Consider the following 288,358-nt stretch of genomic DNA (forward strand, 5'->3'; position numbering starts at 1 on the left):
TGTATGTTATGGGATGAAAACCTATAGTAGAAGCTTACAAGGGCACTGAACATTTATGGTATGGGATGAAAACCTATAGTACAAGCCTACAAGGGTACTGTACATTTATGTTATGGGATGAAAACCTATAGTACAAGCTTACAAGGGCACTGTACATGTATGTTATGGGATGAAAACCTATAGTACAAGCCTACAAGGGCACTGCACATGTATGTTATGGGATGAAAACCTATAGTACAAGCCTACAAGGGCACTGCACATGTATGTTATGGGATGAAAACCTATAGTACAAGCCTACAAGGGCACTGTACATGTATGTTATGGGATGAAAACCTATAGTACAAGCCTACAAGGGCACTGCACATGTATGTTATGGGATGAAAACCTATAGTACAAGCTTACAAGGGTACTGTTCATGTATGTTATGGGATGAAAACCTATAGTACAAGCTTACAAGGGCATTGTACATGTATGTTATGGGATGAAAACCTATCGTACAAACTTACAAGGACTGTACATATATGTTCTGGGATGAAAACCTAGCGTACAACCTTACAAAGGCACTTTACATTTATGTTATGGGATGAAAACCTATAGTACAAGCTCACAAGGGTACTGTTCATGTATGTTATGGGATGAAAACCTTTAGTACAAACTTACAAGGGCACTGCACATGTATGTTATGGGATGAAAACCTATAGTACAAGCCTACAAGGGCACTGTACATGTATGTTATGGGATATAAACCCATAGTACAAGCCTACAAGGGCACTGCACATGTATGTTATGGGATGAAAACCTATAGTACAAGCCTACAAGGGTACTGTACATTTATGTTATGGGATGAAAACCTATAGTACAAGCCTACAAGGGCACTGTACATGTATGTTATGGGATGAAAACCTATAGTACAAGCCTACAAGGGCACTGCACATGTATGTTATGGGATGAAAACCTATAGTACAAGCCTACAAGGGAACTGGACATGTATGTTATGGGATGAAAACCTATAGTACAAGCTTACAAGGGTACTGCACATGTATGTTATGGGATGAAAACCTATAGTACAAGCCTACAAGGGCACTGTACATGTATGTTATGGGATGAAAACCTATAGTACAAGCCTACAAGGGCACTGCACATGTATGTTATGGGATGAAAACCTATAGTACAAGCTTACAAGGGTACTGTTCATGTATGTTATGGGATGAAAACCTATAGTACAAGCCTACAAGGGCACTGTACATGTATGTTATGGGATGAAAACCTATAGTACAAGCCTACAAGGGCACTGCACATGTATGTTATGGGATGAAAACCTATAGTACAAGCCTACAAGGGCACTGCACATGTATGTTATGGGATGAAAACCTATAGTACAAGCTTACAAGGGTACTGTACATGTATGTTATGGGATGAAAACCTATAGTACAAGCCTACAAGGGCACTGTACATGTATGTTATGGGATGAAAACCTATAGTACAAGCCTACAAGGGCACTGCACATGTATGTTATGGGATGAAAACCTACAGTACAAGCTTACAAGGGTACTGGTCATGTATGTTATGGGATGAAAACCTATAGTAGAAGCTTACAAGGGCACTGTACATTTATGGTATGGGATGAAAACCTATAGTACAAGCCTACAAGGGTACTGTACATTTATGTGCTGGGATGAAAACCTATAGTACAAGCTTACAAGGGCACTGTACATGTATGTTATGGGATGAAAACCTATAGTACAAGCCTACAAGGGCACTGCACATGTATGTTATGGGATGAAAACCTATAGTACAAGCCTACAAGGGCACTGTACATGTATGTTATGGGATGAAAACCGATAGTACAAGCCTACAAGGGCACTGCACATGTATGTTATGGGATGAAAACCTATAGTACAAGCTTACAAGGGTACTGTTCATGTATGTTATGGGATGAAAACCTATAGTACAAGCTTACAAGGGCATTGTACATGTATGTTATGGGATGAAAACCTATCGTACAAACTTACAAGGACTGTACATATATGTTCTGGGATGAAAACCTAGCGTACAACCTTACAAAGGCACTTTACATTTATGTTATGGGATGAAAACCTATAGTACAAGCTCACAAGGGTACTGTTCATGTATGTTATGGGATGAAAACCTTTAGTACAAACTTACAAGGGCACTGCACATGTATGTTATGGGATGAAAACCTATAGTACAAGCCTACAAGGGCACTGTACATGTATGTTATGGGATATAAACCCATAGTACAAGCCTACAAGGGCACTGCACATGTATGTTATGGGATGAAAACCTATAGTACAAGCCTACAAGGGTACTGTACATTTATGTTATGGGATGAAAACCTATAGTACAAGCCTACAAGGGCACTGTACATGTATGTTATGGGATGAAAACCTATAGTACAAGCCTACAAGGGCACTGCACATGTATGTTATGGGATGAAAACCTATAGTACAAGCCTACAAGGGAACTGGACATGTATGTTATGGGATGAAAACCTATAGTACAAGCTTACAAGGGTACTGCACATGTATGTTATGGGATGAAAACCTATAGTACAAGCCTACAAGGGCACTGTACATGTATGTTATGGGATGAAAACCTATAGTACAAGCCTACAAGGGCACTGCACATGTATGTTATGGGATGAAAACCTATAGTACAAGCTTACAAGGGTACTGTTCATGTATGTTATGGGATGAAAACCTATAGTACAAGCCTACAAGGGCACTGTACATGTATGTTATGGGATGAAAACCTATAGTACAAGCCTACAAGGGCACTGCACATGTATTTTATGGGATGAAAACCTATAGTACAAGCCTACAAGGGCACTGCACATGTATGTTATGGGATGAAAACCTATAGTACAAGCTTACAAGGGTACTGTACATGTATGTTATGGGATGAAAACCTATAGTACAAGCCTACAAGGGCACTGTACATGTATGTTATGGGATGAAAACCTATAGTACAAGCCTACAAGGGCACTGCACATGTATGTTATGGGATGAAAACCTACAGTACAAGCTTACAAGGGTACTGGTCATGTATGTTATGGGATGAAAACCTATAGTAGAAGCTTACAAGGGCACTGTACATTTATGGTATGGGATGAAAACCTATAGTACAAGCCTACAAGGGTACTGTACATTTATGTTATGGGATGAAAACCTATAGTACAAGCTTACAAGGGCACTGTACATGTATGTTATGGGATGAAAACCCTATAGTACAAGCCTACAAGGGCACTGCACATGTATGTTATGGGATGAAAACCTATAGTACAAGCCTACAAGGGCACTGCACATGTATGTTATGGGATGAAAACCTATAGTACAAGCCTACAAGGGCACTGTACATGTATGTTATGGGATGAAAACCCATAGTACAAGCCTACAAGGGCACTGCACATGTATGTTATGGGATGAAAACCTATAGTACAAGCTTACAAGGGTACTGTTCATGTATGTTATGGGATGAAAACCTATTGTACAAGCTTACAAGGGCATTGTACATGTATGTTATGGGATGAAAACCTATAGTACAAACTTACAAGGACTGTACATATATGTTCTGGGATGAAAACCTAGCGTACAACCTTACAAAGGCACTTTACATTTATGTTATGGGATGAAAACCTATAGTACAAGCTTACAAGGGTACTGTTCATGTATGTTATGGGATGAAAACCTATAGTACAAACTTACAAGGGCACTGTACATGTATGTTATGGGATGAAAACCTATAGTACAAGCTTACAAGGGTACTGTTCATGTATGTTATGGGATGAAAACCTATAGTACAACCATACAAGGGCACTGTACATGTATGTTATGGGATGAAAACCTGTAGTACAAGCTTACAAGGGTACTGGTCATGTATGTTATGGGATGAAAACCTATAGTACAAACTTACAAGGGCACTGTACATTTATGTTATGGGATGAAAACCTATAGTACAAGCTTACAAGGGTACTGCACATGTATGTTATGGGATGAAAACCTATAGTACAAACTTACAAGGGCACTGTACATGTATGTTATGGGATGAAAACCTATAGTACAAGCTTACAAGGGTACCGTTCATGTATGTTATGGGATGAAAACGTGTAGTACAAGCCTACAAGGGTACTGTACATGTATGTTATTGGATTAAAACCTATAGTACAAGTTTACAAGGGTACTGTACATATATGTTATGGGATGAAAACCTATAGTACAAGCCTACAAGGGTACTGTACATGTATGTTATTGGATTAAAACCTATAGTACAAGCTTACAAGGGTTCTGTTCATGTATGTTATGGGATGAAAACCTATAGTACAAGCTTACAAGGGTACTGTACATATATGTTATGGGATGAAAACCTATAGTACAAGCTTACAAGTGTACTGCACATGTATGTTATTGGATTAAAACCTATAGTACAAGCTTACAAGGGTACTGTTCATGTATGTTATGGGATGAAAACCTATAGTACAAGCCTACAAGGGTACTGTTCATGTATGTTATTGGATTAAAACCGATAATACAAGTTTACAAGTACATATGTATGTATGTTATGGGATTTTTGAAGAACCTCACAAACAATACATGGTAAATTTTGGCTGCATTTGGTAAATATTTGGCATAACTGCATTTGGTAAATACCTCCCCTGTAACGATGCTCGGCAAATTCATTTGGTAGCAAAAACCACAAAGTACACACAGTACATGTGCACAATAGACTGCACGTATAAATAAAGGTGTTCATATGTACATGTACATACAGTTACCTAATGATGTGATGTACATACATGTACCTGGTGTACATACAGATATACCTGATGACGTGAGCCTGATATATACACAAAGAATTAAGTTAAGCACCCCCCCCCGTTTTTTTACAACCTCGCACATTACAAGTTTGTTGTCGTCAAAACAGTGTAATATACCCATGTTATTGCTATATTTTCTGGAGAAGTGATATTATGGTCACATAAAAACATAACAATCATGCCGTTTTCAATATTTTATTCTGAATAATTTAAGGTGAAATTTTTTGGGAATTTTAGGCATATTTTCACCTCAATTTAAGTATGGAGCTATAGGTCCATCACGGACAGTGTGGATGACGTTTATGTTTTCTAACGTACAGTCATTGTTCTGAGAAGACCTCTAGCGATCTTTGCGTCAATAACGTGTGTAGGACCCACGTGATCGGATCACTGACTCAACCCTACGTCTCATAGACCCTGTAAGCCGTCGTATGCGTTGCTGTGGCAGGTTGTTCCATTCCCGATGTAATGCACGTTCCAATTCATCCAGATTGGCTATTGGAGGGACCATCTTCGCAATTTGTCGTCCCAACATGTCCCAAACGTGCTCGAGGGGGTTCAACCTGCCACAGCAACGCATACGACGGCTTACAGGGTCTATGAGACGTAGGGTTGAGTCAGTGATCCGATCACGTGGGTCCTACACACGTTATTGACGCAAAGATCGCTAGAGGTCTTCTCAGAACAATGACTGTACGTTAGAAAACATAAACGTCATCCACACTGTCCGTGATGGACCTATAGCTCCATACTTAAATTGAGGTGAAAATATGCCTAAAATTCCCAAAAAATTTCACCTTAAATTATTCAGAATAAAATATTGAAAACGGCATGATTGTTATGTTTTTATGTGACCATAATATCACTTCTCCAGAAAATATAGCAATATCATGGGTATATTACACTGTTTTGACGACAACAAACTTGTAATGTGCGAGGTTGTAAAAAAACGGGGGGGGTGCTTAACTTAATTCTTTGTGTATACATACAGGTAAGTTACCTGATGTACATACAGGTAGGTAGGTATACCTGATGTATGACGGCAGTGGTATGCATCAGAGGTTCACGTGAATGGCAGGTTCGAATCAGACCTCATCATCAAATGTAAGCTACAAAGGGAACGATGCATCAAAGGCACACATGAATGGCGGTATAGGATCAGCATCAACACCATATTAATGCAATCAATCTATTCTATTAATCGACGCCTCGGGGGACAAAAACATCACATGACTCCCACGTCACGAAAATGCCTAATTTTAATTTATAAATAATTAAATGCATGAACGCCGCTCAATTACGTGGTGACGTCTCGGCGGGCCACGTGATCGATTTGAAACGTGATGCAGATGTAACAGAAACCAATCGAAACCAAAACTGAAATGTAAACTCGAAAGCATCTGGAAATGCAAAGCTCGTCCATATCCGTTTGTACTCAGAGGTTTTCGTCTTCTTCCATTATGCTCAAAATAACGAAAACGGTTTTTAAAAAATACAAAATGAAAATTGATGATTTTATGCAGCCTGGACCTTTGACCTTCAGATCTAAAAAAAAAAAAGAGCTTCTAGCTTTTGATTGGTGAACCAATTCAGTGACCCAATATGAAAATTCTTAAAATTTCAGTTCAAACGGATGAAAATTGACGATTTTATGTGATGCTGACCTTTGACCTTTTGACCAAATTATTAATTTGCCTTCTCCATATTATAATAACAGTAAAGCTTTGGTGAAAATTTGATGACAAACCTCAAATGAAAAAAAAAAGTTACAGCCTGGACAGACACACACATACAGACAGACAGACAGACACACACAGAGACACACACACACACACACACACACACAGGGACAGACAGACAGACAGACAGACACACACACAGACACACAGAAGTGATTGCAAAACCCAATCCCCTGCACATAAACAGGGTTCGGTAATCGGTTCCATATACATACAGTGCCTATAGAAAGTCTACACCCCCTTTCAATTTTTTCAGCTTTTGTTGCCTTACAGCCTGGAATGAAATTGCATTAAATCAGACTATTTCTACCTTTATTTACACAAGGTAATCCCCAACTTCGAAGGAAAAACAAATTCTACAAATTTCTGAAAATCAATTAAAAATACAAATCTTGGTTGGATGAGTGTCCACCCCCCTTATAATAGCAATTGTAAACAAGAAAGAGCAATCAGAGATTGCAGACTCTCGCCAGGATGTGTTTTCAGGGGTTTTTAAGTCTTTTGTATTGAAACAAATATGGCGGCCGAACCACGTGACCGATGACTTCATCATTATTATTTTTTCTCCACCAGTTTATGCCGTCATAGCGCTCAAGAAATTGCATCTTGATTGGATGAACTTCTGTACTTGTCGAATTATGACGTCATAATGGAGACCTTGGGCAGAGAGAGTTGAAATTGGGCACAGTCTATTCCAGGGCAAGACAAATATGTGTATAAAGTATGGCGATGCTATGTGCAACGATGTAGACATAGTACTGCACACAAACAGACAGACAAACAGACAGACAGACAAACCAACCAACCAACATACTTGCCGGAATCTTTTCCGGCAAGTAACAAATGGACAAACAGACAGGGGTGAAAACATAACTTCCACCTTTGGTGGCAAAGGTAATCACACACCAAGTTAATTTACCTCCACCTGTGTTAAATTGTAGTGATTGGTGGTGCTTGTGTGTGTGTTGCTTTTTTTTTTTTCAACAGGGCAGGTGTAACGCATCTACAGTCACATGAAAAAGTAAGTACACCCCATGTAAAGTTTTGACTTTTTCAACATATTTCAACATACAGCTATTTGATCTTCATTACAACAATATTGATAGATAAAGGTGATATAATATCACAAATATCATGAAACATTTACATTTTGTAGTCCATTGTATAATTTAAATACACATAAATGCAAATTTCGCGTGTGGAAAAAGTAAGTACACCCTTGGCTCTAATCGGTGGTATTGCCCCCTTTGGCAGAAACAACCTCAAGTAGGCATTTCTTCTAACTGTCTACCAGTCTCTGACATCGACTGTGAGAAATTTTTGCCCACTCCTCCATGCAGAATTCTTTCAGCTGTGCGATGTTTGAGGGGTTTCTTGCATGCACAGCTCGTTTCAAATCCCCCCCACAACATCTCAATGGGATTTAGATCCTGGCTTTGACTTGGCCATTCCAGAACCCTCCATTTCTTTCTTTTCAGCCATTCCTTGGTGGATTTACTGGTGTGTTTAGGGTCATTGTCATGTTGCAAGGTCCACCTTCGGTTGAGCTTCAACTTTCCGACAGGTGGCCTCACATTATCCTCAAGCACCCTCTGGTACAATGAAGAATTCATAGTGGATTCTATGATGGTGAGCTGTTCAGGCCCTGATGCAGCAAAGCTGCCCCAAACCATAACATTTCCACCACCATGCTTTACAGTTGGTATCAGGTTCTTGTGGGCAAATGCTGTCTTTGGTTTTCACCAAACATGTCTTCTGGTACCATGGCCAAATAGCTCTACCTTTGACTCATCTGTCCAGAGCACATTGTTTCAGAAGTGCTGGTCTTTGCCTAGGTGTTCATTGGCAAACTTTAGTCTTGCCATGATGTTCTTTCTGGACAGCAAAGGTTTCCTCCTGGCACACCTCCCATGTAGATCAAATTTGTGCAGCCTCTAATGGTAGACTCGTGCACTTTGACATCAACAGTGGCAAGAGCTACCTGTAGGTCCCGTGATGACATTCTGGGGTTCTTAGAGACTTCTTTCAGCATCTTGCGGTCTGCTCTCGGGCTGAACTTGCTGGGGCGGCCTGGCCTGAACAAGTTGGCAGTTGTTTGGAATCTTCTCCACTTGTAGATGATCTTCCAGACAGTCGACTGATTGATTTCAAATTATTTGGAGATCTTTTAAAATCCCTTTCCAGACTCGTAGGCATCTATAACCTTCTTTCTGAAGGCCTCAGAGAGCCCTTTTGATCTCGGTATGGTGACGCCGCACACTTCAACAACAAAGAACAAACCAAACTAAATGTCTGAGGTTTAAATAAGACAGGTTCCTCCAAGATCCTCTCTGACGATGTTCTCATCATTTGCACCTGAGCTGGTGCACCTGATTCTAATTTTAGGTATTTGAAGTAGTGATAAATGTAAGGGTGTACTTACTTTTTCCACATGTGAAATTTGCATTTGTGTTTATTTAAATTATACAATGGACTACAAAATGTAAATGTTTCATGATATTTGTTATATTATATCACCTTTATCTATCAATAATGTTGAAATGAAGATCAAATAGCTGTATGTTGAAATCTGTTGAAAAAGTCAAAACTTTACATGGGGTGTACTTACTTTTTCACGTGACTGTAGTGCTGCAGTAGGATGTGACGTGGTATACGACTCGTTGCTTTTAGCTACGGCCGCTAGATAGCTCTGCAAACGAAAATAAGGCCGAGTGTGTAAGCCCTTCCTTCCGGTGCATAGCTCTACCCTTGCCAAGACTTTCAGACTACTTCCTTGTGGTGCACCATGGTCACAGTGCTCTTGAGGGCACTGGAAAAATGTCTGGAGGATCTGAGTAGGTTGGTACCCTAGAGGTGCAATGTGCATGGCCCTCCATTGTGTGAACTTGCTGTGACACTCACCGATCCAATCAGGGTAGGTGGAGCTCTTTAACCTTCGTAGGCAGTCCACCTAGGAGAAGGAAACTTCAGTCCACCTAGAAGAAAATGAAGTCCACCTCGGAGACCTATTCCAACAGACTCACAGCTGTAATTGCTGCAAAAGGTGCTTCCACCAAGTATTAACTCAGGGGGGTGGACACTTATCCAAACACAATATTCTAGTTTTGTATATTTAATTAATTTTCTGAAATTTGTACAATTTGTTTTTCAGTTGGAAGTTGAGGGTTATGATGTGTAAATATAGGCGGATAAAGTCTGATTTAATGCATTTTAATTCCAGGCTATAAGACAACAAAAGGTGAAAAATTTGAAAGGGGGTCTAGACTTTCTATAGACACTGTATGTCATTCAACAACAAATACAACAACGAAATGTAAATGATACAAAATGTGATTAAACAATGACTGAACAAAACAGACTGGTGAAAAAAATCGGGATGAGGAAGAAGAGCCCGGTTGCAAAAAAAAACCTCCCTTATCCTTATCTCTCTTTGCCCTTCACCCCACCCCCCTTCCCTTCGTCCTTAAACACATACTTGACCAGACAAAATTGAACTCTTTGGCCTAAATGCAAAGTCTGGCTGAAACAGAGCACAGCTCATCGCCCATCCAACACTATCCCTACCATGAAGCATGGTGGTGGCAGAATCATGCTATGGGGATGATTTTCAGCGGCAAGGACTGGGAGACTTGTAAGGATAGAGGGAACAACGAATGGAGCCAAATACAGGGACATACTTTCGAAAAACCTGCTTCAGAGTGCAAAAGAGCTGTGACTGCGGTGAAGATTTACTTTCCAACAGGACAATGACCCCAAGCATACAGCCAAAGCAACATTGGAATGGCTTCAGAAGAAGAACGTGAAAGTCCTTGAGTGGCCCAGCCATAGCCCAGACTTTAATCCCATTGGGCATCTGTGGAAAGACTTGAAGATTGCTGTTCTCTGACGCTCCCTATCCAACTTGACAGAGCTTGAGCAAATCTGCAAGGAAGAATGGGAGAAACTCCCCAAATCAAGATGTGCAAAGCTGATACAGACATACCCAAGGTGACCCGAAGATGTAATTGCTGCCAAAGGCACTTCTACGAAGTATTGCCTCGACGGATTGAATACTTATGTAAATTAGATATTTCTGCATTTCGTTTTGAATTATGTTGTACAAAAAAAATCTTTAAAAAAATTACACTTTCACATTCAGGAGTATTATGTGTAGATCAGTGCCAAAAAAATCTCAATTTAATGCATTTTAAATTCAGGCTGTAACACAACAAAATGTGAAAAAGTCAAAGGGTGTGAATACTTTCTGAAGACACTGTAATATCAAATTGGTTGCCCTAACATTTCGAGTATCATTATAAGGAGGAAGGGAGGAGTCTTTGAAGAACATAATATTGTCACCAAGGATTACAAACTTATTAAGCATGACAAACTGTCTGTTTGCATCTCATACTTTGGCCCTCAATCATCAAGTGTGCCGATAGGATCTTTACCATGCCGTGGTAAATTGAATCTAAACTACATTTTGCAGAGCAGACCTCAATCTACCTCAATTTCCAGTGTTTCCAAAGATAAACGTTACATTATGAATGAGGAGTTATTCTCGGTGCTGAGTTGCCAGTAAAATAGAGCACAAAGTGATTGATCATCGTCACCACTCACTTGCATCTGGATTCAGATTCAGATCTTCACCAAAATCGAATCGATTCGACTTTGTCACACCCAGCCTGTCCACCAAGTTTCATCCAAACCCATCCACAAGTTTTTGAGATAGCATGCTCGCAGAAAGAGACAAATAAACGGGTGCAAACAACGTTCGTCCATCTTTGGTGGTGGAGGAAACAATAAAACTCTGAAAAAATATTTTAACAAAAATTTGTGGCTTTCTTTGGAGCTGTACAAATAATTAAACAACCAACTCCAAGAAAAGAACATGGCCAGGGTTGTGGTACACAATGGCCATCTTTTTGAAAGACATCGTGGAAACTACAAAGTTCATATAATGTCACTGCAGATGGGACAGCTGGCTCCGTGTCCCCATTCATCAGAGAGTAAGTGTCCAGATACAGTTACAATGCTGAGACGGCACCAAGAAGGGCTGATTTTTCTGTGTTTTTTTTTGACGTTTGACTCCATCGAGGGTCAAACCCATGAGACTAGACAGTTGCACCATCATCTAAATGTCAGACGTTTAGAACACAAGCTTTACCATGAATGTGTGTAAAAGACCTGTATGACATTATCATGTAGGCCTACAATGCAAACCCCCAACGTTTAATGCATTCCTTTTGATATACAAAGTGTTCCAACATGACCCGGACAACTTTGGTTGTTAATACATTTAGAACCACAAATGACACAACGATACCCTTTGGTTTATACGATAAAGAAACCCAGTTTTGTGCACACCATCAATACACTGCAATGTGAGCTCCGTTTGTTGCACGCAGGACATCAAGGCAGTACACGAGTTCTTGCTACGTTTGGCTCAGAAGTTTTGCATCCACCAGTGCGCATGCAGCTGTGATCCGAGAACCTAGATCCTGCAGGTTTGCCCCATTGGTGTTGTAGACAATATCATTGTTGTAAAATAAAACTCAGATCTCTTCCAAGAAATGAGGTTTTATTGAACTATATCTCTACTCATCCTACAACACAAACAATGCAGATTAATAGTTCTACAAAGAAAGCAATCATGCATACATCTCCTTCTAGTTTCCTGCAAGCAAGCAATTACGTACCTGTTAAATCTCAGTAGTCTACATCACTGGGATACAAAATGCCACCCGATAGCGCACCAAATGGACACAGTTTATATAAGCTCTCTCAAGGTCGTCCCATCGCTCGGATCGTCTCTTCACTCAGCTCGAGACATTACATCATATTTCATCACAATCATTGACAAACCTCCACAGAAAAAAATCAAGGGGGGTTATGTCTGATGATCGTGGGGTTACGACTAAATGTTTTCATTCAAGGCGGCTCGAATTACTAAGGCTCAATGAGGGGGAGTGCCGTCCTGTTGAAAAATGATATCAGGTTGCAGATCTTCAATTTGCGGGTGGAAAATCCTTCCAACATGTTCATATAAATTGTTAAGGTCACTGTATCCTCTGCAAAGAAAAACGGAACCACCATGCGGTCATGGAGAAGGCCACACCACACATTGACCTTTGGACTGTCGCATATGTGTTCAATGACCACGTGGGGGTTTCAGAGCCCCAGATTCTCACATTGTGTGGGCAAACCTTCCCCAATACACGAAAGCAAGCTTTGTCGGTGAACATGACCTATTTCAGGTAATCATCATCATTCCCTATGCGACTGAGCATTTCCGAGCCAAACACCTTGCGTTTGGATCCGTCATTTGGTTTGAGAGCAGAATCTGCACCTTATAGACAAAAAACTTCAGTCTTTAATGCAAATAAAGCTTCAGTCTTTTTCATGCTGTAGAAATCAAAGCATTCAGAATCATTGGTCATTGGTATGAAGCTGATTATGAGGGCCTTTCACTTGCTCACCGCAGGCAGGTTGGTGGTCTTTTTGTCTTCTACCGACTCCTCTCCGGCCTAGCTCCCCCAGCTCTATCTGTGCTCTGTCCCCCAAATATTCCTTCAGGATGCACAAGATCTGTCAGTAACCCTCTTCTGGTGAAACTGCCAAAATCAAGACACGCTACTCACCTTCACTCTTTCATTCCTCTTTTCTCCCATCTCTGGAACAAACTCCCACACAGTCTTCAATCCCACTCCTCCCTCCATGTCTTTAAAACAGCTGTTCACCACCATCTCATATCTTCCGCCATCCAAAACCTTGATCTTCTCTACCCCCAGTAAAACACCCCAAATCCACCTCTTTCAAACTCCAACTTCATTCCTGAAATTCCTAGTAGTGTCCATTTGTTTTATACCGTGTACCCTCCCCCCCACCCCCCTCAGCGCAGCCCACTCCCTTCCACAGATCTACCGATGTCCCTGTTCTCTACTGTTATTGTGCTTGTGTGCTTCCCTCTCTCTCCCCCTCTTGTCTCCCGCTCCCTCTATTATATGTTTTAAGCGTCTGTCTATGTTTTTTGTATTTAATGTATTAGCTCTTACACAAGCCTCAACTTTGTATACAAAAAAAATAATCCTGTGTACAGTAGTGGTTGGTAGTCCCAGTTCTCTGGATGCATGTCAGATTGATTTTCTGTGACTTTGTTGAAATGATTCACACACTCGTTCAACGTCTGCTTGCACTTGTGCTTGGTCGACCGGTACTTTTCTGTTTCTGACAACTTCCAGTCTCTTTAAACCTCTTGTACCACTCTCGGATAATAGTCCGCAATCGCAGATTCCTTCCGTACATTGTAAGGAAATTACACTGAACTTGCAGTGTCAGATCTCGTCTGGATGAACCATCTGACACACTGAGCTTTCCCTTGTGGAGTCGCCATTTTCTTTTCCAATAAACCACCAGACCTGAAAATAAAGAAAACTTTATGAGTTTCTGTATCATATAAAACAAAGGGTATTGTTGTATTTATCATTTGTGGTACTAAATATATTAACAACCAAAGTTGTCCGGGTCTTTTTGGAACACATTGTACTATTTAGAATGTTAGATCGTCTATAAAGTATGTATTACAACACTTGTAAACCAGTAGTACAACATTTATATATATATATATATATTTCCAAAACAGTAAAGAAACAAGGAATAAAGACATTCTAAAAAAATACAAAAGGATGCAGGCATGTTACTCCAAAAATGTATGGAAACAAGGTAGGGGCGATCACAATAAATGATCATGTGAAACCATCCCTACATCTTTCTTTGAATAATGGTTGTCCCGAGAAAAGACAAAGTTATAACGAACGAACGAACAAACGAACGCACACACACACACACACACACACACACACACACACACACACACACACACACACACACACACACACACACACACACACTCTCTCTCTCTCTCTCTCTCTCTCTCTCTTGGAACCATTATTCAAAGAAAGATGTAAGAATGGTTTCACATTGTAGGAGTTTACTGGAACCCCCACAACATGATAATTTATTGTGATCGTCCCTACCTTGTTTCCATACATTTTGGAGTAACATCCCAACATCCTTTTACATTTAAAAAAAAAGTTTTTATTACTTTTTACGAATATGATTTGAAAGATTCTGCCCATTGGGTTTTTGGTCCATATTTTGGAACTACAAGTGCAATTGTAAGAGCGAAATAAACCACAATCTTCTTCTTCATTATAATATACGAGGTACACTTAGATTTTTTTTTTCTCTTCGTCGTTATATTTAGGACAAAACTCCTTTTTCAGGATTCAAGATCTAGCCTCGCATAAAAAAATATTCTCAAACAATGATTGATGTAAGAATTTTCGAACTCAACAAAATTCAATATCAGCAATACATATTTGGGTCGAGAATCAAATGAAGACATGATCGCTCGGAGGCAAGTGGTCTACTGTCAGACTATCGTCCTGTCAGACTTCATTTGAAACCATAAACTGCATGTAGAATGACAACTCACAGGCACAACTTCACATATGTCTATGACGACATATATATGATCATTAAAAAAAAGCACACAATAAATGCACAAAAACAAAATCTATGCACCTTTTAATCACAACTTTTTAAATACAACGGCAAAAAACATCGCTTCAAAAAAGGAAATGCGCGCGTGTGTGTGTGTGTATGTATATATATATGTATAGATGTATATGTATATATATATATGTATATATATATGTATATATATGCAGTCGTGACCAAAAATAATGGTACCCTTGCGCTTTTTTGAAATAATGCACCATTTTTTCCAGAAAATTGTTGAAATTTAAAAATCTTTTTGTATCAACATATGTATTTCCTTGGGTTGCAGTGGAACAACACAAAAAAACCTGAAAAAGATTACTAAATCTTCGGTTATTCCACACATAAATCCTAAAATGGCCAGGAAAATATTATTGGCACCTTTTAGAAGTTGTTAGAAATAATTGGATTTTAAGCTAATCACTCATTCAACCAGTTTGAATGGAGAAAAGGAGTCATTCTTGTGACGTGTTACCTCCCCAAACCCCGGTTATGGTGCCCCTCTGAGTCTCGGGAGGGAACGCGGCAGAAAGATTTGTTATTTTGTGTGTTCTAATAAACCATGGTAAAACCACACCAATGCAATTGTGTAGAACAAAATAAGTAATTGTATTAAGAACTCTCACATACACAATAATAACACTCTTAACGAAAGTACCATGACAATATCACTTGCATCTCATGAACAATACATACGATGGTACCATCATTCCCCAATACTCTCCAATTTCACTCACCATTTCACCATTTCACTCACTCACCGCAGGCAGGTAGGTGGTCTTTCTGTCTTCTACCGACTCCTCTCCGGCCTTGCACCCCCAGCTCTCTCTGTGCTCTGTCCCCCAAATATTCCTACAGGTCGCACAAGATCTGCCAGCAACCCTCTGATGGTTAAACTGCCGAAATCTCGGCTCTCCGCTCACCTTCACTCTTTCATTCCTCTTTTCTCCCGCCTCTGGAACAAACTCCCTCACTCCCTTCAATCCCACTCCTCCCTCCAGGTCTTTAAAACAGCTGTTCACCACCATCTCTTATCTTCCCCCATCCAAAACCTTGATCTTTTCTACCCCCGCTAATTCACCCCAGATCCACCTTGTTTGAAATTCCAACTTCTTTCCTGGAAGTCCTGGCAGTGTCCATATGTTTTATACCTCTCCCACTGCCCCCTTCCCACGCACCCCCCCCCCAAAGCCCTCGCCCTCTCTCAGATCTCTCGATGTCTCCATGTCTCTCGGTCCCTGCTCTCAAATGTTGTGTTTGTGTCCTTCCCCCTCTCTCCCCATCTTGTCTACCGCTCCCTATGTTATATGTTTTATGTGTCGGTTTGTCTTTCTGTGTGATTAATGTTCGCTCTTTCACGAGCCTCGATATTGTATACAAAAAAAAAAAAAAAAAAAAAAAAAAAAAAACTTCCCTACAGTCAAACATGGAGGAGGTTCAGTGATGTTTTGGGGTTGCTGTGCTGTCTCTGGCACTGGGTGCCTTGAATGTGTGCATGGCATCATGAAATCAGGAGATTACCAAGGCATTTTGGAGCACAATGTTCAACCCAGTGTCAGTAAGCTGGGTCACCATCTAAGGTCATTGGTCTTGCAGCAGCACAATGACCCCAACACACACCTCAAAAAGCACCCAGGAATGGTTCAAGACAAAACACTGGACTGTTCTGAAGTGGCCAGCAATGAGTCCATGTCTAAATCCCATTAAACACCTGTGGTGAGATCTGAAAACAGCAGTTGGGAGAAGGCACCCGTCAAATCTGGGAGAACTGGAGCAGTTTGCACAAGAAGAGTGGGCCAAACTGCCAGTAGAGAGGTGTAGGAAGCCCATTCATGGCCATAGGAAGCATTTGACTGCAGTTATTTTGTCCAAAGTCTGTGCTACCAAATATTAAGTCAAGAATGTCAATAATTTTGTCAATGTCATTTCTTTTTATTTTCTGATTTAAAAGGAGATATTAAGTTCTGAATAAAAAAAACAAAGGTTCTGTAATATGAACAGTGAAATAAAGAATTGTGGAGACAAAATACTTTTGTCAATTTCAACTTATTTTTAGAGAAAATTGTGAGTTAATTGAAAAAAGTGCAAGGGTGCCAATATTTTTGGCCACGACTGTATAGTGCATATGTATGTATGTATGTATGTATGTATATATATATATATATATACACACACAAACACAGACACACATCGTACATGTACAGTATATTCACCTATTTCTTACAATTCATTGATCTGAGATTTTGCCTTTGTCCACCACACCCCAGAGCTGGAGTACTCAAACAATGGTGTAAACTAGGGCTCCCCCAACAGGACAGTCGGGCAATCGTGTGACTGAGATAGCATCATCATTACAGTGAGCTTTCGCTACATATTCTAACGTCAAGGACCAGAGTTATTACATACAATTCACTGAGTGTAACATTTTTCATCATTCAGAGTTTCTCGGAACCACTGCGTTTAACCACAAGGGCACAGCTTGGTGTCCTCCTCTTCATTGGGAGTGCCATGCGATTCCCTATATGCATAACCGCCCATAACACTTACTTGCTTTACATGCTGAGGTTGTAGATTGTTGCTTGGTTTGTGTCCACATCAAGTTCATTCGTGCTTGCTTCCATCGGAATGATGGTCGTCAATATTTCACGATGAGGTTGATGAATTTACTAGTTAACATGTTAATAAAAATCCAACAAATACAAAGCTAAAAGTATTCCTAATTAATGGGCAGTCAGTTGGAAATAAGTCAAAAGAGGAAACAATTTGACCTTGGCTCTGAAAATGCAAAATACGTAAATGGAAGATGTTTAAGGTCGAGTGTTTGTGTTTTGGGCAATTTTTTAACAATTTTTTTTTACAGTTTTGTTAATTTTTTTCCCAAAATAAAGAAAGTCAAACTTTCCTTCTTACATTTGAGTCAGGTTGCTTGATCACATTATATATGTACAATATGTAAATATAAGTGTTATAATAAAGCCATTTTCTATGTACAGTTAAGTACATTTTATGTACACAGTTACTAGCTTGTGCTTTGGTCGATATATTTTGAAGGAAAGTCTTCATTGGAGGACACGCAGAGCACCAAAGAGCCACGTGGTCCTCCACATTGCATTTCCACCCTGTGGGGAATAAAGGAAAAGTCAAATGGAAACAAATACTCGGTTCAGAATGTTCATCAGCAAGCAAACTTGTTTATGAAATCAATAAGCATGCACAGCTTAAACTCATATTCAAGTAAACCTGCCGTGGACATTCCTGAGAGTTTTGACAATGTTGCATCATCCTCTGACATTTACACACCAATCGGTGGAAACGAGATGAGAATGGAAAAAGAAGTGTTGATGCATACAAACGCTTTTGACGTCACAAACGAGGTCATCCTGGAGGTCATTGCAATAACAGTCAAAATAAAGAAAAAGCATGTCATATAATGTGAGATCGTACAACTTTGTGCACACAACAGTCAGCTGTACTTATTGCGCATGATAGTCTCACTTTGAATTTCAAAAAAAAATCACTTGAAATGATTTGTAATGACTTCGTCATGACCACAAATTGCAAGATGACAATTATATTTCACAAAGGTAAGTGAATAAATTATGTTAACTTTGCTCTCACCAACAGTCTGTGTGTCTAATACGATTACATTATGTGCGATAGTATCCAGGGGCAAGAGTGAGTCGTCCTTTGATCACTTAGTACCCAATATCGTGAGTTGTAAAGATGGCAGCCCCACTACAAGAGTGCACAGTTGTGGAGCAGAGAGGACTCATCAGGTTTGGCTTCTCTCTACAAGAGCGAGGCTCATGGAAGAGCAAGGATGAATTGACAATGGGGTCATGGTGGAAGAATTGGGCACAACCAGCAAAGGAATAAACAGACAGGAAATGAAAAGAGAAAGAGAAAGAGAAAGAGACAGAGACAGAGACCGAGACAGAAACAGAGAGCGAGACAGAGAGAGAGAGAGAGAGAGAGAGAGAGAGAGAGAGAGAGAGAGAGAGAGAGAGACAGAGAGCAAGACAGAGAGAGAGAGACAGAGAGAGAGACAGAGAGAGAGAGACAGAGAGAGAGAGACAGAGAGAAAGGAATGGGGGAGGAAAAAAATGAAATCAGTAAGTAAGAGCATTTTGTGAGGAAGGTTTAATGGGGGTGATAAATATCACGTTTCAGGATGGGGGGTGACATGAGGTGGTGGTGCACTGCCTGCTTGAAATCATGGAAGAAAAATTGGGGGAAAAGGTCTGTGGAAGGTGGTTCCGTAGACGGAAGAGGTGAGAATAAAAGAGTGGAGATGTTCAGTCAGCCTGGATTTTGGAAGTTAAGCAAGGAGGAGGGTTACTGGAAGAACACGTGCATCTTGGAATAGATGGGGGACGAGGGGGATGTTGGAGAACTGAGACAGCAGAGGGATCATTGTCGGAGAGTAGATGGTAGAAAACATAGACTACCGACCTGCCTGGGATGTGAAAGCAACAGACCTTGTGCTTCGGCCTCATCATGAGAGATTCCAATAATGTTTGGGAGCTTTAGATTCCACCGAATCCAGGGGAGCCAGATGTAATTCTGGGGCACCAGCCCATAGCAGAGAGCAGTATTTCAAAGAGTAACAGACAAGGGCCTTGTAGACTGTAGGATAATGTACACAACATGGTATGAATTGCATGTCGTGGCCAAATCTGTATGAGCAGTGCGAATGGTTTCAAAAAGGACGGAAGAGAGAGATGACATGAACCCACCCTCAGTGGTCGGAAGCACAGTGCACCCAGTTTGTTGTTCATCGCATATACTCGTGCGGCCTTTCTGAAACCGTTCACTCCATTCATACAGATTTCCCCGTGACATAAAGTTCGTAACAAATTGTGCAAGTGTTCACCTCATAATGTCACACAGTTTAAGAAGCAAAGACCTGTTGCTCCCTCACGGCTGTGCAACAGCGCCCTCTTGTAGTGGGGCTGCACCATTACTTGCGAAAGGTAGGAAGTCAAGTAGTCAGTGGTCACCAAATGGCTCATACTTGGCCATGAAATATTGTACATTATACAACTGCATTACACACATGCACTGTTGCTGAAAGAACAAATAACTTTCTTTTTTGACTTAGACGATAGCAATGTCTGCAGTTGACTTGAATATGAGTACAATTTTAACAAAGTACAGTTCCATTTAGTAAGAAACATTTCACAAATGTTGAGGATGGAAAATGTCAACTTGCCTGATCTTCTAAAGATTTATGACCATAGAATGAATGCTAAGGAAAAAAATAAAAACAAAAAGAAAAACTAAAACAAAAAGGAGAAGCAGGAAGGACAGGAAGGAATATGAATTGTGCGTAAGTGATACATACTACAGTGCAGGTTTTAACACAATAAAAGCTTCGAGGTACGAAGTTTTGGATTATTCTCTGAGCTATTCATTATATATTTATAGCAACATATTGTGTATTCAAGAATTACATTCATAATGTGTGGCCTCAACATATACATGTATGTTACATTATGTAGTACCCAAGGGTACCAAAAACAGTCGGCAGTTTCGTCCCTTTATTTTCGATAGGGTTGAACATTTTTATTTCCCTGAAACTGTCAAAACTATTTGAAACATTATGACAATAAAATGCGCAATATCTATGACAATGACTGTTGGTCTTCTGTTAGTGTGGATTTCAACAGCTGGATGCCAAGAAAATGTTGTTTCCCTTTCTTTTTCTAATACGGTACCCTGATGTACTGCATAATACACCATATAGGAAACAACTGAAATACCGTGAACGTAAAACGTATACAATAGGCCTACATACATCGCACGTTACTTTGAACATTTTACAAACTCAAATTAATTTTACCCCAAATACTTTGTCTAACGTGAACTGATCATCACTACATCATACAGAAATGTTAACCAAAGAAAATCGAATCTTTTTGAGGCAGAACTAAACGTTTGTATTACAAGTTGCAAATGGAGTGAAAATGCCAAGTAAGTGACTGTTTTGAGAACACGAGTTTGACATTCTAAAATCACTGTTACCATCAAAGCATGTTTTTAATGACAGATGTTGAATGTAAATGGATTAATAAATGACACAATACCTTTTCTTCTATGTCCTTCATTTTTCTTTTTTGTCGATCCAATATATCTTCAAGCTCTCTGATCCTCTATTATAAAAGGAGCAAGGCAGCAAAATCAAATACAAATAGAAATATATATATATATATTGCATTCATTAAAACGATCATTCATTCATTTCATTCATATATATATATATAAATATAATATATATATATAAATAAATTAATATATACATATATATATATATATATATATATATATATATATATATACTATATATATATATATATATATATACACATATATAATACATATATATACATATATATATATATATATATACATATATATATATATATATATATATAATATACATATATATATATATATATATACATATATATATATATATATATATATATATATACATATATATATATATATATTTATATATATATTTATATATATATATATATATATATATATATATATATATATATATATATATATTATATATATATATATATATATATATATATATATATATATGTGGAGAACTGTTATGCCTTCTTAAGGTAAAGGTAAAAAATACCGTTATGTATTTTTACCAATAACCAAAATATGTTTCGTTTTAACTGATTGCTGTATGCTCCGAAGAGTTGTCGTAAAGCCAAAGGGGTGATGGGGGGCACACCACGTGACACAGGGCACCTGAGAAATATATATTTAATTGTGTCTTTCTTTTGCTTGCTTCAAAAAACTAGATTCACTGCAAAACATGTTGATTCACGACTCGGTTGTAAGTTAACCTCGAACAGGGGATGATGTAATATGTATCCCTTGATCTTTGTGTGCCTGGTTTCTTATGTTTCACTACCAAATGTTCACATCATAGAACTTTATTATAGGAATGCATCGCTGGGCCTTGGAAAGCCCAGCTTGTTTGGAATTAGAGCCTGAGAAATATCTTCCTTTTTGTGTCTTCAAAGGCCCTCTCTTGTCTGAGGTCATAATTAGCGCAGCGTTTTTCCTGTTATTTCATGTATATAACAAATTGTATTTTGCGGAGTTTTTAGAGGGTGGCTTGGACTTGCAGGTCTTGTGTGACAAGGCCCTGTGATTTCAAGGCATGCTCCACAATATTGTGTTTGCTCGATTTTGTATTAAACCTCATTTTGCTGCTTCAAGGTGCCCCTTCTTGAGTTCCAAAGGGGGGGTTCAACCATCATCTGGTGTCAGAAGTGGGATACATCCAGGTGCATGTCGAGGGGGGCCACGCTCCTCAGGTCGGGGAGAGGCCAAAAAGCCAGCGCTGGCACCATTTGGGCTGAGGTAAGCATATTTGCACTCCCAAATTTAAAGGCCTCTCTCTTCCATTTGGATGCGTGGGGCCTCTGGACTGTACTTGAGCATGTATCTCGAACCAAATTGAAGCAACCAGTGGATTAATGAATCGAGCAAGGAGGGCGCCCTAGGTTAGGAGGGATAGCCCTCGAGGGATAGCCTCAGGTTAAGGTACCCCCGGCGTGGGGAGTAGTTAACTAGCCCCCGGCGTGGGGACGGAAGACTAGACCCAGGCATGGGTGGATAAGGATAAGACTATGGATAAGGATAAGGATAAGGATAAGAATAGGTCATAGGTATTGACTAGACCCCCGGCGAGGGCTTGGATAAATAAGTTAAGCTACGGACTGGATGTGTGTATCTGATAAACCCCCCCCCCCTCAAGGCCTTCTTTGTCCTGTCTCAGGATTTAAGGCATGCACATCCGGTGCAGTTTTTACCCAAAGGAAGGAGTTCTGACAATATGCTATAGGCAGGTCAAGTATTAGCTCTTTCTGGACAAGAGATGAGGTTAGATCTGGAGAAATAAAACAGAGAGGATTATAATGTACGAGGTGTGTGGAATCCAGCTGTGAACACGCGAGCCGAGACATGCAGGCAGGTTACCGGGGCAACGGAGTAGCTGCCTCGCGGGGAACAGCGAGGTGGGACGGAATCGAGACAGGAATGCGGACCATGCTGTGCACAAGCAGGGGACGCATTCGTGTGTGTGAACAATGCGAGTGATGAGGTGGCTTGAAGTGATGTGTTGGAGTGAGCACATGTATGTTGTGTGCTGAGTGGAAGCGGTGCTGCATTGTCGAGCATGCTTCCAAGGAAGACTTTGGGATGCTAGAGTTGGAAGCGTTTTTGTTTTGTATCTCAAGGGAGATATTGGTTATTTCTTATATGTGTGTGGAAATAGGAAATGTTTATGTGATTTTTGGAGAAGGATAAATTAAACTGGAATCAGAAAAGCGCAGGTACCAGATAGGAGAAAGGCAGGAGAAGTGCTGAGACTTCAAGAGCAGAGGAAGAAGCAGATAAAGCACAGGAAGAAAGAAATCCAGGTAGAAACCAAGGGATGGATAGGCTCACAGCAAGGGGCCAGGTAAGTTCACAGGTAGGTAGGATTGGAGTGTGCATGAGTGTGCATGAATTTATACTGTATTGTATGGAGAATGAAGGGTCAGTCACATGGTATGTGTGTATAAGGGAATGAATGATCTGTCATTGCAGCGTGTATTTGTGTTTATTGTGTGTGTGTCATTGATGTGTGTCATTGATTGACAAGGGGTTCCCCAAATTGCCTGCAGGCGTTGGGCAATCCGGATGAGTACTTTGGAATGATATTATTTATATGTTGGAAGGTAAAAATTGATTGAGTACATTTAGGAAGAAATAAAAGGTATCAGTTTAGATTTTGAGATGCCATGTGGGACTCAGTCTGCTGGGGAAAATTGGCAGGGAATAATGAGTATTTTATGGAGAGCATGTGTAGACAGGGCTTTAAAACAAGTGTTCAATTACATCCCCACATTAACGGCTCTCCAGATGTAGCAAGGGAGAATGGGAGTAAAAGTCAAAGATGATAGGCTGTCAACCGACTGGGTGTTTATTCAACGGCAGGTAGGGGCTTGTATTTGGCTGACTTGGGATTGCAGAATGCGTTGAATAAAGGGAGATACCTAAGGACGGGAGCTCTGAGCTCTCTCGGTCGTTCTCCAGATCGGAGGAAACGGTTTCGTGAAAGGGGTTACACTTGATGGGCCAACTTATGGGCAGGAACATGGAATTTGTACAGAATGCCGGCGATAACCCACCTGTGTCTATCTCTGTGTGTGTGTGTCCGTATTTGTCTGGCTTTCTGGCTGTCCATGGAGTCATGTCTCTGGACACTGATTTTGAGGAAGTTGCGGGTGTGCCATGGAGTTCAGGTGCACCTGCGGTGGTTGGAAGGTGGTGGTAGAGCGGGTGCGAGGATGCACGCTTGGATTAAAACATGTATTTAATTATCTGAGGATGTGTGCCGAGGTGCAGTGTGGATCAATTAAGGGAGAGGGCACTTCGACTTTGTACATCCGTGGACTTTGCCATGCGTGTGAAAGCGCAAGTCGATGATAATAATGTCTTGTCCAGCACAATATTTTTGCAGCTATGGAATGTGCTCGAATTCCATGTTGGTGCAATACGAGTGTGATTCCCGCCATGCATGCCGCGAGAGATACGTTGTTTGTGATGGGACTGTGGCGAAAAGTTGGATAGCAATGTGTAGAATATAAGATGCGTCGGTACAGTTGTGTTGATCGATGCGCCAAAAAAGAAGTTGGAGGCGCGTGATGGAGTTGCAGGTGCGGACCAAAGCGGTGTCCGCGGTGTTTACTGGGGGTCGAATGTCACTCCCTCAGTATCTGCAGACTTGTCGTTCGGCAGTGTCGAAAGACAGGTTCGATTGTCGGTCTGTCTGCTTGATTTTCGGGTCTCACTCTGAGTATATGGTCGTTTTCTGTTTTGTGCTTTAATGGTGGTTGATTTGACTTCCCTGAAAAGGGGACAATAAATATTTGGTGTTAGCTGTTGTCATTTCGGATGTTTGCAGTTGTAATGTGGAGCCAGTCTGTCTGTCCGACTGGGTGTGTCTGACTGCGTCTGCAGATATGGATCAAGGAGGAGCAGTGTCTGCGGTGTCTGTTATGGTGTCGAATGTCATTCACTGTGTCTGCTGACGTGTCGTGTGACTATGGTGACTATGATGGTGTGTCCTGGCGGGAAGAATCGTGGCAGCCTACAGATTTGAATGGAATGGCCTCTGTGAGACCATCCTGTTAGTACGTTGGGGGTTCGTCTGTCTGTCTGTCTGTGAATGGAAACTCAGAAAATTGGACTGGACTTCGACAGAAGGCAGGTGGGTGGTCACCTGCTGTGAATTGTGGTGGATCTTGGTTAACGTATATCTACGGACAAGAGCTGCACTTTATTTTAGTAGGTGACTGGGAAAGTTTGTTTTAAAAAGTGCCAGTGGATTTGTTTGGAGTTATGAAGGTCACAGCTCACGTTTGGCTGGCTTACACTGGCTAGTGTATGGGAGAAGGGGGACTGAAAATGCTTTGAATTTGCAGCCTGGCAGACAAGAGCTGTGTTTGGGAAGGTTAGAATCCAGCATTTTGCAGCCCTGAGCAGAGGGGATTGCCCATTGGGCATGTTTAGGATTTAACAGAGTGGTGGAGGTCTGTGGAAATATGAATCCAATGTTTGATGTATACCGTGTCGGTGTGCTCTGAGTTCGAAGGAAGATGATGCGATTATTTCAGAATTATCATAGTTAAGTTTGAGAAAGTTGATTTGAAGCCAGGATTTATTTCAGTGATGCAGTCCGTCAGTATAGAGTTGAGCAGTGGATTTGTGTCTGTCAGAGGTAAGATTTGAACCAAGAAAGGGCGGTGCCGGTAATGTTAAAGGTGCGATTCCAGGGAGGGCTATTCGGGTACTTTGAAGTGATTTACATCGGAATGCATCTCTTGGAGGACTCCCGCTGTTCAAGGGAGGAAAGGTGTGAAATAGTGACGTCATCCTCGCTGGAAATGTGGTTGGGAATGGCAGGATTGACGCGAGAGTCACAGTGGGTGAAAAAATTGACCAACATGAGAATTAGGTCTATTTCAATAAATAGATCAGGTTATTTTCTTTTTATTAGTTGTTTATTGGGCAGCTATTGGGCCAGAGGCTAAAACAGGTGTCTGCAACAGGTGCATGGGATGCTAAGAGAGGTATTAGAGGACGTTGGATTGACTTTAAATTGAAATGAGAATTGAACAGGTGGATTAGGAAAATGGGTTTGTTCAAATAATCGTGGCATCTGTGGGATGCAACAATTTTGTGCCAGAATAGTGTATGGGGAACCGTCATCTGGGAAGCGTCGTTAAATGGCAGTAGGTTTAGACAGGTATTGAAAGGGTTCGTGCAATGTCATTTTGGGGCACCACTCGACACAAGAGTGGTAGAGAGCTGAAGTGAATTCTGCCAATATGGTGCAATAGGGTGACAACTGAGTTTTGTTTGGAAAACTATTTGTTTGCAATCTTGGTTCGTGCATGGGCTGGCGGGGGGATTGTGCCGGTCTGGGAGAGTTTGTGTCCTTTGGATGGGAGCTGGGGCCTTGTGGGGTTGGGGCTTGTGGCTCGCCATTGTCTGTCTGCCGGTTGTGGTGGGCAGAGGGAGGGGGGAGTGATGCTGCTCTGGCCTCTTGCTTGGCAGAGTTGAGTGTTGCTGGTTTTGCCCCTGTTCAGGGTTGAGCTCTCGAGAGCTGATTGGCATTGGGGTGCATCTCTCGGGGGACCCCTGGGTGGTCTCGAGAGCTGGGGTGTGGGGTGTGATGATTTCGTCTTGTGGACAATTTGTGGGTGGCTAGACAGACGCGCCTGGAAGGGGACATTGTATTGATGTGGGTTGAGTCTGAAGGAAAGGATTTGCTGAGGAAGTGTTGAAAAAGGTTGTTGGAAGTGCAAAGATGATAGAGGAAAGATGTGTAAATAAATGTTTACTCTACATGGGTGACTCTAGGTTCTAGAACCTAGGACAAAGCGCAGGGAAAGGAAATATTTTTCCAGTGGATTATACTGGTGCGAAATTCGCTTGAATACCAGTTGATGTATTTTGATATTTAACTACCAGCTGCTATTAACGTGAATTATGGTATGAGTCGGTGGATAATTTGTTTACACAGGATGATTAGTGAGATGAGTGAATGATATTAGATGCAGGGAAAAAAATATAGGAAAAATTGTGCTTCAGATTTTGAGACACTGATGGGATGGAAGCAATACGAGATGATGTTTACAAATATGTGTTTACAAAAAATGATGGTTGCACATAGGAAGACAACAAAGCAAGATGGAGACAATGTAGTGAGTTTCTCCATTGACTGATCATAATTGGGGGGGGCTAGGAATTGTGATTTGTAGTGTACTAACCAAGGCTTTAGTCCTTGCATGTGTGAGAAAGTTTACCACAGGATGGACCCTAAAGACGACCCCGGAAAGGGCCATGGTGATGACCGCCAAGCTGACCACGGATCCAGATGCTACTCCGGCTGTCGACGTGACTGCAGACTACGGATCCTGGAACAACGACCCGAACGAGTCACTGGGCAGCAATGATGAGATCTCCGCTTCCGAAGATTGTTCTTCCTTGATTGATTTGCCTGAAAAGGATTATATTACTGATGACTATTTTAACTGCATTGACAAACTGGTTTTGGATTCAGATGTGAACGTGCTCTGGCCCTCGCGGGCGTCGCTTAATGATTTTTGTGCTGTTACTGTCTCACGAGCTCACAGTAAATCAACCATTGTTGACCCGGCCCCGACTTTGGACTCAACTCCGACCGAAGAGGCATGGCGGGACTTCAGAGCATTGCGGGCTGCCTGGAAGCCGAATGCTCTAGGCCCCAACGCGTCACATGCAGACACCATGACCTACCTAAGGGCGGTCTCTCTCTTTATCTCGAAGGGTAGGGCTTGACTGCTGCTGACCGTCTGTGCCACAGCCCTAAGCCACCCGAGGATGATGTTACGGATGATGAATCCGATGATGATGTGGACCACTCGCGTGAGTCTGATACTGATGTTTATGTCTCAATGACGGCTTTGCCTCTTTCTGCTTCACAAGCTCACCTCTGCTCCTTAAAGTCTCGCAGTAGTTCAGTCGTCACTGACCCACTTTTGGATGCCGACCCAACACCGGACCCGACTGCAAATCCGGGCTTGGGTGGCAAGGAACTCGACAATGACAATGCTCCGAGCTCCGATTCTGATTGCTTCGACGATTCATTCATGGATAATGACGATGGAAGCAGCAACGACTCGGACAACTTCGACCTTGACTCAAAGGAAGTTTCTCTCCCTCCTTTGGACCGTTATGCTTTGTTGTATGGCCATAGGTTTGAGCCACCTGATACTGACGATGTTGTGTCTTCCCCAGATCACCAGCATGTAAGAGACCTCATGAACATGAATATCGATTGAGCGCTGAAGATCTACAAGGATTTCACCTAGGGGAAGCCTGGGCGAGCTCCAGTTGGGGAGGAGTCCTGGCCGCACCTCTGTGCTCCAAGGGTGGGTCGGGAGATCTTCCTGGGTGTGGACCCCGGTGGAACCAGAGGTCTTCGTTGTGGATTTGACGCGCTATTCGATCTTCATGCCTCTACGGTCTCACCTCATACACCCATCTACACCTGACTTACATCATACACCCACTTACACCCACTTACACCCACACACCCGCGGATCATCCTGCTGAGTGCGATGTGCGGTACTGGGTACGGGACATGCTCACTGGGCTGCATTCGCGTGGTACGTTTAGTAAACCCTTTACACTGTCTCTCTCACCTCTCTTGGTGGATTTTTCATGCCATTTGATCACCCTGCTTTTGCGGACTTATACACTGTATACTTTGTATACTCACTTACAGACGCGAATCATTCTACTGAGTATGTGTGGTGCTTTGGGTACGGGACATGCTTACTGGGCTGCCTTCGCGTGATATGTTGAATGACTTTCCTGATTGGTTTAGTTTCTGCTTTGGTTGAAATAAAGGCCTTTGATTGGCTCATAGATAACGTTGTATCTTAGATCCAAAAGGGCGGTATGTGGAGAACTGTTATGCCTTCTTAAGGTAAAGGTAAAAAATACCGTTATGTATTTTTACCAATAACCAAAATATGTTTCGTTTTAACTGATTGCTGTATGCTCCGAAGAGTTGTCGTAAAGCCAAGGGGTGATGGGGGGCACACCACGTGACACAGGGCACCTGAGAAATATATATTTAATTGTGTCTTTCTTTTGCTTGCTTCAAAAAACTAGATTCACTGCAAAACATGTTGATTCACGACTCGGTTGTAAGTTAACCTCGAACAGGGGATGATGTAATATGTATCCCTTGATCTTTGTGTGCCTGGTTTCTTATGTTTCACTACCAAATGTTCACATCATAGAACTTTATTATAGGAATGCATCGCTGGGCCTTGGAAAGCCCAGCTTGTTTGGAATTAGAGCCTGAGAAATATCTTCCTTTTTGTGTCTTCAAAGGCCCTCTCTTGTCTGAGGTCATAATTAGCGCAGCGTTTTTCCTGTTATTTCATGTATATAACAAATTGTATTTTGCGGAGTTTTTAGAGGGTGGCTTGGACTTGCAGGTCTTGTGTGACAAGGCCCTGTGATTTCAAGGCATGCTCCACAATATTGTGTTTGCTCGATTTTGTATTAAACCTCATTTTGCTGCTTCAAGGTGCCCCTTCTTGAGTTCCAAAGGGGGGGTTCAACCGTCATATATATATATATATATATATATATATATATACATAAGTTCAAAACACACCTGGTCACAAGTGTGCCGCACTGACCGGGTCCTCAGTCGAGGTCCTCAGCGTCATCCCGTTTCGGCCCCTTCAACCTCGATACGGTCAGCTAAGGTGGGCCAGCAGGAGCACATACACATCCACATGCAGCAACTACACCTGGATGCGTACATACCCCCACACCCAGCCAGTTGCGAATGCAGACTACAATAACAAAATCGCCTCCACATTCAGAATCCACAGCACCAACAAACATGGTGGAACACTCAAACACCCACCCTGTATACTTCCCTTTCTCCCATACCTGGCCATTTCATTTCATCCATATATATATATATAAATATAATATTATACATATATATATATATATATATTATATATATATATATATATATATATATATATATATATATATTATATATATATATATATATATATATATATATATATATATTATATATATATATATTATATATATATATATATATATATATATATTATATATATATATATATATATATATATATATATATTATATATATATATATATATATATATATAACACACACACACACACACACACACACACACACACACACACACACACACACACACACACACACACACACACACACACACACACACACACACCCTGGTGTTGCATAGCGGTTAAGGTGCCGGCTTGGGATCCTCGGATCCTGGTTTGAATCCCAGTCGATCGCTGAATTAACGCCAGGGGGGTTGACTCAGCCTGTCATCCTTCCGAGGTCGGCAAATTGAGTACCAGCTTGCTGGGATGAATGATCACGGTGTGTACCCCGATTTAGAATAGGTACACCGTATCCCTGCGCATCGTAAGAGCGTGACCAAGGGTTGGCATCAGGAAGGGCATCCGGCCATAAAAACATTTGCCTCAAACAGGGAATCATGATTGTCATGGGGCCCACAAGGCTAACCCCGCTCTAGACAGGGAAAATGCCCTTAAAACGATCATTCATTCATTCATATATATACAGACTTGGCATTTAATATGGAATATTTTTTTTTGTGGGGTAAACTTACTTTTCAAGATGACTTGGAACCAAAAGTTCACTGGAATTATGTTGAAATTATTCTAGATTTTGTTAATGTGGCCTTTAAAAGAACAAAAACCACATTTGACATTTCAAAGCAAATACTTGATCCTTGAAAGTGATGTTTACTGATATTGAACTGAATTCACGGACAGTAGTGTTAAACTTCTGTACGTACAAAAACAAAAGTTAAATTATGACTGGGATTACGGACAGTAAAATTCAGTTCCAGTACTTCGTTGTAACCCCCACGAGCATTCAGGAGAGCACGTACACGTTGAGGCATGCTGTTCACGAGATTTGCAAGGTTTGGACAGGAATCGCTTGCCATGCAGTGACAATAGCCTGCTGCAATTCATGCACAGAGGTAGGCTGCTGGTCCAAGTTGTCGATTTGATGCGTTAATTCTGCCCACAAGTTCTCTATCGGATTCATATCCGGGGACATGGCAGGCCACTCCATATGCTCTGCAACCATGGGTCATCAAGAAAGTGTTGGATCATGCGAGCACGATGAGGCCGTGCAATGTCATCTTGGAAGACAAAGTTTCCTCGAAGGCTGCACGAGCAAATGGAAGCAATGTTTCTTCCAGAATGGGCCCTGCACTTGAACTGGTTCAGGTTTCCATTCAGAACAACCAGGTCAGATTTTGCCCCCTGCATGAAAAGCAGCCCAAACGGTCACCCCACCACCTCCAGCTTGGACTCTTGGCACTATACAATCTTCGTTGTCGGCTTCATGCACTTGTCTGCGCACTCGGCCATGGCCATCTTGACGATAGACCAGAAATCTAGACTCGTCACTGGAAGGTCATGTGATTCCAGTGTCCATGGCTGCCATTGACGGTGACTCTCTTGCCCATTTGCAATCGGCGCTGGCTGTGTTGTCCTGGTCAGGCGTGGCTTTCTCAGGGGACGCCTGGCACGAATAGCCTGCTTGAACTAGTCGTTGGTTGACTAGCCTTCTGGATACAGGCACATTTGTCAGTTGCTGCACTCAGCCCTAAGCCAATTATCTGACTTGGTACGGCCATTGCAGACTAACCGGTGGAGCTGGCGATCAATCTCTCCTTGTGGTTCTGCGGGGACGTCCTGGACTCGGTATTGGAGTGGGGACACCCTCTGAGCATTTCGTTTCAGGATCTTTGACACCTGACCTTGAGTGATGCCATACTTCCGAGCAATAGCACGCTGTTTCATGCCAGAATTTCGAAAGCCACCACTCCATGACAAACAGCATTGTCGACTTACGGACCATCTCAGAGGAAGCGGCAATAACTTTTGTAGACATGCAGAAGTCGTTTTCCACTAATACAGAACGCAACACCCTTATATACCCGATTGTGTAGCCAATCGTCAAATGTACCTGTCCTTACATTTTATCACGCCACCTGTGATATTATCCTGTTATTGACTTCTTGCTGTGAAAGACAATCAGTGACATGGTTCTTTTAACAAAGAAATCACCGAAGCATAAAAGAAACTCACCAGATTGATATACTGAGTTCAGAAAAGTAAACCCAAGTCAAGAAAAATAATAATTCCATATTAGGCGAAAAAAATATATTGCTGGTCTCTGGTCAAACCAAAGGTCCAGAATTGATGCGGCGATGCGTTTTTTTTTTTCTTTTTTCGTTTTTTTTTGAAAAGCATGGATTGCACATATAGAGGTGTTTTTTGTGTCCTCATGCCTTGCGGTCCTCGTCATTTGCTGTGGCGCCGTCCAGAGAGAAATTAAGACAGCAATGGGACTGGTAGGCCTTTTTGTAAATAATGAACACAAGCTTGTTATTTTAAAATGTATTTATTCTGAAAATTATTAAGTTCTTCAAGCATATTATAGACTGCCATTTCGATCTCGAGATCGCCTCGCAGTACCGTAAACATTCCAATGCGTCGATCGCGTCAACACTGCGCATGCGCAAGTGGTCTAACAGGCCGATGGTCTCCCACGATCTCTTCTCCCTGTCCACCAGATTATCACAGACACTTACTACTTCATGACAAACGAGATAGGATCCAGGCCTAACTAACGAGACCACCCACAGCTCTCTAGGCCTTCTGGTTGCTTCACACGAACCCGACAAAGAACGTCTTCGTTTCAATAAATGACAATATCAGCCGATAGAGGCCTTGCATCGCGTGGGCGTCGTCCATGGCAACCGGTTCCGGCCGCCATCTTTGGTGGCATAAACAATATGGCGGGAGAAGCTGTCGTTTCGTTAGACGGATCTGTCAGTTTACGCCCGTTGAGGCGTTTTAACGGTATTGCGAGAAACCGAGGCTGTGTCATCTGCCTGTGGACCCGTGTGGACCCACAAGTACGCCACACTCACTCCACGGTCCACACACACTCCACACGTACGCCACACACACTCCACATGTACGCCACACACACTCCACACGTATGCCACAAGTACGCCACACACACTCCACACGGACGCCACAAGTACGCCACACATACGCCACACACACTCCACAAGTACGCCACATGTACGCCACCACACACACTCCACACGTATGCCACACGTACGCCACACATACGCCACACACACTCCACACATATGCCACACGTACACCACACATACGCCACACACACTCACAGGTACGCCACACACACTCCACACGTACACCACACATACGCCACACACACTCCACAGGTACGCCACACACACTCCACACGTATGCCACACACACTCCACACACACTCCACATGTACACCACAAGTACGCCACACGTATGCCACACACTCCACACGTACACCACACACACTCTACACATACGCCACAAGTACACCACACGTATGCCACACACACTCCAGAAGTACGCCACACGTATGCCACACGTACGCCACACGTACACCACAAGTACGCCATACGTATGCCACACACATTCCACACGTACGCCACAAGTACGCCACACGTACGCCACACACACTCCACATGTATGCCACACACACTCCACATGTATGCCACACACCACACGTACTCCACAAGTACGCCACACGTATGCCACACACACTCCACATGTACGCCATATGTATGCCACACACACTGCACGCGTACGCCACAAGTATGCCACACGTACGCCACACACACTCCACAAGTACGCCACACACACTCCACACGTACGCCACAAGTATGCCACACACACGCCACGCCACAAGTACGCCACACACACTCCACACGTACGCAACAAGTACGCCACACACACTCCACATGGACACCACAAGTACACCACACATACGCCACACACACTCCACAAGTACGCCACACGTACGCCACACACACTCCACACGTACGCCATACACACTCCACATGTACGTAACCAAATGCCTAATCCTGCTTTTCACTTCACGAGCGAAGGTAACAACCTCATGAGCCATATTCTCACCTGAGAGCTGCAGTCAAGGCAGCTATGAAACCGTTTTAGCGTTGTGTCGTCCCGATGAAATCGGGCTGTACATCCGACAGCACAACAACTCTTTACCAACGTGTAGGGGGCAATTTATATGTGAGACGAGTTTCAAATTGCCGCCATGACGTATGGTGGCAGAAGCAATGTTTTGCCACCCAAGCGGTCACGTGACTAAGACGATGACGTCACATGCAACTTCCCGATTGGATTCATGACGTCACGGCACACAAAACTACTCATATCTTTGGAACGGCTGGTTGGATTTGGACAAACGAAACGCAGTTTTGTAGGGGAGAACCGTGCGCGAACGTCGATACCAAATTTGAAAAAAAACAATTCTTGACGCACAGGCGCAAAATCGATGCGCGCGCTGACCAGAGACCGGAAATATATTTTTCTCGGCCTTAAATGCCAAGTCTGTATATACTAGCTGCGCTCGCCTCACCAAGCGTCGATACTGAGGAACGGGCTTATTTTAGCTGAGGCTAATGACTGTACCTGAGTTGCTGTGTTGTCATGATTTACACCAATCATAATACAAACAATTACTTTGCACAAATGTATTTGTTGTGTTTGTGATATTACATTTTTATAGGCAATTTAGGTTGAAGATTGAGGTTGAATGTTTTTTTTTCAAGAAAGAACCCCTCAGCACACACATAGGGGAGGGGTAGGTGCAGACTGGAAGTTTGGGACGATTACACCTCACCACCACGTAATTCAAAACACCTCACCACCAAGTAATTCAAAACACCTCACCACCACGTAATTCAAAACACCGCACCACCACGTAATTCAAAACACCGCACCACCAAGTAATTCAAACACCGCACCACCACGTAATTCAAAACACCTCACCACCAAGTAATTCAAACACCGCACCACCACGTAATTCAAAACACCTCACCACCACGTAATTCAAAACACCTCACCACCAAGTAATTCAAAACACCGCACCACCACGTAATTCAAAACACCTCACCACCAAGTAATTCAAAACACCGCACCACCACATAATTCAAAACACCTCACCACCAAGTAATTCAAAACACCGCACCACCACATAATTCAAAACACCGCACCACCACGTAATTCAAAACACCTCACCACCAAGTAATTCAAAACACCGCACCACCACGTAATTCAAAACACCTCACCACCAAGTAATTCAAAACACCGCACCACCACATAATTCAAAACACCGCACCACCACGTAATTCAAAACACCGCACCACCACGTAATTCAAAACACCGCACCACCACGTAATTCAAAACACCTCACCACCACGTAATTCAAAATACCTCACCACTAAGTAATTCAAAACACCCACCACCACGTAATTCAAAACACCTCACCACCACGTAATTCAAAACACCTCACCACCACGTAATTCAAAACACCTCACCACCACGTAATTCAAAACACCGCACCACCACGTAATTCAAAACACCGCACCACCACGTAATTCAAAACACCGCACCACCACGTAATTCAAAACACCTCACCACCACGTAATTCAAAATACCTCACCACCAAGTAATTCAAAACACCCACCACCACGTAATTCAAAACACCTCACCACCACGTAATTCAAAATACCTCACCACCAAGTAATTCAAAACACCTCACCACCACGTAATTCAAAATACCTCACCACCAAGTAATTCAAAACACCTCACCACCAAGTAATTCAAAACACCTCACCACCAAGTAATTCAAAACACCTCACCACCACGTAATTCAAACACCGCACCACCAAGTAATTCAAACACCTCACCACCAAGTCATTCAAAACACCTCACCACCAAGTAATTCAAAATACCTCACCACCAAGTAATTCAAAACACCGCACCACCACGTAATTCAAAACACCTCACCACCACGTAATTCAAAATACCTCACCACCAAGTAATTCAAAACATCTCACCACCAAGTAATTCAAAACATCTCACCACCAAGTAATTCAAAACACCTCACCACCAAGTAATTCAAAACACCTCACCACCACGTAATTCAAAATACCTCACCACCAAGTAATTCAAAACACCTCACCACCAAGTAATTCAAAATACCTCACCACCAAGTAATTCAAAACACCTCACCACCACGTAATTCAAAATACCTCACCACCAAGTAATTCAAAACACCTCACCACCAAGTAATTCAAACACCTCACCACCAAGTAATTCAAACACCTCACCACCAAGTAATTTAAAACACCTCACCACCAAGTAATTCAAACACCTCACCACCAAGTAATATAAAACACCTCACCACCAAGTAATTCAAACACCTCACCACCAAGTAATTTAAAACACCTCACCACCAAGTAATTCAAACACCTCACCACCAAGTAATTTAAAACACCTCACCACCAAGTAATTCAAACACCTCACCACCATGTAATTTAAAACACCTCACCACCAAGTAATTTAAAACACCTCACCACCAAGTAATTTAAAACACCTCACCACCAAGTAATTTAAAACACCTCACCACCAAGTAATTTAAAACACCTCACCACCAAGTAATTTAAAACACCTCACCACCAAGTAATTTAAAACACCTCACCACCAAGTAATTTAAAACACCTCACCACCAAGTAATTCAAAACACCTCACCACCAAGTAATTCAAACACCTCACCACCAAGTAATTCAAAACACCTCACCACCAAGTAATTCAAAACACCTCACCACCACGAAATTCAAAACACCTCACCACCAAGTAATTCAAAACACCTCACCACTAAGTAATTCAAAACACCTCACCACCAAGTAATTCAAAACACCTCACCACCAAGTAATTTAAAACACCTCACCACCATGTAATTTAAAACACCTCACCACCACGTAATTCAAAACACCTCACCACCATGTGATTTAAACACCTCACCACCAAGTAATTTAAAACACCTCACCACCACGTAATTCAAAACACCTCACCACCATGTGATTTAAACACCTCACCACCAAGTAATTCAAAACACCTCACCACCAAGTAATTTAAAACACCTCACCACCAAGTAATTTAAAACACCTCACCACCAAGTAATTTAAAACACCTCACCACCACGTAATTCAAAACACCTCACCACCATGTGATTTAAACACCTCACCACCAAGTAATTCAAAACACCTCACCACCAAGTAATTTAAAACACCTCACCACCATGTAATTTAAAACACCTCACCACCACGTAATTCAAAACACCTCACCACCATGTAATTTAAAACACCTCACCACCACGTAATTCAAAACACCTCACCACCAAGTAATTTAAAACACCTCACCACCATGTAATTTAAAAACACCTCACCACCAAGTAATTCAAAACACCTCACCACCAAGTAATTCAAAACACCTCACCACCAAGTAATTTAAAACACATCACAGCCATAAAACACGTAATAAAAATCCTCACCACCACGAAATTGAAAACACCTCACAGCCATAAAACACGGAATAAAACACCTCACAGCCATAAAACACGTTATAAAAACACCTCACAGCCACGAAATTAAAAACACATCACCACCACATCATTTAAAAACACCTCACCAACAAGTAATTATAAACACCTCACCACCACGTAATTCAAAACACCTCATCACCAACTAATTCAAAACACCTCACCACCACCTAATTTAATACACGTCACCACCACGTAATTATAAATACCTCACCACCACGTGATTCAAAACACCTCACCACCATGTGATTTAAAAACACCTCACCACCATGTGATTTAAAAACACCTCACCACCATGTAATTTAAAAACACCTCACCACCACGTCATTTAAAAACACTTCACCACCACGTGATTTAAAAACACCTCACCACCATGTGATTTAAAAACACACCACCACGTCATTTAAAAACACCTCACCACCACATAATTCAAAACACCTCACCACCACGCGATTCAAAACCACCACCACGTTATTAAAAACACTTCAAACCACGGAAACAAACGTTTGAGGGAGTCGTTAAGTGACAACACAGACACTGCCCAGATGTTTAGATATATAGATAAATGACTGTACCCGAGTTGCCGTTTTGTCATGATTTAAACCAATCATCATTCAAACAATTATTTTGCACAAATGTATTTGTAATATACGTGATATCACATTTTATAAACAATTGAAGTTGAAAAAAAAAAAATTCCCCAAAAAAATCCAGGAAAAAAAAAATTGGAAACATTTTCAAAGAAAATACCCTTAGGACATACCGACGGGACAGATATGTGCATACCAGAAGTTTGGTACGATTTCACAAAAGTTTGAGAAAGTAGTTCAGTGACAAGACAACACAACACAAGCCAACACAACACAGGACAACACAGGACAGGACAGACGCTGCACAGATATATATATACCTACGAGTATCTTTCGAGATGTTCTTGTGTGTGTGTGTGTGTGTGTGTGTGTATACACACACACACACACACACACACACACACACACACACACACAAACATAAACACATTTACGGCAGTGCGGGGAATGGGCTAGTTATAATTACAATAATTCCGAGTGGAAAATACAAACAAATTGACAAATTCCTTCTCACTCAATTATTGCTTCTCGTTGGTACCTGCATGGTGTGCTGAAGCAGCTGGTTGCGCTGTCGTAAAAGCTGGGCATCATGCTGCCGCACCCTGCCCAAGACCGCTCGCTGCCAACGCTCGGCCGATGCTTGTAGCCGTTCCCGTTCACACTCTGAGAGTGCGAGTTCTCGTACGTTTGCCCCTTGGGCACCTTTTCCCCATAATTCGATCTCAACACCAGGCGACACCTCAGTGGTTCCCTGACAGAGAACCGTGTACAAGATAGCTTCCAGCTCGAGGACTCTCTGCATTTTAGAAGAGGAAGGAATAAAATTAACGAACAAAATTGCCATGTGGGATACAAAAGAATAGGAAACCTGTATCATTACAACACTCAATCAAAAAAGATCTGCCACTCAAACTATGAATTTGGGAGATAAAACATCATCATGTTTTCCCTTCAACAAAGGTCACAGCCGTCAAACCCTCAGATTCGATCCTTCTCCCTAATTTTAAGCTTTAAGCTCACCTAGAATGTAGTTCCGGGGAGCTTATGGGATGGCACGTCGTCTGTCCATCTGTCAGTCTGTAAACACTTGCAACTTCTTCTCCAAAACCACTGATGGGATTATGACCAAACTTGGCACAAATTATATTTGTTATATAACCACCTTTAGAGGCTATGTTTCCCTGCAGAGCAGAGGTTGGTCTTTTTCTGGCACCGTGGTCCCCTTTTTGAAGCAATGTTTTATGGTCGGATGCCCTTCCTGTCACCAACCCTGTTAGTCGCCTCTTGTAACACACAGGGAATTACTAGTGAACCGGTACTCAATTTTCCGACCTCAGAAGGATGACAGGCTGAGTCAACACCCAACCCCCCTTGGTGTTAATTCAGCGATCGACCGGGATTCAAACCCAGGATCCTAGGATCCCAAGCCGGCACCCTAACCGCTAAGCCAACACCAGGCTGTACAAATGATATTTGTTATGATGTGACTAAAGTTTGTTCACGGCATAAAAAAAAAATTGGGGTGTAAGGGGGTCTACTTGGGGTTAAAGTGGGTCCAGGTTTGTCCCCCCAAAATAGATATTTGCTTTCTTTTCTGAAGCTACACACACAATTTCGATGAAAATACTGGGATAGAAAAAGAGGAAAAAAGGGAGCCTTTTTTCTTGCACTGATTGAAAGAGCTCAAAATAGGAAATAATATATTTCGTAAACAGGAAGGAAAGAAAAAAAAATTCGGGAGTAATCGAGGCAGCGGTCTGTTGCCTATACACCGCCAAGATTCCATCTTCCGTCTGAATGAAATCATTATAATTTTCCCAGATGTTTGGATTAATTTTAAGCAACTTTTAATTATTTATTTTCCATCCCGAGGAGTGTTTCCGTATTTCATGGTGGGACAGACAGACAGGCATGGTGTGGTGTCAGACATGGTGTCAGACAACATTAGCCTATTATACAGACTTGGCATTTAATATGGAATATTTTTTTTGTGGGGGTGAACTTACTTTTCAAGATGTCTTAGAACCAAAAGTTCATTGGAATTATGTTGAAATTATTCTAGATTTTGTTAATGTGACCTTTAAAAGAAACAAAAACCACATTTGACATTTCGAAACAAATACATTGATCCTTGAAAGTGATGTAAACTGATATCGAACTCAATTCATGGACAGTACTGTGTTAAACTTCTGTACGTTTTCCAGAAGTATCTCTTTATTTTGCACATTAGCCAAAAATTTTTTATAACAAAAACAAAAGTTAAATTATGACTGGGATTATGGACAGTAAAATTACAGTTCAGTACTTCGTGTAACCCCCACGAGCATTCAGGAGAGCACGTACACGTTGAGGCATGCTGTTCATGAGATTTGCCAAGGTTTGGACAGGAATCGCTTGCCATGCAGTGACAATAGCCTGCTGCAATTCACGCACAGAGGTCGGCTGCTGGTCCAAGTGGTCGATTTGATGCGTTAATTCTGCCCACAAGTTCTCTATCAGATTCATATCCGGGGACATGGCAGGCCACTCCATATGCTCTACACCACGGTCAGCAAGAAAGTGTTGGATCATGCGAGCACGATGAGGCCGTTCATTGTCAACTTGGAAGACAAAGTTTCCTCGAAAGGCTGCACGAGCAAATGGAAGCAATGTTTCTTCCAGAATGGCCCTGTACTTGAACTGGTTCAGGTTTCCATTCAGAACAACCAGGTCAGTTTTGCCCCTTGCATGAAAAGCAGCCCAAACGGTCACCCCACCACCTCCAGCTTGGACTCTTGGCACTATACAATCTTTGTTGTAGGCTTCATGCACTTGTCTGCACACTCGGACGCGACCATCTTGACGATAGACCAGAAATCTAGACTCGTCACTGAAGATCACGTGATTCCAGTGTCCTGGCTGCCATTGACGGTGCTCTCTGGCCCACTGCAATCGGCGCTGGCGGTGTTGTCTGGTCAGGCGTGGCTTTCTTAGGGGAGGCCTGGCAGGATAGCCTGCTTGAACCAGTCGTTGGTTGACTAGCCTTCTGGATACAGGCACATTTGTCAGTTGCTGCCACTCAGCCCTAAGCCGATTAGCTGACTTGGTATGGCCATTGCAGACTAACCGGTGCAGCTGGCGATCATCCCTCCTTGTGGTTCTGCGGGGACGTCCTGGCCTCGGTATTGGAGTAGGGACACCCCTCTGAGCATTTCGTTTCAGGATCTTTGACACCTGACCTTGAGTAATGCCATACTGCCGAGCAATAGCACGCTGTTTCATGCCGTAATTTCGTAAAGCCACCACTCCATGACAAACAGCATTGTCGAGTTGACGGACCATCTCCAGAGGAAGCGGCAATAACTTTTGGAGACGTGCAGCAGTTGTTTTCCACTAATACAGAACGCAACAACCCTTGTATACCCGACTGTGAAGCCAATCATCAAATGCACCTGTCCGTACATTTTGCCACGCCACCTGTGATATAATCCTGTTGTTGACTTCTTGCTGCGACAGACAATCAGTGACATGGTTCTTTTAACAAATAAATCACCAAAGTGTAAAAGAAACTCACTAGATTGATACACTGAGTTAAGAAAGTAAACCCAAGTCAAGAAAAAAAAAATATTCCATATTAAATGCCGAGTCTGTATATACGTACATAGATAGTGCACAACACTTGTACTGAAATCAACCAGAGCACTGGGATCAGTTCACTGGGCAAAAGGACAGAACTGGATTTTAATCAGAAATAAATGAACAACTGCTGGAACCCTATTGGTGGAATTATTGCAACAGATATTCTTAAATAAAATTGTCGGAAAATCCTACCATCTGCGCTTGGTCAAGGGTTTGTTTTCGATAATCGAGTTCTTCCTCCAAGTAGCCTTTCTGTTTTATAAACAGTTCCTAGGAGATAAGAAACAAATGCTCATGTGATTACAGATTCATCATTCTTTCAGCATTTTCTTTTTGAAATGAACGCATTTTCTGGATTTAATCAAAAGTAACATTTCTAAGTATGGATTCCCTTCCTTTCTCCTGTCTTTCTAGTTTCCAAAAGCAAACAAAGTGGGATCATTCATTACAACCACTTGACTTCTGGTACTAACAACACCACTTTACCAGAAGAGTGGGTACTCAATCAGTTGTTGGGATGTAATTGATAGAAGATGAATATCTGTGCACAAAGATAAAACCCTCTCCATATTAAGAGAACAGAAATTGTTACAACAGCCAAGTTAGGCCTGGGAAGAGGCATCTTTTGTTTTCGCCAATAGAGAAGCAATATTGGTCTCTATCCTTTGTGACTGCTTGATTGAGGTGTGATCTGTGAGTCGGAGTGCTTCACACACTTAAAGCTCACACTATCCCTCCTTATTCTGCATGTGGTAACCTGTTTGTTTTTGTGGTTGTTTTTTGCATACAAGATCGAGGCTCGTGTTAGAGCTAACATTGATCACAAAAAGACAAACTGACATAAAACGTAAAACATATGATAAAGGGAGAGCAAGTTGGAGAGCAAGGACATCGGGAGCTCTGTGGGAGGGAGAGGGCTTGGTGGGAGGAGGCATGGGAAGTGGGGAGGGGGGTGGGAGAGGTTAAAAAAAAACACATGGACACGGCTAGGACTTCCAGGAAAGAAGTCGGAATTTCAAAAAACTGTATCTGGGGTGAATTAGCGGGGGTAGAAAAGATCAAGGTTTTGGATGGGGGAAGATGAGAGATGGTGGTGAACAGGTGTTTTAAAGACCTGGAGGGAGGAGTGGGATTGAAGAGAGTGAGGGAGTTTGTTCCAGAGGTGGGAGAAAAGGGGAATGAAAGAGTGAAGGTGAGCAGAGAGCCTAGATTTTGACACTTTAACCAAAAGAGCGTTGCAGACAGATCTTGTGCGACCTGTAGGAGTATTTGGGGGACAGAGCACAGAGAGAGCTGGGGGAGCAAGGCCGGAGAGGAGTCGGTAGAAGATAGAAAGACCACCAACCTGCCTGCGGTGAGTGAGTGAAAGGCCCTCGGAGTTATGGGTTTGGAAAAATCTAGCAGCACAATCAACAAAAGGCTCAGCAAACATGGAGCAATTCAAGAACCCCCAGTTCCAAAGTCACGGGTAAAGTTGCTCTTTACAGGGATGTATAAGGAAGATTGCATCCAAAAAGTTTTAAACTCATTCTTATTTCTCATACATATTAGCCAAAACATGATTACATGACGCATTAAAGCAGACTGAAGAAATTAATATTTGATGCATTATCACAATACAAGTATAATGGAGGCGGAAGGCCCGTACTCTAGACAGAGCTTTGGTTGGAGTGTTCAGAAGTTGATGGAACATCTCAAGGCCTGAAGCTGACCTGAACAGATCACCAGATTGTCACAGATCGCGATAAACATGAAGCGAATGAATTTAGGAAAGGTAAAGTGAATGTTCCAACCTTGTCCTTCTCAAGATCAACCATCTTCTGCTGCAGTGCAGTTTCTGTTCCCTCGATTTGCTTCAAAAACTGAACGGGACATGGAGTGGTGAACAAAGAAAAAAAAATAGACAATTTGGGTGAGAAAAAGGTGAAGCCTGTGAGTAAAAAAAATAGAGCTCGAAAACTGAGGATTCGAAAGGTGTTAATGAGTAAGAAAGTGTGGAAGAAGTGTGAAGTAACACAAAAAATAAATAATATAATAGCAAAGAAATTACACAATTTTAAATGAACCGAGTTGTTGTTGGAGAAAATGCAAAACAACTCAGTAAATGTGATGGTAAGCGGTGGTGCATTGTGGGAACGGTGGTGTTGTGATTAAGATATACGAGTTCACATTTGGCATCATTAATTCTAAATGGGTTGGATTCTAACCTCTGAAAAACCAGCTGGCTCACCGATGATCTTAAGGGAGGAGGTGAACTAACCGGATGACCTGGTCTGCTTTACATGTGACACCAGGTCATGATTCATGCCAGGCTCTCCAAACCCGCTCAGGGCAACTTCCGGTGGCCATTGCTCTCGTCCCCTCGAAAAACAAATAAATAAGGACGCTCCCCAGCGTTCAGGGCACGTACGTGCAACTCTTTGCTCTTATACGAGCCTCGACTTAGTATACAAAAAAAAGTACAAAAAAAAAACAACTCACTATCGTGACGTCATCAGACAAATGCAAAGCAAAATTTCTGCATTCTACATCTATCGACCCAGAGGGCCTTGAAGCTGGCGCTGAACAAACTGACCATAATGGACGTTTACAATTAAATTCTCCAGAATGGATGATCGCATTGTGAATTTGTTTTTTAAGAAACAACAAAAATACGCATTTCAATGTTCATGAAATCACCCCTGTTTGTCTGTCTGTCTATCTGCCTGCCTGTGAGCAGGATTTCTCAAGAAGTTGTGGACGGATTTGGATGAAACCTGGTGGATGAGTTGGGTGTGTGACACAGATGAATTGAAAAGACTAGCAACGGTACCCGCCCTATGGGCGGGGCTTCAATTGGGAGGCCCAAATAAAAAGGCAAAATATCAGAAATTGAAGGCTTTTTTTATTTTAAACAATTTATATAAACATCCGTCAAGTCAAATCACACGCAAATCATCAAAATCTAAACAGTATTTGTAGAATTTCAATAAAAGCCACATCACTGTTCATATCGGTAAATATTATTCCATCGTGTTTTGAAAAACTAAAAAATTGGAAAATTGGAAAAATTGAAAATTTGGAAAAAAATTGGAAAAACAATATAGCCTATTTTACCCCAGGGGGTCCAGGGATTACCCACCCAAAATATCGTTGCGATCGGTTCAGCCGTTTTTGCGGTACCTGGGAACAGACAGACAGACAGACATTTGGTGAATTAATTATAGTAAGATTTTGGTGTAGGTTCCGCATCCAGATATGATAATTTTTTAATTCTCTAAATGATTCTTCACCATTGAGAGATGGGGCCAAAAACGATATATTGTGATTACATTTTGAATTTGAATTTTTTTTTTATATTTCAATTAAATTTTTATATATTAACTAAGTTAATTAAATTTTATTTCATTAAAAAATTAATTAGAATTAAAAAGAATTAAAAAAGTTAATTAAATATTAAATTTAAATTGATTAAATTGAATACATTTTGAAAAAAAGATTTTGGTAAAGATCCGCATGGAGATCGGGCCTATCAGTGGGATACACAATGTGAACTGTTTTTTAGCCTTGTTTTTAAATGTGACATCCACCAAATGTGTCCTTTGTTATACCAAGAGTCATTATAAGGAGTTTTCCTTCCAACAGGACTCCACTGTATCTGAATTGTGTGGCCAGACTCATCTGAACAAGACTAATCCCGTCATCACGGGGGTACATTGGGCCTCATTATAGGATGCCCAGTGGCGTGCCTCGTCTCCAGGACACCGGGTTACCATGGGGTGTTCAGGGAATGTGTCAAACAATGGCTTGGTGTGGAAAAGGTTGTTGCGCTACCCAATAAACGTCATGAAGCAAACAAGAAGGATTTCATTAAAAAAAATTTTTTTAAAGAATACTGTACGAAGTTCTAAAGCCTTTAGTGTCTTCATTGTCCGAAACGACTTTATCCTGACGAGTGATAACGTGATCCTACCTTTTCTGCCAGAGTGAGAATGACTCTGGCATGGATGACAGTTACTTGTTCGTTGTTTGAAAGGTTCTAAAAGAGGGTAATGAGTAACACAATGTTAGTGAAAACATACAAAGAAAATCCATAACAAAATAGCACGATAAAAGTAAGAGTACTTACTCCATTATCTCCCAAAATGTCCAATGTTTTCAGCAGCTCGGGAATAGAAACTTCCTAAGAGCATTGACGGGTTGCGTTAGCAACGGAATAAGGTGCAGACACGCATGTCGAACTATGAAACACGTTGAACAGGCTCTACCAACGAGATACTCACAATACTCCAAAATAAAAGGAAACTTCTTTGATTTTTCCGTTATATAATAAGAAACTATTATTAGAAAAAACATTCTTTATTTATTAAAAAATGTATTTATTAAAAATCTAATAAGCGCTGGCATGTCTTGGATTATTGTATCTCGGTTGTATAACCTTTTGAATAGGCCTCGTTATGGTGGTGCAAGTACGGTGGCATCAACAGGTCATTGGGTGTTGTTGAATATGCATTTAGAAACTGAAGATATCAAGGCAGTGAAGTTATGAATCTACATGATATAGTGAAGTTATGAATCTACATGATATCGTGAAGTTATGAATCTACATGATATAGTGAAGTTATGAATCTACATGATATCGTGAAGTTATGAATCTACGTGATATAGTGAAGTTATGAATCTACATGATATCGTGAAGTTATGAATCTACATGATATCGTGAAGTTATGAATCTACATGATATAGTGAAGTTATGAATCTACATGATATAGTGAAGTTATGAATCTACATGATATAGTGAAGTTATGAATCTACATGATATCGTGAAGTTATGAATCTACGTGATATAGTGAAGTTATGAATCTACATGATATAGTGAAGTTATGAATCTACGTGATATCGTGAAGTTATGAATCTACGTGATATAGTGAAGTTATGAATCTACATGATATAGTGAAGTTATGAATCTACATGATATCGTGAAGTTATGAATCTACATGATATCGTGAAGTTATGAATCTACGTGATATAGTGAAGTTATGAATCTATGTGATATAGTGAAGGTATGAATCTACATGATATAGTGAAGTTATGAATCTACGTGATATAGTGAAGGTATGAATCTACATGATATCGTGAAGTTATGAATCTACATGATATAGTGAAGTTCTGAATCTACATGATATAGTGAAGTTATGAATCTACATGATATCATGAAGTTATGAATCTACGTGATATAGTGAAGTTATGAATCTATGTGATATAGTGAAGGTATGAATCTACATGATATAGTGAAGTTATGAATCTACGTGATATAGTGAAGGTATGAATCTACATGATATAGTGAAGTTATGAATCTTCATGATATAGTGAAGTTATGGATCTACATGATATAGTGAAGTTATGAATCTACATGATATAGTGAAGTTATGAATCTACGTGATATAGTGAAGTAATGAATCTACATGATATAGTGAAGTTATGAATCTACATGATATAGTGAAGTTATGAATCTACATGATATAGTGAAGTTATGAATCTACGTGATATAGTGAAGTTATGAATCTACGTGATATAGTGAAGTTATGAATCTACATGATATAGTGAAGTTATGAATCTACGTGATATAGTGAAGTTATGAATCTACGTGATATAGTGAAGTTATGAATCTACGTGATATAGTGAAGTTATGAATCTACATGATATAGTGAAGTTATGAATCTACGTGATATAGTGAAGTTATGAATCTACGTGATATAGTGAAGTTATGAAGCTACGTGATATAGTGAAGTTATGAATCTACATGATATAGTGAAGTTATGAATCTACATGATATAGTGAAGGTATGAATCTACATGATATAGTGAAGTTATGAATCTACGTGATATAGTGAAGGTATGAATCTACATGATATAGTGAAGTTATGAATCTTCATGATATAGTGAAGTTATGAATCTACATGATATAGTGAAGTTATGAATGTACATGATATCGTGAAGTTATGAATCTACGTGATATCGTGAAGTTATGAATCTACATGATATAGTGAAGTTATGAATCTACATGATATAGTGAAGGTATGAATCTACATGATATAGTGAAGTTATGAATCTACATGATATAGTGAAGTTATGAATCTACATGATATTGTGAAGTTATGAATATGATATAGTGAAGTTATGAATCTACATGATATTGGTGATTAGCTTACAAATCCATTGTCGGTGTAGTTGGTGTGATGATCTTACCGCCATGCCTTCAGCTACACAGAATTTCTGCAATGGACCCCCTCCTTGCGGACAAGGCAATGGAGCAAGGATGAGGGTAGGAGAGGTTCGCTCACGCTCCTGGAGAAGGGACGAATACACCGCCAGACATTTTTTATTGTCTGCCCTTTTTACGGATGTTTGTATTCCAAGTACAGTGCTGTCACCCACAGTGGGTCAGTGGTTACTTGTGTATGACGGCTAGGGGGATGCACAAACTGTGAGGTTCTCCTCAACCATGAGATAATACCGACAAAATTTAGTGCAAAATTCCAGAGCAAATGACGAACGAAAGCCGTCAGGCAAACCTCCCTGAAATCAAATACGAGTACTCTGATACGGACCTCTAACTCCAGGATGCGAAACTCCAAAAGCTCGTTCTGCTCACGGACGTCCTGCAGTTCTCTCCACACCCGTGCGCTATCACCCTCTGTCCGCCAAATCTGCACGCGAGGCCCAAAGGATGGCAATGGATTTGAGCAACTAATCAAGAAATTTCTTTTTTACTCCGACGAAGAGCTAAAGCTCAAAACGTCAGTCGATGCACCTCGTTTCCAATGACAGTAAACGTACTCGGACAAACTTTCAGTTGATAAAATCCATCGTTAGGTTCTCTGACAGAAGCCTTCATAGATATCAGTATTCCGTGTCCATGAGAATATCGACTGTGTCGCTGCTTCCTCCAATAGTAACTTCTACACGTTTAAAGCTTTGAGGAATTTTTTTTGGTGATGTTATGGACATGTATGGCTTATAAAAGGCAAATCACTCACCTTATCCTGGAGTTCTCGATTTCTCTGGTGCAATTCCTGCTTCTCATCAATACACTTCAACTCCTGCCAAAAATGCATTCCTCAGTTTGCTTCTGCAGGGTTCATTTCAGAACATGCTGTTCCTGATGTTCAAAGCGTTACCTTTATTATACCACACGGCATCTTAGCGCCCACCTTTATTCAACCGAAGAAATTCAAGTCACCCGTATCCATATGACATCACAGGCATGACAGGCAGGTCACCATGCAATGAAGACGATTAGTGATCCAGCTTGGGTTTTTTTTATCATAAATCTGAGAGTGATGCAGTTAATATTCAAGAATTCCTGATTTCTCCCTCCCCAGGGAGGAGCTCCATTTCGAGAAGCTCGGAATCCTTAACACTCCGCTCCCTTTGGCTGGATTTTGAACCCACTACTTCTAGGATGATTCTTCATACCACACGGCCATGGCAGTACTCAATTGATACTTTTGTGAGCCCTGTAAGATATTGCAAAAGGAGGATGCCCAGTGGCGTGCCTCGTCTCCAGGACACCGGGTTACCATGGGGTGTTCTGGGAATGTGTCAAACAATGGCTTGGTGTGGAAAACGTTGTTGCACTACCCAATAAACGTCATGAAGCAAACAAGAAGGATTTCATTTTAAAAAAATTTAAAAAGGAATACTGTACGAAGTTCTAAAGCCTTAAGTGTCTTCATTGTCCGAAACGTCTTTATCCTGACGAGTGATAACTTGATCCTACCTTTTCTGCCAGAGTGAGAATGACTCTGGCATGGATGACAGTTACTTGTTCGTTGTTTGAAAGGTTCTAAAAGTGGTCAGGGTTAGGATCATACTTTTGTGAGCCCTGTAAGATATTGCAAAAGGAGGATAGCTGGATCAATATCATAATTGTGGCAAAAAATATCTTTCCATCAAGAATAGCACATTGTCGGGAGATGAAACTCGTCATGTGGAACATGTCTGACCAATCACACACTTCATGAGAATCATAGAGTTGGAATTGTTATCAATAGTTGGCAGGCATCTTCCACCTTAGTCGATGGAATTATGGAGTCACATTTACGTTTCTCCATCCACAGTCCACCAGTTTGCTGGTGCCAATGCAGAATCCTTCCTTAGCTATTCTCAGTAACGTTGAGTCTGCTGGTTCGGGTAGCAATTTGAATTTGGCCATGGTGCTGCCGATAGTTCGCCAACTCTTAGCAAAGGACACCATTGGATCTTTAACATCCACCAATGAATGCTGGCAGATGGGAAGCCCCTTAACATCCATGAGAGGGATGGCACACACATTGAAGAGTCACCATGCCTGCGAAACACCAGGAAGACAGTCTCCAGCTGGGTCAGGATTCAAACCCAATCATATGATTGCCATGATTGCCACCGTCTGTCTGGAAGTGTTCCCCCATTGGAGGAAGACCCTCTCGTGTTCAGGCCGTTGGTGCTCTGACTGCCCCGGAAGCATTGACGAAAAGAGAGTGGCAATCATATGCATGGGAAAATGGCGTGCTCAGTCAGGGTCACACAGATAGCTCAGATGGCAGAGCACTGGTACCGGTTTTCCAGAGGGCCTGGGTTCAATTCCTGGTCTGGGCATGTAATTTCCCCACATATATCAATTTAACCATTCATCCACCTGGAACTTCTCAATCCGGTAAACCCTAGACCTGGTTAGATTTTCAGATGTGGAGCAAACAGCGCCTTCCATTCAGTTCTTCACGATTTCGGACCAGAAACTGTTATTTATAAAGAAGATTCCAAATATGTTCCTGACACAAATGGAACGCCATATTTGTGCTCCTAATCATCGAGACGCGGCACCAACTTTATCACCTCCTTCATTTAACACTAAATACTCGGTCACAGCACGATGTACGTGTTACCGTTCACTCTACGTACGTGTTTTTTTTTTTTTTTTTTTGTATACTGAATCGAGGCTCGTGAAAGAGCTAACATTTACTTCACAAACAAATCAACCAGACAAACAAAATATATAAAAAGAGGGAGCGGAAGACAAGATGGGGAGAGAAGGGGAAGCACACAAACACAACATTTGAGAGCAGGGAGATGTGTGGAAGGGAGAGGGCTTGGGGGGAGGAGGCGTGGGAAGGGGGGGGGGAGGGAGGGAGAAGTATAAAACACAAGGACACCAAAGACTTCCAGGACAGAAGTTGGTATTTCAAAAAAGTGGAATTGGGGTGAAATTAGCGGGGGTAGAAAAGATCAAGGTTTTGGATGGGGGAAGATAAGAGATGGTGGTGAACAGCTGTTTTAAAGACCTGGAGGGTGGAGTGGGATTGAAGAGAGTGAGGGAGTTTGTTCCAGAGGCGGGAGAAAAGAGGAATGAAGGAGTGAAGGTGAGCAGAGAGTCTTGATTTTGGCAGTTTACCATAAGAGGGTTGCAGGCAGATCTTGTGCGACCTGTAGGAATATTTGCGGGACAGAGCCCAGAGAGAGCTGAGGGAGCAAGGCCAGAGAGGAGTCGGTAGAAGACGGAAAGACCACCAACCTGCCTGCGGTGAGTGAGTGAGAGGCCCTTGGAGTTAGCTTCATCGCGGGAGATTCCAATGATTCTGAAGTTCAATGTAACAACTGAATTTCAAAGTTCAATGTAATGTTAGTGTTACCGTTCAATGTAACACGTACGTAGTAATGGAAGATTCACAGGTTTTAGGAATACCCTTTTGTACTGGCACATCTGCTTCCAATGAACAGCTTGAACGAGCCTTCTTCGTAACGTTTTTAGTCACTGCCAGCAATTTAAGGCCAAAAATCCTTCCCATAGCCAAGGAATTATTAATATTTAATAAAAAAATGATTTAATGCAAATATATTTTGATGATTTCCTGATTTAACTATTTCCATTTATAAAACCTTAAATCCCCAAACGTACGTGGTCTTTCCCTTGGTCCAGGAGGGCCTTCTGGAGATCTTGCACTTTTTCCTGGCAGCGGTTCAGATCAGAACGTAACCGCTCACGAATCTGAACAACAACAAAAAACCCACCATTTGGGTTCAGCATGAGTCTGTTAGAGTTAGGGTCATCAGCAGGGTTAGGGTTAGGCTTAACGTCAGAGTTAGGATTAGGGTCAAGGTTGGAGTTCAGGTCAGGATTAGGGTCAGGGTCATCAGCAGGGTTAGGGTTAGGCTTAACGTCAGAGTTAGGATTAGGGTCAAGGTTGGAGTTGAGGTCAGGGTTAGGGTTAGGGTCAGAGGTAGAGTTAGGGTTAAGGTTGGGTTTGAGGTCAGGGTTAGGGTCAGGGTTGGGTCATCAGCAGGGTTAGGGTTAATGTCAGAGTCAGGGTTAGGGCCAAGGTTGGGGTTGAGGTCAGGGTCAGGGTTAGCATCAGGATCAATGTTAAGGTCAGTACCAGGGATCATGTTGTTTTTGTTAGTTGTTGAACTTACAGGAGAGATATTTATGTGGTAAATAAATGCTTTAATCATCATCATCATCATCATCATCCACGTTTATGGAAGTAAAGATAGTTCTGTAGATGTAGATCTTCTGATCTATGCATGGTACTTGGTTAAATTGGTCTTGTAGTTTTGAGTGCTCATGGGTGATGGGTCAGTGCAAGTTGAATCTCTTATCCCAAAAAACCTTGTCTAGACCCCGTTTGAAAGCTTCAACAGTTTGAGCATCCAGAACATTCTAGGGAAGACTGCTCCAGTCTTTAACTACCTTCTGACTGAAGAAAACTTTCCTCACTTCGAACCTGCACCTTTGCACGAGGAGTTTAGAGAGTGGCCTCACGTTGAAAGGTATTCCGCAGGAGTGAAACATGCTGCAGTCTAATCCGGTCGATTCCATGTCTATGCCATTCAATTGATAAATGGGAATGTAAACCTGTGTAAACCTGCCAATTCTGTGTTTGTTTCCAAGTATTGTGTACCCAACTCCAACCCCTCACTCCCGATACCTACGCTAGCCTCATATCCAACTGCTCCTGGATACTGTGTCTTTCTCACTTGAGAAGTTGGAGAGATTTCTGGCAAATCTCGACTCCGATTCTGCAGCAGGTGCAGACGGCATCAGTGCACGTGTCCAAAACACCTGCTCTTGCTCATCGTCTTTCGCTCTGTTCACGAGATCATTCTCTCTAGGTCATTTTCCACCTGTCTGGAAGTTACCCGACATCACTGAAATACACAAACAAGGTGCAACAACGCATCGTCTTAACGACAGGCCTATTACTTGCTTCCAATTCCAAGGTAGGTCATAGAATCAATCATTGCAGTTGATATCAAATCCTTCATCTTCTCCAGCAGCCTGATCTCAGATCATCAGGTCAGTTTCAGATGTGGTAATTCTACCTTGGACATGTCGCTTATGCTCTCCCAACAATGGATGGAAGCACTCAATCTCAGATATGGGATCAGGGACGTCTCTCTGGACATATCTCGGCATTTCAGACAGTCATTTCAGGGCCATGCCTTGACCTCCAATCTTTTGTGTCATCCAAGGCCACCTCCTCTTATGGATCACTGACTTCCTCCACTCCCGTATTCAGGGTGTAGCTCTTAACGGGATCCTCTCATCTGCTCTCCCTGTCAAGGCTGGAGTGCCCCCAATGCAGTGTTTGGGCCCAGTCTCGTTCCTCATCTTAATCAATGATCTTTCTGATTTCCTGGAAAATCCTCCCGATCTCTTTGCTGATGATTTCACCCTCTGCTATATCATTTCTCATCCTTCAGACAGATAGGCAGCATCCTATTCCCTCTCTGCAGACCTGGATATAATCAGAAGCTGGTCCAGTCCTTGGAATATGTCTTTCAACCCAGACAAATCCCACAAACTCACCGTGTCCCTCTGAAAGGATCGTCGGGGCAAACCCTCCCATCAATTTCCTAAACAAACCACTTGAAGCGGTTAAGTCACTCAAACTCTTGGCCCTCACCATCAGCCATGATATTTATTGGGCAGACCCTATTTCCAGAGGGCCTGCAAAGCCAGCTGATGGCTGGACATCCTTCATCATGCATGGTTTTTCATTGGCCAATCTGAACTTATGACGACCTACAAGGCCTTCATTCACAGCTTGGAGTACTGCTCTCCCCTTTGGGCTGGTGATCCTACATCTCAACTTGCCTTTATTGGCCCTCAAAATGAATGGTATTTCCCATGACTGCCTAGGCCTGTTCATTTATCACACTGACATGTTGGTGGCCTCTGTATTTATTCCACCTCCTTTTTGGTCTTGCACCCACAAAACTCTTGGCTCTGTCACTCCCAGGTTACTGCAGGATACACATGGTCTGCCAGTAACCCTCTTCTTCTTAAACTCCCAAAATCCAGGCTAATTGCTCACTTCCACTCATTCAGTCCTCCTTTTTTCTGCCTGTGGAAAAACCTCCACATTCTCCTCAATCTCATTCTTCCTTGCAGGTCAAGACAGATGCTTCCCACAATGTCAGATCACCCCCAATTCAAAACCATGATCCTTTCGACACTCGTTAACCCTCCCTCGCTCTCAAAGTCCTCCTCCTTCCAAATTCCAGTTTTTCCCTCTTAAGAGTTTCCTTCTGTATCCATCTTCTCCACCCTATGTGTCCTGTCCTGCCCCCACTCTTCGTCACACCCATTGGTTGTCCAAGTCTTCCTCTATCTTGTCCTTCACTTTGCTGTTGGTTTCACCTCCCCCCTCCCACTCTCTCTCTCTACTGCTCCTTTTGCCTGCTATGTCCTGATCCATTCAGTGTACTAGTTCTTCCACGAGCCATGATTCTGTGTACAAAAAAAAATAAATAAATAAATATAGATAGAAAAGCACGAGTTGAACTCGTTGGTAGATATTCTGTACCTTTCTCTCTCGTTCCACGTCCATTTCCCCTCCAAGCTGCTCCTGGAGGAGGGCATAGGCACGCTGCAGGGCCTGGTACTCACGCATCAACTGCTGGAAGTGCAGCTCGGATTCCTCTCGCCCAGTAAACTGCAGTAGAGTATAAACAAAGCTAATGAGATCCGTGACTCATTGTCCTCAATACTTCAGGGGGCAGTTATAGCTCACCTTGTTTTTATGTACACATTGTATGCACATAAGCACCACACCAGCACAACAAGCACAACTTGCAACACACATGTAACTCGCAACACACACACTACACCTGTTCATAAATATGATGTACGGTTGGAAGTAATCTAAGGCCCAATGGAAGTTTTTGAAGTCTCCTCGCCAACTTCCTTTCCTTCCTTGAACACTCAATCCTTCCGCTCCCTTTCAGGGGCAGCAGGCCGACTCAAATAGTTTGAATACAATGCCAGCAGGAAGTGTTGCATATCAAGGCATACCTTCCTTCAGGCATGAAAGTTAAATTGGTTCTCTTATCCAGTGGTGTCGTGTCTCATTTTGAGTTACCAGATCCCTGCCGTTATGTCATCGCCAGATCCACTGTCACATCACGTTTTAACATGACACTCACCATTTGAGTTCCCAAAATGAGTGATAAATTAAATACGCACCTTTTACCTTGATAAACAAAAGCTTAACACACACAATCACTTAATCTCCGCCTCTGGAACAAACTCCCCCACTCCCTTCAATCCCACTCCTCCCTCCAGGTCTTTAAAACAGCTGTTCACCACCATCTCTTATCTTCCCCCATCGAAAACCTTGATCTTTTCTACCCCCAGTAATTCACCCCAGAGTCCTTGCAGTGTTCATCTGTTTTATTCCTCTCCCACCTCCCCCCAAGTCCTCCCGATGTCCCTGCTCTCAAATGTTGTGTTTGTGTCCTTCCCCCTCTCTCCCCATCTTGTCTGCCGCTCCCCTTGTTTTTTGTGTTTTGTGTGTCGGTTTGTCTTTTTGTGTGATTAATGTTAGCTCTTTCACGAGCCTCGATCTTGTATACAAAAAAAAAAAAAAAAAAAAAAAAAATCTCAATAATAAATATAGGGTAGCTTTGGGGTCGGATAAACATCCCAGAGTAGTGAAGGAGATGTCAGCTAAGCAGATGAGCATGATGTTAACATATATAACGCCATGCTCATCTGCTCTCAGAGGATGGTAACATACACTACATGGCCAAAAGTATGTGGACATCCGAACATCACACCCGTATGTGCTCGTCGAACATCTCATTCCAAAATCATGGGCATTAATGTGGAGTTGGTCCCCCCTTTGCTGCGATAACAGCCTCCACTCTTCTGGGAAGGTTTTCCACTAGATGTTGAAATATTGCTGCAGGGATTTGCTTCCATTCAGCCATAAGAACATTAGTGAGGTTGGGCACTGATGTTGGGAAATTAGGCCTGGCTCGCAGTCACCGTTCCAATTTATCCCAAAGGTGTTCAATGGGGTTGAGGTCAGGGCTCTGTGCAGACCAGTCAAGTTCTTCCACACCGATCTCGACAAACCATTTCTGTATGGACTTCACTTTGTGCATGGGGGCATTCTCATGCTAAAACAGGAAAAGGCCTTCCCCAAACTGTTTCCACAAAGTTGGAAGCACACAATCCTCTAGAATGTCATTGTATGCTGTAGTGTTAAGATTTCCCTTCACTGGAACTAAGGGGCCTAGCCCGAACCATGAAAAACAGCCCCAGACCATTATTCCTCCTCCATAAAACTGTGTATTCTGGTAGGTAGCGTTCTCCTGGCATCCGCCAAACCCATATTCGTCCGTCGGACTGCCAGATGGTGAAACGTGATTCATTACTCCAGAGAACGCGTTTCCACTGCTCCAGAGTCCAATGGCGGCGAGCTTTACACCACTCCAGCTGACGCTTGGCATTGCACATGGTGATCTTGGGCTTGTGTGCGGCTGCTCGGCCATGGAAACCCATTTCATGAAGCTCCCAACGGACAGTTGTTGTGCTGACGTTGCTTCCAGAGGCAATTTGTATCTCAGTAGTCAGTGTTGCAACCAAGGACAGACCGTTTTTACGCGCTACGAGCTTCAGCACTCGGCGGTCCCGTTCTGTGAGCCTGTGTTGCCGACCACTTTGCGGCTGAGCTGTTGTTGCTCCTAGACGTTTCCACTTCACAATAACAGCACTTACAGTTGACCGGGGCAGCTCTAGCAGGGCAGAAATTTGACGAACTGACTTGTTGGAAAGGTGGCATCCTATGATGGTGCCATGTTGAAAGTCGCTGAGCTCTTCAGTACGGCCCATTCTACTGCCAATGTTTGTCTATGGAGATTGCATGGCTGTGTGCTTGATTATATACTGTATACCTGTCAGCAATGGGTGTGGCTGAAATAGCCGAATCCACTCATTAGAAGGAGTGTCGCATACTTTTGGCCATGTAGTGTATAACAAGTTCTACGCCTAGGTGTCCCCCGTCGGTGAAGTGATGCGAGTTGACAAAGTGGAAAACGCAAGGCGGCCATCTTGGAGTTCGACATGGCGACCCAATTTGCAATAGCGTTCTTCCTTATGAGTAGATACACCCACACACCAGATTAAAAGTTAGTAGTTCGTTTATTTTTCAAGATATTTCGCTCACAAGTTTCAGACATATATATGGTGGCGGCCATCTTGGATTTTGATGTGGCAACCCAATTTTCAATAGCATTCTTCCTTATACCTAGATACACCCACACACCAGATTAGAAGTTGGTACTTCGCTTATTTTTCAAGATATTCCGCTCACAAGGTGTAATGAAAATCAGTTCCACGACATTGACCTGATAGTAGGTTTAATGACAATTTGATCTCTGGCAACATCCTGTAAAAATACAATCATGCAATATATCAGGATCATGGAATCATGGAGAAAGTTCAGTAATTTCAATCAATGCAAGCAAGCCTAGATTATCTACGTATACGCACCATCCGAGTCTACATGTCATAGATTAAGTGTCACAGGAGTGTCTCGGAGCGACGGTCGTCCGAGTTCTTATAGACGCCTCTCAGTGGTTAGAGAGAGCATCACACCTGGGTTCAACTTAGATACATTTTCATTACATTCTCCACGCCGTTAGAACTACACTTCCGCTAGGCAGGAATCAAGCACGCAGCAGCATTAGTAGAGTAGCGATGTCAGTCCATGTCAGTCGGTCCATCCGTAGCGTTCGGGGCAGCGAATTTCCCTGCCAGCACGGGTCCGGAAACTACCGGGTACTACATCCCCGAGTCCGGAGTCCCCCGCATCGGAGTAGCCGCCTGAGGCAGGTGACGGAGGGGGCACCACAGTGCCTACAGGCAGGGGTGTATTTGGCGATGGAATAGACGACAGATGCTCCATAGGCGGAGCCACGGGAGAGTCCATAGACTCGTAAATTGGTTCGTCGATGTCCCCGCAAGGGCCGATGTCCCCGCAAGGGGCCAGGTGGCGTACAGAGACAGTGGACTCGCGTCCATCAGCCATCAACACGCGAGCATGCTCGGGATTAGCTTGGAGTACCTGCACCTTATCCACTAGTGGATGATTCTTGCTCGTGCGAACCGCACGTTTGAGGTAGGCCGGCCCCGGCTCAGCAAGCCAACTAGGTAAAGGTCGGATACTACCCGAGCTCCTCGGGTGATGAAACATCCGTTCGTGAGGAGTCTGGTTGGTGGCCGTACACAGTAAAGTCCTGATTGAGTTCAGCGCCGCAGGTAACGACCAGGCCCATTTATCTAGGCCCCGGCCGAGGGACCTAAGGCTTAGCGTGACGGCCCTCCATATAATCCCATTGAAGCGTTCGACCTGCCCATTCGCCTGTGGCCTATATGGGGTGGTATAGCTAGAAGCGACATTGTGCCGAAGTAAGAAGCTCCTCACCTCCTGGGACAGGAAAACCACACCTCGATCGGTATGCATGTAGGCCGGATTCCCAAACATAGAAAACAAGTTCTGCAGACACCGTATAACCGTGGCGGCCGTCATATCTGCGCACGTGAAAGCGAAAGGGAATCTCGAGAACTCATCAACGATAGTGAGCAGCTAATGAGAGTTACTTGATGCTGGTGACGCCGGCAGCGGCCCTCAGAAGTCCATCGCCAACCTTTCCCACGGCATAGTTGCCCTGACCAGTGTCCCCATAGGAGGGTTGTAAAAATGCGGTTTGAGTTCAGCACATACAGTACAGTTTCGACAGACCTGGCCAATGTCTTCAACCAAGTATGGCAGATTACGACAACGCACAAAATGAGCGAAACGCGTCACCCCAGGATGGCACAGAGTGTCGTGCAAAGTGCGCAGATCCTCCAAAGATATGAGGCCCGCACACGTTGCCGGCCGCGATAAGGCGTCGGCAACCAGGTTATCCCTCCCAGGGCGATATTTGATGGTGTAGCAGAAATCGGCTAGTTTGATGTGCCAGCGAGTGATTTTCTCATTCTTAATGCGTTGAGCATGCAGGGTGTCGTACATAAACGCAACTCTCTGTTGGTCCGTGATAATTTGGAAGCATCGTCCGAGCAAATAGGGACGCCAACGCCGGATCGACTCGACGATCGCGTACGCTTCCTTTTCGACAGACGAATGTCTCCGCTCAGCGGAGGTGAGAGTTCGCGAAAAGAAAGCCACAGGGCGCCCCCCCCCTACCCCCCCTGGGAGAGAGTCATTGCTATCGCATGATCCGATGCATCACTTTCCAAAACGAAATATTTGTTTTCGTCAATCGTAGCCACAGCAGCGCCAGCGATGTCGGACTTAAGGCCCTGGAAAGCAGCCTTGGCATCAAGGCTCATGGGGAATGCTTCGCAGTCCACAAGTGGGCGGAGTTTCACGGAGAAATTTTGTACCCACTTAGAATAGTGGGCGAACAGCCCGAGAGCACGCTTCAGCGAAGCACGATCGCAGGGCGGGGCCATGTCGAGCAAGGGTCGCAGGCGCTCCTTATCCGGAGCAACAGAGCCGTGGGTCATGGTGTACCCCAGAAGATCTATCGTGCGAGCAGAGTAACGACATTTAGCCTCATTCATCGTTAAGCGATACCTCTGCGCGACCTCGAGTAAGCGCTTCAGATTAGCATCATGATGTTCCTGGTCATGCCCGCAAACCGTGAGATTGTCCAGATATACAAAGACGTCGGTCAAGTTCTCTTTAGCGATGAGGTCGTCCATAACCCTCTGAAAACACGCGAGCCCGTTTGTGACCTCGAAAGGTAACCGGGTGAACTGGTATAACCTTTGACCCGATTCAAACATGGTATAGATACTGTCGGCCTCGGAGATGGGGATTTGATGATATGCACTACGCAGATCGAGAGTGCTATAGACCGAGTACTGGGCCACCTGTCGAACCAGGGAGTCCATTCCCGGTAGGGGGTATGCGTCTAGCTGTGTAAATCGATTAATCGTCTGCGAATAATCAATTACCATGCGTTTGCGATGCGCTTCACTTCGTACCACCAGAACTTGGGCCCGCCATGGCGACCGACTGGGTTCTATGATACCTTCCTTTAATAGCTGGGCCGTTTCTTCCGCAATGAATTGCACGTCAGCTCGTGAGTAGCCTCGCGATTTAACCGTTACAGGTGTACATTCCGTGGTCATAGTGGGGAACAGCGACAGTGGCTCAATTTCCATCCTTGCAAGAGCGCACACAGCAAGCGTATCAGTGCCACCAAATTCCATTTCCAACCGTCCATGTCGCTTGAGAAAATCATGTCCTAGCAAAACGTCTGCACATAATGCTGGTAAGACCATGAGATGCACATCCGGAAACATTCGTCCCTTAATCACAAGCTTCAATCGACATTCCCCTTTTGTGCTGAGCCTAAGCTCCTGAGAGGCCATAAAGATATGACGTCTTGTCCCAAGAATAGGGGGGACTCCGGACTTGGGGATGTAGTACCCGGTAGTTTCCGGACCCGTGCTGGCAGGGAAATTCGCCACCCCAATCACGACGGATGGACCGACTGACATGGACTGACATCGTTACTCTACTAATGCTGCTGCGTGCTTGATTCCTGCCTAGCGGAAGTGTAGTTCTAACGGCATGGAGAATGTAATGAAAATGTATCTAAGTTGAACCCAGGTGTGATGCTCTCTCTAACCACTGAGAGGCGTCTATAAGAACTCGGACGACCGTCGCTCCGAGACACTCCTGTGACATTTAATCTATGACATGTAGACTTGGATGGTGCGTATACGTAGATAATCTAGGCTTGCTTGCATTGATTGATATTACTGAACTTTCTCCATGATTCCATGATCCTGATATATTGCATGATTGTATTTTTACAGGATGTTGCCAGAGATCAAATTGTCATTAATTGTAATGAAAATCAGTTCCACGACATTGACCTGATAGTAGGTTTAATGACAATTTGATCTCTGGAAAGGGTTTCGTTCAGACCCCCTATTGCACCACATGTACAGAGTGCCCACAAAGTCCCTATGCATATTAGTGTATCCTCTGTTACCTATTTGTTTTATTTGTTTTCCAGGTACGGCTTCAGCTTGACAGACACCAGTGAGTACACGATAGAAGAGAGACTGATTAACTTGTATTTGGGTTCACGACCGCGCATGAGAAGGAGCAAGTTTTGAAGGCATAAGGACAAGATTTTCGCAGAGGTTCGATAAGCCAGCTCCTACGTGTGACACGATGCGGGCATGGGAGAAGAAGACTTTTTCAACAGGGAGTGTCCTTGATATGACTTGATTTAGAGTAAGGCTCTTCTGCAGCGATTTCCCACCATTAAATCAAGAAGAAGCATATTTTTTTTGGATGCGTGTGCTATTTACCGGTACCTCAGCAATTGATCCAGCAATGTATATTTGTGGTGCAAAGAAAATCCTCATTTTTATGAGGGAATTGAACAGCATCCTCCTCATGTCATGATGTGGGCAGCAATTTCAGAAGATCACTTGATAGGGCCATATTTTTTCAATACAAGTGTCAATCACACTGCTTATTTGAACATGCTCAAGAGGTGGTTTGTTCCACAACTGCTTGAGAGGTCTCAAGGCAACAGCTATCCTGCAACAAGATGACGCACCAGCACATTATGCTCTCGCAGTTAGAGAATATCTGGACGACAAATTCAGTGGACGATGGATTGGACATGGATCTGAGATAGTGTGGTCTCCTCGAAGTCCGGGCTTAACAACATGTGACAACTTGCTTTGGGGCATTGTGAAAGAGGAAATTTCTCATCTCTGCCTAACAACAGTTGAAGACCTCAAAACAGCTGTCAGGGGCTGTTTTTATGACCTCCAACCCTCAACATGGAAGAAGATGTCCAGAAGAACATGGAGAAAATTATAATTTGTGCGGAGAATGGAGGGGAGCATACAGATAAATTATAACTAAATTATAACTGCGTCCATAGAGACTTTGTGTCCAATCTGTACAGTTATAGTTATAAAGGGAAGAGGAGGAAAAGAAGGAGAAGAAGTACAGTAAGGCACCAGGTATTTGAGAGGCTAGGTTTCAGAAGAGCTCGCTGAAATCAAAATAAAAAGCAAATATAATACCTGTTTGTCGATATGATACAATAAAAAGGTTTAAGTACCAAACCACCTAAAATTTATCAACATTATTGATTTTAAATAATGTACGAATGTCTCTGTCGACATACCGTATCACTTTTGGTCACACTGATCACGGAAAACAAAATGGAAACGGAGAGTAGGAAGTGTGGTGTGTGTGCTTCGTCAACGTATGCGCCTTGACACATGCACATGGTCCGTGGCTGTAAAATGCTCACACAGTGTCAGCTTCTATTGACTGGGGGAGAGGGAAGAATGATGGAGGAAGGAAGGAAGTTGTGAGGGAATGAGGAAGATAGAGTGCGGAAGTGAGGGAAAATGAGGCCGTTAGGAATGAGAGATGGCAACTGCGGGGTACCAGAGCCCTGCCGTGACTGTCAAAACAAAGTCACAAATGCGTTGTGTAGAGTCGTAAATCATTCACATGCCAACCAACCATACATGGCCAATCAAATACTGTATTTGATGTTAAAAAGTAAATTGTTCATGAGCGAATTCGGCCTTATAGAGGGAGGCCTGCATTTGTGAGGGACTACTGAATAAAATTGGTTTAAACCTAAATGGAGAAAAATGAATAATTAGCATCCAAGAAGTGGGTAAATAAATAATGTTGACAAATTTTAGGTTGGGAATGAATATTTGATTTTCATGCGGGTCTTTTTAAAATATATTTATTTACTGTTGAGGAGTTGAGCTCCGCCCCGGATGGATTGAGGTGCCGGAGCGGCTCTCCTGTAGGGTCCACCAGCACTCCACCCCAGCGCTTATCTACATTGAAGTCATAGGTGTTCAATATCTCATGGTATCTTTTGAAAAGGGTCGGTGGTTCTGTAGTTGTACTTTAGCCAAATACCCTTCTTTCCTTCCATGTAAGTGCTGCTTCATCAGGATGAAGATTACCGCACTGCTATGTTCAAGTCCCAGCCATGCTAGGAAGTCAATGGTAAACCAAGCAGTGTATTACATTCCCCTCTAGAACAGATCACTCAGCATGATGATCAATGCGATTTGCCAATAGGAGTTTCTTATTACTGTAATTCGATGATCTCTCACAATACACTGAAGGGAAGTGTAACCAGCCCTGAAGTGAAGTGAAGAGTGCAGCATAATGCCAGGTGTCCAAGCGGTTTACATCATCAGTTTCATCGTCAGGTGTTCCTGGAGTCCTGTCAGTGAGGCAGGAGAGGGAAGAGGCATCTGAGTCGAGGGAGCCGTCATCATCATACCCAAAAGATGTCTCCACAGCAGGCTTCTGAAGTTAGAGGTGAGAAGAACAAAACAAAGTTGGCAAACGTGAATAAGAGCGTTTTGAAAAGTTATTTCAATAATGGTTGAAAATCCGATTTTCAATCATTGTGACACACCATAAGATCAAGGCATTATCATCCAGTGAGCGGAGCGGAAATTTCAACCAGAGTTAGAAATCCAGTTTCAACACCTTAGTGAAAGGTAGCCAAAAGTTCTTTGCCATTTGGAATTTGCTTTTCAATTTTTCAAGTGTAGTGTGAAGTGATAGTGACAGCTCAACCTCCCTCCGTAATCATTCCCTATCCCCTGAATGGTCTCATTGAATGTTCATTGTTCAATCTGTAGCTTTTTCTCACCTGAACATGCCAACACAACTTTTGTTTGATTGTCGCTCAAGGTCAGTTGGAATAAATATGTCACTATTGAGATCGAACTGTTGAGTGAATAATGCAGAGTGAACTACAACGGTACCCGGTAGAGTGCATACTACCGCCAGGCTGATCAGTTTATGTTTTGTATCCCAATGATAGGCCGGATCTGGATTTGGACCTAAACCAAAATCAAATCAACTTGTTCTTGTCACCTACCGAACTCATCCATAAAGTTTTGTCATAATCCGTCCATAACTTTTTGAGATATCATGCTATTTATCGTTTTTGGCCCATTCTCCCAATGGTGAAGAATCACTTAAAAAATTAAATAATTCTCTTATCCGAATCCATATTGAGATGTTCACCAAAATTGAATCAATTCTTCTTTGTCACACACACAACCTCTTCACCAAGTTTCGTCCAAATCCGTCCGCAACGTTTTGAGATATCCCGCTATGTATCGTTTTTGGTCGTATCTCCCAATGGTGAAAATTCACTTAAAATATTCTACTCACCGGATCCGAATCCGGATCTTCAACAAAATCGAATCATTTCGTCCTTGTCACATGCGCTACCGCTCTGCTAAATTTTGTCCAAATCCATCCACAATTTTTGAGATATCCTGCTATTTATCGTTTTTGGCCCTATCGCCCAATGGTGAAGAATCACTCAAAAAATTAAATAATTCTCGTATCCGAATCCATATTCATATCTTCACCAAAATCAAACCGATTCGTCATTGTCACCTACCCAACTCATCCAGCAAGTTTTGTCATAATCCGTCTATAACTTTTTGAGATATCATGCTATATACCGTTTTTATCGCTATCACTCAATACTCTTACAATACAGCGCTCTTAGATGTACCCCTCCAGAGGGACAGATTCATTTAGATGGGATGTCACTTGTGATCAAGATTACTACCCACGTCACTTATGTCACTTGTGAAAACCAAGAGGCAAGCATATTATTACCCACGAAGCACCAATCCAACGATTTATAGTGGGGTTGGGAATCAAATGCAGTAATTTTATCAAAAGGTCAAAGGTCAGAAACCCACAAAAACATCAATTTTCATCTGATTGACTAGAAATTTAAATTTACAATTTGAGCTCTGTTATCAAACTATCAACAAAGCTTTATTGTAAGCATATGGAGGAGACAAATTAATAACTTGGTCAAAAGGTAAAAAGGTCAAAGGTCGGCATCACATAAAATCGTCAATTTTCATCCTATTGACCTGAAATTTTAAGAATTTGCGTATTAGGTTACTAAATTGGTTCACCAATCAAAAGCTAGAAGCTGATTGTTTTTGTCCCCCGTGGCACCAGGGAGCGAAAGGGGGACTATGGTTTTCCCCTCCGCCCGTGTGTGCGTCCGTGCGTGCGTTGAACCTTGTGAGCGGAATATCTTGAAAAATAAATGAACTACTAACTTCTAATCTGGTGTGTGGGTGTATCTCGGCATAAGGAAGAAGGCTATTGAAAATTGGGTCGCCACCTCAAAATCCAAGATGGCCGCCGCCATGTATGTCTGAACCTCGTCAGCGGAATATCTTGAAAAATAAGCGAAGTACCAACTTCTAATCTGGTGTGTGGGTGTATTTAGGCATAAGGAAGAAGGCTATTGAAAATTGGGTCGCCACGTCAAAATCCAAGATGGCCGCCGCCATATATATGTCTGAAATTTGTGAGCGGAATATCTTGAAAAATAAACCAACTACTCACTTCTAATCTGGTGTGTGGGTGTATCTAGGCATAAGGAAGAAGGCTATTGAAAATTGTGTCGCCACCTCAAAATCCAAGATGGCCGCCGCCATGTATGTCTGAACCTCGTCAGCGGAATATCTTGAAAAATAAGCGAAGTACCAACTTCTAATCTGGTGTGTCGGTGTATCTCGGCATAAGGAAGAACGCTGTTGCAAATTGGGTCACCACGTCAAAATCCAAGATGGCCGGCACCATATATGTCTGAACTTTGTGAGCGGAATATCTTGAAAAATAAACCAACTACTCACTTCTAATCTGGTGTGCCACTGTATCTAGGCATAAGGAAGAACGCTATTGAAAATTGGGTCGCCACCTCAAAATCCAAGATGGCCGCCGCCATGTATGTCTGAACCTTGTGAGCGGAATATCTTGAAAAATAAACCAACTACTCACTTCTTATGTGGTGCGCGACTGTATCTAGGCATAAGGAAGAACGCTATTGAAAATTGGGTCGCCACGTCAAAATCCAAGATGGCCGCCACCATATATATGTCTGAACCTTGTGAGCGGAATATCTTGAAAAATAAACCAACTACTCACTTCTTATGTGGTGCGCGACTGTATCTAGGCATAAGGAAGAACGCTATTGAAAATTGGGTCGCCATGTCAAAATCCAAGATGGCCGCCACCATATATATGTCTGAACGTTGTGAGTGGAATATCTTGAAAAATAAACGAACTACTAACTTCTAATCTGGTGTGTAGGTGTGTCTCCAACCCACTCGCAAATATTATCGAATCTTCCATGTTTCCTGTGTCTTCCACTTTGTCAACTCACATCACCTCACAGACGGGGGACCTAGGCGTAACGCTTGTTTTGTTTGAAAGGCCAAAGTTCAAGGTTGTAAAAAATCATCAATTTTCATCAGATTGCCATGAAATTTGAGCACAGTTTGCATATTGGGTCATTGAAGCCCATTGCTTTTGAGGTCAAAAGGTCAAGGTCGCCTAAAATCGTCAAATTTTTTGGTAATTATTTTACAATTTAGCGGTTTTCATCATATTTAGCGTACAAAAGAAGAAGAGGTCTGAATACAAAGCGGACGAGAACAGCACGTACGGGTTTTGCATTTTCAGATGTTTTCTTCTTCATGATTTTCTTTTTTTTAATACTTGGTCTAGGCTCATAGAAGAGCTTGGACACAGAACAGATCAGGACACAACATAACAAAGGGAACAGCAGGAGAAACTAGAAACACCAACAGCAGGGCAGAGAGAGAGGTTAGACGGAGACAGACAAACAAGGGATGCAGGTAATGATGAGGGGTTGGGTATAACGCAAGGGGTGGACAAGATGGATACATAAGCATTTTTTTTTTTTGGGAGGGGTGGGGGTGGTTTAAAGAGTGTAGAAAATATCATGGTTTTGGATTGAGGACAATCTGGGACGGTAGTGAACAACTGACTTAGGATTGGGAATTTGGGAACAGCTGATTTGGAATTTGCTTGGGAATTCAAGACCAAGAGGGAAGAAAGAGATTGAAGAGAATGTGGAAGTTGGTTCCACAGGTGGGGAAAAGAGGAACGAATCAGTGGAGGTGAGCAGTGATACCGGATTTTGGGAGTTTCACTAGAAGGGGGTTGATGGTGTACCATGTGCACCTTGCAGAAACCTGGGGTTGGGGAGGGGGAAGGAGGGACAAAGCACGGAAAGAGTAGAGGGTACAAGACCAGAAAGGAGGCGGTAGAAGACAGAGAGACCACTGACCTGTCTATGATGGGAAAGTGGTCGATCCATGACTCAGCTTCATTGCAGGAGGTTTCTATAATCGCGAAGGCCTTGGTTTCTACAGGATCAAGCTGAGCAGGGTGGGAGGCACGGGAGCCAGTCAAGAGGCGAGAGCAGTTCTCCATCAAGTTTTGGATGAAGGTCTTGTTTGTGAATAGGAGTTCAGGTGTTGTACAACACAGGATGTGCCAAGGAAGGACTTAGTACAACAGAGGATGCTCAGTCGGTGACTGGATTTAGAGGCTAACCTTGAAATGTGGTTTGACCAAGAATGAATATGGCTGATAGCGAGACCCAGGAGTTTGAGAAAGAAAGTAGATGGGGGAGGGGGGAGGGGACTCTGCGGGTTTGGGGGTAGGGGGAGACCGACCTATTACAGACTTTGCGGGTTTGCCATCCAGTTCTTTCAGGGTGAGAGAGAGTGAGAGTGTGAGATCTGTCAGGGTTGAAAGACATATTTCAAGTGTTTGACCATCTTGTGATTTTGTCAAGGTCTGACGAGAGGGAAGAGGCTGCAGACTGCCTGTCTGAAGGATGAGGGATGCCAAGGCAGAGGGTGGAGTCAGATGCAAATAGATAAAGAGGATTTCCAGAGTCAGATAAATCAATGATGAAGATTAGGAATAGGACTGGGCCCAGAGCACTGTCTTGGGGCACTTCAGTCTTGACAGGGAGAGGAGATGAAAGGATTCCGTTGACTGACACGCATTGGCTACAAGAGTAGAGGAAGTCATCAATAAGCCATGTGTGGAGCTGGTCTTGGATACCATTGGCAGAGAGTTTGGAGAGCAACATGTTAACACCCTTAGATGTTGAAAACCTCTCACCTTACACCCTTACATGTTTAAAACTTTTCATCTTGTACCCTTACCTGTTTTAAAAGTTTCACGTTGTACCCTCACATGTTTAAGAGTTTCACGTTGTACCCTCACATGTTTAAGAGTTTCACGTTGTACCCTCACATGTTTAAGAGTTTCACGTTGTACCCTCACATGTTTAAGAGTTTCACGTTGTACCCTCACATGTTTAAAACTTTCACCCTACACCGTAAATGTTAATAATGCACCATTAAACAACAATTTCAAACAGAAACTTTTCCAGTAACTTATACAAAGATTAAGCTTTGTGTTGTTCTTGTGATTGTGAATGCACGATTGACTGTGAAACATGAAAATCAAAATTGTGCCAAAAATTATAAACAAACTGTCTATTTTTTAAAATCTCATAGATTAACCTCCAAAATACCGCATCAAAGTTTTTTTGGGTTGTTCGGAAAAATTACTGGAAAGAGGAAAAACATTAACTCGAACGACACTCTTCGACGTCATGACATTGACCAATATGCTTACCTGACATGACCTATGACCTTTGACCTCTTGACTCCAAAATTTTATCAGTTCATGTTTACATCATTATACATACATGTACCAAGTTTGAATTTAAATCCCTTCAGCTGTTCACCAGTTATCACATTTTTACCTGAATTGACCTCTGACCTTTGGATTTCGACCTTGGGACCCCAAAATCGAATCAGTTAATCTTTACATTATTATAATACCTGTACCAAGTTTGAATTAGATCACTTCAGCCGTTCTCTAGTTATAGACATATTACAGACTTTGACCTTTGACCTCTTGACCCCAAAATCTAATAAGTTCATCTTTACATCATTATACATACGTGTACCAAGTTTTAATTTAAATCCCTTCAGCTGTTCACCAGTTATTACATTTTTACCTGACTTGACCTCTGACCTTTGGATTTCGACCTTGGGACCCCAAAATCGAATCAGTTAATCTTTACATCATTATAATACCTGTACCAAGTTTGAATTAGATCACTTCAGCCGTTCTCTAGTTATAGACATATTACAGACTTTGACCTTTGACCTCTTGACCCCAAAATCTAATAAGTTCATCTTTACATCATTATACATAAGTGTACCAAATTTGGTCAGAATCCCATCAGTGGTTCACAAGTTATCGTGGTAACAGGATTTTTACCTAACATGACTTTTGACCTTTGGCCTTTGATCTCTTGACCCCAAAATCTAATCAGTTAATCTTTACGTCATTATACAGACCTGCACCAAGTTTGACTAAGATCCCTTCAGCCGTTATCAAGTTATCGCGGTAACGAAAACCTATCACGGACGGACGGACAGTCGGACGGACAACCTGAAAACATAATGCCTTCCGGCGACTTCGTCAACGGAGGCATAAAAAGGCAATAATCACAGAGTTATATTTAAACAACATAGTCTGTACTTCCACCTAGTCTGTACAATGTGTAAACAGAATAACTCGCAGTAACAAGCCAGTGATTAGTCACTTAGACAATTCTCATAAAGAGAAGAATATTGCAAGGGAAAGACACGTTACCCTCATGCTTGTAGGTCATCTCTTGGCATCCAGAGAAATAGAGGCAAATGAGAGTGCACAGAGTTAGAAAGAAGGAGAAGTAAAGAGATAAAGCGATTATCTCCATCGGTCAATATCTTGTTTAAATAAAACAGGCAAGAACGAGCTCAATATGTCGCTGTGAGGGGCTCTTCGTCTCCAACGATACACCGGACACCGCAGTCCGCTGTAGAGATACGCCGGACAGGAGAGCTGGGTGCTCTGCAACTAAGTGTCTAAATCTCTAGCAGTTGGTGGAAATATGAGTAAAAATAAATGAAAATAAAAGAAAGAAACGTTTAAATATGTCATCTTACTCCTCCTTTTTCATCGCCGTTTCTTACCCTCTGTCCTCTCTTCGATCCTTGGGAGAGTCAATTAATCCACAAGGAGGGCCTCGATTGCTTTCACCTTGGAGCTGCACCAACTGTAATCCTGAATATAATTGTGTCCTTGGAGAATAGTATCCTCCTAGACAAAAAGCTACTTCTTTTTATAGATTCCTGAATCATCTAACTGATAAACATGAAGCCATTCTGATCAGCATCGAAAGAAAAACTCGATAGATCAATCATAATTGCTTCAAGATCATGTTTTTATTCAAGACAACTCTCCACAAAATAATATAAAATAAATTACTTCCTAAAATGCATGAAACAACAACCTATTAAATGCACAAATGAACAGTCTTTTACTGTTTTTACTTCTGGGACAAATATTCAAATCTAGAAATAAACGAAAACAATATAAACTCATTTTGATCAAAAGTGATTGCTTCAGTATTGCCAGTAAGGGGGAAATTTGAATAAACAGATTAAAAAACAAGAACAGATACATTCAAAGTACACCGCCCAAATAATGAAATATCCTCCAGCGCTGCATTGCCGGGGCACCTCAGGCGCCCGGCAATACCGCCGTGCAGCTCATAGAGACTGCGTTGGGAGGGAGAGGTGTACAATCATTGATTGGTTAATTGCATAATTAAAATCAATAAACAATCATCATAAAATATTTTCTTAATCACTTGGCTAATAGCATACTTAAACCACCAGTGCTTCATCCAAAGCTGTAACTTTTTGAAAATGAATTAAATAAGCCATTAATCGGGAAAAAATTAATTGATTAATCAATAAATAATTAATCGATTAATTGATTAATCAATAAATCAAAAATATCCTTTATATCCACATCACTTGGTCACTGTCATGTCCAAATATCAACTTCCCAGCTCAAAAGGTACCTGAGATATTGCCCAGATGAGAAAGAAAATAAATAAATGACTAATAATAAAAATAAATAAATAATAATCATGAAATAATTAAATAATTAATCAATTGGCTCATATAATATATAAACCACCACCCTTTCACCCAATCTGTTATAAAAAAATAAATAATAATGAAGTCATTAATCGAATAATTAAATAATTAATCGATTAATTGATTAATCAATAAATCATGAATACCCTTTACAGCCAAATCACTTGGTCATTGTCATGTCCAAATATCAGCTTCCTAGCTCAAAAGGTACCTGAGATAATGCCCAGATGAGAAAGGAAATAAATAAATGACTAATAATAAAAATAAATAAATAATAATCATAAAATAATTAAATAATTAATCAATTGGCTCATAGAATATCGAAACCACCACCGTTTCACCCAATCTGCAATTAAAAATAAATAAATAATGAAGTCATTAATCGAATAATGAAATAATTAATCGATTAATTGATTAATCAATAAATCATAAATACCCTTTACAGCCAAATCACTCGGTCATTGTCATGTCCAAATATCAGCTTCCTAACTCAAAAGGTGCCTGAGATAATGCGCAGAAGGGAAAGGAAATAAATAAGTACTTAATTTATCCATAATAATGAAATAACTAATCAATTAATTGATTAATCAAAAAACAATAAGTACGGTTTTTGCCAAAGTACTTCCTCACTATTGTGCCCAAATTTCAGCTTCTTAGCTCAAATGATGGCTGAGATATCGCCCGGACAAACAAGCAAACAAACAAGAAAACAAGAAAACAAACAAACAACCGGAGTGAAAACCGAGTACTCCCTTTCAGCTTGTGTCATTGCCGAGCCCCCCTTTGGTGCCCGGCAATGACGTCATGCAGCGGCTGGAGAGGGCATAGGAAAGGAGCGGTGTACAATATATCTTCCTACGTTTCCAACCAAATGTCTTAATTTGCAATGCAAGGCAGCAGGTGGTAATTAAGGTAATAAAATACACAATTTGTTGTCTGTTTGTCTAACCATGATATATTCGGTCATTACTTATCCAAACTCAACCAAACCTGCCAAGGGGACGAGGGTTCACACAACGGAGGTTGGAATGACTTAACCTGCCCCTCCCATCCCAAGGGGGTTTCTGACTTGGACAAACTCTGGGGTAAGGTGTATAAATAGCTCATCATGGTGTTTTGTGGAGCACACTTACTGGAAGTTCTGGAATGGGCCAGACTTACTTACAGTAAAATTATTCAGTCAATTTTATTCAACAAATGATTACATTTTTAAACAGTCTAGTAAAGTTAACACTGAATTTAAATAAATTTGAGGAAAACCGGATGTCCTTGAGGCATTCTATGCTTATCGCATCCGCCACAGAATAATGAACTGTAGATGTCTCGACTTGCCAGGCCTCAATGACCTTTAGCTAATAAAGGTGCTTAAATGAACCTTTAATCACACATGATGCATACCACTGCCTGTCCGATTTTTCTAGCCATTTACCATATATGTGGACTGTATATGGATTGTTTATAACATATATTGGGGCCTCATATGTGATTTCTCCTCGCCATGGATTCAAGTGTGATGTCGTATTGCCCCCGATACCCTTATGGGCCAAATGTGACCTCTATTTAATGTGTAACCCCATTTCTAATGGTCCCTACTATTGTTCAATACTCACCTGAGGGAAATTTGGATAAAATTGGACGAATATACACTACATGGTCAAAAGTATGCGGACACCCCTTCTAATTAGTGGATTCGGCTGTTTCAGCCACACCCATTGCGGACAGGTATATATAATCAAGCACACAGCCATGCAATCTCCATGGACAAACATTGGCAGTAGAATGGGCCATACTGAAGAGCTTAGTGACTTTCAACGTGGCACCATCATAGGATGCCACCTTTCCAACAAATCAGTTTGTAAATTTCTGCCCTGTTAGAGCTGGCCCGGTCAACTGGAAGTGCTGTTATTGTGAAGTGGAAAGGCCTCGGAGCAACAACAGCTCAGCTGGAAAGTCTGCCTCTGGAAGCAACGTCAGCACAACAACTGTTCGTCTGGAGCTTCATGAAATGGATTTCCATGGCCGAGCAGCTGGACACAAGCTTAAGATCACCATGGGCAATGCCAAGCGTCGGCTGGAGTGGTGTAAAGCTCGCCGCCATTGGACTATGGAACAGTGGAAACGCGTTCTCTGGAGCAATGAATCACGCTTCACCATCTGGCAGCCCGATGGACAAATCTGGGTTTGACGGATGCCAGGAGAACGCCACCTGCCCGAATGCCTAGTGCCAACTGTAAAGTTTGGTGGAGGAGGAATAATGGTCTGGGGCTGTTTTTCATGGTTCGGGCTAGACCCCTTAGTTCCAATGAATTGAAAGCTTAACGCTACAGCATACAATGGCATTCTAGACGATTGTGTGCTTCCAACTTTGTGGTAACACTTTGAGGAAGCCCTTTCCTGTTTCAGCATGACAATGCTCCCGTGCACAAAGCGAAGTCGATACAGAAATGGTTTGAATTGGAACACCGACTGCGAGCCAGGCCTAATCGCCCAACATCAGTGCCCGACCTCACTAATGCTCTTGAAGCTGAATGGAAGCAAATCCCTGCAGCAATGTTCCAACATTTAGTGGAAAGCCTTCCCAGAAGAGTGGAGGCTGTTATAGCAGCAAAAGGGGGGCCAACTCTATATTAATGCCCATGATTTTGGAATGATATGTTCGACGAGCACATATGGGTGTGATGTTCGGGTGTCCACATACTTTTGACCATGTAGTGTATGTGCATTTACACATGGGTGGTCTAAAGGCTAAGAGTCGTTGGTCTGCACACCTGTGCCGAAAGTAAAATTTATTAGAACCACAAATTTATTTGTTCCATCTGATGAAAATGGCATAATGATAATGACACAATAATAATAATAATAGTAATAGTAATAATAATAATAATAATAATAATAATAATAGTAATAGTAATAATAATAATAATAATAATAATGATAGTAATAATAATAATAATAGTAATAATAATAATTGTAATAGTAATAATAATAGTAGTAGTAGTAGTAGTAGTAGTAGTAGTAGTAGTAGTCGTAGTAATTGTAATAATAATAATAATAATAATAAATAAAAATAATAAATAAATAAATGTTTGTTTGGGTGTTGGCCTAATGGTTAGGGCGGTGGCTTGGGATTCTAAGGTCCTGAGTTTGAATCCCGTGGAATTAATGCCAGGTGGGGTTGACTCCGCCTGTCATCCTTCCAAGATCGGCAAAATGAGTACCAGATAACTGGTTATAGAGAGGTATTGCATCTAGATGCAATGCGCCCACAGAAAAATGATGCAACCAGCAGCCGGGTGGCTGCACACGAACAACCCACATGGGAAACAATTTTTAATTGAAGAAAAGTAATTGTTCACCCAGGAATTTAGTTGATTTTGAGTTGATTTTATTTTGAATTGTTAGAAAATGCCACAAGCTTGTCATATTTAAAATCCATTCGCTCGGAAAAGATAATGCAACTATTAATAATATTAATTAATAATAATTAATTAATTAATTAATAATTAATAATATTAATATTAATAATTAATAGTAAGCTGAAAGCTTACTATTAAACATCAAAAGGAAATAGCGCTGAGTGCTTGAAACAATGATCATGGAACTATACATGCATTTACATTCTGTATTGGATCATATAAGAATAATTTAATATAACCATTAGAATTAAGGACTTATATTCTATATAATCTTAGGTTACATAATTATGTAGGCTGAAGGCAACAGTAGAAATTATATAATGCACAAGAGACAAAATAATGGCGTTTGATCTCAGAACAAAACCATCTAGAACCTTCACCCTAGTGGATGATTTGTACGGGAATTCCAGGGAAAGACAAAATAAATCAAGGTCGGTCGAGCATGATTTTGGGACAAGACTCCCACCCCCAACTGACGTGCACTTCCATTCCTCATCTGTGCACCAATCCCTACCATTCACTCCGATACGGACCTGACGTATAGTCTCACCTTGAAATACATAAGTGCCTCTTGTTCCACATCCCTCTTCATTGTGTTTGAGTTCTATAAAACCTGAAACTCAAGCGCATTTCTTTGGAGATTTTGGAAATTGATCTTTCATGTTCGTTATTGTGATTTGGTATTTTCTTACGATTTACTGTTGGTTTTCTTTGGACAGGAATATTGAGGAATATTGGACAAAAATCAATGTCCACTCCAGAGGCTCCCAAATTATATACCTCGACCCAACCTCTGGAGTGGACATTGATTTTTGTCCAATATTCCTCAATTTGGCACCCGAACAGGGACATCTTTCTCTCCGGTGCGAAGGAGGGAGACTGCAGTGACCCCAAAAGAGTTCGATTCTTAATACAGGTGAGGGAACCTTTAAAAAAAAAAAAAAATTGACCAGGTTTCTCAGGTCACCTACTGTGCTCCCCCTCCTTCTCCCCAGAGGGTAACGTATGTCAAGACGGTTGAGGTGTTTCATTGCTTGTTGGTATATGTACTGTGTGTATGTGTTGAAGCTGGTATATGAGTTGATTTTCCGCGGTGCAGTTGCGGTGGTTCTCATTGATCAGACAATCAAGGTGTTGTTGACTCCTCACAAGGTGTGAGTAGAGTGGATAAGTTGTGATACTTGAAGTGTGTTGCTTGAAGTTGTTAGCTGGAAAATAATATATTGTACTGATTGATACAAATTGGGAGTTAAATGCTCCACCCTGAAGCCGGAACAGAAATTTGAAATTTGATGTTCTTGAATCGGAGGTAAAATAAGTGGTTGTGTGAACTCGTTGTTTGAATAACTGTTTTCTTTGTATCCTGCATCTTGTGGTCATTGGTTGGCACGTGTGTGTGCAGTATTTGTAAATTGTAAACTTGGATCCATTGTAATATTGTGGAGTTCTTTTAGCATGTGTAGAGTGACATGGGAAACCATCCGAGAAAGGAGAGTGAAGTAGGAAGACCAATGAGAGGTACTTGCGTGCACTTTATGTATGAGAAGTATGGTGAAAAGTCCAATACTGAGGTTCCGAAGTGGTGCGAGTGGACAGCGACTTACAAAAAGAGTTCTCCCATTGATGGTACTTTTGATAGAGCCAGACTTGAAAGATTAAATCAGGAATTGGATGGAGAGAAACGCAGAATGAATGGAAGAAGGATGTGTATTGGAAGCCATTTTTTATGTGGGTTTCAGAATCCAGAGATCGAGAGGACAAGGCCAGAATGGCTGAGTTTAAATATGATTTGGTGGATGTTCAGAATAAATTGAAGAATGTATCCACTAATCCTCCATCTCAAATGCTCCTGAAAACGGCAGTTACTGTGCCATCGGCTCCCCCATGCCCCAAGATTCCTAAGAATGCTGATGTATTTGAGATAAACTATAATGAAGAAGATACTCCACCACCCCGCAGACGAAGGGGGCCTCCTCCTTGTTATGATGCACTAGAGGGTCAGCCAGGGCCTCCAGGTCCTGGGGGGCCTCCCGGGGCACCAGCGGTTGCTCCTTATGGCCAGGGAGAGGCCGCGGGTGCACCTGGTCCGGTAGGGACCCAGGGAGGTGTGGCTGCTGCAGATGAGGAGCAGGTTAAGCATGAGGATGAGGAGACAAGGGGGTTAGACAGCACAGAAGGTGGGGTAGGTGTGACTGGAGAACAGGTAGTGGGATCTAGTGAACTGGACAGCCATGCTGCTATAGCATGACCATCTGGCGTGGGGTCAGCTGGTTTCACGTGGGCGAAGATACCTATAGTTAAAGATGTCCCATTGCCTCCTAGAAGGCAAATCAAAAATAAAGAACAGGTTGTGATTCCCAATGTAGAAGCAGAGGACAATGACGATACCACATCCGATGTAACTAATTGTCCCATGCGGACATATCCAGGGAGTGGTCCTGGACACCCAGAGAAAATGTACCGGCCTTGGATGTACCGAGATATACAGGATTTAAAGAATTGGTTGCCGTCGATTAAAATCGATCCACATACATTTGCAAGCGAATTGCAGCTGATTGTTGAAACTCAGAAACCGACCATACGAGATTTAGACATATTGATCAAAGCAACAGTTCCAGTGGGATTGCTCGTGACTTTAAAAGCGAACACAAATTGGGACTCCTCAGCAGGGGGAGAACTAGATCTGGCGGATGAGGTTAAAGATGCTCAGATAGAACGAATGAAAACCGCAATTAATAACCTGCTCCCAGTGACAGATTGGACAAAAGTGACTAGTTGCAGGCAGAAACCAGGTGAGGACCCCTCAGATTATTTGGATAGATTGCATGAGGTTTTCAGACGACATTCTGGAATAAAGGAAGAACAAGCAGGATTAGCATTAAAACCGCTATTTATGGATGGATTGTTACCAAAATTGCAGACTGAGGTAGGGAAGCTGTGTATTGGTTGGGAGACCAAAGCCATTGAGGAGATAGTCAGTTATGCCGTCTATTGTACGCGACCATTGGAAAAGAAAAACACCATGGCTGCTACAAAATTAATGTACTTGCAGACGCATGCGTCACTAGCTGTGGACAAGCGCAACAGGTTTTCCTATGATGCAAGGGAAGCACAAAGACCTGCTTCACAGGGGAGAGAGATGGATGCACCAGCGATGCAAATGCCTCGAGCCCCGTTAACACCGACACCACAGGTAAATTATGAACGATGTTTTAAATGTGGAGAGTGGGGACATTGGAGAAGGAAATGCCTGTATATCCGCAGATGACAGGGGGCAGGCCAAGATCGTCAGTTCCAGCATTTCCAACCTGGATCTCAAAAACACCAGCACCAACGATTTCCACCAGGACCTCGTGTTCAGAGACCGGTATCTTCATCTTACCCTTTATGACTAGGCAGGGATAAACCGGTGTCTGTGTTACCTATGATAGCTGGGTCTTTGGAGGAGGAACCCAGGTTAAATCTGACAGTGGATGGACGAGAGGTACCATTCCTAGTCGACACCGGTGCCACAATTTCGACGCTGCGGCGAGTTGATTTTCCAAATGTTCCTTTGTCACGATCACAGATCAACGTTGTAGGTGTGTCTGGCGTTCCCATGGCAACACCGCTGACAAAGGAATTAAAAGTGCAAGTGGGTCCAATAAGCAGACAGCATTCATTCCTTTTGGCAACAAATTCTCCAGTCAATCTGCTGGGAAGAGACCTGCTGTGCAAGTTGAACTGTACTGTGAAATGTACTGAAAACGGAGTATACCTGGAAATGCCTCAGTATTCACATGAATCTGTTTTAAACCTACTGCAAGTGATGGCTGAACCTATGGTGTACAAATGGAAAATTGATGATTTATATGTGATTGAACTTCTAAGGGAGAAATTGATGTGGCTGATGATTGATGCGAGATTGCATTTGTCGATTTAGGGTGCCTTGCAAAATCTCTTCCGACCAGGGAACACATTTCACAGCAAAAATTGTCCAAGAACTATGTAAAGCCATGCAGATAAAGCAACATTTTCATTGCTGTTATCATCCCCAGTCAGCGAGGACAGTTGAGCGGCATAATGGGGGTATTGAAAAACAAGTCAGTCAAAATTTGTGAGCAAACCAATCTCGAATGGCCGGATGCAATCCTATTAGCATTAATGGCAATGAGATCGACCCCAAATAGAAGAACAGGACTATCTCCACATGAAATCCTGATGGGGAGACCAATGCGGGTACCATATTCACCCCCTCCCCCCTAACGATCAAGGAAATGGACATACACCGCATGGATGACATGATGTACACCTTCTGTATCGCATTGACAAAAACTGTGGAGTTGTTCCATTCCCAGGTGAAGGACGCTTTACCAGAACCTGTGGAGAATGAGTACCATTCTTTCAAACCTGGAGACCTGGTGTACATAAAGAACTTTAAGAGGAAAAGTGCTTTGCAACCGAGGTGGTCAGGACCACACCAAGTACTGCTCACCACACATACTGCCTTGAAATGCCAGGGCAAAACGAGCTGGATCCACGCTGCCCACTGCAAGAGAGCGAACGTGAGCGGAAATGGAGGTCCAGGCAACGACTAATCTATCTACACACATTTTCATGGTTGACGCTGATTTTTGCTTGTGCCATTGTTGTTTCATTTGTGGTAATTGCTGTGGAGATTGAAAAGGATGCTGCTAAACACCGCACTTCTTTCCAACACCTAGCTTGCTTACTCCCATTGCCTAGCAACAGTGATGCCCATCTCATCCATCCAATGCACAACCATACACCTGCAACTATACAACACGTACACCAACACCCACATTTACGCAATGTTGACATTCGCACTCACCTTTCTTCGACACATAGAAATTAAACACAATCACCTGTTAAAAATGACACACTTTTCCACACGAAGGGTTACATAGGATTCTTCGACAGAGGATTAGGATAAAACGGGAAGTAGAACCACATGGTCAACACCCACATCCGAACAATTTTCTCGGAATCAATACATATCTCGCTGTGTCATTAATGAAAGCTAAGAGCGTAAATAAGAGCAGGTGTTGGATCTGTATACGCATATCACACTCGTCTCAAAGTGCAATAAAACTCTCAGTGATCCCATTTAATGAGAGTGATTACCGTGGATGGACATGGGACACTAAACACAATGTTACAATACCAGAGGATGTCAAACCAACTGATTTTTCTGGTAGCTATACACCACACGATAAATACCAGATGAAGCCCCCATACTTCATTATTGAGGATCCTCCTAAAGGATTGTTCTGTTTAAGATGGCTAAATAGGAGCAACTATTATGTGGGAAGCTCCGTCTGTAAAACTTACATAGATATAAGAAAGAGGGAGAAAGAAAGGGAAAGGGTTAATGGGACTTTTCCTCAGATACCCACCAATAACACTTATTTTATTTGCGGTCATAAGGCCTACATTTTTTAAAAAAATTTCACTGTCCTCCTGATAATACTAATTGTGTTGTGCCTTATCAAATGTATTCCGGCACTAATCACCAAATGCTTCACGAAAATTACCCCCACACTTATGATGCAACGTGGGGAGACTTTCCGGGAATTGTGCAGGATGGATATACATTGAACTAATTGGATTTCCACTCTCCCCACAATTTAGAAAGGTGTTTTGTACCTGCAATAGAACAATGTGGACATGCTGCTGTTATGAATAATGAGAGTTGCCAGGTGTGGACTTAGTCTCGCCGTACCATGATGTATGTATATAAATAATGGATATATCCACGCGATGCGGGACTTGGACAAACAATTCCATGTTTTCTTATGGACCTTTAGTGATCCAGAAAATGGGTCTACTTTTGGGCCGAAACAAAAAGGAAATAGGATCATTCATAAAAGCAGATTTAAATTGAACAATTATCTCAATTAAATTGGATGCTTAATGATTGTCCTGGTGACAAAAAGGGCAGATATGTGGAAACAATTTTTAATTGAAGAAAAGAAATTGTTCAACCAGGAATTTAGTTGATTTTGAGTTGATTTAATTTTGAATTGTTAGAAAATGCCACAAGCTTGTCATATTTAAAATCCATTCGCTCGGAAAAGATAATGCAACCAGCCTGAAAGCTTACTATTAAACATCAAAAGGAAATAGCGCTGAGTGCTTGAAACAATGATTATGGAACTATACACGCATTTACATTCTGTATTGGATCATATAAAAATAATTGAATATAACCATTAGAATTAAGGACTTATATTCTTTATAATCTGAGGTTACATAATTATGTAGGCTGAAGGCAACAGTAGAAATTATATAATGCACAAGAGACAAAATAATGGCGTTTGATCTCAGAACAAAACCATCTCGACACGAGAACCTTCACCCTAGTGGTTGATTTGTACGGGAATTCCAGGGAAAGACAAAATAAATCAAGGTCGAGCATGATTTTAGGACAAGACTCCCACCCCCAACTGACGTGCCCTTCCATTCCTCATCTTTGCACCAATCCCTTCCATTCCTCATCTTTGAAAGCTTTGGCCTGTTCCCCCCTCTGGGCTGGTGCTCCTGCCTCACACCTTGCTCGGCTTCACGCTGTTGAGGCCAAAGCTTTCAGAATCATTGGAATCTCCTGCGATGTAGTCAACGCCGAGGGCCTTTCACTCACTCACCGCAGGCAGGTTGGTGGTCTTTCTGTCTTCTACCGACTCCTCTCCGGCCTTGCTCCCCCAGCTCTCTCTGTGCTCTGTCCCCCCAATATTCCTTCAGGTCGCACAAGATCTGCCTGCAACCCTCTTATGATTAAACTGCCAAAGTCTAGGCTCTCTGCTCACCTTCACTCTTTCATTCCCCTTTTCTCCCGCCTCTGGAACAAACTCCCCCACTCCCTTCAATCCCACTCCTCCCTCCAGGTCTTTAAAACAGCTGTTCACCACCATCTCTTATCTTCCCCCATCGAAAACCTTGATCTTTTCTACCCCCAGTAATTCACCCCAGAGTCCTTGCAGTGTTCATATGTTTTAATCCTCTCCCACCTCCCCCCAAGTCCTCCCGATGTCCCTGCTCTCAAATGTTGTGTTTGTGTCCTTCCCCTTCTTCCCCCTCTCTTTTGTGTCCTCCCCCCTCTCTCCCCATCTTGTCTGCCGCTCCCCTTGTTTTTTGTGTTTTGTGTGTCGGTTTGTCTTTTTGTGTGATTAATGTTTGCTCTTTCACGAGCCTCGATCTTGTATACAAAAAAAAAAAAAAAAAAATCCCTACCATTCAATCCGATACGGACCTGACGAATATTCTCACCATGAAATACATAAGTGCCTCTTGTTCCACATCCCTCTCCATTGTGTTTGAGTTCTATAAAACCTGAAACTCAAGCACATTTCTTTGGAGATTTTGGAAATTAATCTTTCGTGTTCGTTATTGTGATTTGGTATTTTCTGACGATTTACTGCTGGTTTTCTTTGTACTTGCGTTGATTTCTGAGCTCCCAAATTGAATACCTCGACCCAACCTCTGGAGTGGACACTGATTTTTGTCCAATATTCCTCATTCCTTTTGTCCAATTCTGAATAATAATAATAATAATAATAATAATAATAACGAGAACAATAACAATAATTTGGGTGTTGGCCTAATGGTTCAGGCGGCAGGCTTGGGATCATAATGTCCTGAGTTCAAATCCCGTGGAATTAACGCCAGGTGGGGTTGACTCAGCCTGTACCAGATAACTGGTTATCGAGAGGCATTGCATCAGTGGCAGACACGCCCCCAGAAAAATGATGCAACCAGCAGCCGGGTGGCTGCACACGAACAACCCACCAAGGAGTTGTGGTTGCATATTCTTTTTTCCATTACAAATGACCTTGTATAGTTTTATTTAAATCATTTAGCTTACTTAACCGCTTAGATGACGGTATCTCACGAGATTGTGGCTTAAACGTGCTTTTTATTCACTTTTAACATTGTTGTTAATGAACGGGAACAGGAACAACGCAGGCATGTTTTAATCATTCAGGCATTTGCCTTCATGTTCCTGTCGTTTTCAATTTTCATTTGTGCCTAATTCAATTCACATGTTCCATGCTCATGTGAAAAGTATGTGATGCCAGTGGATGAACAATTTCCATGTTTCATGTGGACAATAAAAAATAATGAAATAAAATGTTGGGCCGAATGGCATCCTCCTGTACCAAAGTTCCTTTTATATCCTGAGATATTGTTAAGAATGAGAAGAAAGGGGAAGGGGAGCACAGAGAGTTAGGGTGAGGGGGTGGCAGAGTGTTGGGAGAGGGAGGTTGAGGCGTTGTGGGAGGGTGGGGGTCTGGGTTGAGGACTTGGGGTTGGGCGGGATTTTATATGGTGTGTTTATTGGAAGGGACTGTATATGGATTTTAAAAGTCACTGTAGTACTGCAAAACTGACCGTTTTGCCACATTCAAGAAAACTTTCTTAAATTAAACCATTGGAGTCTCAAAACTCTATTCCCATAAGGTTTCAGGTGTATGTCTGAACCTTTAACTTTTTAGTCTTGGTAACCACCACCAGATCACTTAATATACTCTTGGTACTTATTTATTGAGTAACATAGGAATGGAACTTTTTTATTAGCCAAACGCGGCTTACATTTTTAAAATTAGAATGGATTCGTACTTATCAGATCAGAATGGAACATTCTTTGAAAACAAGCATTAACTTCATTTCAAAAGAAGCTGCTTATCATGGAGCAGCATTTAAAAAGTCAATGAAAAGGGAAATTATTTCGAGGATTAATAAGATAATATATTATTTGCACCACCTTGTGTTGCGTAAAACTCCAATTACATATCATTGTTTTAATTCCGTCGAATTTATTTGTATTTTCCACTCCCCAAAAAAAAATCAACAACGCACAAAAACTAACAACAATCGCAGCGAAATGGGATCACAAACTATCCACGAAAATTTATCTTGTTACTTCCACGACCAAAGGTGAGTGAAGATTATGTTTTCTTCCCTGTCTGTCTGTTTGTCTGTCGGTCTGTGTATAAGATATTTCAAAAAGTTGTGTGTGACAAAAAGTGTGTGACAAGGAAGAATTGATTCAATTTGAATGAAGATCAGAATCCGTTTCCGGATACGAGATTTTGTTTTGGTGATTCCTCACGTCAAACACCACATAACGAACACCATGGAGAGGCAAAACCTATATAGAGCATGATATTTCAAAAAGTTATGGACTAGTTATGATAAAACTTGGTGGACGAGTTGGTTAGGTGACAAGAACAAGCGATTAGGTTTTGGTTCATGTCGGAATCCAAATCCGGCCTATCAGTGGAATACAAAACGTAAAATGTTCAGCCTGGTGGAGGTATGTGCTCTACCGAGTGCCATTCTAGTTGTAGATAGATTCTTTGTAAAGTTTACTTTCAGGTTTACACAAGGCAGGCAACAAACACCAAATACCGAACACCATGGAGATTCAAACACCAAATACCGAACACCATGGAGATTCAAACACCAAATACCGAACACCATGGAGATTCAAACACCAAATACCGAACACCATGGAGATTCAAATACCAAATACCGAACACCATGGAGATTCAAACACCAAATACCGAACACCATGGAGATTCAAACACCAAATACCGAACACCATGGAGATTCAAACACCAAATACCGAACACCATGGAGATTCAAACACCAAATACCGAACACCATGGAGATTCAAACACCAAATAACGAAGACCATGGAGATTCAAACACCAAATACCGAACACCATGGAGATTCAAACACCAAATACCGAACACCATGGAGATTCAAACACCAAATACCGAACACCATGGAGATTCAAACACCAAATACCGAACACCATGGAGATTCAAACACCAAATACCGAACACCATGGAGATTCAAACACCAAATACCGAACACCAAGGAGGATCAAACACCAAATACCGAACACCATGGAGATTCAAACACCAAATACCGAACACCAAGAAGGATCAAACACCAAGTACCGAACACCATGGAGGTTCAAACACCAAATACCGAACACCATGGAGATTCAAACACCAAACACCGAACACCATGGAGATTCAAACACCAAACACCGAACACCATGGAGGTTCAAACACCAAACACCGAACACCATGGAGGTTCAAACACCAAATACCGAACACCAAGGAGGGTTCAAACACCAAATACCGAACCTCATGGAGATTCAAACACCAAACACCGAACACCATGGAGGTTCAAACACCAAATACCGAACACCAAGAAGGATCAAACACCAAGTACCGAACACCATGGCGGTTCAAACACCAAATACCGAACACCATGGAGATTCAAACACCAAACACCGAACACCATGGAGATTCAAACACCAAACACCGAACACCATGGAGGTTCAAACACCAAATACCGAACACCAAGGAGAAACAAACACCAAATACCGAACACCATGGAGATTGAAACACCAAACACCGAACACCATGGAGATTCAAACACCAAATACCGAACACCATGGAGATTCAAACACCAAATACCGAACACCATGGAGGTTCAAACACCAAATACCGAACACGAAGGAGGATCAAACACCAAATACCGAACACCATGAAGGTTCAAACACCAAATACCGAACACCATGGAGATTCAAACACCAAATACCGAACACCATGGAGATTCAAACACCAAATACTGAACACCAAGGAGGATAAAACACCAAATACCGAACACCATGGAGATTCAAACACCAAATACCGAACACCATGGAGATTCAAACACCAAATACCGAACACCAAGGAGGATCAAACACCAAATACCGAACACCATGGAGATTCAAACACCAAATACCAAACACCAAGGAGGATCAAACACCAAATACCGAACACCAAGGAGGGTTCAAACACCAAATACCGAACCTCATGGAGATTCAAACACCAAATACCGAACACCATGGAGATTCAAACACCAAATACCGAACACCATGGAGATTCAAACACCAAATACCGAACACCATGGAGATTCAAACACCAAATACCAAACACCAAGGAGGATCAAACACCAAATACCGAACACCAAGGAGGGTTCAAACACCAAATACCGAACCTCATGGAGATTCAAACACTAAATACCGAACACCATGGAGATTCAAACACCAAATACCGAACACCATGGAGATTCAAACACCAAATACCGAACACCATGGAGATTCAAACACCAAATACCGAACACCATGGAGATTCAAACACCAAATACCGAACACCAAGGAGGATCAAACACCAAATACCGAACACCATGGAGATTCAAACACCAAATACCGAACACCAAGAAGGATCAAACACCAAATACCGAACACCATGGAGGTTCAAACACCAAATACCGAACACCATGGAGATTCAAACACCAAACACCGAACACCATGGAGATTCAAACACCAAACACCGAACACCATGGAGGTTCAAACACCAAATACCAAACACCATGGAGGTTCAAACACCAAACACCGAACACCATGGAGGTTCAAACACCAAATACCGAACACCAAGGAGAAACAAACACCAAATACCGAACACCATGGAGATTGAAACACCAAACACCGAACACCATGGAGATTCAAACACCATATACCGAACACCATGGAGATTCAAACACCAAATACCGAACATCAAGGAGATTTAAACACCAAATACCAAACACCATGGAGATTCAAACACCAAATACCGAACAATATGGAGATTCAAACACCAAATACCGAACACCATGGAGGTTCAAACACCAAATACCGAACACCATGGAGATTCAAACACCAAATACCGAACATTAAGGAGATTCAAACACCAAATACCGAACACCAAGGAGATTCAAACACCAAATACCGAACACCATTGAGATTCAAACACCAAATACCGAACACCAAGGAGGGTTCAAACACCAAATACCGAACACCATGGAGATTCAAACACCAAATATCGAACACCATGGAAGTTTAAACACCAAATACCGAACACCAAGGAGGATCAAACACCAAATACCGAACACCAAGGAGAAACAAACACCAAATACCGAACACCATGGAGGAAGAAACACCAAATACCGAACACCATGGAGATTCAAACACCAAATACCGAACACCATGGAGGTTCAAACACCAAATACCGAACACTAAGGAGGATCAAACACCATGAAGGTTCAAATACCGAACTCCATGGAGGTTCAAGCACCAAATACCGAACACGATGAAGGTTCAAACACCAAATACCGAACACCATGGAGATTCAAACACCAAATACCGAACACTAAGGAGGATCAAACACCAAATACCGAACACCATGAAGGTTCAAATACCGAACTCCATGGAGGTTCAAACACCAAATATCGAACACCAAGGAGGAACAAACACCAAATACCGAACACCATGGAGATTCAAACACCAAATACCGAACACCATGGAGGTTCAAACACCAAATACCGAACACCATGAAGGTTCAAACACCAAATACCGAACACCATGGAGGTTCAAACACCAAACACCGAACACCAAGGAGGGTTCAAACACCAAAAACAGAACACCAAGGAGGGTTCAAACACCAAAAACAGAACATCAAGGAGGGTTCAAACACCAAACACCATGGAGGTTCAAACACCAAATACCGAACACCATGGAGGTTCGCGAACCATTCCTTTCAGATTACCAGTTGACTGCATCTTATCAACCCCCATTTCATGTCACTCCTGCAATTTGGCTCATTTTCCGATGTTGTTTTATCCGGGCAAACATTATGGGTGTTCAAGTTTCAGCACAAATCGGGCAATCTAGTGTTTGTATGTATGTATGTATGTATGTATGTATGTATAAAGGTATGTATGCATTTATGTATGTATGTCTGTATGTCCACTCTTCACCCATTGGTTGGATAGCTGACCTAACTCCACCCACAAATGTAACCCGAAATACTTAACCTAAAGTACCCAGAGGACACAAAAGACCGTCCCCCCTCCCCCTCCTCCTCCACCGAACACCCAGAGGACCTACAAGACTGCAAAGACCCAGAGGACCCAAAAGAGCCCAAAGACTAAGAGGACCCAATGGACCCAGAGGAACTAAAAGACCCCAAAGACTAAAAAGACTGAAAAGACCCCGAAGACCCAATATACCCCAAATATCCAAACGACCCCATAGATCTAAAAGACCCCGAAGACCTGAAAGACTGAAAAGACCTAATGGACCCCAAAGACCCAAAATACCCAAAATACCATGAAGACCCTAAAGACCCCGAAAACTTAAAAGATCCCAAAGACTGAAAATATTCCAAACACCCTTAACAACCCTGAAGACCCAAAATACCCCGAAGACCCTTAAAGACCCAAGAGAACCAAAATACCCTGCAGACCCAAAAGACCCCAAAGATCCTTAAAGACCCAAAAGACCCAGAAAGACCCCAAATACTCAAGAGAACCAAAAGAGAACCAATTTCTCTTTCCGATTCACAATAAATCTTACCCGTACTGCCCGGAAGTCTTTTCGTAAAGGCTTCATTATCCGAAGAAGCTTCTCCCGTTCCTGAAAAAGAAGCCCATAAACATTTCAAATACTGTACAATCAAAAGACTCAAGAAAAGAGTATAGGATGCAAAACTAGCCGGTGGGTGAAACATCTAGCCACATGTTTAGGATTTTTTGTTAAATCAAGGGATATAAGAGCAGATATAGTAAATAGAACGGCACTCAGTAGAGAGCATACCTCCACCTGGTGAACAGTTTACGTTTTGTAGCCAACTGATAGGTCGGACCTGGATTCGGATCTGAACCAAAATCTAATCGGCTTGTTCTTGTCACCTTCCCAACTCATCCACCAAGTTTATTCATAACTCGTCCATAACTTTTTTTAAATATCATGTTATATATCGCTTTTCACCCGATTTCTCAATGGTGAAGAACCACTTAATTAAATATTTATTGTAGCCGAATCCACATTCAGATCTTCACCAAAATCTAAACGATTACTCCTTTTCACACACACAACCTCTCCACAAAATTTCGTCCAAGTCCGTCTACAACTTTTTGAGATATTCTGCTAGATATCATTTGGGCCATATCACTCAATGGTGAAGAATCACTTAAAAATTCTACGAGCCGGATCCGGATCTGGATCTTCGCGAAAATTGAATCGATTCTTCCTCGTCATACACACAACCTGTCCAACAAGTTTGTCTAAATCCATCCATACCTTTTCGACATATCCTGCTATATGTTGGTTTTAGCCCTATCTCCCAATGGTGAAGAATCACTTAAAAAATTAAATAATTCTATTATCCGAATCCATATTCAGATCTTCACAAAAATCGAATGTATTTGTCCTTGTCAGACACCCAACCTTTCCACCAAGTTTCATCCAAATCCGTCCACAAATTTTTGGAATATCCTTCTATGTATCGTTTGTGGCCCTATCTCCCAATGGCGAAGATTCACTTTAAAAATTCTAGTAGCCGGATCCGAATCCGAATCTTCACCAAAATCGAATAATTTTGTCGTTGTACGCTACATCTTGTACGCTACACCAAAATCTAATAATACGCTACATCTCTGCCAAATTTCGTCCGAATCCGTCTACAACTTTTTGAGATATCTTGTTTACAAACGGACAAACAGGGGTGAAAACATAACCTCCATCCACCTTTGGTGGCAGAGGTACAAAGGCTGGGTGGGGGGTGGATGAGGTGAGGGAGTTAACGTTGTACTTTTTCGCTACATCGTTATCTTTTTAGCTTAAACAGAGATTAATTTAAACACTCTAACACATATTTTGACAGTAAAAAATTGAAATGAAATAATTTTATTAAAGTGCAGGGTGGCCAAAATGTCTTGTCACCCCTTGTAAATATTGTGACAATGCCTTTGATCATATTAGCTGACAACAGTTTTGTAGTACAGTACTTCATTTTATCATATTAGTTCTACAGGTTATACCACAAACATTTGCAGTATTGTTTTACTTTATTACACATTTTACAGCACATGACACAAGCCTTAAGTGTCCATTGCAGCTGTTTGTGCTCCATCATTGTCATTACAGAGAATACGTTTGCGACATGTTCTGTGGGACATTTTCCGGAGCATTTTCTGGGGGATATCATTAAAAGCAAGTCTCACGTGATGTTTAAGGTCATCAGTGGTTTTGTAGCACTGCTATGTAATATTCTCAATTTTTATAAGGGGTGACAAGACATTACACATATATATGTATATGTATATTATATATATATACACAGACCCAGGATTGGTTCGTTGGCCTACCCGGTTGAGGTCCTCAATTATATTTTGTTGCTCCACCACTTGCAGTCGAAGAAAATCAATCTCCTGCTGTTCGTGAGATCGGTCCAGGTCATTCAGTGAGCTCGGCCTTCTGATGGCTTCTCGAGCAGCAATGCGCTGTTTCTGTTAACGTGAAAAGTTTTCCACATCGAGAAAACAGAATTATGCAATCCTGACCTCAGGTTATTTGTTGGTGTAAATATTTTACAATGCTGCAGATGTTATGGCACATGATTCACAATTTTGTAGATTTTCTGTCAAGATTGCTGAGTTTATGTTGCACAATAAGTTAGGCAGTTAAATAAAAGTCAAAAGGTTATTTCCCTCCATCATGAAACAATGGTCCTGGCACCAGGAAATCTCTGCACAGACGAGATATTTTATATTTATTGAATGTCCATGGAGCTTGTACATACATCACATGCAAGACAAGACAAAGACATTAGTTGACGTCAACGTGAATTACAAGGACATGAGAAGACAAGTGTCCGTCGGAAAGTGTCCGTAAATGCTGATTTACGTAAAAAATCTTAAACGCAAATGTAAAAAACAAAACCAAAAAAAAAACCTCAATTGATATCTAGCATTTGAAAATTGTAATTTCTCGAAATGCAAACTATGAAATAAACATGACAATAATGAAAAAAAGAAAAAGCATCCGTATGTGAAAATTTACGTTAAAAACCAGAAGCACATCCGAAAAACCCCCCAAAAAACCCTCAATCAATATTCAGCATTTGAAAATTGTAATTTCTATAACTGCAAACTGTGAAATAAAAATCTCAATGAAAATTTACGGAAAACCTGAAAATGTGTCCGTAAGATACATAAGTAAATAAATAAACCGAGATTGATATCCAGCAGCAGGTCGTTGATGCTTGCCTATAATCACAAAGCTTTTATTAATTATGTACCTAGGTATAAAGCACATGACGTTATTGCTTACACAACTTGTAAGCATACCCCACTAGTGTGTATACATATCCGCTTGTAAATATTCCCCTATTTCCTCAATACTTCCCAACTATCCCCAATCCCCCATTCCCTAGTCCCATTTTCTGTAAACAACACTCTGTAGACCCGACCTCCCCCTATTTCCCCCATGAAATGTCGTGCCCAGGTTCACCGCATCTCATGTAAGACAACTATAGGACATCATGCTAGTTATTCTTAGTCTATGTCAGTTAAGGACTCGTTTCCATTAATTCTGACCCTTCGTTGCACCAGAATGTGATTGTATGGCACCGTTAGGAAATTTAGGACCTCTTAATACCTCCCCACAGCTCATCCTCACAGTTCAACAACAACAACGACAACGAGCGCAGGGAGTGTGCGTCCTCACTCCGGCTTGGTTGGTAGGGGGTGTTGGGAGGGCACCAGGCCTTCCCAACGAGCCGCCATCGAACATGTGCTCGACGGGGTTACCAAATAGGGGCTCCCTGTCAGCTCCTCGTCAAGGGCGGAGCCCGGTAACCCCCGCACCCAATGGAAGCGGCGGACCGGCCCCAGTGGGGCGGAGCCAACCAGCCGAGGGCGTGCCACTCCCCGCTGAGCATGCGCAGGGAGAGGGGGGTGACGTCAGATGCGCGCTGAGCTTGAAGCAAGAAAGACGTCCCCTCCGAGCGCTGTGAGGCCTCCCCGCATCTTCTGGACCGTGCTTTATCCTGTCCCCGAGCCAAGGTGCACCTTGTGCTATCGACCTACCTGTCCCTTCCTGTCATCAATCCCTGTGTAAGTCTGCTTTGTTCCGTTTGTCTGTGGTCTGTCTGGGATGAGATAAGACGGTAATTAAGTGCCCATCTCTTCTGTGTCTTTACCTCACTGCCTTGTAATCTACCCCTTTTCTCCACCACTGTAATTATACCCTCCTCCGGAGGTCTTGAGAACTGTACCCCTTGCGTCGTTTCCTCTTTCCCAGTCGTCGTGTCCTTTCTATCATTGATTTGGCATAGCGTGATTTGGTCAACGTCTGGGTGAATCGGGTGAGTTGGGGAAGAATCGGGGGAACTGTTAGGTCGCGGCAATACCACCGCTCGGTAAATAACATCTAAACCGCATCCGTAACAATATATATATATATATATATATATATATATATATATATATATATATATATATATATATATACATATATGTGTGACTGCCTCTGACAAAAGCAGACACATGGGGGCAAAAATCAAAATTGAGATTTTGACATCTGATGCCCCATGCTTTTGACTTTCATTTGATATATACATTATGTTAATTGGATAAAAATTAACGAAGTTATGGTATTTTAATGACAATTTTATTTTCGTTTAAACAATGGAGATGATTAGGTTCAAAGTTCACAACAGAGTTCACACGCACAAAGAATGTGCACACAGAGAGCTTTTCATTCACACCAAACAAGTATGTCAGGGATCTCCTTCGAATTACGTTGTATGGCTCGTACTAACACATCGAAATTTCATGATCTTCCTGACTTTCTGAGCACATTTTGAGAATTATTTTAGATTCTTTGTCGAATTTCACAACTTTTCTGTTGTTCCTTGGGAAAATGTTTTGGTGCATAATAATTGAGAGAATTTACTCTTTCTATCCATATAAAATTCTCAATTTGGTCCCTGTGGTCATATTTTGACTCTCTTTGGCTTTTTCTCGCGAAGATAAATGACCCCAAGTGTCTGCTTTTGCCAGAGCCAGTCATATGTTTATATATACTGTATATATATATATATATATATATATATATATATATATATATATATATATATATATATATATACATACAGTATATATAAACACTACCGGTCAAAAGTTTTAGAACACCTCAATTTTTCCAGTTTTTATTGAAATTTACGCAGTTTAATGTCTCAATGTACTCTGAAATTAAGCATAGAACAAATAAACAATTGGAGATAAAAAAAAAGAAATCATAGAATCATTTTGATTAACAAAATTTAATTTAAATTTTTGACTCAGCAAAGTAGCCACCTTTTGCAGATATAACCGCCGAACACACTCGTGGCATTCTTTCTACAATGGAAATCAAATATTGTTCGGGAAATTCTTCCCAACACTGTTGCAGAAGTTCCCACAAATGTGTTGCACTTGTAGGTTGCTTTGCTTTCACCCTTCTGTCCAGTTCATCCCAAACCAGCTCGATGGGGTTTAAGTCTGGAGACTGTGCTGGCTATTCCATGATTTGAAGCCTACCATCTTGTTCCTTTCCTCGAAGGTAGTTTTGACATAGCCTGGAAGTGTTTTTAGCATCATTATCTTGCTGTAGGATGAACCCATGAACAACTAGGCGTATACCAGAGGGTATTGCATGGTGCTGCAAAATGCTGTGGTAGCCCTTTTGGTTCAGGGTGCCAGTCACTCTGTGCAAGTCGCCGACTCTGGATCCAGCAAAAGAGCCCCAGACCATCACGCTTCATCCTCCATGTTAAACAGTTGGTGTCACACACTGAGAAACCATCCTTTCGCCTGCTTTACGGCGTACAAAAACCCTGCGTGATGAACCAAAGATTTAAAATTTTGATTCATCGGTCCATAAGACCTTCTTCCAGTCTTCAGTAGTCCACTGACGGTGCTTCATGGCCCAGGCAAGCCTCTTTTTCTTATTTTGCCATCTTAGCAATGGCTTTCTGCCACTCGACCTGTCGAACCTGCAGCTCGAAGTCTTCTCATCACAGTTGAAACTGAGACTTGCTTACTTCAACCAGTGTTAAGCTGTGCTTGAAGCTGTTGTCCTGTGAGCCGCCTATCACGCAATCTGTTGACTTACAGAAACTTGTCTTCTGATTCTGTTGTGGTTTTGGGTCTGCCAGACCTCTTCATGTCAGAGTTTCCTCCAGTTTCCAAGTGCCTTTTGATGGTGTAGGAAACTGCACTCACTGACACCTTGGCTTTATTTGCAATTGCTCTAAAGGAAAGACCGACACTTTTAAGGGTTATAATGGTCTGTCTGTCTTCCTTTGTTAATTGCCTTTTTCTCGCCATTATGATGGCAACATTAAACTGCGTAAATTTCAATAAAAACTGCAAAAATTGAGGTGTTCTAAAACTTTTGACCATTCGTGTGTGTATATATATATATATATGTATGTATATAATCCGCGAATAGAGAAGACCAAACTACGAATGGCGAGGCAAAATCCGGGAATGGTGAGGAAAGTCCCAAAAATGTCTCCAATATTCCACGAAGGTCGATGAAAGTCCCGGAAATGGCGAGACAAAACCCACAAATGTCGATGAAAATCCCACGAATGTATGCCGCAGCATTGTTTCAATGGGGAAAAGGAGGATATGTTATAGGTTCTTGGCAGTTCCTCATTTATAGAGGACATTATTAAAGTTTAAAATGTTTTCGATCACAAATGGACATGAATACAGTTTCATAAAAAAATGCTTACAAAAAAAACAAAAAAAACGATAACACCAGGTACCATTTCCAATTTATTGAAGGAATGCGGGCATTGTCCGTCGCTGCGGGAGGGGTGAATACCATGGACATTTTTTGTGGGGGATGTTATGGATGATGCCGTATTGAGCTTATCTGCTAATTTTGATGATAAATTTAATGAAGCGTTTGCATTCTATAATTCGCGGGGTTGACATGTTTATGCAGCTGATGGAACATCCCCCTAAGCGTTTTTGTTGTGTAAGATCTCTGATGCTTTATCAAAAATTGCAAATTGTGATAGATTTAATGAGGCATTTGCATTCTATAATTCGCGGAGTTGACTTATTTACACATCTGGTGGGATATCTGATGAAGCTCGCTTATAGTGCGGCTAAAATTCGCACCCGCGAAAGCCATGAAAACGCAAATCACACAGCAGTGAATGTACTGTACTGTACTGTACTGTATAAGCAGGTCATGCTCACGGCTCGATGTTTTTTGCGTATGTCCAGCTGCTTTAAGCATGGCTGGTGAAAGATGGGTTTTTATTTTGTGCCCCTGAAATTGTGCCCCCTGAAATTATTTTTTTTGTGCCCCTGAAAAAACCACGACTTCGCGGAACACCGCCGTGAATAGGGGAAAAAACCCCTCGATTTCGCAGAACACAGCCGCGAATAGAAAAAAACCCCACAAATTTGCAGGACACTTTCGCGAATAGAGAAACATGTTGCCTTTTATCAACCGCGAATACGCGGAACCCACGAATAGCAGAACCGCGAAAAGCAGAGTCTGACTATGCATATATATATGTGTGTGTGTGTGTGTGTGTGTGTGTGTGTGTGTGTGTGTGTGTGTGTGTGTGTGTGTGTGTGTGTGTGTGTGTGTGTTATGCACCTAAGGTCCAAGCATCATGAGCCAGGTTCAGATAACAAAGCTGAACAGACCGACACAAATGGTAATGTTATTTCTTTTATATGTACATTCAAGCCACGGTAACATATTCTTCCCAGTGTTCTCCGGACACACATTGAGTGTTTCCTGATGTCAATTAAATATAATCATGATTTTGATTGTGTAACATTTTGAAAACAACCAAATTGACCGCCCTTGTCAATGGTCCACATGAGGGCGGAATGTTTATGAGCAGTTAGTAGAGAGTGACGGAGTTTACCATCTCGGTGTTTTCGCGGGTGAGAAATCGTAGCTTGTCATCTGCCCGCTGCAGACGTTTCTTGAATTCCTCGTTCTGTCGATTCAGGCGATGTGTGCGCTCCATGAGTGGTCGGCATTGGGCCTCAGTCTCACGTAGCCTACGGAGCTAACACACATGACACAAAATCCCTTATAATCCACATGTTTATTCATCAAGTGCATTAAGAAGTCAGAAATTTTGCTTTTCTGCAAACTTATAAATCTTTTTTAAATCTGAACTTTGCTTTATGTTTTCAGACGACTCCACATGGCTTGAGTATTTAACAAACAACATCATTTTCACCTCTTAGAAAACGAAGTATAGTTGGGATATGTACAACAACAACAACAACAACATGCATTTTAAAGGCCATTTTCCCTGCTAGAGCGGGGGTTAGCCTTGCGGTCCCCATGGCAATCTTCTCCATTTTGCCCTATTTTCTGCATCTCTCCTTGTTAACCCCCTTGCCCGCATTTCTTCTTCCACCATCTTTAGCCAAGTCTTTCTCGGTCTTCCCCGTCTTCTACTTCCTTCTACATTCATTTCCATCACTCTTCTCAACCAGTCACTTTCATCCTTCCTCAACACATGACCAAACCATCTCAACCTGTTTCTCTTCACAGCATCAATCACAGGCTCTATTCCCATCATCTTTCGCAATTCATCATTTGTCTTCCTCTCTCTCAACGATACTCCGCACATCCGTCGAACCATTCGCATTTCCACCCTTTCCAGCCTTCGTTGCTGCTCTACGTTCATTACCCATGTCTCGCTCCCATAAATCATAACACTTCTCACACATGCAGCATACACCTTTCCCTTCAGCTTCAACGGCACTCCCCTCCTCATCAGCACGCCACTCAGTTCCCGAAACTTCTTCCATGCACATCTCACTCTAGCAACCGTTGCCGAGTCTGATCCACCTTCTCCATTCAGCATGTCTATGTTTATATGGTATCATATATGATACCATATAAACTGGGATATGTACAGTATGTATACCATATAAAGTTGGGATATGTACACTGTACAGTATGTTTATATGGTATCAGGTGCCACATACATGTGGTGTGATGATATGTGATAATTATGATGACAAAACATACAATTACAATAGGTTATAGGTCAAAGGTTCAATAATAATGCAATTATGATTATTTATATAACCTAAATGAGATTATAAAAACTTTGACACATCATTCAGTGTGATGAATACATTTTACACATTTTGCTTAGAAAATGTTATTTATGAAGAGCTGGCGCTCCAGCACCACACTTGTCTGTCTCTCCCGATTATATGGAAATCTAACGCTCTCAGCATTATTGGAATCTCTCATGACGAGGCCTAGCCTGGTGTTGGCTTAGCGGTTAGGGTGCTGGCTTGGGATCCTAGGATCCTCGTTTCGAATCTTGGTCGATCGTTGAATTAACACCAGGGGTGTTGACTCAGCCTGTCATCCTTCTGATGTCGGCAAATGGAGTACCAGTTCACTGGTAATTCCCTGTGTGTCGCAAGAGGCGACTAACATGGTTGGCGGCAGGAAGGGCATCCGGCCATAAAACATTGCTTCAAAAAGGGGTCCACGGTGCCCAAAAAAGGCCAACCCCTGCTCTGCGGTGAAACATGGCCTCTGAAGGTGGTTGCATGACGAGGCTTGAGCACAAAGTCTGTTGATCTCACACCGCAGGCAGGTCAGTGACGTGTTGTTTTTTCAATCACCTCTCCTCTGGTGTTGCTCAGTCTGCTCTTCTCAGCCCTTGGATCTTCCTCAGCTCCTCAAGAGGTTCACGTGCTCGTTCATGAGTAACTCCATCCTGATTGAAGTCCCAAAATCCTGGCTTCATGCACACCTCCGCTCTTTTGCTCCTCATTTTGTTCCATTGTGGACCTCCCTTCCCATGGCTGTCCAATCCCACTCTTCCCTCAAAGTTTCATGTCATCCCCCATCACTACCTGATATATTTTCTAACCCTATTAACCCTATACATAACCCAACCTATTCTCATTCTCGTGATTGTTTCGTCCACCTGCTGTTACACTGTCAGTACATTTCCCTTTTGACCTCTTTCTCCTCGCTCTTCCATGAGCCAATATTTTGTGTACAGAAGGGAAAGGTGGGGGGAGGGGTCAAAAGGTTATTGGTTGAACACATATCCAAAACAGGTTTGTTTTTAAGGTGAAGTCCGGCATCGATTGAAGCCTCCTTGTATTCTGGCTTCGTTGCACAATTCTTTATCGGAATAACAAGAACAGAAGTTAATTTAACAGACAGAAAACAACATTCAATGCCCTATTATTGACGATATTAAAAAACTGAATTTGAATGGGACTAAACAAATAGCAAGAAAAAAACATATCCCGCTGTGTTCCTCTTACGATGAAGCTGAGTCTATGGGCCTAACACTTCACCATTGCCGACAGGTCAGTCATCTCTGTCTTCTTCCGCCTCATTTCTGGTCTTTCACCCTCTGCCCTCTCCATGCTTTGTCCCTCCCAGGTATCTGCAGTACGCACGCGGTCCACCAGCAACACTCTCCTGGTAAAACAGCCAAAATTCAGAGCCACTGCTCACCTGCACTCATTTATTACTCTTCTTCCCCACCTGTGGCACTGCTTTCCACACTCTCTTCAATCTCATTCTTCCCTCCAGGTCTCCAAGACAGCTGTTCACCACCATCTGCTGTTAGCATTTCCCCTTTGTGTTGCTGTTCCCTTTGTTATGTTGTGTCCTGATTAGTTCTGTGTCCTAGCTCTTCCATGAGCCTTGACCATGTATAAAAACAACCAAGAGATGCATGAAAATACCAAACGGGAAGCCAAGAGAAGGACCTGAAAGAAGCAGAGGAAGACCAAAGATTTGATGGAGAGACAAAAGTGAAGGTTCCATGCAATACATTGGCCCCAAATTGCAGAGAATAGTAAAGAGTGGACCATGTTGACAGAGGCCTTTGATGCTCTGCAGTTGACCAAAATAGACTGGTCAAGATGTCAGACATCATTGACAATCTTTGTACATGTTATAAGAGGAGATGGCGGAGTGGAAGAGGAGGAAGGGATATGTGAGGAATGAGCTGGAAGGTGGTGGAGGAAGGTCAACAATTATATCCTTCATCATACATACAGTACTCTATGGCCCATGGAACTGGTGCTACCTTTACTGGAGGAAAAATGGTTTCCGCCAATTGTCAAGGCAATAAAGAGTTAACGTGGTTATATTATGTGGCGTAATGTGACACCATTCAAAGATGGTAATTTTGTTGCAGTCATGGACTTTCCATCTCAAGAAACAGAGTGTGGTAGTGTGTGAATGAAACACATAGTGTCTGGATGTAAGATAAGAATGAGGACTTGTAGTGAGAATTCAGTGAAAAAGTAATAAGAAAAATAGTCCCGTGGAGGACTGACAGTGATTTCCCCTTCGGTTTCTATGATTTTCAAAGAAATTACCTGAATTTGAGGCAAAATCCTCCTTTTCAGCCTCTTATAGGGGGCGGATCTGGATGGGGGAGCAAAACCCCATGATACCTTACTGTCCTGATGTATCGTACCAAATTTGGTCGATATGTTGTTTGTGAGGAAAATATGTTTTCGTGAATATGGGGGATTAGGAGAGGGAACCCATAGCCCCCTTTCCAGGGGAGATCCAGCCATGGGGAGCACAACGTAAAGTTAGGGCACGGTCACGATGCTGCATGGCCAGTTTGGTTTGGATCCGGTTGTCGGTTTCGGAGAAGAAGATGTTTTTGAATGAAATACCAATATTTGGGGCAAAACCCCCCTTTAACTCTCTTTAAATGGATCGATCCGAATGTGGAGCACAACCCCACGAGATCTTCAACAAATTTGGTTCATACCAGTTGGGTAGTTTGTGAGAAGATGTTCAGTCAAATGTTAACGGACGATAGGATGAGTTTAACTTTAACCTCAAAGGTCTGTGTGTGATTCTGAGGATACGCCCATCTCATGGTTTTGGGGTTTCCTGCTGGATTATGGCATAACCCCAAAGTCATGTGCTTCTGAAACAAGGATTTGCACAACACCGCTGATAAATCTCATGGTTGGATTGAAAAACGCTCTGGTGCATTATTCTTCTTCCTTTATCATTATGCCAAGTGGTAATCCAAATGCAATCTGAACACACACTTGGAAACCAGAGTTAGAAGAAAGATGTAGTTTTTGGTTTAATGAGTAAAGCTTCATTGCTTTGCCATCACTGATGTGTGTTCAATTCACCATGGAGGTTCAGCAGGGATTTCTGGAGCCTGTGAGGAAGTGATAACCTGTCCAGGATCATTTCCTTGCATCGTAAACATTCACGACTTGTTGTGAATGCCCTCACGCTCTGCCAAGAGTATGAGCCTCCAGTCCCTCCACCATAAAACAACCATAGATGTGACCATTTTGATGGATACCCTCATCAAATTTTACCTTTTCCTTGATAAATATTCCTGCACCAGCTCACACCATCATACACCTTGTAAATTCACTTATACATTACTGTTCATATGTATGCTTACCTAAAATGAGGGGACTGATGGCATTCTATGCATATATGTTTCACCATACATTGTAGAGCAATATTTTTCCAAGAAGAGAAAGATGACCTGCTGTACTTTTTCCTCATATTCATCTTTTGATCTCAAATCCAAATTCCTAGAGTTGACAGTAATAATACCGAATTTGATTTCACTGTTCCAATACTTATGGAGGGCACTGCATGTAGCTTATTATATATATATATTTAATATACAAGATCGAGGCTCGTGTAAGAGCTAACATTGATCACAAAAAGACAAACTGACACATAAAACATGGGTAAAGGGAGCGGGAGAGAAGATGGAGAGCAGGGACATCAGGAGATCTGTGGGAGGGAGAGGGCTTGGGGGGAGGAGGCATGGGAAGGGGGTGAGAGGGGGAAAGGTAAAAAAAAACACATGGACACTGCTAGGACTTCCAGGAAAGAAGTCGGTATTTCAAAAAAGTGGACATGGGGTGAAATTAGCGGGGGTAGAAAACATCAAGGTTTTGGATGGGGGAAAATAAGAGAGGGTGGTGGGTGAACAGCTGTTTTGAAGACCTGGAGGGAGGAGTGGGATTGAAGAGAGTGGGGGAGTTTGTTCCAGAGGCAACGCCTAAGGTCTGGAATAAAAATTTGTATTGGTGTCAAAGTCAGTAACCAATCGCAAATTAATAGCAGGATGATGAAGAAAGTATGCCTCACTGGGTAGGCAAAACGCTGCTGCGAGGCATAAATTATATTTCCAAAAACCGAAGTGCAGTCTCTCCAAGGCACTTCCAAGACTCCTCCAAAAAGGCCGGTCCGAGCCGGCCTCGCCCCGCTGGAAGTCTCAGTCCCTTTACCTCGGAGGCAGCCTGATTTCCCAACTGCAACACGTACCACTGTACACAGTCTGTAAGCATTAAATGTTTACGACTTCCTATCACTGCATATCGTCTGTTAACGAAAAAAACTACATAGTCTGTGAACTACAAAACACTCTTCAAATCATACCACCATAAACCCAGAAACACCGCAGCCCTATGTAGCTACAGTACCTCCACGTCGACAAAATGGTCTGTTTTCACCACAACTCCAACTCCAGACTCGGTGGTATAGAACATTCGCTCTGGGTCTGAGATGTCATCTCGATTTGAACCCTTGCCAAGTCATACCAATGACTTAAAAACCAGATGGTATTCATAGAATACCTACACTGCGCAGTCATCTTGATGCGAGGCAACTCTTCTGTTTTTGAAGGGTTTTTTCCTTTGATCCAATATGGCTGCCAGACCTCGTGAGCGATTACATCATAAATTTACATTCTCTAATACAATTGTTGTGTAGATCACGCTCAATAAATTTCAAACTGCTACCAAACAACTACCACGTGACCTATGATGTCATAATTATGAATAAAAACTTTTTTTGTCAATCAGACCAACATTTGCCGAGAAAATGAATTTTAAAAATTGCGACAGGCACGTACCACATGTACGTATGCCACATGTATATATGCCACACGTACGTATGCCACATGTATGTATGCCACACGTACGTACGCCACACGTACGTACGCCACACGTACGTACGCCACACATACGTACGCCACACGTACGTACGCCACATGGACGTACGCCACACGTACGTACGCCACATGGACGTACACCACACGTACGCAACCAAATGCCTAACCCTGCTTTTTGCTTCGCAAGTGCAAGGTAAAAATTGAACTGCTGCTTCCTTGCTTGATGCTCCACAATGAAAAAGGATCGAGCATGGACAAAGGAGGGGATCAGGCTTGAAAGCAGATATTTTTAACCTTTTAATAACTAGTACACCCGCAGACTCCGGGAGCGGCAGGAAGGGTCATTCCTCTTTGGAGTATACAGATTACAGTCGATCTATGGTCGGGTCTCAAGAACATTGGGAGTGTGTTCATTTACCAAGTTTCTTGTGACGAGATCGCCAAGTGGTTAAAGCATTTGAGCAAGCCCTCCATTCAAACCCGTTGAGGAACGGCCGTCTTAGCAAGCGCTAGCTAGCTGCTTGGTAAAAGAGCACATCCCGGTCTTCCTCCCTTTGTTTCGTATCAAACAGAAGGAGCGAGTTTCAAAAGTTCGCAACGAAAAATGACACGGTAGAGGCAGAAAGGGCCATGTTATTAACCCAACATTTGTGGGGTATCTTGAGTACCATAGATCTTCGCTCAGTTCTGTAAGTAAACCTTACTTCATGGAAGTCGGGATTCCTCCAAATTTCTTCATTTAGTGTTATAAACAGCATTAGCGACTGTTTAAAAAGCAAATCATACGTGTTTGTGGTGTATAATAGTTTTTCTTCCCGTAGAGGTCGATGCTCACACAGAAACGCCATTATAACTATAAGCTATTTATACACGTTATCACTGCAGGAAAACCGCCTTGGGGAAGTGGGACATTATTAGTACTAGTACCCCACTGCAAAGCCGCAATGAGCCGGCGAAGCCAAAGCCTCTTGCCACTATTTTACCCATCACGATGGCATCAGTAGGTTAGGTAGTTGATAGTAGGTCGGTGTAGGTACCGTACCTGGTAAGACTTGGTAAAAGAGAAGAGCAGACAGTCCTCCCCAATACCTACATACAATAAATGTTACAAGAAGCTTACGGAAGTTACTATACGATGTGCTAGCTTAAGGCCTATTATAAGAAATTTTAACTGGGCTTAACATACGTTTTCACAGTATGTGTGTAGTCTTCTAACTTCAGTCGCTGTCAGGGCTGGTTCTCTCCGGGCACGGCAGCTTCCTCCACCAGGAGAAGTTAGCTTGCAGTAAGATCAGTGCCGACAGATCAGACGATAGCGCCGTTTCAACGGCAATGTCAATGTGTGACTGTCGTTAATCAAACCGAGCTTTCCTTCTTTATGTAAACCACTTATACCATATTTCTGGCCGTGAAAAACTATCCCCTACGGCCACGAGATTTCTAAAAAATAATTCTTCTTCAATTTTAGAATATATGACGCCGTTTTCAGCGTCCGAAACGCGTAGTAAGCTTTTTAAAAATATTTTTCAAATGCTCGAATCTCATTGGTTCCGGTGTTTGGTGATGATTTTCGTTGAAGATAACGAGGTTGGTCTTAACGTATTTTAATTACAAATTAGAGGTGCATTAGATTGTGAATCGAAGAAAGACGGGTGAAACAAACTCCTATTGAACTTTTTCGCAATTGTTTTATGCAAACTTCCGCATCCTGTCGATGGCGGCCTCCATTGCGTGATTTGGATTTAGAAATATTTTTTCAAATGCTCGAATCTCATTGGTTCCGGTGTTTGGTGACGCTTTTCATTGAAGATAACCAGGGCCGTGCGGGCCGAGGTTGGTCTTAAAGTATTTTAATAATAAATTATTGGAGGTGCATAAGATTGTGAATCAAACAAAGACGGGTGAAAGAAACTCCTATTGAACGTTTTTCAATTTGTTATGCATACTTCCGTATCCGCAAGATGGCGGCCTCCATTGAGCTTCGGAATTCTCAAGCCAAGGCATAATGTGGTTTTCGACATAATACGTACGCGTTTATTGACAACACCGGCTAGGCCGGCTATTAATATTGTTTTGTCATAACATTAATAATATGCGATTATCATTAATTTTGTTATTAAAAGTGTCTTTGGAAAAACGCCACGATAAATCTTCTTCTTTGGAAAAACGCCATGATAAAGCTAACTTAATATGGCTAGACACCTCAACACGCAACCCATTGACGGCAATGGTGGGGAAAACCCGCTCGGGGGAGAAAACCCCCTTGGTGATGGGGGCAAATGAATGCACTTCAACCTTCATTATGTAACCCTTGGTCATCCTGTCAAGTTTGGTTGAGATTGGATAAGTAAGGACGGAATGTATCGGCGTCAAAAATTCATCAGACAGACGGAAAGACACAAATGCCGTATTTTAGTATGATGTTTCTGATGTTTTTGCAAAAACAAGCTTTGTATATTTAAGATATATCAACATATTTATATATCTTGAATATATTTATATATATCATTTAAGGAACCTGGCACATGTGGAATATAGACTAACTGGTTGCCAGGCAACGCTAAGACATTCCTTTCTCGGTGGCGCAGATGTATTAGTACTGTGTGGTATATTTTAACACCACGACGACACACAAATGCAGGGAATAATAAAATTGTTTCTCTTGATGTTTTGGATAATTACCCTGGGCATGCAAAGGGAAAGCAGGGTTAGGAAATTGGTTCATGTCTGTCTGTCCATCCGTCTGTCTGTCCATAAATGTCAGTTTATAATCGAGAAACAACTTATTTAGAATTAAATGTTATATTTTGAACATGTACGTAATCTGCCGTTTTACAGTATGTACTTTGTCTCTGAATTCATCCCGATCGTGCATGCGCAGAGAGGAGTGATATAATATTTTTTACTGTCTGTCTGCCTTGCAGTCAAAGAAAAATGAAAATCATTCTTCAGGAAAATCATTTCATCATTCAGGAAACTTCCTGTTTTTAAGGACATCATAAAGGACACATAAAAACAGGAATGAATAACTAATGTAACGTGTTAGATAGGGTGGTGTCATAGACCTTTCATCAATGGCGGTAAAACGGCGGTAAATTCCAGAATTGATTTTTTTATTTATTTCAATTGAATTATAAACTTCAAGATTGTAGAACACAAATCGCCTTCTTGTCATTTCTAAGAACCTCCAGTTTTGCAGTGCTCGGACATGTTAAATAAGGTGGTGTGTAAGATTGTATCAATAGCACTAAACTACTGTAATTTTTTTTATCAATCTTTAAAATCGTTTTTTATTTCAATTGAAGAATATACTTGAACACTGATCAGAATAACGTATTCTATGACCTCGATCGTTGATTTAGGCAATCTGATCTGTATTTATAGGATTTTTGAATGTACGGCCTTGTATCTGACCCATTCAATTTGCCGGGAGAAAACGATCTTTGTATATTTTTGGCTTAATTTCCAGCTTTCTGGGTCATTAGAAAAGATCCTTTTTCATGTATTTCACTTCATTTTACATCCTCATTGGGATTCAATGATGGACATGCAATATTTTAGTGAAGTACAACATGCTGTCATCATCAGCTTGGGCTTCTCCTGGGTGGACTATGTGTCAAAGTTGACCTCCAAACCAGCCACACACTCAGCAACTACCATTGCATCAGGTCCTTCCTTGGTCAATCTGAACTTATTACAGTCTACAATCCTTTTGTCCAGTTAAATAGACCAAAATGATACCGACTGACTTTGTTATTTGGGTGGTAACTAAATGTAATTCCTTATTTGGCCAAACAGAGACCCAATAAAATAACAGTTTAATGAAAAAAGGTGTGCGAGTCCCATCAAGAAAGAGCAACAGAAGGAAGAACGAAAGAGGTGTTGATATCATACGAGAACGACATAACTGTACCAGCTCATTGCGTTCATCAGCGAGCAGTGTGTTACGATCCTCTAGTTTACGCACAACCGCATTCAACTCGCCAATCTTGAGTTGAAAGCGCCGAGCTGCCTTCTCTCCAACCTGCTGCTCCTACAGAGGGATGGGAGTGAAAATAAATGAAAAAGACAATTCTGACATCACGACTGAAATTTTTTGTAGCTTAATAGGTACTATATATATATATATACTAGCTGAGGTACCCGGCTTCGCCCGGGTTGAATAAGAATAATACAAATATATGATGAAAAGAACATGTATATTTTAGAGCAATATCACAGTACATTTCCTACATGACGTTTTTTCAATTTTCAATTTCTCAAAACCTCTGGGTATGCAACATTTCTGGTTTTCTTACTTGGTGCCAAGACATAAAGATTGCTTGGTTTTCCAACCCTCGAGCAGCCCACGTACAGCTGGCCATGGGCAAACACTTGTTCTGTGAAGTTCAGGCCTACAACCTTCATTGATTGCCCCTGCACCAGAAATGTCTTGAAATATTCCTGAAATAAGTTGTTGACCTTTTGGCCTATGTTAACCTCAAAAATAATTGGTGGTTTAATTCAGTGATCTGATGTGCAAATCCTCTTCAAATTTCAAGTCAATTAGATGAAAATTGACGATTTTAGAAATTTGGCCCATATTGATATTTTCACCTTTAGACCTCAAAAATAATTGGTGGTTGAATTAGGTGACCCGATATGCAAATCCTATCCAAATTTCAAGTCAATTGGATGAAAATGTAGGATTTTAAAAACTTCACCTTAAGTTGTTGACCTTTGGCCTATGTTTACTTTTTGGCCTATGCTGACCTCAAAAAGAATTGGTGGTTCAATTTCAGTGACCTGATATGCAAATCCCATTCAAATTTCAAGTGAATCGGATGAAAATTGAGGATTTTAGAAACTAAAAAAAAAAGTGGTTGACCTTAGGCCTACGTTGACCTTTTGGCCTACGCCGATCTCAAAAATAGTTGGTGGTTTAATTCAGAAAGCCGATATGTAAATCCTATTCAAAGTTCAAGTCAATAGGATGAAAATTAAGGATTTTAGAATTGAGGCTGACGACTGTTGAGAAACTCAGTTGGGAGGTTTACTGCCTGATCTGCATGTCACTTTGTCAAGAGAATCATAATTTCTTTCATGACCGGGCAGCGAACGTCATTATGTGCGACATTACGTCACTCCTACGGACGTGAAAACATTTGTTTTCCTTAAAAATATATTTAAAATAAATAAAATAGTACATAAATTAACAATAAAAGATAAAAAACAATTTAAAATACAATAAAAAGCACATTAAAAATATATAAATATGTATGTACAGTATACTGTACATACGCGCAACCGCTGATTCTCATTCAAAACAGAGGCGACGTACAGTATTCCTTTACTGTGTCTGTGTTAGCCATGGGTCCGAAGAAGGATAATGCTAGTGTTTCCAAGCGTAATGTGGTTACGATGGACGATAAGGTAAATCTGATTAAAAGGTATGGAAAAGGTGGAAAAGTGTCGGTGATAGCGCATAGACCTTATCGCGAATCGGAACCGCAATGCGTCATGGGATCGGAAAGGGGCAATAGCGCCGCCACAAACTACGCCATGGAATTGCAGCTGGCGCGGTTTTTTTAAACCATTGATATTAAAATAAAAAGTAGCCTATAACCACCGGAATTTTATGCTGATTCCGAATCTGTGTCTAAAACTTTTCTCCGATCTGTAGTTCTTGAGTTATAAGCGGACATCCAGACAGACACACAGACACTCCTCCTTTATATATAGAGATAACTGTGAGAAATAGTAGAAACTCCACAGTACGAGCAGGGCGTCTCATTTGCATTAAATAAATAATCGGGAAGTTAAATCAGACACGGACGTAGCTTCAGGACGTCGATCTTTAATTTGCCAAGCTTTCGACCAACAAAGGTCTTCTTCTTAGTCGAAAGTTTTAGAACACCTCAATCTTTCCAGTTTTTGTTCAAATTTAAGCAGTTTGATGTCCAGTGAATAACCAGAAATGGTACAAAGGTAAGCAGTAAACTGCTCCAGGTTAAAATAAAAGTTTAGGTCAGCAAAAACGGGAAAATAATGTAAATTGCACAGTTATATTGTAAAAAAAGGCCTTCTTCAGGGAACAAGTAATGGGTTAACAACTTATAGCTGTTCTGCAGAAATGTAAGTAAATTAAGCACTGAAAGTTGATGCAAACAATTCCTACAGGGGTCCCAACCTCTGCTGATTACTTGATTACAATCCCCCTGTCTGTATAAAAGCATACAAGCAAGGCCAAGCGAGCAAGGGTATGTCGGGACCTGGTTCCCGCCATTGACCGAGTGGTTCGCTCCAACCGGAGCTGTTTTCGGATGACGTGCTGATGTCCTTGGACTTCGGCCAGGCTCTGGGCCGACCGGGCCGACGTGCATCAAAGTCCTTTCCAAGGGTGTGGTGCTGACCGGGCCACCGTGATGCTGACCGGGCAAACGTGGTGTGGTGCTGACCGGGACGATGTGGTGTGGTGCTGACCGGGCCGCCGTGGTGTGGTGCTGACCGGGCTGACGTGGTGTGGTGCTGACCGGGCCGACGTGGTGTGGTGCTGACCGGGCCGACGTGGTGTGGTGCTGACCGGGCCGACGTGGTGTGGTGCTGACCGGGCCGACGTGGTGTGGTGCTGACCGGGCCAACGTGGTGTGGTGCTGACCGGGCCGCCGTGGTGTGGTGCTGACCAGGTCGCCGTGGTGTGGTGCTGACCGGGCCGACGTGGTGTGGTGCTGACCGGGCTGACGTGGTGTGGTGCTGACCGGGCTGACGTGGTGTGGTGCTGACCGGGCCGACGTGGTGTGGTGCTGACCGGGCTGACGTGGTGTGGTGCTGACCGGGCCGACGTGGTGTGTTGCTGACCGGGCCGGCGTGGTGTGGTGCTGACCGGGCCGCCGTGGCGTGGTGCTGTCGGGGACCCCGCAGCCGTAGGATGCCCCCCCCCCCCCCCCAGAATTTCCATGTTTTAAACGTTTCCCAGTGTGTACCCCGGATTAGAATAGGTACACTGTATCCCTGCGTGTCGTAACAGACGACTAACAGGGTTGGCGTCAGGAAGGGCATCCGGCCATAAAAACATTGCCTCAAAAAGAGAACCATGACAATTACAACTACATATGGGCAGGGTACAGCCCGAAGTGGAGATCGGTTTCTGAGGTTTGGAACATGGAATGTAGGGACAATGACAGGGAGATCAGGAGAAGTGGTGGAAGTATTGGTCAGAAGAAGAGTGGACATATGTTGTGTGCAAGAGCCGAGATGGAAGGGAAGTGGTGTGAGAATGGTGAAGGGTAGGCAGAGACAGAAATACAAGTTTGTGTGGCAAGGGTGCCTGGAGGGCATGAATGGTGTTGGTGTCCTGTTTTCTGAGGAGTTTGTAGACAGTGTGGGTGAGTGTGACTAGAGTGAGTGATAGGTTGATGATGGTGAAAATGATGATTGGAAAGCTCTTGGTGAACGTCATCTTTTCGTCATCTTTTTTGATTTCCTATGCTCCGCAGGTTGGTCGGAGCGATGAAGAGAAGGACAAGTTCTGGTGTGCGATAGAGAAGCTGATGGAAAACGTGAAAGATGAGGAAGTTGTTGTGGTAGGAGGAGACCTAAATGGACATGTTGGAAGGAGTATGGATGGTTTTGAGGGAGTTCATGGAGCTGATTTGTTGATTTGGAATACTCAGTTCCAGAAAGAGGATAATAAGCTTGTTACATAGACGTCAGGTGGGTCGACGACAACCGTTGACTACCTAATGGTGCGTAGGCGAGATAGGGGGCACCTCCTGAACACAAAGGTGATCCCGGGGGAGGAGGCTGTTTCACAGCACCACTTGGTTGTCTGCGACATAAGGGTGAAAGGTGCGAGGAGAGCTCGGCAGGTGAAGTACCAACCGAGAATGAAGGTGTGGAGGTTGAAAGAGGTGACAGTAAGGGAGGCATTAAAAGAGAGGCTGAGTAGGGTAGAGGATGATGTGGTTGAGCTTGAAAGTTGTTGGATGTCAATGAAAGCTAGTCTGTTGGGAGCCGTTGGTGAGGTATGTGGATGAACAAAAGGACCACCAAGGCACTCGGAAACATGGTGGTGGGATGATGAAGTTGGAAAGAGGATTGACGAGAAGAGGAAGATGTTCAAGGAGTGGCAGAAGGCGAAGGGTACGGGAGCAGAAACAGCAGAGCATGAAAGTTATAAGGCAGCCAAGAAGGCTGCAAACAAAGAGGTAGCAAAGGCGCAGGAGGCATGCAGGAAAATGTTCAGAGAACGCTTGGATTCAGAAGAGGGTCAGAGAGCAGTATTCAGGATTGCAAAGCAGATAGCGAAAGAGAGGTGTGATGTGATGGGGGTGAGTTGCTTGAAGGATGAAGTGGGACAAATCGTTGTAGACCCAGATGGAATTAAAGGAAGATGGAAAAGATATATGGAAATACTGTTGAATACAGAGAATGAATGGGATGGCAACATAGAGAGTAACCCAGTTTTAGGACCGGCAGAGAAGATAACTGAGAAGGAAGTTGAGGAAGCGATAAAAGCAGGCCGCATTCCAGTGGATTGGGAACTGCGTACCCTTGTCCCTCTATACAAGAAAAAAAAACCCTAGAGTGTGGCTCGTACCGAGCGATAAAGTTATTGGAGCATGGAATGAAGGTATTGGAAAGGGTGTTGGAGAGGAGAATAAGGAAGAAAGTGAAGATCGACGAAATGCAGTTTGGATTTATGCCAGGAAGAGGAACGACAGACGCGCTTTTTATTGTGAGGCAGTTGCAGGAGAAGTACATGGAGAAGAGGAAGAAGTTGTTTCTTGGGTTTGTTGATCTGGAGAAAGCATTCCATAGGGTTCCACGCAAAGTATTGACATGGGCAATGAGGAAGTTAGGAGTGGAGGAATGGTTGATCAGAGTAGTGATGGCAATGTACAAAAGAGCACGCACAGCTGTAATGACGAAGGACGGGAACAGCGGTGAGTTTGAGGTGAAGGTGGGAGTGCATCAGGGGTCGGCACTAAGTCCATGACTATTTGTAGCTGTGATGGAGGTGCTGGCTCAGAACGGAAAGGAGGGTTTGCCGTGGGAGTTGTTGTATGCAGATGATCTGGTGTTAATTGCGGAAAGTATGGATGGACTGAAGGAAAAGATGAACAAGTGGAAGGAATGTATGAAGACAAAAGGTCTGAAGGTGAATATCGGAAAGACGAAGGTGATGGCAAGTGGTAAAGCATGGTGATGGCAAGTGGAGAGGTGGAAAGAACTGGGAAGTGGCCCTGTGCTGTGTGCAGGAAGGGTGTCGGAGTGAACTCCATTCAATGTACAATGTGCACTGAGTGGGTTCATCAAAAATGTTGTGGTCTGAGAGGGTCATTCACCAGTGTGGCAGCTACATTCAAATGTAAGGTGTGCACAGAGGGAGCTGCAGATGGAGGAAATGTTGAGTTGCATCTTGGAGATGGCGTGAAGCTGGAAGGTGTGAAAACATTTTGCTACCTCGGAGACATGCTGAATGGAGAAGGTGGATCAGACTCGGCAACGGTTGCTCGAGTGAAATGTGCATGGAAGAAGTTTCGGGAACTGAGTGGCGTGCTTATGAGGAGGGGAGTATCGTTGAAGCTGAAGGGAAGGGTGTATGCTGCATGTGTGAGAAGTGTTATGATTTCTGGGAGCGAGACATGGGTAATGAACATAGAGCAGCAACGAATGTTGGAAAGGGTGGAAATGCGAATGGTTCAATGGATGTGCGGAGTATCGTTGAGAGAGAGGAAGACAAATGATGAATTGCGAAAAATGATGGGAATAGAGCCTGTGATTGATGCTTTGAAGAGGAACAGGTTGAGATGGTTTGGTCATGTGTTGAGGAAGGATGAAAGTGACTGGTTGAGAAGAGTGATGGAAATGAATGTAGAAGGAAGTCGAGGACGGGGAAGACCGAGAAAGACTTGGCTAAAGATGGTGGAAGAAGAAATGCGGGCAAGGGGTTTAACAAGGAGAGATGCAGAAAATAGGGCAAGATGGAGAAGTTTGTCATGGGGACCGCAAGGCTAACCCCCACTCTAGCAGCGAAAATGGCCTTAAAATGCATGTTGTTGTTGTTTGTTGTGTATAAAAGCAGTATTGGAACAGACTGTTATTACACCCTCCAGAGCATTATTTGGACAATATTGCACTGCAGGAAGTAGTACATTGGAAACTGGAGGAAGCTCGGACAGGAAGAGGTCTGGCAGACCCAAAGCCACAACAGAATCAGAAGACAAATTTCTGAGAGTCAACAGCTTGCGTGATAGGCAGCTCACAGGACAACAGCTTCAAGCACAGCTTAACACTGGTCGAAGTAAGCAAGTCTCAGTTTCAACTGTGAAGAGAAGACTTCGAGCTGCAGGTTTGACAGGTCGAGTGGCAGTAATAAGCCATTGCTAAGATGGCAAACCAAGAAAAACAGGCTTGCCTGGGCCATGAAGCACCGCCAGTGGACTACTGAAGACTGGAAGAAGGTCTTATGGACTGATGAATCAAAATTTGAAATCTTTGGTTCATCACACAGGGTTTTTGTATGCCCTCGAGTAGGCGAAAGGATGGTCCCTCAGTGTGTGACACCAACTGTCAAACATGGAGGAGGAAGCGTGATGGTCTGGGGCTCTTTTGCTGGATCCATAGTCGGCGACTTGCACAGAGTGACTGGCACCCTGAACCAAAAGGGCTACCACAGCATTTTGCAGCACCATGCAATATTGCAATACCCTCTGGTATACGCCACTGGTAAACCCTGGTGTTGGGCTAGCGGCTAGGATGTCAGCTTAGGATCCTAGGATCCTGGGTTCGAAACCCGGTCGATCGCTGAATTAACGCCAGGGGGGTTGACTCAGCCTGTCATACCTTCCGAGGTCGGCTAATTGAGTACCAGTTCACTGGTAATTCCCTGCTTGTCGTTAAAGGCGGCAAAAAGGGTTGGCGTCAGGAAGGGCATCCGGCCGTAAAACATTGCTTCAAAAAGGGGACCGAAAAACAACAACTACCACGGTTCCCGAAAAAGGCCAACTCCCGCTTGCGGGGAAAAATGGCCTCTAAAGGTGGTTTTTTTATTATTTATACGCCTAGTTGGTCAGGGGTTCATCCTACAGCAAGATAATGACCCTAAACACACCTCCAGGCTATGTCAAAACTACCTTCGAGGAAAAGAACAAGACGGTAGGCTTCAAATCATGGAATGGCCAGCACAGTCTCCAGACTTAAACCCCATCGAGCCAGTTTGGGATGGACTGGACAGAAGGGTGAAAGCAAAGCAAGTGCAACACATTTGTGGGAACTTCTGCGCAGTGTTGGGAAGAACATCCCGAACAATATTTGATTTCCATTGTAGAAAGAATGCCACGAGTGTGTTCGGCGGTTATATCTGCAAAAGGTGGTGACTTTGCTGAGTCAAAAATTTAAATTAAATTTGGTTAAACAAAATGATTTTATGATTTCTTTTTTTTATCTCCAATTGTTTATTTGTTCTATGCTTAATTTCAGAGTACATTGAGACATTAAACTACGTAAATTTCAATAAAAACTGGAAAAATTGAGGTGTTCTAAAACTTTTGACCGGTAGTGTATGTATATATATATATATATGTATACTCTTACCGTTCCTTTCTTACCGTTACTAAAATGTACAAGAATTTGTATTGTACATTTGTAAATTCCACTGTACAAGAATATATATATATATATATATATATATATATATATATGTATATACATATATACAGTCCATTCAGAAAATATTCAGACTCCTTCACTTTTTTCACATTTTGTTATGTTGCTGCCTTATGCTGAAATCGTTTAAATTCATTTTTTCCCTCATCAATCTACACTCCTTACCCCATAATGACAACGAGAAAACAGGATTTTAGAAAGTTTTGCAAATTTATAAAAAATAAAAAACTGAAATATCACATTGACATAAGTATTCATACCCTTTGCTATGACACTTGAAATTTAGCTCAGGTGCCCCCATTTCTCTTGATCATCTTTGAGATGTTTCTACACCTTGATTGGAGTCCACCTGTGGTAAATTCAATTGATTGGACATAATTTGGAAAGGCACACACCTGTCTATATAAGGTCTCACAGCTGACAATGCATATCAGAGCAAAAACCAAGCCATGAGGTCGAAGGAACTGCCTGCAGAGCTCAGAGACAGCATTGTGTCGAGGCACAGATTTGGGGAAGCCTACAAAAAAAAATTCTGCTGCATTGAAGGTTCCCAAGAGCACAGTGGCCTCCATAATTCTTAAATGGAAGAAGTTTGGAACAACCAGGACTCTTCCTAGAGCTGGCCGCCCAGCCAAACTGAGCAATCGGGGGAGAAGGGCCTTGGCAAGAGAGGTGACCAAGACCCCGGTGGTCACTCTGGCTGAGCTCCAGAGATCCTGTGTGGAGATGGGAGAAACTTCCAGAAGGACAACCATCACTGCAAAACACTCCACCGATCTGGGCTTTGTGGCAGAGTGGCCAGACCAAAGCCAAACAGTTCAATATTGGTTTCATCAGACCATAGAATCTTGTTTCTCAGTCTGAGAGTCCTTTAGGTGCTTTTTTGCAAACTCCAAGCGGGCTTTCATGTGTCTTTCACTGAGGAGAGGCTTCCGTCTGGCCACTCTGCCATTAAGCCCAGATTGGTGTAGTATTGTATTGGGGTATTGAGTGTAGATTGATGAGGGAAAAAATGAATTTAAACGATTTCAGCATAAGGCTGCAACATAACAAAATGTGAAAAAAGTGAAGGGGTCTGAATACTTTCTGAATGCACTATATATATATACTGTATATATATATATATATATATATATATATATATATATATATATATATATATATATATATATATATATATATATGCATTTTGCAAACTCTCTTTTTATTGCATACCGATAATAAAATTGGAAACGAACAAAGACAAGTAAATGACAAAACATGTTTTCAGGCTACACACTTATTTTTTTAAAGTTTTAAACCAACTTTTTTGAAATTAAATTTTGATATATGAAAATGTACCAGAAAAGAGGACAGTGGGCCAAATTTCAGCTCTCTAGGATGTATGGAACCTAGAAAACGAACGGCTCAAAGATTTGAAACGGCACAAACAAACAAAGTTCAGATGAAGTTAAATAAAAGTGTGTAAAAATGCATTTCTGCAATGTTACCTGTAGGCCTACCACATCCGAGCTTGGCCTGTTTCAGGAAAACATCTTGTACCAATTGCAGTCATGTGACAATGTAAAATATATTACGTACGTAATCAACATCATTCACAAATGTAACGTAAGATATCAACTGAAACAGCAGATATTTGGGTTCAACGGTTTTCCTTCAGCAGGAAACATTATTATCGACTAAAACAAGAACTCAAGTTTCATGTAAACATCTTCAACGAGCCATGAGTTTGTATCGAAAATACATTGTAAAGATGTATTATTAATTGGGTGCAAAATGTACAAGAATTTGTATTCCTGTGCACAGATATATAAGGAAAGGAAATGGCCTATTGGTAAAGGTGTTGGGGTACCATAAAATGGGGGGGAATAGGGACAGCAAGGTGAATAGGGACACAAACTGAAAAAAAGTTCGGAAACTTTTTTCGCTGAAAATTGATAACCATAGTGATTTGTTGATATTTGGGTTGAAAGTGTTCTCTTGTTTAAAAAAAAAAAAAAGCAACTTATAGTCCCCATTAACCCCATATATGGGTTAAATAGGAATAAATAGGATTTTTATGGCTGTCCCTATTCACCCCGTTTTACGCGTGAATAGGGACAGCCACTAATACAAAAAAAATAAAAATCAAGAAACAATCCTGAGTTTCCAACTTATTGCTAAATTGATAGCTCCGATGGATGCACATAATATGCACCCATAATATAAACCACGGTGCCAATGAAAAAAAATATGGGATAAAAAGTTTTTCCAAACTGTCCCAATTACTTGATTATAATTTTTTTTACAAAACATACAATAAAGGGAGCGTGAGACAAGATGGGGAGAGAGAGGGAAGCACACAACTATATAATGATCTTCAACCTTAAATAATTTACTTCCATGGAGAATAAAGTAACATGCAAAAGGAGAAGCATCACTTCTTCAACACTTTCAGCACAAAAAACTTTCAATTTGTAATACAATTGACTTGTAAAAAGAGTGAAAATGCCAGAGGCCAAAAAAGAGTAGATCAATATGTTGGTGAAAAGGGCCAAACCCTGTTGTTTTTACAGTAATTTGTAATGCAAGCAACTGGAGAAGCACGAAAAAATCAGGTCTGATACAGAAGATTATTCCATCTAATATGAGCAGCAGTGAACAGTGAACACTAAAATGAAAAATGGAATGTGAATGGCCATTTCTGATAATTTGCTTGAAGATGCCCCAAATATTATACGTATCAAGATTAAATGGGCAAATCAGCTCATTCGCAGTCTGTGCAAAACACAGAACCCACTCACTACCAACACTGCTAACCGCACCAGTCAACATACATGACGTTGGAAGCCATTTTTGACAAGATCATCAACACACCTACTAGGGAGAGGAACCAATCCACGTATGTGTTTCTGGCTCCTTTACCAAGTGGTTAGGTTGACAATCCTGCCAAAAAATGCTTCTAAAGTCACTAAGTCTGAATGATGCTGCAGTTAGCAATGTAGCAACTGATACGGGCTAGAACAGTGGCCTAGAGGTATGCACAGTCATACAGCTGTCTAGCCTAGGTTTGACTCTCAGCCCAGCTATAAACTGTCAACCTAGTACCTCGCACGTACTAGCTCGCAGGTGAAAGAAGGCCGCATTCCAGTGGATTGGGAACTGAGTACCCTCGTCCCTCTATACAAGGGGAAAGGTGACCCTCTGGACTGTGGCTCGTATCGAGCGACAAAGTTATTGGAGCATGGAATTGCATGGAATTGTATGGGAAAGGGTGTTGGAGAGGAGGATAAGGAAGAAAGTGAAGAATGACGAAATGCAGTTTGGATTTATGCCAGGAAGAGGAACGACAGACGCGCTTTTTATTGTGAGGCAGTTGCAGGAGAAGTACATGGAGAAGAGGAAGAAGTTGTTTCTTGGGTTTGTTGATCTGGAGAAAGCATTCAATAGGGTTCCACGTGAAGTAGTGACATGGGCATTGAGGAAGTTAGGAGTGGAGGATTGGTTGATCAGAGTAGTGATGGCAATGTACAAAAGAGCGCGCACAGCTGTAAGGACGAAGGACGGGAACATAGTAAGGGAAACATATGAAAATCTGTTAACTAAATTGTTACCAAAAAATTTCTTCACCAATATGTTTGTAAAGGTGTGTAATAACATGTGTTAAAATGTTGAAGGTCAACTCCTGTGGGAAACCCAGAAAAAAAGCTGTTGAATTCGGGTACCGAAAAATTATTTTCGAGAATTTTTATTTTTTTAAATCGGCCCTTAAGTAACTTATGAGGGGTCAAATAAGGGTTTTTCATGATTGAGTTGATTGTTAACATTTATATTTCACCACAGACACTCCTTTGTGGAAAAATAATTTCTAAATATATCTCATTTTCTACTTTGCAGGACATGGAGTCTAGCAATATGGATGAAGACGTTACTCCACCTGTGCTCAATTGCTTCATCTGTGCACGCTCGGATACACCAGCTGAAAGGCTCATACAGGCAACTCCAAAGGGATACTCAACTTTATTGAAACAAGCAGAAACTGTCGAAAATGTTACTGTTGTGGAACGTACGAAGGAGGCTCAAAAGGAAGGAAAACTGAGGTACCACCAGAAGTGTAAAAATGATCTGTACAACAACTTTGTTGCAACCACCAAGAAGTCAGCTCAAGCATCAAAGGCAGAGAAAGAGTCATCAAAGTTGAAGAGAAGACGCACTACTTGTGAGTTCAGTTCATCAACTGGCTGCAGTTCTAGAAGATCACAGTCAGTTGACCTCCTGTATAAGGATGTATGCATTCTTTGCAACCAACCAGCCCAGCTCTACAAAAATAATCCAGCACAAGCTAGAAAGAAATACAGCGTGCCAGATAATTTGACTGCAGATACACTGAAGGCAAGCTTGCTGAAGACAGCACGGAGTCGCGGGGATGACTGGGGCACTGAAGTCACTGGACGCCTGGAAGGGATCAACGACTTGGTAGCAGAAGAAACACTGTACCATTTGCGATGCAAACTTATGTTTGCGAGAGGTGACAGTTTGTCCAAGACTGATGAGGAAGGAAAAAGGAAGAGAGGACAGAGGAGTATTGATGAGGAGCGAGAGGCAGTTTTTATTGAATTCTGCGAATGGTTAGACTCAGAATTAGAGCATGGGGTAATGAACATGGACCAAGTCCATGAAAAGCTGCAGGAGTTTGATCAGTCACCAGAGAAGAGCCTTTCTTATTCAAAGCATTGGCTAAAGATAAAACTTCTAGAGAAATACAAAGACACCTTGTATTTCACAACACAGGAAAGAAGGGCAGATGTACTCTGTCTCAAAGATGGCACCGACAATATTCTGCGAGTGCATCATGCTAATCTTGACCATGGAGATGAGAAGACTCAGATCATAAAGACGGCACTCAAGTTCATATCCAATGATATTGCCTTGATTGATTTAGGTCCAAAGTCATACCCCACCACACACAGTATGACTGACATCGATAGTCAGCTGACACTTGTTCCTGCAAGCCTTCAGATGTTCTTGAGACCGATTGTCAAGACAGACGAAAGAGTTGCCGTTTGGGGGCAGAATTTTATTAAGGCCTGTCGACCTCGGTCTGGAGTATTGCCACACCAAATGGGGCTTGCCATACAACTTGATCATAGATTTGGGTCAAAATGGATGCTCAACAAGTTCCACCGGCTGGGATACACTGAGTCTTACACAGAGACACAAAACTACAAATACTGCTTCCTTAATAGTAGGAGTGGAGATGATGTTCCAGATACTTCTGACACTCTTGACACCATTGTGGAGGAAACCGATGAACAGATCAATGATGAGGTTGCGGTTGATGCTGCGCTTGAGGATCAATCAGTGATGACAGCCAAAGTGCCAGCCAGTGAAAGTGAATTGTCAAGTAATGATCAGGTGGTCTTTATGGAGGTTGGGGAAACAAACCGGCGATGCAGCTGCAAGAAGAATGGGGTCACGTGCATCTCGGCCTGTGGAGTCTGTAATGGCATTACATGCAGAAACTGCAGTCATGATGTTGTTGAGTCTGAAGAAGACATAGACAATGACTGTTGAAACTTCTGACATTGTGAATGAGAAATAACTCTTGAGTATTATATATGTATGTGAAATAAAAGCTACTTTGTGTGTAAATGTAAAAGTGAAAATATAAATGCTAACAATCAACTCAGAATCATGAAAAACCCTTATTTGACCCCTCATAAGTTACTTAAGGGCCGATTAAAAAAAATAAAAATTCTCGAAAATAATTTTTCGGTACCCGAATTCAACAGCTTTTTTTCTGGGTTTCCCACGGGAGTTGAACTTCAACATTTTAACACATGTTATTACACACCTTTACAAACATATTGGTGAAGAAATTTTTTGGTAACAATTTAGTTAACAGATTTGTGAAATATCTCATAAAATGCCTTTACTAACAGTGGTGAGTTTGAGGTGAAAGTGGGAGTGCATCAGGGGTCGGTACTAAGTCCACTACTATTTGTAGCTGTGATGGAGGTGCTGCCTCGGAACGTAAAGGAGGGTTTACTGTGGGAGTTGTTGTATGCAGATGATCTGGGGTTGATTGCAGAAAGTATGGATGGACTGAAGGAAAAGATGAACAAGTGGAAGGAATGTATGGAGACAAAAGGACTGAAGGTGAATATCGGAAAAACGAAGGTGATGGCAAGTGGTAAAGCATGTGGTGAGGTGGAAAGAACTGGGAAGTGGCCGTGTGCTGTGTGCAGGAAGGGTGTCGGAGTGAATTCCATTCAATGTACAATGTGCACTGAGTGCGTTCATCAAAAATGTAGTGGTTTGAGAGGGTCATTAACCAGTGTGGTAGCTACATTCAAGTGTAAGGTGTGCACAGAGGGAGCTGCAGATGGAGAAAATGTTGAGTTGGATCTTGGAGACGGCATGAAGCTGGAAGGTGTGAAAACATTTTGTTACCGAGGTGACATGCTGAATGGAGAAGGTGGATCAGACTCAGCAACGGTTGCTAGATTGAGATGTGCATGGAAGAAGTTTCGGGAACTGAGTGGCATGCTGTCAAGGAGGGGAGTGTCGTTGAAGCTGAAGGGAAAGGTGTACGCTGCATGTGTGAGAAGTGTTAAGATTTATGGGAGCGAGACATGGGTAATGAACATAGAGCAGCATCGAAGGCTGGAAAGGGTGGAAATGCGAATGGTTCGGTGGATGTGTGGAGTATCGTTGAGAGAGAGGAAGACAAATGATGAATTGCAAAAGATGATGGGAATAGAGCCTGTGATGGATGCTGTGAAGAGAAACAGGTTGAGATGGTTTGGTCATGTATTGAGGAAGGATGAAAGTGACTGTTTGAGAAGAGTGATGGAAATGAATGGAGAAGGAAGTAGAGGACGGGGAAGACCGAGAAAGACTTGGCTAAAGATGGTCGAAGAAGAAATGCGGGCAAGGGGGTTAACAAGGAGAGATGCAGAAAATAGGGCAAAATGGAGAAGATTGTCATGGGGACCGCAAGGCTAACCCCTGCTCTTGCAGGGAAAATGGCCGTAAAATGCCTGTTGTTGTGGGTTGTTGTCTAGTACCTCGCAGGCATCAACTCAATGTGTGTGAAGAGTTGGTGAACTATCACCGATGCCATGGCCAAATTCCTGCTCTAACTCATGCTAGGAGAGGGATGGCAAACTGCACAGCATGACCCCAGGCCAAGAAACTGCTTTGGCAGAACCAACACCTTGTAACGCAGAGTATGGTACATGGGATCGGATTGGAGTTTTCATTCCAGCTGCAACTGAAAGTTTTTTTTGAACTGGCTATGCATACCTAAACAAGAGAGATGTGTGGCAGACACCCCTTGTTGACCAGGACCTTTGTAGCAAGTGCAGGCATGGCACAGGAGTTCATGGTCACCATTCCAGTTAAGAGGTATGAGAGGTGTATATACATTGCCTTCAGAAAGTATTCATGCCCCTTGATTCTTTTCACATTTTGTTGTTTTACAGCATGAACTTAAAATGGATTAAATTGAGATTTGTTTGTCATTGATCTGCACATAATACCCAATAATGTCAAAGTGGAATGTTATTTTTAGAAATTTTTACAAAGTAATTAAAAATGAAATACAGAAATATCTAATTCATACAAGTTTTCAAACCCCTGAGTCAATACTTCATAGAAGCACCGTTGGCAGCGATTACAGCTTTGAGTTTTCTTGGGTATGTATGTATCAGCTTTGCATATCTGGATTTGGGGAGTTTCTCCTATTCTTCCTTGCTGAATTGCTCAAGCTCTGTCAACTTGAATGGGTAGCTTTGGTGAACAGCAATCCTCAAGTCTTTCCACAGATTCTCAATGGGATTCAAGTCTGGGCTTTGGCTCGGCCAATCAAGGACTTTCATGTTTGTGTTCTGAAGCCATTCCAGCATTGCTTTGGCTGTATGGTTGGGCTCATTGTCCTGTTGGAACATAAATATTCGCCTCGGTCTAAGGTCTTTTGCACTCTGAAGTAACTTCTCCTGAAGGATTTACCTGGATTTGACTCCATTCATTGTTCCCTCTATCAAACAAGTCTCCCAGTCCCTACTGCTGAAATGCATCCCCATAGTATAATGCTGCCACGGCCTTGCTTCACGGTAGGGATGGTGGTCGATGGGTGATGAGCTGTGCTCAGTTTCTGCCAGATGTAGCACTTTGCATTCAGGCCAAAGAGTTAAATTTTCGTCTCATCAGACGACAGAATATTTTACCTCATGCTCTCATAGTTTAACCTGTACCTGTTTGCAAACTCCAGGCATGCTGCCATGTGCCTTTTGCTCAGGAGTGGCTTCCGTTTGGCCACTCTACCATTAAACCTAGATTTGTGAAGTGCTGCAGAGACTATTGGCTTTCCGGCAGGTTTTTCATCTCTGCCAAGGAACTCTGTACTTATGTCAAAGTGGTCATTGGGTTCTTTTTCACGTCCCTGACCAATGTCCGTCTTGCCCGGTTGCTCAGTTTGGTCGGACGTCCAGCTCTAGGAAGAGTCTGAGTTGTTCCATATTCTTTCGATTTCCTAATGATGGAGCTCACTATGCTCTTGAGAACTTTCAACACTCTATAATTTTTTTTTACACCCTTCCCCAGATCAAAACCTCCTCATAATTCTATCTCCGAGTTCTATGGGCAGTTCCTTAGACTTCATAGTAGAGTTTCTGCTCAGACATGCACTGTCAACTGTGGGACCTTGTATAGAAAGGTGTGTTTCTTTATTAATCATGTCCAATTAATTGAATAGGCCACATGGGAACTCCAATCAGGTTGTAGGGACATCTCAAGGATGACCAAAGGATGTTCGATGAACCTGAGCTCTATTTGGAGTGTCATAGCAAAGCGGTTGAATACTTATTGACTCAGGACATTTCAGCTTTTCATTTTTAGTTAATTTGTAAAATATTCTATAAAAAACATTCCACTTTGACATTATGGGGTATTTGAGAGGGTCATTGTGTATGATTAGATTAGTGACAAAAAAAAACTCAATTAAAACCATTTTAAATTCAGGCTGCAGCACAACAAAATGTGAAAAACGTCAAGGGGTGTGAATACTTTCTGAAAGCACTGTATATTGATTGTCCAAATACCCAACAAAGAAAAATCACATAATCAGGATGCATGCGTTTTGCCAGGCTTTATGATACAAAGTGGGCTATTTTAAAACAAATACATAAAGAAACTGCACAACTAAAGGTAGGTGCATACTTAGCCATGCAGCAGATTCATGCAGGTGCAAGTTTGCCAGGTAAGACATGTGCAGTGAATGCAAGTCAAAGAGAAAGTGACACTTTGCTGTACAGAATGAGCATTTACAAAATCAAGGTGATCACAATTAAAGCACTGGCAAACAGAAAGGTCGGTTAATACATTTAATCTGAAATCAAATGGGTAACATATGGAATGTAGTTTGATTTTAAAAAATCTATTTCTTACATCTCTTATTTAAATAATCATAATAATAGTGATCGTATGAAAGCACAAGCATTTTATTTTTAAAAAACTACCCTCCTTAATGTGCATAGTTCCACAAAAATACTTGTGGTTAATCAGAAGAATATTGGTTAGTGGCTTATATTTAAATAAAATTACTTCCTTATTGAAAGCGAGACCTTAAGATAAGTTTGCCCACACACACACACACGTCTAACCACGCCCAGTGCCAAAGGCAAGGTGAAGACAAAAACTACATTATGTCTCACCATATGCATATTGCAGTGAAGTGATGCCGTCTGTTTGTTTGTCTGTCTGTCTGTCTGTCTGTCTGTCTGTTTGTTTGTCTGTCAATCAATCACCTACAGGTCACAATTTCAAACCGATCTTTACGAAACTTCACCGAATGGTAAAGTTGGTCAAAAGGGAGAAGCCTATTGATTTTGAGGTCAAGGGTCAACATAGGCCAAAGGTGAACAACAATGTCAGATTTCGAAAATCCTCAATTTTCATCCAATTGACTTGCAATTTGAAAAGGATTTTCACATCAGGTCACTGAATTCAATTTGTTTTATGGATTTCGCAACTATCGTGCTAAGCACGACATCTTTGTTGTTACCCTGCACTCGCGAAGCGAAAGGCAGGGTGAAACATTCGGGTCCGTCCGTACGTCGTACGTACGTACATGCGTGTCTACATTTTAAAAATTCATTTTCTCGGCAACCGTTGGTCCGATTGACATGAAATTTTCAGCATAGGAGGGATTGCTCCTGTAGAATATTTTTGTGAATATTATGACGTCACAGGTCACGTGGTATGGGCGCCATCTTTGAAAAAAACAAAAAACTTTGCACCTCTATATTTCAAAAACCGCTGCACAGAAATAATTGAGACAGGTATCATTGCAAAGAACTCTCCATGCGGAATAACATATGTGAATGATGACGTCATAGGTGCCGCCGTTATGACATCATAATTCGACAAGTAAAAAACTTTATCCGATCAGGATGAAATTTATTGAGCATATTCTCGGTACAAATTGATGCATAAATAAAATTATAATGACGTCGTAGGTCACGTGGTTCGGACGCCATATTGTTTTGGGTGAAAAACCACTGAAATCCAATTTTCTCCTAAATGACTGAACATATTGAGGCCAACTTTGCAGGCAGAATCGCATACCCATGACGAATAAAAAAAGTCAGTGAGAATGACGTCATGCATCACATGGTTTTGGAGTTATGACGTTTTTAAGCATAAACTTTTAAAACCTAGCTCCTCCCTCATTTTTGATCCTATCGAGGGGAAACCTCGCATATGTGTTCAACATAAGTCTACTAAAATGACCTTTTGGAATTTCCGATAGGTGACGTGGTTTGGCAGATATAAATAATTAAACGAAAATATTTAAAAATTTATAACTCTTGCACCGCTTAATTGATCGACGTGAAACTTTACATTATAGTAGAGGCAATGAAGTGTAACAAGTGTGCGAAATCTCAAAATGATTGGATGTACGGTCTGGAAGCTAGAATTTGTTATTGCATGAAGAAGAAGTCTTCTAGAGTGGGCATGGAATTAATTATCACACTGCACATGACGAGCAGGCATAGTATGGAGTGACCTCACGGGGTCATTTTGACCTCAAATAAAATTCTGATTTCAGATTTGTCAATCGCTGAGGTATATTAACACACGACCAAAACAGATTTGGCGAAATTCCGACGATTTTTGATGAAAATATAACATTTGTGTCTGCATTTCAGCAAAGTAAAGTGTGTGCTGTGTCAGCATTTCAAAAATTGAAACGTGGCTCATTGTAAATAACTCCATATGGGGAAAAGGTGTTGTTAATGATGACGTCATTGGTGCCATAATTATGACGTCATAATTCGACAGGGACAACGCTTAGTCTGATCAGTTTGAAATTTATTGAGCATGATCTATGCAACAATTATTTAGAGAATATAAATTTATGATGTCATCGCTCACGCAGTCTGGCAGCCATATTGGATCAAAAAAAAAGAAACGTTCAAAAATAGAAGAGTTGGCTCGCACCAAGTTGACTGCGCAGGGTAAGTATTCTATGAATACCATCTAGTTTGTATATTTGATTGTTTGTCACCCTGCGCTCGTGAAGCGAAAGGCAGGAGTAAGCATTCGGGTACGTACGTACGTGCGTGCGTGTCTGCATTTAGAAAAATCATTTTCTCGGTGTGTGTGTGTGTGTGTGTGCGTGTGCATTTGTGTGTGTTTGTGTGTGTGTGTGTGCATATATGTGTGTGTGTGTGTGTATGTGTGTGTGTGTGTGTGTGTGTGTGTGTGGTGTGTGTGTGTGTGTGTGTGTGTGTGTGTCTGTGTGTGTATGTGCGTGTATATGTGTATGTGTATGTGTGCATGTGCATGTGTATGTATATGTATATATGTGTATATGTGTGTGTATCTGTATGTGTGTATTTCTATGTGTACTTGTGTGTGTGTGTGTGTGTGTGTGTGTGTGTGTGCATGTGCATGTGTGCATATATATATATATATGTGTGTGTGTGTGTGTGTGTGTATGTGTGTGTGTGGTGTGTGTGTGTGTGTGTGTGTGTGTATGTATGTGTGTGTGTGTGTGTGTTTTTAACTGCTGGATGGAATTATTTGAAAACTGGTAGTTGTAATATTAGGGTGTGCACAAAAAAAATGTTTTAGGCAGTAAAAAAAAGAATTCATTTGAGTTCAAGGGTTCGGGATGGGCTGGGGGGGGGGGGGGAGGGGGGGGGGGAGGAAGGATTCCCTCCTTCTAAACATTATGGCATTCCGTCACTTCTCGTGGAGGTGGGTTTTATAAGTCATCAAGTAATAAAAGGCTTTATGGCACACATAAGAGTTATTTTGGGTTCTGATTGGATAAGTCATCTGTACACTGATAATTCATATTCAGATGACACTAACAACCATGGAGTGCCTCGTCACCACTAATCACATTGTTTCTGTTCCATCAGGTTATGGCACGATGTTAACACGGTTCTGTGGCTGGAAACTGCAGGACCATTTCTATTCATGTTGACGTTTAGTGCCACCTTCTGGTTGTTGTTCACTTCACCTATCACCATTCTTCGTTTGTATGCAGCACAAGGCTGCAGGGTAGCATCATTGTCTGAGGGCGAGGCTGAGCAAATTGTTCATTTCATCAAGATCAAAATTTACGATCTTGATAAAAGCTCGGGTCAATAAGATGAAAAGTGATGATTTTTAGATGAAAATTCATGATTTTAGAAGTTTGACCTAGAGTTGACCTCTGACCTTTTGACCAAAAAATAGTTAGATTCCCAATTCAATGAGGCACTATGCAAATGCTGTTAAATTTTCAAGTCAATCGGATGAAAATTGATGGTTTTTCAGATGAAAATTAATGATATTGGAAGTTTGGCCTTGACCTTTTACCTTTTGACCTCAAAAAATAGTTGGTTTCCCAATTTGACTCAATGTGCAAATGCTGTTCAATTTCCAAGTCAATCGGATGAAAATTGATGGTTTTTCAGATGAAAATTAATGATATTGGAAGTTTGGCCTTGACCTTTTGACCTCAAAAAATAGTTGGTTTCCCAATTTGACTCAATGTGCAAATGCTGTTCAATTTCCAAGTCAATCGGATGAAAATTGATGGTTTTTCAGATGAAAATTAATGATATTGGAAGTTTGGCCTTGACCTTTTACCTTTTGACCTCAAAAAATAGTTGGTTTCCCAATTTGACTCAATGTGCAAATGCTGTTCAATTTCCAAGTCAATCGGATGAAAATTGAAGGTTTTTCAGATGAAAATTGATGATTTTGGAAGTTTGACCTTGAGTTGACGTTAGACCTTTTGACCTCAAAAATAGTTGGTTTTCCAATTCAGTGACTCAATGTACAAATGCTGTTCAATTATCAAGTCAATCGGATTAAAAATGGCGATTTAAGAAATTTGACCTCCGGATGACCTTTGACCTCAAAATCAATAGGCTTCTCAATTGTGACGACCTCTACAACTTGTTGAAGTTTCAAGACGATCGGTTTTGAATTGTGACCTGTAGGCCGATGACAAACAGACGGACAGAATAACAAGCGCAACCGACCAATATACTTGAAAAATCTTAAATTTTGCAAGTAATAATCAATTAATCTTTTGATTTATCACCATATACATGACAAAGCCATGCAGGACAAACACTTCATGCAATCGACATGGAAAGAGTTCACTGCTGCCCAAGTTTCCCTCAAATTTTCTGCCATCCTGTTCCCTGGCACAGCCGCACATGCAAGCCTTCACTCCAGGGAGGATGGAAGAAAATTAAAATTAAAATTAAAATCTACTCATCTACCAGGGCTTACTGGGCTGCCTTTGGGCATTTCGTGGGGTTCTCCAGCTGCCTGGCACCCAGTACGTCTGCCCCTGCCAGTATCACTGCGGCGTCCCCCTGCCACGGGTGACACTGGGCTTCCGCATGCCCCCGCAAGTCTCCGAATCTCCTCAAGTCCGAGTTCTTTCTCCAGCTCCCCTACAGCTCGTTCCTTTCCTTGCAGCTCATCGAACTGCTCAGATGAGAAGAAGAGGAAGGAATCACGTGACGGAAGCCTTGGAGCAATAGAAAATGAGAAAAACTTTCCACAGAAAATTGGGTTCCACACAATGCATTCACCGATAATATTCAATGTGAGACAACTGGACACGTGGCAAAGCCAATGGATCAAGATTATCTGGTAAAGGGCCACCTTGACCTTCTGGTCTGGAATTGTAGCTGCCTTAACTGCTCGTCTAATGGAATGGAATAACTCAGACATTTTGCAGGACATTTCATACTTTCTGGTGGTCATCAGGCAGATTGATGCTTGACACTAATCCTGGCAAGAATTTTCTTTAAGAGATGATTCCCAAAAAATTTCATTTTCCTTATTAGCAAAATTCCGTTTTGATCCATTTAAAAAATTTTTTTTTTCATTTTCCATCAAAGCAATTGATCACATGACATCACACATCACTGCGCATTGTGCATCGATTGTATCAATAGCAGACCTTAATTCAAGTTTTAGCTTTCAAAGAACAGGTGTGAATGCCAAGGACTACGTTTTAGATCACCTGGAGGCTAAATAACAATTAGGGTTCAAAGAAAGAGGAGTTGTCAAGAATAAGAGATCAATGGAGGGAGTTGGAGTTGGAGAGAAGCTGATAAAATCAACGGTGGGAGTAATTATTTACAGTCTGACACAAAGTACTTCATCTGCTTTGGCCTGGTATATTAATTGTGTTCTCACCCTTTATTTATTTATTTATTATTTATCGACAAATCCTTTATTTCCCGGAGCTTGTGGGCATCTGGATCCCTTAGACTTAACCAAACAAACAAAAAAACTCCATAGAAAGAGAGAGCAGGAAACATTGATACCATCTGACGCAAACTGAAGCTGTTGCACACCAATAACTCCAGCATTACCAAGTAGAGATTACATAGAGCACCTTACCCTGGGCCAACACAGCCTTGAAAAACAGGGACATGGGCGGGGTCTGCGAGCGGTAAATTTGATTTGTCGAGATGATGTAAAATGCAGTAATATTTTGTCCAAGTATTGCTAAACAGAAGGTTTTTCAAAGTGACAAAAAGATGATTTGTGTTCTGCAGTGTTCAAGTATACATACAATTCAATGGAAATTAATTAAAAAATTTAAAGGTTGGATGAATTTCTTTCTTATTTCAGAAGTTTACTGACATTGACGCAGCGTCTTTTACACCACCTTGCTCTTACTTAACATGTTGCATTACCTCTTCATGCCAGTTGTTTGGGTCATTTATGACATTGCTAAAACACTAAGTTTTCTGTTTGGAATGATTTTCAATTTGTATGAATGCCAGGCAGGGGACAGAGTAAAACAAGACCGATAGTCTAACAATGGCATAGCAAAGCTTGGATCTGCTGAGTGATCTGCTGTGACCAGATCCTCAGCTCTGATTGGTGGGCATTTGTGAGGGATATACACTACCGGTCAAAAGTTTTAGAACACCTCAATTTTTCCAGTTTTTATTGAAATTTACGCAGTTTAATGTCCAGTGAATAACCTGAAATGGTAGAAAGGTAAGCAGTAAACTGCTCGAGGTAAAAAAAAAAAAGGGGGTTAGCAAAAACGGGAAAATAATGTAAATTGCAGAGTTATATTATAAAAAAAAAGGCCTTCTTCAGGGAACAAGTAATAGGTTGACAACTTACAGCTGTGCTGCAGCAATGTAAGTAAATTAAGCACAGAAAGTTGATGCAAACAATTCCTACAGGTGTCCCAACCTCTGCTGATTACTTGATTACAAACCCCCAGTCTGTATAAAAGCAGTATTGGAACAGACCGTTATTACACCCTCTGAAGCATTATTTGGACAATATTGCACTGCAGGAAGTAGTACATTGGAAACTGGAGGAAACTCTGACAGGAAGAGGTCTGGCAGACCCAAAGCCACAACAGAATCAGAAAACAAGTTTCTGAGAGTCAACAGCTTGCGTGATAGGCGGCCCACAGGACAAGAGCTTCAAGCACAGCTTAACACTGGTCGAAGTAAGCAAGTCTCAGTTTCAACTGTGAAGAGAAGACTTCGAGCTGCAGGTTTGACAGGTCGAGTGGCAGTAAGAAAGCCATTGCTAAGATGGCAAAATAAGAAAAAGAGGCTTGCCTGGGCCATGAAGCACCGCCAGTGGACTAATGAAAACTGGAAGAAGGTCTTATGAGACCGATGAATCAAAATTTGAAATCTTTGGTTCATCACGCAGGGTTTTTGTACGCCGTCGAGTAGGGAAAGGATGGTTCCTCAGTGTGTGACACCAACTGTCAAACATGGAGGAGGAAGCATGATGGTCTGGGGCTCTTTTGCTGGATCCAGAGTCGGCGACTTGCACAGAGTGACTGGCACCCTGAACCAAAAGGGCTACCACAGCATTTTGCAACGCCATGCAATGCCCTCTGGTATACGCCTAGTTGGTCAGGGGTTCATCCTACAGCAAAATAATGACCCTAAACACACCTCCAGGCTATGTCAAAGCTACCTTCGAAGAAAAGAACAAGGCGGTAGGCTTCAAATCATGGAATGGCCAGCACAGTCTCCAGACTTAATCCCCATCGAGCTGGTTTGGGATGAACTGGACAGAAGGGTGAAAGCAAAGCAACCTACAAGTGCAACACATTTGTGGGAACTTCTGCAACAGTATTGGGAAGAACTTCCCGAACAATATTTGATTTCCATTGTAGAAAGAATGCCACGAGTGTGTTCGGCGGTTATATCTGCAAAAGGTGGCTACTTTGCTGAGTCAAAAATTTAAATTAAGCTTTGTTAAACAAAATGATTCCATGATTTCTTTTTTATCTCCATTTGTTTATTTGTTCTGTGCTTAATTTCAGAGCACATTGAGACATTAAACTGCGTAAATTTCCATAAAATTGGAAAAATTGAGGTGTTCTAAAACTTTTGACCGGTAGTGTACATACACCGGACGGACAAATCATTGCCGTATGGGCTACACAGTAAAAAATATGGCTGCTGAACCACATGATTAATGACGTCATCATTTTTTCTCAACAAATTTATCCCTCAATCACGCTCAATAAATTTCAATTTCTTTATCCGATCAAGCATTCTACTTGTCGATTTATGACGTCATAAATAATGCACCTATGACATCATCATTAACATATGTTATTCTCCAATATGAGTACTTTCCAATGAGCCACCCTTCAATTTTTGTCCATGGAGCGCTTTTCAAAAATATCGAGGTGCAATTTTTTTTTGTTATTTTCCATGCCTGTACCACATGACCAATGACGTCATAATTATCATGAAAAGAATTCCAAAAAATTCCATCGTGAAAATTTCGTGCTGGCGGAAGGGACATACCTACATACATACGGACAGAAAACCCCTGTTCCAGATGGCATTGCCCTCCGGGCTACACTGTCTGAAGATGCAAAAGGAGTGGTCTTCTTCCCTGCACATGCGCAATTGGGCCAAATTCAAAGCCAACATTCTGCAAAACTCCAGGATTGTTTTCTGATACATGTTCCAATTCGTGTTTGAAATATAACATTCAATTGAAATTCAGTTGTTCCTCGAACATAGACTGACGTCTGCAGACAGAGACCAACAGACAAAGTGTATCAATTCCTTAACCCTGTTCTTCACTTCATGTGCACGGGGCAATAAAACCTCTGCCAACCTTACCGATACTTAAATAGGGCAGGACGACGGAAGTGGCAGCATGTTTCAAGAAAGCTGGAGTTTTTAATAGCTCATGAGAGATGGAGTTTCCCCCCTAAAATATTGGCAACCTCAGTGAAGATGTCTATACCTACAAACATGGCTATAAGACACAGCTCCAACTTAGGTTTTGGAGCAAATGGTGGTGGCAATGTAGTGAAAGGACACAATTCTGCTAAAGTTTCTGTTGTTAGCACTAGGATGTACTTCACCAGGACTGTAGCGGAAGCGGCTCATAAGTGGGCAGCACAAAGACTGTGATAGCCATTTCTCCCTTCCTCCCCATCTCCTGACCACCACCTTACTCTACCTATCCCACCTTCAATCTCCCTTGTCCTACCTCAATCTCCCACTTCCTGCCTTAATCTCCCTCTTCCTACCTCAATCTCTCTCTTCTTACCTCAACCTCCCTCTTCTTACCTCAATCTCCCTCTTCTTACCTCAATTTTCCTCTTCTTACCTCAATTTCCCTCTCCTGACCTGAATCTCCATCTGAGCTCAACGTCCATCTCCTGAACTCAACCACCATCCTCAGCTTCTGATGACCATCTCCATCACTATACCTCCATTTTCCTCTCCCTACCTTCATCTCCACCTCCCTCTCCCTACCTCCATCTCCACCTCCCTCTCCCTACCTCCATCTCCACCTCCCTCTCCCAAACTCCATCTCCAGCTCCCTCCCCCAAATTCCAGCTCCAGCTCCCTCCCCCACGTCCATCTCTTTCGCCCTGCAGCCATATCCCGCACTCTGCATCCATCTCCCTCGCCCTGTGTCCATCTCCCTCACCCTACGTTCACATCCTTTGCCCAACGTCCATCTCCCAGCATCCACCTATCTCCACCGTAATCCCAATATCTCTATCTCCATCTCCATCCCTCACCTTGAATTGATAACCTTTGGCTGTGCTGCAATTAAGATTGTGAACCCATGTTTGGAAAGATTCTGGGATCGAAGGGCCCAAACCTCGATGATGGACAGTTCCCAGCCAATTATCTCAATGGTCAATGATTCAGTCTCTCGGTAAGTTGAAGGAATCGTACAGATCTTTCACCCTTATTCTCACACTCTCACAGACTCACCACAATGACCAACTTCATACCTTTAGGCTATTCTGCCAGCCCAATCCAAAATACGGGGTACATAACAACCAAAAACACAAATAAAACAACAACGTATTAGCTGATGCTGATGATTCTACCCTCAACCGTAACATCCCTCATCATTCAAAGAGGCAGGGCTCCTTTCTGGTTTGCATCCTCTACCTTTTCGATGTTCCTCTCCCCTCCCACCCCTCCCTCCAAAGTTTCTGCAAGGTGCATGCGGTCCACCCAAAACACTTTTCTGGTGAAACTCTCAAAACCCAGAATCACTGCCTCACCTCCACTCATTCACTCTTATGCCTGCCTGTGGAACCATTTCCACAATCTCTTCAATCTCAATCTTCCCTCCTGGTCTTCAAGACAACTGTTGAGCACCATCTCAGATCACCCTCCCAACTCCCCATCCAAAACTATGATATTTTATACCCCTGCCAACACCCCTCTCTCCTCCCCCTCCCCACCACAAGTCCTCCTTCTTACAAATTTCTAATTTACCCGTCCTGAGAGTTTGCCTCTATTTCCATCTTGCCTCCCCTGTATGTCCTCCCCTAGCCTTCATTCTTACCTGCATCCCTTGTTTGCTGCCTCCGTATATTTTGTTCCTCAGCCCTGCTGTTGGTTTCCCCCCTCTCTCTCTGCTGCTCCTTTTGTTTCAGGGGTGGATACAGCTTGAAGTTGGAAGGGTCTCCCTGCGGACTGTGGCCAACCATGTGGAGAGGTCGCTGGGCCATCTTCGGAGCAAGTGGAAGTCGGCTCACGGAGTTCACACGCGTGTGTCAATCCTGACGCTCCCTCCACCAGCACAGTGGGATCTCCCTTCAGGTGGCCGTCTGGGTGCTGCCGCACGATCCATCGGTGGAAGCCGAAAGAATCACGGCGTTGCTGCAGGGAAGGGGTTGGATTGCGGGGACGAGGGGGGGTTGAGTGGAGGGACCCGGGCCCACTCGGTATGGAGTGGGACCAGGGGTCGGCCCAAAGCTGCCACGCGACGGCCCTGAGGTCAGCCTGATGGTCTGTTGCATCCTGATCCATTCTGTGTTCTACCTCTTCCACAACCCCCAACTTTGTACTCACAAAAAAGTATCAAACATTGATTTCTGTCAAACACAGCAAACAAATAATGAAAAGTAAGAAAATAATTAACGTTTTTGTAACAATACTTGAATAATACAGAACTATCGAAATGGGACAATATTGAAGACCTTAGTATTAATCCTTTTTCTTATGATTCATCTTATCCATAAATTTTATACAGTAGTGATGGACAGACCAGATGGAAAGGAGACAGGGCAGGAGGTTGGTCGGAGGGTAGTTGCTGTTGCATGCGGGTGGGGATGGAAGGACGAATGTTGTGGAATTAATACTATCGGAAAATATCAGCAAGCAGGTGGTCAGAGTGAAAATATGGGAGGAAGGAATAGTTATAGCATGGGTGGTGATACAGAGGCAAATGGCGTGTATTATGTCGGTATATGGGCCACAAATGGGAAGGTCTAATATGGAGAAGCAGGAATTCAGGGATGCACTGGAGAGGATGATGTGAATGGTTGAGTTGGAGGTGATGCTGTGAATCGCGGGGGACTTTACCATGCATTGTGGGAGTAGTTGATCGGGTTAGAGAGGAATGTGTTGGTAAATTTGTTTTGGGAATGAGGAATAGAGGGTCAAGAGCTCGTGGAGCTGTTGGCGAGGAAAGGGATGGCCATAGCTGGTTCATTCTTTGAAAAGTGGGAAAGCTACAAGATTACCTATAGGAATGGACAGTGGAGGTTAAGAGCAGGGGTCGTAAGGTTATTAGGTGGGGGGAAGTATAGGAGCAACGTCGCTGTAGAGTAAAAGGAGAGGATGAGGGTCAGGTATGAGAAACTTAACGAAGAAGCAGAAGGTTTGGAGAAGGAGTGGAAGAAGTATTGAGAGGTATTTTGGGAAATTGCAGAAGTTTTGTGTGGAAGGACATCAGGAAAGGGTGCATCGTCGAGGGATAGAAACCCACGTATGGTGGACGGAGGAAGTAGTGAAGGGAGTTGGTGAAAAGGAGGAGGTTTGGAAGAGGATAGAGAAAATCAAGGATAGAGGGAGGCAGCCGGATGCAAGGTTGCTGCAACTGTAGGGGCAAAATAAAAAAACAGCAACGAGGGCTGTGGATAAGGTGAGGAATGATATGGAGGTTGAGGTGTACAACAAGTTGGAAGAGGCTGGTGGGAGGAGGATGATCGATAAATTGGCTCGTGACAGGGATTGGGATAGCAAGGACATGAGGGGAGAGGGGGGGGGGTGATGATTATGGATGGAGGAGGGAGGCTAGTGGCAGTCAAGGGGGAAGTATTGAAGGTGTGGGAAGGATATCTCAAATAGATGTTGAACTGGGAAGGAAGCAACGGCGAGCAGAAGCTATTGAGTTATGTGGATGGAAAGTGGAGTTGGTGGAGATCACGGAAGAGGAAGCAAGGACGGCATTGAAGAGGATGAAGAAGGGAAGATGCCCAGGCAGAGGTGTGCACCAAGATGATAATTGCAGTGGGAGAAGTCGGAGTCAGTTGGACGAAGAGGTTGTTGAATGAATGTATGAGAGATGGTTTGATTCCATAGGATTTGAGAACATTGTTAATTGTGCCGATGTGAAAGAGGCAAGAGGATATTCAAGATCCGGGAAAGTACAGGAACAATACGCTCTTTAGTCATGTAATGAAGTGTGGAGAGGGTTCTGGATGGGAGGATAAGGAAGAATCTGGAGAAAGTTTGGAGAAGAGCAGCAGGGGTTTAGAAAGGGTAGGGGAATGACAGATGGGATGTTCATGCTGAGACAGCTGGTGGAGAAGAGGTTGGAGGTGCAAGGTGAAAGGGCATGGGGGTTTGTGGATCTGGAGAAGGCCTATGAGACTGTCATGAGAGAGATGGTGATTGTGACACTGAGATGGATGGGAGTGTCAGAAGAAGAGGTTAGGTTGGTGAAAGGGATGTACAAGGGAACGAAGGGAAGAGTTTTGGTTGGTCCTTGAATGTCGGAGAGGTTGAAGACAGTCTCACAGGCCTTCGGAGAAGTTGAAGACAGTGTCGTAAGAATAAAGAGGAAATAAATGAATATCAGGATGGAGGGGAAGGAGATCAGACAAGGAAATAGGTTTGAGTATAAGGGGGGAACAGTGACCGGAGATGATGAGTTGGAGGCAAAGGTGCCGAGGATGGTGGAGGGTGTAATGGCAGACAGAAAGATGTCAAGGAAATTGAAAGGAAAGGTTCTGATGTTGTGCGTAATGCCAGCCTACCTTTACGGTCTGGAAACAGTGGCACTGACAGAGAGAAAACAGAGGTTGCAGGTTTGCGAGAACAACTGAGTTAGGAGAATTGTGGGAGTGAAGAGGGTGGATAGAAGGGAAATGGATGAACTGAGGGAGGAGATTTGTGTGCAGACGAGCTTGACGGGGAGATTGATGAAATGCCGGCTGAGATGGGCTGGACATTTGGTGCAGATGGGAGAGGAGAGAATGGCAAAGAGATTGGATAGGGTGAGGGAACAAAGTAGGAGGGAAAAGAGGTAGACTGTGGTTGAGATGGGAATATTGTGTGAAGAAGGGTATCGGTAAGGTGAGGGAGGTTGCAGAGTGGAGAGGGTTGGCTGAGAACAGAGCGAAGTGGAGGAGCATTATGGTCAAGGCAGGGCAGCAGTTTGGTACTATTGGACCTCACCCACTTTAAAGGGAAGAGAAGAAGAATAAGTGATCTAAAAATTTTTTATGAAACGCAAAATTCTTAAAATTGGAGGAGTTCTCAATGAAAGGAATGTTGAACAGGTTTGCCATTGTAATTGATTTCACTATGGTTAGTGTGATACTCTTAAATCCATAGGAAATCCATAGAAAAATGTATTACAGTTATTTAATCAAGTGGTCTTCCACCACCTTCACCCACCCAAAGGCCCTGACCCACCCCTACCAGCCGACGTATCTCACGATCGCACTCTCGCCGCACCCGTGCAACCTCGTCACGGTGCAACTGCTGCGATGAGCGCAGCTCGGCCGCCTTGATTTTTTCGGCCTGTAGAGCCGCTGCAAGTGCCTCCTCTGATTTGCGTTTTCCCACCCGCAGTTGATCCACTTCTTGCTGCAGCTTCACCCGCTCCAGTTCAAAGGTACGCCGTACCTCGTCTCGTGCCTCAGCCATCAATGCCGCACGCACCTCAAGAAGGACAAAAGGAGGTACATTTGACAAACAGCACAGGGACAGTTTGTTATCTGGAAATTACTTGTTATATTTGTTATCTGGAGAGTATATCTCCGTATTACATGTACAAAATGACATGGTCTAACTTTATTGGTTAAAAAAGTAACTAAAACACTTTATTGGTTGAAAACTTTCCTGCTTGGTTATTTAGTCGATATTATAAAGCAGCAGTGTCTGTCTGTCCGTCCATCTGTACAACCGTCCATCCCCAAACTACTCCCTCAGTTTCTGTGGAACGTTTTAGGGTCCCAGCAGGTGTCCGAAGGTGGGTGGGAGCTTTCATAAATTTATCAATACAATTATGATTTTGATTTTTCACCTGCACAAAGTGTTTCATATCCACAATGCCTGGTTGATTTTGGCCTCCCACCTGTGCGTAGCGTAGGACGGGTGCCCAGCTAGTTTTAGATATTTGCACATTCTAGGAATAATTATTATATATTATTGATCTCAGACTCATAGATACAGACTTGGCATTTAATATGGAATATTTTTTTTGTGGGGGTGAACTGACTTTTCAAGATGTCTTATTACCAAAAGTTCATTGGAATTATGTTGAAATTATTCGAGATTTTGTTAATGTGACCTTTAAAAGAAACAAAAACCACATTTGACATTTCAAAACAAATAAATTGATCCTTGAAAGTGATGTAAACTGATATCGAACTCAATTCATGGACAGTACTGTGTTAAACTTCTGTACGTTTTCCAGAAGTATCTCTTTATTTTGCACATTAGCCAAAAATTTTTTTAACAAAAACAAAAGTTAAATTACGACTGGGATTGCAGACAGTAAAATTACAGTTCAGTACTTCGTGCAACCCCCACGAGCATTCAGGAGAGCACGTACACGTTGAGGCATGCTGTTCACGAGATTTGCCAAGGTTTGGACAGGAATCGCTTGCCATGCAGTGACAATAGCCTGTTGCAATTCACGCACAGAGGTCGGCTGCTGGTCCAAGTGGTCGATTTGATGCATTAATTCTGCCCACAAGTTCTCTATCGGATTCATATCCGGGGACATGGCAGGCCACTCCATATGCTCTACACCACGGTCAGCAAGAAAGTGTTGGATCATGCGAGCACGATGAGGCCTTGCATTGTCATCTTGGAAGACAATGTTTCCTCGAAAGGCTGCACGAGCAAATGGAAGCAATGTTTCTTCCAGAATGGCCCTGTACTTGAACTGGTTCAGGTTTCCATTCAGAACAACCAGGTCAGTTTTGCACCCTGCATGAAAAGCAGCCCAAACGGTCACCCCACCACCTCCAGCTTGGACTCTTGGCACTACACAATCTTTGTTGTAGGCCTCATGCACTTGTCTGCGCACTCGAACGCGGCCATCTTGACGATAGACCAGAAATCTAGACTCGTCACTGAAGATCACGTGATTCCAGTGTCCTGGCTGCCCTTGACGGTGCTCTCTGGCCCACTGCAATCGGCGCTGGCGGTGTTGTCTGGTCAGGCGTGGCTTTCTCAGGGGATGCCTGGCACGATAGCCTGCTTGAACCAGTCGTTGCTTGACTAGCCTTTTGGATACAGGCACATTTGTCAGTTGCTGCCACTCAGCCCTAAGCCGATTAGCTGACTTGGTACGGCCATTGCGGACTAACCGGTGCAGCTGGCGATCATCCCTCCTTGTGGTTCTGCGGGGACGTCCTGGCCTCGGTATTGGAGTAGGGACACCCCTCTGAGCATTTCGTTTCAGGATCTTTGACACCTGACCTTGAGTGATGCCATACTGCCAAGCAATAGCACGCTGTTTCATGCCGTAATTTCGTAAAGCCACCACTCCATGACAAACAGCATTGTCGAGTTGACGGACCATCTCCAGAGGAAGCGGCAATAACTTTTGGAGACGTGCAGCAGTTGTTTTCCACTAATACAGAACGCAACAACCCTTGTATACCTGACTGTGAAGCCAATCATCAAATGCACCTGTCCGTAAATTTTTCCACGCCACCTGTGATATAATCCTGTTGTTGACTTCTTGCTGCGACAGACAATCAGTGACATGGTTCTTTTAACAAATAAATCACCAAAGTGTAAAAGAAACTCACCAGATTGATATACTGAGTTAAGAAAGTAAACCCAAGTCAAGAAAAAAAATATATTCCATATTAAATGCCAAGTCTGTATATTAATGCAGGAAAATGACATTGGAAGAGACCAATATAATACACTGTTACAGGAATGCCTTCTCGAGGTAACTTTGCCTAGTACAACGATATAGTTATTTCCCTTAGTACATGTATTAGCATTAGTGTGACACGAAAAGCCTGTATGGCAGGAAATGCATCGTTATTCCTATAGCCAGCTGCAGTCAGCCTTCCCCACATGTGGTGAAGTCGCTTCGTGCCAAAAATGGGCAATATCGTTACACGAGTGACAAAAGCACCATCATTTTTTTGTGAGTACCTATGGGTGTATTGATGAAAAAATCTCCAGTGCCAAAAGATAGGGTTAGGGTTAGGGTTAGGGTTAGGGTTAGGGTTAGGGGTAGGGTTAGGGTAGGGTTAGGGTTGGGTAGGGTAGTTGTTAGGGTTAGGGTTAGTTGTTAGGGTTAGGGTTATGTGGCTGATATTTACAAATCATCAATTTCTCAGGTTTCTGTTATTATTTAAGAAAGACTTGTGTCATATATTGTTTTATGTACTTTCAGGCTCGAGGATTGTTTCACCATTGTTTATGGTCATATCGAAAATTGTTTGTTGTTATATCTTGTAAAAACGTCAGCATGTAACAAGTGATTCTTCAAGTTTCAATACTTGCCACCGTTTTTATTATGCTGAGCATATATCAACAGCCAACACATGAGAGGCCAGGAATTCTCCGTAACACTACCTATCTTTCAGAAACCTGGCAAGTTTAAGCAAAAGCCCCAACTTCCAGATAGCTATGCAATTGTGCCAGCAATATATATGAAGCCATCTGAAACAGTTGTATCAGATATAGTAACAAGTATGTCAACATATAACACTGGGATCGTCGCTCAAGCCAAATCTAGAAAAGAAGAGTAGATTCAACAAGCGTTACGCCGAGGTCCCCCGTCGATGAAGTGATGTGAGTTGACAAAGTGGAAGACGCAAGGCGGCCATCTTGGAGTTTGACATGGCGACCCAATTTGCAATAGCGGTCTTCCTTATGCCTAGATACACCCACGCACCAGATTCGAAGTTAGTAGTTCGTTTATTTCTCAAGATATTCTGCTCACAAGGTTCAGACATATATATGGTGGCGGCCATCTTGGATTTTGACGTGGCGACCCAATTTTCAATAGCGTTCTTTCTTATGCCTAGATACACCCACACACCAGATTAGAAGTTGGTACTTCGCTTATTTTTCAAGATATTCATCTCACAAGGTTCAGACATATATATGGTGCCGGCCATCTTGGATTTTGACGTGGCGACCCAATTTTCAATAGCGTTCTTCCTTATGCGTAGATACACCCACACACCAGATTAGAAGTTGGCAGTTCGTTTATTTTTCAAGATATTTCGCTCACAAGGTTCAGACATTTACTTTTCAAGATATCGTGCTCACAAGGTTTAGATATGGTGACAGCCATATTGGATTTTGACGTGGCGACCTAATTTTCAATAGGGTTCTTCCATATGCCTAGTTGCACCCACACACCAAATTAGAATTCGGTCCTTCGCTTACACACGCACGCACGCACGCACGTCCGCACGCACGCACGCACGTCCGCACGCACGCACACACGGACGGAGGGGAAAACCATAGTCCCCCTTTCACTCCGCGGTGCGACGGGGGACAATATGCTGTCAGATTGCTTGGTGAACCCGACTCGGCACAGGAGCAGCAATATCATGCACGTGACTTCAAGAACAACCGGTACATTTGACACTGATTACTGCTTCATTGCCACTTTTCATGGAAGAGCCATAATTAAGCATGACATATAAGCATCACTCAAAGAATCAGTGAATTTCTCAATGCAGGACAAATTCCTATCTTGGCTTGTGACTGTCTGTTATTCACAACGTGTAAATATACACAATGGAAATACCCCCAAACACATGGAGAGGGAAAGATGGTTATCATGTTTGATTGACTCCATCTAGAAAAGGCCCTGTGGGTTGCTCTTGGGAATTTCCTGGGTGCATCTGGTTGGACTGAGGCACTAACAGAATCATGTTTCGCAACATCTGGAACAGCACGATAATTTCTGAAAGTCTCACACATAACACGTTTGTTGTCGTGCCCAAAGTGACTGCTCTTGTCCTTGATAAACTGAAAAAATATCAGCATGTGACCAAGGCAGGAGCGAGGGAACCGATTAAATCTTCGACAGATGGAGAGATTTAATGATCGGAAAAGCCCTGCGTTTCAATATTGGGATATACAGGGTGATTCACATACGACGTACTATTTTGTTTTTGAATAACTCTGTGTTGCGTGAACCGATTTACTTGTAATTTGCAGCACTTATAGACATATGCTCCCCATTTATTATGTGAAAATTTAATTTAAAAATAATTGATACAAATTTAGTTATTGGTCTCGATATGGCGGCCGTCATTTTTGATGATGGGAAACAGCCTGACCTCTTCCCATGACATGACATGTCGATGAACATGTCCATTAAATTGCCCTTAAACGTTGATAATTATGAAACCGGTCTTAGAGTCAACTTTAGACTTTTTAGCTGCATAATGTAAAGAAAAAATCAGCAAGAATGGCAAGTTATAATAGTCAGGGGCGTGCAAAAGTTGCAACCTGGTATGAGGCCACAAAAAGCTTAATCGAAGTGAAACGACGTCTTCGAACGGAGTTTGGTCGAAGCTGGGTGCTGCTAAGCAATGCATCAATTCTGCGATGGCACACAAGTCTGATGGAAAGGGGCGATGTTCATGATTCCTTCTGGGAGATCACTGATGAAATGCGGCAGAAAACCATGCTCGAATACAAGCAGAGACTGTTCCGTGTGATCGAAAATGACGGCCGCCATATCGAGACCTATAACTAAATTTGTATCAATTATTTTTAAATGAAATTTTTACATAATGAATGGGGAACATTTGTCTATAAGTGATGCAAATTACAAGTAAATCGGTTCACGCAACACAGAGTTATTCAAAAACAAAATAGTACGTCGTATGTGAATCACCCTGTAGTATTGAGGGTGGAGATACTCATACTTACATGTGTCAGATCACACCGGGAAAAAAAAACTTTCAACTATACGTGGAGTCTATGGTATCACTGATGTTTCTGCTCCTTGCTATGGACCACTACAACTATAGTAGGTGGGTTGGTGTTCATCTTCAAGATATGAGATCTCTACCATGAGCAGTGAAGGATGAATTCCACAAGTACTGGGTTGTCACAAAAATTAGTTGCAGGTTTTTAGCTATACTGATTGACCAAGTTCACAACAGCGAAATGAGAAAGTGAAAGGCTAAGAAGGTGCCCCATTGGCCTAACAGAGAATCTTGATGCCTTCAGGTGGTGGATGATTTCTGATGCAGAACGATCTCGACCACAAATTAACTTTGAGAATGAGTACCTTTGACATGAAGACCAAGATTTGAACTATCACTATCACGAAGAGGGTCTCTCAGCACAGAAGTATTTCCAACATCAAAAAACAACCTAATTCATACAATTAATGGAGATGGGAATCCCTTCATTGATGATTGCCCTGAACTTCTAGTTTTAAACACCAGAGAATGTGGTTATCAACAAGTAGTGTGTACGAATCATATATTTGAGCGTCTTGGATCATCTGAGCACCAGAAATTCCAAAAGGACATTCTTGAAGATAGAACTAGGTCAATCTGTGACTCAATCAAGAAGAACAACTTCGTATTGTTCAATAAAACAAGGCCAAAAACCAAATCCAAAGTAAATCAACTTGCAGCCATTTGGCCTGCTGATCAATTTCAGTTTATTTCTTGATTTCAAAGTTTTTCAGCTGGATTTTTTCATGCTCGCGGGAAGGAAACGTTGGATTTTTTTCATCGCGCAAATTCTGATCTCTAGTTAGATGTTGGTGTTGTGTGTGTCTAAAATTGCTTTCCACTGAAACCTTGTTAATGTTTTATTCCTCTGTAATCTGTCTTTTTATGTTCTTCTTAAAGACTAACTGTGCCACAGACACGCGCTTTTGTGGAAAACACTGGGCCACCACACTGACCTGTACATCTAACTAGGTGAGAAGTCAAGGCAGGATGCTCCACCCACAAACTGAGCGTGCAGGCCAATCACAGCCATGTGGGTGGGGCTAATGACCTCTTGGGGCAAGGCAGGGCACGAGACAATAAAGGGAAGGGGCGCCAACCATGGGGGAAGAGAGATGCTCTTGATTCAGAAGGTGGAAACGGCGCGGAATTGCATGGCACATTTTCCTTCGGCATGACCGACATGCCCTGCCAGTGGTACCTCCTCCCTCAAACCAGAGCCTCCGCCACATACCGCACCCATGACATGCCTCTTCTTCACACTATGTCGCACTTGCGAGTGCAAACTGTTTTCCCACCAGGTCAGGATATCTCCTCAGGGACCACTAAATCCATCGAGCAGTGACAGTATTTGTCTTGTCTGATTCTCCCCGGTTCGTTTTCTTTATGGAATGTCTGAGGCCTTATGGTTTTAGGTAAAATAACGAGCTACTGCTTGTGTGATAGTCAGGGCGCATAAGAAAAAAAAAATTGTACAAATAAATAGTGTGATTGCTTCTTGCATCCCCTCCTGTTTGTTTGTTCAATACATCTTCACAAATTCACTTGGACTCGGAATAATTTGAGTTGTTTTGATCACGAGCCACATTGTCTGTAAACATCCGTTAAAGGACTGATTAGTTTTGTGGCAATTAGCTCCCAATACGAAACGTACCGCTCAGGTCGCTAATTTGGGTGAGTGGGCGCATGGTATTCCTTGCACGTCACACGACTGACTTGAGTGTTCCACCTGAGCACGGTAAAGCTGCAAATAGGCCAGATATCCTGTTAGGAGCACCAGAACCATTTGGCCGAAAGATGTGGGTCATTGGGGTTCGGACAGGGTTACTGGGCCAAGTCCAGTAACTAACAATACTTTGACATGAATTACAAGGACATTGGTATACAACGGATGAATAAACGTAGTGCAACATATGGGTCGATTACACCCTGGGATTACAGAAGGTACAATTCATTATTTATACAATTTACTTTTGTTATCAAACATTACATTTGTTTAAGTAATGACAAGAAAGCAAAGAGGGAAGTAAAATGAAATGGTTAAACAAGATGAACTAGAATGGCACTCAGTAGAGAGCATACCTCCGCCAGGTGAACAGTTTACGTTTTGTATGCTCGAGTAGACCAGAAAATCACAATACAGAATCACATTTAATCAAAATCATCCATCCACAACTTTTTGAGATATCCTGCTTTGTATCGTTTTTAGCCCCATCTCCCAATGGTGAAGAATCACTTGAAAAATTAAATAATTCTCATATCCGAATCCATATTGAGATCTTCAGAAAAATCGAATCGATTCTTCCTTGTCACATACGCTATCTCTCTGCCAAATTTTGTCCGAATCCGTCCACAACGTTTTGAGACATCTTGTTCACAAACGGACAAACGGACAGACAGACAGGGGTGAAAACATAACCTCCATTCACCTTTGGTGGCGGAGGTAACACTCATCACTTGAATGGCACACGGTCGAGCGCATACCTCATACATACCTGAACAGTTTATGTTTTTTTTCCTCTTATAGGCCGGATCTGCATCCGGACCAAACCAAAATCTAATCAGCTCGTTGTTTTCGCCTACTCAACGGATCCACCAGTTTTTCTAATAATTTGTCCATAACCTTTTGAGATATCATGCCATATATTGTTTTATGCCCCATCTCTCAATGGTGGAGAATCACTTGAAAAATACAAAACATTATCATACCTAGATCCAGATCTTCACCAAAATTGATTCAGTTCTTCTTTGTCAATCACCCAAACTGTCCACCGAGTTTCATCCGAATCCGTTCATAACTTTTTGATATATGGTGATATATAGTATATAGTTTTTAGCTCTATCTCTCAATGGCGAAGAATCATTTAAAAAATTCTCGTATCCGGATCCAGTTCTTCACCAAAATCTAATTATTTCGTCCTTGTCACACACTCCATATGTCCACCAAATTTCGTCTGAATCCGTCAACAATTTTTGGAGATATCCTGTTCACAGACAGACAGACAGACAAACAGACAAGGGTGAAAACATTAAAACCTCCATCCACCTTTGGTGGGACAGGTAAAGATTCCACGTTAGGCTAAGTTAATAACAAATATTAACAAAACGGTAATAAGACCAGTTCTCTTGTATTGAGTGGAGGCCTTTGTCCTTGAGACAAGAAGAGAGATTGCTGCAGAGGATGCAGATGTGGTTGTTGAGAGGGTTGATGGGAATTTCTCAGAGGGAAAGGAGGAGGGATGAGAATATCAGGAGGTGGGCAGGTGTAAGGGATGCAAGGCACTTCTGTGTTGGCTGTGGCATGTGCTCAGGAGTGAGGAGGGGGATGTCGTTAGGCAGGCCCTTGATATGGATGCAATTGACAGCAGAAGAAGGTACAGACCAAAATTGAGGTGGAAGGAAGCAGCGGAGAGGAGAGGAACACGAGAGACGTGGTGGGGGAGTGAGGGTGCAGAGAGAGGATGCTTGGGGCAGAGGTGTGTTGCGAGGAAAACCTCATGTGGCCAACGCCACAAGGTGGAATGAATTGGGGCCATGAAAGTAGTAGTAGAAGTTGTTGTTATTTATGCTTCCTTAACTTAAGTCCACCCCCAAAGAGGTACCACAGCCACCCAAGCTCACCACCTTGTCTGGAGGCCCATCCCGCAGTGTGGTGAGTGCAGACTGCAGTCGCTGGATCTCGCCATCCTTATGGCGGATGAGGCGGCTCACGTCGGCCTCATGCTGCCGAAGTAGAGCCTCGCGTGCCGTCTGAACCTCACGCTGGCGCTCCTCATGCAGTTTAGCGCGAAGTTCACTAATTGTTGCCGTATGCCTGTGCTGCTCCTGTTCACGAGCTGCACGCACCTCTTGAACCTTCTCTCGCTCCAGGCGGCTAACCTGTAAAGGTATTTGTGATAAAGAATGATAATCCACAAGATCCTCAGCCATTATTCCAAAAGATATATAACACATGGTTGGCAAGAGATCAGACTTCTTCACACACAAAGCCCAGCGGTATCTATATCAAACAAATGTAACACGACTCATCGGAAATGGAACAGTGATGTTTGGAAACAGTCTCATAGGGAAAACTAGACTCGGTGGCGTAATGGTGGGAGCAACCACTCTGAGTCTGGGAGTTCGGCTGTTTAAACAATGGCCTAGTCATACCAAAGACCTAAAAAGCATAAGAAGGGACAATTCAGGACCAATATACCTGCGGCTTTCTTGCTTGACGCTCAGCATTTTAAGGAGGATAGAGCACAGCCATAGGTTGGCAATCATCATGCAGGCTTTGATGGGCCTAATGGCCTCCTCTTGAATTGAAGTTATTTGTAAGATAGACTTGTGGTGATGGTGGTGTTGGTGTTTTTGCTGTTGTACACTGCTAATTTCCTATTCCATCTCAAGGTGCTGCATGATGTCATCACCGAGCACCGAAGGGGGCCCGTCGATAACGCACGCTGAAAGGGAGTACTCAGTTTTCACTCCGTTTGTTTGTTTTTGTTTTCTTGTTTGTTTGTTTGTCCGGGCGATATCTCAGCCATACTTTGAATTAGGAAGTTGAAATTTGGGCACAATAGTGAGAGTAGTAGAAGAATGGGGGTTCTGAAGCACACTAAAATTTAACATTGAAATCAATGGAGAAAATTAAGGTAATTATTGACTCACTAGATTTTCAATTAGATTTTATCCTCCAATTCATTTCCATCCTCAAGATTTCAAGATGTTCAACAGACATTCGCTGATGCTCATTCTCACTCACTACGTTCATTCGCTGTTAGTCAGCACATTCAAGACACCCCATTCTCCTACTACTTGTGGTGGAAGGTAAAATTGGGGAAGGGGAATTAGGGAGGGGAAAGAGAGGGAGAAATGGGGGAAGGGGGAATTGGGGAGAGGGACTGCATTTGATTATACTCACTAAGTGGACCAATTAATATTTGTTGATGTTTTATTTTAGGGAATAATTTAATTTTCTTATAACACTCATCACCATCAAGTATATTAACAAACAATATGTTGGAACTTGGTTCTTGGTACAAGTATCTTTGCTAAGCAGAGATGAAATGGCTAAATAACAAAGAAAATTTTATTTTAAGCAAAGAAGCATCCATAAATATTACCTTATAAATGGAGCACTGTTATAATATGGAGAAACCCCTAACAATTATGAAGTTTAAAAAGTTTGTTAATAAACAAATCTATTCAGGAGGCTGTGGAACAATGTGATAGATACTTTAAAACAGCTCTAAACAAAAAAGAGCAATCAGAGATTGCAGACCCTCGCCAGGACGTGTTTTCAGTGGTTTTTAAGGCTTTTGTGTTTAAAAAATATATAGCGGCCGAACCACGTGACCATCGTTATTTTTTTCTCCACCAATTTATCCCCAGATGATGCTCAAGAAATTCATCTTGATCAGACGACGTTTTGTACTTGTCGAATTATGACATCATAATTAAAGAACCAATGATGTCATTGTTAGCAACATGTATTCCCCATGGAGAGTTCTTTATAATGAGCCATGTCTCAAATTTTTTTAATGCAGCGCTTCTGGAGATATAGAGGTGCAAATGTTTTCGTTTTTTCCAAGATGGCGGCCATACCCTGTGACCTATGACGTCATCATTATAATTTAAAAATTCTACAGGTTGAGTTGCACCTATGGTGAAAATTTCCTGTCAATCGGACCAACAGTTGCAGAGAAACTCACATTTATTCTGTGCAGACAAACAAACAGACAAACAGACAGACAGACAAACAAACGGACTCAAATGCAATACCTTCTCATCTGGTGAGGGTAATAACTCCTTTAAGAAATCAATGCCACTAACTATTAGACTTGGGTGCTCAATACAAGGTGAAAAGAGCAACCCATTTTTAAGAACAACTCTTAGACTACATAATAATTATGAAGAGTTTCTTCAGAGCGGTCTCATAGAAGAGCTACTCAGGATTGAGGAGGATTGTAGTCCAGGAATAAGGTATATTTCTATATTCCTAACCCGCAAACAACAACATTAATCCTCCCATCCCTGTATAGTAGTGGATTGTGAAGTGTCAACCTATTGCTTTCAACTGTATTATCTGTTTACCTGTGTCTTTTGTAATTCCTGTGAATAAAATGAACTTAAAATCTCTTCTCCTTTTAAATCATATAATTTGTACGTCCAAAGAATTGTATTCATTACATCAACAATTTTAAAGAGTTCATTGGTCCATCTCTTTGTATAACCTTTTTCAAAATGGCTTTTCCATCTATATATTCTTACAATATCACCAACTTTGAACTTGGGTTTTGTCAAATGAATCTCCTTTTCATATTCTAATTTTGTAAATGTTTCTGATGGTTTTGATTTTGTTGATGAATGAACTGTATTATTGTAATTATCTACAATGTCCTGAATTATAGGTACCCATTGTTGAGAACCGAGTTGTGTGAATTTTTTATATAATTTATCTTTCAAAGTGCGATTAAAACGCTCAATAACAACTGCCTTTCCTTCATTAAAGGTGCTGTATAATTTAATACCATTATCTTTAAGAAATTTTATAAATGTTTAGTTATAGAACTGTGTTCCCTCGTCAGTCCATAATTTCTTTGGTTTCCTTTTGCTTTTTCTAAATATTCCACTGAAAGCTAACATAAGAGTATCATCCCTTTTGTTTTTTTAAGGAACTAACCATGCAAATCAAGTCCTCAATTCAATAACGGTTAAAGCATACTTATATCCCTTAACATTATTTAGTTCAATTAAATCAGCGAACCAGATGTAATCAACCCCTTTGGAATAAACTTTCCTTCTTTTAAACTTTGTGATTATAGGTCTATGTAATTCGTCAGCCAAAAGCTCCTCAGTCCTGATGACATCATTAGAGCCTAATAGTTTTTTGAGGGTGAATAACCAAGACCAAGTTTCAATTTAACACTTATCATTTTTTTCACGATAAACCCATCAACTTTCTCCCTCAACGTAGGATTTCGTATCAAAGACAAATTATACAACATTTCTCTGTCGGCTTCGTGTTTTTCATCCAATGTAGTGGTATTCCCATAAGCAATATCATGCCTCATACACACTTCGTCAACCCTATTTGTAGGTTTAGACCAAGGTTTAGGATTGTCAGCCTCATCTAATCTTTTATCCAAGTTTGTTCCTGGACCACAGAAAGAATACCCCGGTAGATGTAATTCCCCAGGGGATTCCAGTTGTTGTAAAATTACTACCCGAATTTTTTTGGTATATCTCCCCCACTTTTATGCTTAGAAATGAATTGACACTTTTTAGAGCCACACACTAAACATATCCCCTTTTGATAAACTCTATTATTTTTACCTTTAACATACGATATATTTTTAGTATTAGTTTTATTTTTACACTTAACACAATAACTCATTTATTTATGAGAAAAATTAATACAGAGTGCGAAAACCTTTTTGGTTTCCAACATATTCATTTCTATCTTGATTTTTAAAACATAAAAAATCCTTAGGCATGCCTTAACTCTCTCCTCCATTTATTTATGGAAAAAAATATCTCCATAAAACTTTAACTAAAGTCAATAACACCAACATCATCAACTATGTAATCTTTTCCTTCTTCTTTATCTCCATTTTCTCATTTAAATCTCCTCCCTGAAATTGAAAATAATATTTCCATTATTCTTTTAATTTCTTTATTTTCCTCCTCAGTGCGTTGAGTTTGATTTATTTTCTGTAAAACCTCCAATCTTTTATTAATCTCACTTGTTTCCAAAAATTTTTTCCTCTCTCTCTTTCCTCCCTCTCCTCCCTCTCTCTTTTCTCCCTTGTCTCCTTCTGTCTTTTCTCCCTTGCTTCCTTCTCTCTTTTCTCCCTTGCTTCCTTCTCTCTTTTCTCCCTTGTCTCCTTCTGTCTTGTCTCCCTTGCTTCCTTCTCTCTTTTCTCCCTTGTCTCCTTCTGTCTTGTCTCCCTTGCTTCCTTCTCTCTTTTCTCCCTTGTTTCCTTCTGTCTTTTCTCCCTTGCTTCCTTCTCTCTTTTCTCCCTTGCTTCCTTCTGTCTTGTCTCCCTTGTCTCCTTCTGTCTTGTCTCCCTTGCTTCCTTCTCTCTTTTCTCCCTTGTCTCCTTCTGTCTTGTCTCCCTTGCTTCCTTCTCTCTTTTCTCCCTTGCTTCCTTCTCTCTTTTCTCCCTTGTCTCCTTCTGTCTTGTCTCCCTTGCTTCCTTCTCTCTTTTCTCCCTTGTTTCCTTCTGTCTTTTCTCCCTTGCTTCCTTCTCTCTTTTCTCCCTTGCTTCTGTTACGTGGTCCTCCCGGTAACTACCTGGTCTTGGTGACCCCCGGACCGTGGGAGGGACCCCGCCAGAAAGATATATGGTTTATACGCTTTCGTAACGCAATCAATATGAATTCCGGTCAAGAAGAAACCCCACACCAAGGATCCGGAATAATCAATAATATATTCACTGAGCAATCAACCCATCAACAATGCACAATCAATATTACAACCATGTGAACTCATCTACACAAACTCTAAGATGGCCATCTTAATCTTATACATTCCTCACGTGAGCCCCACTCCTGACTCCCTCCGTGGTCAATGTCTCTCCTCTCCGCACACGGGCGGTTGAACGAGCCCCGGGCGGACGTGCTCTAAACGTGCCGTCTCGGACTGGGGCCGCGGCTGCAGCGCACCTCCTTGCCAAGCCACGGGGCAAAACCCAGCGCGGCGGCCAACGTGCGCGAGGTCCCAAGTGCGACCCTTACGCGTCCTTGTAGATGGGCAAAAACCCAGCGCGGCTTCCGACGCGAGCGAGGCCCAACGTGCGGACCCGTACGCGTCTTTGTAGACGGGGCAAAACCCAGCGCGGCTTCCGACGCGAGCGAGGCCCAACGTGAGGACCCGTACGCGTCTTTGTAGACGGGGCAAACTGTCCCGGACGCTTGGTTTCGTGCACGAACTCACGGTGACTGGACGTGTCAAAAGGTATTTACCGCCCAGGTAACTCCTCTCGCCAGACGTTTCGCAACGGCGCGTTTTCCGCGCAGCGTAAGGTCGATTCCACCTTCTCGTCGTCGCGGGGCGAGGAAGAAGGAGCCTTCCTTTCCCTCGTGTCTTTTCTCCTCCGTTTCCCGTCACTTCCGCTTCCGGCCACTTCCGTTTCCTGCCACTCTTTCAGAAGGGCTCCTGACCCTCCAACCACAACAACTACACAACAACTTAATATACTACACACGGAAGCAAACACCTGCATGGGAATTCACATACATTCACATAAATATGTAACACTCCCCCCCTTCAAGAAAGAAAGTTTGAACCCAGCGAAAACTTTCTTTGCCGGCCAATTTGGAGAAATAAACCAGATAACTCAACCCCCCCACATTATCAATTCCCCCCGGGCACAGTTATCACTTAAAAATAAAGCCAGTTAAGCCACTCGATAGCACTTTTCCGGGAGGCCAAGCCGAGTATTCACTACATGGATGCCTTTAGGAACGCGGAGTTCACGGTTAGTCCGTGCAGGAAAGTTCTCTACATGGGCGCCTTTAGGAACGGCGTTCACGGTTAATTCGTGTAGGAATCTTGGCTCGGCGGCTCCGCCGCCTTCCGTGCTTCAACTTCTCGGAACGTCCCTAATAATTAGGGTGGGACCACTGGTCCCTGTAGTCCCCTGAATACCGGTCTTCTTCTCGGCCACTACTTTGCCAATTCTTCCTTCGGGAGCGGCCGTAACTCAGGGAGCCTCCATAATAATATTGACTGCGGCCACCACCAAAACTACCGCCCAGTTGTCCTCTCCTGTAGACCTCTCGACGCCTACGAAATGCCTTCCCTACTGTTATGGTCCGACCCTCCAAATCCTTGCCATTCCAATTCTTCTCTGCCTCTCTGGCGTCTTTTGTGCTGGCAAACGTGACAAAGCCGAACCCTCTTGACTGTTGCGTTTCCCAGTCTCTTACCAACCGCACTTCCACCAGCGGCCCATATCTGTTGAAGACAGAGGTCAGAACTTCTTCCTCTGTTTTGAAGTTCAGTCCCCCTACAAATAACTTGGCACTTTTGTCACCATCCCGAGCTGGTGTGGTGTTATTTTCCCTGCTGGGCTCTTTCTCAACCCTCAGGTTACCATAAACTTGACCCCCGGCCAAATCATTCCCGAGAACCACAGATACACCCTCTACAGGAAACGTGGCTTGTAAACCGACGGTGACCGGTCCTGACACCAAATCGGACTCCAACTGGATGACCTGAAGGGGAGCACTAACACCGCCCCCGATCCCCTGTAAACGAACACTATCCCCCGTTGCCGTCTCCTCGGACCATGGCAAAATGCCTTCAAGCATTAAAGATTGATGGGCCCCTGTGTCTCTCAATATCCTAACCGGTCTCCGGTTAGTCGAGGCTCCATCCAGTGACACAAACCCCTCGGAAACAAATGGTTGGTAACCCTCTTGATGGCGATTTCTTACGCTAGCCATCGCATTCGGAGTTGTACTAGTCGGACTCCGCTCTGGGTTGTCCCTTTTCATGAGGTAACAACTGGACATCAAGTGTCCAGGTTTTTTGCAAAACGCGCAAGTAGGCCCGGAGGAAAAACTCGGGGTCTGCCTCGGGCCCCCCGAACTATAAGTTTGTCTTGGGCCCGCATCCCTCTGATTTCGAACCGGTGGGGTATCATAGTTGTCCCCATAATCATCTCGAGGCCGCCGCCATGTATGGTCGTTCTCCGCACCTGCTGTTCCCCACCTCCCCTGCGGAGATCTAGGCGAGGAGTTAGGTTCGTGGACCCCTATTCGGTGGGTTAAGGCATAATCATCTGCCATGGTGGCTGCGTCCCACAACTTTGGTACCTTCTTTTCCTGCAGGTACACTTTGATGTCCTCGTGGACACACTGCTGGAATTCCTCCACCAGGATCAAGTCCCGCAATGTCTCGAAGTCTTTCCCGACTCCTTTTGACTCACACCACCGATCAAACATGTTTTCTTTCACTCTGGCAAACTCCACATGGGTCTCACTCTCCCTCTTCCTGGCATTCCTGAATTTTTGCCTGTAAGCTTCCGGAACCAACTCATAGGCCTTGAGGATGTGCTTCTTCAGTACCTCATAATCTGCACATTGGTCCATTGGTAGCGCCGAATAAATTTCCTGAGCTTTCCCCACCAGCACACTTTGTACGAGTATGGTCCAGGCCTCCTCCGGCCAGTTTAATTGTCGAGCCACTTTCTCAAAGTGTGGGAAGAATTTCGCGACTTCCTTTTCACTGAACGGTGGAACCAGCCTCACATGTCTGCCCACATCCCAGGTTTTCTGGTGAGGTGTCGACCCCGTCAGCAAGGGTGGTGCCTCTCCCCGTTCTCTCATTAACTCCAGCTCCTTGATTTTGATTTCTTGCTGAAGCTCCATGTCACGTTCCTTTAATTCCCTTTCCGCTTTTCTCTCCTCTGCTTCGAGGTCCCTTGCAGCTCTCCTTTCCTCTGCTTGTTCCTTTTCTCTTCTTTCCTGGAGTTCTCTTTCCACTCTCCTTTCCTCTGCTTGTTTCTCTTCTCTCCTCTCCTCTGCTTTCCTTTCTTCTTCTGCTCTTTCCTTTTCTGCTTTCCTTTCTTCTTCTGCTCTTTCCTTTTCTGCTTTCCTTTCTTCTTCTGCTCTTTCCTTTTCTGCTTTCCTTTCTTCTTCTGCTCTTTCCTTTTCTGCTTTCCTTTCTTCTTCTGCTCTTTCCTTTTCTGCTTTCCTTTCTTCTTCTGCTCTTTCCTTTTCTGCTTTCCTTTCTTCTTCTTTTAACCTTTCCTGGAGTTCTCTTTCCACTCTCCTTTCCTCTGCTTGCTTCTCTTCTCTCCTCTCTTCTGCTTTCCTTTCTTCCTCTGCTCTTTCCTTTTCTGCTTTCCTTTCTTCTTCTTTGATCCGTTCCTGGCTCCGTAATTGCAACTCCAGTTTCCGGAGCTCCACGTCTTCTGGTTCTTCGGGTAGCCACTCCCAGGCTAACTCGTCCCATGTTCCTAATCCCACCATAGATTGTATCACCGTGGCCTGCAACTCTGCCTTCCTCAAATTAGTTCGGACCTCCAAGTTAAAATGTTTGGCCAATTTCAAGAGATCCGACTTTAGCAATGCTCGGAACTGTGCCTCACTCGGGGTTACCCCAAAGTTCTGTGCCACAAACGCCATGGTGCCTATCGTTAACACCTGTTAACCTTCACCCCAAGACTTTCCCCAATTTCTCAAAAAAAAAATATTACCAATTAATAATTAATTAATAAATTTTAATTACCAAAATTATTATTATTTTATTATTTTATACACTTTTAGATCCCGGACGTAGACCCAATTGCGAAACCGCAAATCGTAATTTGGACGAGCCCCCAATTCTGTTACGTGGTCCTCCCGGTAACTACCTGGTCTTGGTGACCCCCGGACCGTGGGAGGGACCCCGCCAGAAAGATATATGGTTTATACGCTTTCGTAACGCAATCAATATGAATTCCGGTCAAGAAGAAACCCCACACCAAGGATCCGGAATAATCAATAATATATTCACTGAGCAATCAACCCATCAACAATGCACAATCAATATTACAACCATGTGAACTCATCTACACAAACTCTAAGATGGCCATCTTAATCTTATACATTCCTCACGTGAGCCCCACTCCTGACTCCCTCCGTGGTCAATGTCTCTCCTCTCCGCACACGGGCGGTTGAACGAGCCCCGGGCGGACGTGCTCTAAACGTGCCGTCTCGGACTGGGGCCGCGGCTGCAGCGCACCTCCTTGCCAAGCCACGGGGCAAAACCCAGCGCGGCGGCCAACGTGCGCGAGGTCCCAAGTGCGACCCTTACGCGTCCTTGTAGATGGGCAAAAACCCAGCGCGGCTTCCGACGCGAGCGAGGCCCAACGTGCGGACCCGTACGCGTCTTTGTAGACGGGGCAAAACCCAGCGCGGCTTCCGACGCGAGCGAGGCCCAACGTGAGGACCCGTACGCGTCTTTGTAGACGGGGCAAACTGTCCCGGACGCTTGGTTTCGTGCACGAACTCACGGTGACTGGACGTGTCAAAAGGTATTTACCGCCCAGGTAACTCCTCTCGCCAGACGTTTCGCAACGGCGCGTTTTCCGCGCAGCGTAAGGTCGATTCCACCTTCTCGTCGTCGCGGGGCGAGGAAGAAGGAGCCTTCCTTTCCCTCGTGTCTTTTCTCCTCCGTTTCCCGTCACTTCCGCTTCCGGCCACTTCCGTTTCCTGCCACTCTTTCAGAAGGGCTCCTGACCCTCCAACCACAACAACTACACAACAACTTAATATACTACACACGGAAGCAAACACCTGCATGGGAATTCACATACATTCACATAAATATGTAACACTTCCTTCTCTCTTTTATCCCTTGTCTCCTTCTGTCTTGTCTCCCTTGCTTCCTTCTCTCTTTTCTCCCTTGCTTCCTTCTCTCTTTTCTCCCTTGTCTCCTTCTGTCTTGTCTCCCTTGCTTCCTTCTCTCTTTTCTCCCTTGTTTCCTTCTGTCTTTTCTCCCTTGCTTCCTTCTCTCTTTTCTCCCTTGCTTCCTTCTCTCTTTTCTCCCTTTCCTCTCTCTCTCTCTCTTTTCTCCCTTTCCTCTCTCTCTCTTTTCTCCCTTTCCTCCCTCTCTTCCTTTGAAATAATATTTCCATTAGACTTTTAATTTCTTTATTTTCCTCCTCAGTGCGTTGAGTTTGATTTATTTTCTGTAAAACCTCCAATGTTTTATTAATCTCACTTGTTTCCAAATTTTCATAAACCTTTTCATAAAACATTGCCTCAAACAGGGAACCATGATTGTCATGGGGCCCGCAAGGGTACCCCCGCTCTATCGGGGAAAAATGGCCGTAAAACGATCATTCATTCATTCATTCAAACTATGGTGAAACTGTTGTTGATTTTAGCTTCATTAAATTCCTTTATTTGTTGTTCGCTAATAGTTCTTCCACATATCTCACTATCCTCACCAAGTGGATATTCTTCTTCTTTATGTGATTGATTTAATTAGTGTAGGTTTATTGAAAAAGACCAGTTATACCCTAAATCAGACATATCATACCACCAATGTTCTATTCTCATAAAAACTATACGTCCTTCTTCATGAAAGTTAATTTTAATTGGAACTGTGAATTGTGTATGACCTGGGGATGTATTCAACATTTCTACATCTTTTGAATATATAGCCATTTTATTTAAAGATATATATTGTGATAAATCACTGAATCTCACCAAGTCATTCGCATCTGTGGGGCTTGGATAATTGATTAATATATAAGTATTTTTCATATTAATATTTTTTACTTATACTATATTTTTGTCGTTCACCCTTTGCCTTTGTATAATAATTTGATAAATCAATATCCAACTCTGGGGATTCTCCAAAGATAGAACCACCTTTTCCAACATAAGTCATTTATATTAGATAAAAAATGACATCATTAAAATTTTCATTATTGTTGAGTTGAAATATTACATACAAACATAATTGACCACAACATTTGGAATTAATGTCCTGGACTTGAAATGTTTGATAAACACCATTCTGTAAGAATTTTATTACCTCAACAGGTGGTGGAAGACCAAAACTATCAAAATAATATTTTTCCTGACTATTATGAATACAAACCCAATGACAACCATTCTGTGTCTAAATTCATCATAATATTCTTTGTATTCTTGGACAACTTTGTTAATTATTCATCTCTCATACAAATAACCACATTATCAATTTTTAGTTTTTTACAATATTTCGCAAGTTCTATATTTGATGTTGTCTTCTTTCCAAATTATTTAAACCATTTATCCATTTATTTATGAGAAAGATACAATCCATTACCCCGTTTAGTTAGTTTTACACCTGCCTGTGCGATAGAAGAAAGCATATCTCCAACTAACAACCTCGCTTTATCAGGTAGGCTTTCAAGCTTTTCAGCAAAATCTACAATTACACCACTTCCACGAATATGTTTCACCAACTCCTTGTTATGTCTTTCCAACTCTTTTTGAGCCTGTATTTGAGCCTTCTGTGATGGCTGGAAGCACGAACAATCAGATCAATTAAGGCACTCAACTTTATATCCGCTTTATTGGCACTGCACTCAGCTCCACGTTCCTGGTCCCGTGTGTCGCGCATGCGCACACCGGACTCACATACATCACAATATCACCCCCCCTCCCCTCTTCCCCTTAATTACAAATCCAACCGGTCTGGATGTCTAGATGTGCGGGAGGACCTACGCAGACGAGTTGTTGCAGGCACAGGTCTAGGTGACATGGATAAACGTACCGGACTGTCGGCAGGCACAGGTACAGGAACTTCGGGCGGAGATGCATCACTGACGGCTTCAGGTGCAGGCTCGGAAACAACAGTTGTTCTTTCGAACAACGGAACAATAACTGAATAAACCGCAGGATTTGCATTTTCCTCCAACTCAATATAACGCCGCTTGATTTGGTCCATATGTTTCCTAACCATACGCCCATCCTTCTGCTCTACACAAAAAACACGGGTGCCTTCCCTGTTAAGGACTACACCTAGCAGCCATTTCGTTCCAAGGCCATTGTTTAGCACATAAACTGGATCGTTTACAGCAAAATCATGCAACACAGCCGTGCGATCATGATAGAACTTCTGACTCTGACGCTTGCTAGCAATAGTTTCACCGACGTCAGGATGAACAAGAGAGAGAGTGCAGTTTTGGGGTCTCGCTTCATAAGTAATTCTGCTCGGGGCACTCCAGTTACGGTATGTGGTTGTGATCTATACCCTAGCAACATGCGTGGCAAACACGTTTGAAGCTAACCTTGAGTAACATGCCTTAATCCTTGCTTGATGATCTGTACAGCACGCTCCGCCTGGCCATTAGAAGCGGGTTTGAACGGAGCAGAATGGACATGTTTGATGCCATTCAACCTCATGAATTCCTGAAATTCCTGACATGTGAAACACGAACCATTATCGCTTACCAACACATCTGGTAGACCATGAGTAGCGAACATGACACGTAAATTCTCAATGGTAGTAGCAGAAATGCTGGTATACATGATAGAGCATTCAATCCACTTGGAAAATGCATCAATGACAACAAGGAACATTTTCCCTAAGAACGGACCTGCAAAGTCAACATGAATCCTGGACCAAGGTTTGGAAGGCCACGACCACAGGCTCAGCAACGATTTTGCTGGCGACTTATTGAGCTGCTTACACATATCACAATGATGAACACAAGATTCAAGTTCGGAATCAATACCAGGCCACCAAACATGAAACCTTGCAATAGCTTTCATCATAACAATGCCAGGATGGGTACTATGTAGTTCAGAAACCAACCTCTCTCTCCCCCTGTTTTGGCATGATGACACATCTGCCCCAAACTAGGCAATCTGACTGGACAGATAGCTCATCTCTACGACGTGAATATGGTTTGTACTCCTCCGAGTCTGGTATGCCGGACAATCGCCAGTCATAACGCAACGCTTAATTACAGACAACACAGGATCTCTGTTAGACCACAACCTAACTTAAGCTGCAGGGACCGGAGAGGTGTCACTCTCAAACGCATTCATAGCCAATACAAGGTCAGCAGGTTGAGGAGTATTGTTGCGATCAGAAACAGGCACTGGCAGTCGACTCAGTGCATCAGCACAATTCCCAGTGCCAGGCCTGTAACAAATAGTATAATTATAAGCAGACAACGTCAAGGCCCACCGCTGAACATGTGATGACGCATTTGTGTTGATGTCTTTGTTCTCTGAAAACAAGAAAGTGAGCGGTTTGTGGTCGGTTTCAAGCTCAAACTTACGACCAAACAGATACTGATGCATCTTGGTTACCCCAAACGCACAGCCTAAAGATTCTTTATCAATCATACCATAGGCTTGTTCGGCTTTCGTCAAGGTTCTGGAAGCGAACGCAACAGGCTGTAACTTGCCCGACTCATTAGCTTGTTGCAATACACAGCCTCCTACCCCATAGGCACTGGCATCACACGGCAATACAAGACGCTTACATGGATCATAAAGAACAGGCAACTTGTTAGAACACAATAGACCTTTAGCTTCCTTGAAGACATCATCCTGGGCCTTGCCCCAAACCCAAATATTTGCTTTCCGGAAGTAGTTTATGCAAGGGTTCCAACACTGTGCTCACCTGTGGCAAGAAACTGCCAAAATGGTTTAGCAAACTCAAGAAGGAACCTAAATGTGACACATTTTCTGGTATGGGTGAGTTCTTGATTGCTGCGACTTTGGAATCACATGGCACGATTCCAGCAGCAGTAACTCTTCTGCCTAGGAACACCACTTTGGGCGCCATAAACACACATTTCTCATGTTTCAGGCTGAGCCCTACTTTGTCCAAATGACGCAGAACTTCCTCCAGTTACTCAGGTGTTCTGTAGTGTTGCAGCCCGTGATCAGGATGTCGTCCTGGAACACGACAGTTTTTGGCACAGATTTCAATTGACTCTTCATGTTTCTCTGAAAGATGGCAACTGCTGAATGGTTTTCAAAAGGACAGCGATTGTAGATGAACAGCCCTTTGGGAGTGTTATGCACGTGAGTTTCCTTGACTCCTCATCCAGCCCTTGTGTCATGTAGGCAGATGTTAGATCCAACTTGGTGAATGACTTTCCACCAGCTAATGTCGAAAACAAGTCATCTGCTTTGGGCAGTGCATACTAATCCTGTATGGAGTGGCGATTTATGGTCACCTTGTAGTCCTCGCAGATCCTCACTGCTCCATCGTTTTTCAACACAGGAACAATTGGACTGGCCCATTCATTGAACTCAACAGGAGAGATGACCACCTCATTCTGGAGTCTCTCAAGTTCCCACTCGATATTTTCCTTCATCAAGTAGGGAACAGACCGAGCTTTACAATAGATGGGCCGCACTTCCGGATTCAGATGAATTTTAACTTTCATCCCCATGAAGGAACCAATTTTCATCCCCAAGAAGGAATCCAATCCCCATGAAATATATCTTCCCTGGGAAAACCACATTTCCAAGTTGGCCTACAAAGCCAGTCGCCGACTGGGCATCCTCCGTCGTGCGAGGTCCTTCCTTGGCACACCTGAGCTCCTCACCACATACAAGGCTTTCATCCACAGCTCAATGGAATACTGTTCTTCCCTCTGGGCTGGTGCTCCTGCCTCACACCTAGTTCGTCTTCACGCTGTTGAAACCAAAGCTTTCAGAATCATTGGAATCTCCTGCGATGAAGCTAACTCCGAGAGCCTTTCACTCACGCACCGCAGGCAGGTAGGTGGTCTTTCTGTCTTCGATCGACTCCTATCCGGCCTAGCTCCCCCAGCTCTATCTGTGCTCAGTCCCCCAAATATTCCTACTGGTCACACAATATCTGCCAGTAACCCTCTTCTGTTGAAATTGCCAAAATCAAGACTCTTTGCTCACCTTCACTCCTTCATTCCTCTTTACTCCCGCCTCTGGAACAAACTCCCTCACTCTCTTCAATCCCAATCCTCTCTCCAGGTCTTCAAAACAGCTGTTCACCACCATCTCTTATCTTCCCCCATCCAAAACCTTGATCTCTTCTTCTACCCCTGTTAATTCACCCCAAATCCACTTTTAATTTTTTTTTCCCCTGAAATACCGACTTTTTTCTTTCCTGGAAGTTCCAGCAGTGTCCATGTGTTTTATACTGGGATCGTGCATGGGACCGCAGGGAACCGTGCAGGGATGGACCCCGGTACCTGGGACCACCAACTCCACCCCCCTCGGATCATCCATGCCGACCGATTAAGACCCTGCACAGGCAAGCAGGCACCCTCATGGATTGCGCTGGCCTTGGAGGCCGAGGCGCGACCGATAACCCCCATAGATGGGGGCTCATGGTAGTGTAGAAGACTGGGGGAGTATTGTACCCCCCACATGGGGGTATGGTGGTGTGGCCATTCCCCACGATGGGGGAGCCATGAGCACTAGTTTATGGGGATAGCATTGTTAGGCCCATGGAGGGGCCAGCAATGGTTGCTCCATGGGGTCACCGAAGCACTAGCTGAGGGTGGGCTAGGATAATGATTAGGGATCTAGAGAGACCATAGGGACTGAGATTTAAGTAGTGACAATGAACTGTAGTTGGGACATAGAGAGTTTAGTGGTTGTTAACAAAGGGTGTGCATAGTTTAAAGGGACGACGAGGGAAGCAAGAGTTATAGGGGAAATTAGTTAGATAAATGATGCTGCGTGTGTGCGAATAAATGGAATTGTGTTGTAGTGTGGAAATAATTGGTGTGGAATGCATGGTGTGGAACGCATGGTGTGGAATGCATGGTGCGAAGGATTGAATGGGGGGAGTGGATCCCATTCACGGAGACCCGGCGGGGTAGTTTAAAGTTAGACGAGGGTACAGGTAAATTGCATGGATATTGACACCTGTGGTGCTGATTGTGGAAATAGTTTTTTTTTGGTAAGGTGCAGGAGGCAGTGAAATGACTGGGCATGTGGCTAAATTAGTAGTAATAGTTATTGGGGCACTCCGTCACTGGGAGCTCGTCAGCCAGGTAAGGCCGCAGGTAGGCTCAGGCAGCCAGTTAGGTTAGCGTGTGAGTGGGGCCCGAGGATTCAGAGAAGGGACCCGGGTTAACCAATGCCAAGGTGGGCATCAGGGGGTAAGCGCCAGGGAGGGCCTTCCCCAGGTAGGGTAGGATGAGGAGCAGGCAAGCTCGGGAGGCGGCTCCAGTGAACGGAGGGGTGCAGGTAGGTAGACCTGCTGGTAGAGCCACATAACCCAGCCCCGAATTGTGCGAGGGCACGAATAGAAAAGTTGCGGGGTGAGACCCAAATTCGGAGGGCACCACAGTGTGGGCAATGCGAATTTGGGTTATTAGAGCCACATAGTTTAAAGAAGGCTGATTGGCAGGGTACAACCCCGGGGAGATTAAAATGTGTAAATGATGTCAGTTTAGTTAGGATTTTGTGAGGACCCCTTCACACCATCCACAACCATCCACAAGGGGATGGATTTCGCACCACGGGACTCAATGTTTGATTGGTAAGATGCATCACGACGTGAGTACGAAACATTGTGTTCATTCCGCCTTTCCTTCCTGATAGAACCTGGGGGGAGTTGGGGACGAATTTGGCATAAAGAGAGGACGGGGGAGACAAAACGTAGAGACAAATTGTATATACAAGGAGGGCTAGGGTAGTGTAGTTGACGGTGGGGGTCACGAAAGGGTAGGGCCAGGCTCTAGTTCACTCTGCCGGCATTCCTCTCACCCGCTTGTCAGACCTGTGTTTTGCGTTGCCACCGTATCCTTTCCTTTTTTTTGCTCATTGCGTCTTCTTTTCCTCCCCGATCCAGGACCATCAAGAGGACGTACCTTGCCGTCGCAGCATCTTGCTGCCATCCATAACTCACTCCCATCATCCCATCCATCACATTATGGACCACTGGCTCTGTGGCCACACCCATCTCCATGGTTTCACCTCTTGGCTGCCCCCATCATCTTGCCACACATGGATCACCTGTTGAGTGGCACTGACGCCACACATTTGGACCACGTTTTGAGTACCCCGCTCACGAAATAAAAAGAGTGATCCATGTGTGCCATTGTGAAGAATTAGATGGCCCTGATCTTGAAATGGCCTGTATGCCGGTCAGGGCCAGCCGCTTTTGTTAGCCTGCCTACCAAGGCAAGAAACATGAAGATGACTCCAGCAACAAGTTCTCCAAGTTATATTCCTCAAGTCCAGGTCCTGGGTCATAGTTTTTGTAAAATAAATTGTGTTTCGTGTAAAATGTAAAAATGTTGCCCACCGGTTCTTTTTTTTGTTGTTGTTGTTTTTTTTGAATACTGAATCGAGGCTCGTGAAAGAGCTAACATTTATTTCACAAACAAATCAACCAGACAAACAAAATATATAAAAAGAGGGAGCGGAAGACAAGATGGGGAGAGAAGGGGAAGCACACAAACACAACATTTGAGAGCAGGGAGAAGTGTGGGAGGGAGAGGGCTTGGGGGGAGGAGGCGTGGGAAGGGGGGGGGGGGGAGAGGTATAACACACAAGGGGACAAAGGACTTCCAGGACAGAAGTTGGTATTTAAAAAATAAAATAAAAAAGTGTAGGATTTTGGGTGAAATTAGCGGGGGTAGAAAAGATCAAGGTTTTGGATGGGGGAAGATAGGAGATGGTGGTGAACAGCTGTTTTAAAGACCTGGCGGTGGAGTGGGATTGAAGAGAGTGAGGGAGTTTGTTCCAGAGGCGGGAGAAAAGAGGAATGAAGGAGTGAAGGTGAGCAGAGAGTCTTGATTTTGGCAGTTTAACCATAAGAGGGTTGCAGGCAGATCTTGTGCGACCTGTAGGAATATTTGGGGGACAGAGCCCAGAGAGAGCTGGGGGGGCAAGGCCAGAGAGGAGTCGGTAGAAGACGGAAGGACCACCAACCTGCCTGCGGTGAGTGAGTGAAAGGCCCTTGGAGTTAGCTTCATCGCGGGAGATTCCAATGATTCTGAACGCTTTGGTTTCAACAGCGTGAAGACGAGCTAGGTGTGAAGCAGGAGCACCAGACCAGAGGGGAGAGCAGTGTTCCATAGAGCTGCGGATGAAAGCCTTGTAAGTGGTGAGGAGCTCAGGTGTACCAAGGAAGGACTTCATACGACAGAGCATGCCCAGTCGGCGACTGGCTTTGGAGGCCAGATTTGAAATGTGGTTTTCCCAGGAAAGATCATGGCAGATAGTGAGACCCAAAAGCTTGAGTGACAGAACTTCTTGGAGAGGATTATTCAGAAAGTGGATGGGAGGGTTGTCCAGTCGGTCTTTTCGGAGAGACATCGTAAGAGTGTGAGATTTGTCAGGATTGAAAGACATGTTCCACCTGTTTGCCCAGTCTGTGATTTTGTCCAGGTCTGCAGAGAGTGAGGAGGCTGCAGACTGCCGATCTGAGGGATGAGGAATGGAGTGACAGAGAGTAGAGTCGTCAGCAAAGAGATAGAGAGGATTTTCAAGAGAGTCAGAGAGATCATTGATGAAGACCAGAAAAAGCACAGGGCCCAGAACACTGCCTTGGGGAACTCCAGCCTGAACAGGAAGAGGAGATTAGAGAAACCCATTCAGGGCCACACGTTGACTACGACTAGAGAGGAAGTCCGCCAGCCATGCGTGGAGATTTCCATGGATACCAAAGGAGGAGAGTTTGGTGAGCAGAGCGGGGTGCCAGACCGTATCGAAGGCACGTGAAATGCCAAGGGAGACAGCTCTAATTTCCTGTTTTGCGTTGAGGACCTTCATCCATTGTTGAGAAAGCAGAAGCAGCATGTCCAGAGTAGAGTGACCAGGTCTGAAACCAAATTGATGGTCAGAGATCAAGCCATTGGAGGAGAGGAAAGATTTAATATCTGAAGCAATATCGGTTATGTGTTTAGTTTCAAAATTCTGTCAATACGTGAACACTGAACAGTATAAGGTTGTGGGTGTGAATCTGTTAGGTAGTTTCTCAACGCATTAGGAGGGACATATTTAGTTTTAAAATGTACATTTAAACGTTAAAAAAAAAAAAAAAATGTCGCACACATTGGGATTAGAGTTTAAAATGTTAGGGGAATCACATATACGTGTCACACTAATAGTAATGTTAAATGAATGCTGGCTCACCCCAGCTGCTCCATGTGGACGACTCGGGTCGAGTCTCATTGAGAGGAGGGGGTCGTGTTGCGGTTGTGCCATAAAGGCAAACCCCCTATAGTCAATTGCACGACAACATGTAGCCTGCAGTAGTTAGTTATGTCTTATTGAATGTAAAGATTAGCCCTTTCCCATTGTGTAGTAATCAAAGACCTACATGCGTTGAAGTTAAGCAGGATGTCAAGCCTTCGTGTGGCTGGGAGAAACAAATAAAGACAAAACACAAACACAAAAACAAACAAACACAAACACAAAACACAAACACACACAATCACAAACACCACAAATAAATTTGTGCAAAATAATTGTTTGTATTATGATTGGTGTAAATCATGACAACACAGCAACTCAGGTACAGTCATTATCCTCGGCTAAAATAAGCCCGTTCCTCAGTAACGACGCGTGGTGAGGCGAGCGTAGCGAGCCGAGCCAAGCTAGTATATATTATATATATATACAGACTTGGCATTTAATATGGAATATTTTTTTTGTGGGGGTGAACTTACTTTTCAAGATGTCTTAGAACCAAAAATTCATTGGAATTATGTTGAAATTATTCTAGATTTTGTTAATGTGACCTTTAAAAGAAACAAAAACCACATTTGACATTTCGAAACAAATAAATTGATCCTTGAAGGTGATGTAAACTGATATCGAACTCAATTCATGGACAGTACTGTGTTAAACTTCTGTACGTTTTCCAGAAGTATCTCTTTATTTTGCACATTAGCCAAATTTTTTTTTAACAAAAACAAAAGTTAAATTACGACTGGGATTACGGACAGTAAAATTACAGTTCAGTACTTCGTGTAACCCCCACGAGCATTCAGGAGAGCACGTACACGTTGAGGCATGCTGTTCACGAGATTTGCCAAGGTTTGGACAGGAATCGCTTGCCATGCAGTGACAATAGCCTGCTGCAATTCACGCACAGAGGTCGGCTGCTGGTCCAAGTGGTCGATTTGACGCGTTAATTCTGCCCACAAGTTCTCTATCGGATTCATATCCGGGGACATGGCAGGCCACTCCATATGCTCTACACCATGGTCAGCAAGAAAGTGTTGGATCATACGAGCACGATGAGGCTGTGCATTGTCATCTTGGAAGACAAAGTTTCCTCGAAAGGCTGCACGAGCAAATGGAAGCAATGTTTCTTCCAGAATGGCCCTGTGCTTGAACTGGTTCAGGTTTCCATTCAGAACAACCAGGTCAGTTTTGCCCCCTGCATGAAAAGCAGCCCAAACGGTCACCCCACCACCTCCAGCTTGGACTCTTGGCACTGTACAATCTTTGTTGTAGGCTTCATGCACTTGTCTGCACACTCGGACGCGACCATCTTGACGATAGACCAGAAATCTAGACTCGTCACTGAAGATCACGTGATTCCAGTGTCCTGGCTGCCATTGACGGTGCTCTCTGGCCCACTGCAATCGGCACTGGTGGTGTTGTCTGGTCAGGCGTGGCTTTCTCAGGGGACGCCTGGCACGATAGCTTGCTTGAACCAGTCGTTGGTTGACTAGCCTTCTGGATACAGGCACATTTGTCAGTTGCTGCCACTCAGCCCTAAGCCGATTAGCTGACTTGGTACGGCCATTGCGGACTAACCGGTGCAGCTGGCGATCATCTCTCCTTGTGGTTCTGCGGGAACGTCCTGGCCTCGGTATTGGAGTAGGGACACCCCTTTGAGCATTTCGTTTCAGGATCTTTGACACCTGACCTTGAGTGAAGCCATACTGCCGAGCAATAGCACGCTGTTTCATGCCGTAATTTCGTAAAGCCACCACTCCATGACAAACAGCATTGTCGAGTTGACGGACCATCTCCAGAGGAAGCGGCAATAACTTTTGGAGACGTGCAGCAGATGTTTTCCACTAATACAGAATGCAACAACCCTTGTATAACCGACTGTGAAGCCAATCATCAAATGCACCTGTCGGTACATTTTGCCACGCCACCTGTGATATAATCCTGTTGTTTACTTCTTGCTGTGACAGACAATCAGTGACATGTTTCTTTTAACAAATAAATCACCAAAGTGTAAAAGAAACTCACTAGATTGATATACTGAGTTAAGAAAGTGAACCCAAGTCAAGAAAAAAAAAAAATTCCATATTAAATGCCGTCTGTATGTATATATATATATATATATATATTGTTACAGACGCGGTTGTGGATGTTGGTTTACCGAGCGGTTTGGTATGACCGCGTCTGCACAGTTTACCCGATTATACTCGAACTTTGGCCGAGTCGCGCTACGCTAAATCAATTGAGGAAAGGACACAACGGCTGGGTTAAATGACACGACACCAGGGGTACAGTTCTCAAGACCTCCGGAGGAGGTTATAATATTTCGGAACGTTGAGATTACAAGGACAAGAGGGACAGCATAGGAAGGTAGGCACTTAATCACGGTCTTATAGTAACCCCGACAGACCACAGATAAACAGGACAAGACTGACTCACACCGGGATTGATGGCAAGGAAGGGCAGGTAGTCGGTGGACAGCACAGGTGCACCTTGTGCTCAGAGACAGGATAGCGCGGCCCAAAAGATGCAGGGAGGTCTCTCAGCGCTCGGAGGTGGCGTCTGGTTCTCTTCACTTCAAGCTCGGGGCGCATCTCTCACGTCACGTCCAGTAAGTCGCTGCGTATATCCAGCGGGGAGTGACACGCCCTCGGCTCGTTAGCTCCGCCCCAGATGGAATCGGCCCGCCGCTTCTTATTGGGTGCGGGGCGGGGGGGTTACCGGGCTCCGCCCTTGACGAGGAGCTGACAGGCGCCTTCGTGGTAACCCCGTCGGAGCACATGGGCAATGGTGGCTAACCAAGCCGGTGTGAGGACGCACACTCCCCGCGCGCTGTTGTTGTAGTTGTTGTTGTTGTTGTTTCATGAGGAAGATGGGAGGAGGTATGGGGAGGTCCTAAACTCACTACTGGTGCCATACAATCACATTCTGGTGCAACGAAGAGTCAGAATTAATGGAAACGAGTCCTTAACTGACATAGACTAAGAATAACTAGCAAGATGTCCTATAGTTGTCTACATGAGATGCGGTGAACCTGGGCACGACATTTAATGGGGGAAAAAGGGGAAGGTCGGTTCTACTGAGTGTTGTTTACAGACAATGGGACTAGGGAATGGGGGATTGGGGATAGTTGGGGAGTATTGGGGAAATAGGGGAATATTTACAAGCGGATATGGATGGAGGCCAAATCCCATATCCGCAACAATATATATATATATATATATATATATATAGATATATATATATATATATATATATATATATATATATATATATATCAGAGAGTACGCTAGTACTCTATAAGTCGGGATGTTGCCTTGTTAATTTGGTATAAAGTTTTTTGTTCACTATATATACAGTCATGTGAAAAAGTAAGTACACCCCATGTAAAGTTTTGACTTTTTCAACATATTTCAACATACAGCTATTTGATCTTCATTTCAACAATATTGATAGATAAAGGTGATATAATATAACAAATATCAAGAAACATTTACATTTTGTAGTCCATTGTATAATTTAAATAAACATAAATGTAAATTTCGCATGTGGGAAAAGTAAGTACACCCCTACATTTATCACTACTTCAAATACCTAAAATTAGAATCAGGTGCACCAGCTCAGGTGCAAATGATTAGAACATCGTTAGAGAAGATCTTGGAGGAACCTGTCTTGTTTAAACCTCAGACATTTAGTTTGGTTTGCTCTTTGTTGTTGAAGTGTGCAGCGTCACCATGCCTAGATCAAAAGAGCTCTCTGAGGCCTTCAGAAAGAAGGTTATAGATGCCTACAACTCTGGGAAGGGATTTGAAAAGATCTCCAAACAATTTGAAATCAATCATTCGACTGTCCGGAAGATCATCTACAAGTGGAGAATATTCCAAACAATTGCCAACGTGTTCAGGTGAGGCCGCCCCAGCAATTTCAGCCCGAGAGCAGACCGCAAGATGCTGAAAGAAGTCTCTAAGAACCCCAGAATGTCATCACGGGACCTACAGGTAGCTCTTGCCACTGTTGCTGTCAAAGTGCACGAGTCTACCATTAGAACGAGGCTGCACAAATTTTATCTACATGGGAGGTGTGCCAGGAGGAAACCTTTGCTGTCCAGAAAGAACACCAGGGCAAGACTAAAGTTTGCCAATGAACACCTAGGGGTTCTGGAATGGCCAAGTCAAAGCCCGGACCCAAATCCCATCGATATGTTGTGGGGGGATTTGAAACGAGCTGTGCATGCAAGAAACCCTTCAAACATCCCACAGCTGAAAGAATTCTGCATGGAGGAGTGGGCAAAAATTTCTCCCAGTCGATGTCAGAGACTGGTAGACAGTTATAAGAAACACCTACTTGAGGTTGTTTCTGCCAAAGGGGGCAATACCACCTATTGGAGCCAAGGGTGTACTTACTTTTTCCACATGCGAAATTTGCATTTATGTTTCTTTAAATTGTACAATGGACTACAAAATGTAAATGTTTCTTGATATTTGTTATATTATATCACCTTTATCTTTCAATATTGTTGAAATGAAGATCAAATAGCTGTATGTTGAAATATGTTGAAAAAGTCAAAACTTTACATGGGGTGTACTTACTTTTTCACGTGACTTATATATATACATATATACATACATACATACATACTGTGGGTGAAGGAGAGTTTGTGAGGCTTACACAGCCTTCCGGTCAATCAATCCACCACAAGCAATGGCAGGGTTATCACCATTGTCTATAATGGTACGATTGCTCTTTTCAACCGCCGGCTGCACAAAATTGCAACTGATATTTTAAATTAGTATCAATGCCTTTCAATTCAGGACTAATATTTTCTCCTTAATTGGGAGGAAGAGGGGCTCAAAATATAGCCTTGAGACATTCCACATCACAATTAATTGTATATCTGCCCAGGTACTAATTAAGGTCACAACCACAACTTTTGCCATTAGGCTCCCCAGGAAGCTGCCATCAAATGATTTTCCATAGGATGAGGCAGAAGCAGGTCTGAACATTTGTCGGTGAAAACGACTGGAGATGGCAGAATTCCTTTATGAAAAGACTGTTTCCAATGTTCCGAAGCAGCACGTAGGTTTTGGTGGCGTCTTCTCATCTTTTCCAACGAGGTCACCATGCCCCAGAGCAGCATTTTGAGACCAATTCTGTTCCCGGATTGTAAATACATGCAATGGATTTTTGGAAAAGTGTGTTTGGCAAATTTTTATGATCTGATTAACGAGTGCAGGTAGTTGTACAATGTTTCACTGATGCAGAGAGAACTAGAACGGCACTCGGTAGAGGGAATACCTCCGCCAGGTTGAACAGTTTACGTTTTAAATCCCCTGATAGGCCGAATCAGCATCTTGAACTTAACCAAAATCGAATCGGCTTGTTCTTGACACCCCTCCAACTCGTCCACCAGGTACTCCGACCACAACGTTTTTAAATATTGTGCTATATATCGTTTTTGGCCCCATCTCTGAATGGTGAAAAATCACTTTAAAATTCTCGTGTCCGGAACCGGATCTTCACCAAAATCTAATAAATCCGTCGTTTTCACACACAACATGTCCACTAAGTTTCGTCTGAATCCGTCCATAACTTTTTGAGATATTGTGCTACATATCATTTTTGGCCTATCTCTCAATGGTGAAGAAACACTTTTAAAAATTATAGTCTCTGGCTCCGGATCTTCACCAAACTCTAATCAATTTGTCCTCGTCACATACCCAACCGGACCACCAAATTTTATTCAAATCCGTCCATCACTTTTTGAAATATCCTCCTCACAGACAGAAAGATAGACAGACAAAGAAACAAACTAAAGAGTTCATAGAACACTCTACCCCATGCAGTGTTTAGGTGTTTCATGAAATTTTAATAAAATAATGTTTTCAGACATTTTTTAAAGAATCCAGAAGTTTAGCGCCACTGAAGCAGTCTTATACACCACCTTACGTATGCTGTAATAAGACGACGTTAAGTCACAGTTTAGGAGATGGAGGCTTTAATGATCACCAGAGAATGCAGCGTCCATCGGCATCTTACATAGCCATAATGGAGGCCTCTTCTTCTCTCAGGTACTGCACCATCTCACATGCCATGCCCACTATCCAGGGCAGATTAGGCATTGACAGCTCATATTACATACACATGCATCCTATAGATTATAGAACATATCCAAGAACTGCCAAACTGGAGGTTTGTGGAAGTATTTTGAAGGACATTTGTGTTCTACAGAGTTCAAGTACATAATTCAATTAAAATAAAGTTTTAAAGAAGCTTAAATGTATATAAATAAATTAATTCCTAGTTTACCACCGTTTTATCCAGTGTCTATTACATCACCTTATCCAACATGTTACATTCGTTTTTCATGCTTGTTGTTTGTGTCCTTCATAGTCTGTCAGTAAATGTAGAGAAAACACATCCCATGGGACCCTTAGTGGTACAACCATGGCAGTGGTGTCAAGTTTTTGTCGCCGGAGGCATTATGTTTTCAGGTTGTCCGTTCGTCCGTTCCTCCGTATGTCTGTCCGTCCTTTCTACATCTAAACTCTGCTAGGAAATTGCATGCACATGATCTATGACCCATTTGTATAGAAATATTAAATTTATGACATCATAGGTCACATGGTTTGGCAGCCATATTGGATTGAAGGAAGATATTAAATAATTAAAGCTGTGAAACCGCTCACCCTATCGATGCGAAATTTTACAAATATCATCTAACAGCACTGTTGCATATATTTTGAAAATGACGATGTCATAGGTCACATGGTTTGGCAGCCATCTTGGATAGAAAAACGAACCTTATCCGATCAACACGAAACTTCACAAACGTGATCCCCTACCCATACATATGCAGAGTGATGGCATCTACCCATTGTGGGACTATGCGGAGGCATATTGGTGACACAGTCGCATTGTTCTAGTTTATTAGATCATGCAGATCATGAATTTCAATGGTGCCCAACTCGCATCCTTGACAGGGCAGAATGGTTAAAAAAACAAAATGGCATCAGGTGATTCAGTCTGCATGCATGTTTATTAGCCCCTAGCAGAGGGGATGACAGGTTTGCTCTCCGTCCGTCCGTCCGTCCCACCTGTGTTTTTTCAGACTTTTGCCCCATACCCTTGAAGATATTCAAATGAAACTTGGTACATGGCTTTATTATGAGAAGTTACAGAACAATTTAGAGTTTCAGGGCATTTCATCACTTTTTCACAGAGTTATACCCCTTTTTGGAATTATAAAATATCACATTGGTAAGGGACATTTATTGCAAAACAATTCTCACTCTTGTGATGTTTCATTCACACCAAATGTGGGTTGCATGCTATCAAATGAAAGGTAATGTTGCTACAAATAATAATATTATGTGATAAACGGATTACTTCACTATTATATTACTTAAATATATATATTTAATTTTGTATGTATTATTTAATTTTAATTCGTGCCTTATTCTATCCCAATGTCTGTTCATTTTCTTATTACAGGAAGCAGGTATGAATAAGGCAGCCTCTGGTAAAAAGGGGCTTCAACTCTATAAAGGATTGATTCGTCCTTGTATAGAGTACTGCTCTCACATCTGGGGAGGTTCTAGCTCCACATACTTACTGGACAGAATTGAATCCAAAGTAATCCGACTTATCAACTCTTCCAATCTGACCTCAAAACTCGACCCACTCAAAGTATGCCGCAACGTTGGCTCTCTTTCTCTTTTCTACAGATATTACTTCGGCTTCTCTTCCCGAGAACTTGCTGCTTGTTTACCTCCGCCATTAGCGAGACCACGGAATACTCGACAAGCCACAACATCACATGATTACTGTTTGTTTCTTCCCCTCTACTGCCAAACTATGGAACTTTTTACTTTCCCATGTATTTCCAGACCTTCCCCTTAAAAAAAAAACAGATTTTGTTACTTCCTCAAAAACTCTAAGACTATTCTCTCTTTCTTCACTTTTCTATCAATGCAGTTTTTTTTAAATTTAAGACCTGGCCTCAATGAGGACTATATAGTCTGGTAACTGGAACGTTCAACATAAAAATTTTTAAAAATCTACAAAGAGAAAATGACCAAATGAAGAGTTGTGATTCCTTTGCCAATTTCAGTCTTCTGAAATGCATGTTTTACACCCAACTGGCAATAGTTACAACAACCTGGTTGACAACTATCAGGGACGCCTCTTTGTGGTGGTTGTACTCCCCAACGCAAGTCGGGAACCAAATCTTCCCCATTCTTCCCTGCTGCCCGGATATGTCAGGGCAGAGTACCGATCGGTCCTTTCCGGACCGACCCTTTCCCTCTTTTCCCTCTTCTCTTTCCCTCTTTTTCTCTTTTTTCTCTTTCTCTCTTTCTCTCTCTCTCTCTCTCTCTCACCACCTGCTGGCTGTCGGTGCGGTGTCATGGCGTCTGCTCGTGTTTTGGCCTTGTAGCTCCGTGCTCGTGATTTGTATCTCTACCCTCCCTTACCTCTTCTCACCTTTGTGCCGTCTTTTTTGTATCCCCCTTCCACGTTATCATCCCTTCCCCCCCTCTTGAGAGTGAGAGAGCACACGTGGTGATACCGGTAAGGGTTCCCTCTTAGGGCGGTTCCCTCTTCGGGTTTTTTCGCTTCGTGTTACAAATCATAATACCTTTTTCCGTTTCTTTTTTCGTAAATATTTTTCTTTTCCGTTAGTTTACTGGAGCTTTTTGGCTTCATTAACCCTTTATACATTTATCCTTTGTTTAAACATGGAAACGATGGCGGATAGCTCTCGTTACACGTCTCTTGACGAGCTAACCCGGAAGCACGGGTTAGTTTGTTCACCTCCGCCAGTGCTCTCGCGAGATCACGGCGAGGTCACGTCTTTTCGAAGCTGTTCCATGCGCTCACGCTTTCGAAGCTAAGTGATCTTTCACATTTGTGTTTTTGGCGTATCTTTATCTTTCTTTCGGTGTATGTACTATTGGGGTGACTTTAATAGGTTTCTCGGTGTTGGTTTTTCATACCTGTGTACAGAATCGTCGGTTTTTTTCGTATCGTGTATTCTGAGGCCTAGTGTAGTGCTAGTAGTAGTAGGCTACCGTGTCCTCAGACCTTGGCTTGAGGCTTTTGTTTTTTGTCTCAGCGGTTCTTCGATCGCGCTGCAACTACTGTCGGTCTCTGTTTTTCACGGTCTTTTCACCCATACTCCCTTGTTTTAAAATCTCAAAAAAAAAAACCAAAATTTTTTTTTCCTTCCCTGTTCTTATCCGCTTGTACGTTCTTATTTGTTCTTTCGTTCTTCGTTCTTTTGCTCTTTCGTTCTTCGTTATTTGTTCTTTCGTTCTTCGACCACGTTGTTCGAGATCACGTGATCAAGTTGTTAATACATGTTTCATCTGTCCCCTGAAGAACTTTATTATTATGTCATATTCTATAACACTTTTTTCTACTTCTTCTATAAAAGGATGCTTTCGACTTGCTCACCAATTCTATTCATTCAAAAAAAAAATTCCATCTCTTACAGTGCATCTTTCATTCATTCCCTAAACTCTCCAGAACTCCACCCATCCTTCAGCGTCCTCAAACGTATTTTTGACTCGAATGTCTCAAGAAACTCATTTTGCAATAAATGTTCGTTTCCCATAAATCGTACACTTTTCAAAATCCAATCTCACCCCTCCCCTCCAAATCTTCCCCATCACCCATCTCTGTCAAATCCTCCCCCTTGCCCCTCCCCCCCAAATCTTCCCAAACACCCATCCCTTTCAAATCTCCCCCCCTGCCCCTTCCCTCCTAAACTCCCCCCACACCCCTCCCCTCCGAGACTCTCCCTCACTCCTCCCCTCCTAGACTCCCCTCTCACCCCTCCTCCTCAAAGCGTCCTCCCCGCTTCTTCCCCGTTCCAACTTTCACCTTCATCTTCCTCAACCTTCTGCCTCACTCTTCCCCCTCCTCAAATAACACCTCACTGCGCCTCACCCAAACACCATCAAACCTTTTGTCCGCCCCATTCTTCCCTTTCTCCAAGCTATTCTGTAATCTCTGACACACCTGCAACAGCTCTCCCTACCTCTTCCTCCTCTTCCACATCCTGCCCTACCGCTCCCCCCCCCCCCCCCCCCCCGTTCTGTATCCGATGCTCCCCCTTCCTCTTCCTTAACAGTATGGACCTCAAACATCCAGGGCCTTCGCTCAAACTTAACTGATCTCTCCATACAGGTTGCTTCTGACAAACCAGACGTGATCTGCTTAACAGAAACCTTCCTCCTTCATGATGTCTCTGATTCCTTGGTATCTCTCCCAGGTTACTCCCTCCTCCGGTATGATAGACCTGAGCCTCGTTCTGGAGGTGGGGTTGCTATCTTTATAAAAAACTCTCTTCCTCACTCGCCCTGCACTGCCCTCTCCCCACCTCACCCCCAGGAATACCTTTGGCTACGGCTTCCCCTTCGCTCCCACCTTTTGTTCATATGCGTGTTGTACCGTCCACCAAACAGTGATGACTCCATCTACATCTCGCTGTCTGATAATATGGACCAACTTCTATCTACCCATCCCAACTCTCTCTTCCTCATATGTGGTGATTTCAACTGTCACCATGCCAGTTGGCTGGGGGTGGGTACCTCTCTCACCAGCCATGGCTCTTCAGCAAAGGACTTCTGTGACTCACTGGGACTGACACAATCTGTCAATTTCCCAACCCGGATCTCAGTCAACGGAGAATCTTCTCTTCTGGACTTGGTTATGACTAACTTCCCTGAAAATGTCTGCTGCTCTTCTTCTGCTCCAATCGGCTCTTCTGATCATGTGCTTGTTAAAGTGGACATCTCTCTGACCATTTTCAGAGAGCCTCCTCAGCGTCGACGAGTCTGGCATTTCACTCAGGCCAACTGGCACGGTCTTCATGCAGCCATCAATCATCTGGACTGGTCTCCCATCTCTACTGCCTCTGACATCAACTCATCCTGGGAATTCTTCCAAAGTAAATTGCTCTCTCTCATGCACAGTTTTATCCCTTCTCGTCTTCAGTTGTCATACCCTTCCTCCCGTCCATGGTACACGGAATCTTGTGGTGAGGCTATTGCCCAGAAACAACTTGCTTTCGTCTCCTGAAAAGCAAATCCAACGGAAGGAAATCTCATTTCCTTTCACAAAGCCCGAAACAAGTGTGTGTCCACCCTCAGGAGAGCCAGGAAACAATATCTCTCCGTCCTCAGGACCGAACTCTCTTATCTGTCTCCCTCTTCCAAATCCTGGTGGCGTCTGGTAAAATCTGTTTCTGGTGTTTGTACCCCCTCCATCCCCTCCCTCACCTTAAATGGCCACACGGCTGACTCCACACGTGAAAAAGCCGAATGCCTCAACTCTGTGTTTGCCTCTAAATCTTGTGTCCCAAACCCATCCCTCTCTGTACCCACCGTACCCAGTCGTACCCAGCTGCTCCTGGACTCTGTGTCCTTTCCTCCTGACAAGGTGGAAAAGTGTCTGTCAACCCTCGACTCTGATTCTGCAACTGGACCTGACGGCATCAGCCCACGGGTCCTAAAATCATGTTCTTCTGCTCTTTCACTCCCTCTCTCTGTTCTCTTCACCCTCTCTTTTGCTCAAGGTCATCTTCCATCTGCTTGGAAATCTGCCAACATCACCGCTTTGCACAAAAAAGGTGCAAAAACAGATCCCAGCAACTACAGACCAATCAGCCTTCTCCCAATTATCAGCAAGGTCATGGAATCCATCATTGCTTCAGATATGAAATCTTTCCTCTTCTCCAATGGCTTGATCTCTGATCATCAATTTGGTTTCAGACCTGGACACTCCACTCTAGACATGCTGCTTCTGCTTTCTCAACAATGGATGGAGGTCCTCAATGCCAAACAGGAAATTAGAGCAGTCTCCCTTGACATATCACGTGCCTTCGATACAGTCTGGCACCCCGCTCTGCTCAACAAACTCTCCTCTTTTGGTATCCATGGAAATCTCCACGCATGGCTGGCGGACTTCCTCTCTAGTCGTAGTCAACGTGTGGCCGTGAATGGGTTTCTCTCATCTCCTCTTCCTGTTCAGGCTGGAGTTCCCCAAGGCAGTGTTCTGGGCCCTGTGCTTTTTCTGGTCTTCATCAATGATCTCTCTGACTCTCTTGAAAATCCTCTCTATCTCTTTGCTGACGACTCTACTCTCTGTCGCTCCATTCTTCATCCCTCAGATCGGCAGTCTGCAGCCTCCTCACTCTCTGCAGACCTTGACAAAATCACAGACTGGGCAAACAAGTGGAACATGTCTTTCAATCCAGACAAATCTCACACTCTTACGATGTCTCTCCGAAAAGACCGACTGGACAACCCTCCCATCCACTTTCTGAATAATCCTCTCCAAGAAGTTCTGTCACTCAAGCTTTTGGGTCTCACTATTTGCCATGATCTTTCCTGGAAAAACCACATTTCAAATCTGGCCTCCAAAGCCAGTCGCCGACTGGGCATCCTCCGTCGTGCGAAGTCCTTCCTTGGCACACCTGAGCTCCTCACCACATACAAGGCTTTCATCCGCAGCTCAATGGAATACTGCTCTCCCCTCTGGGCTGGTGCTCCTGCCTCACACCTAGCTCGCCTTCGCGCTGTTGAAACCAAAGCATTCAGAATCATTGGAATCTCCCGCAATGAAGCTAACTCCAAGGGCCTCTCACTCACTCACCGCAGGCAGGTTGGTGGTCTTTCCGTCTTCTACCGACTCCTCTCTGGCCTTGCCCCCCCAGCTCTCTCTGGGCTCTGTCCCGCAAATATTCCTACAGGTCGCACAAGATCTGCCTGCAACCCTCTTTTGGTTAAACTGCCAAAATCAAGACTCTCTGCTCACCTTCACTCCTTCATTCCTCTTTTCTCCCGCCTCTGGAACAAACTCCCTCACTCTCTTCAATCCCACTCCACCCTCCAAGTCTTTAAAACAGCTGTTCACCACCATCACTTATCTTCCCCCATCCAAAACCTTGATCTTTTCTACCCCTGCTAATTTCACCCCAATTCCCCTTTTTGAAATACCAACTTCTGTCCTGGAAGTCCTTGGTGTCCTTGTGCTTTATACTTCTCCCTCCCTCCTCCCTCCCCCTTCCCACGCCTCCTCCCCCCGGGCCCTCTCCCTTCCACACATCTCCCTGCTCTCGGATGTTGTGTTTGTGTGCTTCCCCTTTTCTCCCCATCTTGTCTTCCGCTCCCTCTTTTTGTGTATTTTGTTTGTCTGGTCGATTTGTTTGTGAAGTAAATGTTAGCTCTTTCACGAGCCTCGATTCAGTATACAAAAAAAAAAAAAAAAAAAAAAAAAATCGACGTCGAGGCCATTATCCTTGCCGTCGGAGAGATAATCCGTTTGGATAATGTAAAAGCGGCTTCTCGCATGAATAAACGTGTGGTAACCTTTGTTTCCACAGTACCAATGGTTGCTCAAATAGTCGAGCACGGGCTTTTCTTTGCTCCCGACGTGTTTGTTCGGGTTTGTCCACTCGACACGCCGGCAGTTCGGGTTTCTCTAACGCTCCTCCGTTCCTGAAGAACAAACACCTGGTTACTGAACTAAACAAACTTGGTTCTGTCGTCTCTTCAGTTACAATGGTTCCTGTACGAGGGAAAAATAACCGTTTAAAACACGTCATGTCCTTTCGTCGTTTTGTTTATATGATTTTACCGCGTGGTGTAACCTCTTTAAATGCGGTATTGCCCTTCAAGGTCGAAGGTCCCACTTATCGGGTCTTTGTCTCCACAGAGTCTCTAGTTTGTTTTGAGTGTGGTCAATATGGTCATTTAAAAGACTCGTGCCCAAAAAAAGTCCACGGATAGAGTCACTAGCCTGAATGGTGATGAACAGCAGGGCTCTACTGAGATCGTTGTCGATGATGTAAACAGTATGGATGGTGCCGACACAAACCTCATTGTAGACAAACAGAGAACCAGGAAAATAACCCTCCCACCTTCTAGCGACCTCAACGAGCTGATAATAAGGTATTGGCCGGTCCTCCAACCTACGCTCAAGTAGCTTGTGTTGATTGTGCCACCCCCCCCCCCCCCCCTCTGTGGGGAGTGGTGAGTGTGTAGGAACTAGTGATCTGTCTGTGATCGAATCCTCCATTGAGGCAGCTGAGCCTTGTCATGCTCATGGTCAGCAGGGTGACAGTGTTGAAGTCTCAGATTGTCGCGTTGATGAGCCCGTTGCTTCGGCAATGGACTCTCAATACAATTATTGTGACTCTGATGGTGGTTCTTCCGTTGCCTCACTGAGTGGTGGTGAGGCCGACTTCTCATCGGAGCATGTCTCTGGAGACTCTGTCCCTCCTGCTAAAATCATGGATTTCCAACAAAAAAAACTTACCGTAAAAGGCGCGTGAAAATCTGCGATTTCTTCGTTGACACTCACGCCTTCATTAGTGGGGCTCAGGAAGTTGTACAACAATCTGCGGCCCTTCATATTTCTGATCAATCACTGGAAAGACCTTGTCACAGCCTGTCACAGAGGTACCCTGTCACAGAGGTACCTTGTCACAGCAAGGAAAGAATTAAACCTGTAATGGCTGTGTTGCTGCCTATGTTTCTGTGAACATAGCAAGTTGAACATTAATGGTGGGCGCAGTCAGCTGTGTAGGTCCCAGACTGTGCAATTAGCCAGGAGGGAAAAGATTGATGTACTTTTATTGCAAGAAACTCGTGCCACTGCAGACTGCATGGCTGATTGGCAGCAACAGCTGATTGGCACTTGGTTTTTTAGTAATACAGATTCTGTGAGTGCGGGTATTGCTTTTTTGTCAGTTCACGTTTGTCTGTCTCCCCCCCCCCCCCCCCCCACCCTATCTTTAAGGAAATCGTACCAGGCTATCTAGCCTCTGTGGAGTTTGAATACAATCAGCAACGATTTATGTTTGTTAACGTCTATGCTCCAAGCGATAGCACAGATAGAGGAACTTTTTTTAATCAGTCCTTTAATTTCCTGAGACACCTCTCTTCTGATACGTTGTTGTGCTTCGGGGGTGACTTTAACTGTACTTTAAACCCAACTTTAGATAGGAACAGTGCAGAGCCACATCCAGCTTCAAGTAGGCCTCTTTCCAGTATACTTTCGCGGCATGACCTCAACGATGTATGGCGGCAACAACACCCAAACCTGCAGCAATTTAGCTGGTGTCGGGTTTTACTAAATCATCTTTCACTTGCTCGTCTTGATACATTTTATATTCCTAACTCTGCTGTCAACCTTGTGACATATACGGCTATTATCCCTTCAGGCTTCTCTGATCATTCTTTGGTAAAACTGTGCTTTTCTTTTCCTCGTTTCAAACGCCGCACCCTGTATTGGTCCTTTAACACCTCCCTTCTGAGCGATCCCTTCTTTAAATCATCCTTTGTGGTTTTTTGGGACAAGGTTGTGTATTTCCAACATCGTTTCCTAAATCTCTGTCAGTGGTGGGACTATGCTAAAGCGCAGATCCGTGTTTTCTGTCAGCAATACAAAACCAATTGCTCTCAAAGTAAACAATTATGTATTGATGCCTTGAAACAGGAAATTCTACGATTGCAGGAAGGTGCTGAGGTCCTCAGTGATGAAAGACGGTGTCAACTCCTCTTTGAAAAACAAACTCTGCTTAAGGAATTAATTCAAGAAAACGGTATCGGTGCCTTAGTCAGGCTGAGAGTGAATGGTTTACTGTCGTCAGACACATGTTGTAAAGATTTCTTTAAGTTTGATAAGACGACGAAGGCAAGCCAGCAAATGCTTAGTCTTCGGGCTAGTGATGGGCATATTCTCAGTGATAACACGGAGATTGTTCATTTTGTTCTGTCTTATTTTGAGAATGTGTTTTCCTTTAAGCCAATGATGTGCCTGCAATGCAGAATATTACGACCAATTTACCGCAGATAGATGAGCATCAGCGGCATGTCTTGGATGAGAACATTACTCTCGGTGAACTTAAAACTGCGCTCGATGGCCTTGCTGATCATAAGGCTCCTGGTTTTGATGGGTTACCAGCTGAATTTTATAAAACCTTTTGGGACATGCTTGGTCCTGCTTTGCACTCAGTGTTTTTATACAGTCTGCGTGAGGGATTGTTACCCCTTAGTTGTCGGCGTGCAGTTGTTTGCCTTATCCCTAAGAAAAACGATCTGCAATTGATACAGAACTGGCGTCCAATCTCTCTTCTCTGCACAGATTACAAGATTTTTGCCAAAGCGCTAGCTAACCGTGTAAAGACTGTTTTAAGCACAGTTATACATCAGGATCAATCGTACTGTGTTATGCACAGATCTATGCACGATAACATTTTTTTGGTACGAGACCTGTGGGATGTGTGTGCATTTCAACAACAACATACCGGTCTCTTTTTTATTGACCAAGAAAAGGCTTTTGGCTCTGTTAATCATGAGTATTTGTTTCACATTTTAAAGCACTTTGGTTTTTGGGCATCTTTTATTTCTTATGTATCCTTATTGTATAATCACATTTTTAGCTTGATTAAAATCAATGATGGTCTCTGTTCACCTTTGCGGATTGGGAGGGGAATTCGGCAAGGTTGTCCCTTATCTGGAATCTTGTACTCTCTTTGCATTGAACCCTTTTTGATTCGTTTACGATCTTCTCTTATGGGCTTTTCAGTGACTCCATCAGAAAATCCCGTTATCATTTCGGCCTATGCTGATGATGTATGTGTGATGAAATCGTCATCCAAGTTACGACACTGATGTTATTCTCCTCATGGCCGCTACGCGACACCTTCGCGGCCCTTATATATAAGAGACTGCCTTTCAGCGCAGACAGGTGATGTACATCCATTATCGCTCGCAATGTGACTCTATAGCTCCTCTGGGCTTCCATAGAAAGGTAACGATTCTGCTATATATATCATAAGCTCATTTATGATTATACCACCTATACGCACCTGTATTCACCTGTAATATTAATACAATGTTTATTGGTTTCTCTCTAGATGCTGTTGAGAACGAATTTCGATTAAACCTACTTTTGGGATGATGTTGTATCTTGATTTTACAACACTTAATCGAAATTCCTCTCCTGCCATCGCTCGGAATCGAGATGATGCCCACGCTCCTGCAATGCTCGCCTCGGAGAAGAATGCCCAGCGGAGGACCCGTCGAGCTGGCGTAAGCCACGGAGAAGGGACCGGATGCATCGGAACCACGCAAGCATTTTGTTTCGGAACTACGTCACCAAAGCAATGACCTGCGGCAGAAACCCGCCGGGTCGACGGACGTGCTTGGAGCCGAAGGTACGAGTCTAGCCGCAGTTGCGGGGAAACGCTAACGGCATTCCGATCGTCAATCGCCTCAACGGAACCTCCTCGACTTGTGTGCCTCGGCCCGAGATGAGAGTCCCACGCGAGTGATCACGACTCCCATGTCGGCCATGCCTCCACACGGCCGGCACACTCCGACCACTCGCTACTCGGTGGAACCATCTCCTCCGCGCGAATCGCGCACTGCTCGTCGGGATCACGCCGTGCCTCACACGGCCGGCTCACCCTGACCACTCGCTTCTCGGTGGAACCATCTCCTCCGCGCGAATCGCGCACTGCTCGTCGGAATCACGCCGTGCCTCTCACGACCGGCTCACTCCGACCACTCGCTACTCGGTGGAACCATCTCCTCCGCGCAAATCGCGCACTGCTCGTCGGAATCACGCCGTGCCTCTCACGACCGGCTCACTCCGACCACTCGCTTCTCGGTGGAACCATCTCCTCCGCGCGAATTGCGCACTGCTCGTCGGGATCACGCCGTGCCTCTCACGACCGGCTCACTCCGACCACTCGCTACTCGGTGGAACCATCTCCTCCGCGCGAATCGCGCACTGCTCGTCGGAATCACGCCGTGCCTCACACGGCCGGCTCACTCCGGCTGCTCGGTGGAATCACCTCCTCCACGCGAATCGTCGTGCACTGCACCCATCGCGTGCTAATACTCTGGGAGGCCCGCGATTCCATTCTGATTCCGATCACCTCCTACGCGAAGCCACACGTGGCACCCATCGCGGGCCCTCTCTGCGACGCCGGCGATTCCTATCGCTGCTCGTCGGAACCCCTCTTACGCGCGAATCACGCGCCGCACTATCGCTGGATGGAATCCCTACTATGCACGACGCGCCAGTTGCGCGCGCCGCATCTTCGCTGGATGGACCCCTTCGCATGCGATTCCTCTCGCAGGCCCTACTCTGTGAGGCCGGCGATTCTGATCGCGGCCGTCGAAATCCCACCTACATGTGGCTACTCAACGAGGCCGGCGAACTCCGCTGCCCGGAATCGCCTCAATGGAGGCTCGCTTGGCACCATGCGAGGACTCGTCGCAGCACGGATGAGTTTCTAAGGACGTCGAGCGGGACCTTCATAGCCTTTCACGACACTCGGGCTTATGCTTATGATAGATGATCGTATACCATGTGTATTCTATAAGATGATCGTTCTTCTTCGTCCTTTGTTTTACCTGATTTGTTGTTCCCGATCTTCAAACGGCGTATTCGTTAAACACCTGCGACCATTGTACACCGACTGCTTTCATTCCTTTCTCCACACCCCGTGTTTCACCCAATTAATTTAATTTGATAAACTGTTGGATTGAATTAATGTGGTGTTGATGTAGAGCAGGCTTGACGGACCAAATGGCCTCCTCTTCATCCTTCATGCTCAATTCACCTCAAACGAGACGCTACTTCAGGGCGTGATATGTATTCGATCCTCTGACCCGACAGCTAACAAACGAGACGCTACTTCAGGGCGTGATATGTATTCGCTCCTTTGACCCGCCAGCAAACGCCCTCTCGACTCGGCGTGCTCGCCCCTCGACTCGGCGAGCTCACCCTCTCGACTCGGCGAAGCCGCACTGGTTCAACGGGCCGAGCACAACTTTCGGTTTCCCTCGTACGTGGTGCGCCCTAGATAATACTTTTCGCTCGTCGGCCGGGTTCGTATTCCGTATACCGATCTCGAGCCCGCTCGAATGCTGCTGCCCAATGGACGCGAGCCTTTAGATTTCGGAGTGTTACTTTACTCCGTCTGGGGATACCGCTCAACTGGAACTCGCCGTCAAACCCGCCCGCACGCGCCCGAACCAATTGATGACGTCATCGACTGAATCACGCGTTTGCTTTACAGCGTCATTAACGTAATTGCGTGCTTCACGCGATCTCATCGGGGATTCGTTTACATTTCCATGTACTTTGGTAAACTACGTACCAAATGTCCTTTACGTAAACGACGTAAACTACGTATCGCGGCGCTACCTCAAGGTCGCGCGCCCGCGCCGTTTAGGGAGTACACGGTGACCTCGTGAAATGGTGACATTGAGCGTCGCGCCCGACTCCCTTGTCACCTGCGCAAGTAACGGGGGCACCGTACTGCCTGCTCGCCCTTGACTCTGGGCTTGTTGTTTATCGGACAGAGTTCTTGGCTCGTATCCACGCACATTTCGAGACTGCGAGACGCCTCGTCTGATTCCATTTTCCCTCTGCCCCAGACTGACTGTGGCTCAGACTGACCCGGACTGTGAAGGTCGTCTGACTTCGGTATGCAGACGCCTCGTCTGATTCCATTTTCCCTCTGCCCCAGACTGACTGTGACTCCGACTGACCCAGACTGTGAAGGTCGTCTGACTTCGGTATGCAGCGCGCTGCTGCCACCTCGGTGGGGGGGGGGGGGGGTGGGATCCCTGGAGGTTATTGTTGCTCCCCCGGATCGCTGGAGGTTATTGTTGCTCCCCCGGATGCCGTCCGGTATACCGCCTCCCACCTCGTGGGGACCCAGGATGACGTCCATGGATGTCTTGTGTCTTTTGAGTCTTTGAGTCCGTGGATGGTCAATCCATCCAGGACATCTTGCATGGATGGACAGTCCATCCGGGGCGATGGGTGTCTTTGGGTCTCTGAGTCTTTGCGTCCGTGGCTGGTCGATCCACCCGCGGTCCGGCTGGATCCGTGCCATGCAATGAAGGCGTTGAATGGATGGATCGGTCGGACATCCGTGGATGGTTTGTCCAGCCGGGACTCTCTCTCGGTTTGTGCATGGGACAATTCAATTCGCGAGAATTTGACCGATGTCTTTGTCTATCTGGACAATCTTACGGTTTGTGGGTATGACCAGGAGCATCACGACGCTAATCTGAAACGCTTCCTCGAGGTCGCGCGGAAATATTGCTCAACCATGAATGCGGCGAAGTGTCAATACTCTCTACGCACGGTAGACCTTTTGGGGTACACCGTGACCCATGGCTCCGTCTCTCCGGATAAGGAGCGTCTGCGCCCTTTGCTCGATATGGCTCCGCCTAGCGATGTATGCATCGCGGAGGTTCTGCACGCTCCGCTGCGGAGGCGCGTTCCGGACGTTTTGTGCGTCGTCGTAATCAGTCATGCCGGTCGTTCGGGCAGCCTACGGAGGGCACCCGTGGCAAACGTTTTGCTTGAAACTATTCGCCGGAGCTTGTAATCCGTACGCGCTGCCGTCAGAGAGCGCTCGAGTCTCGTGATTTCAACACAGGGGGACTCCGGGGTATCGCGTAACTCTCGTTATGGCTCTCGTCGGTTCTCTCCCTCGGCAATTCCATGACATGGATCTTATGTGGATCGACCATGTACCCTTGGGAGCCAAGGCAGGTACAGACTTACTGTAATTGACTTACACTGTCATGGCCTCCTGTCATGTAATCTTACTTACTGTTACAGCTTACTGTAAAGAGGCTTACTGATTTACACATCCTCCACATCGACACATCTTCCTGTAATGTGTTGCCCTGCGACGAATGGACATTCGCTCTTCGACAAGGCACACCTTATGTAATGAGTTGCATATCGCAAAGGTACACCTTATCCATCTAGCTACTGTGCCGACTACCCCACTGTTCAACGAGGTACAAATTATCTAATCTAGCTACTGTGCCGACTACCCCACTGTAAGACTACTGCTACCCACGGGCTCATCGTCTTCTCCCTGGGATGAACACTGCTTGCTCGGTTCGATATCTTCTTGATTGGGATTTCCTCCTCACTACATCTATTTCTGGGGATTGATTGCTAACCGGGCTAACAGGTTGAAAAGCGGTAACCCTGCCATCGGGATTGATGGCCCCTGGACGTTCGACTGGCAGTAACATCCTTCCGATGTATTTCGTTCTTTGCATTCCTATGTATCCCTCTGCTGCATTATCAGTATGTGTCTGCTGTTCATTACCGCCTCGTTAAGTTCTAAGCGCGGGGAGAATGTGATGAAATCGTCATCCAAGTTACGACACTGATGTTATTCTCCTCATGGCCGCTACGCGACACCTTCGCGGCCCTTATATATAAGAGACTGCCTTTCAGCGCAGACAGGTGATGTACATCCATTATCGCTCGCAATGTGACTCTATCGCTCCTCTGGGCTTCCATAGAAAGGTAACGATTCTGCTATATATATCATAAGCTCATTTATGATTATACCACCTGTACGCACCTGTATTCACCTGTAATATTAATACAATGTTTATTGGTTTCTCTCTAGATGCTGTTGAGAACGAATTTCGATTAAACCTACTTTTGGGACGATGTTGTATCTTGATTTTACAACAGTATGTGTTGCTGTTCGCAGCAGTAATGACATTGCTCTGCTATTTGAGTGTCTACGGGTCTACTACTCTCAAGCATGTACAACGCAAATTAATTGGTCGAAATGCAAAGCAGTTTGGGTCGGCGGTACGCCACCTTCTGACCTTCCAATTCTCCCTATGAATTTGACATGGGGGAAAAGAAGGTGTGAAATACCTCGGTGTTTATCCTGGAACACCTGGTTTTGTCAAAAGGAATTGGGATGGTTTGCTCCACAAAATTAGCAACAAATTAAACAGATGTAGAGGAATTTTGTCGACCTTGTCTTTTTGAGGTCGTGCCCTGGTCATTAACAACCTGGTGGCCCCTCTCTTATGTCATAAAATGATTGCCTTGCAGCCACCTGCAACGTTGGTGTCATCAATCCAAAAATGTTTACTTGACTTATTTTGGGATGGCAAACACTGGCTAAAGCTAGAGACTATTTGCCTTCCACTGGCGGAAGGGGGCCATGGATTTGTGGACATTCTTTGTCGGGTGATGGCCTTCCGAGTCTCCACAGCTCGTCGTTTTATATTTCTGGAGGCCTTGCCCTGGAAATCGACTGCAAACTGCATATTAAAACAAGCCGGCATGCTAGGCTACAATTGTGAACTCTTTTTCATGGAGCTGCAACATGTCGATGCTTCGCTGCTCCCTGACTTTTACCAAGATGTCTTGCACGTGTGGCGGTCCATTTCAGTAACTCGGCAAATGGGGACGTACTACAGTGAAAGGTTCCTCTGGGAACCCCTTTTCTACAAAGCCCTTTTTCCTGCTATTCCTCACTCACGTGCTTTTGTGCAATGTTTTTTTAGTGCTGGCGTGAGCACGACTCGGGACCTTCATGACTGTAACTGGAATAGTTGGTTCTCCGCAGGACATCTTCAAGTAAGAACTGGTATCAGATCTTTGAGGAGCGTAGCCAAGGTCCTACAGGAAATCATGTGTGTTTTTAGGCACTTGGGCCTGAGCTTAACCGCCAACATTGGTGACCACCATACACCACCACAGATCTGTGCTAGCTCTAGCCTGCCAGCTGATAGCACCACAACATCGATCTTGTTATCCTCATCACCACTTTCCAGCAAGGATAAAAAGAGACGATCGTTTGTGTATTTCAATCCGGTTTCCCTCGTTACAGCCAGTTTCTTTTGGGGCTCGATGGAAAGAGAAACTGCCTTCTGGGTCCCCCTCCCATCCGCAATGGTCTGCAATGTATGTTTCACCGATTGTTAAAAGAACTGGAGATATTGCTTGGAGACTCACCCATATGGTGTTGCCTTCCAATGTTTTATTACATCGTTTTAATGAGGACAAGTCAGGAGACGACGATGGTTCACGAGCGAGCGGTATTCAATGACAAAGGACGGACTATAACCGAAACAGGCCTGGACCGGGGGGTCGGGGGCCCACGTGGCAGGTGTCGGCCCCCGACATGCGATGTACATGCCTATTTACAAAGGGCCCCAATGCGCTGCGTGTGCAGGCCTTTAAGAGCCTGCTGTACGTAATTGTGCATGGTGCTGGCCTGGAAATGTCAAAACGAAGGTTACTGACCTTGAAATGAGATAGAAAATAATGTATAATCAATTATGAGGTTAGTTGGCTACACAATACTGAAAATTCGGTTCGATTCTAACAACTTTGAAAATTTGGCCTTTGTGACCTTCAAAGGTCAAGGGTCGAAGATTCTGAAATTTCTTGAAAAAATTGTATTTCATGATGTATGTGATAATATAAGATCATGTACGACATTTCACCCTATCAGGAAGTGAACAATGTAATAAAACCATCAAAAATCGACTATTCTAAATTTCGTGACCTTGTGACCTTGACCTTGGGGCGAAAATGAAAAATCGAGCTCTGTGGGGCTAGACACATGGCATTGGCCGAACCAAATACCGAAACCCCTGTCAGATTCCACCAACTCCCTCGGAGAAGATGTAGCTTGAACTTGATTACCCCCTAAAAAGACATCTTTTTCGGGCATCGCTTCGCCCACAATGGGCGCAATAAGCCCACTCTAGGCAGGATCATGATATCAACTAGAGGCAGTTGTATCATGACACAACTAGATCATGATATCAACCTCCCACCCAAGTTTCATCAAGATCGGATGAAATCATCAGGTAGTTATGCTGCGGACAGACAGACAGAAAGACATACAGACAGACACACACCCATGACAGACAGAAAGACATACAGACAGACACACACCCATGACGAATATAGTGGTCACTCTGTTTGATAACTCGTGAACCAATAATTCAGTGGAATGCCCTTTTTGTATGATTTCTGAAGACCTTTTCCATGCTTACGTAGATTGTGCAAGACTCTCTCCCTTCTTTGGTTTTCTATCAACTTTTTTTAATCGTATGAACTTTTCTTCTACACGGGTTTTTATTTTTGGAATACCACTTAGTTACAAAAAACGCTCTGAGACTGCTCTTGTTAATGTCTTAATTTATATTGGAAAATTAGCAATCTATAAGACAAGAAAAGCAAAGCTCCTGGCAAATGCTGATATTTTATGTGATGTGGTAATTGTGTTTAAGGCTCTGGTCATGGGAAGGTTATGCTTGGAATTCTCTTTTTTTGCCAAATGAAAGATGATTTACAAACCTTTGTGGAAAAATGGTGTGCAAAGGGTGGGTTTGTAAACTTGATAATGGTTTGTTAAATTTTTTTATTTTAGTGTTTGGTGTTTTTATTGTTGTTGTTTGGCTGCACATGTTTGGAAATGGAGTGACTTTATTATTTGCATGACTTGTGTGGTTTTCTTACCTTTATAATAAAAGAGCTTCAAAAGTCTGTCTCCCCGTCTCTCCCTCCCCCCGTCTCTCCCTCCCCCCCGTCTCTCCCTCCCCCCCGTCTCTCCCTCCCCCCCGTCTCTCCCTCCCCCCCGTCTCTCCCTCCCCCCCGTCTCTCCCTCCCCCCCCCCCCCGTCTCTCCCTCCCCCCCGTCTCTCCCTCCCCCCCGTCTCTCCCTCCTCTCTTCTCCCTCCTCTCTTCTCCCTCCTCTCTTCTCCCTCCTCTCCTCTCCCTCCTCTCTTCTCCCTCCTCTCTTCTCCCTCCTCTCTTTTCTTTCTTTCTCTTTCTCTTTCTCTTTCTCTTTCTCTTTCTCTTTCTCTTTCTCTTTCTCTCTCTCTCTCTCTCTCTCTCTCTCTCTCTCTCTCTCTCTCTCTCTCTCTCTCTCTCTCTCTCTCTCTCTCTCTCTCTGTGTGTGTTGTGGCCCTGACTTTGAGAAGGCAGGGATACACCATCCTGGATGTGAGGAATCTCTGGGTTGCTCCTACGAGATTGATCGGCTGTCTACGTGCCACGGTCTTGTCCAAGAGAACTATCCAGGGCTAAACAACAACAACAACAACAACAACCTGGTCGATTGAATTATGAAGCATGCAAGGTGTAGTGAGGAAAAAGTGTATCTCAATAAGAGACCAATTTGATGGTAATACAAGTGTGGAAGCATTACAGAAAAGTAATGCTTCATGACATGTATGGTGTGACAAATCACTTAGACACAATCTGGAAATGAAATGTGCAATGAGTGATGTAACAATGTAACAAATGTGAAAGAGTGCAGATAAACTTTAATGAAGCGCAGCAGTAACAATCTGATGAAAAGCCTTCTACAAGCCAATGGAGAATTCCCTACACACACACAAGCACACAGATAGAAGACTATAACAAAGTAAAATTCTTATTCTGTGACAAAAATAGCACCAAAAGAGAGATTCTCAAGAAAGATGCCACTGATAATGCTGGAGAAAACCTAATTGGTGGTGTACACTTAAGTGTCGATGATAAACTTTGTGTACATCTAAACTCTGCTATGAATCCATCCGATGCACATGCAATTGATGTCATGTGTCATGCAAAACGTTGGACTAAGCAGGTCGGTCATGTGCTCAGAAAGGAAGAGAGAAAAGGTAAAAAACAATGACAGGTCGTCCAAATATAGCTAGTATTTCAGGTGAAGTGGAATTTAAAAAAAAAGTGTTGTCTGAAATTCTCTCTGAAGGAAACCTCTTTAGCATGGGTACCTTGGAAGAGACTTACAACTCCATAGGTGTCCCAAATGGTGTAGACAAGTCAGCCCTTATGACACGGAAGCAAAACTGAAAAGATTCATCAAAATATAACAATCAGAAGAAGGCAATGTTTTTTTTTTTCATCCAAAACACCTTAATGAACCACAGAGAGTCAATGAAGTACACAAGGGATGGTCGTCTGTCTGATGAAACTTACAAAGAAACAATTTCAAGGTGAGAGACTTCCACTGCCAAGACGATCTCTATACCCTGCAATCCAGAGGGCTAATCCAATGTCATCAAGACATTTGCCAACATCCCAAACTCCCATCACCTTCGAATATCAGATGGAAAAAGTTGGAGATCGATTCTAGCCATCGTATGCGCAGTGCACCGTGCTCCTGTAACTATTTTAGAACTTTGAAAGTGTTCATGTGTGCAACGTAGGTGTGCCCAACCATGTATCTGCAAGACCCATATGGGCAACTGCAGAGGAGATAAGGAACTCTGCAACAACTTTGATGTGGATGATGCAGATTCAAATATTAGCGATAACGACATTCAAACAGCCTAAGCGACATCACTGTAATCACATATGTTTCATTGTATTGTTTATTTATGTGTGTTGCATTTATATTTTGAATCAATTTTTATGAATGTATACTCATAGTTGGCATAATAAATAAATAAATATTATTATTGAGAGCAACATTACCTTTCATTTAATAGCACACAACCAATATTTGGTGTGAATAAAATAAAATAAATTGTGTCAGTCAAAAAGACAGTGTGTGTGTCCGTTAGTCCATCAGTGTGTGCGTCTCCTCCATAACTCCAAAACCATGAAACCTAGAGGCCCCAAACTTTGCAGGCATACTTATCGAACTTCACGGGATTGCATGAATGAAAACTGGGTGTTTGGGTGTGTTTAAACACCCCTAATGAACACCTCCTAAATAATCTTCAAAAACAAAAACAACAACAAAATAAGCCTTATAAAAATGGCGGTGCACCATCTTGGCCAGCCCTCTGTCATATCACTGGGTTCTTAAGTCGCCATTTTGTTTTGGCCGATTCAAATGTACCTTGCCCTGGAAACATAACCTACTCTCACGGACTAATTAAAGTATATAATTATCTCACTGCCTTAACACCACCAGCCAATCTCTCCTTTCTTGAGTTGTTTCTCTTTCTCTCTTTTCTTCTCTTCTCTTCTCTTCTCTTCTCTTCTCTTCTCTTCTCTTCTCTTCTCTTCTCTTCTCCTCTCCTCTCCTCTCCTCTCTCTCTCTCTCTCCATCCTGTGTGAGTCTCACACATTCTCTCTTATGCTTGGAATACCAAGCACATCTTTTGTCCCTGAAGGGCCAATCACATAGCTGCCCTGATGCACAGGTTTATTGAAGTATATCCATTCGACTCCATCAAAGAAAAACTGCAGTAAAATAAAGAAATTCTCATTTTCTTAACAATATTCTTATCTATTTTCAGTTGGTAAAATCCATTGTTTATATTGTTTATTTAGACAAACTCTATAGCCTTGATGTAGTCTAGTATGGGACATTAAAACAATGAACAAAGCAGCGCAGAACAAACATAATGAAGCAAGCACTCACAGTGCTTTGAACCATATCAACAAAGTGAACATTTTAGAAATGGAGATCTTCTTCAGTGAAATCAATCTGTTTTGGAAGCAATCTTGAGTAAGCTTCCTTAGACATCACTCAGGTCTCCACTCTCTGATAACTGGTGTGAGCTAAATTTAACCAAACTGGCTCAAATCTGATCAATAATCAGGTTCACAATGGCAATGAAAAAGGCGATGAAACGATCCAGTTTTCACATTCTTTTCTTTGTGCACAGAGTCAAGGCTCATGGAGGAGCGAGAACACTGAACGGATCAGGACGCATCAGGATAAAATAAATCGTAGAGAGAGGGAGAGGGGGGAAACACCAACAGTGGAGTTGAAGGACAAGATAGAGGGAGATTTGGACAAGCAAAGGGTATGGTGAGGAATGGGGGACAGGAAAGGATGCATGGGGTAGACAGGACGAATACAGAAGGAATCTCTTAGGAAGAAAAAACTGGAATTTGGGAGGAGGATGGCTTGAGGGTTGGGGGAGGGAAGGGAGATTGTCAGACAGTCGTTTCACAGAGAGAAATAGAGTGAGTGTGAGATTTAAAATCCAACTTCCTGGATTTGAAGACATATTCCAAGTGTTTTACCAACTTATGATTTTTGTCAAGATATAAAGAGAGGGAAAAGCCTGCAGCCTTCCTGTCTGAATGAGCACAGCAGAGGGTGGTGTCATCAGCAAATGGATAAAGAGGATTTTCCAGAGATTCAGAGATCATTGATGAAGATCAGGAATACGACTGGGCCCAGAACACTGCCTTGGGGCACTCCAGCCTTGACAGGGAGAACAGATGAAGGGATTCCATTGAGAGCCACGCAGGCTACGATAATAGAGGATGTCAGTAAGCCATGTGTGGAGTTGGCATTGAATGCCATAGGCAGAGTTTGGAAAGTAAGGTAGGATGCCAGACTGTATTGAAAGCACGAAATGTGTCCAGAGAGATGGCCCTGAGCAAGTTTGAAAGTTCATTCTCGAGGTTGGACAGATTGTGTTTTCTGGCTCTCCTTAGAGTGGACACACGCCTGCTGTGAACTTTTTGGAATGCACTGAGATCACCTTCGGTCAGATTTGCCTTCCAAGAAGAGTCGGCAATTTGTTTCAGAGCGACTGCCTCACCACATGATTCAGTGTACCATGGGCAAAAGGTAGGATATAATTGAATCAAACGGAAGACCAAATACTGCATTGGAATCAGAAGGAACACGAAGACGTAAAGAGCAAAGATGGAGTCAACAGGAGGAACCTGGATAGGATTCGGGTTTCAACAACTGCACTACCCTGAAACACATCTAGACAAGATGGGACTTTGCCCTTTGACATCTGTGCATAAGAAAGAGCAGGTTTTGGTGGAAGAATTCCCAGGCTGAGTTCACATCAGGGGCAGTAGATATGGAAGACCAGTCCTGAAGAGAGATGGGTGCTTGCAGTCCATGCCAGTCTGCCTGAGTGAACTGCCAAACTCGCCGTAGCTGAGGCAGCTCAACTCTGACAATAGCCAGAGAGATGAGGACTTTGACAAGCATGATCAGATGAACCAATTGCAGCAGAGGAAGAATAGGAGACATTTGTGGGAAAGATGGTTATCACCAAGTCCAGAAGGGAGGATTTGTCATTGGGAGAAATCTGGGTTGGAAAGTTCACTGATTGAGTCAGTTCCATGGAGTCACAGAAGGTCTTTGCAGAAGTGACTTGGCTGGTGAGAGAAGTACCAACACCCAACCAATTTGCATGTTGGCAATTGAAATCACCACTTGTGAGGAAGAGGGAGTTGGGATGAGCAGTTACAAGTTGGTCCATGTTGTCTGAGATAGAGAGATATATAGATGGAGTCATCACTGTTTGGAGGACGGTGCAACACACAGACAAACACATGGTGCGAGTGGAGGGGAGGTCACAGCCAAAGGTACTCCTGGGGGTTAGGAGGTGGAAGATCAGTACACAGATGGTGAAAAATGGAGTTATTCATGTAAAGAGAAACTCTGCCACCAGGGCGGGGTTCAGACCTATCAAATCACAGGAGACAACAACCAGGGAAACACACTAATAAATCAGGGACGTCCTGTGGGAGGAAGGATTCTGATTCTGAATGAGAATCTGTTCTAGTCAAATGGATCAAGGATCAATTTAAGGTTACATCCTTTTAAAGTGTCAATAAACAATGGACGTCGCTCCACCTTCTACAATAACATTAGCTCTCATGAAGCTTTCACTGATATTAGAGGAGAATAAAGTCTTTATTGGGCATTATGGAGAAAAATTGTTCCCAATATTTCTCGCCGACCAAGTATATTTTCACTTGCCAGTTGTTGTCGTTACCCTGCACACGCGAAGCAAAAAGCAGGGTTAAGCAATAATTGCTTAATGTCTGTCCATCTGTCAGACTTATCAGTTTATGATCGTGAGTTTATGATCGAGGAACAACATATTTAAATCTAATATTATATTTTGACCACGTATCGGAACATGAATAGGAAGTCTTTCATTTTAACATACTTTGTCAATTAATCTGTCATGATTGCGCATGCGCAGGGAGGACTGAGATAATATTTTTACTCTGTCTACCTGCGCCTGGCAGTCAAACAAAAAGTCAAAATTTAAAATCATTCTAAACCGGAAACGTAGTTTTTAAGGCACAAACAACAGGCACGAATAAATAATGTAATGTGTTAGATAGGGTGATGTAATAGACACTGGCTAAAACAGCGGTAAAACACTGAATTAATTAATTTATACAATTTTCCCAATCTTTATTTTATTTATATTGAATTATATACTTGAACACTGGAGAACACAAATCGCTTGTCATAAAACTTCCAAGAACCTCCAGTTTTGCAGAACCTCCATTTAAATAAAGGTTCAATGGGGTGGTGTATAAGCGTGCTGTTCATGATTACTTCTGGCTGTAATAGCACTAACGTCTGGGTTTTTTAACAATAGTTAAATTATGATTTTATTTAAAAAACTGAAGTACGGTAATGTATATATGTACAACACGGTGTGGGGTGTCATCTCTGATGAATTCTCTAGTTTTCAGATCTTTTCGGATATTTAAACTTCCCAATTTTTGTGGCTTCCTTCCGTATGTTTTCGGCCATTTATGTTGCATTCGGTAGCTTCCGAGTGATTTCCATCACTTTTGCTTCAATATTGTGGGGAAAACCTGGTGGTCATCACCAATATATTAATCTGTGCTATTGTTGGTCATTGTTGGTTACCAGCGAGAGCCAATGACACCAAAATTATTGAAGCAAAGGGAAGGGAACCTTCCTCAAGATTTGAAAAATGTCACATGATCTCCCAGGTGATATTTCCAGAATTTGATGCAAATTAGAACAACTAATAGCCGGCCAAGCCGGTGTTGTGAATGAACGCGTACGTATTATGTTGAAAAGCCAGATTTGGCTGAATCCTTTGAGAATTTCTACGCTTTGATGCACCAAATCGCTCCATGGAGGCCGCCATCTTGCAGATGCGGAAGTATGCATAAAAAAATGCGAAAAAGTTCAATAGGAGTTTGTTTCACCCGTCTTTGTTTGATTCACAATCTTTTGCACCTCTAATTTATAATTAAAATACTTTAAGACCAACCTCGTTCCCCGGGCTCGCATGGGCCCTGGTTATCTTCAACGAAAATCGTCACCAAACACCGGAACCAATGAGATTCGAGCATTTGAAAAAATATTTCAAAAAAGCTTTTTACCGTTTCGGGGGCTGAAAACGGCGTCAAATATTCTAAAATTGGCGAAGAATTATTTTTTAGAAATCTCGCGGCCGTAGGGGATAGTTTTTCACGGCCGGAAATATCCGAAGTTGAGACGGAATTCACCGAATTAATCAAGAAGGAAATTTTATAAATTTTAATCTCATCCAGAATGCAAATGATGTCATTTTGAACCAGGTACGGTACCTACTACACCTACCTACTACCAACTACCTAACCTACTGATGCCATGGTGATGGGTAAAATAGTGGCAAAAGGCTTTGGCTTCGCCGGCTCATTGCGGCTTTGCAGTCGGGTACTAATACAATTACCAAAAGACCAGATGATTATGATTTGATTGATCAGTTGTACCATTTTGGCGAGTATTGATCTTTCAGATTCGTTTGATTTATGCTCACAGATAGCACTGTACATTTTGCTTGTTTATTTGAGTCTTCTTCTTCTTCTTTCGTATGCAGCAAGTGGATGCAGGTGGCATCCATTTTCTGGGAGCACAGCTGTGCTGCTGATGCACTGTAGGTTGGAGTATGAATTTGTAATTTAGTCATGGTGCAAGCGATAGCTCGCCTACTCTTAGCGAAGGGCATGGTGGGATGTTTAATCTCCACAAATACATTCTGGCAAATGCGACGGCCAGTTTAATATCCATCCTAGGAACAGGACACACCGATGCTTTGCCCATTGTCTAAGAAATAGTCAGGTTCACTATGTTTTTTCGTTCAAATTTTTTGGAGATTAGCAAAACTATACATTTTTGGAATATTCAGAGCATGAGGAATCCAAAAATTAATGTTTACATTTGCGTAGACACCTTTGCGAAAATGACACTCGGGATAGTGATGAAGATCTGTAAAAGCATATTCCTGAACGGTATAGACCTCGTAGATCCTGTGTATAGGACTTATAGTTCAATCTGATACTAACAAGGCTGCTTTCTTGCTTTATAAACCCATACCTATAACTTCAAATGACTTGCAATATCATGTATTATGTAATACACTTATATCACAAATATAAAGACAATGGTTTTCAATTACCTTTGTTTGTTGCTTTTCTATAATCCTGAGCACTATTTTGAGACCTTTATTGGATTCCTTGACCCAGAAAACATAGGATTAGCATTTTAAATTAAGTCTCTAGGTTGACTAGAAGTCGAGATAGCACAAAATATGTATTTTATGGCGGCCATTTTGAAAATCCAAAATGGCGGCCATGCAGCTGTCTGTGCAAATGCCAACATTGATTTTCGGATTCTCCAAGCTCTGATGATTCCAAAAATGTACAGGTTTGCTAATCTCCCAAAATTTTGAACGAAATTATATTTGTTAACGTAGTGAACCTGACTAAAACACCGGGATGACAGTATATAGCTGGGCCAGGATTCAAACCCAGGCTAACAACTCAAGGTGCGTGTGCCTACCTACCTCTAAGTTATGCTGCAAGCCTATTTATTTAAATCACTATGGAATGCAAATCTCTATTTCTAGCAATTTCGTGCATCACTTCCACCTGATCTCGTCAAATGGATCAAGGAGCTCTCCTCTATTTATTTCATCCTCCTTTTCCCTGCCTCTGGAACCAACTTCCACATCTTCTTCAATTCCATGCTTCCCTCCAGGTGTTCAACACAGCTGTTCTTCACCATCTCTGATCTTCCCCAATTCAAAACCAATATCTTTTCTGCACTCGTCAATGGCATCCTCACCCCACCTCAAGCCATCGTCCTTCCAAATTTACCATTTTCCCTCCTGAGAGTTTCCTTATGTATCCATCTTGTCCTGCGACCCCCTCCCCCATTCTTCCATACATCCATTGATTGTTCAAGTGTCCCTCTATCTTCGCCTTCAACTCTGCTGTTGGTGTTTCCCCTCTCTCTCTACTGTTCCTTTTGTCCTGTTGCATCCTGATATGTTCAGTGTACTAGTACCAGCTCTTCCACAATCCTCGAATAGGCATAAAAAAAACAATACTTGCAGAGAGTTCTAATCCTAAGTAGATTGAACTCGTATCTCGGCATTGTCCTGTATATTATTTGAGCAGAACAGAGTAGATTTCCATTTCCAACCTTGTTCCTCTCCTGTTGCAGCTCCATATGTAAATCAGCCAAACGTCCTCGCATATCCTCAATGTTTGACTGCAGTAAGCGCAGCGTCGCATCTGTCGGCTGGCCTGCTCGGCCGCGACCGCCATCTCCTCGCCGTTGCATGGACTGCAGTTGTACAATCACACACCGCACTCCACTCCCTCCCCGCCTTCACCGGCACAGCACCTCACAGTAACCTCTACATCTTTTGTGCATCTTGTAGTGGAACTGAGGGAAGGAGGCAGGAGAAAGAAAAACAACGCTCAACGAAAAAATATACATATATACATAGTCACATGTACATTCGTGGTCAAAAATATTGGCACCCTTGCACTTATTTCAAATAACTCACAATTTTCTGTTAAAATAAGTTGAAATTGACAAAAGTATTTGGTCTCCACAATTCTTTATTTCACTGTTAATATTACAGAACCCTTGTTTTTGATTCAGAACTTAATATATCCTTTTAAATCGGAAAATAAAAAGAAATGGCATTGACAAAATTATTGACACCCGAGACTTCATATTTGGTAGCACTTCATATTTGGCAGCACTTAATATTTGGTAGCACAACCTTTGGACAAAATAACTGTAGTCAAGAGCTTCCTATAGCCATGAATGAGCTTCCTCCACCTCTCCTGGCAGTTTGACCCACTTGTCTTGTGCAAACTGCTCCAGTTCTCCCAGATTTGAAGGGTGCCTTCTCCCAACTGCTGTTTTCAGATCTCCCCACAGGTGTTCAATGGAATTTAGATCTGGACTCATTGCTGGCCACTTCAGAACAGTCCAGCGTTTTGTCTTGAACCATTCCTGGGTGCTTTTTGAAGTGTGTTTGGGGTCATTCTCCTGCTGCAAGACCCATGACCTTCGAAGGAGATCCAGCTTTTTGACACTGGGTTGAACATTGCACTCCAAAATTCCTTGGTAATCTCCTGATTTCATGATGCCATGCACAGATTCAAGGCACCCAGTGCCAGAGGCAGCACAGCAACCCCAAAACATCACTGAACCTCCTCCATGTTTGACTGGAGGGAAGGTATTCCTTTCTTTGAAGGCTTCATTTTGTTTTCTGTAAACATAGAGATTAAAAAGCTCCAATTTGGTCTCATCTGTCCACAGGACATTCTCCGAGAAGGATTTTGGCTTGATCAGGTGTGTTTTGGCAAACTCCAGTCGGGCTTATGTCTCTCTCTCAGCAGTGGGGTCCTCCTGGGTCTCCCAACGTAGAACCCCCTTTCATTGAGTTGGCGAGGGATGGTGCGAGTTGAAACTGTCGTACCTTGTGTCTGAAGGTGAGCTTGAATGTGTTTGGCAGTTGATCGAGGTGCTTTCTCCACCATTCGAACAATCCTTCGCTGCAATCTTCGATCAAGTTTTCTCTTGCGGCCACATCCAGGGAGGTTGGCTACAGTGCCATGGGCCTAAAACTGCCTCAAACTTCTTGATAACATTGCGTATGGTGAACACAGGAACATCAAGGTCTCTGGAGATGGCCTTGTAGCTTGAGATTGTCCATGCTTGGCTACAATCTTGTGTCTGATCTCAGACAATTCGCTGGTTTTCTTTCTTTTCTCCATGCTCAGTATGGTACACACTGACACAAAACAGCAGAATGACTCCTTTTCTCAATTCAAACTGATTGAATGAGTGATTTTTATATTGCATGCACCTGCAACTCACCACAGGGGAGTTCAATTCAAAGTGAAGGAGAATCACCTGCTTGAAATCCAATTATTTCTAGCAACTTCAAGAAGCTGACAATAATATTGTCCGGGCCATTTTCGGATTTCTGTGTGGAATAAGCTAAGATTTTGTATTTTTTCAGCTTTTTTTGTTTTGTTCCACTGCAAACCAAAGAAATTCATATGTGGATACCAAAATATTTTTTTTAAATTTCAACAATATTCTGGAAGAAATGATGCATTATTTGAAACAAGCGTTACGCCTAGGTCCCCCGTCGAAGTGATGTGAGTTGACAAAGTGGAAGACGCAAGGCAGCCATCTTGGATTTTGACGTGGCGACCAAATTTTCAATAGCGTTCTCCCTTATGCGTAGTACACCCACACACCAGATTAGAAGTTAGTAGTTCGTTTATTTTTCAAGATATTTCGCTCACAAGGTTCAGACATATATATGGTGGCGGCCATCTTGGAGTTTGACGTGGCGACCCAATTTTCAAGAGCGTTCTTCCTTGTGCCTAGATACACCCACACACCAGATTAGAAGTTGGTACCGTGCTTATTTTTCAAGATATTTCGCTCACAAGGTTCAGACATACATGGCGGTGGCCATCTTGGATTTTGACGTGGCGACCCAATTTTCAAGAGCGTTCTTCCTTATGCCGAGATACACCCACACACCATTTTCGAAGTTGGTAGTTCGCTTATTTTTCAAGATATTCCGCTCACAAGGTTCAGACATACATGGCGTCAGACATACATGGCGGCGACCATCTTGGATTTTGACGTGGGTTGCACCCACACACCAAATTAGAATTCGATCCTTCGCTTACGCACGCACGCACGGATGCACGCACGCCCGCACGGACGGAGGGGAAAACCATAGTCCCCCTTTCGCTCCGCGGTGCGACGGGGACAAAAAGTGCAAGGGTGCCAATATTTTTGGCCACAACAGTATACATATATATATATATATATATATATATATATATATATACACACACATACACACACACACACACACACACACACACACACACACACACACACACACACACACACACACACACACACGTAGTTTAAATTGATAGATTAACTTAGACCTTTCACATCACTTGGGATAAGTACTTGTGCTATTATACACATAATATATTGTGAGGTCAAAAATTCACTATTTCCTCAGCTTTAAGCACATCAATATGAAAAATAAAAAGTACACTCCGTTGTGATTCATGACTGCACTTCCACCTCACGACAAACGATTCCCCAGCTCCCTAGATTCATACTGCGGAGCAATGAGAGCATTCATTCCAAAGAAATACACCACAATCGAATGTGCAAACACACAAGGGCATTTAAAAATAGAGCACATATGTACATAAATTGAGAACTGCTGTACCTAAGGATTTGCTCAACAGCATAACTTGGTTGTCAACCCAACATAAATGTACATAACATAGCTGTCTCGATATGAGAAATGAATGGTGAAGTAAAACGTCTAAAAACACCAAGGTCAGCAGGCAATTCGATATGTACATAATTGACAATGCTCACGACAGCCGATTTTGTGCTTACTGAGAGCTTTTCATGTTCAAACCACAAAATGGACATTGATCGGATAAATAAAAAAAGTTCACCTGCAAGTTTATCAGGTTCCATGTAACCAAGGTAAACGACATTAAGATTTCTATTTAACCAATCGAGATGAGATTAGGCAAGAATTAAAGAGGAAAATGTGAAACCTCGTAAAATCCCTCGGATTGTGGAATACGAGTGCACCAAACATAGGGACAATAACAAAGGTGAAGAGTTAATCAAACGAAACAAAAATGTTTGTTACGTCTGCCACCAAAGGTGGACAGAGGACATGTTTTCAACCCTGCTTACCTGTCTGTCTGTCTGTGAGCACGATTTCTCGAAAAGTGAGATCGATTTGGAAGAAACATGGTGGACAGGTCAGATGTGTGACAAGGTATAATTGATTCGATTTTGGTAAAGATCTGAATCCGGATTAAGATTTTTTTTTTTTTAAGTGATTCTTCACAGTCGAGAGATCGAGCCAAAAATGTTATTGTTACGTTTGTGGGGGTAGGCATGAAATACCTCATAGGAAAGTCAGAATCGTATTGATTAGCATTTTCCAAGTGTAGTGAAGAAGAAGAACCCATATCGATGTACATAAGTAGGCCATCTGTCCGGGTAAGAACGTTTGCATGTCTCCATACAAAGGGGTGGGGCTTGTGTTAAAAAGATAGGGACTGAAAGATCAACTCCCCAGTGCATAGTTGTCCTCTGTAATTTCTCCCTATGTTGTTAAAAAAAAAAGAAGCCATGCCACAAACACTCATTCGCTCACAGAGCAGTCAGGCCAAATAGAAACAGCAGTTGCCGATCGGCAAGGAAACCCCGACGTCATCTGAACATTCCCGAACGACGACGAGACTCCGTCCCCCTCCCCACCCTCCGACGACTCGTAACGAGGAGGCCATGCCCAGGCCTTCGTGATTGGTGGAGGTGTGATGGGATGATTGAGTAGTGTTCGATGATTGTAGAGAGCGTGACATCAGTGTGGAACATTCGAGAGTGATAAGAAAAAGACGCGGTCAGCCCATCTTGGTCTCTCTTGTCCTGAGTTTGGTTGCGGCTCGCCGCATCTCTCTATATTACTCTCATTTTGTCTTGGTCGCGCTGGCAAACGGCTGTGGTTGTGCTGCGTCCTTCCGTGAAGCCTTGGATAGTAACGGAGAAAAAGAAGCCGTCCCGTCGATCTCTTTGTCTTGGTACCTTGGTGGAAGGCGGGAGTGGGTCGTTTTGGTCACATGTGCACCTGTGAGGAGGAAGAATACGGCGGCGGTTTGCGGTCAGTCGGAGGGAGACAAAAGCGAAAGGGGACCGGCCACACAAAATCATCTCACGTTCGTGGTGATTCTAAGAGGAGCTTTGCGCCATCTGGCGATTTTCCAGCACTTTGTGTTGTCGGCTTCATTCGATACCCTCGCTTGAATAACAACACTAAGTGCCGGCACAAAAAAACCATTTTATTTTCATTAGCTTTTCCCCTGTCTGTATTTTGCATCAGAGTGGAGGGTCCCTCATTTAGGAATTTTAGTTTACTTCGCCTTTCATTGTCTTTTACATCACTGTAAATAAATTTATATTTGTTGAATTTTACTTTCTGTCCTGGTTCGTTTCTTTGTTTTGTGGGTTCCGAATAACCCTGTGTGTTTCCGATCAGATAAGGCCTTGAACCTTCCCGCGCACGCGAAAACATAATCTCGCCAAGTTCGAAGTACGCCTCGGAGTTAAAGCTCGTTTCGGCTATTTGTCTGAGGCCGGTCTTCATCTGCCATGTATTAAAGAGGACAATAAATAACACGATATTTCAAAACGTTGTCAATGGATTCGGCCAAAACTTGGTAGACAGGTTTGGGTGTGTGACAAGGACGAATTGATTAGATTTTGGTGAAGATCGAAATCCAGATATGAAAATGAAATTTTAAAAAAAAGTGATTCTTCACTATGTAGAGATGGGGCCAAAAACGATACACAGCACGATATTTCAAAACGTTGTCAACGGATTCGGACAAAACTTGGTGGATGACTTGGGTAGGTGACAAGTCATCCACCACCAAGATCGTGAAAGAATTCTGGCACATTTTTTCTGGCCAGGATTGCGACGTGATGTGCCGGAATTCTGTAAATCTTGTCATTCTTGCCAGAACAAGAACAAGCCGATTAAGGAAGAAATGCACAACAGGGTGCTCCGTGCATATCCAACATTTAATCTGACAGTATTTGTCAGAAGAAAAAGGTCAGAATATAATTTATTATTTTCCATGAATATCTGACAATATTTGAATTTGGTTCCCAAAATGCCGCGGTCGATTTTCGAACCCATTCTCACGTTCGCGCATTAATCTGATTTGAAACAAACAGGGATTGCAAGGGATTTAAGGGACAAAAATTGATTGGAATTGTTATTGCTGTGTTTTTATTTTGTTTTCCACTTATTAATAAAATGGCATTATATAATTTAGGGGTGAAAGGAATATGGATGAGGTGTGAGGATTTCCAATCATTACACTATATATGAAAAATATACGTTTTTATTTAAGCCAAAAAGTGATTTTGATAAAGACTTTTAAACAAATCACTAGCAATCAAAACATCAAATCATCAAACATCACCATGAGGTTTTCGTTCAGAACTGACATCCGGTTGGACTTTTTTCTGGAAAGTTGAAATAAATATTTCATCCTTCCCTTTGTGTAACCTTTATCACTTAGGGAATTGAACAAGTGAAGATAAAAAGGGCCTTTGTCCCCATTATATTCTTGATAAGGGCCATTCATTTTTTACGTAAGGTGAGGCAGCATGTTTTAGCAAATTCAATGTTTTCACGTCTGTAAATGTCAAATGAGAGGGGAAAACTGAATCTTGTGGTGAGGCAGTTGCCCTGAAACATCTTGCCATTGCCTCATGCAAGGCAAATTCATCGGAAGGAAATCTCCGATCCTTTCACAAAGCTTGGAACAAGTGTGTGTCTACCATCAGGAGAGCCAGGAAGCTTTATCTCTCTAATCTCAAGACTGAACTCTCAAACCTGTGTCCCTCATCCAAATCCTGGTGGCATCTGGTCAAATCTGTTTCTGGTGTTTGTTCCCCCTCCATCCCCTCCCTTACCTCAAACGGCAAAAAAATCTGACTGCGCACGTGAAAAAGCTGAATGCCTAAACGTTGTGTTTGCCTCAAAATCTTGTGTCAAAAACCCAACTCTCTCTGTACCCACCTTACCGAGTTACCGTACCCAGTCGTACCCAGCTGCTCCTGGACTCTGTGTCCTTCTCTCTTGACAAAGTGGAGAAGTTTTTGTCAAACCTCTACTCTGATTCTGCAACTGGACCAGAAGGCATCAGCCCAAGGGTCCTAAAATCATGCTCTGCCGCTCTTTCACTCCCTCTCTCTGTTCTTTTCACCCTCTCGTTTGCTCAAGGTCATCTACCATCTGCTTGGAAATCAGCTTACATTACCTCTTTACAAAAGAAATGTGCAAAAACAGATCCTTGCAACTACAGACCAATCAGCCTGCTCAAAAATTATCAGCAAAGTCATGGAATCCATCATTGCTTCGGATATCAAATCCTTCCTCTTCTCCAATGGCTTGATCTCGGATCATCAATTTGGATTCAGACCAGGTCATTCTACTCTGGACATGCTGCTTCTGCTATCTCAACAATGGATGGAGGTCCTCAATGCCAAACAGGAAATCAGAGCTGTCTCCCTTGACATATCTCGTGCCTTTGATACGGTCTGGCATCCCGCTCTGCTCACCAAACTTTCCTCCTATGGTATCCATGGAAACCTCCACGCATGATTGCGGACTTCCTCACCGGTCGCAGTGTGTGGTCCTGAATGGAATTCTCTTATCTCCCCTTCCTGTTCAGGCTGCAGTTCCTCAAGGCAGTGTTCTGGGCCCTGTGCTTTTTATGGTCTGTATCAATGATCTCTCTGACTCTCTGGAAAATCCTCGATTTCTTTGCTGATGACTCCACTCTCTGCCGCTCCCTACCTCATCCATCAGATCGGCAGGCAGCAGCCTCCTCACTCTCCGCAGACCTGGACAAAATGACAAACTGGTCAAACAAGTGTAACACGTCTTTCAATCCTGCCAAATCTCACACTCTTACCATGTCTCTTCCGAAAAGACCGTCTGGATAATGCTCCCATCTACTTTCACAACAATCCTCTCCAAGAAGTTCTGTCACTCAAGCTTTTGGGTCTCGCTATCTGCCATGATCTTTCCTGGGAAAACCACATTTCCAAGCTGGCCTCCAAAGCCAGTCGCCGACTGGGCATCCTCCATCGTGCGAAGTCCTTCCTTGGCACACCTGAGCTCCTCACCACACACAAAGCTTTCATCCACAGCTTGATGGAATACTGATCTCCCCTCTGGGCTGGTGCTCCTGCCTCACACCTAGCTCGTCTTCGTGGTGTAGAAACCAAAGCTTGCAGAATAATTGGAATCTCCCGCGATGAAGCTGATTCTAAAGGCCTTAAACTCTCTCACCGCAGGCAGGTTGGTGGTCTTTCTGTTTTCTACCAACTCCTCTCCGGCCTAGCTCCCCCAGCTTATCTGTGCTCTGTCCCCCAAATATTCCTCCAGGTTGCACAAGATCTGCCAGCAACCCTCTTCTGGTGAAACTGCCAAAATCAAGACTCTCTGCTCACCTTCACTCTTTCATTCCTCTTTTATCCCGCCTCTGGAACAAACTCCCTTACTCTCTTCAATCCCACTCCTCCCTCCAGGTCTTTAAAATAGTTGTTCACCACCATCTCTTATCTTCCCCCATCCAAAACCTTGATCTTTTCTACCCCTGTTAATTCACCCCAGATCCAACTTTTTGAAATACCAACTTCTTTCCTGGAAGTCTTATCAGTGTCCATTTGTTTTATACCTCACCCACCACCCACCCCCATTCCCCTGCCCCCTCCCCCAAAGCCCTCTCCCTCCCACAGATCTCCCGATGTCCCTGTTCTCTGCCGTTGTTGTGCTTGTGTGCTTCCCTCTCTCTCCCCCCATCTTGTCTCCCGCTCCCTTTATCACATGTTTTATTTGTCCGTTTGTTTTTTGCGATTAATGTTAGCTCTTACACGACCCTCGATCTTGCACACACAAAAAAAAATGCATGCTGTTGAACAAATGGAGAAGCAACACATCAACATTAACCCCCCGCCTTTGTGCTGCAGAGAAAAACTCTGCAGAAAAAAAACGAGAAAAACATTGCCGGAAGTATAAAAAACTTAAGGATACTTGCACAGACTTGAGGGAACGGTATCAAGATGACACAGTGGCTGTGGTAAGAGCGTACCTGTACTCTCACATGCCCGAGACTGTCATTTCCTGGCACCCAACATTTTGATACATTGCGATGGAGAAACTGAGAGAGAAGAATCACCCATTCGCTCTCCCAAGACCTCTTAGCCTGTACTGTATAGTCTGCATTTGCAACCTGTGTATGATGGCCAAAAGAGAGACAAAAAACAACGAATCTCCAAAAGTCCATTTCCTTTTTTGCATTGCGCAAGTTCTCAGTCCAGACGGAAGCCTCTCCTCAGTGAAAGACACATGAAAGCCCGCTTGGAGTTTGCAAAAAAGCACCTGAATAACTCTCAGACTGTGAAAAACAAGATTCTGTGGTCTGATGAAACCAAGATTGAAATGTTTGGCTTCCGTCTGGCCACTCTGCCAAGAAGCCCAGATCGGTGGAGTGTTGCAGTGATGGTTGTTTGTCCTTCTGGAAGTTTCTCCCATCTCCACACAGGATCTCTGGAGCTCAGCCAGAGTGACCATTGGGTTCTTGGTCACCTCTATTACCAAGGCCCTTCTCCCCCGATTGCTCAGTTTGGCCGGGCGGCCAGCTCTAGGAAGAGTCCTGGTGGTTCCAAACTTCTTCCATTTATGAATTATGGAGGCCACTGTGCTCTTGGGAACCTTCAATGCAGCAGAATTTTTTTTGTAGGCTTCCCCAAATCTGTGCCTCGACACATTCCTGTCTCTGAGCTCTGCAGGCAGTTCCTTCGACCTCATGGCTTGGTTTTTGCTCTGATATGCATTGTCAGCTGTGAGACCTTATATAGACAGGTGTGTGCCTTTCCAAATCATGTCCAATCAATTGAATTTACCACAGGTGGACTCCAATCAAGGTGTAGAAACATCTCAAAGATGATCAAGAGAAATGGGAGGCACCTGAGCTAAATTTCAAGTGTCATAGCAAAGGGTCTGAATACTTATGTCAATGTGATATTTCAGTTTTTTTTTTTTAATAAATTTGCAAAACTTTCTAAAATCCTGTTTTCTCTTTGTCATTATGGGGTATTGAGTGTAGATTGATGAGGGAAAAAATGAATTTAAACGATTTCAACATGAGGCGGCAACATAACAAAATGTGAATAAAGTGAAGGGGTCTGAATACTTTCTGAATATATATATATATTGTTACGGTCCGCGGATTAGATGTTATTTTTTACCGAGCGGTGGTGCAACCGCGGCCGAACAGTTGTTCCCCGACTAAACCCGATTTACGCAATTCACCCAAACGTTGGCCGTATCGCGCCACAGATACTCAATCTGGAAAACTCTAAAGCGACCGAATGCAAAGAGGAAGAGGAAGACGTACAGAAGAGTAACGGGATTTATTATTTACACACACAAGCAAAAAGGAGCAGTCACGATTATGTACAGGGACATGAGACGCAGGTGACACAGTGCACATTATTAGCTTATCTAACAGGCTTCCTTAATACCCAGGACAGAACAAACGAAGACACGGACTCACGCGGGGAATGATGATAGGAATTGGCTGGAAGGAGAGGAAAGTCCACTAGGTCCGGCAGCACGATTCGCACGTTCTGCAGCCGCCGTTCCTTCGCGGCCCTGCTTCAAACTGCCGTTCAGGCCCCTAAGCGGCTGGCGAGCGTTGTTGCTGCTGCTGCTGTAGACGCTGCCGCTGGCGAGCAAGGTGACGAATCGCAGGCTTTTGCGCTTCCCTGGATGACCTCTGCTGTTGGACCTCACAACTCAGCTCTGCTCTGACGACCCAGCTCTTTCCTTTGCACCTCACCACGCAGCTCAGCTCAGCCTTGGACCTTTTTGCAACTCTCTTGGACTCATCTCTCTGTCTCCTTTCGCCACTCTCTTGTCTCTTGTGGGGGCGTCCCGCCGCGGGTTATATAGGCCCCGCCCCTCAACCTTTTCGAACCTCCCCCAAACGTTCTCTCTCCGCCCTCTCAAGCCAAACCCCTTGTTCATGGTTGGTCGAGTGGGGCTGGCTCACTCCTCCCCTCTCTGACGAGGTGGGGACCCGCCTTTCTTCCCCAACCCTGCCTCGTGGCCAATGGTGGTTGAAGAAAACCGCCCAAAATGCAGTTGGCCATTGAAATGAAATGAAAGGGGATCTACTCTTATTTCACTTGGTGCAATGGAGTATTTAAATTAATGGGAGACACAGCCTTACCCTAAGACACATTAAAAAAACCACCGTTTAGAGGCCATTTTTCCCCGCAAAGCGGGGGTTGGCCTTTTCGGGGACCGTGGTAGTTGTTGTTTTTTGGTCCCCTTTTTGAAGCAATGTTTTACGGCCGGATGCCCTTCCTGACGCCAACCCTTTTTGCCGCCTTCAACGACAAACAGGGAATTACCAGTGAACTGGTACTCAATTAGCCGACCTCGGAAGGATGACAGGCTGAGTCAACCCCCCTGGCATTAATTCGGCGATCGACCGAGATTCGAACCCAGGATCCTAGGATCCTAAGCCGGCACCCTAGCCGCTAGCCCAACACCAGGGATCCTAAGACACATAATAAGGAAATAAACTACTGAACAGGGGTATTATCGGGTCCTGCAATGTGGTGTTTCATGGAATAACTACCGAGACGCCCTTTGACCTTTACACTACGGAGGTATTTACAAGGGTCATGACATTTACAAAGGGTGATCTTTACAACAATTTACACTACAACAACAAAAAAAAAAAACCATTCTCATATCCACAACACTGCACCCTCCTCCTCTTAGGCACCTCCCGGGCCTACGACTTAAATTTAGTGTGACACGTAGGTGTAGTTCCCTCTACTTTTAACCTGACCCTGAGTGCGACAGTTTTAAAACATAAATAAATGTGTCCCGCTGCTCCATTGCACCCTGCCTAACAGACTTACGCCCACAGTCAACCGAATTGCGGAATGGTCTTCAAACTACACACTGACGGTGGGGAGCATTATTTACAATTGACGCTACTTTTATTTACAAAACGTAACCCAGGACCTGTAATTGTTCTTTCTGGGGGGGGGGGGGGGGGGGGGGAGACAGTCTGCTCTGCATCGACGCACCATGAAAACATCCAAAAACGCACCAATACACCCACAAGCACCAATCGGTGCAGTCATCACTGTTCATCAATGTTCATGAATAAAAATAAAATCAACAACCCCTAACCCTGCAGGTGATCTCTTGCTCTTCGGCTCCCTCTGCTGGCTATTATTATTTCTTCCAGTTGTTGTCATTTTCCTTTGCTGGCGGCCTATTTGTATTAAAACTTGCACCCAACGTGTCCCTTTTATTTATTTATGGCCCACCAGGCCGACTACTGTGGTTCACCTGTGGGGCATCGGTGCCCTGTGGCCAAGGTCCGCCAGCAAGATTTCGGGCCCTCATGGCCGGTTCCAGCAGAGGGGCCATGCCCCAACCCATGGGGTCCATAAGTGGTGCTCGGCCACAGACATGTGGTCCATCATGTGGTGCATCGATGCAGACAGCTGGTTCTGAGAGTTCCGGGCGCACAATGGCCGACTCACGCACGCTCCCCTCGGCGCCCAATGGCACACAGGTCATGTGGGAGACAAAAGGGGGAAGATAAATGAGCGAGGGGTAGGGTCACAAGGGTACACATCAATAAGGCAATGCAAGGCGAAATGCGTACGGAGAGCGAAATGAGAAAGCTCGTCCTTACCGTACGTCACCCCCCCCCTGTCACCTACACTACCCTTGCCCTTACCCCATATTTACAAAATCTACACATTTACAAATTCGTCGCTACTGTTACATCTCCCCATATTTCCCTTATACCAAATTCGTCTCCACAATCCCTCCACTTCAAAATTTGCCATCACCCAATTCATCATCAATCCTCATAAGGAGGAAGAGATGGAACACCAAGCACAATGTCACACCCACGTCATGATGCGTCTCACAATCCAAAATATTTGCACATAAAAAATAATTAAACATGGCATGGTGTGGAGTTACGTCACCTCAGGTGAGTGCATGTAGATGGTGTGAGGAGACTTCAATCCTAACTATCCTCTAAATGACATTAACACACGTTACACTACCCGGGGTCTTTCCCTGCCAATCCATTGGCCATCTTACACTATGGGTTCTAAAAGCCAATTCCCATTGACCAAACTGTGGTGCTTCTCAATTTGGGGTCTCACTCCCCCGATTCATCTCCCGGTGCCCTTGCACAATTTCTGGGCTGGGGCGTGTAGCTCTCCCAGCAGGTCTACCCACCTGCACACCTCCACCACTGTAGTTGCCACCCGAGCTTACCTAGCTCCTCACCCTAACCTAACTAACTGGGGAAGGCCCCTCCTGGCTCTGTCACCCCTTGGTGCCCTCTGGCACTGGGCTACCCGGGTCCGTCCTCCGGATCCTCAGGCCCCATCCACAACAACTCTACCGGCTCCCAGAGCCCACCTGCGGCCTCACCTGGCCGACATCCTCACAGTGGTGGAGTGCCCAAACCAACTACACACACTAACAGGCTACACGCCCAGCCATTTCCACAACACTAATGCACCCATCCAAATACCATTCTCTCACCCGCACCACAGATGCCAATATCCAACCACAATTTACCTATACCCTCTACCTAACACTTACACTACCCGCCCCGGGTATTCGTGATGGGGGTCCATCCTTCCCCCATTCACACCTTCGCACCATCCACTCCACTCCATAGTTTCCACCATACTCACTCCATGACCATCCATTCCAATACTCCATATATCCCACATTACCATTTATTCCATACACCTGTTCCTCATACCTGTTGTTGCACACCTGTGCACTCACCTGGTGCCACCTGCACCCTCCTTCTCCCTGGACCATTTGGTCAACACAATACACATCACTATCACTCTTACTCATACACTGCTCCATCCACCTGTTCAGTTGCACACCTGTGCAATCACACCTGTTCAATCACACCTGTTCCTCACACACTGCTCAATACACTTGAATACACCTCGAACACTCACACGGCATCATCTCAACTAACTACTCCCCTCTGAAACTTGCGCTTCCCAGTCGCCCCTTTAAACTATTGCGCTCCCTCGTCATTATCATCCACTCTAAACTACCTGCATCCCCACTACAGGTATCATTGTCACTACCTAACCTTAACGTCATCTAAGGTCATCTCTCTAGGGCCCTACACACGATATATCCTAACCCACCCGGGCCAGTTTTCACTGCCATCAACCCCATAAACTAGTGCTCCTTTGCCCCCCTCGCTGTGAGGGATGACAGAGTTGCCATCCCACCACATCGGGGATCTCTCACTATACATTTTGCTCGTCCAGATACAACAAATCAAAAATTTGCCAATCATCTGCCAATCACTGTACCATTACCAATTATCACTCTGCCAATCCTTTGCCAATCATCAAATTTTGTTTTTCTAATTTCGGGGCCAAAACACTATCCTCGTCATCACAGTCTACTTACTAATGCCTCTCGGTGCGCCAATTCACTTCCAGAGCTCGGCTTCGTAAAGCCGAGTAATGAATGCGGGTTGTTTTGTGCCAGCGGCTGGATACGTCCCACATTCAGTGCAGGGACGGGGGCTTACCCGGGCCGAGATCCCACGCACCACCTCGGCACGGAGCCATCCCATGGCCCGATCTCGACCTGCTGGAACGCGTCAACAAAAAGGGGTCGCCATGACGACCTTTCCTATCGGGCTGCCCGTTCCGCCTAGCGGAGCACGGACGCGGCCGTTCAAAGCGATGCCCAGCGTGGATCGCGTACGGCGGTCCTTTGGAACCCGCCGTGGTTCGGATCCCCGCTGGTCCTCGCGGCACGCAAAACCCGGCACGCACCGAGGGCCCGATTCGGCTATAAGTCGCTCTAACCTCTAACCCGGTTACCGTCGATGCCTCACCTGCATGCTTACACGCATACGCTACCCCTTTCACCCTCACTGAGCTCGATGCTCCAACGCCGCCCGTACACCCCGCGTACTTCGCTATTGCAGTCGTTCTTTCGCTCATACATCCAGCTGTCCCCATGCTCCTCGTCATTGCACCTTCTCTTACACACCCAGGTACACTCATTCCGCTCACCGACTTGGTCACACACCTGACCACCGAACACCTTGGCACACATTCGTCATTCGCACACCTCACCAACACACCTCTTCGCGCCCCCTCCTCGGTCACCTCCTCTGTGACAACCACAGGTGCGCTCTCACTCGCACACCCAACCACGTGCCTCACGACCAATTCCAGTGTGCATTCCCACACACGCTCTACCATTCCAGGTGTGCTTCCTTCCATTCCAGGTGTACTTCCTCTTTCACCTGTCACAACCAACTCACGCTCCGTGTCACTCGCACTACTCTCACCACCACTCTTAACAGCGCACTCACCCTTACTCTCGACAGCGCACTCTTTCCTCATGCACCTGTCGGTTACACACCTTTCTCGCGCACACTCTCCCGTTACATCCTCTGTGACACTCACCACAGGCGTGCATGCTTCCGTTACATCCTCCGTAACACTCCTCACTACGCGCTTCCATGTGCTCCCTCGCACACGCGCTACGACCGACTCACTCTCGACAGCACACTCACTCCTCGGCGCGAACTTTTTCCTCACACACCCCAGAGTCGGACATTCTCGCACACCTCCTCCTTCGCACACCGTACCTGTCGCACACTTCACCAACGGCCTCTCACGAACACCTGGATCCAAATCAACCCCCAAGCCGACTGAAGCTTTCCTCACATCATATGCATTTCCGAATATATCGCCACTCACCTTGGCACCTCGTCTCTGCACCTCCTTTGCCACCTGCAAACTCTTTATTTGGTTAGCGAGCACATCATTATGAGTTGAGCACCGACCTTGTACATATTCCATCACCTCCTCCTGTATTTCTCTCTTAGTTTCTGTCCGTCTCTTCTTAATTTCACTCACCTCTTCTTCCACTTCCTCTAATTTTTGCTTCACCTCTTTTATTTCCCGGTGCGTCTCCTCAAGTTCGTCCTCTAAGGCTATTTTGACCATCTCTATGTGCGTCCTCACCTCCCGGTCCTTCGTCTCCATTACCTCCGTCACCTCGTCCAACCTCGTTGTCAGTCCCTCATGTACCATCTGACATTGCCTCTGTGTCGCTATCAAGTCATTTTTGATTTCTTTTTGTGTCGCTTTCAACCCTCCTAGTACCGCAGTGTTCCTTTGAACCTGCTCCACTAACTCCGTCTGTCCCACCGTCAGCTGTTCCACCTCCTCCGTCAGATCTTCTATTCCCCCCTGTAACCTAGCCGTTCCATTTCTCACCTCTTTCTCTATACGCTTTTCACGTCGCTTTCCCTCCTCGCGTACCCCCGAGACCTCCTCACTTACACCTCGTCGTATCTCCTCTTTCATCTCCTCCCTCTCTTTTGTAGATGCTACCCTCATCTGTCCCAATTCATCCCTCTGAGCATCCAATTTACTTTCAAACCCGATTTTCACCTCCTCTATCTGGTTCCCCATCTGTTCGATTTCCCGGGCGGATTGCTCCCCTATTTCCCGCAATTTGTCTTCCATCCTATTTTCTAACCCCATTAACCCATTTTTCACCCCTTCTAACTGATTCTCCTGGGCAGCCATTCTATTTTCCACCCCCGTTAACCCATGTTTCACCCCTTCTATCCCATTGTCTAACCCCTCAAATTTCTTGTCTAATCCCATAAAATTATTGTCTAGCCCCTCAAATTTAGCTTCTAGCCGTTCCCACATTTCTCCCATTTTGCCCCCCATTTCGCCCATTTTGCCCCCCAATTCGTCCCTCATTGCCCCCATTTGCTCATTCTGAGCCTCCATCCGGTTCCCCATTTGTCCCATTCGCTCACCCTGAGCATCTATTCGGTTCCCCAAGTCATTCCTCAGGTCTTCACTTGTCTGGACCATGAGCGCCTTTATTTGTATCATAAAGAGGTCCCAATTCACCGGTGCTGCTACGGTCACGGGCGCCGCCAGATTTGGTGCCGCTGTAACCACATGCGCAAAGAAGCCATTTTGCGCGCCCGTAACCTCGTGCGCGAGAGCGCCATTTTGCGCGTCTGAAACCTCCGCAACCACATTGCCATTTTTCTCCTCCTCCCTTTCCTCCACATACATTTCCCCGAGGTCCTGGGTCGATTCCACCCCGTCTATCTCTCCCACCGGAATCCCGTCGCCTTGACCAGCCATGGCGCCATTTCAAAATTCGGGTTTTCCTTAAAAAAAAAAAACAATTTCCAGCTGCTTGTAATTTTGAGCGCGTTAAGCGTGCTTCGGGCCTCGTATCTCACTCCCCGACACCAATTTGTTACGGTCCGCGGATTAGATGTTATTTTTTACCGAGCGGTGGTGTAACCGCGGCCGAACAGTTGTTCCCCGACTAAACCCGATTTACCCAATTCACCCAAACGTTGGCTGTATCGCGCCACAGATACTCAATCTGGAAAACTCTAAAGTGACCGAATGCAAAGAGGAAGAGGAAGACGTACAGAAGAGTAACGGGATTTATTATTTACACACACAAGCAAAAAGGAGCAGTCACGATTATGTACAGGGACATGAGACGCAGGTGACACAGTGCAAATTATTAGCTTATCTAACAGGCTTCCTTAATACCCAGGACAGAACAAACGAAGACACGGACTCACGCGGGGAATGATGATAGGAATTGGCTGGAAGGAGAGGAAAGTCCACTGGGTCCGGCAGCACGATTCGCACGTTCTGCAGCCGCCGTTCCTTCGCGGCCCTGCTTCGAACTGCCGTTCAGGCCCCTAAGTGGCTGGCGAGCGTTGTTGCTGCTGCTGCTGTAGACGCTGCCGCTGGCGAGCAAGGTGACGAATCGCAGGCTTTTGCGCTTCCCTGGATGACCTCTGCTGTTGGACCTCACAACTCAGCTCTGCTCTGAGGACCCAGCTCTTTCCTTTGCACCTCACCACGCAGCTCAGCTCAGCCTTGGACCTTTTTGCAACTCTCTTGGACTCATCTCTCTGTCTCCTTTCGCCACTCTCTTGTCTCTTGTGGGGGCGTCCCGCCGCGGGTTATATAGGCCCCGCCCCTCAACCTTTTCGAACCTCCCCCAAACGTTCTCTCTCCGCCCTCTCAAGCCAAACCCCTTGTTCATGGTTGGTCGAGTGGGGCTGGCTCACTCCTCCCCTCTCTGACGAGGTGGGGACCCGCCTTTCTTCCCCAACCCTGCCTCGTGGCCAATGGTGGTTGAAGAAAACCGCCCAAAATGCAGTTGGCCATTGAAATGAAATGAAAGGGGATCTACTCTTATTTCACTTGGTGCAATGGAGTATTTAAATTAATGGGAGACACAGCCTTACCCTAAGACACATAATAAGGAAATAAACTACTGAACAGGGGTATTATCGGGTCCTGCAATGTGGTGTTTCATGGAATAACTACCGAGACGCCCTTTGACCTTTACACTACGGAGGTATTTACAAGGGTCATGACATTTACAAAGGGTGATCTTTACAACAATTTACACTACAACAACAAAAAAAACAAACCATTCTCATATCCACAACAATATATATATATATATATATATATATATATATATATATATATATATATATATATATATATATATATATATATATATATATATATATATATATATATATATATATATATACAGTCACGTGAAAAAGTAAGTACACCCCATGTAAAGTTTTGACTTTTTCAACATATTTCAACAGACAGCTATTTGATCTTCATTTCAACAATATTGATAGATAAAGGTGATATAATATAACAAATATCATGAAACATTTACATTTTGTAGTCCATTGTATAATTTAAATAAACATAAATGCAAATTTCACATGTGGAAAAAGTAAGTACACCCTTACATTTATCACTACTTCAAATACCTAAAATTAGAATCAGGTGCACCAGCTCAGGTGCAAATGATTAGAACATCATCAGAGAGGATCTTGGAGGAACCTGTCTTATTTAAACCTCAGACATTTAGTTTGGTTTGCTCTTTGTTGTTGAAGTGTGCGGCGTCACCATGCCTAGATCAAAAGTGCTCTCTGAGGCCTTCAGAAAGAAGGTTATAGATGCCTACGAGTCTGGGAAGGGATTTAAAAAGATCTCTAAACAATTTGAAATCAATCATTCGACTGTCCGGAAGATCCTCTACAAGTGACATTCCAAACAACTGCCAACTTGTTCAGGCCAGGCTGCCCCAGCAAGTTCAGCCGGGAGCAGACCGCAAGATGCTGAAAGAAGTCTCTAAGAACTCCAGAATGTCATCACGGGACCTACAGGTGGCTTTTGCCACTGTTGATGTCAAAGTGCACGAGTCTACCATTAGAAAGAGGCTGCACAAAGTTGATCTACATGGGAGGTGTGCCAGGAGGAAACCTTTGCTGTCCAGAAAGAACATCAGGGCAAGACTAAAGTTTGCCAATGAACACCGAGGCAAAGACCAGCACTTCTGAAACAATGTGCTCTGGACAGATGAGTCAAAGGTAGAGCTATTTGGCCAGAGTACCAGAAGACATGTTTGGCGACAACCAAAGACAGCATTTGACCACAAGAACCTGATACCAACTGTAAAGCATGGTGGTGGAAATATTATGGTTTGGGGCAGCTTTGCTGCATCAGGGTCTGTGCAGCTCACCATCATAGAATCCACTATGAATTCTTCATTGTACCAGAGGGTCTTGAGGATAATGTGGGACCATCTGTCGGAAAGTTGAAGCTCAACCGAAGGTGGACCTTGCAACATGACAATGACCCCAAACATACCAGGAAATCCACCAAGGAATGGCGGAAAAGAAAGAAATGGAGGGTTCTGGAATGGCCAAGTCAAAGCCTGGATCTAAATCCCATCGAGATGTTGTGGGGGGATTTGAAACGAGCTGTGCATGCAAGAAACCCCTCAAGCATCGCACAGCTGAAAGAATTCTGCATGGAGGAGTGGGCAAAAATTTATCCTAGTCGATGTCAGAGACTGGTAGACAGTTATAAGAAACGCCTTCTTGAGGTTGTTTCTGCCAAAGGGGGCAATACCACCTATTAGAGCCAAGGGTGTACTTACTTTTTCACGTGACTGTATATATATATGTATATGCTCAGTGTCCAACAGCTTGAGTGATTCTCAGCCAATTCAATGCAAAGGCCACAAGATGAAAAAATGTCTATTGTTTGAATGACCATTGAACTGACTAACAGTCATTACCAGGATTGAACTTTGTGTATGGTTTCATAAAGTTGTACATTTCTAACTGGACTAGCTCTCTCCTTTGTTATATTTAGGTTTTGTACACAATTGCCACAGCAAGTTAGTCGTGCACCATTGCCCCGGTGATCGTCAATTGGACCAGCAATCTCAAGATCACGAGAAATGCTGTTCACATGACATCGGTATGTAGTTTGATGTCAATTTCACGAGGCCCTCCAGAATGCCGACCATTAAGCTTCCTGGAAGTTCAATATTTTCAGTGAATGTCAGTAATCATCTCATCATATCCGGCAGCATCAAGTACAAGATATCCTGTGGAATTCCACCCGTCATGGTGCAATTTATGTTTTCAATGAGCGTCAGCAGCGACTGCAAAAGTTCTGAGGAGTCTCGTGTCTGAATATCACAATATTGTCTCCAATGCTGTGATCTCCAGTTCCAGTTTAAGAGCCTGCACTATGTTCCACAATATGTCCAAATTTAATCAATACCTGTCTGAAAACATTACTCCAATGAATGTGGCCAGATGTTTTTAAAATGCCATGAGAAGAAGACCAGACAAACATCGAGCTTCAGTTTACAGAACCTGCATCATTGTGGGTATGGTGACCTAGTAGTGAGGACACTGCACTGTGTGGTTAATCTGCATCATTGTGGGTATGGTGACCTAGTAGTGAGGACACTGCACTGTGTGGTTAATCTGCATCATTGTGGGTATGGTGACCTAGTAGTGAGGACACTGCACTGTGTGGTTAATCTGCATCATTGTGGGTACGGTGACCTAGTAGTGAGGACACCGCGCTGTGTGGTTAATCTGCATCATTGTGGGTATGGTGACCTAGTAGTGAGGACACTGCACTGTGTGATTAATCTGCATCATTGTGGGTATGGTGACCTCGTAGTGAGGACACCGCTCTATGTGGTTAATCTGCATAATTGTGGGTATGCTGACCTAGTAGTGAGGACACCGCTCTATGTGGTTAATCTGCATAATTGTGGGTATGGTGACCTAGTAGTGAGGACACTGCACTGTGTGGTTAATCTGCATCATTGTGGGTATGGTGACCTAGTAGTGAGAACACCGGACTGTGTGGTTAATCTGCATTATTGTGGGTATGGTGACCTCGTAGTGAGGACACTGCACTGTGTGGTTAATCTGCATTATTGTGGGTATGGTGACCTCGTAGTGAGGACACTGCACTGTGTGCTTAATCTGCATTATTGTGGGTATGGTGGCCTAGTAGTGAGGACACCGCTCTATGTGGTTAATCTGCATCATTGTGGGTATGGTGACCTAGTAGTGAGGACACTGCACTGTGTGGTTAATCTGCGTCATTGTGGGTATGGTGACCTAGTAGTGAGGACACCGGACTGTGTGGTTAATCTGCATTATTGTGGGTATGGTGACCTCGTAGTGAGGACACTGCACTGTGTGCTTAATCTGCATTATTGTGGGTATGGTGACCTCGTAGTGAGGACACTGCCCTGTGTGGTTAATCTGCATTATTGTGGGTATGGTGACCTCGTAGTGAGGACACTGCACTGTGTGGTTAATCTGCATCATTGTGGGTATGGTGACCTAGTAGTGAGGACACTGCACTGTGTGGTTAATCTGCATTATTGTGGGTATGGTGACCTAGTAGTGAGGACATTGCACTGTGTGGTTAATCTGCATCATTGTGGGTATGGTGACCTCGTAGTGAGGACACTGCACTGTGTGGTTAATCTGCATTATTGTGGGTATGGTGACCGAGTAGTGAGGACACTGCACTGTGTGGTTAATCTGCATTACTGTGGGTATGGTGACCTAGTAGTGAGGACACTGCACTGTGTGGTTAATCTGCATCATTGTGGGTACGGTGGCCTAGTAGTGAGGACACCGCTCTATGTGGTTAATCTGCATCATTGTGGGTATGGTGACCTAGTAGTGAGGACACTGCACTGTGTGGTTAATCTGCATCATTGTGGGTATGGTGACCTAGTAGTGAGGACACCGGACTGTGTGGTTAATCTGCATTATTGTGGGTATGGTGACCTCGTAGTGAGGACACTGCACTGTGTGCTTAATCTGCATTATTGTGGGTATGGTGACCTCGTAGTGAGGACACTGCCCTGTGTGGTTAATCTGCATTATTGTGGGTATGGTGACCTCGTAGTGAGGACACTGCACTGTGTGGTTAATCTGCATCATTGTGGGTATGGTGACCTAGTAGTGAGGACACTGCACTGTGTGGTTAATCTGCATCATTGTGGGTATGGTGACCTAGTAGTGAGGACATTGCACTGTGTGGTTAATCTGCATCATTGTGGGTATGGTGACCTCGTAGTGAGGACACTGCACTGTGTGGTTAATCTGCATTATTGTGGGTATGGTGACCGAGTAGTGAGGACACTGCACTGTGTGGTTAATCTGCATTACTGTGGGTATGGTGACCTAGTAGTGAGGACACTGCACTGTGTGGTTAATCTGCATTACTGTGGGTATGGTGACCTAGTAGTGAGGACATTGGACTGTGTGGTTAATCTGCATCATTGTGGGTACGGTGACCTAGTAGTGAGGACACCGCTCTATGTGGTTAATCTGCATCATTGTGGGTACGGTGACCTAGTAGTGAGGACACTGCACTGTGTGGTTAATCTGCATTATTGTGGGTATGATTACCTAGTAGTGAGGACACCGCTCTATGTGGTTAATCTGCATCATTGTGGGTATGGTGACCTGATGGGGAGGACACCGCTCTATGAGGTAAATCTGCATTATTGTGGGTATGGTGACCTAGTAGTGAGGACACCGCTCTATGTGGTTAATCTGCATCATTGTGGGTACGGTGACCTAGTAGTGAGGACACTGCACTGTGTGGTTAATCTGCATCATTGTGGGTATGATGACCTAGTAGAGAGGACACCGCTCTATGTGGTTAATCTGCATCATTGTGGGTATGGTGACCTGGTGGGGAGGACACCGCTCTATGAGGTTAATCTGCATAATTGTGGGTATGATGACCAAGTCGTGAGGACACCGCTCTATGTGGTTAATCTGCATCATTGTGGGTATGGTGACCTCGTAGTGAGGACACCGCTCTATGTGGTTAATCTGCATAATTGTGGGTATGCTGACCTAGTAGTGAGGACACCGCTCTATGTGGTTAATCTGCATCATTGTGGGTATGGTGACCTAGTAGTGAGGACACTGCTCTATGTGGTTAATCTGCATCATTGTGGGTGTGATGACCTTGTAGTGAGGACACTGCACTGTGTGGTTAATCTGCATCATTGTGGGTATGGTGACCTAGTAGTGAGGACACTGCACTGTGTGTCTATCTGCATCATTGTGGGTATGGTGACCTAGTAGTGAGGACACTGCACTGTGTGGTTAATCTGCATCATTGTGGGTATGGTGACCAAGTAGTGAGGACACTGCACTGTGTGGTTAATCTGCATTATTGTGGGTATGGTGACCTAGTAGTGAGGACACTGCACTGTGTGGTTAATCTGCATTATTGTGGGTATGGTGACCTAGTAGTGAGGACACTGCACTGTGTGGTTAATCTGCATCATTGTGGGTATGGTGACCTAGTAGTGAGGACACTGCACTGTGTGGTTAATCTGCATTATTGTGGGTATGGTGACCTAGTAGTGAGGACACTGCACTGTGTGGTTAATCTGCATCATTGTGGGTATGATGACCTGGTGGTGAGGACACTGCACTGTGTGGTTAATCTGCATCATTGTGGATATGATGACCTGGTGGTGAGGACACTGCACTGTGTGGTTAATCTGCATCATTGTGGATATGATTACCTAGTGGTGAGGACACTGCACTGTGCGGTTAATCTGCATCATTGTGGATATGATTACTTAGTGGTGAGGACACTGCACTGTGTGGTTAATCTGCATCATTGTGGGTATGATTACCAAGTGTTGAGGACACTGCTCTATGTGGTTAAGCTGCTTCATTGAGGACACCGCTGTGGTGTGCTTGTGGGGTAATATCTGGCTGAAGGTAGCATGATTACATACTAAGGTTCTAGAAACATTATTGCCTCATAATAATTGCCATGTCACGATCATATTATCAGAAAAACCCACAACAATTCATGAAATGACCTTCAGTGATGGCTAAACCTGCCTGCCCTGCCTACTCTGGAATGCATGTGACACAGAATGAGGTTATGAATATATTTTAATTTGGCCATGAAGTATGCAGAACGCCTTATAACACAAACTATCGGAGTGAATAGGAGTATTGTGGCCATAATTATTACCAAATGTGGAATAGGTATACACAAAGGTTCGATGGGGATAACAAGGAATTTTGACGAAAGTGGAGGATTACACACCACCCCTGGTCGGGACCCTCCCACAGACCTCACACTCAGCACAGATGTACACAATCAGCCATCCATACTCAAACTACATACAACTTCTGCCAATATCCCCATACCCCTCCATCTCCAATGCCTCCAGGTACCTATCCAATTCAAATTTAAACTTAACTACTGTTTCTGCTGTCAATACCTTTCCAGGGAGACCATTCCGTGCATTAACTACTCTCTGAGTGACCATTCCAGGCCTTTCTACCATTCTAACTCTCCTCTTCTTTACTCTCAGGCTATGTCACCTGGTCCTATCGCAGTGTATTTTTGCTGAATAATTATTCTGTACTTATTTTGTCTCTACCCTTCATTATATTAAAACGTATCCAACATATCCCCTCGTAACGGCCTCCTTTCTAATGTATAAAGCCCAGTGTCCTTCAGTGTCCCCTCGTATCTTCGTCTAGCTAGGCCCGGAATCAATCTAGTAGCCCTGCGCTGAACCCATTTTGGTAGTTATTGGCCTTCCTGGGCTGTGGTGACCAAAACTGCACAGAATATTCGAGATGGGGCCTCACTAAATTCCGAGACAGTGTTAAAACCAACTCTTTTCATTTATAGTTTATCCTTCTACGGATACAACCTGAAAGCCGATTTGCTTTACCTATTGTTACCTGGCATTATCCTGTCTGCTTACCCCCTCTCCAGGTCCCCCATATATCTGACCACCCCAAGATCCTTCGCCATGTGACAGTCGCCAAATTTGCCCCGTGTATCATGTAATCTCTATTTTCATTATTCTTACCCGATCCTCAGCACCTTACACTTGTTTAGGTTAAATTGTATCTGCCAATCTTTTGCCCAAATGTATTAAGGCATCTCTACTTGTCTGAATCTGATCACCTCTCTATCACCTGCTTTACCGAAAAACTTTGTGTCATATCCAAATTTAGAAAGCGGACTCTTAATCCCACTGTTTAAATCATTAATGTCAATTATGAATAATAATGGTCTCAGTACAGATCCCTGAGGTACCCCCATTGCGTACATCCTCCCACTCACAGCCACTCTTTGCTTCCTATCACTAATCCAGTTTCTAATCCAGTTAGCTACCTAACCAGCCACTCCACAAGCCCTCACATTGGCTAACCTCCAATGGTGGTACCTTATAAAATCTCACATAGCCTCATGGGGGAGTGCGTCACACACGGGGGAGTGGGTCACACACGGGGGAGTGGGTCACACACGGGGGAGTGGGTCACACACGGGGGAGTGGGTCACACACTGGGAAGAGGATCACGACGTTCATTGGTGGTCTCGTTCTGTTCCCTCATTCTTTTATTCATTTTGAAAATGGATGTTACAAATGACCCTCATGCAACTCATCGAGACAGCGCTGACAAAAATAAACAGGAATGACCACCCACATGCCCCACATTACGCAACTTTGAGCTAAAGACAGCTCGGATACACGCGACGCATATGGAGCATATTCTGATGTCGAGAGCAACTCGCACCAAGAACCTGACAAAACATAATCTGCAACACGTGACAACACAGGATCACGAAGTACAGCAGCGAACAGATTCACTCTGTTCCAACATGAACACCTCGACGTCATCTGCAGGTTCGGCACCGGCCTTCGGAGAACGAAACTCCGCCCCTCTCCCCACACGCAGCGTACATAATAACTGTAACTTTTCATTGTGACTACGTCTAAAGAATGAAACATTCCGACTATCTAAAGAATACAGCTCAAATGGAAAAGTCCCTGGGAAAAAGGTTATGGGCGGTGTATAGTCCAGCGAAAACCAAGATTACTCTTTTCGTTACAGCATACAAAATGACATCTTTTTAATTAAAGATTTCAGATAAACATATATAAAGTGTATGTGCACTTCAATTATTTAAGAGCAGGTTGGACAAACATTGATCCTTCTCTCATCTAATGTTACCCTGATTTCCCAATAAACAATGTACACCTCACAATAAATTTTGTTCAATTTATGTCAAGTAGTGGGACATATACAAACCCCATCGATGGAATGAAAGGAAGTTTAAACAGGATTACCTTTACTTCTGTGTAATAATGATGAATGATGATGATAACTTATAAAATAAGAACCAAGAAATATCTCTCAGCAATTTACCATGTGTGTTATTTGGGTGGTATATGCGTTACCTTTCATTGAATGTTCTTCCCGCTTTTTGCAACCGATTCTAAAACCATGTTAGCGACTGTGCAAAATTAAATCAGATGGTGAATTAGAGTCTTGATGAAGCCTTAGGGAGTCTCAATGGACTATATATTACAGGCCTATGAAAATACATTTTGTTCTTTAAACGGTAACTTTCATTGAATTTTCTTCCCATTTTTTGCAACCAAGTCTAAAAACATGTTAGCGACTGTGAAAAATGAAATGAGATATCGAATCAGAGTTGAAATAAAACTGTGAGAGAGAGCAAGACACCGCAGACCTAACAAAAGGGCCTCAAAGCTCAAAGAAACAAAATGGTGGTGATTTGTTTTTGAAGCCCCTCCCAGACCGGGTGTAGCCACACCCCCGGACAGACAGACAGAATCACAGTTAGACAGAATCACCTACGGTGAATATTATATATATGTATGTATGTATATATATATATATATATATATATATATATACACAAGATTGTTTTTGCTTAATGAAATGTGGGAAAATGATGGCGAGGCAGGGAAGCAAGAGAGGGAGGGGAGGGAGAGGATGTAAAAGGTGTGGGTTTGGTGGTGGATAGGAACACTCAGCTGAACGGTGTTAAAGAGGGGAGGGGTGAAGATGGAAGATGGTGTTAAGAAAGTAATTGGAAATAAATTTCTTTATATAGTAAAAGTACATAACACATGTGCTTTATATAGTATAGGTACATAATGACGTGTTTCCCTGAGGGTTGGTCAAAAAACAAGCTAAACAGACATGACACCAATAAAAAGCTGAAAAAAATGGATACAGCATGTATATCACAGATTATAACTCGGCTTGTAAGAAAGGTAATGGGGTCTGTAAGAAAGGTAACACACACACACACACACACACACACACACACACACACACACACACACACACACACACACACACACACACACACACACACACACACACACACGGTTAACCTTCTTATCATTACCTCCGCCACCTTAGGAGCATGGAGATCATGTTTTCACCCCGTTTGTCTGTCTGTCTGTCTATTTGTGTGTCTGTCTGTCTATTTGTGTGTCTGTCTGTCTATTTGTGTGTCTGTCTGTCTATTTGTGTGTCTGTCTGTCTATTTGTGTGTCTGTCTGTCTATTTGTGTGTCTGTCTGTCTGTCTATTTGTGTGTCTGTCTGTCTATTTGTGTGTCTGTCTGTCTATTTGTGTGTCTGCCTGTGAGCAGGATATCTGAAAAACTTATGGATGGATTCAGATGGGATTTGGTGGAAAGGTTGAGTGTGTGACAGAGACGAATTGATTCGTGATCTGGTTCCTAAAAATTTTAAAGCGATGCTCCACCATCGGCAGATGTGTATATATATATATATATATATATATATATATATATATATATATATATTTATAAATTCGAGAGGAATTTCCTCCTGCCCATGGATGCCAGCCAAAGGGGATTGTCTGTGCTTTACTTTTTCAAGCAAGGAAGCAACACGTACCATTTTAAAAAGTCTTTGGTATGATCCGAACCTGTCCAATCTGGATCGGTGTTTTTTTAGGAGACTCCATCTCCTTACTGGATGGCCGTTGCCTCCCTTCATCAGGTGTTCTTTTTGATCCTGGCAGGTTGTCACAGTCACCCTCCCCACTTGCAAAGCCAGTGAGGAGTGTCGGTTTAGTCACCGACAACCTGAGCATGCGTCAGGTAGCATTGGGTTACATGTTAGGAGAGACAGTCCCAAAAGACTGACCCGACAGGAGATGGGCCAAAGATGATTTATATATATATATATATATATATATATATATATAAATATATATATATGTACACTACCGGTCAAAAGTTTTAGAACACCTCAATTTTTCCAATTTTTATTGATATTTATGCAGTTTAATGTCTCAATAAAAATATTTTTAAAATGTCTCAATGTCTCAATGTACTCAATCTCAATGTTTAATGTCTCAATGTACTCTGAAATTAAGCATAGAACAAATAAACAATTGGAGATAAAAAAGAAATCATAGAATCATTTTGTTTAGCCAAATTTAATTTAAATTTTTGACTCGGCAAAGTCGCCGATACCTTTTGCAGATATAACCGCCGAACACAGTCGTGGCATTCTTTCGACAATGGAAATCAAATATTGTTCGGGAAGTTCTTCCCAACACTGTTGCAGAAGTTCCCACAAATGTGTTGTACTTGTAGGTTGCTTTGCTTTCCCCCTTCTGTCCAGTTCATCCCAAATCGGCTCGATGGGGTTTAAGTCTGGAGACTGTGCTGGCCATTCCATGATTTGAAGTCGACCATCTTGTTCTTTTCCTCGAAGGTAGTTTTCACATAGCCTGGAGGTGTGTTTAGGGTCATTATCTTGCTGTGGAATGAACCCCTGACCAACTGGGCATATACCAGAGGATATTGCATGGTGCTGCAAAATGCTGTGGTCGCCCTTTTGGTTCAGGGTGCCAGTCACTTTGTGCAGGTCGCTGACGATGGATCCAGCAAAAGAGCCCCAGACCATCACGCTTCCTCCTCCATGTTTGACAGTTGGTGTCACACACTGAGGAACCATCCTTTCCCAACTCGAAGGTGTACAAAAACCCTGCGTGATGAACCAAAGATTTCAAATTTTGATTCATCGGTCCATAAGACCTTCTTTCAGTCTTCAGTAGTCCACTGGCAGTGCTTCATGGCCCAGTCAAGCCTTTTTTTCTTATTTTGCCATCTCACCAATGACTTTCTTACCACCACTCGACCTGTCAAACCTGCAGCTCAAAGTCTTCTCTTCACAGTTGAAACTGAGACTTGCTTACTTCGACCAGTGTTAAGCTGTGCTTGAAGTTGTTGTCCTGTGAGTTGCCTATCACGCAAGCTGTTGACTCAGAAACTTGTCTTATGATTCTGCTGTGGCTTTGGGTCTGCCAGACCTCTTCCTGTCAGAGTTTCCTCCAGTTTCCAAGTGCCTTTTGATGGTGTAGGAAACTGTACTCACTGACACCTTGGCTTTATTTGCAATTTCTCTAAAGGAAAGACCAACACTTTTAAAGGGTATAATGGTCTGTCTGTCTTCCTGCTTACCTTTGCACCATTTCAGGTTATTCACTGGACTTTAATTGCTTAAATTTCAATAAAAACTGGAAAATTTGAGGTGTTCTAAAACTTTTGACCGGTAGTGTATATATATACACATCACGATATCCCAAAATGTGATGGGCGGATTCAAACAAAACATGGTGGAAAGGTTGGGTGTGTGACAACAACCAAATGATTCAATTTTGATGAAGTTCCAAATCATCTCGCGAGATCTTGGAGACGACGGCAGGGATTTTTCGAAGCTGCACACGTTCTCCACATTGTCAAAGTTAAGTCATTGTTCACAATTGTATTTTGTCGAAACTGTATTTACCTTTCGGTGTGTTGTTTTTTTTGTATACTGAATCGAGGCTCGTGAAAGAGGCTATAGGTGTGATCCTATAGTGTGTCCCTTGGAAGTTTCTCGGTGTTTATCTTTCATAAATTAATCGTTTCTGTTTGCTGTGCATGTTGCGACCTTGCCTCAGGCTTCCCCTGTCCCCCGTCGAAGTTTGTTTCTTCCTTCGCTGTTTTTACTAGGTTTTTAGATTTCCCTTTCTCCCCCAAACTTCCCGGAACATCTACTCTTTGTCTCACGTTTTAATCCCCCCCCCCCCCCCCTCCAAACAAACAAACCAAAAAAAAACAACATTTATTTCCCATTATCCACGTGTGAAGTTGTCCCATCATGTGATTCTGCCCACGTGTGCTGTTCGCCGCGCCCCCATTATCTCCTTGCCTTCCACCTTTTCCCGTGTTCACGTGACTCGTGGTTGTCCCTCTAGGCTCCCTCTCCCCGTTGGTATTATTGTGAATATAAGATTGTTTTTCATGGTTCTGTTTAAATATGTTTAAACTTTCCCCTGCAGTGTTTTATTCAGTCGTTTATTACAACACGCTGTTTTTCTTCCTATTTAAAAGGCTTTTTTCAATTTCCTCTCCAACTCATTCCATTTCAAAAAAATATTCAATCTCTTATAACTCTAAATCACTACATGCTCTAAATTCACATTCATTCCACCCCTCCTCCATCGTTCTTAAACGGATCACTAACTTGAAAATCACAATAAACCAAATTTGTTATAAAAGTTCGTCTTTCATTAATCATCCACTTTCTAAACTCCCCCCTTGCCCCTCCCCTCCAAATCTCCCCCCTTACCCCTCCCCTCCAAATCTCCCCTCTTGCCCCTCCCCTCCTAACTCCCCCCTTTCCCCTCCCCTCCTAAACTCCCCCCTTGCCCCTCCCCTCCCCTCCTAAACTCCCCCCTTGCCCCTCCCCTCCAAAACTCCCCCCTTGCTCCTCCCATTCAAAACTCTCCCCCAACCCCTCCCCTTCTAATCTCCCCCCCAACCATCCCTCCCAAATTCTCCCCCCTCCCACCTCCTCCTCCTCAAAGCTGCCTCCTCCCCACTTCGTCTCCCTTCCATCTCATACCTCCACCTCCCCCAACTTCTACTTTCCTCTTCCCCCCCTCAAACAACGCCTCACTGTGCCTCATCCCATCACCATCAAACCTTTCGTCCTCCTCATACTTCCCTCTCTTGGAACTCTTCTGTAATCTCTGACACACTATCAACTGCTCTTCCTACCTCCCCTCTCACCCTTCATCTGACCCTACCCCTCCCCTGTCCTGTCCCGCACCCGGTGCTCCCCCTCCCCTCATTAACGGTATGGACCTCAAACATCTGGGGCCTTCGCTCAAACCTGATTGATCTCTCCATTCAGGTTGCTTCTGACAATCCAGACTTGATATGCTTAACAGAAACTTTCCTCCTTCAAGATGTCTCTGATTCCTTAATATCTCTTCCTGGTTACTCCCTCCTCCGGTATGATAGACCTGAGCCTAGTCCTGGTGGTGGGGTTGCGATCTTTATAAAAAAAACTCTCTTCCTCACTCTCCTTGCACTGCCCTCTCGCCACCCCACCCCCAGGAGTACCTCTGGCTACGGCTTCCTCTCCGCTCCCACCTTTTGTTCATATGTGTTCTGTACGGTCCTCCAAACAGTGATGACTCCATTTACATTTCGCTGTCTGACAACATGGACGAACTTCTGTCAACTCATCCAAACTCTCTATTCCTCATATGTGGCGACTTCAACTGTCATCATGTCAGCTGGCTGGGTGTGGGTTCCTCTCTCACCAGCCATGGCACCTCAGCAAAGGACTTCTGCGACTCATTGGGACTTCCACAATCTGTCAATTTGCCGACCCGGATCTCAGTCAATGGAGTATCTTCTCTTCTAGACTTGGTTATGACAAAATTCCCTGCAAAAGTCTGCTGCTCTTCTTCTGCTCCAATCGGTTCTTCTGATCATGCGTTTGTTAAAGTGGACATCTCTCTGGCCATTCTCAGAGAGCCCCCTCAGCGCCGACGCGTCTGGCATTTCACTCAGGCTGACTGGAACGGTCTGCAAGCAGCCATCAATCACCTGGACTGGCCTCCCATTTCTACTGACTCTGACATCAATTCTTCCTGGGAATTCTTCCAAAGCAAACTTCTCTCTCTCATGCACAGATTTATCCCATCTCGTCTTCAGTTGTCTTACCCTTCCTCCAGTCCATGGTACACTGAATCTTGTGGTGAGGCAATTGCCCTGAAACAACTTGCCTTTGCCTCTTGGAAGGCAAATCCAACTGAAGGCAATCTCAGTTCCTTCCACCAAGCTCGGTACAAGTGTGTGTCTACCCTCAGGAGTGCCAGGAAGCACAATCTCTCCACACTCAAGAATGAACTCTCAAACCTGTCTCCTTCCTCCAAATCCTGGTGGCATCTGGTCAAATCCGTTTCTGGTGTTTGTTCCCCCTCCATCCCCTCCCTTACCTCAAATGGCTACACAGTTGACACCGCACGTAACAAAGCCGAATGCCTCAACTCTGTGTTTGCCTCAAAATCTTGTGTCCCAAACCCATCTCTCTCTGTTCCCACCTTTCCCAGTCGAACCCAACTGCTCCTGGACTCTGCGTCCTTCTCTCCTGACAAGGTGGAGAAGTTTTTGTCAAACCTCGACTCTGATTCTGCAACTGGACGAGACGGCATCAGCCCACGGGTCCTAAATTCCTGCTCTTCCGCTCTATCTCACCCTCTCTCTTTTCTTTTCACCCTCTCTTTTGCTCAAGGTCATCTGCCAGAATCTTGGAAATCAGCAAACATTACTGCTTTACACAAAAAGGTGCAAAAACAGATGCTTGCAACTACAGACCAATCAGCCTGCTCCCAATTATCAGCAAAGTCATGGTATCCATCATTGCTTCGGATCTCAAATCCTTCCTCTTCTCCAATGGCTTGATCTCTGATCATCAATTTGGATTCAGACCAGGCCATTCTACTCTGGACATGCTGCTTCTGCTGTCTCAACAATGGATGGAGGTCCTCAATGCCAAACAGGAAATCAGATCTGTCTCCCTTGACATATCACGTGCCTTCGATACGGTCTGGCACCCAGCTCTGCTCACCAAACTCTCCTCCTATGGTATCCATGGAAATCTCCACTCATGGCTTGCAGACTTCATCTCTGGTTGTTGGCAACGTGTGGCCCTGAATGGATTTCTCTCATCTCCCCCTTCCTGTTCTGGCTGGAGTTCCCCCAAGGTAGTGTTCTGGGCCCTGTGCTATTTCTGGTCTTCATCAATGATCTCTCCGACTCTCTGGAAAATCCTCTCTATCTCTTTGCTGATGACTCCACTATCTGCCGCTCCATTCCTCATCCCTCAGATCGGCAGTCTGCAGCCTCCTCACTCTCTGCAGACCTCGACAAAATCACAGACTGGGCAAACAAGTGGAACATGTCTTTCAATCCTGACAAATCCCACACTCTTACTATGTCTCTCCGAAAAGACCGACTGGAAAACCCTCCCATCTACTTTCTCAGCAATCCTCTCCAGGAAGTTCTGTCGCTCAAGATTTTGGGTCTCACTATCTGCCATGATCTTTCTTGGGATGACCACATTTCCAAGCTGGCCTCCAAAGCCAGTCGCCGACTGGGCATCCTCCGTCGTGCGAAATCCTTCCTTGGCACACCTGAGCTCCTCACCACATACAAGGCTTTCATCCGCAGCTCAATGGAATACTGTTCCCCCCTCTGGGCCGGTGCTCCTGCCTCACAGCTAGCTCGGCTTCATGCTGTTGAAACCAAAGCTTTCAGACTCATTGGAATCTCCAGCGATGAAGCGAGGGCCTTTCACTCAATCACCGCAGGCAGGTTGGTGGTCTTTCTGTCTTTTACTGACTCCTCTCCGGCCTTGCTCCCCCAGCTCTCTCTGTGCTCTGTCCCCCTAATATTCCTACAGGTCACACAAGATCTGCCAGCAACCCTCTTATGGTTAAACTGCCAAAATCTAGGCTGTCTGCGCACCTTCACTCTTTCATTCCCCTTTTCTCCCGCCTCTGGAACAAACTCCCCCACTCCTTTCAATCCCACTCCTCCCTCCAGGTCTTTAAAACAGCTGTTCACCACCATCTCTTATCTTCCCCCATCCAAAACCTTGATCTTTTCTACCCCCGCTAATTCACCCCAGATGCACTTTTTTTTGAAATGCCAACTTCTTTCCTGGAAGTCCTTGCAGTGTTGATATGTTTTATACATCTCCCACTTCCCCCAAGCCCTCCCCCTCCCATATTTCTCTCGATGTCCTTGCTCTCAAATGTTGTGTTTGTGTCCTTCCCCCTCTCTCCCCATCTTATCTACCGCTCCCCTTATTTTGTGTTTTATGTGTCGGTTGACTTTTTGTGTGATTAATGTTAGCTCTTTCACGATCCTGGGAATTCTTCCAAAGTAAATTGCTCTCTCTCATGCACAGATTTATCCCATCTCGTCTTCAGTTGTCATACCCTTCCTCCCGTCCATGGTACACGGAATCTTGTGGTGAGGCTGTTGCCCAGAAACAACTTGCCTTCGTCTCCTGGAAAGCAAATCCAACGGAAGGAAATCTCATTTCCTTTCACAAAGCCCGAAACAAGTGTGTGTCCACCCTCAGGAGAGCCAGGAAACAATATCTCTCCATTCTCAAGACCGAACTCTCTTATCTGTCTCCCTCTTCCAAAATCCTGGTGGCGTCTGGTCAAATCCGTTTCTGGTGTTTGTTCCCCCTCCATCCCCTCCCTTACCTCAAACGGCTACACAGCTGACTCCGCACGTGAAAAAGCTGAATGCCTCAACTCTGTGTTTGCCTCTAAATCTTGTGTCCCAAACCCATCCCTCTCTGTACCCACCATACCCAGTCGTACCCTGCTGCTCCTGGACTCCGTGTCCTTTCCTCCTGACAAGGTGGAAAAGTTTCTGTCAACCCTCGACTCTGATTCTGCAACTGGACCCGACGGCATCAGCCCACGGGTCCTAAAATCCTGCTCTGCTGCTCTATCTCACCCTCTCTCTGTTCTCTTCACCCTCTCTTTTGCTCAAGGTCAACTGCCATCTGCTTGGAAATCAGCCAACATCACCGCTTTGCACAAAAAAGGTGCAAAAACAGATCCTAGCAACTACAGACCAATCAGCCTTCTCCCAATTATCAGCAAAGTCATGGAATCCATCATTGCTTCGGATATGAAATCTTTCCTCTTCTCCAATGGCTTGATCTCTGATCATCAATTTGGTTTCAGACCAGGTCACTCTACTCTGGACATGCTGCTTCTGCTGTCTCAACAATGGATGGAGGTCCTCAATGCCAAACAGGAAATTAGAGCTGTCTCCCTCGACATATCACGTGCCTTCGACACGGTCTGGCACCCCGCTCTGCTCACCAAACTCTCCTCCTTTGGTATCCATGGAAATCTCCACGCATGGCTGGCGGACTTCCTCTCTAGTCGTCGTCAACGTGTGGCCCTGAATGGGTTTCTCTCATCTCCTCTTCCTGTTCAGGCTGGAGTTCCCCAAGGCAGTGTTCTGGGCCCCGTGCTTTTTCTGGTCTTCATCAATGATCTCTCTGACTCTCTCGAAAATCCTCTCTATCTCTTTGCTGATGACTCCACTCTCTGCCGCTCCATTCCTCTTCCCTCAGATCGGCAGTCTGCTGCCTCCTCACTCTCTGAAGACCTGGACAAAATCACAGACTGGTCAAACAAGTGGAACATGTCTTTCAATCCTGACAAATCTCACACTCTTACTATGTCTCTCCGAAAAGATCGACTGGACAACCCTCCCATCTACTTTCTCAACAATCCTCTCCAAGAAGTTCTGTCGCTCAAGATTTTGGGTCTCACTATCTGCCATGATCTTTCTTGGGAAAACCACATTTCCAAGCTGGCCTCCAAAGCCAGTCGCCGACTGGGCATCCTCCGTCGTGCGAAGTCCTTCCTCGGCACACCTGAGCTCCTCACCACATACAAGGCTTTCATCCGCAGCTCAATGGAATACTGTTCTCCCCTATGGGCCGGTGCTCCTGCCTCACACCTAGCTCGGCTTCACGCTGTTGAAACCAAAGCTTTCAGAATTATTGGAATCTCCCGCGATGAAGCTATCTCTGAGGGCCTTTCACTCACTCACCGCAGGCAGGTAGGTGGTCTTTCTGTCTTCTACCGACTCCTCTCCGGCCTTGCACCCCCAGCTCTCTCTGTGCTCTGTCCCCCAAATATTCCTACAGGTCGCACAAGATCTGCCAGCAACCCTCTGATGGTTAAACTGCCGAAATCTCGGCTCTCTGCTCACCTTCACTCTTTCATTCCTCTTTTCTCCCGCCTCTGGAACAAACTCCCTCACTCCCTTCAATCCCACTCCTCCCTCCAGGTCTTTAAAACAGCTGTTCACCACCATCTCTTATCTTCCCCCATCCAAAACCTTGATCTTTTCTACCCCCGCTAATTCACCCCAGATCCACCTTGTTTGAAATTCCAACTTCTTTCCTGGAAGTCCTGGCAGTGTCCATATGTTTTATACCTCTCCCACCGCCCCCTTCCCATGCCCCCCCCCCCAAAGCCCTCGCCCTCTCTCAGATCTCTCGATGTCTCCATGTCTCTCGGTCCCTGCTCTCAAATGTTGTGTTTGTGTCCTTCCCCCTCTCTCCCCATCTTGTCTACCGCTCCCGATGTTATATGTTTTATGTGTCGGTTTGTCTTTCTGTGTGATTAATGTTCGCTCTTTCACGAGCCTCGATCTTGTATACAAAAAAAAAAAAAAAATCCAGATCCACGATCCACGATCCAGATCCACGATCGTTAAAATGGCCTTAAAACGATCATTCATTCAATGTTAGCTCTTTCACGAGCCTCGATGTTGTATACAAAAACAAACAAAAAAAAAATCCGTTTCCGGATATGAGAATTTGTTTCAGTGATTCTTAACCATTGAGAGACAGGGACACAAACTATGTACAGCACAATATCTCAAAAAGTTATGGACGAGTTATGACAAAACAAGGTGGATGAGTCGGTTTGGCGACGAGAACAAGCCAATTAGATTTTGGTTCAGTTCCGGATCCAGATCTGACCTGTCAGTGGGATACAAAACATAAACTGTTCAGCCTGGTGGAGGTATGCAATTTGTGTGTTTATACAATGCTTTCATTCAGGCCTTCATGGAGTGTGGCTCCCCACTCTGGGTTGGTGCTCCTGCTTCCCGCATCATTCCTATTGAGGCTGTTCAAAGCAAGGCCATTTCGCACACCCACTGTTCCACAGGCAGAAAGTTGGTGGGCTCTGTTTTATACAAGCTTGCACCTGGTCTTGCTCCTCCTGCACTCTTCTCACTCTGTCCGCCCCAAGCCTCCCTAGGTTGGATACATTCCTCTGGAAATCTACACCTGCTCACCCTTCCAAAGTCCAGGATGGTTGCCCACCTGCATTCATTCATCCCCTTATTCTCCCAACTGTGGAATTGTCACCGTGTGACCTTTGTGTCATTATCTTCACTTCCATCATCACTACCTGGTGCCAATGAAGGGTAAAACCTGCACGGAGAAGCGATTGAAGTGATCGAGGTGTGTGATTGAAGTGATGCCTAAATTGGTGCCATCACTGACTTTCATGGGCACATTTATTCACGATATGGCGCTGCCCAGGTTGGCCTACAGGTGCGGGCTGATATCTGAGTGTCCTTTTCATAGCCTTAGCCTAAAGAGGCTTCCCCCACAAGGTAGTGGGGATCCGTTACCTTGGGCAGGGGGCCCATACCAGGTAATGTCAGTCAGAGTCAGCTGAGCCTGGGACTCGTATAGGACAGGGACGTCACTTCCTGGGGTAGCTGGAAAACAGCGACTCTGCTCTGCTAGGTTAACCAATCAGTGAAAGGTGAGGCTATCTATTTATTATGGGGAGTGATGTGAAACTAATAAAACTAGAACGCCACTCAGTAGAGCGCATACTCCCGCCGTGGGTCAAGTTGGCATCTGTCTTCCAATGGTAAAAAATCCTTCAAAAATTCCTGGATCCGGAATAATATCCTGAGCTTCACCAAAAACGAATCAATTCTTCCTTATCCCAAGGGCAATCATCCCACCAACTTTCATCCAAATCCATTCAGAACTTTTCCAGATATCTTGTTCACGAACTCACGAACACACACGCGGACGGACACGATCGAATGCATTACTCCCCGGCGGGAGTAAATAAAAACAAACAAAAAAATGAATGGAACATGACAGAATTGGAAAGAGTATACACGGTTGTTTGTGATGAGTGGGAAGATAAGGCAAAGGAAGTTGGGATGGTAAGGGGAGGAAACAGAATTTAGGGGGAGGGATGGGCCACATGCATGGGAAATATCGAGAAGGGAGTGCGAGTGCCAAAAATTCCATCATATTTGGCTGAGGAATAAATAGATGGCTCATAAAGAAAATGTAGGAATTGGATGAAAGTAAATTGTTGAAAGTTTGAAAAATTAATTGGAGTAAAAAAGCAATTGAATGTTAAAAGTCAGTTTTCCATAAAAAGACAAAAGAGCGAATTTATTTATTTTATTTTTTTCCTTTTTTTTGTATACAGGATCGAGGCTCGTGAAATTTGGAAAGGTTCCTGATGGGATGGCACTGTAACACAGGCATGATGGGCCAAATGACCTTTCCTCTTATCTGATATCCATCGCATTCACTTTCATTTAAAAACAATAAAAGAAAGCCAACAGAACATTCAATCTGCTAGCAGTTAGACATTCACTCTGTAGCAACCAAGTGCATTGTATAGACGAGAGATGATTGGAAAAGCAAGGATGCCATGAAGGGGAACGTGATCAGAATAGGAAAACATGGATACAGTCCGTTCAGAGCAAACACCAATTGATAAATGAGCGATGTTTGGAATCCATTGCTAAAAGGGGACACATATTCATCGATGGCACAGATAGTTCTTCCACGAGTATTGATTAATGTATACAGAGGGATTCGCTGCTTTGCAAATGAACAACAGTACAAATCAATCAATGCAAGTCCATGGGCCTAGCACTACAAAAATGAAGAATCATTGCTCACCTCCACTCATTCATTTCTCTTCTACTGAGAGTTTGCTTCTGTCTCCATCTTGTCCACCCTATGTGTATTCCCCTAACCATCATTCCTCCCGACATCCATGATATATCTGTAATGGCAAAGTGATAGGCCCACAGACGCAGATTCATCACGGGCAACTGCAATGATCTTGAAGGCCTTGGTTTCCACGGTGTCAAGCCGAGCAGGATGTGAGGCAGGGGCGCCAGCCCAGAGAGGGGAGCAACACTCCATCGAGGTACAGATGAAGACCGTGTCGGTGGATAGGAGTTCAGGTGTGCCAAGGAAGGACTTTGCACGACGGAGGATGACCAGTCGGTGACAAAGGGTGAGGTCATCAGAAAATAGATAGAGAGGATTTTCCAGGGAGTCAGCATCACTTGATTTGTCCATTGTCTTACAGAGTACTTGAGAAGGTACATTGATGACTCCTGTTGTGTCATCTTGCAATTTGTGCAAGCTCCTCCATGATCCTTTAATTACTAAATGAAAAGGAAAACCCCACAGCATCTGCATAGAACTTTCGTCAAGATCATGTGACCCCAGGTTTGCACCCCAAGTTGGAAAAAGTAACGGAAAAATAAAGTCGCTCGACTTCCAATGTAGCGATGGCACAGACACTCCATAGGTTTAATACAACACAAATCCTCCAATAAAAAGACAGATACAAACGTATCATCCTATAACGTACCTACCAGTCATATGCCGAAGATTTCACATCCTATAAAACTGATTAAACCTTTGGACAACATCGCCGAACCACAACATTGACCGACTCAAAATAGCCACATTGTAATTTTTCTTCTTCTTCTTCTTTTCAGAGAGCCTAACTCAGAACTGGTTTAAGCTGAAGACTCGGTTCAATACACAAATCCACTGCATTTTATAGTGGGAAGGTCCATGACTACTCAAAATTTTATAACTTGAACGTATTCCATGAAAGGAAGGCATAACTACTTAAATATGCACAAGGATGTGAAGGGCAACCGGTGACACAATCTCCAGAGGGGCAAACACACCGACATCGGTGCGGTTAACTGCATAAAATGACGTACAGCCCGACAGGAGCGACAACAGGAAACTAGTTTTAAAAACAGGTGTGGTTAATGGTGGAATATTACATTCAGTCCGACAGCCATTGTTGCCAGATGTACGATAAACATATACAGTTATATATAAGCAAAAAACACGGTGAAACCTCGAGCGACACATGTGAGTATGTCTATTAATTACGTACCATTTGAATGTAAGTAACTCAACTTAACTGTAACTTTACCGTGAGTGTGTCTTGTAATTACGTATTATTGCACCGTGACTACATTTCGATTTACCTTCAGACCTTGCAGACCATTAAACCCTGAGAACTTTATGGTGGGCTGAAACTGAAAGTGCATAAATTGTGGGTAAATGTGAAGATTATATGGGTAAATGTGAGGATTATGTTGGTAAATGTGAGGATTATGTTGGTAAATGTGAGGATTATGTTGGTAAATGTGAGGATGGGGTGGGTAAATGTGAGGATGGGGTGGGTAAATGTGAGGATGGGGTGGGTAAATGTGAGGATGGTGTGGGTAAATGTGAGGATGGTGTGGGTAAATGTGAGGATGATGTTGGTAAATGTGAGGATGGGGTGGGTAACTTTGAGGATGGGGTGGGTAAATGTGAGGATGATATGGGTAAATGTGAGGATGGTGTGGGTAAATGTGAGGATGATATGGGTAAATGTGAGGATGATATGGGTAAATGTGAGGATGATGTGGGTAAATGTGAGGATGGTGTGGGTAAATATGAGGATGATATGGGTAAATGTGAGGATGATGTTGGTAAATGTGAGGATGGTGTGGGTAAATGTGAGGATGGTGTGGGTAAATATGAGGAAGGTGGTGGAATAAGTGTGTAGGGATGGCACAGACACTACATACTGCTATACATGTTATTATGTAATAGATACACTATTTGATGCGAAATGTTTTCGCACGTAATCAGCAGGATAATTAATCGTACAATTAAAATAATTTTTAAAATACAGAAACAATAAATAAAACACTTTTTACGTAAAAGGATGTAGAGATGGTATACCAAAAGGTATGTAAACAAGGTAGTGATGGTCACAAGAAACTATCATGTGGAACAATCCCTACATCCTTATTTGAATAATGGTTGTTCCCTGTCCGTCCCTGCACCCATGTGCAATGTATGTTGATTGTTTCCTTGTATGAAATTGACCAACGAAATATAAAACTGTTAAAACATAGTTACATTTGTGGGGGAGGGTGGGGCGGGTAGGCAATACCTTTGTCCAGGTCGGATTGTATAGGTAGTCAATGTTGCGATGAAGAAGAAGAAACCCCATGTATCATAAGTAGGAAATTCGTTTAGACCGGATGTCGTGTCAGCGCATATAAGTGTCCCCATGAGGGGAGTGGGATTATGCTAATTAGTTGGGGATTAAGGGTAAATAATCCCCTGTATGTAAATGGCCTGTTATTTTTCCTTTGTTCCTTATATTATGACAATGCAGCACACACACATAGCAGGAAATCACACGTTTATAACATTAAATAAAAGTGACCAGAACCAGGACATTGAGCACTACCGCTGATACCACTGACCTGGTGATCACAAAGGCCGGCAAGTGGCGTAAGGCCATGCCCCGAAGAGCAGTGATTGGTCAGGACACGAAGAGCGATGAGTTGGCACGAGCTGATAGGAGCGGACACGCAGACGTCGTCGGATGATGTCAGAACCAAGAGTACAAAGGAGTTGGAGGGCTGACATTTTGCCTCTCTCATTTTCTGGGTTTGGTGGCGAACGGTCGTGTTCCCGACATTTTATCTTTTTGGCTCGATCGCTTTGTCCGGGCTGGCATCCATAGCGAACGGTCACATATACGGTGCGCTCTTGAGCGAGGGACATTTTTTTTTTCTTTCTTGAGCGAGGGACATTCATTGAGAATGGTCACGATTTTCGGGATTTCACAACGGCTTCGGGATTTCACAACGAACGGTCGAAGTTCACGAGCGCTCTTGGCTTTCTCCCGGCTTGTGGGCCAGAGGTGAACGTTCGCCGATAAGCTCTTGCGTTGGAACATAGGTCCGTGCAGCTACAGTTCATAGCGCTCTTGCGCTGTGAGATGTGGGTGCTGGTGAGGCAGACGACAAGGACGAGCGTGGCTGAGTGAACAAGGGCGCGCTGAGGCCTACTTCCCCCAGGGCCTGTGCCGCGCCCGGATTGCGCGCTCGGGGCCTGGATGATTCTCGATGGGGTCCAAGAGCCACTCAGAGCTAAGTGCCCACACACACACATTATTACTTTCGTTCTTTTATATTTCTCCTTGTGTTGTATACGAGTCTGCATGGGGACATCTCATTTAGGAATTTTAGTTTTATTGTGCATTCTTTTGTTACCAGCATTTCTTCAATAAAGCCGGTATTTTTGTACATTTTAAATCTGTGTCGGCTTGTAATTAATTATCGCAGGTTCGAAGATGTCTGGTGGACCCGTGCAGGTAAGCGCTCATGACCTTTCCCCCACTTCTCCCCTCCCCGCGCGTATAAAGAAGGTCCGCCATTGACTGAATGCTTCGGAGTTAGAGCTAGTTTGGTCATCTGTCGCCCTGCGGTGTTCACCACAGGGTAGACACACGGCAATACAAACACACACATACACACATATGTACGTATATACATACACACATACATAAATACGTGTATACACACATATACATACACATTTACATATATACATACACACACACACACACACACACGGTTTCACATGATACTTTATTGTGACCATCCCTACATATTTGTACAATTTTTTAAACGATTTTATTGCTTTTATACTTTAAGTTAAAACTCTCTTCTTCACTCTCCCTGCACTGCCCTCTCTCCACCCCACCCCCAGGAGTACCTCTGTGTACAGCTTCCTCTACGCTCCCATCTTTTGTTAATATGTGTTCTGTACCGTCCACCAAACAGTGATGACTCCATTTACATTTCACTGTCTGACAACATGGACCAACTTCTATCCACTCATCCCAACTCTCTCTTCCTCATATGTGGCGACTTCAACTGTCATCATGCCAACTGGCTGGGTGTGGGTTCCACTGCTTGGGTACGACCCCCATCCAAAACCTTGATCTTTTCTACCACTGTTAATACATTCCAAATTCACCTCTTTCAATCTCCGACTTCATTCCTGAAATTCCTAGTCGTGTTCATTTGCTTTATATCGTGTCCCCCTCCCTCCTCTCCCTCCCACAGATCTCCAAATGTCCCTGTTCCCTACTGTTGTACTTGTGTGCCTCCCTCTGTCTCCCCCATCTTGTCTCCCTCTCCCTTTATTATGTTTTGTGTTGTATGTGCTAATCTTGTATGCAAGAAAAAAAAAGTCACTTCTATTTTTTCGGTGAAAACAGGAATTGATTATTTGGACAATTTGGGCCAAACAAACATTAAGTCGGCGATATTTCCTTGTATAATTATGAGGGGATGATTCTATTCATTGGATTGCCTGGCACGAGATAAATAGAGGTGTGTGGCATGAACAGGTGAGGCGATCAATCAAGCCAAGTGTGGCACAGAGCGCTAGCGATCCATGTGTGTGTGGCAAGAGCGGCGGTAGAGTGTGACCGATCCAGGTGAGTGTGGAAAGCACGGACAATGTAGTTGCTTGTGAGCGATCCATGTGTGTGTGGCAAGAGCGGCGGTAGAGTGTGACCGATCCAGGTGAGTGTGGAAAGCACGGACAATGTAGTTGCGTGTGGCACATGCAGTGATTGTCCAGGTGAGTGTGCCATGAGTGGGGGCAATCCTGGTAAGTGTGGCACAAGTGCGGACAATCCAGATGAATGTGGCACGAGTGTGGACAAGTCCAGGTGAGTGCGTCACGAGCTCGGAAAATCCAAGTGAGAGTGGCACGAGCAGTGTTTGTCCAGGTTAGTGTGGCATGAGTGTGGACAATCCAGGTGAGTGTGGTACAAGTGCGGACAATCCAGGTATGTGTGGCACAAGTGCGGACGATCCAGGTAAGTGTGGCACAAGTGCGGGCAATCCAGATGAATGTGGCACGAGTGTGGACAAATCCAGGTGAGTGTGTCACGAGCTCGGAAAATCCAAGTGAGAGTGGCACGAGCAGTGTTTGTCCAGGTTAGTGTGGCATGAGTGTGGACAATCCAGGTGAGTGTGGTACAAGTGCGGACAATCCAGGTATGTGTGGCACAAGTGCGGGCAATCCAGATGAATGTGGCACGAGTGTGGACAAATCCAGGTGAGTGTGTCACGAGCTCGGAAAATCCAAGTGAGAGTGGCACGAGCAGTGTTTGTCCAGGTTAGTGTGGCATGAGTGTGGACAATCCAGGTGAGTGTGGTACAAGTGCGGACAATCCAGGTATGTGTGGCACAAGTGCGGACGATCCAGGCATGTGTGGCACAAGTGTGGGCAATCCAGGTATATGTAGCACGAGCACAGACAATCCAGGTGAGTGTGGTACAAGTGCGGACAATCAGGTGAGTGTGGCACGAGTGTGGACAAATCCAGGTGTGTGTCACGAGCTCGGAAAATCCAAGTGAGAGTGGCACAAGCAGTGTTTGTCCAGGTGAGCGTGGCATGCGTGCAGACAATCCAGGTATGTGTAGCACGAGCACGGACAATACAAGTGAGTGTGGAACGAGCGTGGACAATCCAGGTGAGTGTGCCATGAGCGTGGACAATCCAGGTGAGTGTGCCATGAGGGTGGACAATCCAGGTGAGTGTGCCATGAGGGTGGATGATCCAGGTGTGTATAACGGAAAACGAGATAACTCCAGGTGAGTATAATTGAAACGATCAATGCAGGTGAGTGTGCCATGAGCGTGGACAATCCAGGTGAGCGTGGCGCGAGTGCGGACAATCCAGGTATGTGTAGCACGAGCACGGACAATACAAGTGAGTGTGGAACGAGCGTGGACAATCCAGGTGAGTGTACCATGAGGATGGATGATCCAGGTTAGTGTGCCATGAGGGTGGATGATCCAGATGAGGGTGGATGATCCAGGTGAGTGTGCCATGAGGGTGGATGATCCAGGTGTGTGTAACGGAAAACGAGATAAATCCAGGTGAGTATAACTGAAAACGATAAATGCAGGTGAGTATAGCGGAAAGCGAGAAGGCGATCAATGCAAGTGTGTATAACGAAAAGCGATCAATACAGGTGAGGGCGAACGAGCAAGTGAGCGGACACACAATCTCGGTCCAATCAAACCCAGCATCATTCATTCTATTCTCATTCGCATCAATGCGATCTTCACGCATGTCGGACATCCAAGGAGATTCTCCACCTAATCACGACTCCCAAACCGAGCCGGCCGATGCTCCAATTCCCGGAATGTCGGAATGTATCCGGATGGTGGCGGCGCGTCGTACCCAGGATATGACCTCGTGGTGGTCGCTCCTCACTCTCCCTGGACCCGCCTAGGAACGATGAATCCCGCCAGTGACGTACCGGGCATTGAGCGAGGAAGGCTGGAGATGGAGCAGAGGATGCAAACAGCGGCGCATGGAGCACAGGAGTCCACCGCAACGTGTGGGCTGGGCACGACGGATAGAAGGGAGGGAACGAACATCACCGCCGCCTGAAGGGAGGGGATGACGGTTAGGATCGCAAGAACGAGCGACAAAACTCGTCGTCCCTGCAGGTTCCTCAGTTAGAAGCTTTGTCGCTCCGATTAGATCCTCTTGAAATCCCAAATTATCGCGGTGCCCTCCGGGCCCGTGAACCCATCGCGGTGCCCTCCGGGCCCATTAACCCGTCGCGGTGCCCTCCGGGCCCATGAACCCATCGCGATGCCCTCCGGGCCCATGAACCCGTCGCGGTGCCCTCAGGGCCCATAAACACATTCGCGGTGCCCTCCGGGCCCATGAACCCATCGCGGTGCCCTCCGGGTCGCTGAATCCATCACGGTGCGGTGCCCTCCGGCCCGTGGATCCACATGATGTCCTGCCGTTGGTCCACACCTTCCATTGGGACGTGCAGTCTCCACTGACCTCAGATTCCTTCCATTCATGCCGCCATTGCATAATATGACCAATCTCAGGGAAATTACACGATGCGATGCTGCAGGGATGTACAGTATATGCCTTAGTGTGTCCACGTCGAAATGTATTACAGTGTCGTGTACACAAGTGCAGTTTGCTTTGTGTCCATGTCGATACGTATTAATGTAGTGCACACAAGTACAGTATGCCTTAGTGTGTCCATGTCGATATGTATAATAATGAGGTGCACACAAGTACAGTATGCCTTAGTGTGTCCATATGTATTAATGTAGTGCACACAAGTACAGTATGCCTTAGCGTGTCCATGTCCATATGTATTAATGTAGTGCACACAAGTACAGTATGCCTTAGTGTGTCCATGTCGATATGTATTAATGAGGTGCACACAAGTACAGTATGCCTTAGTGTGTCCATGGCCATATGTATTAATGTAGTGCACACAAGTACAGTATGCCTTAGTGTGTCCATGTCGATATGTATTAATGAGGTGCACACAAGTACAGTATGCCTTAGTGTGTCCATGTCCATATGTATTAATGTAGTGCACACAAGTACAGTATGCCTTAGTGTGTCCATGGCCATATGTATTAATGTAGTGCACACAAGTACAGTATGCCTTAGCGTGTCCATATGTATTAATGTAGTGCACACAAGTACAGTATGCCTTACAATGTGTCCATGTCGATATGTATATTAATGTGCACACAAGTACAGTATGCCTTACAATGTGTCCATGTCCATATGTATTAATGTAGTGCACACAAGTACAGTATGCCTTAGCGTGTCCATGTCGATATGTATTAATGAGGTGCACACAAGTACAGTATGCCTTAGTGTGTCCATGGCCATATGTATTAATGTAGTGTACACAAGTACAGTATGCCTTAGCGTGTCCATATGTATTAATGTAGTGCACACAAGTACAGTATGCCTTACAATGTGTCCATGTCGATATGTATATTAATGTGCACACAAGTACAGTATGCCTTACAATGTGTCCATGTCCATATGTATTAATGTAGTGCACACAAGTACAGTATGCCTTAGCGTGTCCATGTCCATATGTATTAATGTAGTGCACACAAGTACAGTATGCCTTACAATGTGTCCATGTCGATATGTATATTAATGTGCACACAAGTACAGTATGCCTTACAATGTGTCCATGTCGATATGTATTAATGTAGTGCACACAAGTACAGTATGCCTTAGCGTGTCCATGTCCATATGTATTAATGTAGTGCACACAAGTACAGTATGCATTAGCGTGTCCATGTCGATATGTATATTAATGTGCACACAAGTACAGTATGCCTTACAATGTGTCCATGTCGATATGTATTAATGTAGTGCACACAAGTACAGTATGCCTTAGTGCGTCCATGTCGATATGTATATTAATGTGCACACAAGTACAGTATGCCTTACAATGTGTCCATGTCGATATGTATTAATGTAGTGCACACAAGTACAGAAAGGCCCTAGTGGGTTCATGTCGATGTGTATTGCAGTGTGTCCATGTCTGTGTATTGCAGTGTGTCCATGTCTGTGTATTACAGTGTCGTGTACACAAGTACAGTTTGCCTTAGTGTGTCCATGTCGACATGTATTACAGTGTAGTGTATTCTCGTCATTGTGAATTTACTATGAGCGCGTGTGCAGCTTTCTACACAAAACACCTTCCATAATGGATATTGATGACTTGATATTCATGATCATGGATATTGATATTCATGATCATGAATATTGATGACTCTTGATATTGATATTCATGATCATGGATATTGATGACTCTTGATATTGATATTCATGATCATGGATATTGATGACTCGTGATATAGATATTCATGATGATGGATATTCATATTCATGATCATGGATATTGATGACTCTTGATATTGATATTCATGATCATGGATATTGATGACTCATGATATTGATGACTCATGATATTGATATTCATGATCATGGATATTGATATTCATGATGATGGATATTCATATTTATGATCATGGATATTGATGACTTGATATTGATATTCATGATCATGGATATTGATATTCATGATATTGATATTGATGACATGATATTGATGGATATTGATATTCATGATCATGGATATTGATGACTCATGATATTGATATTGATGACTCATGATATTGATATTCATGATCATGGATATTCATGTATCATCTTTACATTTCCCTGGTGTTGGGCTAGTGGCTAGGGTGCCTGCTTAGGATACCAAGGATGCTGGGTTCGAATCCCGGTCGATCGCTGAATTAACGCCAGGGGGGTTGACTCAGCCTGTCATCCTTCCGAGGTCGGCTAATTGAGTACCAGTTCACTGGTAATTCCCTGTTTGTCGTTAAAGGCGGCAAAAAGGGTTGGCGTCAGGAAGGGCATCCGGCCGTAAAACATTGCTTGAAATAGGGGACCGAAAAACAACAACAACCACGGTTCCCGAAAAAGGCCAACCCCCGCATTGATGACTCATGATATTGATATTCATGATCAAGGATATTGATGACTTGATATTGATATTCATGATCATGGATATTCATGTATCATCTTTACATTTCCCTGGTGTTGGGCTAGCGGCTAGGGTGCCTGCTTAGGATCCAAGGATCCTGGGTTCGAATCCCGGTCGATCGCTGAATTAACGCCAGGGGGGTTGACTCAGCCTGTCATCCTTCCGAGGTCGGCTAATTGAGTACCAGTTCACTGGTAATTCCCTGTTTGTCGTTAAAGGCGGCAAAAAGGGTTGGTGTCAGGAAGGGCATCCGGCCGTAAAACATTGCTTGAAATAGGGGACCGAAAAACAACAACAACCACGGTTCCCGAAAAAGGCCAACCCCCGCTTCGCGGGGAAAAATGGCCTCTAAAGGTGGTTATTTTCTAAAGGTGGTATCTTTACAACCACAAATTGCTGGTTGGAGAAGAGTAATTGAGGATGAATGTTGTAAAATATTGAAGGAAATCGTGTGAACTGTAAACAAACATGAATGAAAGTGGTTTGTGAGAGTGAGAGGTTCATTTACCTGCATTTTACCAGGACTACTAGAATTGCTCTCTTGTAAACAGGCAAGAATTTACAAAAGGAATCCATCACTCCCATTAGCGATCAAAGTTATAATTGGTGATTTGGCCACTCATTTGTTTGAAAGCATGGTCATTGAGATGCATTATATATATATATATATATGCCAAGCATCCCCTGGCTAAACCCTCAAGAACATGGGAATAATCGTAGCAGTTAAATACAAAGGCATACACATTCTCCCTCTGCTACTTTAATCCCCCCTCCCCCCAACCCCCCTCTTACACACCCTCCAATCACTATGCCACCATTATATCTATATTTTCAGCAATTATCTGGGTTTTTTTTAGGATACTGGTATGGGTTGTGGGTTCAGCATCATGGAGCACACAGTATTTTCTTAGCTTAAGTTTAAAAGCACTTATTACCCTCACCGGAGGAGAGGGTGTTGCATTTGGGTTTGTTTGTTTGTCTATGAGCACATAATCTGCTAAAGTAGGCTGTCAACACCACCTGGTTGTAGCCAGTATTACACATTATCTTTTTTTTCAACCGAGTACGTCTATAAAGTATGTACAATTAGAATGCTCATACATCTTTAAACTACATACTATAAGACCCCACAAAAACAAGTCCTGACGAAGGGTTCCACAGATGGGTGCTCCCCTCTAGTTGCAATATGGGTTCCACAGAAGTAGCTCATGTATTGGGGTAGCTTATTTACGTCTGTGCTGTCTCGTCTGGATTTGATCTGATTGGTGCTTCACACGCAGGGTGTTGCATCACCAAGTGCACCGACCCTCAAGTGGACATTAAACCAGCTCTCCCCTCTTCTGGCATTTATTCATAGTTGTTGAAGATCACACTGTCTTTCACAGAGAGGTGAGCTAGCGCCGGCACCGTAAACCAATTACAAACTTCCTTCCCATTGCTGCAAAGGCAAACCACCTGATGTAATTCTTGCCATGAGACTGCTTTTGCAGAACTGAACCTTCCATTAGGCAGAGCACCAGAAATATTGTCAAATTGACTTGTCCCACTGGTCGTCGCCAAACTGGCTAAGCCAAAGGCAGTTCCGAAGGATTAAACCTCTTATGGTTAAACTGCCAAAATCTAGGCTCTCTGCTCACCTTCACTCTTTCATTCCTCTTTTCTCCCACCTCTGGAACAAACTCCCAAACTCCCTTCAATCCCACTCCTCCCTCCAGGTCTTTAAAACAGCTGTTCACCACCATCTCTTATCTTCCCCCATCCAAAACCTTGATCTTTTCTAACCCCGCCAATTCACCCCAGATCCACTTTTTTTGAAATTCCAACTTCTTTCCAGGAAGTCCTTGCTTGTTCCAGGAAGTCAGGAAGTCCATATGTTTTATACCTCTCCCACCTCCCCCCTATCCCTCTCCCTCCTACAGATCTCTCAATGTCCCTGCTCTCAAATGTTGTGTTTGTGTGCTTCCCCCTCTCTCCCCATCTTGTCTACCGCTCCCCTTATTATATGTTTTATGTGTCGGTTTGACTTTTTGTGTGATTAATGTTCGCTCTTTCACGAGCCTCGATCTTGTAAAAAAATAAAATATAAAAAGATAAAAAAGAGCCCAAGGATGTCGAAGAACTGAGAGATGTTGGTGAGGAGTGGAAGAGTTTGGAGACCACATGAGCCACACCTTCCAATAATCCCATTACAGGTATTATCCCCACCATATTTTTTGGAAAGGGAATTGAAACTACCATTCTGCTGGTAGTTGGAAGGTGTGAAAACATTTTGCTACCTCGGAGACATGCTGAATGGAGAAGGTTGATCAGACTCGGAAACGGTTGCTCGAGTGAGATGTGCATGGAAGAAGTTTCGGGAATTGAGTGGCGTGCTGATGATGAGGGGAGTGTCGTTGAAGCTGAAGGGAAAGGTGTATGCTGCATGTGTGAGAAGTGTTATGATTTATGGGAGCGAGACATGGGTAATGAACATAGAGCAGCAACGAAGGTTGGAAAGGGTGGAAATGCGAATGGTTCGACGGATGTGCGGAGTATCGCTGAGAGAGAGGAAGACAAATGATAAATTGCGAAAGATGATGGGAATAGAGCCTGTGATTGATGCTGTGAAGAGGAACAGGTTGAGATGGTTTGGTCATGTGTTGAGGAAGGATGAAAGTGACTGGTTGAGAAGAGTGATGGAAATGAATGTAGAAGGAAGTAGAAGACGGGGAAGACCGAGAAAGACTTGGCTAAAGATTTATTTTTTTTTTTTTTTTTGTATACAAGATCGAGGCTCGTGAAAGAGCGAAAATTAATCACACAGAAAGACAAACAGACACATAAAACAAATAACATCGGGAGCGGTAGACAAGATGGGGAGAGAGGGGGAAGGACACAAACACAACATTTGAGAGCAGGGACCGAGAGACATGGAGACATCGAGAGATCTGTGGGAGGGAGAGGGCTTTGGGGGGGAGGCATGTGAAGGGGGGAGGCATGTGAAGGGGGGAAGGCATGTGAAGGGGGGGGGGGGGGTGGGAGAGGTATAAACATATGGACACTGCCAGGATTTCCAGGAAATAAGTTGGAATTTCAAACAAGGTGGATCTGGGGTGAATTAGTGGGGGTAGAAAAGATCAAGGTTATGGATGGGGGAAGATAAGAGATGGTGGTGAACAGCTGTTTTAAAGACCTGGAGGGAGGAGAGGGATTGAAGGGAGTGTGGGAGTTTGTTCCACAGGCGGGAGAAAAGAGGAATGAAAGAGTGAAGGTGAGCAGAGAGCCGAGATTTCGGCAGTTTAACCATCAGAGGGTTGCTGGCAGATCTTGTGCGACCTGTAGGAATATTTGGGGGACAGAGCACGGAGAGAGCTGGGGGAGCAAGGCCGGAGAGGAGTCGGTAGAAGACAGAAAGACCACCTACCTGCCTGCGGTGAGTGAGTGAAAGGCCCTCAGAGATAGCTTCATCGCGGGAGATTCCAATGATTTTGAAAGCTTTGGATTCAACAGCGTGAAGCCGAGCCAGGTGTGAGGCAGGAGCACCAGCCCATAGGGGAGAACAGTATTCCATTGAGCTGCGGATGAAAGCCTTGTATGTGGTGAGGAGCTCAGGTGTGCCGAGGAAGGCCTTCGCACGACGGAGGATGCCCAGTCGGCGACTGGCTTTGGAGGCCAGCTTGGAAATGTGGTTTTCCCAAGAAAGATCATGGCAGATAGTGAGACCCAAAAGCTTGAGTGACAGAACTTCTTGGAGAGGATTGTTGAGAAAGTAGATGGGAGGGTTGTCCAGTCGATCTTTTCGGAGAGACATAGTAAGAGAGTGAGATTTGGCAGGATTGAAAGACATGTTCCACTTGTTTGACCAGTCTGTGATTTTGTCCAGGTCTTCAGAGAGTGAGGAGGCTGCAGACTGCCTATCTGAGGGAAGAGGAATGGAGCGGCAGAGAGTGGAGTCATCTGCAAAGAGATAGAGAGGATTTTCCAGAGAGTCAGAGAGATCATTGATAAAGACCAGAAAAAGCACAGGGCCCAGCACACTTCCTTGGGGAACTCCAGCCTGAACAGGAAGGGGAGATGAGAGAAATCCATTCAGGGCCACACGTTGACTACGACCAGAGAGGAAGTCCGCAAGCCATGCATGGAGATTTCCATGGATACCATAGGAGGAGAGTTTAGTGAGCAGAGCTGGGTGCCAGACCGTATCAAAGGCCCTTGATATGTCAAGGGAGACAGCTCTGATTTCCTGTTTGGCATTCAGGACCTCCATCCATTGTTGAGACAGCAGAAGCAGCATGTCCAGAGTAGAGTGACCTGGTCTGAAACCAAATTGATGATCAGAGATCAAGCCATTGGAGAAGAGGAAAGATTTCATATCCGAAGCAATGATGGATTCCATGACTTTGCTGATAATTGGGAGCAGGCTGATTGGTCTGTAGTTGCAAGGATCTGTTTTTGCACCTTTTTTGTGTAAAGCGGTAATGTTAGCTGATTCCCAGGATGCTGGCAGATGACCTTGAGCAAAAGATAGGGTGAAAAGAACAGAGAGAGGGTGAGATAGAGCGGCAGAGCAGGATTTTAGGACCCGTGGGCTGATGCCGTCTGGTCCAGTTGCAGAATCAGAGTCGAGGTTTGACAAAAACTCCTCCACCTTGTCAGGAGAGAAGGACACAGAGTCCAGGAGCATTTGGGTTCGACTGGGAAAGGTGGGAACAGCGAGAGATGGGTTTGGGACTCAGGATTTCGAGGCGAACACAGAGTTGAGGCATTCGGCTTTGTCACGTGCGATGTCAACTGTGTGGCCATTTGAGGTAAGGGAGGGGATGGAGGGGGAACAAACACCAGAAACGGATTTGACCAGACGCCACCAGGATTTGGAGGAAGGAGACAGGTTTGAGAGTTCATTCTTGAGTGAGGAGAGATAGTGCTTCCTGGCACTCCTGAGGGTAGACACACACTTGTTCCGAGCTTGGTGGAAGGAACTGAGATTTCCTTCAGTTGGATTAGCCTTCCAAGAGGCAAAGGCAAGTTGTTTCAGGGCAACTGCCTCACCACAAGATTCAGTGTACCATGGACGGGAGGAAGGGTAAGGTGTCGTTGAAGCTGAAGGGAAAGGTGTATGCTGCATGTGTGAGAAGTGTTATGATTTATGGGAGCGAGACATGGGTAATGAACATAGAGCAGCAACGAAGGTTGGAAAGGGTGGAAATGCGAATGGTTCGACGGATGTGCGGAGTATCGTTGAGAGAGAGGAAGACAAATGATAAATTGCGAAAGATGATGGGAATAGAGCCTGTGATTGATGCTGTGAAGAGGAACAGGTTGAGATGGTTTGGTCATGTGTTGAGGAAGGATGAAAGTGACTGGTTGAGAAGAGTGATGGAAATGAATGTAGAAGGAAGTAGAAGACGGGGAAGACCGAGAAAGACTTGGCTAAAGATGGTGGAAGAAGAAATGCGGGCAAGGGGGTTAACAAGGAGAGATGCAGAAAATAGGGCAAAATGGAGAAGATTGTCATGGGGACCGCAAGGCTAACCCCCGCTCTAGCAGGGAAAATGGCCTTTAAAATGCATGTTGTTGTTGTTGTATTCTGCTGAAAGCTACCATCGAACCAGACACCACCCAATAATACCATAACCGAGTTGCCAGGAAAGAGACTTCCGATGAAGTCGTGATCTCTGTGAAGGTGAATCGACTACTGAATGTTCATGACCTATCATGGGCACCTCTTGATGCCCCTCGGGGTTCTGGGAATAAAAACAAAAAGAAAGTCCCAATATCAAATGGACGATCGATGACAAAATACTCGTACAAAAGTAAACGGTAATCCACTTTTTAAATCCCACTTTATGTACTTGAAAGACGAGATACAAAATGAAGTTATTTTACAGTTGAGCGAAGGAGGTGGTTTTGAAACGGAACGTGTTAAATGAGAGTTAAGTTTCGTGGTCGAGATTATAAAGTTTCATCCCATCTCGGTCAGTACCCTGAACGTCTAGAACGTGGTGACCTTTTAAACTGAACATGCCTCCGACTTCCATTTTGAGTGACGAGCTCATAAATACATCTCTGCTGGTGGGATCTTCGTAAACGTAAAGATGCACTCTTGTTGTCACAAAGCTTCGGCCCACGCTCATTCTCGGGTTGAAATAGTCGGTATCCCACTTTTATGAGACGGCAATGAAGGAATCCATCCCGAAGTGTTCCACCTGCAGATGTAACCCGAGGTGGAGGTTTTATGTCCGAATTAACTCCATTGTCGATGTGCGTGGCATGTCAGCGCTTCCCAAAATACTCTCTTTGAAAACGTTTGAAATCTTGTTCCGTGAATACGCTTTCTTCTTTCTTTTTCTTTTCTTTGGGTTTTCTGTCCTTTGCTTTTCTTCCAGCATTCTGCGACATCACCTGATTGACACGAAAGGAAGATTCAGACAAAGCCTGCGATGTTAAAACATTAAACGGCACGGGGTCACACCAACATTAGATGTGTCCGATGCAGACCGTGTGACGTCACCTGGTTTGACACGCTCTTCGCGACACCGAAAGAATGTTTGAAGTACTCCATGTTCCGAGCAGTGTGGTCAACGTTGTTCTTCTTGTACAAATCTGAAATGACAACAATTGTGGTTCGGTCTGATATGTGTAAAAGTTAAACCAGGATGCCAAAGCAGGCCGAATATGTTTTTAAAAACGTGTGCAACAACAATGGCTGGCTCCGAAACTAGACCCAACTTCAATTGTCAATATGTTGCGTCGATGAGTACGCTGTTCTTCGGAGGGTGTAAAGCTGGGTGTCCCATCCACTCGTGTTTGTCAGCGAACGACAAAGCTCATCTTTCGCAAAGTAGGTCATCGCGTGCTGCACCCTGGGCTAATTCCACACACCGCCCTAACTCGTAGACAAGTGGTGCCCGCTCCGCCAAAGGATATGGACACACCTTGACCATCTATTTATTACCCTCACCAGAGGAGGGGGTATTGCATTCGAGTCCATTTGTTTGTTACTTGCAAAATCGAAGATTTTTCAAGTATATTGGTCGGTTGCGTTTGTGGTTCTGTCTGTCTGTCTGTCTGTTTGTTTGTTACTTGTAAAATCGAAGATTTTACAAGTATATTGGTCGGTTGTGTTTGTGACTCTGTCTGTCTGTCTGTTTGTTTGTTTGCTTGTTTGTTTGTTTGTCACCGGCCTACAGGTCACAATTTTCAACCGATCTTCACCAAGTGGTAGAGTTGGTCAAATGCCAGAAGCCTATTGTTTTGGGGTCAATAGGTCAAAAGGTCAACATAGGCCAAAGGTCACCAACTTTGCTAAATTTCTAAAATCCTAAATTTTCATCCGATTGACTTGAAATTTGAAGACCACTTGCATATCTGGTCAATGAATTCAACCACCAAGAATTTTTGAGGTCAACATAGGCCAAATGGTCAACATAGGCCAAATTTCTAAAATCCTCAATTTTCATCCAATTGACTTGAAATTTGGAGAGGACTTGCACATCTGGTCACTGAATTCAACCACCAAGTATTATTGAGGTCAACATAGGCCAAATGGTCAACATAGGCCAAATTTCTAAAATCCTCAAATTTCATCCAATTGACTTGAAATTTGAAAAGGACTTGCATATCTCATCACTGAATTCAACCACTAATTATATTTTAGGTGAACATAGGCCAAAAGGTCAACATAGGCCAAATTTCTAAAATCCTCAATTTTCATCCAATTGACTTGAAATTTGAAGAGGACTTGCATATCTGGTCACTGAATTCAACCACCAAGTATTCTTGGTCAACTTAGGCCAAAAGGTCAACATAGGCCAAATTTCTAAAATCCTCAATTTTCATCCAATTGACTTGAAATTTGAAGACCACTTGCATATCTGGTCACTGAATTTAACCACCAAGTATTTTTGAGGTCAACATAGGCCAAATGGTCAACATAGGCCAAATTTCTAAAATCCTCAATTTTCATCCAATTGACTTGAAATTTGAAGAGGACTTGCATATCTCGTCACTGACTTCAACCACCAAGTGTTCTTGAGGTCAACATAGGCCAAAAGGTCAACATGGGCCAAATTTCTAAAATCGTCACTTTTCATCCTGTTGACCCGAGCTTTGATCAAGATTGTAAATTTAAATCTTCATGAAATGGACAATTTGCTGTATCAATGGTAAACTTTTGGGGGAGGGCGTATTTTGCAAGTATCGTGCTACGCATGACGTTTTCTTGTTTGTTTGTTTGTCACCGGCCTACAGGTCACAATTTTCAACCGATCTTCACCAAACTTCACCAAGTGGTAGAGTTCGTCAAATGCCAGAAGCCTATTGTTTTTGGGGTCAATAGGTCAAAAGGTCAACATAGGCCAAAGGTCACCAACTTTGCTAAATTTCTAAAATCCTCAATTTTCATCCGATTGACTTGAAATTTGAAGACCACTTGCATATCTGGTCATTGAATTCAACCACCAAGAATTTTTGAGGTCAACATAAGCCAAATGGTCAACATAGGCCAAATTTCTAAAATCCTCAATTTTCATCCAATTGACTTGAAATTTGGAGAGGACTTGCATTGAATTCAACCACCAAGTATTCTTGAGGTCAACATAGGCCAAATGGTCAACATAGGCCAAATTTCTAAAATCCTCAATTTTCATCCAATTGACTTGAAATTTGAAAAGGACTTGCATATCTCGTCACTGAATTCAACCACAAATTATATTTTAGGTGAACATAGGTCAAAAGGTCAACATAGGCCAAATTTCTAAAATCCTCAATTTTCATCCAATTGACTTGAAATTTGAAGAGGACTTGCATATCTGGTCAGTGAATTCAACCACCAAGTATCTTTGAGGTCAACATAGGCCAAAAGGTCAACATAGGCCAAATTTCTAAAATCCTCAATTTTCATCCAATTGACATGAAATTTGAAGAGGACTTGCATATCTGGTCACTGAATTCAACCACCAAGTATTTTTGAGGTCACCATAGGCCATCATGTCACATTGAAAACTTTTGGGGGAGGGCGTATTTTGCAAGTATCGTGCTACGCATAACGTTTTCTTGTTTGTTTGTTTGTTTGTTTGTCACCGGCCTACAGGTCACAATTCTAAACCGATCGTCACGAAACTTCACCAAGATGTACAAGTCGTCCCAATGGAGAAGCCTATTGTTTTTGGGGTGAAAAGGTCAACATAGGCCAAAGGTCACCAACATTGCCAAATTTCTAAAATCCTCAATTTTCATCCGATTGACTTGAAATTTGAAGAGGACTTGCATATCCGGTCACTGAATTCAACCACCAAGTATTTTGAGGTCAACATAGGCCAAAATGTCAACATCGGCCAAAAGGTCAACATAGGCTAAGGCATAGGCTAGAGTCCCTGTATATAGAGAGTTGTGTCAACTCAAATTTGGACGCCATTTTGTGTCTAAGTGTGTCGGATTAGATATACATGTACATTCGCGATATGGGGTGATATATTCTAAACCTGCTAAAAAAAAATTTACTACACATATTTAGTCATTATTACATACAGGTGATATTTGTTTTGTCAAAAACTCAGCTATTGCCGTGAAAAAGAGCTGTGTGGTGATATTAAAAGTGGTATGGCAATGCATATTACAAGCCAACACTGCATATAAGAGCTAACATTATAAGTAAGACAAACCAATGCTGTCGTTCTCTGAATTTTAATAACTTTTAGAAAGGAGTGTGGGCATATCCAATATTTTTTAAAGGGTGCCGAGAGCAATTCCGGTGTAGGACTTCCAGCCGACATATAGTCTAACACACTTAAAACAAATTCTGTACGTGGTATTGCCATATTTCTATAGTGTACAACTTTAGTTTTATCGACATTTATATTCAATTTCCATTGTAATGATTTAACAAGCTGCAAGTCAGCTTCTGTCTCTGACATAAGGAAAACGTCATCGGCATCTAGTAAGATTGAAACGTTCATTTATTACTACACCCTTGCCCAGAACTCTGATGGATATTGCCTGATCGATTAATATGTTTCATAGCTGGCGACTTAATTAACACTTAATTTTCGACTGCGCCAAGCCGTAATTAAACAGAGAAAAAACTTTTAAAAATACCTGCAGTGTGCACGGTTCGTCTAGTCAAACAGATATGGAAAAGCACAGATAAGACGTCGTATTCACCATAACTTGTTTAATTTCACCAGGAACACGATGAGGCCAACACAGTAAACATTCAGTACAAAACTTGGTTCATACATTCAGTACAGAACATGATTCATACATTCAGACCGTAAGAAAACTCTGCTCGTAATACAACACTCTGACCAGACCAACACTTCATCCCACTACGTTCACTCCTCACAAGTGAAACTCATCACTACTCCGTTCACTCCTCACAAGTGAGACTCATCACTACTCCGTTCACTCCTCACAAGTGAGACTCATCACTACTCTGTTCACTCCTCACAAGTGAGACACCATCACTACTCCGTTCACTCCTCACAAGTGACTCATCACTGCTCCGTTCATTCCTCACAAGTGAGACTCATCACTACTCCGTTCACTCCTCACAAGTGAGACTCATCACTACTCTGTTCACTCCTCACAAGTGAGACACCATCACTACTCCGTTCACTCCTCACAAGTGACTCATCACTACTCCGTTCACTCCTCACAAGTGAGACTCATCACTACTCTGTTCACTCCTCACAAGTGAGACACCATCACTACTCCGTTCACTCCTCACAAGTGACTCATCACTGCTCCGTTCATTCCTCACAAGTGAGACTCATCACTACTCCGTTCACTCCTCACAAGTGAAACTCATCACCACTCCGTTCACTCCTCACAAGTGAAACTCATCACTACTCCGACAAGTGAAGACTTGAATCGCTTTCCGATCGCTTTCCAGCTCTTTCGTCTGACTTTCGCTTCCCAAATTTGTCTTCTGACTTTATCACTTGGAAATCTATACATCTTATATTTCCCAGATTGGTTTGAACAACCAAAAGCAGAACAACCAGTCATTTTGTTTAGCAATAAACAACATTCCCGTACCAAGCTGACGCTCACGCACGGTGAAGTTAGACACAAAATGGCGCCACGAAATCACGTGACCAGAAATCTCGGGTCAGCGCATGGCGCAACTCTCTTTATACAGGGACTCTAGCATAGGCAAAAAAAAAGAAAAGGAAAAAAGGCTAAATTTCTAAAATCCTCAATTTTCATCCGATTGACTTGAAATTTGAAGATGACTTGCATATCTGGTCACTGAATTCAACCACGTATTATATTTTAGGTGAACATAGGCTAAAAGGTCAACATAGGCCGAATTTCTAAAATTACCAATTTTCATTTGATTGACTTGAAATTTGAAGATGACTTGCATATCTGGTCACTGAATTCAACCACGTATTATATTTTAGGTGAACATAGGCCAAAAGGTCAACATAGGCCGAATTTCTAAAATTACCAATTTTCATTTGATTGACTTGAAATTCTAAGAGGATTTACATATATGGTCACTGAATTCAACCACCAACTATTTTTGAGGTCAACATAGGCCAAGTTTTTTAAATCCTCAATTTTCATCCGATTGACTAGAAAATCGAACAGCATTTGCACATTGAGTCACTAAATAGAGAAACTAACTATTTTTGAGGTCAAAACGTCAAAGGTCAACTCAAGGTCAACCTTCCAAAATCATCATTTTTCATCTGAAAAATAGTCACTTTTCTTCCTGTTGACCCGAGCTTTGATCAAGATTGTCAATTTTAATCTTGATGAAATGGACAATTTGCTGTATGAATGGAATTTCTTTTCTTAAGGGAGGGGGCGGATTTTGCAAGTATCGTGCTCCGCGTGACGTCTTCTTGTTTGTCTGTTTGTCTGTTTGTCCACACAGAATAAGTATGGTTTTCTCTGCAACTGTTGGTCCAATTGCCAGGAAATTTTCACCATGGGTGCACCAACTCCTGTAGAATTCTTAATGATCATTATGATGTCATAGGTCATGTGGTATGGGCGCCATCTTATTTAAATTAAAAAAATTGCACCTCTATATCTCCGAAAGTGCTGCATAGAAAAAATGAGACATGGCTCATTGTAAAGAACTCTCCATGGGGAATACATGTTGTTAACAATGACATCTTTGGTGCCTTAATTATGACATAATTCGACAGGAACAAAACTTCATCCGATCAGATGAAATTTCTTGAGCATCATGTAGGGATAAATTGGTGGAGAAAAAAAATGATGTCATCAGTCACGTGGTTCGGCCACCATATTTGTTTTAACACAAAAGCCTTAAAAAGCACTAAAAACTTGTCCTGGCGAAGGTCTGTAATCTCTGATTGCTATTTTTTGTTTATTATGCACAAGGGGAGGGGGAATGGTGGTGTTTGTATTTGTGAAAATGCATCCATTGGGGAAAATTACATTTCACATTGGATGGTGTGCACCGTCACAGACAAATCTACAGGTGATCAACAATGAAGTCCCTCTTTTAAATATATCGATATTTTGTTGTTATTAAAGGTAGAGAGAGCATCGATTTATTTTGGTTGAAAGCTTGTTTTTTGCCATCAGAATTATTTTTAATTTCCTATCAGATTGATCCATTATGGATGAGAAATGAACTGTTGCTCAAAGAAAGTGAATTGCTGCACGGTATGAGGTTTGGCAGTCTGTAATTGCAGTTCAAGGATGGTGGCGGCAAGAAATGGGAAGACATGCCACTTTGGATCCAACAACTCATCACCAAAAGCTTCAAACAGGAAGAAGATCAAGAAGACATTTGAAGATGACTTGCATATCTTGCATATCTTGCATACACTTGCATATCTCTGAGGGCCTTTCACTCACTCACCGCAGGCAGGTAGGTGGTCTTTCTGTCTTCTACCGACTCCTCTCCGGCCTTGCACCCCCAGCTCTCTCTGTGCTCTGTCCCCCAAATATTCCTACAGGTCGCACAAGATCTGCCAGCAACCCTCTGATGGTTAAACTGCCGAAATCTCGGCTCTCTGCTCACCTTCACTCTTTCATTCCTCTTTTCTCCCGCCTCTGGAACAAACTCCCTCACTCCCTTCAATCCCACTCCTCCCTCCAGGTCTTTAAAACAGCTGTTCACCACCATCTCTTATCTTCCCCCATCCAAAACCTTGATCTTTTCTACCCCCGCTAATTCACCCCAGATCCACCTTGTTTGAAATTCCAACTTCTTTCCTGGAAGTCCTGGCAGTGTCCATATGTTTTATACCTCTCCCACTGCCCCCTTCCCATGCCCCCCCCCAAAGCCCTCGCCCTCTCTCAGATCTCTCGATGTTTCCATGTCTCTCGGTCCCTGCTCTCAAATGTTGTGTTTGTGTCCTTCCCCCTCTCTCCCCATCTTGTCTACCGCTCCCGATGTTATATGTTTTATGTGTCGGTTTGTCTTTCTGTGTGATTAATGTTCGCTCTTTCACGAGCCTCGATCTTGTATACAAAAAAAAAAAAAAAAAGAAAAAAAAAAGACGTACCACATAGAGATCTCCAGAGAGAATTGACTGGGCACGGTACGTGCTGATGACTGTCCAGATGACTGCTCTGATTAGGCTGTTTTCCATGTTGGTGGTTTTGCCAACAGGCATATCTGACATTACCAGTCACTAAATGATCCAGAAACGATAATCGAACACAGCCAATGTCGCCCAAAACTGCTTGGTTGGTGCCGAATGACTTCAACCCAACTCATGAGGCCTTACATCCTCTGCAATACAATGAACGGATCGTGATACTTAGAAGTTCTTCAAAACCTGCTTCTTCCAAAAATTCACCAATGGGACAACTAGTCCTTGAGCCAGACCAAAAGTAATGCTCCGGCGGGGGGAGTAATTCTCATTATGATTTTCCATTAGACCAATGTCTCAAGTGTCAGAAAAGGTGTGATGGACATCTGAGAACGGTAGCTTAGTGCCCGGATGGACGCCATCTTTGAAACCACCCAGCTCGAAAATGCCCATTTGGTGGGGTACATTGTTGCACGTGTATCTGGACTTCTATACTAGCTATCGATGTGCGGTTGACGACTAAATATACGTCCGATGTGTACCGTCTAAATAAAAAATAATATGAAGCATTTTGTTTTAGATTAATTATTATAAAAATCAATTATCGAAAAAAAATCATATATTTTTCAATATTTTATTATTAGACTTGTACTTTTTTTAGTGAAACAACACTGGTATGATTTTCCAAATTATGCATTGTGCTACACCGTTTATCTGTCTATCAAAATAACTCAAAAACTAAAACATATCATCCAGCACGAGTTTACAACAAATAAATGTAAAGAGGCATAAAATGACTTAGGCCGCCGCTGGCATTATCTATTCTGACGATAACGCAAGTTAGGAATGTCGTACGGAGAGGATTTTAACACCATACGATATCTAATAAGCAGGCGGAAATTGTTACATAGGAAATCTGCACTTTGGTGGCCATCTTGGATTTCAAAATGGCCGCCAATTAATTATTCATTACTAGAGTTTGGAAAGACGTATGGAGCTGATTTTAACACCATACGATGTATATTCCTAATAAGCAAGCGGAGGTATCATTGAACATGTCATGTTTTAGTCAAATAACACCGGTATGATCTTCCAAATTATACATTTTGCTAAACCGTTTATCTGTCTATAAAGATTTTCAGGCAATTTGGCCTGCATTATAATAGAGAACAACATATGCTATACAATATACAGTGCACACAAAGTTAATCATCAGAGTCGCCATCAGAGTCATTGGCATCCTGAGCCACGATAGCATCATCCTGCACCATGTTGGAGCATCCCTGCAGCTTACACACAACAGTGCACTTCAACCCATTCAGTATGCAGGAGCAATCTGACGGTCGACACGTCCTACTGCATGTGCATGAGATGAGATTCAAGACGACATCTGGAGCTGGTAGACCCGCCATCCATCGGATTGTGAGCGAACCGCCATCATCGAGTTCCCAACCATGTCCTGCTGATGGTGTTGGGACGTCTGGTAGGTTTTCAAGGCTGCGTCGCCAGATAGCCGCCTGATAGTTGGCCCTACGCGTATGCTGCATCAAGGAGTCTTCACAAGGCGGCAATTGTCCAGATTCGATCTGGCCCTTCTTTGCACAGAACATGTGATAACGGAGCGAATTAACACCGACGATCTTCGTGTTCTTGGCGTACAGCTGACACGTGAAGGCCTGAATGCTATTGAAGACGTCTGTTGGTACATTCCACGAAGATCCCAGATCTGTGAATGCTTGAAGATACAGCTCATTCGCTTGCACAAGCTTCAAAGCCTTTATCTTTCCTTGGCTAGCCAGAGCACTCACAGTGTCACACCCGCTCCATGCATGAAGCCCTGGCAATGCACTGCAAACTCCAGACCCCAATACCGCAGCCAACTTTCCAACGTCGATCATTCTGACTCGAACCTTTGTTCCTCGTCTGATGAAGAGCTGACTATCGATGGTTCTGCTGAGATGAAGACTGATGATCAGAACGTCGGTGTCATCTGCCACTAAGATGATCGTCTTGTAGTGGGTAGCGGCGTGCTTTGCGTGGAGAAACATACGCGTGTCTGCTTCCTCGTGGCTACATTCGAGTGCTTGCACCAACTTCCACCTATCGCGGGTCAGTACCAGACATTTTTCACCACAGGTGACATACAGTGTTCTGTTGCCTAGCTTTTCGCGATTTGTTTCATGTTTCCACGACTCCGCCAGAAACACAACCAGTTTCTCCTTTGTCTGGCTGCAAGCAAGGAGACGCCGCCAGTTCATGATTTTGTGTGCGGGTCTGATCTCGCTGAAACTGATGCCTTCATTTGAACCGCGGTTCACACGCTCAGCTGCTTTGATGGATTCTTCTGTGTATGTGTCAAAGACAACATCGATGCGCTCACTGCCTTGACCAGCGTGAAGCGCTGCAGCAAGGATGCGGTCAGATAGTTCTTCGAACGTGTCGTTCTCGCCATGCATCTTTTGTATGAGAGCCATCGCATCAATTATTGTTGCACTTCGCTTGTCAACGTTCTCGGCTGGTTCCACAAGACCTTCCATGTGTTTCGCAAGTGCAGCTTTGTTCGTTTTTTTCATTGACCCATCAACGTTTGCCAAAGACCATGGTAACGGCCCTAGTGGGTGACAAAGGACAAGTTGCATGTCGAGGTTCCTTGTCTTGGCGATGAGTATCATGGTGGCAAACAGTTGTCTGTCAGCTCTCAGGACGATCTCCTTGTTTGTGCCCTTCACAACTTTCTGCTTGATCTTACCAAAGGTCTTCAAGTTTAGCTTGTTCAATGTGTCATGAAAGCCTGTTCCCTCTTCAAGACGTTTCTGGAAGCTTTGATACGCCGCTTCCCCCTTTTGCAGGGTGTTGAGTAGGTCATTAGAAACGTCCTCCCTCGCAGCCGCTCCGGTAGATATACTGAGAAGACATGACGGATCATCGGCGAATGGATTGGTCCAGTCATTTTCCAGTAGATCACAGATAGCTGTGACGCCAGACTCATCACGTTTGATGCGAGAAGTAGACAAGTCAGGGTGCTTGGCGTGAGATGTGTCGCTGCCATTCACAAGGATAGTTTCTAGTAGTTGCCTCAGTGCAGTAGCCCGATTTTCTGCAGTTAGATAGTATCGTGACACAGCCCCTTGTCGAAGACTAAAACCTCGTGTTCCTCCAGCTGTTTGCGTATCTTTGTTTACTGTTTCTTCTGTTGTCTGATCAACAGCGATTCTGGCAAATGGATTCCCTGGTCTAAGCTGTACGGAGAAGTAGCCTTGATTGAAATGCCTGTACAACTCGGGGCATGTTTCGTGGAGTTGCGTCATCTGTGCATAGTACACTGGTAGATATCTAGCATAGTTCACCTTGTTCATTGCGAAACACCAAGGGATCACTCTTCTGACACAAGCCAAGTGAAGCATCCAGTCGCCTTCTCTATCCGCACGAATCAACCCCAGCAGGGTCTCTACCATATCAATATACATCATCCAGAAGCGAGCCAGGTCTCCATGTTTGGTTCGCAGAAAATGTAGGTATTTCGCGAACATGTCAAAGCTCTGTACACATGAATCATCATCGAGAGCAGCAGCGAGAGTCTCGTGGCAAACATCCTCCTTGATGCTGCGAATTTTGAGGTCAGTGCTTCGAATCTGGGGTTCCTTATCAGGATGATTGCTTTCTATCCACACCTGGAAGCCCTTCCAAATGATGCGCATTAGTGCCTCGTACATCAACTTGTGGAGTCGCACAGCACGGTTGTATTGCTTGCCTTCCAGAACCCTGTTGATGGAACCTTCAGCGATTACTCCTGACTCAACAGCTACATCCCGAAGGCCTGCATCTCCAAACATTTTCCCAATGCTCGACATGAAGTTACAGATGGTATGGAAGTTCCCCATCATGAGCACGATTCTTCCATATCGATCGACATCTTTCCATGCTATTTCGGTCGCCTTAGCAAATAGTGCCTGGTCTAGCACCACCGGTATACGCTCAAGCTGAAGTGATGACATGATGTTCAGAGCTTCTCTGAGGATTTCTTGCACTGTTGCCATATCTGTGGCAGGCGCGTTTATAGTCGGCAGGTAGCCAACTACATCTTCCGTCACCTGAACACGATCTCTAGTCATGATGTTGAAACCAGTCCACGAACTGATTGTCTGGTCGCATGGTTCCAGCATGCGAGTCATAATCCATACGTGATTTCGGCGCTGCGCAAGGGATGTTGCGCCTGCAAGAGTGTCAGAAAGATCTGCAGGCTTGATTGCAGGTGGGCCCTCTCGTTTCCCACCGCTGTATATTGGAACTAAATCGCTGGATGACGGGATAGATCGCTTCTTATCTGCTTTGGATACTGCCGATGGAGGTTGGGGCGGCAAACACGACTGCGACTTCGGTTGGACGATGATACCGTTGACGCGATGCGATGTTCCGCCACCACTCAGCGATTCCTCTAGCCTGTCGATGTTATCGAATGCTAATACAGTCGGGACCGAAGGGTGCACATGTGACGGAAGTGGTACTGTATCTTTCTCCACACTTGCTAATTTGTCTATGCATAGCGCTGTCTCGATTTCTTCCAGAACTGTGTATGAACATCCGTGCCCGAGTCGATTCAATATTCTGATGACCTCTGTATTACCGGTGAGCGTTTTCATGACCCACGGAAGTAGGACATGCTTCGATGTTCTGATGGTACCCCGGTGTACAGCATTGATGATATCTTGAGCCATCGACCATACCAGTGTGTCGGCACGCGCAGAGCTACCCCCACTCCCGCAAATCAAAGTATGCAGAAATACACGAAGAGAATCTGGTATCTTCACGTAATCTGAAGTGAGTTCTGCTGGCTGAGGCGGCCAACGTTCATTGTAATGAGCATCTTTGATCTGGTGTCGCAGTGAAGTAGCTGCACGCACAATGTTACTTTCACCGTCCGTTCGTTCAAATGCTTTCACTTCTGCTTTCAGGTTTACGCACTCTGCAGCAATCTCTCGCTTTGTCAGATTATCGGGCATCAAGTATACACGGTGTTTCACATTGAAGAAGATGAGCGATTCTCCAAACTCTCTTTGTAATGTGCGCTGCAGATTCTTCTTGATGGAGTCACGAACATCAACTGAAAATGTATCTGAAGACAGGATATCTGTTGCAACATCAACTATTGGAACAATCCTCGGGTTCAAGAACAAGTCAGTGCGAATGAAATTGAATATACATCGTATCATTTCTTTTTTCTCGATATTATCTTCAATGTCAGTTTCTACTTGAGGTTTTTGGGGCCGTGTGTAGTTTCTATAGCAGGAGAAGTGGTAGTGAGCCTCAGCTGCAACCATATCTCGTGTAGTCAATGCCAAAACTCTCTCATCATTGCGAGATGTTGCAGCATCTCTTATTGTCTTATTTGCTCGAAGTTCAACAGCCAAGACAACTGTTTCACGGGTACGACTGCCTTTTATGAATTTTGAAGCACGCTGGCAAAAAATGCATTTATCATCGTAGACCGTTGAAGTTGATCCTGTCTCTTCCCGTGATGATCGCCGTCGCACCGCATCGCCAGTATCAACTGAAGAACTTCTAGCTGCATTGGTCAAAGTAGCTAGGTGGTTTTTGTGAGTGAAGTCTGATCTACAAGCCCTATGGTATAATATTGGAATATTAGGAAGTTCAACTGCGCCTTCTTGGACTAGCTTTAGAATTGGATAAAAGTTTCTAACTGCGGCTGCGTCACACAATGTCTTCCAAGAACTGTTGCCCGCTGCCTTGCTTAGTTCAGAGAGTGGCGACTTCTTGCTGCACAGGATGCACGTTCCGGACTCAGGTTCAATCTTCGCCCGTTTCGCCTCGACACCGGCCATCTCAGCTGAAAGAACAAAAAGACTGACGTTAGATTACTCCGATATCCGAAAAGCTCGCCAGCTTACATAGACATACTCATCCAAGTCAGTGAACATGTTAGATGGCGCCACAATACAACTCTATAATAGAGTTGTATGTGGCGCCATCTAACATGTTCACTTTTAGTTCTTAAGCCACCCACCCCCCCCCCCCCCCCTCAGAAATTAATCAGGTCACCGCAACAAATCTCAGACTGAGATATAGAATATAGAATATAGATATAGAATAGACTGACGTCACTTTCGGCACTGGGTTCTGTGGGTTGATTATCGGCGGGAAATTCCAACTGACATAGTTTCGGTTTGTGGAAAGTGCATGCCTTTTCATATATTTTTTGTGTACACTCGTGGTGGATGATATGTTTTAGTTTTTGAGTTATTTTTATAGACAGATAAACGGTGTAGCACAATGCATAATTTGGAAAATCATACCAGTGTTGTTTCACTAAAAAAAGTACAAGTCTAATAATAAAATATTGAAAAATATATGATTTTTTTTCGATAATTGATTTTTATAATAATTAATCTAAAACAAAATGCTTCATATTATTTTTTATTTAGACGGTACACATCGGACGTATATTTAGTCGTCAACCGCACATCGATAGCTAGTATAGAAGTCCAGATACACGTGCAACAATGTACCCCACCAAATGGGCATTTTCGAGCTGGGTGGTTTCAAAGATGGCGTCCATCCGGGCACTAAGCTACCGTTCTCAGATGTCCATCACACCTTTTCTGACACTTGAGACATTGGTCTAATGGAAAATCATAATGAGAATTACTCCCCCCCCCCCCCCCCCCCCCCGGAGCATTCACTTCAAAAAATGGCCGGTTGGCTCAAGGACTAAACACAGATTGAAGGATTTTTTACACAAGATGATACTCCTCTGAACTTTTCCATTGAAGTTCATCATTGGTTGGATACCCACTTTCCACGCAGATGGGTCAGGAAATGAGGACCAATAGAGTGGCCATCCAGGAGTCCTGATTTAACTCAGTGTGACTTTTGGTACACACGGATTAAAGAAAAGTGTAAATACACTAAAGCCAGCAAACACGCTAACTTCGATGAATTGGAAAGTTCAATCTGCAATAATGTTAGTGAAAGGAATCGAAGTGGCTGTGAACGGCAGGATGTCCGGCTGGGAGGATGCAAGTAGTAGGGTACCTAAGGGAACAGCACAGGGACTATTATTATCCATCAATTACTGGAACTTTGTGAGTTGAAGGTGAAGAGTAGGTTTTCCAAATTTGTAGGTGACACTATGCTTGGAGGTAAGGTAAACAGCAGAGAGAGATGGGGACGGGGGGAGGGTGGAGTGATCAGAACCAGGAAAGTCGAGATGCTTTCATACATTGAATCAAACATCGGCAAACTCACTTCCGGGTTTGCTCCACATGAGTTTAATCTGAAACTGCTCCTTCCACCTCAAATCAGAGCTAAGTTTTCCAACATGATTCCATCATGTTCTACTGTTATATTTCCGTCCCTCTGTTACTGTTTGTGTTTTGGTCCAATTTTCCGTGTTAAATTGTATTTTGTTGTACAGTACTGTATTGACGAATTCCTGTCCCTGTTAAAGTCTGGCCTGGTAGTCTGCTTGTTTCTGTTTTCACCCCCACGTGCTTCATTATCACTCCTTTCTCCCAAGTAGTTTCATTTCTGATCTCTCAGCTTAATAAATTTCCCCTACGCACTCAAAAAATACAAAAAACAAAAAAATTGTGGACACCTGCATGACAATAATGTTACACACAAAATCCATAATCACAATTTTGTATCATACTACTATACAGGTCGTTTACACGAATCTCAGAAACGACCCATACTGAGAAAATTATGGAATCCATGGAAACGTCCAAGACAAAAAGTTTGTCGAAAGTTTGTTTGTCAGTTTGTCAGTTCTAAAGGTTTGTCGAGGGTACCACCTTCTAAGAATAGCATGAGTTACAACATTTAATTTTGAAGTTTGAACATTTTAATTGTTTTGAAAAATTATGATGATTATGATTATGAAAGATTATATATACAATATTATACAATACATGGGAATTTGTAATTTCTTTTAAAAAAGACAGGCCTTCAAGCACCCCAGGTTCCTCGAACGTTAGAAAGAAGAAGACTCCCGGGATGGAATGTAAACAAGTTGTACATCTCCGAGACACATCCTTACCAACAGCAGTCTCATCTTGCGAGGCACGCTTGGATTTCTTTACAACTTTCTCCAAACGCCTTTGCCCACGCTTTTTAACTGTGAGAAAAAAGAAGAAGAATAAAACACAAAGAAACCATCAAAATATTATCGACTGAAATGAAATTAATCTTTATAAAATTTCTAAACTGATTGTTAAGGTTAAAACCCAGCACAATGGTACCGTCAAATCCGAATCATGACTACTATTGCAGCTACAGACCAATCAGCCCGCTCCCAATTATCAGCAAAGTCATAGAATCCATCATTGCACCATATCAAATCCTTCCTCTTCTCCAATGGCTTGATCTTTGATCATCAATTTGGATTCAGACCAGGTCATTCTACTCTGGACATGCTGCTTCTGCTGTCTCAACAATGGATAGAGGTCCTCAATGCCAAACAGGAAATCAGAGCTGTCTCACTTGACATATCACGTGCCTTCGATACGGTCTGGCACCCAGCTCTGCTCACCGCATTGTCCTCCTACGGTATCCATGGAAATCTACACGCATGGCTTGCAGACTTCCTCTCTGGTTGTAGTCAATGTGTGGCCCTGAATGGATTTCTCTCATCTCCCCTTCCTGTTCAGGCTGGAGTTCCCCAAGGTAGTGTTCTGGGCCCTGTGCTTTTTCTGGTCTTCATCAATGATCTCTCTGACTCTCTGGAAAATCCTCTCCATGTCTTTGCTCATGACTCCACTCTCTGCCGCTCCATTCCTCATCCCTCAGATCGGCAGTCTGCAGCCTCCTCACTCTCTGCAGACCTGGACAAAATCACAGACTGGTCAAACAAGTGGAACATGTCTTTCAATCCTGACAAATCTCACACTATTACTGTGTCTCTCCGAAAAGACAGACTGGACAACCCTCCCATCTACTTTCTCAACAATCCTCTCCAAGAAGTTCTGTCGCTCAAACTTTTGGGTCTCACTATCTGCCATGATCTTTCCTGGGAAAACCACATTTCCGAGCTGGCCTCTAAAGCCAGTTGCCGACTGGGCATCCTCCGTCGTGTGGTCCTTCCTTGGCACACCTGAGCTCCTCACCACATACAAGGCTTTCATCCGCAGCTCAATGGAATACTGTTCTCCCCTCTGAGCCGGTGCTCCTGCCTCACACCTAGCTCGGCTTCACGCTGTTGAAACCAAAGCTTTCAGAATCATTGGAATCTCCCGCGATGAAGCTAACTCCGAGGGCCTTTCCCTCACTCACCGCAGGCAGGTAGGTGGTCTTTCTGTCTTCCACCGACTCCTCTCCGGCCTTGCTCCCCCAGCTCTCTCTGGGCTTTCCCCCAAATATTCCTACAGGTCGCACAAGATCTGCCAGCAACACTCTTTTGGTTAAACTGCCAAAATCTAGGCTCTCTGCTCACCTTCACTCTTTCATTCCTCTTTTCTCCCGCCTCTGGAACAAACTCCCCCACTCCCTTCAATCCCACTCCTCCCTCCAGGTCTTTAAAACATCTGTTCACCACCATCTCTTATCTTCCCCAGCCAAAACCTTGATCTTTTCTACCGCCGCTGCTAATTCACCCCAGATCCACTTTTTTGAAATTCCAAATTCTTTCCTGGAAGTCCTTGCAGTGTCCATATGTTTTATACCTCTCCCATCTCCCCCCAATCCCTCTCCCTCCCTCAGATCTCTCGATGTCCCTGCTCAAATGTTGTGTTTGTGTCCTTCCCCCTCTCTCCCCATCTTGTCTACCGCTCCCCTTAATATATGTTTTATGTGTCAGTTTGACTTTTTGTGTGATTAATTTTAGCTCTTTCACGAGCCTCGATGTTGTATACAACAAAAAAAAAAAAACTGGTCAGAGTTCCAACCCTACCATCGAATAACCCCCCCTCCCCCCCCCCCCCCCCCCGCCTCGTGTTGACCTAACGTATGACCAAGCAATAGCCGACTGCATCAATGACTACATTGTGGAAATTGCAAAGGTTGCTACTGCTTTCGATTCCTCGACGCTTCAGGTATACTTACCAGCCCCACATCCATGTCCAGAAGTAGAGGAACATGAAGTTTACAAAGTTCTACAGCACATCAATCGCAATATAGCTTCTGGCCCCGACGGAATCTCAGCCCGTCTGATTTGTCAATTTGCTTGTGAATTTAGTATCCCATTAACGGATATCGTAAATTGTTCATTCAAAGAAGGAACTGAACAATCAGCTTGGTAACCGGGCAGATTATTCCACCTCACACTACCTTGTGAAGTTAATTACTAATTTGTATGAGCACGCGGACAAACAACTAAGTCACAACTCGGTGGTTGTAACAGATTTTTCTAATTTTTGATTTAATAAATCACAATGTGGTTGTAACAAAGTTAATACAAATGGGTATCAGGCCTGCCTTAATTCCTTGGATATGTGGTTTCTTGGATAAAAGAGCTCAATATGTTAGATACAAGGGTACCTTGTCTGTAAATCAACCCTCCGTGGAGGGATACCAAATTAGGCCCTCTGTTGTTTGGCCCAAATTAATGATGCAATGGCACAAATCACATGCCATCTGCTTTATTATCCTCCCCACGCTTTTTGAAAATAATGGGGGGATATTGTAATCGGCTCCGCCTGTCCGTCCATTTGCCTATCTGTCACTCTACTTCCTGCTAAACAGTTGTGCATAAATTCAAACTTCGTCGTTACGATCACCACATGGCATGAAGGTATAAGAGCAGTATAAATTTTGGACCCGCCACAGAGGGCGGTGTCGAAAAGTCGAACATAAAAAGATGCACATATTTTAATGAAACTTTGTATATGCAATCAACATTGGGAGACGCAAGAAATATGTCAGGATTTTTTGGATTTGGCCCCCGGTTCATGTCCCAGGGGTGGGGATTTGGAGTCATAGGTGTCAAAACAGATTTTTTTTTTTACTCAAAATCTGAGATTTGGACATTTCTGATGAAACTTTTTACCAAATTTAAACTTTGCTTTAGATGGGAAGTGCGGATACTTGTGATGGCACACCATTGACATCACTGCTGTAGTATTTAACTGGAGCAATGCGACTGTATCGCCAATATACAACAACACAACAACATGCATTTTAAAGGCCATTTTCCCTGCTAGAGCAGGGGTTAGCCTTGCGGTCCCCATGACAATCTTCTCCATTTTGCCCTATTTTCTGCATCTCTCCTTGTTCCCCTTGCCCGCATTTCTTCTTCCACCATCTTTAGCCAAGTCTTTCTCGGTCTTCCCCGTCTTCTACTTCCTTCTACATTCATTTCCATCACTCTTCTCAACCAGTCACTTTCATCCTTCCTCAACACATGACCAAACCATCTCAACCTGTTCCTCTTCACAGCATCAATCACAGGCTCGATTCCCATCATCTTTCGCAATTCATCATTTGTCTTCCTCTCTCTCAACGATACTCCGCACATCCATCGAACCATTCGCATTTCCACCCTTTCCAACCTTCGTTGCTGCTCTACGTTCATTACCCATGTCTCGCTCCCATAAATCATAACACTTCTCACACATGCAGCATACACCTTTCCCTTCAGCTTCAACGACACTCCCCTCATCATCAGCACGCCACTCAACTTCTTCCATGCACATCTCACTCGAGCAACCGTTGCCGAGTCTGATCCACCTTCTCCATTCAGCATGTCTCCGAGGTAGCAAAATGTTTTCACACCTTCCAGCTTCACGCCGTCTCCAAGATCCAACTCAACATTTCCTCCATCTGCAGCTCCCTCTGTGCACACCTTACATTTGAATGTAGCTGCCACACTGGTTAATGACCCTCTCAGACCACTACATTTTTGATGAACCCACTCAGCGCACATTGTACACTGAATGGAGTTCACTCCGACACCCTTCCTACACACAGCACAGGGCCACTTCCCAGTTCTTTCCACCTCACCACATGCTTTACCACTTGCCATCACCTTCGTCTTTCCGATATTCACCTTCAGACCTTTTGTCTCCATACATTCCTTCCACGTGTTCATCTTTTCCTTCAGTCCATCCATACTTTCCGCAATCAACACCAGATCATCTGCATACAACAACTCCCACGGTAAACCCTCCTTTACGTTCTGAGCCAGCACCTCCATCACAGCTACAAATAGTAGTGGACTTAATACCGACCCCTGATGCACTCCCACCTTCACCTCAAACTCACCACTGTTCCCGTCCTTCGTCCTTACAGCTGTGCGCGCTCTTTTGTACATTGCCATCACTACTCTGATCAACCATTCCTCCACTCCTAACTTCCTCAATGCCCATGTCAATACTTTGCGTGGAACCTGATCGAATGCTTTCTCCAGATCAACAAACCCAAGAAACAACTTCTTCCTCTTCTCCATGTACTTCTCCTGCAACTGCCTCACAGTGAAAAGCACGTCTGTCGTTCCTCTTCCTGGCATAAATTCAAACTGCATTTCGTCGATCTTCACTTTCTTCCTTATCCTCCTCTCCAACACCCTTTCCAATACCTTCATTCCATGCTCCAATAACTTTATCGCTCGGTACGAGCCACACTCCAGAGGGTCACCTTTCCCCTTGTATAGAGGGACAAGGGTACTCAGTTCCCAATCCACTGGAATGCGGCCTTCCAGTGGATTGGGAACTGCCAATATGCCTCCGCATAATCCCACAACGTGTAGATACCCTCGTTCTGTCCTAAAAATAAACAAGTTTGATTTAAATCCCTTCAGCTGTTTTCAAGTATCACATTTTCACCAGCCATGACACGTTTCACATCGATCGGTGAAGTGGTTGCAGAGAAGGTATGTTTTTAAATATCAGCTTTCAAGCTATGGTTGCCATACCACATGACATATGACCTTAAACTCGAGTAAAAAAAATGTGCACTCTGCATATGTATGGGTAGGGGATCACGTTTGTGAAATTTCGTGTTGATCAGAGGTTAGTTTTTCTATCCAAGATGGCTGCCAAACCACATGACCTACGACATCATTTTCAAACTACATGTAGCAATGGTGTTAGAGGATATTTGTAAAATTTCACATCGATATGGTAAATGATTCGAGATATAATTATTTTATATTTTCATTCAATCCAATATGGCTGCTACACCGTGTAACCAGATGTTTTCATGATCATCTTTTAATCGCCACCCCAAGTCAATGACACACGTAAAGTTTCGAGTCAATTGATTTGGTGGTTTGGGAGAACATGCTTTTTTAAGGTTTTAGGTTCAATCCAAAATGGCTGCCAAACCATGTGACCTATAATGTCAGAAATTTAATAGAGAGCTTCGTAAGCGAACCTCTATGGCAATTGCATGTACATGTAAATCCATTCAAAATTTTATGTAAATCCATTCAAAAGTTCACTTTCATTTCAAATTTCACAAAAAAAAAATTTCAAATTTTTCCCCTTCCCTTGCAAACAAAATTTTGTGTTGTCATTTGAAATGTCCCTTCCATGATCCGCCATCTTGTCCCTTCCATGATCCGCCATCTTGTCCCTTCCATGATCCGCCATCTTGTCCCTTCCATGATCCGCCATGCTCACGTGATCTTGCTTTGGTCTGGCACGACCGATAAATTATTTTCACCTGGTGATTAAAATTATTTTCACCTGGTGATTAAAATCAATAAATTACAATACAGTACTGTACAGAACGGATTTTGAATTCGAAACCGCTCATCATTTATGCCAGCTACACCGACTTCTTTTTTCCACCAGCTACACCGACTTCATTTAAGCCAGGTACACCGATTTCAGTACGTACCTGCCAGTCAGACCTACGTACCTGGTCTAGTTGACTAAAAGTCTAGACTATATAGCCTACAGTAGGTAAGTCCTGCATTCTATCCCAATCTATCCATTCAATAAAAGTAATTTGAATTTTAATTCTAAGCCCAAGATCAAACAACCTAGCCTAGCTAGGCCTAGGCCTACAGATGTTTGCGAGGGCTGCGTACTCGATCGACTGACTATTGTCGATGAAGCTCTCACTCTACGTCTACGCAATGCGTATTCATATTATTTCAATACAAATGAGTCATAGATCATGTGCATGCAATTTCAGATTTTTAGGATAATGAATTCGATTAAAACATTTTTGGCTGGTATACCACTTCACCTATGATGTCATCATTACCATGCTTTTGTTCCCCATTGGGAGTACTTGACAATGTTCCAAGTTTCAAATTTTTCCAATCAGTTTCCGAGAAAGTTTTTTATTATTTGCGTTTAATTCAAGATGGCTGCCATACCACGTGACCTATGACGTCACAATTATCATAAAAAGATTCTGCATGGCTGTCACTCCTACCCTGAAAGTTTAGTCTCAATCGGACATGTGGTTGCTGAGAAAAACGAGGTTTAGCCCGTACGGACGAACGAACCACCCCGTATATCACTATCACTATCAGTCGAACTCGAACACTTGCCAAGAGCGTAAGGGACATCAGAATGTAACATTATAAACATCGTGATCAATGCTATATGATGCGCCACGTGATTCGTTCACCTTCCGGGCCTTCGGTGAACAACGCGAGCTCCCTGCGCAGGACATTGGCGGACATCTCGAGCAAAGCACACGTGCACAAGGTCCTGGCTAAACGATGGGGAACCTGCACTGTACAAACAAATGGGGCCACTTCCTGTGTCACTTCCGTTGAGCGACAAAATACCTCAAGTCTACAGTACCTTCTTCCGTGTATTTAAATGTAACAACGTCTATTTATTTCTAAAAGTATTTTTTATCCGAAAAGTTACTAACTGAAAATACCATGCGTATTAATTAAAACGTCATATTTTCCTGAAGAAGAGACAGACATCAACAACACCACCATGGCCAACATTTACTGCATGAAATACTAAATGAAAACACCATGCGTATTAATTAAACCGTCATCTTTTCCTGAAGAAGAGACAGACATCAACAACACCACCATGGCCAACATTTACTGCATGAAATACTAAATGAAAACACCATGCGTATTAATTAAACCGCCATCTTTGAGGAAGAAGAGACAGACAACAACACCACCATGGCCAGCATTTACTGCATGAAGTACTAAATTAAAAGTTGCTGGTTATATCCACTGATCTCTATCGAGATCAGTGGTTATATCAGAGGTATTTTTACCCAGACTGTTTTTTTTTTTTACCCAAACATTTTTGTTAATATATCGATTGTAAAACGAATAAATGTCCAAACTTTCGCAAAAAATTTGGCTTTGCAAAATAAAGACATCGTGTTGTTGGTTAATAGTGAAGGCTGCTCTGTCTTAAAAATGGCTGTCGTGTTTTTTTTTTGTTAAAAGCAAAATTCCACTTGATTCCTTGTCTTTGGGGTGTCACATGTTCGAAAAAATAGGTTGTTAATTTTTTAAAACGGATTAAGGGTGTCAAATCCAAGATGGCCGCCAAAATATATAAATTCCATTAAAACTGGTATTCTGAACACAGTATGAGGTCCAAATTAATGATAATACCCATAATTTCAATACCAAGGAGTTCAAAAACAATTAATTTCAATATGGCAGTCAAATTCAAAATGGTGGAAAAATCCAAGATGGCCGCCACTTCTTAAATCACCACAGTACAAAAACTTAATGTTCTTGATAACACAAATTGTGAATGATGGAAAAGGTCCATTTGGTGGTAATACCCGCACAAGCAATGCTTAGCCGTTGGGGAAATATGTTACTGATTTGTTGAAAACGGTGGATGGCAGCCATCTTGAATTTTAAAATGGCTGCCATTAGAAACACAGGCCGATCTTATTATTTGAGTGAGTGAAAACGTCTACATCCTCTACCAGTATTACAATATTGATTATAATCTTGACATTAATGTACAAAGCACTGTTTCTATTTTAGGTTACTATGCTGTCAACCATGTCCATCCCCAGATTTTGAAGTTCAGGACAGATTAGCAAGCAAAAAAGTTGTTAGCTGTACCATGGTAGGAGTCCTTACCCACTCAAGATATACCGTATCTGAACAAGCGTTTTGATAGTAGCCAGGTTAGTGAGTAGTATTGGAAAATGAACCAGAAACTTAAGCAACAAAACAAGAGAAACTGAATAGCAGAAAACAATTTGCATTGACTGTAAAGGCGGGCAATGGTCCTTCAATGATCCTTTTTATACATCCACGGTATGTACTGATTCCTGTCATATTGTATTATATCTGTAGTGCATTAAACACTAGTTGTCCTATGTACACATTTGCTGTTATACTTGTAGGTTAGAACGCCCTAAACCCTGTTCCTCCCCTTCTCCGAAGTTTGAACAAGCATCTCGTATCAAAGTTGATAAGAAGCCACGGGTAGAAGCCCTGACGACAAGCACAAAACACAACGTAGTGGATTCATTGCCAGGTTAGTGGTGGATTGTTAAGTGTAGTTACAGTTATATGCAGCAACATTGGATACTTATTATGACGAGTTTGATTCTACATTGATAGTGTTACTGAAACAAATATCAAAAGCTGTTAATACATCAAATAGTGATATCTTTTTAAAATGGTGTCACTACAACTATCATGATGTATACCTCACTCTCCTTAATTTGAACCTATAGGTGAGGTTGATACCCGTGATGGAAGCTCTTCCCCCCGACAAGAGGCCAAAATCCGTGGATTTCAAGCTGTGTTTTATTTGCCAGACTGGTGTTCGGCAAGCTGACTACAAAAGCTATGTAGCAAAACCTGCATTAGATTCCATTCAGAATATCATTGACTCTGCTCAACTGCGATATGGATATGGAGACACAGACTATGCTGAACTGAATGCCTGTGTTCAGGACTTTTCTGCAGAACAACTGATAAATGAGGGTGTTTCCTATCACAAGAGATGCTATGCAAATGTAACACACAAAGGTAACATTGATAAGGCAAAGACACGATTCAAAAAGGCAGCATTAGTGGGAGATGTTGCTGTCATACGACAGAAGAAGATAGGACGTCCTTCTTGTTCTGCAGCGGATTCTCCTTCGACGTCCGTGAGAGGTAGAAGAGAAAAATATACTGACAACATCAAATGTGTTCTGTGTGCTGAAGACACAAGAGTCAAGCTCCATGATGTTGCAACCAAGAATATGGGATCCCAGTTTATGGAAATTGGCCGAAACACAAATGATGTAAATCTGAAGGCAAGGCTAAGTAATGTTATTGCAGCAACTGATCCCCTAGCAGCAGTTGCTTATGATATCAGATATCATCTACCTTGCTTTGTAAAAGCAAAGAGGGACAATGCAAGAGCGAAGGAACCCAGATCAGCAAAAAAATTTGGCCAAGCCATATCTGACCTTGAGATACTTGAAGTAATAGCAAATGAACTGAAAACTAGAGAAACTGCTTTGAACATGAATGATATTCAAACAACTTACATCAACATATTAGAAGGAAACGGAGTGCCCTTAACTTCCAAACAAATGTACAAACCGTTCCTAAAGCAGCTGATTCTGGATAACATCCCTGATGTGCACTTCAACAGACCACCAGACAAGACTAAACCTGAACAAGTTCTTCCAACTAAAGTAAAAGAAGCAGCTCTGTCAACTGCCCTAGAGACAGAAGATCTCACAGGAGAATTGAAGATCCTGTTGAAAGCAGCCACAATAGTAAGACGAGATATTGCCAATTCACCCAACTGGAAGTTCCGTGGGACATTTCAAGACTATCAACCACCTCCACTGTTGTACACATTTTGCAAACATGCCATCCAGGGACCAAGACCAATTCAAACTGAAAGGAGGAGAACATCTGTAGATCAAAGTGCCTCCGTTTTAGCACAGCACTTTGTTCAAGCTTACAAATCTGACAGACAGGTGTCGTTTACACCAAAACACTTAGGGAGTGACTTCAGAAACCTCTGCGAAACTCCTCTTTCAGTGGGCTTGGCCTTAGACGTGCACAAGAATACAAGATCGAAGACCCTTGTATCAAAGTTGGAACAGCTTGACATTGGCATCAGTTATTCCAAAGTTATGGAAATTGAGACTGGCATCGCCAATACTGTCAGAAAGCAAATGGATTCAGTAGGTGGACTTTGCCTACCACCTTGGCTAGTTAAGGATACATTTGTTTGGTATGCCTTAGATAACATTGACTTTCTGGAAGCCACGCCTTGCGGTATGAACACGCTCCATGGAACAGCAATAGCTGTTTACCAGTCCACAGACCACAACAAGCCAGCAATGTTGCCCAAAGTCGAAATTGACCGTACATCAAGTTCTCAAACATTGGTTGATGCCGTAGAATGTGAGTATCTCACATGCAAGAAGCCGGAGATTATAAAGAAGAAGTTTCCGTGCAAGCTAAGCAGCTCTCATCCCATCACAGATATGAGCAAGAAGACCGATATGGCATGGATAATTGGCTGTTTAGATCTCGAGGAACATAGCGATGAAACGCAATCACAAACCACTTGGTCAGAAACACAACTCAGGGAAAGAGATGACGAACCTCAAGCACAAAACGAGACTCCAGAAACACATCTCGATACAGTTGAAGATCAAACACAAGCAAAATCAAAGTCTCAAGGAACATGGGGTTTTGAATTTGAATTTGACTTTGAATTTGAATTTGACCACCATTTTGAATTTGACTGCTATATTGAAATTAATTGTTTTTGAACTCCTTGGTATTGAAATTATGGGTACTAGGGCATTGCCCGTACGTGGGTGCCCGTTCCTTGCCCAAAAAAAAAAAAAACGCTACCCGTACGCTCTACCCCGCCCGTACGCCCGTAAACAAAAAATAACAACGCTCTTCGCTTCCGCCCTTCGCTCTGACTGAATTGGGAGAAATAATGCGCATAAGAAATCGAATTACGTACCGTAATGGCGGTCAGCTCGTAACGCGCACACTGTCCGGAAGTTCGCATATCGCATATCTATCTATCTATCTATTAATGCCCATTTATTCAATTATCGCCAACGTATTTTGGCTTTTTGCAATTTAATCGCAAGGAAAAGTAGAAAGAGAAGAGGGAAAAAAAGAAAAGCCTTGCCTTGCTGCAAACAGCTGCTGCAAACAACAACAACATGGAAGGCTGCACTGTCCGGAAGTTGGCATATCGCAGTTACGATTATTTTAGTGTTAATGGCCAATTATTCAATTAGCGCCAACGTATTTTGGCTGTTTGCAATTTAATCGCAAGGAAAAGTAGAAAGAGAAGAGGGAAAAAAAGAAAAGCCTTGCATTAACGCATTAACGCTTGCATTGCATTAACGGTTCGGCACACGTGATAGCTCGCTGCTCTCTGATTGGTTGAAGCGTTTTTTGGACATAGCTCGGTAGGTACTTGTCCGATTAATTACAAACCTTGAAAAGGCACATCCTCGGGTCCCCAGCAATATACCTGGCAAGTTTCAAGTATATCGGACCCGTGGTTGTCGAGAAACAGCGGTCACAGACAAACACACAGACACACAGACAGACACACAGAGATTACTGGCATTATAGATAGATTATCATTAATTTGGACCTCATACTGTGTTCAGAATACCAGTTTTAATGGAATTTATATATTTTGGCGGCCATCTTGGATTTGACACCCTTAATCCGTTTAAAAAAATTAACAACCTATTTTTTCGAACATGTGACACCCCAAAGACAAGGAATCAAGTGGAATTTTGCTTTTAACAAAAAAAAAACACGAAATGACATAACAGCCTACACTATAAAGAGCACATTAATCCGTGTGTTTTGATGCACTGCACTCATGACCGCGCCCCCTACGGATGCGAAACGGAATTTACGGAAATAAATACAGTGCGTGCTGAGACCTCAAACAGATGAGTCTGTGTTTTTTGTGCTCGTAACAAAATAGCACAGGAGTGTATTATATTGCGCCTTTTGAAGACATTACAGCGTGTAGATCTGCGTCGGCTAATAGTAATAGGTAACAACAGCACGTTGATCGAGGTATACTAACTGTGGTGTTCATCGACGATACGATTAGCAAGAGACCAGACTGGAGGCGCATGCATGCACTGACTGTACTTATTACTTGCAAAAGCGAAGACTTTTCAAGTATATTGGTCGGTTGCGTTTGTGGTTCTGTCTGTTTGTCGCCGGCCTACCTACAGGTCACGAAACTTCACCAAGTTGAATAAGTCGTCCCAATTGAGAAGCCTATTGATTTTGAGGTCAAAGGTCATCTGGAGGTCAAATTTCTAAAGTCGCCATTTAAAATCCGATTGACTTGAAAATTGAATAGCATTTGTATATTGTCACTAAATTGGGAAATGAACTATGTTGAGGTCAAAAGGTCAAAGGTCAACTGAAGGTCAAACTTCCAAAATCATCAATTGTCATCTGAAAAACCGTAAATTTTCATCCAATTGACTTGGAAATTGAACAGCATTTCCACATTGTGTCAATAAATATGAAAACCAACTTTTTGAGGTCAAAAGGTCAACTCTAGGTCAAACTGACAAAATCATCAATTTTCATTTGAAAACCCATCAATTTTCATCCAATTGACTTGAAAATAGAACAGCATTTGTGCATTGCCTCACTGAATTGGGAAACCAATTATTTATGAGGTCAAAAGGTCAAAGGTCAACTCAAGGTCAAACTTCTAAAATAATCATTTTTCATCTGAAAAATCGTTACTTTTCATCCTGTTGACCCGAGCTTTGATAAAGATTGTAAATTTTAATCTTCATGAAATGGACAATTTGCTGTATCAATGGAAAACTTTTGGGGGGGGCCGGGGGGGGGCAGATTTTGCGATTATCGTGCTCCGCATGACGTCCTCTTGTTTGTCTGTTTGTCTGTTTGTAACCGACCTACAGGTCACAATTCTAAACCAATTGTCACGAAACTTCACCGAGTTGTATAAGTCGTCCCAATTGAGAAGCCTATTGATTTTGAGGTCAAAGGTCATCTGGAGGTCAAATTTCTAAAGTCGCCATTTAAAATCCGATTGACTTGAAAATTGAATAGCATTTGTATGTCAAGTCACTAAATTGGGAAAATTAACTACTTTTGAGGTCAAACGGTCAAAGGTCAAATTTTAAAAATCATCAATTTTCATCTAAAAAGCCGTTAATTCTCAACCGGTGGACTTTGTTAATTGAACAGCATTTGCATATCGAGTCACTGAATTGGGAAACATACTATTTTTAGGTCAAACGGTGAAAGGTCAACTCAAGGTCAAACTTCCAAAATCATCACTTTTCATCTGAAAATCGTCACTTTTCTTCCTATTGACCCGAGCTTTGATCAAGATTGTCAATTTTAATCTTGATGAAATGGACAATTTGCTGTATCAATGGAATTTTTTTTTTCTTGTGGAGGGGGGGTTTGTTTGTTACTTGCAAAATCGAAGAATTTTCAAGTATATTGGTCGGTTGCGTTTGTGGTTCTATCTGTTTGTTTGTTTGCTTGTTTGTCTGTTTGTCACCGGCCTACGGGTCACAATTCTAAACCGATCGTCATGAAACTTCACCAAGTTGTATAAGTCGTCCCAATTGAGAAGCCTATTGATTTTGAGGCCAAAGGTCATCTGGAGGTCAAATTTCTAAAATCGCCATTTAAAATCCGATTGACTTGAAAATTGAATAGCATTTGTATATTGAGTCACTAAATTGGGAAATGAACTATTTTTAAGGTCAAAGGTCAACTCGAGGTCAAAATTTTAAAATCAGCCATTTTCATCTAAAAAGCCGTCAATTCTCAACCGATTGACCTGAAAATTGAATAGCATTTGCATATCGAGTCAATAAATTGGGAAACATACTATTTTTGAGGTCAAACTTACAAAATCATCACTTTTCATCTGAAAAGCCGTCAATTTTCATCCTATTCACTTGAAAATTGAACAGCATTTGCATAGTGCCTCACTGAATTAGGAAACCAACTATTTTGAGGTCAAAAAGTCAAAGGTCAACTGAAGGTCAAACTTCCAAAATCATCAATTTTCATCTGAAAAAAAACGTCAATTTTCATCCGATTGACTTGGAAATTGAACAGCACTTGCACATTGTGTCAATAAATAGGAAAACCAACTATTTTTGAGGTCAAAAGGTCAACTCTAGGTCAAACTGACAAAATCATCAATTTTCATCTGAAAACCCATCAAGTTTCATCCGATTGACTTGAAAATAGAACAGCATTTGTGCATTGCCTCACTGAATTGGGAAACCAATTATTTATGAGGTCAAAAGGTCAAAGGTCAACTCAAGGTCAAACTTCTAAAATAATCATTTTTCATCTGAAAAATCGTTACTTTTCATCCTGTTGACCCGAGCTTTGATAAAGATTGTAAATTTTAATCTTCATGAAATGGATAATTTGCTGTATCATTGGAAAACTTTTTTGGGGGGGGGGGGGGGCGGGGGGCGGATTTTGCAATTATCGTGCTCCGTATGACGTCTTCTTGTTTGTCTGTTTGTAACCGACCTACAGGTCACAATTCTAAACCAATTGTCACAAAACTTCACCAAGTTGTATAAGTCGTCCCAATTGAGAAGCCTATTGATTTTGAGGTCAAAGGTCATCTGGAGGTCAAATTTCTAAAATCGCCATTTTAAATGCGATTGACTTGAAAATTGAATAGCATTTGTATGTCAAGTCACTAAATTGGGAAAATTAACTATTTTTGAGGTCAAAATGTCAGAGGTCAAATTTTAAAAATCATCAATTTTCATCGAAAAAGCCGTTAATTCTCAACCGGTTGACTTTGTTCATTGAACAGCATTTGCCTATCGAGTCACTAAATTGGGAAACATACTATTTTTAGGTCAAAAGGTCAAAGGTCAACTCAAGGTCAAACTTTCAAAATCATCACTTTTCAACTGAAAATCGTCACTTTTCTTCCTATTGACCCGAGCTTTGATCAAGATTGTCAATTTTAATCTTGATGAAATGGACAATTTGCTGTATCAATGGAATTTTTTTTTTTTGTGGAGGGGGGGTTTGTTTGTTACTTGCAAAATCGAAGATTTTTCAAGTATATTGGTCGGTTGCATTTGTGGTTCTGTCTGTTTGTTTGTTTGCTTGTTTGTCTGTTTGTCACCGGCCTACAGGTCACAATTCTAAACCGATCGTCACGAAACTTTACGAAGCTATATAGGTCGTCCCAATTGAGAAGCATATTGATTTTGAGGTCAAAGGTCATCTGGAGGTCAAATTTCTAAAATCGCCATTTTAAATCGGATTGACTTGAAAATTGAATAGCATTTGTATATTGAGTCACTAATTTTGGAAATGAACTATTTTTGAGGTCAAAAGGTCAACTCAAGGTCACATTTTTAAAGTCATCAATTTTAATCTAAAAAGCCGTCAATTCTCAACCAATTGACTTGAAATTTGAACAGCATTTGCATATCGAGTCACTAAATTGGGAAACATACTATTTTTGAGATCAAAAGGTGAAAGGTCAACTCAAGGTCAAATTTTAAAAATAATCCATTTTCATCTAAAAAGCTGTCAATTCTCAACCAATTGACTTGAAAATTGAACAGCATTTGCATATCGAGTCACTAAATTTGGAAACATACTATTTTTGAGGTCAGAGGTCAACCTTCCAAAATCATCATTTTTCTTCTGAAAAATCGTCACTTTTCTTCCTATTGACCCGAGCTTTGATCAAGATTGTCAATTTTAATCTTGATGAAATAGACAATTTGCTGTATCAATGGAATTTTTTTTCTTGGGGAGAGAGGGGGGCGGATTTTGCAAGTATCGTGCTCCGCATGACGTCTTCTTGTTTGTTGCTTGCCGGAAAAGATTCTGGCAAGTATGTTGATCGGTTGGTTTGTCTGTTCGTCTGTCTGTGCGCCACACTACGTCTACACCGTTGCACGTAGAATTGCCAAACTTTACACACATATTTGTCTTGCCCTGGAATAGACTGCCCAATTGATGACGTCATCGGTAACGTGGTTTGGCCACCATCTTGAAAAAACCTAAAAAATTGCACCTCTATATCTCCGGTAGTGCTGAATAGAAAAAATTGAGACATGGCTCATTGTAAAGAACTCTCCATGGGGAATAAAATATGTTAATGATGATGTAATAGGTGCCTCCATTATGACATCATAATTCGACAAGTACAAAACTTCATCCGATGAAGATGAAATTTCTTGAGCATAATCTAGGAATAAATTAGTTTAGATGATGATGACAAAATAGATGATAGTAAACAAATAATGATGACGTCATCGGTCATGTGGTTCGCCTGCCATATTTGTCCAAAATGGCCGATAAAAAAAGTATATTCCGGCAAGTCCTCGGTCTCTGACCGATTTTTCATTTGTTTGTTTGTCACCGGCCTACAGGTCACAATTTTCAACCGATCTTCACGAAACGTCACCAAATGGTAGAGTTGGTCAAAAGCATGAAGGCTATTGTTTTTGGGGTCAAAAGGTCAAAAGGTCAACATAGGCCAAAGGTCACCAACTTTGCTAAATTTCTAAAATCCTCAATTTTCATCCGATTGACTTGAAATTTGAAGAGGACTTGCATATCTGGTCACTGAATTCAACCACCAAGTATATTTGAGGTCAACATAGGACAAAAGGTCAACATAGTCCAAATTTCTAAAATCCTCAATTTTCATCCAATTGACTTGAAATTTGAAGAGGACTTCCATATCTGGTCACTGAATTCAACCACCAAGTATTTTTGAGGTCAACTTAAGCCAAAAGGTAAACATAGGCCAAATTTCTAAAATCCTCAATTTTCATCCGATTGACTTGAAATTTGAAGAGGATTTGCATATCCAGTCAATGAATTCAACCCCCAACGATTTTTGAGGTCAACATAGGCCAAAAGGTCAACATAGGCCAAATTTCTAAAATCCTAAATTTTCATCCAATTGACTTGAAATTTGAAAAGGAGTTGCATATCTGGTCACTGAATTCAACCACCAAGTATATTTGAAGTCAACATAGGCCAAAAGGTCAACATAGGCCACATTTCTAAAATCCTCAATTTTCATCCGATTGACTTGAAATTTGAAGAGGACTGGCATACATGGTCACTGAATTCAACCACCAAGTATATTTGAGGTCAAAATAGGCCTAAAGGTCAACATAAGCCACATTTCTAAAATCCTAAATTTTCATCGAATTGACTTGAAATTTAAAAAGGACTTGCATATCTGGTCGCTGAATTCAATCACGTATTATATTGTTGCGGATCTCGAGCTCTTCGACGTACTGAGGGGGGATTAAGCCCTGCTCCCCCTCGAGCTTTGAGTCACGAGGCCGCTACCCACTCTACACTCATGGGGGCGGATTGCTGAGCAAATCCAGCCGCCAAACCCACAGCCTGCACGTGGAAGTGTTTCCGGTCACAACCCGAGTACCTTCGATACACACGCCGCCGCGAGGACGGGGGCTGGACCTCACCCGAGTCACGCAGGTCTTTAATGCCAAGCGGTTTGCGTGTCGCGTAACTCATGCCGTTAATCGCTATGAACCCGATCAAGCGGTTTTAACTCGTGCAATGCGAGGCCAATGGTGAAGGGATGAAAACGGCCAAGTTGGAAACAAAGCACGGATTTATTCACAAATGTACACTGGTGATAGAAAAGGGACACAGAAGAGAATCTTAACCACCTTACTTACGTTTTCCAGACAAGGGCCCTCAGACTCGTTCGGGGAAGGGGAGGAAGAAGGGGACGTGCACAATGCACGGCCGCTTGGCGCAGTTCGCCCGGGATGGCTCGTTGGGCGTTTCCCCCCGAGGATGTTCGCGACAGGGACGTCGGCCTCAGTCGTGCATGAACGGGAATCCACGCAGCGTGTCCCGAAGCCACCGAGGTAAAGCGCACGTGCAGGGAGTCCAGGCAGGGAGATCGTCGGGCCAGAAAGCGAATCCAGGGAGCGTCCAGAGTCCAGAGATTGTCAGAGTCCAGGGCCAAGAGAGAGCGGGGGCAGAGAGCGCACGTTCAGAGTCCTGGGCTAGAGAGAGTGGGGGCAGAGAGAGCACGTTCAGAGTCCTGGGCTAGAGAGAGCGGGGGCAGAGAGAGCACGTTCAGAGTCCTGGGATAGAGATAGTGGGGGCAGAGAGAGAGTTTGGGGGTCCGGGCTGGGTTTTATAGCCCCCGGGGTCCCACCAGAATGTTCCACGGGCCTCCACTGGCCGCCAGGGGTCACGTGTCGTGATAGCCCCCCATCAGTCACTCCCCTTAGCTCTCGTTGGCTTCCGTTCTTGGCCACTCCCCTTAGCTCTCATTGGCCACCGTTATTGGCCACTCCCCTTTAGCTCCCGTTGGCTGTTTGCTGCTTACCAGCCACGCCCTCCAGCTCCTCCCTTGGGCCTGCTCGACTTGTCCTAGGCCCACCACATGGCATACCAGGCTCCAATGAGGCCTACCCTTACTTTACCTGCCTCAACGCATACTAACACTGGGAAGGAGACTATACTTCACATTTAATAAGAAATAACTGACTAAGCGAGGCTACATGTTGTGGTGCAACTAACTAAAAGGGGGGTTGCCTTTATTCCAAAAAACACAACAATATTTTAGGTCAACATAGGCCAAAAGGTTAACATCGGCCAAGTTTTTTAAATCCTCAATTTTCATCTGATTGACTTGAAAGTTGAACAGCATTTGCACATTGAGTCACTAAATAGGGAAACTAACTATTTTTGAGGTCAAAAGGTCAAAGGTCAACTCAAGGTCAACCTTCCAAAATCATCATTTTTCATCTGAAAAATCGTCACTTTTCTTCTTATTGATCTGAGCTTTGATCAAGATTGTCAACTTTAATCTTGATGAAATGGACAATTTGCTATATCAATGGAATATTTTTTTTGGGGGGGGAGGGGGTGAGGGGCGGATTTTGCAAGTATCGTGCTCCGCATGACGTCTTCTTGTTTATTTATTCGAGCGGTTCCAAATGGCGCCAACAGGTGGAGATCAAGCATATAATAAACTCGTGATACACCTTTAGCCACGTACAGCACATTTCCTCCTCCTTTAAATGGCTGGAGTTAACAGAAAAAATCCTCCAAATGCTAAGGACTCTTTATGAAGCGTACAGGTCGAGCACGGCGACTATGAGACACAAACAGGTTCTTCCTAATTTGGTAGAGGTGACATACCAGAAGGACTCATCACCTTTTTGACCTTAAATATCCATCAAGACCTTTTACTTTAACTCCTCAAGACTCCATTAGACCCTTAAGACACTTTAGACCCTCAAGACCCTTTGCTAAGAGCCGAGCTTTTTAATAACTTGTGATGAATTCTTTGAATGTACCAGGTATGCCAAGTCACACACAAGGTTTTTATACCTCATCTTGCCTTTATTGAGACAAAACATCCCCATACCACTTCACATTCCATGACGTTTCATGGTTTTCTCCAGTAGTAATATTGCTTTTATGCATGTAATGTATGATCCACTCATTATTCTGTGTGGTCCCATGTCTTACTATAATTCACCAAATGTCCGTCTGTCTGTCTGTTCGAAGGTACCGTAAAAACTGCTGAACCGATCGCAAATATATTTTGGGTGGATAATCCTGGGATCTCCAGGAGTAAAATAGGCTATTTAGTTTTGCCAATTTCAGCTTTAGTCTCCAGCATTCTCAGGTTTGGACTCCCGCATAACATTCGCGTTCACATAACGTTCATTGTTCTCATTGTGACGATGTTGCTTTCCCGGGTGCCCCACAAACGGCTGCACCGATCGCTGCACAGCTGCACCGATCGAACTCGGTGACCCCGGACAAAGACCTTTTATAAGGACACGGGTTGAATCCCTGCTTGAGAGAATTCTAACCCATTCTAATGGGTTAGACCCTCTCTAACCCTCTCTAAATTCTAACCCTCTCTTGGATTAAATCATACCTCTCTGACAGACGTCAGTTCATCTCCATCAATAACTGCAAATCCCCCACTGCTCCCCTCCCCCAAGGTGTCCCCCAAGGTTCAGTTCTTGGCCCCCTCCTCTTCATCCTTTACCTGTCCCCCCTCGGTCACTTAATCCGCCGTCATGGTCTCCAATTCCACTGCTTCGCCGATGACATCCAGCTTTTCATCTCCACCAAGTCCATCTCCACCGCCACCCACTCTATCCTGACAAACTGCATCACTGAAATAAAATCCTGGCTTCAAATCAACTTCCTCAAACTTAACTGTGATAAATCTGAAATAATCATCATTGGCCCAAAAACGCTCACCAAGTCCACCCATAACTTTGCCCTCAACATCGACGGTTTCCCAGTATCCACCTCCCCTCACATCCGGAATCTTGGCATCATCTTTGACCAAACCCTCTCCTTCGACAAATACACTAAACAGATCACAAAGACAGCCTTCTTTCACCTGAAAAACATCGCCCGTCTCCGTCCATCCCTCTCCTCCGTGGCTGCAGAAACCCTCATCCACGCCTTCATCACTTCCCGTCTGGACTACTGCAATAGCCTCCTTTATGGTTCACCCTCAACAATCACCAATAAACTCCAATACATTCAGAACTCCGCTGCCCGTCTACTCACCCATTCCCGGACCCGTGACCACATCACCCCCGTCCTTTACAAGCTTCACTGGCTCCCCATCTCCCAGAGAATCCAGTACAAAATCCTCCTCTTGACCTACAAAGCCCTCCATAACCTGGCCCCATCCTACCTGGCTGACCTCCTCTCCAGACACACTCCCACCCGCAACCTCCGCTCTGCTGGTACCAACCTCCTGACCCCCCCCCCCCCCATCCGGACCAAATTTAGATCCTGGGGGGACAGGGCCTTCTCCATCGCTGCTCCCACCCTCTGGAACTCGCTACCTCACACCATCAGAGACTCCTCCTCACTCACCACATTCAAAACATCACTCAAGACCCACCTGTTCAACACTGCATTCAACATTTAACCCACAGCATCTAACCCCTGACTATCTCCTCTCCTTCTCCCTCCTTTGTGCTTTGAATATTTCCCTATTGATTCTTCTTTTTTTGCAATTGTCTTTATGTTTTGCTATGCATTATGTTTTGCACTCTGTCAAAGCGTCTTTGGGCTTCCTGAAAAGCGCTATATAAAATAAATGCATTATTATTATTATTATTTCAACTAAAGGAAACACGTATCGGGAGTACATACGTCATAGTGATTGTGAACACGATTATCGATCATGATTGACGATCACGATCATAGTGTATCGATCACTGTGGGACATTTGGTGAATTATAGTAAGATACTGTTTAGATTTTGATGATTTGCGTGTGATATGATTTAACGGATGTTTATATGAATCGTTTAAAATAAAAAAAGCCTTCAATTTCTGATATTTTACCTTTTCATTTGGGCCTCCCAATTGAAGCCCCTCCCATAGGGCGGGTACCATTGCTAGTAGGTAATAATATGTAATGTTACATGACATGCATGTTGACACGTACAGATTATTTTATTATTTCGACCACAACTTGTATTACATTCATAAAATAACAGATTATCCGTTATTGGTTCACGAGTTATCAAACAGAGTGACCACTATATTCGTCATGGGTGTGTGTCTGTCTGTGTGTCTGTGTGTCTGCC

General features: G+C 43.4%; 3 protein-coding genes across 3 annotated transcripts; all 3 read right to left on the reverse strand.

Annotated features, from left to right (window-relative positions):
• Positions 1–17,298: 17,298 nt before the first annotated feature.
• LOC137423760 (janus kinase and microtubule-interacting protein 3-like) lies at positions 17,299–242,307 on the reverse strand. The gene is made up of 22 exons (XM_068111243.2): positions 242,167–242,307; positions 197,056–197,301; positions 145,027–145,281; positions 135,908–136,150; positions 126,978–127,178; positions 105,460–105,579; positions 95,499–95,645; positions 89,920–90,060; positions 88,127–88,186; positions 63,554–63,673; positions 54,854–54,982; positions 51,943–52,032; positions 49,046–49,108; positions 48,617–48,715; positions 48,255–48,353; positions 46,136–46,189; positions 45,980–46,045; positions 43,821–43,889; positions 42,220–42,297; positions 38,948–39,205; positions 21,201–21,266; positions 17,299–18,233 (listed from the first exon to the last, which is right to left on the reverse strand). Exons 2-22 carry the CDS (start codon positions 197,194–197,196, stop codon positions 18,174–18,176), a joined length of 2,559 nt encoding a protein of 852 aa, XP_067967344.2. The 5' UTR covers positions 197,197–197,301; positions 242,167–242,307; the 3' UTR covers positions 17,299–18,173.
• Positions 63,642–70,025, reverse strand: LOC137423762 (uncharacterized). Its single transcript, XM_068111245.1, has 2 exons — positions 69,920–70,025; positions 63,642–63,673 (listed from the first exon to the last, which is right to left on the reverse strand). The coding sequence occupies exons 1-2, from the start codon at positions 70,023–70,025 to the stop codon at positions 63,642–63,644; spliced, it is 138 nt and encodes a 45-aa protein (XP_067967346.1).
• Positions 242,308–251,127: 8,820 nt separating the features above from the next.
• Positions 251,128–273,524, reverse strand: RPS19BP1 (ribosomal protein S19 binding protein 1). Its single transcript, XM_078773765.1, has 5 exons — positions 273,373–273,524; positions 266,894–266,971; positions 260,132–264,682; positions 251,823–251,914; positions 251,128–251,713 (listed from the first exon to the last, which is right to left on the reverse strand). The coding sequence occupies exons 1-5, from the start codon at positions 273,425–273,427 to the stop codon at positions 251,585–251,587; spliced, it is 4,905 nt and encodes a 1,634-aa protein (XP_078629891.1). The 5' UTR covers positions 273,428–273,524; the 3' UTR covers positions 251,128–251,584.
• Between the last annotated feature and the right edge of the window lie 14,834 nt (positions 273,525–288,358).

This window comes from Myxine glutinosa, chromosome 3 (assembly GCF_964187855.1).
Source record: "Myxine glutinosa chromosome 3, kmMyxGlut1.1, whole genome shotgun sequence".
NCBI classification, from domain to species: Eukaryota; Metazoa; Chordata; class Myxini; order Myxiniformes; family Myxinidae; genus Myxine; species Myxine glutinosa.

Bases quoted from the DNA above. Each gene is read 5' to 3' on its own strand.
- RPS19BP1 (XM_078773765.1), bottom strand. From the start codon at position 273,427: ATGTCCGCCAATGTCCTGCGCAGGGAGCTCGCGTTGTTCACCGAAGGC. The intron at 264,683-266,893 runs GTAAGGATGTGT...TTGTTCTTTCAG, and splicing joins GCAAGATGAGACTGCTGTTG to CTGAGATGGCCGGTGTCGAG. The intron at 251,714-251,822 runs GTGACGTCACAC...CGTGTCAATCAG, and splicing joins CGAAGAGCGTGTCAAACCAG to GTGATGTCGCAGAATGCTGG.
- LOC137423762 (XM_068111245.1), bottom strand. From the start codon at position 70,025: ATGGAGATAATCGCTTTATCTCTTTACTTCTCCTTCTTTCTAACTCTG. The intron at 63,674-69,919 runs GTAACGTGTCTT...CTCTAACTTCAG, and splicing joins GATGACCTACAAGCATGAGG to AAGCCTGCTGTGGAGACATC.
- LOC137423760 (XM_068111243.2), bottom strand. From the start codon at position 197,196: ATGCAACGGCGAGGAGATGGCGGTCGCGGCCGAGCAGGCCAGCCGACA. The intron at 88,187-89,919 runs GTAGGCCAACGA...CTTCTTTTTCAG, and splicing joins TAATTGAGGACCTCAACCGG to GAACGGGAGAAGCTTCTTCG. The intron at 63,674-88,126 runs GTAAGATTTATT...CTCTAACTTCAG, and splicing joins AAGACTTCCGGGCAGTACGG to AAGCCTGCTGTGGAGACATC.